Here is a 233,156-nt window from a genome sequence, read left to right as displayed (position 1 = left end):
CGGTCCTGATGAGATCGTGATATTCCGTGAGCAGCTCGCTGCGGGGCTGTGATTGCCTTTCCATCCCCTCTTTGTCGAGGTTTTGAATCTCTTCGGCATTACGGTCGGCCAGCTTCACCCGAACTCCATTTGTAATTTGGTGGGGACAATCTCCCTATTTAGCGAACAGGGCTTTCCTTTAGACTTTGAGATATTCTCTTCCATTTTAATGCTTAAGAAGCAAGCGGGTCTCCTCCCCGGGCGTAGGTGGGCGTATTACCTGTCTCCTCGCCCGGGTTTTAAGCTTTTACATGATCTTCCTAACAAGGTCCCAGCGTGGAAGCGGGACTACTTCGGGGTGCGAAGTGTGCTGGGGTGGCCGTTTCAGACCGGGTGGGGGGTGGCCGCCCCTGACTCCGGTGTTACGCTTGACAAAGAGACGGTGAAGGGCCTCCGACAATGGGCGCGGCTTGGGCTAAAGTGCCAACAGTATCTGACGGAGGCTAAGCTCATTGCGGCCGACATGAGTTCGGGTGGGTTCCTTACTTGGAGGTTCTATTTTGCTCTCTGGCTTTTTTCTGATGCCGAACTCTTTTTTGCAGGTGTGATGGACTCAGGAGGGACTCGTGGTGGGCGCTTGTTTCAAGGCTAGAAGAGGAGGAAGCGAGTTGCCAAGCGAACTCGCGCCGAGCTTCCCCGGGATGTGGAGCCTGAGGTGCCGAACTACCCGTCGGGGGATCCGCCCAGGGAGCCCGAACTGCCATGAGGTGAAGTGTTGGAGTGGCGAACGAGGTGAAGTCTTGAGTTCGGATAGGGGAGTGTCCTGAACTGCCATGAGGCGGGCCAATTCGGGTCACTGCCTTGTGTGGCTCAGGACCTAAGGGAGAGTTCGGGCTCCTCGTAGGGAGGTCGGGCTCCTCGTAGGGAGTTCGAGCTCTTAGTAGGGAGGTTGGGCTCTTAGTAGGGAGGTCGGGCTCCTCGTAGGGAGTTCAGGCTCCTAGTAGGGAGTTCGGACTGCTGGTTTCTTCCCTTTGGTGCTTGCGCCCTGGGTGCGTTGTTGTGCCGAGCTGTTTGCTTGCCACGTGTTGAGTGATTACGAGGTCGGGCCAAATCTTCCTTCATCAAAAACCATAATAAAAATATTTTCTCCAATTTATAGTTCAAAAAATGTGTTTTCGCCTATGATTTAGGGGGTATTTTTTAACGTGGATAAGAAATTGGTGAGTGTAGAATGGTTTACCCCACAACATTATGGATAAATTGTGTAGATTGAACTAGCCCACACCCACAAGGGTATTCTATAGGTGTGGTGTGGACCAATCCACACTATATCTTTTGATTCCATGCATCTCACATACATTTTGTGTGATGATCTACACAGTCGATCATAAATGAATAAAATTTTATTTTTATTGATGATGAAAGATGTAATAATTTTAAAAATTTATTTTAACAAAAATGATAATAAAAATAATATAAAAATTAATTTTTACATTTATAATTTTTTGAAATTTATTTTAAAAAAATTATTGAATTATTTAAAATTAAAAATTAAAAATTAAACAGAGGTCTTCTTCCCTTGTGGTGAAGCTATATGGTAGGTAATGGAGTAGAGTGGCAAAAGAGAAAAACTCTCACATGGTGAAAGATGTAGGACAACACAAGGGTAATGATGCACTGTATCAATACTAAAAGCACGTGGAGAGGACCGGAATGGTCCATGACTGTGGACCAAATCCATCCACGAGAAAAATATGTTAAGAAATTGGCTCGTGGACGGGGCCGGTCCACGATATATTATGGATCAATCCCATCCACACCACACCGAACATCTACTTCATCCCATGGAGTGGATTGAAATAGTCCATTCACAAGATGACAACACTTTCAAACACCCCCTTAATATCGTGTTTCATAAATCATACAAATAGCATACCTCTAAATTTTGATTTTGCTTTAGGAACCATTGTTGGGTGCACTTGGTTGCAATACAATTTTATTTTCACTAGTGATGTACCAAAATTAGCAACAATGGTAAATCAGGAACTTCCTAGATGAATTTTGTTCAGGGTTTCGCCTACAATTACAAAAGACATTAGATACCCCGAAGTATGGTCCTAGGGGCGATGATTCCGATGGTTAAGTCAGTGAAGGTGCCAAGGTGTCGAGGTGGGAGCAAGAGCAAGAGCAAGAGTAACAAAGTGCGTAAGAGATATACATGTTGTTTTCTCGTCCTATTTATAGATGAGACCCCATTAAAGTGGTGTTAAGGGTCTTTGTAATGTCTCAGAACACCGAGTCGAATTGATTGTTGGTTCCATTTTGAACAAGGACCACGTGGCTAAGCGTTACTCTGACATTTAATGAACCCGAGTGCTCGACCAAGATCGTAATGCTTAGAGGGGGCTCACCATTAAGGCCGGGGGTGAACACCCGTAACTACCCTCTAAGGCCTATGGAAGGATGAGGCTATCCCTCCAAGACCTTCACCTGAAATATGCTGACTATTGTATGCTATTTTGGCCATATCAACTAGTATAAATGCATGGGAATGCTTGTGGAAAGAATGCAAATTTTGGCTTAATTTTGTTTTGGATTTTACTTTATTCTGCTTTAGCAGATCTTATTTTAGTTCATTTGTATCATAAACAAATGAAATAAGGTAAAATTTGAAACAGAATAAATTAGAATTTGCACCAACATATCTTTGTATCAATGCAACCATATATTTTCAAAAACATGGATTGTTAGAGAGAGAGAGAAATCAACTTGTTTTTTCAAACTAGGGGGCTCAAGTTGAGCTTTTGACAAATTTTGAATAGTCTCAGCCTTGATTCTGTGTAAATTCTTCGAGTCGGTTACCTGATGCACTCCTATAATAAATATGTTTTTTTACTGCTAACATGAAAATTTTAAATACAAATTAAAACAAAATCATCCATGTCATAGAACACCTCTTAATATTCATATCCAATATGATCTGTGTTTCCTTAATAAATAGTAGATTGTGGATTTAATTCCCCTTATAAAAGAAGTGACCAAAATGATGAGTAGTAAGGTGCCAACCAGTTGGCTGGTAAGGTCTCCTGCTAGTCATATGGGAGATTTGGGATGGAATCCTGCCTGCACCTTGGTTGAGGGATGGGCTACCTGTTGTTAGCCCTTCAAAAGTTATCAAAATATATATATATATATATATATATATATATATATATATATATAAGAAAAAAGAAAACCAGATGGGTCGTTAGGGTGATATTTAGTACCATGGCCACTTCTCATTTCCTTTGGTTTCAGAGGGTACCACGGAAACACATGTTCTTTTATGCCATGACTAGGGTGAGCAATAACAAAATCGAAAAACTGAACCGACCGAAACTGAACCAAAAAACCGGTTAATCGAACCAACCAGTATACATATATTTCTATATTATATATATATGTATATTATATATTTTATATATTACAGATTAATAAATATGCATCATATATATAAATATATATATATATATATTTATAATATATGATATATTATTTATTACTTAAAAAATACTATTATATATATTTATAAGTTTTTATAATATATATTGTAAAAATTAAAAAACCAATAAAACGATGAATCGAATCAGTCAACCGATTGGCTTCGATTCAGTTTCGGTTACCAATTTTCCAAAAAAATGGTAAACTAATTCGATTACAAAAACCAAACCTTGAGCACCCCTAGCCATGAGTTCATGACGTATTTTGGAACTAGTTAAGCTTGGGTTTGAAACACAAAAATATTGCAAAATTTGGAGAACCAAGATCTTGTGATTCATAACATACCACATCTCGGGGCATTCAATGAATATTGATTTGGTCTATTTGAAATAAAAATATTTATGTTTTAAATCTCAATTCTTGGGAACACATCACCCCACTATAATACAAAACACTATCAAATTGGGTGAGTTCCAAAACCTACTATTTCAAATTCACAAGAATGAGTCACACTAGCTCAACCGCACTTTGTCTAGCCATAAGCCCAATGCAAAAAATAAATAAATAAAAGTAAGTGATGAAGGGAAATTTGGCCCGACCTCGCAGTTACCAGACACGTGGCAGAAACAAGCAACTCGGGACAGTAGCGCCCGAAGCAAGCACCGAAAGCAAAGTCCAAGCTCGCTACTGAGCCCGAACTCCAGACCGCCCTACTAGGAGCCCAAGCTCCCCACCAAGGGCCCGAGCTCCCCGCCAGGAGCCCGAGCTCCCTACCAAGAGTCCGAGCTCCCTACTGGGAGTCCGAGCTCCCTGTTAAGAGCCCGAGCTCCCTACTAGGAGTCCGAGCTCCCTACTGGGAGTCCGAGCTCCCTGTTAAGAGCCCGAGCTCCCTACCAAAAGCCCAAGCTCCCTATTAGGAACTCGGAGCTCCCTACTGAGAACCCGAACTCCCCCAAGCCTCGCAAAGCTGTGACCCGAGCCGGCCCTTGGCAGCTCGGAACACTCCCCAAACCGAACTCAAAGACACCTCGCTCACTCCAACACTTCGCCTCCGAAACACCAGGCTGATCAAACGTACCTGACGCCAGGGACGTCCGTATCCTTGGGTGACGCACCTGACTGATTTGGGATCCGACGCCTGACAGCCGCACTTCAAACGGCCTCCTGCTACCGCCACCTGCCACCGTCGTTACTAACCGCAGAGACGGCTTTGACAAAGGAACAGTGGCGGTTATGACCGGTCAGAGGAAATGACATCCGAACTGGCAGGAGTTCATAAGTAATCATGCCCGATCTGACAGAAGCCTGGGAGTGAGTGCGCGATGTGGTTATAAAAGGCTCCTACCCCCCAGAAACGAGGTATGCTAACTTTGCGCTATCTGGTTTATCTTGCCTTTGAAGGATTCTAATTTGAGCTTCGGAGCCCTTACACCGGGTTCTCCCCGGAGCTTCTCTTCTCCTTCCGTTTCAGGTCCCTGTTACTCAGTTCAGAGGCAAGATCGTTGACAGCTAAGACCGGCCAGATTATGCACCATCAGTAAGGAATAAAGAATTTGTGGCACTAAATAAAATTGAAACAAAATGTAGGGATAAAAAGTGTACACCATTAATTTCATTGAATATTTCAAGAATAATTCCTGCCACATAAGGCTATATTTGGTCTGATAGAAAATAAAAGAGAAAGAGAAATAAGCAAATGCTCCTTTCCCTCATTTTCTAAAGGCCCTTTGGTCGTTTTTTTAGGCAAAATCCTCTTTTTTATCTTATTTTTTATCGAAAATAAGCAATGCATGCAGCAAAAAACAACTCTCCCATTTTATCATATACCAATAACACCCCCTAAGTTACGTCTAGTTTCAATTTAAAATCATTCTTGTATTCTACATATTAGGATTTGCTCCTCACTGTGCCCACACCTCACACTAACCTCACACCATTTGGAGTTGTACATCTTGGAAAATCTCCTGCTTATAAGTTGTCATTCATGGGGAGATGTTTCCAATGCAATGCTGCAACATGGTGTGAGGGTGACGTGAGGAGCAAATCTAAATTTGTATACTACTTTTAATACAGTTTTTTTGGTATTTTGGTGATATGCTCGAATTCCCCAAAGGGGTCATTTAAATAATACAATACCACACTAATAACCCCCTTCCCAAAGTTCGTGGGAGTCCGGATCTCCTGCCCATAAAAACTCTATCCACATAACATCACAACCACACATGGAGAACATCTCATCCTCCTACATAGTATTATGCAGAGGGAGATGTTCCCAATTCACGGGGTAGTGTGTTGTGGGTAGACATGCGCAGAGCTCTCGTAGGCAGCTAATAATGTACTTCCAACACCTATTTCTACGGTTTATGAAACACTGTCCAACTGGGCAACCACTAGACCTGTTCATGGGCCGGGTCGGGCCGGGCTTTTACTGCGTATTAAAAAATTTTTTTAAGGCCCGAGCCTGAGCCTGGCCTGACCATCGGGCCTACAATTTGGGCCCGAGCCCGGCCCTCATAAAAAGCCCGAAGCCCGAGCCTGGGTCCGGGCCCGAAATTTAGCCTATATTATTATTATTATTAATGTTGAAGCAGTTGAATAAAGAGAGAGATAGATTGAAATTATAAAGAAAAGAATAATATATATATTAAATTATAAATATATATTTTAATAAATATTATATTATTTATATATTTTATATAATATATAAAATACATATTATATATTTTATAAAATATATAATACTGAGTCAGGCCGGGCCGGGCTCGGGCCGGGCTTTTTTGACAAATCCCGAGCCCGGCCCGAAACACAGTCGGGCTTACTGTGTTAAGCCTGAAGTCAGGCCCGCGGGCCTAATTATATGACCAAGCCCGGCCAGGATGCGGGCCGGGCCGGGCCGGGCCGTCGGGCTACCCGGCCCATGAACAGGTCTAGCAACCACCTTCAAAGTTCAAGCAACAAAAATGAGGACAATGAGCAAACCACACGTGAGCATGCATCTGAATATAGCTAATAGGCAACCCCACGCGTACAACAGCAGTTCTAACTAGCAAGTCACGTCAACATCTACATTATGTGAGTTCACATTGGCACCCCACAATGCCCCACAGAACATTCCAACCAAGTCTGGATCACCTACCAACAAAACAAGTTCCAACCCTCTACCAACATGATCTCACACTGCACTTCTTATACATGGCGAGTCCCACTTTTATGGTGGGTTCTAGTCTCGTAGTGAGATGTTTGGTGTTACATCAAGTTGGTAGAGGGTTGGAATGTGTTTTATTGGCATAGGATCTCAACTCATTCCAACTATGTGTTGAGAACGGGAGATGCTCCCAATGCACACTGTATGCATTTGGGGCAGGCTATGTGGGGCACTGATGTGATCTCATATTACATAGAGGAAAGTGGGAGTCCAATTGTCCTTTCACTTCATACTTTCTTTTCCTCTCATTTCCTATATATTTGGTTATTTATTTATAAAATAATTATTAAAAATATAGATCACATCAAATCACAATCAAAGCCCATTTATGTCTTAATTTTAGGGAGAATTCCCAATTAGTACCTTCTATTTTGGGCCTAGTGTCATTTTGGTCCCCGAATTTTAAAATGTGGCAATTCAGTACCTGAACTTTTAAGATGTGTCAATCCACTACCTACTGGTAACTAGCTATTAACCGGCTGTTAAGTGGCATTTGAAACAAATGCCCTTTGAGTGTCATCTAATTTTCTTTATAAACCATCCAAATGCCGACAAAAAATTAACAGTCAAGTCTGTATCTTCTATTGAAGAAAGTTAGGGTTACCAGAATGTCCATTGAGACATGACCACAACTTTCTTGAATAGAAGAGGCAAAGATTTGGGACTGTTAATTTTTTGTCAACGTTTTGATGGTTTATAAAGAAAATTAGATGACACTCAAAGGGCATTTGTGTCTTTTTCAAATACCACTTAAACAGTTGGTTAACGATAAATACTGAATTGACACATTTTAAAAATTTGGGGACCAAAATAACACTAGGCCCAAAGTAAAATGTGCTAATTAGGAATTTCCCCTTAATTTTATCTAATCAAATCCATCATTCCCAACAAAAACAAATTACCCTAAAAACTGCTTCATTTTTTGGTCCCTTTTGACACTCTTCAATAAAATAAGGGCATAAATCAGATGGACTGGATTAGTGGTAACCCTAAATGATCTCAAAACCCAAAATTATCAACCCAAACCAAATCGGATTTCTGTTAACTCCATGCATTGGATGAATTTATTTGCTAATATATGTAGAGGGTGGAGTGGTTCCATATTAACGTGGAACCGTGAAATCAACCAATTATATGACTTTCTTTGTTTGGCCGGTCATCCCGTTTAAGAACTTCGCTACATTTGATTTATTTATTTTATTTACTTTTTGATAGGGAAGGGGTGGGATCTAATTAAAGCAGAGTACATGTGAGGTCTATTGACCTTACCATGAAAAGCCTACAATTATATGGGTTTGGTCATATGTATCTTTCATACTTGAATGAGTCTAAATAAGTGGTTTGCTTGGAATCCAGGTTTGCTCCTCAAAGAGTACATCTTACATCAACATCATAGTATTTACATCTCATACTAACCTCATAGCATTTTTAGCCATGCATTGAGAATATCTTCTTATTTAATTTATCATTCACGGGAAGATGTTTCTAATGCAGGGCTGAGATGTGTTGTGAGATTGGTGAGAGGTGCACTCTGTGAGGAACAAATCCAATTATGTTTGTTTGGCTCCTACAATGATGTAGACCGGGCTGTATTGGGCCAATTAAAAGAAAAAGGCCACACCACCCATGTTTCTATACCTAATTGGATCTTCTACCAACAAATGCTTACCAAGCCTTAATTGGGAACAACCTTCATAAATGACAAGGAGATGTTCCCAGTGTACAGCTGTAGTGGCTCGTTAGGAGCAGATTCTAACTGTATCAATTATCTCATGTTTTCATCATGCTGCCTAGGTCCAATGAAATCAGGATTCACTCCTCACGAAATTTATCCACACACTATTCTTAGAACACTTGCAGCCCTGCATTAGGAACATCTCCCCATGAATGAAAAAATATAAGTACGGTGGTCTTTTAAATGCACTGCTGTAAATGTTGTAAGAATGGTGTGAGGACAAATTTTATGAAGACTGAATTCAGTCTTGGTTCAGCATTATTGTTGCAACAAAATATAAGTCAGTATCGTTGTGATATACCTCTCTTTTGAATAAAAGATTCATGGCTTCAAAAAATAAAAATAAAAATAAAATAAAATATTCATAATTAAAAAAATGTAAGACAATTATCAGTCATTGTTTTAAAAGGCTTAAGCTTCAAGGCGAGGCACCTAGATTTTGTCTCAAGGCTTAAGCCTATGCCATGATGAGGCGTAAAAAGGCGTGAAGTCTTCAAGTATTACTATATTGGTGTTTAAGGAAAAGATAAGGAAAGAAGGGAAAACCAAGGAAATCTATACAATGTTTGTAAAGGTTTCCTTATCTTTCCCTTCCTTTTCCTACTTTTTCCTTCAAACCAAACATAGCATTAGTGATTTAATGTAAAAAATGTATTTGCTAAATTTTTTTTAGTTCAAAATGTATGGAAAAAGAAATTCAATAATTATGAGCCAAATAAATAAATGAAAAAAAAATGAAAAACCAATTTGGGAAATCAAATTACATTAGTTTCTCTTAGTCTTTGTTTGGTTTGAAGGAAAAGGTAGGGAAAGGAAGGGAAAGACTGAGAAATCTATACAAGGTTTGTAAAGGTTTCCTTACCTTTACCTTCCTTTTCCTTCAAACCAAACATAGCCAGTGTTTTAGGAGAGTTCAATGCAAAACGGACCAATCAAGTTCTTAGTTTCTTTTGGATATATTAAGTGATTTTTCTTATTATCCTAATTCTAACATCCTAGGTTTATTATTTTTCTCATTTCTTTTCTTAATGGATTTCTTTTCTTTTTATTGATTTTTTTTTGCATAGATCAAATTAACTAATTTATATTCTTTCTTCTAAACTATTGAATGACCATAAATTTAATATCCAATTATATGGATGATTCTTCATATGTTTTCCTTGCTTTCAAATTGGTCATTTGAATTAATTGTTAGCTTATTCATTTTATTTTATTTAATGTAACCGCTGAAACTTATTACTTATAAAATTTTATTTTATAGATATTTATACCTTCTGTCATTCTAGTATTATTATATGATATTTTAATCAATTTGTAAACTTTAATTAATTTTATTCTTAAGACTCAGTTTGGAAGGAGTACAAATATAAATATATAGAATGCAAACTCTTCTATTTTGTATGTATTTGTACTTTTTCCAAATAGAGCCTAAGCTTTGAGGCTTATGCCTCTCGTTTTTGGGCCATTACTCCTCAACTACGCCTTTAGCCTTTTAAAACCTTGTGACTAATGTATAGCATCCGTTCACACACCAAGCAAGAATGGTGTGGTTGAATTTATCTAAATGAACCCTTGCTAATTTGTTATTTCAAAATGGTTCCATATTAAGGGTCCCACTCAATTAGTCATTGAGTCTGTAAGCCATGTTTGGTGAAAATACTTCGCATTGTATGGTGTGGTTGGTCCCAATCCATGACCCAATTTAGCATTTGTCGAGAAAAATTCATGGGGGAAAATTCTTTGAAATCCATGGTGGATGCGGAGAGCTTGGGCCAATAGCAGCTAGGGGTGTAAACAATATTCGAAAATCCAATTTTGAATTCGATATTCGACATAATTGAATCGAATTCAGATAACTTGAATATTTAATCGGTTGAATCTGAATATCTTATTCATACAAAATAGTTAATAGGATTCGAATTCGGATATGACCTGATTCGATTCGATAAATATCTGAATTCAACCAATTATTTAATTCTTATATATAATATATAAAATATTTTATATAATTTATATATGTAATAATTAAGTTGTATAAATAACTTATATATTTATATACTTTATATTAATAAAATATTTTTTTATATATTTATTAATTATATAAAATAATTAATTAATCAAATTCAAATCGAATCGAGTCGAATCAAATATTTGAATTCAGATATTAATTTTCAATTTCCGTTGGATATCGAATCGAATTTGGATATCAGATTTTCTAATCGAATTCGAATTTGGATATTGCCTAATCCAATTCGAGTTCGATCCGTTTACGCCCCTAATAGCAGCATGACCCACCCTATTTTTGAATATGAGTCCCATATATAAATCCATTTTGCCCTCTAGGCTGTGTTTGGTTGCAGTGTAATTTTATTTGTAGTAATGCAAATGCATGGGTATGTAAATGAAAAGAATGCAAGTTCTAGTTTAAATTTATTAGGGGTTTTACTTTATTCTGCTTCAAGTCTTATTTTATTTCATTTGTACAAAATAAGGTAAATTTTGAAACAAACATAAATCAGAATTTATACCCTAATCATCTGCACTATTATAATTTTGCATCAGTGAAAATTTATTTGCACTATAACCAAATTGAGATTTGATAGAGAGGGTTTTGGGTGTAAAGTGTTGGGACAGAGGCTGTTCATGGTTGTAGTCTTTTGTTGGTTATAGTAGGCATCAAGCCCAAAACATGTTAAATCTTTGTGTGCTCTTTCAATTGTCTTTTTTTTTGTCTTTCTTTTTCTCCATTAATTAATCGCCTTCAGATCTTAGCTTTTTGATTGCACAATACCCATGAGTCTAAAATGTCTATCTAAAAGCCAAAAACTTGGCTTTTTGCTGAAGTTTTCTTATTTGTAGTTCTGAAAACCGGATCAAAGTGAATGGTCGGATCAGTTGACCCAAGAACGGTCATACAACCGGTTATGTTTCACGCTAAAATCACTCTTGACAAAAAACCATTGATTTGGTCAACGATCCACTGACCAGGGTGGTTGAACCATCAACCTGTCAACTCAGACAACAGTTATCTGTTCTTTTATTTTAATTATTTATTTCTTTTCATCAAAACAGGCCATCCATTCGAATCCAACAGACAGTCTATTTGACTGGAAAACCAGTCCCCAAAATGGTTCTATGTCCGATCCGATTTTTAAAACATTATTATCTCCCATTCAGCTTAGTGAAAGCACGTCAACCAACGGTTCAACCCTCCCAAATAAGCTATAATAAATTTCAAAACAGAGTATATTCTAATTTCTATTTTAAAATCTCTTTCAATGTTTTTTCAATTATAGAGAATGCACAAATAGCGTGTGTTTTAATCAACTGTGGCCTGTGGGGGATGAAAACAAAACAACATCACAAGGCATGTCCACACGGGGATAGGGAGTGGTTACCTGTCCCGGGATTTCCATTCTTTGTGATTTTTTTGTGATGCCAATTATTTTGTTTTTGTTTTTTATTTTATTCAAAATTAAAAATAAAATAGTTAAAATTTATAATCTTAAATCAAATTATATTCAAACGTATTTAATTATATTTTTTAAAACATACATATATACATATATATATATATATAAGTGAGGATCCTCACAAGGCAGCCTGAGCCCTGTAGTCCAGGCTGTGGAATTTAGGCAGCCAAACTTTTCCTGCTTCGGTGGTCTTCCTTATTTTCTTAGGACACTAACTGTAACCTTGAATAGGACAAATCTACCTGGTTTCCGGTATTTATGTGTGATCACAATGAGTCATCTACCAGTGGACTAGAATCCACTTAACAAACAGCCTCAGTTTTGAAATTCTTAGTTATCGATCAGCCATCTAAGGGTTGACAGGTCTATATATTATGCATGATTTTCAAAATTGGTCCGGACCACAAAAATCGGGAATCAGTTAGGTGACTAATTTCATTTTATTTCAGAATCGTTATTTCCCTAAAAATTATTGATTTAATCAATAAATCGTTGACCCGAATAGTCAAATCATTCAAACGGTTTGACCAGTTTTTTTTTGTCAGAACAGACCATCCATTTAGTTTGAATGGTTAGACTATTCAACCAGGGAATCAAATCCCTGACCAATTCATTGTCAGATTCAATTTTAAAAACCTTGATATTATGCACCAACTATTGACTCTGAACTTTCTTTACCGTTGCGGGTTGCCCTCAAATAATGAATAATAACAACTTTGGTAGATGGAGAGATGGCGTAGATGACTATCCAACGCATACCTACCCTAAGCTTTCTAAATCACTATTTTCAAATAAATGAACAACAACTTAGGTGGATGAAAATGGACATTAGGAGTCCGGATCTCCTTTCAATGAAAAACCCTTCCAAGTTCCAACACTTTTGGTTCGAACATGATCCGTATTTGCACATTTTATACATAGTGGATTCTACTTCCAGTCTTATGATGAAATGGAGTTTATATCAGCATCCCATGGCACATCCCTGCCGTGTATTGAAAACACTTCTCAATGATAAGTATCAGAAATAATGAGGCATAGGAAGATGTTCCCAATATATGGTAGGGATGTGCTGTGGGACATTGTGGGAAACTATCTTGTAGGGGGCTGGTCTCAACTCGGTGAAATGTGCCTACCGACACAGATCTTGTTAGAAGTTTGTTAGGATTGAAAGACCCCAATTCAGAGTGTGGGATGATATTCAGAGTTTTGACTATATTTCTAGTCGGGCATGCCCCATTCATCTTTTGTCCATCTGGCAAAACTTGGCCGTGGTGATTCTTGGGGGCATTAGAAGTTGGCCGTCATTCCTTGTCATTGGCCTTCTTGGATAGCCAGTTGCAGGGATTTACGAACTCCCGGCCTTGTCATGGGGAGATGTTTCTAAATCACATAGGGGATGGGCTATGAATTTGTGCATTGGGAAACAGTCTTGTCTTTTTAACTAAATGGTCAGGTAAGATATCAGAATGACTAAATTTCATCAATCAGTCTGCAGCTTGGTTTGCCTATGATTCGACATTCCTTTGCAACTAATAATAAGCCCTCAATTTTTTCGCAATACCTTTATAATGGTTAAAATAACAAATCACACAATAAACTATCATTCTTCCTAAAAGGTTTTCTAAAACTTTTCTACTGGTGACCTTTTAAGTACCAAGGATGGAAGGAAAATTCTACGGCTGACTGCTAAGATAAGAATTTTCTTGTTAGTGAAAAAGATATAAAAAATTCAATCCACAGTAATATGTATTACACACAAGGTTCTAAATATCGATATGTGGTGTATCGGGCAATACTGATACGGTTTTTTTATTTTTTTACTTTTTTTTTTCAAATCCAATTTAAGGTGGCTGATTTAAAGTTCCTCCACCCCCTGAACTGGTCAAAACCCTGACACACCTTCTATAGGGACATATCGGGATACTTCCAATATAATACGTATCAACCGATACGGGCCGATATTAAATGACATTTTGAACCTTGATTAAGAATTAAATCACACTGAAACCAGCCAAGAAACATATGATCAAGGGTTCTGATGTTGTATGATTTTTCAGAGGAGGCAATAGTAGTGGTAACAGCCAACACTAACCACGGAACCAAGTTTCTCTCTAGAGTAAGCATTTTAGAAGGTGGAATCTACAAGTCAAAAATAGATGGGCAAATTCATATTTACAGCTTGTTAACTCTTTTTTTTGGTAAATCCCCAACTAGTTAATTAGGGCTTCATTTGTCACTAGACCTGTTTACGGGCAGGCCGGGCTAGGCTTTGCCTCCTTATTCACATAATACATTTAGGCCTGAGCCTTAAAGCCCAATCTAGGAACTTGTAAAGAAGAATTTATTTACATTTTTATCTAAAAATAGAACTCATTTCTTTATATTTAACAACTCACTATGGCTTGAAAAAGAAAAGAGAAACCGATAAAAATATAATATATTTTTTATAATATAAAATACATTTTTATTGTTTAAAAATGTATTCTTTATTATATAAAATATTATTGCTACTGCCTTTTTTTTTGAAAAAGCCCAAGCCCAGTCCAAAAAAAGTTGGTCAGGTGCTTTTGGACTGAGGCCAAGCTCATGGGCCTAAAAAATGACATTCAAGCTCAAAGATGATGGGCCAAGTCGGGCTACCTAATCCATGAATAAGTCTATTTGTCACTCTGAAGCTGCATTTCAGTAAAAGTACAAATATAATAAATACAAGTTTCAAAACTCGTATTGTTTTTTGTTATGTTGAGTATAAATACAAGTTTCAAAGGCTTTTTTCTATATTACAGGAATTTCAAAGAGAATACCTATTGACCAAGAATACCTATCTCCTAGGGAAAATTTATTTTCCTGGGCATCACTAATCCAAGAGAATACCCATCTCCTAAGTAGGTAAATAATTTTCCCACCTAAGAGGAAAATTACTAAACTTTGAATTTACCTATTGACCAAGAATCTCATATTCATTATTCAACTTAATGTAAAGACTAGGGAAAATTTATTTTCCTGGGCATCACTTATCCAAGAGAATACCTATCTCCTAACTAGGTAAATAATTTTCCCATCTAAGAGGAAAATTATTAATACTTGAATGAAATAAAAATACCACTTTTAATAATGGATTTTATGACTAAAATGATCATTACCTTATTTACCTGAAAAATAAAAGAACATGGGTAAATGCACTTAACTAGATAAGTATTTCCCAAAAAAACTTATCTAAATAATTGCATTTACCCAGATAAATAACTTACTGAAAAGTGAACAAGACCTGAATGTAAATATATTTAAAAACAAAACAAATCTACCACTTTTAGTAGAAAAAAGGTGTTCTTCACAAATGCCTGCAAAACTGAACCATATTACAAAATTGCTTTGGTTTTGGTTCAGCTTTTGCACTTCGTATGCAGGATACAAAAATCATTACTTCTCTCTCTTACTATGAATCCTGGTAAATGGTAAGGTTAGGCTGGGAGTGATATGGACATAATGTGGACCAGGGCCCAGCCCACTACTGGGCTGCAGATCAACATGATTTTTTTTTTTAAGAAAAATTAAAAATTAAGATATATGACAAATTAAAAAAAAAAATCTTATATATAACGTAGGATAACACCATTTTATAACCAATGTTTACACCCAGCATCCCATGCATAAAATGAGATGGAAAGGGAAAGGTACGGGAAAAATCATACAAAAACAACATAAAATCATATATCAAGCCTCAGTGAAATGAGATGTATCATCAGGTGTCTGACCAGTTCAGGGGGTGGAGGAGCGCTAAACCAGCCACCCTGAATCGGTTCTGAAAAACGTATCAATTCGCCCGACGTATCGATATTTTGAACCTTGCCTCCTTATCTTCAGCGTGTAGATGTAGCTTAAAGCCTCTTGAACCCATCAGAATTCAGAATGCGCCAGTGCAATGTTTAAGGTTTGCTCAAAAAAGAAGGGTTTTCCTTCGGTTATTAAGCCTACCACATGATGAGCCATGAGAAGGGGTAAATGGATCCTTTTGGTTCCGTGTGCAGTACAAATCTGAATCAAATACAAATTTTGCACTTGATTCACTTTTGCATCCATTTATTTGTATCAATAACTTGCACACTTACCTGGTACAAAATCTACACCTTTTCCTCATTTACACTCACTGGCAGTGCAAAACTGCAAATTTTATAATCCCAAAAGGTGATGCAAACTTTGCGCCACCTTCTTCCTATGTCAATTCTGAATTCTCTCTCATTTAAAGTAAGGACCACATCATGTTACTTACTACCTCTCTCCTAAACAAATAATCGTCCTCCTACCTCCGTTTTCTTTCATAATATAAGATGGGAACCACATCTTCCATTTCTCGAACAAATAAGACAGTCAAATATGATGCAAAAAATATAAACAAAAATGCTTACTAATTAATTCTACTGACACTTTTACACCAGTGCAAATGAAATTCACGTTGCAAGCAATTGGAATTTGGAACAATGAACAGGTTTTCAACCCCAAGGCTGTGTTCGGTTTGAAGGAAAATATAGGGAAAGGAAAGTCGAGGAAACCCGTACAAACCAAACACAGCCTAAAGGCGCCCAAGGTTAGCAGCTGATTCATTTTCTCCTTAACCCAGGAATGTTCCGACTTGGTAAGACCGTTTAAATTACAAGTTTACAACGAGCAATGGAAACCATGTCTAAACAGCTTAACAGCATAAAAAAGAGGACGTGGAGAACTGGAGATGCATGGCGCAAGTAAAACAGAGCCTAACAAAATATATAAAACAGAACTATATATCTATATTACTATATAAATTACCATAATACTGTTCTGATGGTAAAGTTCACTAAGTACTTTGAGTTATACATGGACCATCATATAAATTACTCCATGGACTCAAGAGGCGGAAACCCTGCAAGAAAGAAAAAAACAAAGCTGCAGTTACACCACCCAGGCAGGAAGTGAAAGAAACAAATCATCAGCTTTGGATGCTTGATGTGATTATCTTATCTAATTCACCTGTTTTAAGCCAAAATTGAAGGGGGGAAGAAAACAAGAATGATGCATTTGTGCCTTAAACTAGTCAATAAAAAAAACATGGGACGAAAAAATCTGGAAAAACTGGATAGGTAAGAAGTTGGTAGAGCTTCCAGTCTGTTACATAGCGCATGTTTCTGCTAAAAGTCTAAAACATCCTGCAAATATCAGGTAAAGTCCCCAACTTTGAAGCTCAACCAACAAGCTAAAACTCGACACCTGTTAACAAATTTGCATCATATTGCTTATGCAACTCAATAAAAAGTAGCCCATATTTCCATTTTTTTTCTACACCAGTATACACATACAGTATTCTCAACTTAGACCTAATGGTTCGACCACCAGAACCAGAAGCAGCAGCCAAACTAGACAGTTGATGTAAAATAGCTTTAAAAGATAATCTGGGAACATTTTCTAATTCTTCTAATTCTTTTGCATTTTTTATTTGAACAAGCTGAAGGATCGAACTAGACAGTTGAACTGTTTAACCAGTGACCCAGTAGTGATCAAAGCAGTTCTCCATCGGATTGGAGTCTGACAACATTGACAATACCTTCTGATTCAAGAAAATTGGCATGAAAAAACATTAACATGCCATAAGCAAACAAGATCAGAAACAAAGATTCCAGCTATTTAATAGGTTCACTAGAGTTAAGAACATGCAGTTGTACATGCATGAGCTCATCTACAAAACTTCGGGATAGACTCCATTCCATGATTTTTTTTAATCAAGCCCTGCAGCAAGGATATTTTACAGGCTGTTTTTCGGTTTCATAGAATCATAGTGACGACATGTTTGGTAAAGCTGTAGCAAACAACCTAGACCCAATTTACCCTATTTTATTAGTCCTTAATAACAGCAAAGCGACACAAAAAAGGAAGTACTGAAGGAACTCCAGAAGAACGATACAAATACAAAATTGTACTAGACCAGTAAATAAAGACTTCAAACCAGAAAGACTCCAGAGTAACTTAACCCAGATGGATTAAAAACTAATTAAGCAGTGCCCCACCAGAAGGCAGAAGCAAACAAAAAACAATTACAGATAAAGACCTCAAGAATCTACATCATCGCCCAAACCAAACAAAAGTTCACTATTTACTCTATAAAAGCTTACAAAATACATTCATGGTCCACGCATAAACAAACCATATTTTCAATCTGACTGGAATCCATTCGAACAAAAACTAAAACAATATTCGTGCGTGAAGGAAAGTTAGAATCATGTGACAAATTGAGCAAATTTAATCTACGGCGCGGTACCGCGTCTATGTATCCAACTAACCTTGTTCTAGGTTGTACAATTAATTGAAAACGCCTCTAATTTATCAGACCAGACAAACAAACCTTGACTGTGTATCATACTGTTTTACTTTTAATGAACTACCGTTAAAATCCTCTGCAGCAATCAACAAATTACTTCATCTATCAAACAATTATTAAAATATAAATCCCAAAACAGAACCATCATGAAAAGAATTGAGGAACAGGATTTGATCGGTTTAAAAAAGGGGGGAAAATAAGCATTTGAAATTCTTCTTTTGCTGCTCACCAGTTACGATGACGAGCTTTGGCCCTCACACGGTGGGCTCTCGTCGAAATTCTTCGATGGGTACTTGGCCGTGACCATTCCAACCTCAAAGACCAAATTTTCGCCGCTCGATCGAATTCCGGTGATGGACCACCACTTGAAAAAAGCCCTAACCCGTATCCCGTCAATCTCCGCTATTCTACCCTCGACGATCTTCCCTGTAATCTTCTTCGAGTACGAGGCCAGATAATTGTCCGGAGGGAGCGTAATCTTACAGAAATCACCCAGATTTACAGAGAAATCACCGGAGGTCCGGTTGAGGGTGTAGTCCAAGACGTTCGTAGGGAGCAACCCAATCGGAAACCCGTTCTTCCTTAGCTCTTCGTGAGCAGAAGACGAGAGAAGGATAGGATTACCAGAGGAACTTGCAGAAGAATGGCAGAAGAGAAGGGTGAGAGAGAGGAAGATCAGGGAAGCTTCAGCCATGTCTTTGTGAGCTTTGGAGCTGTTTTGGGATCTTTGACTAAAAAGTCCTCTCTAGAGTGGTTTTATAGGATACAGGATTACGGGTTTGACGAAGAAGAATCTAAATGGAAATATGGCATTAGTAGAGACATCTGTCCTAATGGCAATATGGCATGGCGGGTCACGTATTCACGGGTAATGATTCGGGAAGCTAAGGGCCTTAGGCTATGTTTGGTTTAATTTTTCCCTCCTCTCTTCTTTTCTATCAAATAAAATACGGCTTAAATAAACATAATAACCCAACCTTAAGATAAATTGAGCCAATCTTAGTATTATCCTTACCGTACAATATTTTCTTAAGTCATGAAAAGAAGTTGAGTTAGAATCCAATGTATAGGATCAAGTTTAATAAAATTCAGCTATTCTAGTCTGATTTTAATATCTAAATTTTAAAATATGTCAATTTAGTACTGTGTTTGGAAAGGATGCAAATAAGTGTAAATGCAAATATATAGAATGTAAAACGGTCTATATAAATTGTAAAGTTGGTTTACTTTTACACTAACAAATTTATCGTAATGGGTGCAAACATGAATTCCAATAAAACATATACTTTTTTTTTATCAAAAGCTCACTTGAATGCAAATTTACTTCTTTTTTTATTGATGTACTTTTACATCTTATTATCAATTTAAATATGCATTAGAAAATGTGATTTTTTTGTCATTTGTCAATTCATAAATGTAATATTACCGAATGCAAAGTCAAAAGTGAACCAAAGTGCAAATTTACCATGAATGTTCCAAACATAGCCTAAACTTCCAAAATGTTCCAATTTAGTCCAAAAGCGTTAATTGTTATTAAGTGGTATGTGAAAAGATGCAAACATTCCTTGGGTGTCATCTAATTTTCTTTATCAACCATTCAAATGTCCTTTGGAAAATTTACCATTGTTTTGGTTCAATTTTAATTCTTGAGGAATATGATAACGAACAATGTCATATTTTGAAGGATAATTTTAACATTTTCAAAAGTACTAAACTAAGATGTTTTGGGAATTCAAGTACCAAAGTGAGAATAGATCTAAAATATATGATACTAATATGCAATTTACCCTTTATATAATATTTTAATTTTTATATTTATAAATATAAATATTTTTTATATGTATAATATATTGTTTTTATGAAGCTTGGCCCATTTTCAAGCCCAAACTCTAACTTCATGTTTTTATTTCAAGCCTAGCTGGAACCTGGAATAGTAAAATATCTGGCTTAGCTTGACTCAATCAACCCCTGATCACATTTTTGGGTTAATTTGCTCAGCTAAAACTGGAATCGAAAGGCAGAGACAGAAGGAATGGATGTCTGTCACTTTTGTCTCTCGACTCTCCCGCCTTATTTAAAACTAGACTATTATTTTTGGTGGAATACTTCAAACTAAAATAAAAAAATTATTTATTAACCATCCATTGTTTTGAGATTAAGAAAACTATAAAAGATTGGACAACCCATGTGCCCATCGACCCATGTGAACTGGAATCGGCAATGACTAAACAATTACTTAATAATAAAACCAACAGTTCTTAATTGAAGTCAGATTTATAAAATTTTAGGTGGTTTACTTTCTCTAATGGATATTCTATAAATAGTGATGGTTGTTGAGAAAAATGTCTCCTTGGCTCTATATTATAAACACATTTAACTGCAAAGAAACTTCCTGAACAGAGGATTGAGAGGTCTACAAGGAAGCATGTAATAGACTAATTGGCGTATTCTTAATTCTGTTCTTGAATTTATCTCAACTTTCAAGAGTTGAAATTAATGGTTCCAAATACATAATGTTGTTGAATCTTTAACTCAATCAATTGGATACAGTATAAAGTCATCAAAACAACTAGATTGCTTCAGTTTAGGGATTCTCCTTTCTTGTGTTTATTAGGGCTTAAAGACATGAGAGCAGATGGGTTAGTTTTCTCTCGCTCTGAGATGATTAATGGCTTCCAAAATAAGGGTTTTTGTGGGAAAGGAACAGACCTTAACTTTTTAATCAGATCCCTTTACAATCAGAGGAAAAAATGATGATGATCATGATACATTTGGATAATACATTAACCACAAAATCACATCAATCCAGTCAATCAAAATCATTTTAAAACCAGACAACTCAGAGTGGGGGACCCCACCACCTCAAAATACCAAGGAAGGTGCAACCTGGATGGGGAACCCCAACAAACAGTAATAAGACAGCATTAGTGGGTTATGGCCTTAGAAAGGGGAGGGGGGTCATAGAAATTGACTCCAGCCCATAAGAAGGAATAAGTGGCCAAGATGCCATTAAAAAATGAGAGACAAAGAAGTCTGTTTTATCCATAGACATGGCAGACTTACCAGTTGGCAAAGTCAGAAGAGTGACGATAAAAATTATTCAAGTAGGTCTGCAATCATTTATGTATTAGCTATTAAAAGCAATTCATCAACCTAATTAGATTAATCTGCCTAATTCTTTCTAAATTGATTGATCAAAAATCACCAAGAGCATTCTTCTTTTTCTACTCAGTTTTTATTAACCATGACAATTTGATTGGTCTGTCTAACTTAGGATATCTAAATCCATAATCTGCCTGATCAAATCATCAAAAAAAAAGTAGAGACTAGAGAGAAATGTATTGGGGGATTCTGTATCAAAGTTGCAGGAATTCCTTGTAGATAATACATGATTTGGCCATGGCCCCATTTGCTTCTTTTTATCATACAACCCAGTTGTCTCTACAGTGAATCTCCCATGACCCAAAAAATTACAGTCGAACTGTACCCATCCGCAAATGGAAAGGATATGCCAGCTTCCTTGTTGTTCTGATTGCGTACACGTATATACAATGAATGACATGATGTGATCTCATTTCATTCATTTTGTTAATTATTTGTTTCGAATCCGAACCAGAAAGGTACAGAGGGAGAAAAGGGAAGAGAAAACATGAATGGAAACATCAAGCCGTTGGGATAAGGAAGTGGGTTTAGGTAGTGAGAAAAGACATGAGCACTCAAAAGTTTCACAGGGGATATGGCCCTCCATGTGTATGATGTAAGGAAGAAAAGCACTCGTGCAGCATTAGATGAGGTAAGGACCGTAAGGCTACTGAACCTAGAGAGAGAGAGAGAGAGTTATCTTTCAACAAACCTCTGTAACTTTGATTCTATCAATGTATAAACATCCACTGATCTAATACAGCTCTGGTTTGGAAAATTGCTAGAATTCCAGCTTCACTGTTTTCATTGCCAAATGGTGAAAATGCCATACATCAGAATTGGGCATTAGTCAAATAACTAGATTGGTTAGTAGATGGTACAACACATAAAGGAAGCACAGAAATCAGTGCAAAGCTTACATGAAGGAGAGATATACTGTGTTTTCAAACTGCTGATCTTGATTAATCCTCAGCAGCCATGTTTGCCTTTCTATCTATACTTTGCCCATCTAAAACCTAAGGAATAAGAACCCGCCAAATTTATTTCCAACTCAATAGTAACTGAGTATAGAATCTCTTTTTGGTATGATCTTTCAATCAGGAGAACTCCCACAGCTCTGCATTCTTGACCTTTGACACACTCTCTAACACCTCAAAGGGAAGAACATCCCCTATTACAACCACCTTCTTGCTTTCCAAGTCCACTTTATAGGAGGTTACACCTACAGAGCAGTGATGTGATGAATCAAGGAAACATCTGAGAAATCGTTCAGAGTGAGGTAGACCAGTCACATACCTTCCATCTTGGAGATGTGCTTCTCAACTTTTCTTGCACAGCCATTGCAATGCATGGACACCCTTAATACAACCATCTGTATAACCCATCAACACAAAGTTATCAAAAATCTAAACCCCACCACATTCAATTCACCAAAAGAAATTTTGTTCAGAAACTATGTTTTTTTCTCACAGAGAGAGTGAGAGAGATGCAGAAATGAATCTCCTTACCTTGGGCTTCAGCTGAAAGGCCAAGGTTTGCTTCTCTTCAAAGATATCTTTTAATTTCATCAACTTGCCTCCATTGCCTCCTCCAATAAGTGGCTTCCTATCGAACTCCATATCATCTTGGGTATCCAAGAAGTTCATGCAGAAGCAAGATGTGTTTGAGGCAGGGGAAAGACAAAGACAGTCCAACACCCTGCCAAATCTCAGTTTCCCCATCTGAGCAACTGCTTACAGACCCAGAGAAAACAAAGACAACACCCACAGCCACACACCGCCGGCAGTGAATGAGAGCGAGAGAGAGAGAGTTCAAAAGCTGAGCAGAAGTATGAAAATCAATTGAAAGGCATGAAGAACAGTTTTCACGAAGAAGAAAAGAAGCCAAAGACCCGTTTTTCCAGATCAACTGGTGGAGATGGAACTAAAAAGAGAGAGACCCAATTACCCATAAAGGCATTCTTAACTGTGATCGGTCGAAGTGGATTTTCTCCTGTGACCAACTGAAGAAAGTAAACCCAAAAAGGCTTAAAATAAGAATATAAAAAAAAAAAAAAACAGAGAGAAACGAACTTCATGAGGAATTAGCAATCTGTAACTCTGCTCTGCTACAACTACAAGTGGACATCTCTTCCATGTGACCAATTCCCAACGAAGTAAACCTAACGAATATCACAATTCGATGAAGCAGTCTGTTCATTACTTCCGAGCAGTGATTGAAAAAGAAAGAAAAAAAAAAAAAGAAGTACAATTACTAGAGGGGGCCAGGGGGTACCTCCAGCTCTGTGACATGTGATGACTAAAGCTTTAAAAAGATAGTATTCATGGTCATGGATGGAATGGAATATGTATAAATCAATTTAGTATCTTTTGATGATCATGGATGTGAGACTGAGAAACAACAAAATGTAGCACTTAGATTTGTTCTTATGTGCCATACTCTGCCATCAGGGGCATTTATGGAAATATATCTGTCTATAAATTCCAAAATTACAAAACTACCCACTTTAAGTGGTTCATCACATTGGGTCGGCCAACCCAAAATCAACCCTAATGGACCTAAAATTTGGGTTACAAAATTACCCACTTAGATTGAGGCCTGGTTTTGTATGTATGCTGTGGGTATGAATGTATGTACATGTATGTGCATACATAACATGGTGTTCATGAGAATGAGTTTATGTGATGCGACGTTGATGAGAGTTTGTGTGTCTCACAGTCTCAGAGCTGAATCTGATTTCTTAATTGGAACTGGTTAGGTTGAGTAGTACATCATAGCGAGTCAGAGTAGGCTTAGGCTTATGGGTCAAACCAATTGGGTTGGGCTTCACCTCACCTCACCCCTATGGCCTTCATCAATTTCTTGAAAACCTGACCGGACGTTGAATCATAAAGAGCCCCAGCTCAGGGTTTGACTGATTTGACCATTGTCAATCAATAATCAATTTTGCCTGTTGACATCATAAATGATAAATGAATAAAGCTTCTTACCCCAACCGGTTCGGTCCAGTTTCAGTGGAGCATGGTTCAACCGGATGGGATTTTGGTTTGTGATCAGGTTTGGGGCAGAATAGTCAAATTATAGAGATCATTCATGGTTAGAATAATTGAGGGATGGGTCCGGAATTATTGAGTGTGTGAGGTTAGATAATAGAGTAACAGAGAGTTGGAATGATGGAGGGATTGAATATTTTTAGATTTTAGTTGGATTGTCCATCTCCTACAGCTTGGTCCATGTGATAAGTGGGAAGAAGAGGACAGACAGAGTCTACGCTGGGAAAAAAAAAAAAAAAGAGTGGAGTTATGTTACGCACGTGTGGATCACGTGACTCTTGCTAAGAACAACCATTGGTTGGGGTGGGCCCTGGGCGGGGTGGCAATTGTTTAATGGGAATTTTTTTTTGTTTCATTCAAGGGTAAAATGACCCGGCAGATTCATCCGGTTTGGGTTATGGTTGTGTCTTTCCAACCGGCCGGGTCAATAGTCGATAAAGATCTTTTTTTTTTGGGTTTATCCCTTTCTATCTCCATGTAAACTTGGCTGGAAAGAATAGACTTGAACCAAGGGTTTAAATTACAGAAATGTCAACTGTGTGTGTGTCCATTTAAATTTTAACAAAAGCCTAACCCAAGCCCATTCAATTTGCACCCCTATTTGGGGGTGGGGAAGGACTTGTGTAAGTGGATATGGATGTCCCTATCAAATTTTCGAATCGAATTGGATCACAAAAAATGATCTATTTTGAAATCGGATCAGATCCTTGTTGGGTACCCGATAAAATAATTTGAATTGAATTTGAGTCAAGGATTATAAGATCTGACAAAATAGATTTAAATTCAAATATATGAATTTTCTATCAAATTGGATTTGGATATACCTCGATTTCAATTCAATCTGATTTACTGCTGTAAGTCAAAAGGTGCGGAATATGAATTTTCTTATCGACTTTTAGAGATGTATGACTGTAATTCACGGCAGGTAGAGAGTGAGTAGGAAAAATGAATAGGAAATTCCATTCTAGATATGCGGCTGGATGCCGAGCTGTCAATGTGTTAGCACACTTTTTTGCTGGCAGCAGAACCCGTTGCTTGTGTTCAGTGCTGTTGGACCAGAGTCAAACCAGATGGTTCAACAGATGAGACAGTGACCCAACAGTGAGATTTCTCGGTTAACCTGATTAAACTGTAACCCTAGAGCTTTCTGGTTTTACATCGGGTCCAAATCTAAGAACTCTGCTGGTATTTGCGTGTATAAGAGAAAGAGAGAGATATGTTGCTAATTCCATATTTTAAGCAAAGTTAGTTATAAATTATTGTAACTAAAACAATTTAATAAACAGGTTTTGTGAGGCCAACACAACCGTAACATGACATTAATTAGTTTTCTATATGGTTGGGCCAACGGGAAACAAGACAGAAGTAATATATTCCTCTGGCCCTCATAATGGGGAAAAGGTGATGGCATACCATAAGTTGGTGTCTCACACTCACATTAGATTTAGTTGAATTATCATGTAAGTCCATCTTAATAGAAATTTGGTTAGGTTTGTGTTGATAAATTTAGGGTTTTGGGTCTGTTTTTGTTGATGTGGTAGTTGTTTTTGTTTTCAACAATAAAATCAATCATGTTGTTAAAGACCTCGAATATATTAACTCCGCTCAATTCATCTAATTTGAATGTGGATCTTCTACCTACGGGACACTACAATTGTATATCAAGAACATCTCCTCATAAATGATAACATCTAAATACGGAAAATTTTTCGAATGTATGGTTGTAGTGGTGTTTGGGTAAGAGATTGAAATTGATCCAATTTATACCCGTATTTTATTATAGAGGGTCAAAATATTTTCAAAGCTATTTAATAATAAAAATATATATTTAATGGGGAGAGGCGAGATGTTACAAACATTGACCATTGGATAGAAGGGAAGATAGAGAATTAAGAATGATTTTATTAGAGAAGAATAATTATAGAGTTTTAATAGAGAAAATTAAGAAATAAGAGGATTTTTATGATGAGACATGTTTGTACATTGACATTTATGAGACTTTATGGTGGGAGATTAAAATAGTTAACTTAAAAGTTAGAAGCTTTATTTTTATTTTGGGAAATTCTTAATTTTTAATATTTCACATGTGTGTAGGAGAGAATAGGAGACTCAGGGGATGTTTGGAACCGTGGCCGTTTTTCAAAAAAAACGGTGTCATGTCGGATCCACATAGGCGTTTCAACAAACGCCCATGTATCTCATTGTTTGGTTCAGTCGATTATTAAAAAGTCAGGCATGCCTAAAAAATCGGGACCTCACCAATGCATACATTAGTGAACCATTTTTCCAACGGTTGACTGATATGTATCCTATGTGGTACTTACCTGTCAACACATACATAAAAAACGATGATGAAAATCACCTTACCAAACAGCATAGTGTTGCTCATTGCCTATGTGGCAGAAGCATTTTTTTTATAAAAAAATAGGTCTTGGAAGCATGGGCGTTTTTTATTGAAAATCGGTCCCAAAAAGCGCCCACACTTCCAAACACCATGTCAGTGTGTGATCTATGATGAGTGACCCTTGGCCTCCACATACTCCACTTTCTATCACATATAGATCGGACACATCAAGGACAAAACGCCTTTTTGGCATAACTGGTTTGGTTTGTATGGTTTAGTTTTTCAACTCATCCGGTCTGATCCGGGTGTCATTTATATTAAAAAACAAAATAAGAGAGAAGGGAGACACAGTGTGCGATCTGTGATGAGAGACCCTTGGGCCTTGGCCTTCACACAATGTTTTGAACTGATTATTCCATACAATGTTCTATGAATCATATGATATGCAAACTTTGTTTTTGTTTCAAAAGCTATCATTTTTTTGTGGTTTTAAAAATAATATTTGTTTTTTTTAACACAACCAACTTGTTTTTGCTTTTAAAAAGAAAAACAAAATTAAAGAATATGGTTTTGTCGGTCTATTTGCTGACATGACAATGTCAAAAAACAAATGAAAACAAGAACATTCATACATTCAAATTTCATTATAAACACTGGAGCTTGGATATTAGCTCTTTCAAGTAGTGTGTGGTCATAAATCAATCTAAAATCTTCATGTTCTGCTTTAGGTCATAAATCAATATTAATCGATTAATGTGTTTCTTTTTCTTCACTTAAATGAATCATATTTAAAGTCCTTAACTTTTTTTTTGGGTATTTTAATGCAGCTTTATTCCTCACAAGGGGTGAAGTGTTATGCTAGACCTAGTATAGTTTTGGCATCGATGCTGCAGATACAGCACCGTTTTCTCAGAAAATAGTATTGTTGATGTATGAGTTGGAAGCACCATTTTCTAAGAAAATAGTGTCTTTTTTTTTTGGTTGGAAATGTTGTTGCCAAGTAGAACGTTTCTTGGAGCAACAACATTTTTTGTTTAGTACCAATGCTCCAAGAAACGTTTTGGTACCTATTATCCAGTGCCACGTCATGTCTCTGTCACTGCCACCTCATGTCTCTGTTGGCAGCAACGAGCTGCAGCTCTAGGAAACGCCAAATTCGGTGTTGCTCCAAGCCACACCTTCCCGATTTCTAAGGCGTGGCTTGGAGCACCATTTTTTATGAAAAAACGGTTTCAAACAAACAGGCGTTTCCTAGAGCACCGTTTTTTCTGACGTGACGCTGATGTGTCACCATTTTCTGGAGCAATGACATTGATGCCAAACAGAGACACCTAATCAATGGGTTCGGATAGACCTGTTCACAGGCCAGATCGGGCCGTTCTCAGGCCTGAGCCCGAGCCTGATCTAAATGGATATATTATAATATGCTAGTTCTATATTATATAAATTATATTTTTTAATTATATAGTGTTATCGACTCGGGTCAGATTTATTTGAGAAAGCCCTTGGGCCTAAAACTTTATCCAAACCCAATTAAGAACAGATCGGACTGGGCCAACCTATTAAGTTATCTGGCCAATGAACAGTATCCACTAATACAACATGAAAGAATTTATCCAAGCATGGGTTTGAAAAATCCAGATTTGCTCCACACACCCTACCCACATGACGTTACACACACGTCAGGAATATCTCCTTATACTTGTGCCTGATGTACAGTTATAGCGTCTTGTGGGTAGCAGATCTAATCTTGACAAAAATGCCCTAAAACCAATTCAGCTAGGAGTGGATGGGCAAACCTTTTAACTTTTCTAACTTGGTTTCTATTCCCAAGACACAAAAACCATAAGTTCCCTGAAAAGAACTTTAGGCTGCATTTGGCATTCCTTATTTTAAGGACTTATATTCTTTTTGTAATTAAAAATTCAATGTTTATAGGGGCATTTTAACAGTAAAAAAAAGATAAATCCTTAAAAAAGGGAATGTCAAATGCAACCTTAACCCCAAAACTTTTTCATTTTGTAATCCATATTTCTGAATTCCCATGCATGACCTGAAAATAAAAATTATTTTCTTACACTTTGAGCTCTATGACTGTATTCTAGCTTGCACCCTCCATTTGTCAAAGGACTACATATTTATTCAAAATCAAATTTAAAGCAAATGTATCCAAGAAAATTATTTGAATATCACCATTTTTTTATTGAATTTTCTGTACTAAATATTGAATAAACTATACACCAATAAACTATCCAAAGAGTTGTACTTAAAAAAAGAAATTTTGAGGTACCACAAGCTTCTTTTCCCCTTTATTTCCGCAAGGATTAAAGTGATGGCACTTAGTATGGCTATCACGTGATAAGTTTATATTTTCATTTTTATTTATTTTATTTTTTATATTTTTAGTAGTGTATAATTTAGAAATTAAAAATAAAAAATGTGATGCATCTATAGGCTTTAGACTGAGTGTCGGGACAACCTGACCAGATTCAGCATAGACTCAATCTTGTCGGCCTGAAGATCAACCCATTTCAGAGACTGACCAGTTGATGATCTTCTTTCTCCTTATTTGACCCCGATTTGATAGAATTGGTGTCATACTGTCATATTTAGAGAAAAAACAGATCTAAGGGAGTTGAGAACTTCTGTCAACAGAATACGTTACAACCCTCTACCAACATCATCTAACACCACATGTCTCACCATGAGACTGATACCCATCAAAAAAGTGGGGTTTCCATGTATAAGATGTGCGGTGTATGATCATATTGGTAGAGGGCTGGAACATATTATGTTGGCAGGTGATCCAAACTAGGTTCTCTTGAAAGGGTTTAGGTTTTAAATATCTGTATTCAAAAATTACTCGACCCATAGGGGTGGCCATGAGCCAAACTTCTCACGAGTTATTCGAGTTTGGCTTGACTTGATCTCGGCTTGTGAGGCTCGCGAGCGAGCCTAATCGAGACTAGTATAATAAATAAATAAATTTTTATTACATACATACATACATATATAAATATATAATATTTTTATTTTTTGTATAATAGTAAATAATTTTTATAATTCTAATTCTTTTGTATGTAAAATAAAACATTTTTGTATGTATATTTTTTATTTTTTATATGTATAATAATAAATAATTTTTATAATTCTTACATTTTTATAATATATATACATAATTTTTATTTTTTAGAAAGCCAAGCTCAAGCTGAACAGAATTTAAACTTGCAAGCTTTGAACTGAACCAAACTCAAGCTCAAACCTAACACAATTTAAGCGAGCTGAATTCAGCTCAGCTGGGTTCAAATCCACCCCTACTCAACCCACCTCCCATTATATCCAACCTAAAAATTGAAAACCAAAAAATAAAAAACCAACCCAAATGTGCTGACTGGTTCTGTGGTACGGATGTGAACTCAGATTCCATTCAGTTTCTTTATTTGAATCCGTTTGGATTTGGATGGGTCGGCTCTAAGTCCGACCCGTTTCATGTGTTAACGTTGCAAATGAAACATGACATGATGCATGATGTTGAATTCATTATTATTTCTTTAATCTCACTTCGGTACAACAACTTTAAAATGTGCCAATCTACCTAAATTCCCAAAAAATGTTCCAATTTACCCCCTGCGTTAATAGTCTGTCAGCTATTGTATTATGAGATGACATATGTGACTTGAAACTTTTGAAAATGTTATAATTATCCTTTGAAATATGATTATTCATAATTTTTTTTCATATAAATCAAGATTGAATCAAAGCAATGATGAACAATCTAGAGGACATTTGGATTTAGGCATTTGGATGCTTGATAAAGAAAATTAGATGATACTCGAAGGGCATTTGCATCCTTTCACATGCCACTTAACGGCGGTTAACAATTTTAGGCTAAATTAAGACATTTTAAAAGTACAGAGTACTAATATGCAATTTACCCAATACTTTTTTTTTCTTTGCAAAATCCACAATACATATGCTGCACCCTGTATCAAAAGAAATGGTCGATTGAGAATAATGATAAATACACTTTATTAAATAAAAAATATATTTTAAGAGACGTGAACCAATAAAAAATCTGAATTCTGAGGTGGAGTGCAGTCTAAAAATCCTAAAAAATAATTAAGCTTTAACATAATTGATTAAGATCTGGATTTAATATGCAGTCAGTATTAGTGAGTGCATTGTAATTGAAGGCATGCATTTTCTGGTGCTGTTGATCAATATTACACTAAAACCCTTGGCAATGAACAAAGTTAACACCAGTCTCTCTTTTTTTTTAATCTTTTTCCTTTTAAGAACAGATTAAACCAACTCTGTAACGCAAAAAGAAGATAAAAGTAGTTTTTTTTCTCCTAATTTTCTCTATTATAGTTTGAATATAAGCAAGGTTTTTAAAATTAAACCGGACAGGCAACCGCTCTGGGTCTGATTCCTGGGTCAAACAGTCCAACCATCTGGTCCAAACAAACAGCCCGCTCTAAAAAAATAAAAAATTTATAAAACTCAAAAAACGGTCAAAAACCGTTTCCAAGTCAAACTATTCGACCGCCTGAGTCAGTGGTTCACTGACCTTTCCAGTCTGACCATCCGGTTTTGAAAACAATGAATACAAGTATGGATAAACACAAACGCTCTTCGGCTCCGTTGCTCGGGTGGAAGCAGGAAAATAGATGTTCTATACCTCAAGTTTATCATGGATGGGCTTGGGCCCTAAATGTTAGCGCCAGTACCCATATATGGTTCTATCTATTTTCCTTTATACATGCCAAAAAAAAAAAAATAGATAATTTGCTTGAGGGGGTTTCCTAAGAAGACCCAGATTCAATGCTTTAGGATTTGTCATTTGGGCCTAGGTCGACACTCTACATAACCCCAACCGATTGGGTTGAATCCGATAAAACTTTCCAGTTTCGATCAACTGTGAATAAACGGTATTTTACTTGTACAGACGTTTGTAAGATATGAATTAAGACATAAAGAGGACTGTCCTCGGTTCTGAAGGAATGTCATTTTCCTGCAAATTTGTACTTTAGGCTATGTTTGGTTGTAATGCATATAAATTTGTACTGATGCAAAACTGTGGCAGTGCAAATGATTTGAGTGTAAATTCTGACCTATTTTTGTTTCAAATTTTAATTTATTTTGTTCGATTGCAGTACAAATGAAATAAATTAAGACATGAATCAGGACAAAGTAAAACCCAAAACAAAATTAAATGAGAATTTGTACTTTTTTCATTTGCACTCCTATGCGTTTGTACCAAGGTTCAAAATATCGCTACGCCCGATATGCTGGCAAGGGCATATCGGGCGAATCAGTACCCTTTTTTTACTTTATTTATTTTTTCGAAACTGGTTCAGGGGGGCGGTTTAGGTCTCCACCCCCTGAACCGGTCAGACCCCCGATACACTCACTATAGCAGCATATTGGAGGGGTCCCAGAACGATACGTACAGGCCAATACGGACCGATACATGTTGATACTTTGAACCTTGATTTGTACTAGTACAAATAAAAATGCACTGCAACCAAACACAGCCTTAACTGCAAGTATATATACTTTCCACAACCTTCTACTTTTTACATGCAACCAAATAACCAAACGGAAAACGGAAATTTTCCTGTCTTCAATGTTTTTTTTTACCCCCTTGTAATTTTGTGATGCACTGTGGTGTGGGATGCCCCTATAGATGAGCTATTTTATAATATGTTTCGGTATCATATGGATGAGTTATTGGTCATTGGTCACAATGAACAATTCAGAGAATAACTAAGACCATGGGTGATCGGACATGTCAATAGACTGAAATTTCATCTCTTCCAGCACCTATGAATGGTTCCGTGGGGAGGGAGGAGTCCATCCTATTTCCAATATAAAACCCTGGGCTGCCTAAGAGGTGCACCATTTCCTCTTATTCAGCAATGAATTGTTTCAAATCCAGATTATATAGAAACTTCTACCAGCAACAGAGGAAGCTCGAACAAACCAAACTCCCAAGCAGGCAAGCACATGGAAGAGGACGCATTCGGGTCAACTGAACAGTACTTTTTCCCCGCACACAGAAAATGGACCTCTAATCAACTTTCGAGATTGGAAATCTCACAAGGTCAAGGCTCTCAGGCTGCGTTTATAATGCTGTCAGATAGTTATGATGAATTTTGTGATCATAATCACTTGTTCAGTTTGGATATTAAAAAAATATTTTTTTATGCAACTACTAACTAGTTATTTTTACGAGATCACATCTCCGCCCCACAACACATCCCCACCATGTATTGGGAACATCTATCATCGGGACTGGTACTATCATCGGGAGATATTCTCAATACACGGCAGGGATGTGCTGTGAAGCGTTGTGAGGCAGAGATGTGAACTCTTATTTTACTGGGATTTCTCGTCTAAGAACTGATAATTTGACGCTAATCCAATAGTGATTGTGTAGCAGAATTATAAACAAACATGACCTCAATGTGAAGCCCAAACCATACAGCATAGAAAGCAAACATTTGGTAAAATCCGGAAATAAAGATGGATATTGATTACTGAATCAAGACAATTTTAAGTACTGGACGAGCAGATACACGATAAAGCATATAACATTCTATTGATTAAAAGCAACACAATATTTTTCAATACTAAATCAAACATGAGTTCAGGAATTCAGTCAGTTACAGATGTCTTCCACCAAAACAGAAACCTACACAACTACACTAGCTTATATAAAAGTTCCCGCAGGAGGAAAATATCATCTCCAATCAGCAACTAGAAAGGAGAAGAAAAACCATCAAACGATCGATCACAGAAGGGAACGGCGCCACCATAGACGAAGGCAGGAACAAAAGCCATCAAACTTCATTAAGCAGCATAATTCACTCATGATTTTTCACCCCATTCTTTCTGTACTATATAATTCTTGAAGCTCGCCCCCGTTTCTTACAAGCTTCGCAAGAAAGTAATAAGCCAAAGAAAAACCTGGAAAAACCCGTTTAAGTGAAGCAATCAGAATTCTGGTTCAACTCTTAATCACAATAATAAGCTTTCGGAAAAGGAAAGTGAAAACTGTCATGCATTCATATATCCTACCACAAAGTTGAAGAAAGAAATGCCACCCGTCAAGCTGCAATGCTCCTCGCAAATCAACCACAGCCTGAGCAGGTGTTCGTTAATAAACTGAAACAGTAAGAGAAGAGCATGCACTGTTACAACCACCATGGACATATTAATTTATATAACAAAATAGCACATCAGAATCAAAATAATATAGAAGGACAGGAAACCCACCCTATTTACCCATATGATATGCGGCAATGCAGAATATACTATTTGACTTAGGCATGAGGTTGTCATGTCAGGATGGTGCTGTGTCCCCTTCCCCCCGTTGTGTGGGGATGGGTGTTTTTCACACGAACAAATATATGTGTGTGTGTGTGTGTGAGAGAGAGAGAGAGAGAGCACAGGAAGTACTCCACAACTCTATGATCTTTCACCCATCATTCTTTATGTAATTTGTGTCTTTCCTAAAACAGATCCACTACCACACAAATGTTGTTACATTTGGACCAAACCATTTTGTTCACGGGGCCATGGATTGAATGGTCTATATGGTTTGACCACTGACTAGTTCAAAAAAAACAGATCAACAATAAAAAGAAAATTAAAAGAAAAGCAAATAGTTGCAGATGTATTTGAGGTTATTTTGACCAAGCCAACATTTCTAAGAATTGAGCAGCCTAAAATTGTAAACTGGAGGAGTCACAACTTATCAAAATTTTTATAACAAATTAGAGCACCATAAAGCCAAGACCCCACCAATATAAATGAGTTACGTCTGACTAAGATAAAGAGATTATCAAACTAGAAAAGGCTGTGAAAGTTCTCTAATAAACCATTCACCCCATTAGTTTTTGACCTAATATAGCATAGATTATAACATGCCATGCAAACCAGTTTAAATGAAATGTCAAGTTTCAACAAATATTTATACAAAATGTTGAAAAAAAAAACTTACCTAGCATATCTTGGGACAGATTGCTCCCCAAAGTGCTCCAGAACAAAAGCTGGAGATCACAAAGGGCCGAGAAGAAGACCTGCAGCATCAAAAATTCATTTTATATAAAGAATATTACAACAGCCAAAATATGCCACTAAGCTAATCATACTAAGTGCAAACAGGATCACTCACCTTTAGAAGCTTATTGAAATACTCTCAATCTTTTCTATATACTTTCACTGGCCAAAGTTCATCTCTGAGTATCTGAAAAATGTACACTATACTAAATTAGTACTAGCAAGTTAATAACAATAATGACTATAATAACAGCATTAACAATAAAGCAACAATAACAATAAAAGGAACATTAACAGATCATTATAGACATTCAGGATTTCTGTACTTGTAGAAGATAAAACATTTAACTTGCCTGCGAGGCTTATTTTGTCGTTGCCCAAACTCATCGTTTACAAGGTCTACAAAGAATTAAAAAGCCATTATACTTTAATATCAAGTCCAAAGTACTATGCTACAAATAACAAAATCGTTCAAAGACAGCTGGCTTCATAATACAACAAAATGACCAGAGTTCAAAAAAAAAGAAAGAAAGAAAGAAAAACTGCATGTAACAAACTGGCACCAATCTAAAGTTTAGTTTCAACTTTTCATGATTCATATTAGGAAATGCAAGGTCAAACATCTTACCAGGTTTCTGCGAAGGCTTCCAAACATTGTTAGTTTTGCTTGTACTAGTTTCTTTGCTGCACAGAAATTGCCAATGAGTTCCTTCAAAAAAAGAAGAGAAAGGAAGGAAGAAAATAGTTTGCATCTTCAATGTTCTCTCAAAAAAAAAAAAATAGCTTCAAAAATAAGCTCAAATTGAAACACCAAAATAGTACAAATTTGTGATTTCTTAAAGAAACAGGTGAACATTGATTTATTTCTTCAATTGTTTTTCTTTCTATGCTTTTATGCCTACCTCAGGTGATAACCAAGAACACCTTGAAACCTAATTAATGGGGCTCTCCAAAAACTAGAGAGCTCAACAAGTAACTTACACTAAAAAAACAAATAACAGAAAAGCATTATTTTTTCTCTTTTTTAGCTCTCTCACATTTCATTTTAAAAGTTTTCAAGCTTGTATATTGATGGTCTGGCTTGTTTGCAATACAAATTCATTTGCACGAGTGCAAAATCCCAGTTTACTTTTGTTTTAGCTTTCACCTCATTTTGTTTGTTCGTTGTGCAGATGAAGTAAAATAAAGCCTGAATCAAAGTAAAAGCCAGAGCAAAATTGAACCAGAATTTACATTCTTCTCATTTGCACTCCCATACATTTGTACTAGTACAAATGAAATTACACTGTAAACAAATAGAGTCTATGGGTTTTATGGGGTTTCAGGGAATGTGAAATAGGATTTTATAATTCTTTTTCAACTAATTATTGGAAACATAATTCACAATTTCCATTATCTTTTTACATGGATTTTCTGGCTAAAAACAGTTTTTAAACAAGTCAATAGGCAAAAGGGATAAATATTAACTCTGACGGACATCTTCTGCATAAAATCATTGAATAATTTGAATATGATTTACTATTGCTTTTTTATCATTTTATCAATAGACGTACCACTTTGTTACATTTCCTTTGCTAACTAAACAAAACACCACTTTATTACTTTCCTAAATTTCTCTATTTTTTTATTTTTCATTCTTTAACAAAGAGGCTCATAATAATGCCGAGTCTATAGCACAAACCAATGTTCCCAAGAATAATGAGGTGAAGCAAGGAAAAAAAGGAAAGAGAAGTAATGTCAGCACGATACTAACCCTGACCCACTCATGGAAGATGTTTGCCCCGACGGACGAGCATAATAACCACCATCAACAGCAATGTAGGGCGAGCAATATGTAGCCCCTAGAGCTCCTGCAGCACCCGCCAAAACTGGCACCCTGGAGATCAGGAGAAGCTAAAATAAAATACCGCTTTTGCATAAAATGAAAAGTATATCAGAAGAAAGGACTTAGGTGTGATAATTAGTCAGCTGACAGAACATTAGACACAGGTGTGAAATACTCTGTTTCTTCAAACAACTAATAATAATAAGGAGCTGAAAAATCTTCCTAGAAATCTTTCAGTAGTCACAGAGACACCAGTCTATTAATTTGACCATTTAACTGAGAAATGAATGTAAAAATAAAAAATAAGAACAAGAAACAGAGGCCAAGCTAAATTGAAACAAAATCCAACAAAGGAAACAAAAAAGTTGTGGAGAAAAAGATAAGAACAAACCAGGACACCAGCCAACAAAAACTAGATCCCTCAACCAACAAAATGGCATCACAACAGGTTGTAGTACACAAATACAGAACATAGACTCCTCCAGGCCACCCCAGCAACAAAATAAAAGCTAAAACCCCAACTTTAATAAAGATAAATTAAAAACAAATGTCATACAAAAATTAAGAGAAGTAACATGCATACCAAAACCCTAAAATAGTACTTAAGGGATTCAGCTAGAGATAATGCAAACAGATTCCATCACCAGTTCAAGCAGCTTAATTGGTAGGGAGTGCTAAAACTAAAGAGGTGAACATCAACAGCTAAGTCATACGGCCACTTATATTATGAGAAGTTAGCTTTCCCACTCTATAGAAATAGAAAATATACGATTTGTCTTTGAACAGAGCAAGATCATCATATTAAAAGAACAGCAGATCGTTACCCTAGAGAACAAACTTATCTCAAAATGTAAATGAGAAAAAAACAAGTAAATATACCATGCCATCTCTGAATTTCCAAAACCAAGCTGTGGTTGTGAAACATATCCAGGAAGCGCCATACCAACAGCAGGAACTCCAAGACCACCAGGATGCTGACCCCCAAATTGCATAACTGCATTTATGCGATCAATATTAATTCTGAGAAAGCTAATATTACAAGGTGATTACAAAGATGAAGATTATAATGATAATCACATAAAATATTGAAAGGCAGTCTAGTTTTTCATGACCAGACTTACTCAAAACTACGTCATGGAACCAATAATGAAATGAAAGAATTGACAAAAGGCTCATCAACCATTGGCCTAGTTGTGATTTTCCACCAGGCAGCAAAGTGTGTTTAGTACACTAAAGCATTCCTTTATTGTTAGTGTTAGAATCAATTAGGGATTTATGATTTCCGCTTTCTTAGCTAAGCATTTGATTGAGGGTTGACAAACCTACTGAACTAACTTGAGGAATCGAATCCATCAATTAATTTGAACATCAACAATGGCAATTTTAGAGATCTAACTGTCATGAAGCCATCACAACTTGCCAACCAGCTGTACATGTCATTGTAATTCTTTTTATTTTCTCCTTTCTTCGCCTTCTAAAGTTCTTTTCATCGCAAAAGAGTTTTTTTTACCATTGCCTTCTTTTTAAAAGGAAAAGCCAACTCTCCTCTTACAAACAAGATTTATTCTTCTATCCCAGCCCACCGCGTTTCAAGCTTTTCTCCGTTATCACCCCACTCTTCTTGCCTCCCAACCTTCGTTGATTTATCAAAAGAAAATGTTTCTTGTCATTCTGTGAATTGTTCTATATAAAAATTTTATTTAGTTAGTCTATCTTCACGTTAATATTATTTTCAGCTTTACAAGCCTTAATGTTAGTGCCCCCCTCCCGAGAAAAATAAGGAAAAAAGAATTAACCATTCATGAATAATCAACATCTATCAAAAGAAACCAGGAATATTGCAGAGCTTTTCCATAGTTTTCCCCAACTTTGGAAGTGCTCATGTCACAGAGCTGGTTGCTGGGTGCTTGAACAAATGTGTACACATTTTGGCAGAAGCCAGCACAGGGTCTCAACTAGGCATTTCAATAACACCAGTAGCCTGTTGTAACTCATTTTGGAAGTAGAAAATTCCAAAGTTGACCACCTTATGAATGCAAAATCGCCAATCTTGAATACAAAACAATATAGGAAGTATAGTCATTGCATTTTCACTGATAAATGCATTGCCTATTAACTTTTACTTGTTTTGATCCATGAAGAAGGGGTGCTGGACAACAAAGCCTAACAGTATGAGTTAAATCTGACAGGTTAGACAACCTGTAAGGGAATTATTAAGCCACTCCAGGGAGAAGGGTGCACATGTTAAATGGACTAGGAGGTCAGCAGTTGCTTTATCTGACAATCTAGCAAAGCAAAGAGTAAATTGGGAGTCTTTGTTTTGGGCTGTTTTTTAATTTTATTTTATGACGAGGGTCACATTATGTCTCTGTAGGTGACAGTTTATATTTCTGTTTTTTAAGCTACTGAAAGTTACTGTTTCCTATCAAAAATAAATAAATACTGACAGGTGTTGGGTATACAGAATAATGTGAAATTTTACCTGGCAGAAGTGCTGGGGTAGCAGGAAAGCTTTGATCACCATGAGCCCCAATAACCTGGGCTCCACCATACAGAAAAGAGCCCCTTCCACTTCCTTGACCACTGCTTTTCCCTTTTCCAACCAAGGCAGTCTTCAATTTACTTGATTCTGGTGACAATTCTGTTTCTCCAGGTTCTGGTGAGTCCCTTGATGGAGCCTTAGGTGGAGAAGCAGCTTGAGATCCGCTGCCTGGACGCTGACCAAGCTGTTGAGTAGATCTTAGAGAAGGTTGAACTGGGATTTGAATAGGCCTTGGCTGAACAGAAGAGATTTGTGGCTGTGCAGGAACTCTGTTGACTTGGTTAAAAGATGGGGTAGGCTGATAATTAAGCTGTCCAGAGATAGAAATACCTCTTCCCTGAGCTCTGGACTGAGGCAGTTGTTGTGTTGAATTAATTGTTGAAACTCCAGAAGTATGTAATTGCAGATTAGCCAATTTCCCAGAAACTGACCGAGCGGACTCATCGATGTAAAGATGGTCCTGACCAATGGGATCAGAAACTGTCTTCCCACAAAGCAATGCACTGGAGTGTGGTGCTGAAAGATTTTCATCCATCAGTACAGAAGATGTAGGGCTCCTGTTGGTATTTCCAGATTGCACATCCCTTTTCTGTGTAATAGAGATGTCTTGATTGGAAGAGCTAGAAGGATAAAATGGAGGTGAAGCAGAATTCAAGTTTGATGCAAAAACATTCTTCCTTGGAGGAGCTGAATCAGGTTGTGCATTTGGTGCCTGTGTGAATGGTACATTTGGTGCCTGCGTAAATGGTCTCCCTCCTGGACTAGTATTTGAGGCGGTTTCAGTGGATTTTCTGGATCTGAAAACATATATAAAATGCCATTTAAATAATGAAATACAAATGACAAAAGAAGAAGAAGAAGAAGAAGAGAGAGAGAGAGAGAACTAATAGCAGACTCAAAATTTACTCACTGTTTATTTTGTGTTGGCAGGACCTCACTGCTGTTCTTTGGAGGAGGCTCATACCTTCTAGGCCCTCTACCTCTCACACTCCTTGCAGTATGGTTGTGATTGTTATCATTTTCATAGGCTCTGGATCTGTTCCTTCTCGTGTACCCACGGTCCATAGCCCTGTTCCTACCACGACCTCGATTACGGCCTTTCAATGTCCTCCTTTCCTAAGAATGAACAAAAAAAAGCATTAGGAGTTTATTTCAACATGCATTACTAAGATGAGATTCATAATGATGGCTTGTGGTTCTATGAACCTTTGAAGTGAAATTTGTGTAAATTATTTGAGCTGAAATATCGATAACTTTTTCTGAAAAGGTAAGGTTTATTTGTATAAAGTATCAAAGCGTATGCATGATCTTTTTGTGCAAAGAATTTCTATTCATATAGACAATCCTTTTTTTATCAGCTATTCATATAGACAATCCTTAAGAACCCACAAAAAAAAAAAACTTCCAAGAAGAGGATGAGATAACTTCCCCTTTAAAACAACTAAGAGTGGAAACCCAACTTCTTATCATTTCTACAGCAGAGTATATGACAGCCTCCTCCAGATTCAATTTCTGTTCAGAAACTCTAGAATTTCTTTCTAACCAAATGACCCAAAGAACTGCTATGGGGACAGATGCCAGAAACACTTTCCTCTTTTGGTCATTCCCGGCACTTGTCATCCAGCTATTAGTGCCCTAACAAAACAGGACAGCACCAGTAAAGGGGAACGAACAACCTTGCAAAAATGACGCCAGATTCTGGATGAGAAAGTGAAAAACGAGGAAAATATGAGATGCTGCTTTAGTCTCTTTGTTGCACATAGAAAGGAGGAGGTCAGGCAGGTTCACACCCTTCCTGGCTAACATATCCTTAGACATCTCTCCCACATAGGGCTGGCAATTTTGACTGCAACCCATCTGACCCACCCAACCCACCCCCCTTAAAATCCACCCATTTGAGTAGTGGATCAATATGGGTCAAGTCACCCATTGGGTCAAGTAAAAAGGGTTGGGTCAGGGTGGGCCATGGCCTCATGGGTACCCAAGGGTTGGGTTAGGGTTTGAAAATGAGAGAATCGAGTAACCCTTTACCTCAACCTCTCCACCTCCACCCTCTCCATCTCCACCTCTCTACCTCTATTTCTTCATCTCCCCACCAACTTCACCCTCTCTGTCTCCACCTCTCTACCTCCATTTCTTCATCACAGCAGCTGCCACCGTCTACTTCCGCTAACAAGTGGCAGATTTCCAAGTTGAAAATCAAGTTCACAGCCATCACCGCTGGAGAAGCCCCATTGGATAGCTAATCAAGCTACAGATATCCAACTATTGCTCTTGGATCTAACGAGAACCACAGCATCACTTCCTCCGCCGCTTTTGAAAAATGTTGATGGTTTGACTTTTGAGAATGGATTGAAGCTCCAAATTTCCCGATCTACAACTACTATGTCATTGTCGTCGTTGTCCTTAGACGCATGATTCTTTACGTCGGAGAAGAGGTGGAGCAAGAACTGAAACGTCATCATCTTCAAGCTCCAAATTTTTTTGCATTCTTTGTAAATCGAGGGCTTAAGACAGTGGCTTTTTACTTACAAAATCGAAGAATGTCCTCCTCCAAATTTTGGATTATCTACATTTTCCTATAATCTTTTGTGCAAAAAATTCTGTATCTTATTTTCTTTTTGTATTTTTTTTGCATTTTCTATAATTTTCTACAACATTCTGTTAATTTATGTATTTGAGCATTTTTCCCAAAATTTTCCATTTCCTTACTTTTGGTTGAAATATATTTTTTGAATTTTTTATCATTTTATGTGTTTTATGCATTTTTGTCATTTAATGTATTTATACTATTTTTATTTTTTTGTTATATATATATATATACACACACACACACACACATACATATATATATATAATTTTACCATTTTCTGTATTTCTTGGCATTAGCCAAAATATATACTTTTTGAATTTCTCATTTTTTATGTATTTTATGCAATTTTTACTTTTGGCTGAAATATATGTTTTAATTTTTTTATAATTTATGTGTTTTTGCAATTTTAATCATTTATTGTATTTTCTACTATTTCTGCATTTTTTCTTGTTTTTTATGCAATTTCCATTTTCTTTAATTTTTGTATTCTTTTCATTTTTTCATTCTGAATTTTCCTGCAATTTCTTGTAATTTTTCTATATTTTTTGTATAATTTTCTATGTTTTTTACAATTTCGATTTTATGCTTTTATTTAAATTTTTTATTGCTTCTTTTTTTTTTTGCAATTTATGATGTTTTACACGAAATGTATTTTTTTACCATTTTTGGGTTTTAATGGTTTTAATTTTTTATTCGAAAAAATTTGATTTTTTTATGTTTTTGAGTTGAAACATATGGGTCTGTTTTTATGCAATTAGAATAAAAAATAAAAAAAGGTCTACTTTGAATCAAAGGGTCAAATGGGTGGGGTTAGGGTGGGTCAGGGTCAAAGTGGATTGTGACCCACTAACATGGGTGGCAAATGGGTTAGTGGGTCAACATGGGTGTGTTGGAAATCAACCCTCACCCAACCCAACCCACCCATTTGCCACCCCTTCTCCCACACAACCAACCAAGCAAAAACCTTTGAAGGTGCTACTGTACTCCAAATAGCCTTATGAAGGAAGGAGAGCAGTCTTTTCTCCTAACAGTCCCTGATAGAAAGATCCAACTGTAAAGAGACCAGACTTGGTCCATCTCCATCTTCTGGAGTCTTGGGCTTGCACTTTGGATCAAGGCTAGAAGCTCTGTCACTTGCTGCATCTCCCAATTATTTAAGTTTCTTCTAAGTGAGGGAGCTCAGATAACATGGGTGGCAAATGGGTTAGTGGGTCAATATGGGTGTGTTGGTACTCAACCCTCACCCAACCCAACCCACCCATTTGCCACCCCTACTCCCACACAACCAACCAAGCAAAAACCTTTGAAGGTGCTACTGTACTCCAAATGGCCTTATGAAGGAAGGAGAGCAGTCCTTTCTCCTAACAGTCCCTGATAGAAAGATCTAACTGTAAAGAGACCAGACTTAGTCCATCTCCATCTTCTGGAGTCTTGGGCTTGCACTTTGGATCAAGGCTAGAAGCTCTGTCACTTGCTGCATCTCCCAATCATTTAAGTTTCTTCCAAGTGAGGGAGCCCAGATAAGAGAAATACCCCCCCCCAACACCACAGCAATGTTTTAAAACACAGAGGCATGACACCGTTTTGGGGGCGCCTCTCTTGGAGGCATGCCTCCAGGTGTGCACCTCCCACACCTCTTAAAACATTGCACCAGAATCCATAAGGTAACCAAGAACCTTCATCCATTAGCAAACTCAATACTTTTCAGTGATCCCTACTCCACAAGTCATATGATTCTGCAACAGAACGCCATAGCCACCTCCCAGGGGTGCTATAATTAAACCTTCTAATTCGCAGTCCACCACAAGAGATAGGTTTGCAGATCTGTTCCAGCTTGCAAGGTGGAATTTCTTCCAAGTCCTTCCATCCAGTCCAAAAGAAATCATGCATGGATTTCACAATTTTCTCTGCCACCCCCATAGGAATTGGAAAGAGAGACATAATATAATGGAAGACAGGCAAGAACACTTCTGGTAAGTATCAATTTGCCTCGTTTAGAGAAATCGCAGGCCTTCTGCAGGGCTAATTCCCTATGTAACCTCTCCAAAATAGGAAAGTGCATTTAGCTCCTAGGGGTAGGTCAAAATATTTGGAAGGAATATGTCCAGTTTTGCAACCAAGAACCACAGCCAGCTCCTGCAAATTTCCGATCTCACCCGCTGCCATCATCTCACTCTTTGCCAAGTTGACCTTCAAACCACACAACCTCGAACTAGAATAGATATATCTTAGATGGATAAGTTGTTCCAACTTGGCCTCACAAAAGAACAATGTGTCATCTGTGGACTGTAGGAGAAGAAAGGACCCATTGTTGTTCACTTCAAACCTTTCTAAGCAGTCTCCTTAAGTAGCTCTTGCTGTCATTCTGCTAAGTCCCTCCATAACAATAAGGAATAATGGAGGTGAGTCAGGTGACAAGGGATGGATCACGTTGTCTTGGACCCCTTGAGCTTCTAAAATTTCCTTTTGCAGGTCCATTGATGAGAATAGAGAATCTCAGAAAGCAGTACAAACTTTAATCAGTTCCTCCATTTCTGACCAAAATGCATTCTATCCAGTACATAGTCCAAAAACTCCCAGTTAAAATGGTCATATGCGTTTTCCAAATTGATCTTGCACACAAGGCCCTTCTTGCCACTTCTTCTTCTTAAATCATAAGCTCATTGGCTATAAGGACACCATTCTGGATATGATTACCATGCACAAACACCCCTTGGCAAATAGATATTATAGAACAAATCACCTTCCACAGTCTAAATGGAGGGAAAAAAACTCTGAAGCAGTGCTTTCAACAGCTGAGTGATCCCCATCGGTGCTTTCAACCCCAGTTTGTAGGTATTGAATATTATTTTTTATTGATAACTTTGAGGTCTATTAGATGTGATAAAAGAATGATATATACAACGCATAGAGCATATTAGTTAGGCCAGCAGAGTGGCAAAATAGCCCCTTTTCAGGCTGGGAAGAAAATCCAGTTACATTGTAACCCCCAGTAAAAGTTATCCCTGTCCACCCTTGCCTTGCAACTGCTCAGCGTGTCCATGACCAAGTTTATCAATTAATTTATGAAATATGATTATGGATTAACATATGGAGGCTTTTATGTGCTTGTTAGTTGATTTAGAACCCAGATATACATATTTTTGTTTGTATGCCAAGTTTTTATTTTACTTTTTTTCAAAGGTTGTTGCACCAGTTGCACACCTCAAAAACTAGAAAGGCCCCTGCACTTGCCACTTTTAAACACTACTAACTACTTGATCGAACCACCAAACCCACCACCCAGCTAGCTTTCCAGGTCAACGCTCAGTTTGGTTTTTAAAACACTGCTCGAAAAAGCTTAAATTTTACAAAATGGACTCCAGTGTGAAACTTTAGGTAAAAGTGGTTTACAAAATTGATATTTTCTCCAATCTCCACCACCAATAAAAGACAAACTGTACTTTTTGTTTTGCGCGAGGAGGTTGGCAGGGGAGTCATCAAAAGCAGAAGGAAAAATAGAAAAAATGTTTACCTCTTCATAATGCGCTTCCTGCATAGTCATCTCTTCAAACTTGTCATGCCCCCACTTCTGGTCATCCTTTGATTCCCACAGCTTCCGCCCACCAGGAGTTCGCCTGCATAGAACACAGCAAAATCTTGTTAAAATAATTCATACTACAGAAATCCAAATATGGAATTCAAAAAGGACAATGATGGTAAACAGGAGAAAATACAAAGCACCATATATTGCTAAACCAAAGTTGTATAAAATCACAAATCTAATAATAATCTTAAGCCTGTGGTTTTTTCAGCAGCACAAATCTTCTTAATCCACTATCACATCAGAAGTATCCAACACCACATGATTTGGCTCCAATAGAAAGCTTAGGTGATTAGCTTCCCAACTTGTGCATTTGAACATGCTCAGTGAAAGTTGTGAAAATATGACAATGAGTTGCAGGATTGAAATTTAAGTTTGGTGAAAGTTTAGCCTATTGGGTCCTTTTCACAAGTCATCAGAAAAGAAATAAATAAATAAGTTCATTGATTTTAACCGGTTGGTGAAAATATTCTCTTACATTGTCATTAGATTTGGTTTGACGAGATCTATAAGTTTTTAGTCAAGTCCAATTTGCAGAAAAAGTGAGTATGTTTGGACATTAAATTCTAAGGCCATGTTTAGAATGAGGCAGAAACAAAAAGACAGAACAAAATAGGATTCCAAAACCCACTGCCATTCAGCTCCCAAAAGCAAAATTTATGGAATTCCACAATGTTTAGAGAACCGGATTGGGCATAGAACAGGAAAAGGAGAGGTTCACGAGTCAAAGGTTCAACCATGGTCAAATCGGAGGTCAAACCATGATGAAGTGGTTGTTAAATACTATATATAATATAGTTTACAAATAATAGCACACTTCAATAGTTGAATGTTGAGGGTAGATGGCTAGTTCTTTATATTTTAAAGCAAATGGCCAGGGTTCAAGCCTCTTTAACTCGTATTTTCTTTTAAAATATATAAGTACTAAAGCAATATATACATTAAAGAGGCATAAAGAAGCACAAATAAACGAATGTCTTAATGGTAATAAGATATTGTACATAAATAAAAGGTCACAGTTCAGCTAGTCTGACCAGCTGGTCCAATCCAATTTCCTAAACACAGAATAAAAAGTCAGGGGTTCAAGTCTTGCCAGCATTTTGAAAATTCCATCATTTAGTGACCTCGGCTTTCTATTGAAAATTCCATCATTTATTCCATCATCATCCCCTTATAAGGAGGGGATGATAGCAACAAGGAAGGCTATTCGTTCCATTTTCCACCAAATTACAGATTCTACTCCATTTTCCACACTTGCCGCATTCCAAAAACAGCCTTATAAGGGATTTATGGATTGTAGATGATGGAAGAAATAGGCAATTTTGTCCAATAAAAAAATTGATGATAAAAGAAAATTTATTAAAAAGGAAAAAGCATACATAAGAGAGGTGACAAGCAGTCACCACTCACCAACAAGACACTAGGTGACCACCCTAAACAACACTCAAAACGGAACAACCTAAAAAAACACACAAAAAAAGGACTTCCCTCAAAACCAAACATCCACCACCCCCTTCAACCCTAACCCCATGATAAAGGCAAAACAACAAAAATGGGAGAAAATATAGGTTCCAGCCTCCACTAATCCTCTTCCTCATGCACATCTGACCTCCCATCGTCCTCTTCATTCCAAGTCTATCCTTCCCCCATGATGACTTTCTTCAAACTCTCCTCCCTTCTTCTTCTCTCAAAATCTTCAAAGGCTCTCCTAACAAAAGCCTCACCTCCCAAAAGGAAAAGACCAAGTTTTTTTCCAACTTCAACATTCTTCTCAGTAATTTTCTCAATGTTTAATCCACCTCCCTTCTCCAAATTTTCTACAGAAGTCACACCAGCTGTTCTCAAATCAGCTTCTATCCCTTCCCCAAATTTCTTGATTTCCTGTTGAGCATTGACAAGCTGGGGTTCCAAATTTGAAAGACTAATTTGTTCTCCCCTACCAGTATCAACTGACTCCGACACCTTCGTCTTCCCACCCTTTCTCTTGTAGACCTTTAAATTTTTTGTGGGACCAGCTCCAACTAATCCAAGCTTCAGCTACATGGACAATGTGCATCTTGCTAGAAGCCCAAGACTTCTTAGGATCCAATCCAACCTCATTAACTTCACATCTTTCCTCAAAAAAAGCTGGAATGTCAGCTGAAAGCTCGTCTTCACAGATAGACATGTCAACTGCAACTCCAACGGGGCCATCCTTTTCGACATCAACAGAAACTTTTTTCTTCATAAAATCAATCAGATGTTTCTCATTATCCCCCGCGCCTCCCCCCACCCACATCTCCACCCCTTCTACATCCTTTTCTGAAACTCTCATCCACCAAGGAAAGGCTGGAATATTGATTCCCTCTTAATGAGAATCATCCAACGGCTATTTGTTGTAGAAGTGTCCCTTTCTTCATATTTGTTAAACTTTTAAACACACAACCTTCATCTTCTAATTATCAAAAACACCTCCATTTTCTGAACTTCCATAGGTAGCAAGACACAGATATTGTTATTACATTTGGCAATGCCAACCTTTTCAGGAATCTTTTCTTGAAATGATATAACACTGATCCCAAAACTAAAGATTATTTTGTATTAGGGAGGTCTATCTATTTTATGGCTCAATTGTCGATCAATCAGGGTGCTTATAAGCTTTACCAAGTAATGGTCATTGGTTTATTTAGTACACAGTTGACTATGTCTCATGACCACATAAAATATTCAACCAATAAATGAAATCATTTTGGTTAAAGATCCAAAGAGAAAAACATGACATTAGCTTTTGAAGTTCAGGAAAACAAGCAATTCACATGTTTTAGCAGAAGGTGTAGTATACAATGTTTGCTCAAATTTTGTCAAACCCTTGATATTTGTCCAGGAAAACAAGCAATGTCTCTCTAGTCTCTACCAAAAAAAATGTCATTCAGTAGGCTGTAGGCAATTAAAGAGCCAAAGAAGTGGCTCCACTTGGCAGCATATTCAAATTGGTCCAACAAGGCAGCAAATAATTTTGACTATCCAAAATAAAATTTCAAACATTAACCAACAAACCACCAATCAACAGCAAACCTAGAAGTACGTGGGGCATGAGGACCAGTTATGAGACCATAAGACCATTACACAAACGGCTGAAATAAAAAAAAAAAAGCTATATTCTTTTGAATACAACACAAAATTGTCGCAAATATGTAACAACCAGTAGACTAAAGACTGCAGATTGCACCTCAAATTGAAGAGAACCCCGTATGTTCAATAACAAACAAACCTCTCAATATATCCTTGAATGTAGTATCACACCCAAGGCCACAATTTTAAGTTTCAAAATACTTGTTTTGGAGGAAAAACGTCAGCAGATAAAAGTTCAAGAATCCTATTGAACAGTACGACACTAAGCATGGAAATTTACGCAGTCCAACATTCTCGTTCCCTTTATTTTCTTATTCTGTCATCCATAATGCACAATTTTTTGTATAAATTCGAACTTATGACCTCTTGGTTATGTATGTCAATATGCTACCATTAATCTATCATGTTATTTGTGTTGCAACTATAGCATGGCATATACTTCATGGAACTGGAAAAGCAGCCAGTCAGCCACCTTATTTTTTGCGTTCCAAAGCATGAAGTTCTTACCTGTGTCGACCGCCACCATTGTCTCTAAACCGGTCATCATGCATGTAAAAAGCACCGGCTGTAGGAACAGCAAATGGCTCATTCTCCTTCTTCTCCTCTTCCGGCTGATTCTTACCCCGAAACCCCAAAGGTTCTGTGCCCGATCTTCGCCCCTCCACACCAGAGTCAGCCACTGCAGCCGCAGCGTCGAGCTCACCGGCATCATGCCCGCCTTTCCTCCGTCTCTCTTCATATTCCTCTTCTTCCTCCTCTTCTATTTCTTCAACTTCCTCTTCTTCTTCCATCTCTTCCTCCTCTTCCTCCTCTTCCTCTAGCTCCGATTCTTCCTCATCATACGCCGGTGCCCCACCCTGACCATCAGATTCAGCATCCGAACAAACGACAGTTCTCGGATCAGCCCTCGGCGGCTTTTCTCTGTCCTCCCCATCTCCGTCATCATCACTCGCTTCCCTTCTCCGCATACCTAGAGGCATCGACTCCTCTGGATCACTCTCATACTCAGCTTCTTCTTCTCCTCCTGATACCGCCATCTATTCTTACAAAACCCTAACACAAAACCTTCCACACAAGGGGAAAAATCAAAACTTCCTGCAAAATCTCACAACCTCTATCAACTAATTCACGTACAAATATATCGAAACCCTAAACCTCTTTTTTTTTCCAGAAAAAGGAACCAATCCGATTAATTTTCGATTTTGATCTAGGGTATCTGTCTATAAAGCCCTTTTGAGCCACAGAGAGATGGCAAGGCAAGAAAGGAAGATATCATCTTTGGTCATCAGACGACGAAGTAGTTGTCAATTCGACTTCGAGTCGAAATGTCGAACACCGACCCTAAAACTGAAACTGGTATCATCCAACTGCTAACCAATGAACTCGTATCAAATTCACGTGGATTTTGTATTATTTTTCTGGGTTCTAAATTTTAAGAAATTGATTTACTCTACCCTATAGTTTAGATATTGTCTTTAAAATGTTCAATTTTTTTGACAATTGACTAAATGCTCCCCTTTCTTAACATTAAATCACATTTATAGGGGTGCTAATCGAACGGAGGGCCTTTTTTTTAATCGAACCGGTACTAAGATAACTAATAATCAAAACCTAACTGAAACCAATCGATTAATTGATTGACCGGTTCGGTCAACCAGCAGTTCAGTTCGTCGGTTTTTTGGTTTTTTTATTTTTACAATATATATAAATATATAATATTCTATTTTAAATAATATATCATATATTATAAATATATATTTATATATAATGCATATTTATTAATTTATAATATATACAAATATTAAAGATATATAATATATAAAAATATATGTATATCGGTTGGTTCGATTAACCGTCGGTTTTCTATATTGGTTAACCGAAACCAAATCGATACCTTTGGTTTTTTTAAAACATCAAACCGACCAGTTTGATTAACCGATTTTTCGGTTCCGTTTTGATCAGTTCGATTTTTTGGTTGTTTTGCTCACCCCTAAGTCACAATCTATTTGATACTATATGATGTATAGACTTTTTAAAAACCTAATATCACCCTTTTGTGGTCGATTTTACTCCACTATTCTTCAAAATTTCAAAATAAAACTCAAACCACCTTGTCAATAAAAACACAATTAAACCTTTACAAGATTGAAGTTCAATAACACAATATACATGGAGCTAGCTAAATCTAAGATGACACTTTTAAAATCCAATTTTTGGGTGGGAGATAATCCTTCATGTTCACATGTTGAGGTCTTTGTAGCAATAGAGAAGGAAGATGATTTCTTATAGTTTTGGGTTGCAAACAGTTTTATTGGACATCTCTATCCATTGGAAATATTTGCCAGTGGAGAAAATTTGTCACGAGGAGAAGACAAGCAAGGAGTTATTCAAGTGTTGCATGTTTATTCAAATTTACATTTTGAAAAATTAAAGATGAATGATGAGTACAATAGTCTTTTTCATTTTTCCATTAATAGACTACAGACTCTAATGGCAACCGGGGATTTAGTCAATTGTCAAAAAATTTGGGTGCTTTAAGACAATTTCTAAACAGTATCAACTAGTAAATCGATTTCTTGAAATTTAGGAGTACTTTAAGAGATATACCCTTTTATAGTTTGTTATTGGTTAAAAGGAATAAAACTATAAAATGAATCCATACTAGATCTAATGGACAAACGAATAAAATTGGCAAATGAACTTTCTTGTTGATTACCCTTGTTGTTTTATTCCACGAGTTTAAAAGACACATAAGAGAATCTCACTATCAAAATAATGACCATTTATAAAAAGAAAATACAAAATAACAAAATACCACAACAAAGCTATAAATAGACTAATTTACAATTGATCTATTGGAATATGTTTAGGCTCAATTTGGGAAGAGTACGAAAATAAATTTTATTTTGTATTCTACATATTTATATTTGTAAGATCGAAATTTTAAGAGATGAATGGACTTTTGGCATAAAAAATAAAATAAAATAATGAATGAACTTCTAAGTTACCTTCCTCAAAAGTCTTGGATACCTTGAACAGACCGAAAGTAAGCTGATGACAACAACTTACTAAATTTCATAAGCAAGATTTTTCCAAACAAATAGATAGAGTCAAACTAAAATAAAGGGAATTTGATTCATAAAATCCAAGAATGACTTACTAGTTGGTTCCCCAAACATGCTGAAGAGTTACTCCATATTTCCTCTATGACTTTATCTTCAATCTATAATGCCTCCTATTGGATATTTTCCTTCCTTCCTTCCACTTTCATCCACCACGATTCCTCTCCCAACACTTACTTCACGGAGAGAAAGAGGATACTTCCTCCACCGTGAGGGGAGGATCAAACTTAGATGTCATTAACTTGGATAGGCCACCAAAAGGGATCGAGGAATCTCGCACTCGGCAAAACAAAAAGCGAGTGAGAATATTGAGTGTGTGCGCCAGTATAGGCCTCCATCCATGTGTATGGAACATTGGTGTATTCACTCATGATTGATCACATAGCCCGTTGCATATGGCATGGCGAGCACTAGATATTGTTTTCTTTTTCTTTTTTTTTAGCAGGGGGGGTTGATAACCAAATGATGGTGGCTCGGTTGGTAACTTCTTTAAAGTAGAGAGTTGCTATCAAATCCAACTGCCATTGGGGATGAGAGTTATGGGCATGGAGATGGACCACCCCCTTATGTATGCAACCACATGAAGAAGAACAAATTGTGAGGGGTATTTTTAAACCTATAATCGTTTTGGGGTTGATCGATATAAATGGTTGATTATACCTCAAACGTTAAATTTGAGTTTTAACCATGAATGCCTATGATCAATTCCAAACATGCATTTTTTTAGTTGAAATGACGGGGTGCAACTTGGGTGTGCCCAACAGCCTCAACTCGAGCATGGATTGACCTAGCCCACAACTTTACATGGGCTGGGATTAGATTCATCGTGTCTCTGGGCTAGGCCCAAAAGTTCAGGGTTTTTTAATTTTTTATGTTGGGTTTGGGCCTTGCATTTAAAAATTTAAACCCGTTTCTGACCTTATCTCAATCCAAACCCGACCTGATTATATACATGGATATATACATATATAGACACATATTTGCATACGCACATGTTTATATGGGCTGATCAACCAATTTGAGTGCATAAAATTTTAGTGCAGGGGCTGGGCTTATGTTGAATAGTTTGGGCTTGACCTCAAGCTAAAGTAGAGCTTAGGCTTTAGGCCCAACTATTAGGATTGGGCCTGAGGTTGAGCTAAAACCTGGCCTAGCCCACCCGATTTGCACACTACACATGCCAACATATGTTTCTCACCAATTTATATTAATTAACCCAAAACACAATAGTGAGCACATTAAATAAGCACACTATCCCTTATAAGGCTACAATGATGCAAGGACGGGACAGGTGTGGCACATTGATTGTTCCCTCCCCTCTATGTTCTATATATTATAACGAAAGTGAATTCAATTTTACATGCTCTACTTTTTTCTTTTTTTTCTTTTTTTTTCTGACCATGCTCAGCTTGTATGTTGTTGCCAATAATGCCTTAACCCTTTTTTTTTTGTTTAATGATTTGTGATTGACAGGAGATGAAACAATTCTTTCAAAGACAATGAGAAAATGTGGTTCCATGTTTTTTGCCAACATCGGTCGATCCCCCACTAAAATACGCTTAAACTAAGGTTATGTTTGGTTTAAAGGGAAAAGGTAGGAAAACCTTTATAAGGGTTTGTAACTGTTTACTTACCTTTCCATCGTTTTCCTACTTTTTTCCTTCAAACCAAACATAGCGTAAATGAGGATGGAAGTTTTAAAGCCCCACATGAAGTTGGCTTTGGTGTTGTTTTAAGTAGTCATTGAGATGTTTTGGCTGCTGAATTCGGTCCCATTAATGTAAGTTCACCCATGCAGGCTGAAGCTTTTTGCATTTCTAAAGTGATTGAATATAATTTGGAAATCTGGCTTACAAAATACAAGGTTTTGCATTCTATACATCAGTAGTTTGAAAGGAGTACACTCAATATTCCAGCCAGTTAAATCAATAAAAAAGAAAATGATAGAAAAACCCCTCAAACCCCCGATTCAAGTTTCCAAATGTCTTTCTCCTCTATCTCGTCACTCCCTCCTTCAAACCCTCTGCTGTTCGGCGGTTGAACTCTGAAGATCCGACCTGTATTACTCCGGCCAAGATGGATCTCTCTCCTCTCTTCTTCTTCTTCTTCGAAATCTGATGAATCAATTTTTTGTGCTAAGTACCTCGTCATTCGGTCTGCTTCCAAGTGGACGATGACTCAGAGGCCGAAGTGGAGAATTTTGCTAGGTGAGGACCTGGATGCCGAGCTGGGAGTGGACTAGGTGTCGTGCTGACTAGTGGCGAACTGGATTGATTGTTGAGCTTCATAATTCTTTAGAGACCTGCAAGGAATCAATGTCAAAGGACCCGGGGTGGCTAACCCGGCGAGGTCGCTCCGATGCTTAAGTCAGTACTCTCATAGTAGACTGCGTGCTAAAAAATCATAAAGTATGAGAGCTAGAATATGCTTACTTGCCTCCCCATGCCATTGGGGTTGGTGCCTTTATATAGGCATTGTTTGGCGTGGGCTTTACGCACCGTATCCAAGATTTCTGCGAGGTCGTCTAAGTGGTTCGAGATTCTCGGAGGCAACTACCATGCACATTGAATACGTGGGCCAACTTCCAAGGATCGTGGGAGTGTTGGGATATGCGTGCCGAATTTGTCGGTAAGCACATCTCGCAGGTCACCACCTGGACCTCAGTTAGGCTGGCACGCCCTCAAGGGAGGTCGCTCCTTGCGTCAAGGTCACTTCGGCCAGTGACGAGGTGCTGCAGGCCAGCCCTGCACGAGGTGCTTCTAGCCGACCTGAGTTGTGATCGAGGTTGCTAGTTCGGCATAAAGGTTGGTCGCCAGGTCGGCGTTAGTGCCAGGTCACCAATTCGGTGCATGTGCCAGATCGCCAGTTCGGGACACCATCATCTTGGCTAAGTGGTTCCGGGTGTCACCCAGTTGTTCCGAGACGCAACATGTCACGATGTCATTGGAGGGAGTAGGTTGCTCCTTTTGGCCTGGAATGGCTAATTCGATGAGCTTGTAAGCGTCGATCCAATTTGCTTCTCAAGTCGGAAGAGTTCAAATGATTGCAGCCTTCTGTAGGACCTCGCCATCTTTATTTTCGGGGCCCAAGAGCGAATTCATCTACTTGAGGAGAGGTGGAGCAAGTACCCCGAGGACATCTACCTTATTAGGGATGTGACCATCAAGAGGTTCTGCGATCCGGCTAAGTACCTCAAGAGTGAAGCTCCTCATGCCATTCTTAAGAGGGGGTTCTGTGTGATGGCTCTATCAGGTCGCTCCACCTAGGTAGACTTCGACGTAGCGTCCTTCGAACTGGTCCTAGCCAGTGAGTTTGATGCGGAGCCTGCAATCGAGGTGGAGGTCGGCTATGAAGAAATCAAGTTTGCATCCATATCATGGTGTTGAGAGCAAACTAGTCTTTCCTTTGTTTTCTAGTGTTGAATGTGAACTGCTTTATGTTTCTTTCACACAAAAGAGGCGATTGGGTCTCACGTGGTGTGTTGAGGTCTTTTGTCAACTCGGTACCTTAGGCCCTTAGGCTCTGGGAGCGACTTGCAGTCCATTCTCCTTACCCTTGATTTTGCCCATGCCGAAGAGGCGACTGGGTCTTATGTGGTGTCGAGGTCTTTTATCAGTTCGACACCTTAGCCTTTAGGCTCTATGAGCGACTCGCAGTCCACTCTCCTTACCCTTTGTTTTGCCCATGTTGAAGAGGCAACTGGGTCTTATGTGGTGCCGAGGTCTTTTATCAGTTCGACACTTTGGAGTTACGGCTGCGCTGCATCAGCCTCGTTAGTGATGCTGGTCACCCACTCCTACAAAAAGCTACTGTGAGCTCGACTTACGGGGGCAACACTACTGACTTTAGGTCATTAGCTCGTGTGGGAGCCCTTGAAGGCTCGACCAGCAAGGGCGTCCATGCAGTCCGTTGGCTGCCAACTCCCGCGGAAGCCACAAATAGCTCATCTTGTAAAGGGTACCTCACGAAGAGGATTGACGAGGCTTTATCCAAGTTGAAATAAAGTCGGCAGAGCTGCTTAGTCTATTGGCCACTTCCTGCTTAGTCTTTGAATTCATAAAAAATGGAAATTAGAAAGTGAGAGCTTTAGTTTCTAAAAGGTGAGAACCTAGCCTTCATATTTTATCCCCAAAATATTGTATTTGTTTTTTCGATTACTTTACCATTCTTCATCCATTCCTACTATCATAAGTCACAACAGTCCTCTATATGTTGCTAAGACTTAAGAGTAAAAGCTCGATTATGTTCATGGACTTCATGAGGCAAATTTAATTGGACTTGAACTCGGCTCAATTAACAAACAGGCCCATATATTAAACTCAAAATCAACTCAAAACTTGATCTAGAGAGCCAAATCATATTTTCTATAAGCTGAACTCGAACAACCCATAAAAAGCTTAATTCATTGCCACCTCTACGAATCTCTAATTAAGCTCACATTCAGTTCCATAAATAACTACGTGATTTGTTACTACTATAACTAATTCATTGTGCTCAATTTGAAAATAGTACAAATACAAATATGTAAAATGCAAAACTGAGCCTTTGGTTACAAAATTCTCATAATGCCTTTCTACACACCCACTCTTCTTCCTTTTATACCCCTATACTCATGTCATGTTCAAAGCCAACGAATTAATTTATATAATATCTTAACATATACATTTTTTAAAGGTAACGAATAAAGATGTCTTTCGTTAGCATGTAGCACACGTGTATCTGGTCCCAACCTATCCATATAGGCTCTTTGTTGAACCAGATTTCATTTTTTAGGTAGAAAAAATGTAGCCTTCAATCAGATTAGTCTCCACCCTAAGCTAGCAACAACGGCAGCCCAACCTGGGCCCACCCAAAAACAACTGAAAAAGAAAAATAAATAGAAAAATCCCAAATTTAGGCAACTTGTCAACATTGGAAGAATGGAAGTTGATGCCTCTATTGAAGGTTTCACACTAAGACCTACCTTTTCTCTCTCTTATTTTCTTGCTTTTGGGCCAAAGTTCTTTTAGCCCGGCTAGCTTTGGATTTAAAAAAAAAAGGTTAAATTGACAGTGAAACTACAGGTCCACTTCTGGGCTCCTTCAGCCCCAAACTCAGAATTCTCAAACAACTCGTTGTAATAGCCTAAAAGGCCTGGCCTAGGCCAGCCTTGTAAGTACTTATTTTGTCAGTCCCTGGCATTCGAGCTGTCCAAAACATGACTGGAACTGTGTACCAAAAAGCACAAATTTGGTCTCTGGAGAAACTTTTTGATAGGGCTGCAAACGGATCAAATCGAATCCACGAAATCCGAATATGATTTATTTATATTTAAATTCGAATAAGAATGCATGCATGGATTTGAATTGAATTTGGATTATAATAGGATATTAAATAGTATAAATAAATTAGACTAAAGATTATTAAAATATTATATTTTATGAACAAAATAAATTAAAACTAATCTAGGGTAAATCAATATTTGGTCTAATTACAAACAAATCGAATCCGGGTCACCCTTAATTGAATCAAATTCAAATTGAAATTCGGATAAATCAGATACCATTTGGAGCCTTACTTTTTCATGACTTAGATGGATGTTACGCGCAGGCCAGAGAAGACGGTCCTCTGAAGCGACCCAGAATAAGTCATATACACCCAATGTGATGTAACTGGGCCAGACAACTAGGGGTGAAAAAAAATGAACCGACCGAAATTGAACCAAAAATCGGTTAACTGAATTGATCAGTTCAGTTTTGGTTAATCAATATAGAAAATCGATGGTTAACAGAACCGACTGGTATATATATATTTTTATACATTTTTTATATATATTATAATTTAATAAATATGTATTATATAAATATATATTTATAATATTTTATTTTTTATTTATATATATTATAAAAAATAAAAAAAACCAACAAATCGAACCAATGATTAACTGAACCGATCAACTAGTTAATCAATTGGTTTCGGTTCAATTTCGATTACCTGATAAAATCGGTTTGGTTAAAAAAAAAAGGCCTACGGTTCGGATCCCCTACATGCCACCTTTTTTTTGCAGGAAAGACTTCTGATATATTGGGCCAGACTCTGAACATATAATTCTAGCTTGGCCAGGCGGGGACCAACCGGTAGACCCGATACGTGGATGATAGACCATCAGTGGATCTACCAAACTGGGGAACTCGTCGGGTTACTTCGTTTTAAAGCCAGTAACCGTCGAGAGTGCGGTTGCCATCCTATATTCCTACCATCCCACCCAGCCCGATAATTTCTCATCCACTTTATCGAGCTGGTCTAACCGGGTTCGGTGTGAGGTGCGCTTTTTGAGGAGCAAATCCCGATTCCAGGCGTCAGGAATTCAGAATTTGTATTCGTGGATCAAGATGTGTGCCCCGCAATAGAAGATCTCTCACGTGAGCCCTGGTGTTGAATAAGTACGGTCTTTAGTCGTGGTCAACAAATTGGTGATTTCGCCGATGTTTGGTATCATAACAATACACATGTCCTCGTGCCTTTAATAGCCTACATATAGGGGCATTATAGCATTTCATAGGCAATTTTAGTAGTCCCGATCTCCTAACAACGACGATTATACTCATTAGGGCTGTTCATAAGAAGACCCAACCCGATTAAACCGACTAATCTAGACCGATCCAATCTGAGTCGGTTGGGTTTTTATTAGTACGGGTCGGTTTAAGGTTGTGCAAATTCTTAAACCGATAATTTGGGTCGATTTCGGTATTCACACAAGAAAACCGAAACTGATTCAAACTGAACCGACTTAGTTCCTAATTCAAACATGAAGTTCCAAAGTCCATTAGGCCACCTAATTTTTGAATGGTTGCAAGAAACTTTGGATTAGTGAATAGTGATTAATGAACAACTTTTGTGGTTAACTTTTCATTTAAATTTTATCATAGGATATGGCTGAAATGATGTTCAATTTATGATTGTTTTTAAAATTAACAAGATTTTATCACAGGGATGAAAAAACTGGATCGATTTCGGTTTCTATGTCAGGTAACCCGATCAGGTCAGATCGGTTGAAAAAACTGCAATAAACTAACCCAACCCAACCCGTGAACAATCCTAATACCCACATTTACCCACTTAAGATCGCAGCAGCCACATGTGTTTTTACATGTTACTATGCATAGGGAGATGTTCCCAATGCACGAAGATATATTATGTTGGGTAGATGTGGTTAGAATTTGTGGGTAGGAGATTCCAAACTTATTAATTTTATAATTTACTGTGGTCAAATTCAGAATTTAATGACCAAAATGACCCTATGCCGACACGAGGTTGGTCCGTGCAAATGACGTTACGAAATTGTTTCTCTCGAACACAGAGAGAGATCCAAGTGACTAAACTGCACCAACGTAAGACAAATCACATGGAACGTGGCAAACGTTCATGTGTGGGCCCAAGAATTTTATGGCTAAGACTTGATCATTACGCAATCAATCAGCAATTCGGCCTCAATACGTCAAATATTCCAATGTAGAGAGACACCTACGGACGGTTATGATTTTTTGAGTACCTACGTTGTTCGCAAGTTTATTATTGTTGTGTGGGGCCACAGCCAAATAGTATCTCAACGTAATCTTTGATATGCAGCAAATTCAGTAAAGTACGTGCTCAAAAGATTCCAATATGATGAATTACATTCCTCACGTAGGGGCCCACTTAATTTTTATATTTTAAAATTCCATTTACAAATTCAGTAAAATACGTGCTTAAAAGATTCCAATCTGATGAATTACATTCCTCACGTAGGGGCTCCACTTAATTTTTATATTTTAAATTTCCATTTAACACATCAGAAAAAGAGAATAAAGGCTATTGATTCATTGATTGATATACTGAAAGAGTGGTCTTAGTGAAAGATGGAGAGCCATTTTGGTCTCATAAGTCAACGGCTGATGACCAAGGATGAGAAAAACCGAAAAACCAAATTGATAGAAACCGAATTAAAAAATTGGTTAATCGAATCAGTTGGTTTGGCGTTTTAAAAAAATTGAAGGTATCATTTTGATTTCGATTAACTAATATAGAAAATTAACAGTTAATTGAACCGATCAATATGTATATATTTTTATATATTATATATATTTATGTATATTATATATATTATAAATTAATAAATATACATTATATATAAATATATATTTATAATATATAATATATTATTTATTATTTAAATATAATATTATATATTAATATTTTTTATTATATATATTTATAATATATATTATAAAAAATTAACAAACCAAACTAATCAACTGATGATGCTTTTATATTATAAATTAATAAATATACATTATTAACTGAACCGTGAGCACCCGAAGTGATGACGCTTTTATTTTGCGTATGATGCTACTGGTTTTTGCATCATGCTTTATTACGTATAGAGATAAGAGGACAAAAAGGGAAAAATGACACGTATTCGCTGCCAATATTCCATGGTGGATTAGGTTAATTCGTTAAAAAGCGAGGGCAATGATTTTAACTAACCGCAAAGCAACAGCCTCCATGAGGCCAGGGTAGGGTCGGCCCGGTCGGCCGGTCGGGCCACCTTTTGCCTTCCACGCTTCCACACTGAGAGGATATGTTTGTAATTTTCAGTCATGAATAATGCCTAATTGCCATCTTCAGACCGGGAAAAACCGGTCACGCACCGGTAAAACAGGCGAGGTTTCCTGTGTTTGACCATGGGTGAAGAAAAGAACTCTTCCCTTCTCTCTCGCTCCTTCTGTCTCTCACACCAAGGAAAAAAACAGAGTTTTGCTGCACGGATCTTCGTTTCCAAACCCTAAAAAGTCTGACAATCCCTGTACATCCATGCACCCAATCGATCTTCCTCTGCTATCATCGTCACTGTTGCAGGATTCTGTTGGCGTTAGCTAGGTTTTTGAAGTCGAATTCATTCATCCAAAGAGGAGTCAGGTCAGTTCTCTGTCTCTCCACTCCTATCCCCAGTCTTCAATCAATTACAGTTGCATTAGCTAAGCTCAACGAATTATATATTTGGGTCCATTCTTTAACACTCGAATTCGATATATATTCTTCCATTTTGTTGAATTTCTGCTTTCTAGAGTGAATACATTATCGAATATCTTCCTTTGGTTAATGATTTCGGTTGTTTTGATTTCCAAAGAATGGATACTGATTAAAATGTTTTCTTTCTTTTCCAATTTTCCTTCTCTTTCTTGGGTTTCTGACTGGAATTGCGCGAAGAAGCTGGAAAACCCCTGAGATATGGCGAATCGGGTGAAGGAAGACGAGAAGAATGAGCGGATCATTCGTGGTCTCCTGAAACTTCCTGAAAATCGGAGGTGTATCAATTGTAACAGTCTGGTATGCTCTTGCATCTCTGGTGGCTCATTTTTGTTTGTACATTTCGCTTTGTCCTCGTTGAGTGGTCGTTTGATTCTCTTTCTCTTAATTCGGATTCGGAGGGTGGCCGCCACCTTTTTTATCAATTGCATTTCACTGTGACGCCAGAAAAGGAAATTGATCAATGATTGTAAACAATCGTATCAACAATGTAATGTAGCTTTTGCTCTCAATTGTTTTTTAGTTTAAGTATAATTATTTATTCAGAAGAATAGGAAAATTAAAATAAAAACTACGTTGGTGCTTCTAAGAATGGAGAAAATTCCGTGAATAATATTAATAGCATTCATGTGTCAACTGTAAAACACTGTTCAGTATCATATCCTGAATTGAGTTTCTTCTATGAGCTGATATTAAGTGACCTCTCTCGTACTTGAGGGGTTTTGTAGGTGTTCACTTGATTATGTTATGTTTATTATTTTTATTCTGTTCATTTATATTCTTAGTGTTTACTATTTTTTTTTTCAGCTAGTATTACTACCATTTTCTAATTCTGTTCATTATTTGAGGGAATGGGTTACAATTACATCCTTTATTGTTGGTGTTAAGATGTTTAACTCACAAAGGTCCTTATTGCTTTTGATTGACAGTGTCCACTAATGCGATAAAATTGGGAAAGGCTTCAGGAGAGGTTTTATAGACAGTTTTTTTAGGTTCTTATAACTGTTATTTGAGTGGATTTCGAGAGATTTCAATTCCATAGCTAATCCCATGGTAAAATTGGGGTTTTCCTCACTAGTGGATTGGGAATAGAATGTATAGTGAGTCCTCATTGTGTCTGTATTACCTATTCAGCTATGTTGCATGTACAGCTTTGTAAAAGGCCATTACCCAATATATATATATATATATTCTTTTTCTTGAGGAAAAAGGTAAAGTATTGTATTACTCAAAAAAAAAAAAAAAACAATCCAAATCTGCACAAGGAGCTGTGCAGTGCCCAATCGGATCTGTAATCTTCTAATCTGTATAATCTGTGTGCATAGATACAAAAAAGCTCCGGAATAAAAAAAGGGGCTATAAGGCCTATTCCTGAACAATCTGTGTGTTCCTACACAACCTACCCCAAAATCCTTTCAGTAAATTCTCTTCTGTAATAAACATGTTTTCAAATAGTCTTTTGTTCCTTTTTTTTTGATAAATAAAGTAATTCGTTATATCAATATAAAAAGCAAGAAACTGATACAAGTAATCTTGGAGAGGCGCGAGCTGCATACTCTCCAAAGCAACAACAAACTACAACTGCGTCCAAAACAAATGATCCCTGGCTACCCCTTGCTTGGCTAGACAGTCAACCATAGCATTGGCTGATCTCCCAACCCATTGTACTCTTACAATCAGACCCTTGTTAACCACTTGAACCTCTTGGTTTCGTTCTTAAAACACCATATTGCAGACTCTGGACTTTGTGGCCAACCCACAACCACCTTGGAATCTCCTTCAATTAACAACTGTACCACACCTAGCTGAATAGCAAACACCTTGAATTGCAGCTAACAACTCTGCCCTAGTGGAATCCCCAAATCCTAGGGGAATTTGTGTGCATCTTGGGGAATTTAAAGATGCCTATCTGTTGGTTGATTTAGTAACCTTGGGGAATAACAAGGATGGATAGGAGCAAGTTGGTCAAGAAGAGAGATTTTGGAAACTGATAATTCATACTCATTTCAGCCTGAACCCAATTGAATTATTGCTTTGTCTTTTACTCTATTTTTTTTGATCAGCAAAAATGAGAATTTCATTCAATTAAGAGAATTAATATAGAGTTGCAGCAGATAAAACACAGACATTTCAACAGAAAATTTTACAATAAAGCCCAGAAAAGCTGTTGCCTTTGAACTCCCTGTTTAGCTAGAGAATCAGCCATTCCATTTGCAGCTCTCCTGACCCATGTAAACGAGGCATTAAGTGCCCTTGCTATGGTTACTATCTCCCTTAACTGATGTCTGTAGTACCAAGGAGCATTACTGCTTGAATTGGTCCAAGATGTCACTATTTTTGAGTCCCCTTCTATCTCCAAGTTCTTAAAATCAGCTTGCTTGGCAATCTTTAGCCCTTGAAGTAGAGCTAACAGTTCAGCTTTTAAAGAGTCACCTTCCCCTAAAGGTCCTGAGTACATAGCCAACACTTTGTTTGAGGAGTCTCTGATCACACCACCAATACCTGCCATACCCGGATTTCCTGTTAGAGCTCCCATCAAAGTTATTGGGGCCTGGCGGCTTTCACTCCATCACTTTGTCTTTTACTCTATGCTACCCAGATATATATTTTTTTGATCAATCTATGCTACCCAGATATCACAAGGATAAATTATTGGATACAAAATTGACACTAAAAATTGAAGTATCCAACACGATATGGCACCCTTGTACTGGTATCTGGGCATCAAGGCTTTTAGTGACTAAGTTATTAAGGAGATTGTGAAGTCGCTAATGGCTGAAGCTGAAATTGGGTTGATTACTATACCCTCTAATGTTTTACTTTAGCCACTAAAATAAAAGCAATTTGTCATTCAGTTCAGCTCCCTTATTATGACTCTTTTATCTTTGATAGAAACAGGGAATGCTAGAATAGAAGATGATCAGATGGAAAGACTTGAGGCTTGGAATGAGAGCTATAGTATAGTTACATAGGTGTGAAATAATCGATATAACATAATCACATGTACTCATTCTTTCTGTAGTTTAATGTGTAAATAATGCCTCTTTTTACAAGTTCATTAAATCTGAAGGGCTCTTAGTTGCACATGTGGTTAAAAGTTCTAATTCAGTTTCTTCTTATGTCAGATTGATATTCTGTTATATATCTGTTCAGAAGTCAATTGAAAAATGACGAATGTAGGGGTGGTGTTACAATTCAGAAAGTATAGTGTTACTTACATCTGTTAGGCAAATGGCCTTACCATCCCTAGATTAGCATGCGACATGTGCAAGGATACCTCTGGAGTTTATTTGGTCCCACTTCTTGACAATTTTAAGTTTTTTTAGTAAGTAAAAAAGAACAATTTTATTAAGAAGAGAAACTGCAATAGATACAATTGCCCAAGGAAAGGTGTGGGGTGCAACCTCTCACCGGCAGCAAACCCAATTACAATTGACTCCAATACAAATGGTCGCTAATCACTCTTTGTTTAGCTAATGCATCTGCTGTTCCATTAGCTGACCTTGTTTCCCATTGAATTCTCAATGTCATCTCACTAGTTAATCATTTAAACCTCTTTATCTCCTCCCTGTAATCCCAAATGAGGTTAGCATTTTTTATTGATAGCAATGACTTTCATTAAAGAAAATATTGATTTTGGATTATTATACTGGTTTTGAATCACCTGTGGTTTTGCAGTCTGAAATGTATCCCTCTTAGTTTGTAAGTTGTTTAGTAGGTTTTGTTTCATTTTCTGTGTAATATGCTGAAATATGGGTATTCTAGATGCCTTTCTCCAGTATTTCATACGAATGGGCTAAATATATTGAGTTGCTGATTATTCTCTACAGGTTTTCTGTTATGTTTGCTGTCATTTTCTTCTCATGTTGCTATTGCATTCTGTAAACCTATAGTTGATATGAAAGAGTTGATTATGATAATGTTTTTTTTTTCCCTATAACACTCTTATTTGAGTTGATGACTATTTTAAAAATACTCTTGCTAATGCTCTTTGTAACAGCAAAAAATGTTTTACTGTCTAACAGGGACCTCAGTATGTTTGTACAAGTTTTTGGACATTTGTTTGCACAACCTGCAGTGGGATACAGTAAGTATAAACATTATCTGGCTCAATACATTGCCCTTCTTGGGGTCATGGTTTTAGCTTTTTGACATTTCTTATGCACTTGTTTGTATATGATTGATGTCTATCACATAATGATGCATCTTATAAGTAATGATGTTATATGTTAAATTTTTAACTAGATTCTTATTTCCTCTTGGATATAATCTTGATAAATAGGGCCAAGTAGTGTTCAATGTTAACTTACAGGAAACTGCTTGTGCTGACTTTGTATCAAAATCAATTCCAGCCGGGAGTTCACTCACCGTGTGAAATCAGTATCAATGGCTAAATTTACTTCACAAGAAGTTAGTGCTCTTCAAGCAGGGGGCAATCAGGTATCAGTGATATGGCCCTTGTTTCCTCAATGTTCTTGCTGTCTTTCTTTATCTCTCATTCCTTTGATTACTTTTTCTACTTTCCACAGCGTGCAAAGGAAATTTACTTTAAGGAATGGGATCCACAGCGTCAGTCTATTCCTGATAGCAGGTTCATAACAGATCTACACTATACTACTGAAGGAATCTTAGCATGGTTATGGTTCTGACTAAAATCCTTGTTTCCAGTAATGTAGATAGACTCAGGGATTTCATCAAGCATGTTTATGTGGATCGGAGATACACTGGGGAGCCGAGCATCGATAAGTCTCGAAGGGTTAAGTCGGTAAGTAAAGTTTCCCCTACTTTTTGTTTGGATGAGTAAACTGGTCGTGATAATTTTCATAAAGTTTCTAGATTGTAAACTTAGCATGTCTGGTTGTTGTCAATGTTGCAACAATGTATATGTTTTGAAAGCTATGTTGACATTTTTCCTGTTAAAAGCTTCCTTAATTTACTAAGTGAACTCTATATGTCATGCAGGGTGAGAGGGAGGATTCCTATGAAAACAGGAGGGTGGATACAAATCGTGGTGGTTCTAGAAGCCCACCTTATGAGGATGTATATGAACGCCGATATGGTGAAAGACCTAGTCCTGTTGGTAGAAATGATGAGAGAAACTACAGATACAATTATGATGAACGAAGAAGTCCTGGATTTGATCAAGAAGGTCAGCGGTATGGAGATTACAGGAGAAGTCCTGTTCGCTTTGAAGTGGTTGATGATAGGCGCCGAGATGACAGATTTGGCAATAGGAGGTTTGAAGAGCGGAGGTTTCCTGATGTAGAAGCTAGGCTGGAGGGCAGGTCATCCAACCGTCAGAAGGGCCTGGATGTCTCCAGTCCTCCTATTGTGCGTCCTGTTAGAGAAATCCTGGGGGAGGATGTTCCACCTCTTCGGGTTGGTGAAACTCCTAAAGCAAATGGTAATAGGACTGCTGATGGTTCTCTGCATCCTCAGGTGAAATTTGTTCTGAATTATGCATTGTTTTTACATTTGGTAATATTCACCTAATCACCTTTTTATCCCATGAATGTTCTGCTGTTAACAGAAAAGGGCTTGATTTCTATCAACTTGTGATGGGGCTAACTGGCACTAATTTTCTTTGAAAGAAGGCTGACTTTGTTGAGTGATTGTAATTTTGTGCTGAAGTATGCCATGAATTTCTAGTAAACTCATGATATATCTTCTTACCTTTTCAATAAAGAATTTTGGGGTACTTCATCTTTTGATGGATATCCAAGATAGATTAAACTTACAGAAAAGAAAAGATCCAAAGGGTTTAAATCCCACAAGAAAATCTATAAACAGCCCATGAAGAACAATCACTTAAGCAAGCAGGTTGTCAGTAAGGCTCACTCCCAAGATACCTCCTCTAGCAAGGTCATCTGCAGCTGAACTAGCCAGTGCATAATCCTACTGAATGTAATACTTTTCTAATGAAAGGGGCGCAATGTCAATGTGCCACTTGTGGTGCCTCTGATCTAACCAATAACCATACAAGAGTTTTCTTCAAGTTTTCATATACAGCTCCCAACCCCATGGGGAGGAATTTTTGCCATTGAAGAAAGCTAACCAGAATTTTGTGATCATTGGCTCTCAAAATCTTTTCTTTGTTCAAACCTGTGATTCTGGGAACATCTGGAATGTCCACCATTTGTATGTTTCAGGGTCCATGAGTTGGAAGCTAGACTCTTTTGACTTTGCTTTTTTATTATTTCTGATCTAACTTGCATTCTATTGGCTATACTGATTGGTGCCCCATTTTCAGAATTATGTTCATTACTTTGTGTTCCAACTTTAATAAAGTAAGAAAAGGTGAAGAAAAGGATAGAAGAAAGAAAGAGAAGATAGGAAGAGAAAGGGAAGGGAAAGGAGATATAAGAGGGAAAACTAGAAAGGAGAAATCTGTTCACTTCTTCTTACTGTCGACCCGGGTTGTATTAGCATTCTACTAAAGCTGAAATGACTACAATACCCTTAGGAAAGTTACAGCAGATACAAGAGAGAAAGAACAACATGAAAAATACAATACTGCCCCTGTTAACTACTTCTATCAATTCTAACACTCCACTCCCCCTCAAGCTGGAGTGTATATATCATAAAGTTCCAGCTTGTTACAAATATAGTCCATCCTTGAGTGACCCACACTTTTAGTAAAAATATCAGCTACTTGGTCTTCAGATTTAACATAGGGAGTAACAACCTCTCCACTTGTCACTTTCTTTCTCACGAAATGACAATCAACTTCAATGTGTTTAGTCATTTCATGAAACACTGGATTAGAGGCAATATGTGTTGCAGCTTGGTTGTCCCAAACAATTTAATGGGTTGACAAATTGTGATATTCATCTCTTGAAGAAGATGCTTCAACCAAACTAGCTCACAGGTAGCATGAGCCATTGCCCTGTATTCAGCTTCAACACTACTCCTAGCAACTACGTTATGCTTCTTGCTCTTCCAAGTAACGAGATTTCCACACAAGAAAGTACAATAACCTAGAGTAGACTTCCTGTCCATCGGAGACCCTGCCCAATCTACATCTAAGTACCCTACCGGAGACATATCTCTCCCTTTCTTATACAAAAGCCCTTGACCAGGAGCACCCTTTAGATACTTCAACATCCTCATAACAACATCCCAATGAGCAGTTGTTGGATTTTGCATGAATTGACTAAGGACTCCAACACTAAAGGAGGTGTCAGGCCTAGTGATGGTAAGATAAATCAACTTGCCTACTAGTCTCCGATACCTTGTAGGATCTTCTAATGGCCCCCCTTGACTATCAGTCATCTTCACATGGGAGTTTCAATTGGCTTGGATCCTAACAACCTAGTTTCATCCAACATATCTAAAACATACTTTCTTTGGGACAGAGAAATTCCCCACTTTGATCGAGCTACCTCAATTCCAAGAAAGTACTTAAAGGTTCCTAGATTTTTAGTTTGACAGTGTTGCTGTAGGAATTGTTTCAACTCATCAATTCCACGTGTACCATTGCCAGTGAGAACAATATCATCAACATACACTGTGAGAATGATCTTCCTAGATGACGAGACTCTACTAAACACAAAGTGATCAACACTACATTGTTTCAAGCCAAAATCTTGCACCACACTACTAAAATGATCGAACCATGCCCGCGGTGATTGCTTCAGCCCATAGATAGCCTTTTTCAATCGACACACCTTTCCTAACTCCCCCTGAGCAACATACCCAGGAGGTTGCTCCATATATACCTCCTCTTGAAGATCACCATGGAGAAACACATTTTTGACATCAAGCTGAAATAAGGGCTAACCAAAGTGGGCAGCTAAAGAAATGAGCACTTGTACCGAACCTATTTTAGCCACAGGAGAGAAGGTTTCTGAATAGTCTACACCATAGGCCTGAGTATACCCCTTTGCAATAAGTTGAGCTTTGAACCGCTCAATACTGCCATCTTGATGGTGTTAACCGTATATACCCATCGACAACCAATGACCTGCTTCCCATGTGGTAAGGAAGTGAGATCCCAAGTATTATTGGACTGAAGAGCATGAAATTCTTCATCCATCGCCTTCTTCCAGTTAGGAGATGAGAGGGCTTCCTGTAGAGAACATGGTAGAGAAACAGAGGACAGAAGGGAAAGGAGACGTTGATGTGAAGGAGACAAGTGAGCAAAGGAGACATACCGAGAAAGGGGTGATCTGCGCAAGTATGCTTACCTTTATGAAGAGCAATAGGAAGATCAAGATCTGAGGATGGTGGATCTGTTAACGACAAAGACTTCGGTGGCATGTCAGAAGCTGGAGCTGGATCAACTACTGGTGACAATTCTGGTTGTCTATCACGTCTAGAGTAACCATCTTGGAAGAAAAATTACCTTTCCAAGGGAGGTAGGATAACTTTGATCAAGTCAACATTGGCTAACTTGCCTGTTTACTTTCTGTCTATGTTTAAAATGCTTGAGGGAGTATGTGGGACCTTGAAAAAGTTAATGAGAGATTTCTTATGAGAACCAGGAGAGGAGAAAAGAGATCATAGAGTCAGGTGGGGTATAGTTACTAAAACCAAAAGTGATGATGGGCTTGCTTTAGGTAATTTGCAGAAAAAGAATGAAGCTCTATTGGGGAAATGGCTTTGGAGATTGACTTTGGAGAGGGATAAATTGTGGGCTCAAGTTGGCTTTAAGTATTCATGGGCAAGCGACGAATGGATGGGATACGGAGTATCATTTAGGGCTACAAGAGCTTTTCCTTGGAAATCCATTCATGCCTTACTTCCTTCTTTCCTTCCTCTAATCAGGTATGACCTTTGCTCTAGTAACCTTGTGAAATTTTGGGATCATGTTTGGGTGGGAAACACACTGTTGAAAGAGCTTTTCCCTTCTTTGTATTCCCTTTCACGATTTAAAAATGAGCCAGTCTCCACTTTTCTGACCACTTCTAATTCAACTATTGATTGGAACTTAGGTTTTAGAAGGGCCCTTAGAGACTCTGAACTGAACCTTATTTCTGACTTGCTCAAAATCCTAGATGAAGTGGGTATTGACCCCTCTAGGAGGGATAATAGGATTTGGGTCCCTTCTCCTTCGGGTGTCTTCTCGTGCTCTTCCTTTTTCAAAGAGATGGCTCATTCCTCACCTGTTTTTGAACTCCCCTTCCCAATTTTGGAAGTTTGGGGTAGACCAATCCCTCCCAGGATTTGCTGGGAAGCCTTCTTAGAAAAGTGTAACACTTGTGACCTACTTCAAAGAAAAAGGCCTAATTGGTGTTTATCCCCGCACTGGTGCATCCTTTGTAAGGAGAATGGTGAGACTTGTCATCACTTACGGATATCTTGCCCATTTATTTCAGAAATCTGGTGTTGGTTTTTCTCTTTTTGGTTGCAGGTGGACCCCCCCCCCCTCAAATGTACAAAGCTTGTTCCATTCTACTTCAATTAGGGGGTTAAAGAAGAGGGAAAATTCTATGGAGATGTGTAAGAGCAGCTATCTGTTGGACAATCTAGGAGGAAAGGAATTAAAGGATCATGGGAAAGAAAGAAATAAGGGTGCCATCATTGAACTAATTTCTATAAGGGTGGCTCATTGGGCTAAGACTATGAAGCTCTTCGAAAATTATTCAAAAGGCGACATCATCAGGAAGTGGAAATAAGTGGCTTGGTCAACTCCAATAAGGATTTCATTTAACCCAATTTGGTCTCCTCCAGCTTTGGGGTTCACTAAACTGAACTTCGATGGTAGCATTGAGGGAAATCCAGGCCCGTCAGGTATAGGGAGAGCTTACAGGGATGAAGAAGGTCGAATTATTGCCATGTATTTTGGTTCTATTGGATGGAGGGGTTCTCTTAGAGCTGAAACATTGGCTGTTCTGGAAGGGGTAAAAAGAGCCCAAGAGTTGAATATCAGAAAACTGATGGTGGAAGGTGATTCTAAGCTGGCTATCAATTGGTTGCAGAAGGACGATGTTAGTTTGTGTAAATTTCTGAATGAGAAAAAGAAAGTTAGACAATTCACTCAAAACATGGAAGTCAAGTTTCAATGGACTAAGAGGAGTGTCAATTCCTTGGCAGATTCATTGGCCAAACAAGGGGTGGGAAGAGTCAACTTTTTTTGGGCAATATTGTAAACTGAAATGTACTTATTGGGAGGGTTAAGAGTTTTTACCCCTCTTGTATCTTTTTCTCTTGATATATATTAATAAAAGTTTCTATTATTTATCAAAAAAAAAAAAAGACATCACCAGATTTAGAGGGAAGAAGAACAGAAGGAGGAGGTTCACATCTAGAGAAATAGGGTAAACTCTCAAAGAAGGTAACATCTGGAGCAACAAAAGCTTTCCATAACACAAGATCATAACATTTGTAACCTTTTTGAGTATGAGAGTAACCAAGAAAAACACATCTAATAGCTATGGAGTCAAGTTTATCATGGCTTGGACCCAATTTGTGAACAAAACACACACAACCAAACACACGAGGAGAAAGAGAGAAAGGCGAGGTGGAAGGAAACAAGATAGAGAAAGGTGACTCGCCATCTAGGACTGAAGAAGGCATACAGTTTATGAGAAAACAAGAGGTGAGAATTGCATCATTCCAATAGATTTTAGGAACTGGCATTTGAATCAACAAGGCCTGAGCAGTTTCAATCACATAGCGATTTTTTCTCTTAGCCACACCATTTTTCTGAGGAGTGTGCGAACATGAGGACTGATGTATAATACCATGGGAGTCAAAATAAGACTGAAAATTATTATGAAAGTATTCCTTGGCATTATCTGAACGAAACATTTTAATGCATACACCAAATTGATTCTTTATCTTAGCATGAAAGATAGAAAAATAGAGAACAATTCTGAACGATCCTTCATTAAGTAAATCCATGTCATTCTTGAATAGTCATCAATAAATGTTACAAAATATCTGAATCCATTATAAGATGACACATGACTAGGACCCCAAACATCTGAGTGGACTAAAGCAAAAGGACTCGGGACTCTCTTATCATCCCTAGGAACAAAAGACACTCTATGATGTTTACTAAACTGACGTGACTCACAATCTAGCTGAGTTATAGACTCCAAGGTTGGGACTTGCTTTTTCAAAACATGCAGAGAAGGATGATCAAGACGACAATGCCACTAATGTGGTGTAAGAGAGGAATGAAGAGCCTTCTGAGGACCATGGTCATCCAAGTAGTACAGTCCTCCAACTTCACGACTGCCACCAATTGTCTTCCTCGTCTTGAGATCCTGAAAGACACAATATGAAGGATAAAATGTTACTGAACAATGATGGGTTTGAGTAAGCTTACTTACAGACAAGAGACTAAAGGGAAACTTAGGAACATAAAAAACCGAGTATAAACTAAGGTCAGAACCAAGAGACACATTACCGGGACTAGTAATAGCAGAAGAAGAACCACCAGCTAAGGTAACAGTGTGAGAGGTAGAAGGTGGTGACAAGGATACAAACATATCTGAGGAGCCAATCATGTGGTTTGAAGCTCCAGAATCAATTACCCAAGGTGAAGGTGAAGAAGTAGAAGCAAGACAAGCAACACCTAATTTCATAAGTGTAGCCGTGGCAGAACTAGAAGAGGCAGACTAGCGAAGCTTTTCATACTCACGTGAGATATAAATTGTGTCTTTATCCTTACCAACATTGGAAGTAGGAGCATCTTCAGTCACACTAAGACTCCCAAAATCACCTTCCACCATTGCTTGGTTAGCCCAAGAAGATGGAGGGCCATAAGGATCATAACAAAAGTTGACTGTGTGACCTTCTCGTCCACAATGTGAGCACCCACGGGCTGAACCACGACCACTACCACTATGACCACCACCACTCCTTGCACCACCAAACTCTCTACCACCTCCTCGTGCACCTCTGGGCCCATAACCAAAACCCCTCACATGTCCTCCACCTTTACCACACACATGTCTATCAGGAAAACCTTCTCTGGGAACCACCATGGCTAATCTCTTTGAAGGTGGGGGATGATCACTATGTGGATTTGAGGCTCTCCTTATGCGAGAGAAAACCTCAGATAAGGATGGAAGATCACTGCTCCCTAAGATTTGGGCCCGCACTGGTTCAAATTCAGACTTCAACCTAGATAAAACTCTTGCTACATCTAGATGTTGTCGTTGTTCTTATTGAGTCTTCAAACCAGTGGTAGGGGTTGATAAACATTGAGCTCATTCCTTAAGCTTTTTAGAGAAGCATAGTATTCTTCAACAATTTTATCCCCTTGTTGAATGAAAATAGTCTTGGTACAACTAGTAAATTCTTGTGACATTGTCTTGTCTAGAGAACAATTGCTTGGCATGGTCCCAAATCTCCTTGGCCGTGTCTAGAAACATAAGGTTTACACTAATGTGATTCTCCATACTATTCTAAAGTGATGTCATAATGTGGGCATTCTCTTGTACCCATTTATTGTACCCTTCTGATTCACTTTTCAATGGACCTTCCTTGATGTACTTCAACTTGCCTCTTGCAATGAGAGATACCTCAACCGACTTGGCCCATGGGATATAATTAGTACCATTGAGTTTCACCGTAGTTAATTGAGAAGTTATGAAATCTGATTGCACAACTACTGTAGGTTTAGTGCTACCATTTGGTGAAGCCATGAGTGAGAGGAGATCGCTGATTTGTCACCTAGGCAAACTGTCAAAGAGCTGGTATGCAACTACTGTAACACACCTTTTTCTTTAGAAAAAACACCAAGAATCATCAGCCCTCTACTTTAGAAAAAGTTGGAAAAGATTGCACACTTACCACAAGGTGTCACCACAACACAAACCACACAAAATCACCCTGATATATGATGTCTTTGAACCCCTTGCTTAGCTAAACTATCTGCCAAACTCTTGGCAGATCTTCTAACCAAACGAACTTGCAAGTTCATGTCTTTTGACAGCCATTTAAAGCACCTGTACTCATTCCTAAGCTGCCAAGTCACCCTCTCACTTTTGTCCAACCATCCCGCAACTATCTTTGAGTCACCTTCAATGATCAAATTACCAATTCCCAGTTCTTTGGCCTTCTCTACCCTGTAAACTGCTGCCATAAATTCTGCTTTCACCGAGTCACCTTGCTCAATTGGGCCTAAAAACAATGCACAAATAATGGCACCATCATCCCTAATAACCCTCCAATACCTGAGGAGCTTGAGTTACCCACACTACTACCATCAAAGTTCAACTTCTTCCAACCAGCCACAAGGGGTGACCAAATCTCTAAAGATTTTTGTTTTCTAGAGGAAGAGCCAGCAATTGCCCCCCAATTCTGGAAAAAGTCCTCCACTTTAAAGTTTGAAGAAAGTTTCAAGGTTTTCACCCAATGTGAAACTTTAAGAGTAGTGGATTCAATCACCTCTGCCAAGCTTCTCTCCTCTTCAAAGATTCTTGTGTTTCTTTGTTCCCACATTGTCCACAATACCGCTGCCCTTGTACATCTCCACAAAATCCCACCTCTTTTTTTGTGCTTTTCAAAACAGAAGGGCTGAACAACCCATCCAAACTGGCAGGAGGGTTCCACCTGCAACCAAAAAGAGAAGAAAACCATTCCCAAATACAACAAACAAAAAGGCAGGAATTAAGAGGTGGAAGGCAGTCTCATCATTCAATTTATACATGAAGCACCAATTGGGGGGCAAGGCCCAATTTGGTCCTTTCCATTGTAGCAAATCACAAGTATTAATAATATAAAAAAAAACACAAGTATTAATGCACCCATGGAACATTTCCTGGCAAAATGCACTGACCTTCGGAGGAATAGGGAAGCACCAAATTTCTTTTATAGGCAAGGTGGGGGAGAGGGAGTGGAAATAAGGGAGTTAAAAAACAAGACTTACAAGAAAATTTCCCATCAGGGTTAAGGGACTACCACTGAGCATCTCTCCCATCATCAATAAGGACTACAGACTCCAAGACTCTCAGCAAGTTAGACACGAAGGGGATTTCTGACTCTTTGAGATTCCTAGTGAAACCCAAATTCCAATTCAAGCCAGAAGAAGGATGAGGATGTAGAAAATTGAAATTTGTTGTTCTAATTGAGTCCTTGGTGTTCGAAATTTTAATTGGATGGCATGCCATAGCAACAACCAATTGAATCTTCTGCATCCCTTTTTGAAATAAAAATGCTCTCAACCCCATTTACTTTGTAAGATTGCTTATAATTTATAACCTTTTATTTAACATTAGAACTTTGCTTGAATTCCTTCCTCTTTAAACTTTTAAAATTGGATGGACTTCATTAATCTCCCAAATTGATATAGGATGTTAGGGTGGGTCTTTTTGCTAGGTGATTTCTTATCACCCTGTTGTATCCTCTCTTTCTTTTTTCATAATAAAGTTTATTTTATCAATTATCTTCGAAAAAAATATAGGATAATACAATTAGCTACTTTTTGGGTGGGTCCTGCATCAATTTGTTTCCTAATTAGTTTAGGAGTTATGTTGGCTAGTTAAATTTATGTTAGTAGGGCAACATTATAGTTATAAAGTAGGATCTGTCTCTTCCTAGTTTTAAGTCAAAAGTCCTAGTCCTTAGCCAACAAGTATTTGTCCTATTCCTAGCTATTTTGTTAGTAGCATTTCTTAGTTGGTTTTGTAGTAGAAAACAAGGGAAAAGTGTTGGCCTACCCTCCTTTTTGAATCTATGTAAGGCCTATAGAGATAGTAATGAATAAAGTGTTTTATCCTACTGCTGTTGGAGTGATTTTAACATATTGAAGGTGCTGATGTATACATGAAGTGTACAATAAAAATTTATTCTTCCTGGTGTTGATTCTAGTTAGTGGTGATCATGGACTGGGCCTGGGTGGGCTTTAGCACCTATGATAAGTGTACAATAAAAAAATAATTATTTAGAAAATTTTAAATTAAATGATGTATACATGAAGAAAATATTGCACAAGCCCATGCTAGGCCGGGCTTGGCTAGGCTTTGGGTCTATGGCACAAAAAAAGGTATGACCTCATTTAATTCCAAGACTTGGCTTGGCTTGGCTTGCTTATCCTTTTATAGAAGGCAGGGCCTTCATTACCTTTCCCAAGCAATGCGGACTTGGAACAACACTCAATAGTGACACTATTGAGTCACTATTACTAACCCCTAAGAAGTGATTTGTTACAAGTTGAAAGGGGCTAGAAGAGAAAGGGGTAGACAAAAAGGACATGGATAGTAGTAAGAAATAATTTAAGCACCAATAATTTAATAGAATGGACTAGCAAAATAGGATTCATATAGTTAACCCCATATAGTTAGGATAAGGCTTGGATGATGATTATGAGTATCTTAGTTTAGGGTCTTTGCTTTCCTCTTGGGATTGAATCTAGTATATGAGCCCATCATGCTTCAGATTTTGGGCAGCAGGCAAGGTTCAAAGTATCGATATGATACGCGTTTCAGCAGTATCGTATCGGTACTTAGAAACGCCCGAAACTCTTTATTTTTTTAGTTTTTTTTTCAAAGTTTGGTTTTTTGGGAAGCTAAAAACATGTTTTTTTAATTAAAAAAAATTGGGGTTCCGAAACCCCTGGAATCAGGCGTTTCGGATCGTATCGTTTTCAAAAGATACGATACGATACACCTGATATGGGGCGTATCGTATCGATACTTTAAACCATGGCAGCAGGGAATTGCCTTGAGTACAAGAAGTGCATGCTCTAGTCCAATTAGAATCGAATAGGAAAAATGCCATGAATCCTATTGGGGGGAGCAAATAGTTTAGCTATAAATAGTGGAAGTAGTGGGGGTGAAGAAGAATGAATCTCATAGGAATCCATAAGGTGATGAGAAAGACAAGTTGTGGGTCGTGGTGCATCCATTGTCAGCGCCCTAGACACACCTGTGAGTCTTATCGGAAGACCAAAAAAACCCTCCAAGAAGCAAGCCCCCAAGAAGTATAATGCAGCCAACGCAACATCTTAAGAGTCTCACACGAATAGTATGACCACTGATTCTTCTCATGAGCACTCTACTGGTTCTGATCCAAAGGGGAATACCATTAATGCTTTCTGTGAGCATAAGGAACTCTGTATGGGAGAGCTTTGTTTTAGATGGATGGTGGTGGCTCTACTCCTAGCTGTTCTACGTATACAACATGTAGTATTGTTCCTGTTTTCCATGTGCCCACCCATGCTCTTGAGTCCCCTTGGATCATTGACTCGGGGGCTTTAAATGATATGAATGGTCGGTCTAACATTTTCCATTCATATAGTTTGCTCTTTGGTAGGGATAAGAGCAGTAGATGGATCTGTCTCAACCATTGCTTGTCAGGATCTATATCTCTGCCTCTTGGCCTTGCTCTCACTAATATTCTTTATGTTCTAAAACTTCTCATAAATTTGTTATTCATCAGTAGTATTACAAAATCGTTGAATTGTTGTGCAACCTTTTTTCTTCACTTTTGTGTGTTCTAGGATTTGACCTATGGAAAGATGATTGGTAGAGGAAGCATGGTTGGTAGTCTCTATGTTTTAGAGAATAAAGTTGGTGTTGCAGCTTTTGAGTCCACTAGTTACATGAGTCAGTCCAATGGATTTGACCTATGGAAAGATGATTGGTAGAGGAAGCATGGTTGATGGTCTGTATGTTCTAGAGAATAAAGTTGGTGTTGTAGCTTTTAAGCCCCACTAATTACATGAGTCAGTCCGATAAGAGTCAAGTATTTTTTTGTGGCATAACTGCCTTGGTCATTTGTCCTTTGAGTTCTTGAAGATTTTACTCCCACTGTTTTTAAGTTTGTTTCAGTTTCTACTTTATAGTGTTGAGACATGTCAACTGAGGAAGCATTGTAGGACCTCATTTTCTTTAAGTAATAAAAGAGCAAATGTCCTTTTCCATGTTGTGTATTTTAATGTATGAGCCCAACATCTGTGACTTTTGAGGGTGGCTTTAAATACTTTATCAGTTTTATTGATGACTTGTCAAAATTAAGTACACTCTAGACTTCTCCAAGATACTGACAGGTCGGGGGTAAAGTCAGTTGACACTCCTATTGAGGTGAACCATAGAGCAAGTGATAGTGATGGTGAGTTTGTATCTGATGCCAAGTAGTTCTATAGATTGGTAGAGAGAGACTTATATTTGTCAAAGACTCAGCCTGACATTGTCTATGCAGTAGGGGTTCTAGTCAGTATATACATTTATCTAGGACCTCCCATTTTGAGTCTGCAGAGAGGGTTAGGTACTTGAAGAAACATTTAGAGAAGGGTTTATTGTTTGCAAAGCATGGACACATAAGAGTAGAAGCCTACACGAATGCAGACTGGGCTGGGTCAGTTGATGATAGGAAGTCAAGGTAATTTAGTTACATGGAAGAGCAAAAAGCAAAGTGTGCTGGCCAGATCCAGTGCAGAAGCAGAATACAAGGCCATGTCACATGGAGTTGATGAAATCCTATGGATAAAAAACTTGCCAGGTGAACTGGAATTTGTGGTGGATGGTCCTATGTCACTTTATTGTCACAATAAGGTGGCTATTAACATAGCTGCTAGTCCAGTTTTGCATGACAGGACCGAACACATTGAAGTTGATAAACACTTCATCAAGTAAAAGCTCGAAAAAGAAGTTTGTACTCCCTATTGTCAATTCAAAAGAACAGCGTGTTGATATCCTCACAAAAGGGCTGAATAGTTTGTGTCACAGTGAATTATGTGACAAGTTAGGCATGATTGATGTGTATGACCCAACGTAAGGGGGAGTGTTGTAATCCTTGTATTAGTGCTGCAAGGACATTATGGTGTTTTTGTCTCATTTTATATATTATGTAAAGCCACTGTTACCCTAGTATAAGTAATAAACTAACACCACCAGCCTAAATTTTTGAGCCTCAAAATTTCTCTCTCTTCCTCTTCTCTTTTCTTGATTCCTTCTTCTCTTTTACTTGGATAATAATTACATTTTGCTATTTTCTTACCAAAATAATGTTTCAATGGTTATGATTGCAGAGGACTGCTTCTTCCAGTAGCCTGGCATCTGTTGATGGGAATTCAGTTGAACTTAAAAGGGCAAATTCTGGAAGCTTGATTGATTTCAATGCTGATCTTGTACCTCTTGATGTAGCAGTAGCTGTATCACCAACACAAGCACAATCAACTACATCACCCACAAGTCAAACTGTTACACAACCACCACTAATTTCATCCACTGATGACAACTGGGCTTCTTTTGATTTTGCCACACAAGAAAAGGTGTCTCAGCCCCCTTCAAATGTGGACACTCTAGAATCTGTGTTCTCACAACTGTCAGCTCCAGCAGCTCCACCTTTAGGTAATATTCCAACATTGCCCTCAAGTGGTGCTGGCCCAAAAACTGTTCCTGTAGGCAACATGTTCCCAGTAAGTGCTGGTAATCCAGTTGCATCTTTGGGTCAGACAACAACATCACCCAGTGGTGGTTCTCCTGCAGCTGTTTCAGTTGACGACCTATCAATGTTATCTGTGAGTGGTAGTGCTCCCACTGCTGCACCTGGAGGCATGACATCAATGTTTACTCCGATTGGAGGGCAGTGGCCAGGAATGCAGCAGCATCAGCCTTCTTTATTTACTGCCAATGATAGTCAGTCTACTGTTCAGCAGTTGGTTCGATCAGTTTCTGAAGTTTCAAACAATCAAGTGAGACATATAAGGTGTATTTTCCTGTCTTGTTTTTTCACAGATACAGTAGTTCTTATAGTTGTTTTCTTTGAACTTTTGTAGCCATGGAGTTCTTCACTTGTGCGAACATCCACTCTACCAAATATGCCCTCTGTACAATCAAATGCACCAGTGCCTTTGACTGGTGCTCATACCCTACAGCCATCTCAGGCACCGTCAACCCAAGATACCAGTTCGGTGGTTACATCACAACCTTCCCATGTGGAAACAAAGTCTAGTGGAAGAAAAGAACTTCCAGAGGTAATAGATTTCTGTTATATTGTTTAATTGTTATTTCATTTCTTATTTTTGTGGGTTTTTTTGTTAAGTACGAATTTAAAATTATTTGTTTGCAATAATAGAGGTTGAATGCTCTACAGGACCTCTTTACTACAACCTATTCATCAGTTCCTGCACCAGTTTCTGGTTGGCAAACTGCTCCACCTCGTGGCATGGCATACGGCATGCAATATCCTACTGCAATGGTATGTAGCAAATCAACAACTATATTTCAGATTATCTAGTTCCTTGTTTAATTTGCTTATTGAATGGCTTCTCATTTAATTATAAATAATTATGTATTACAGTCAGTGTCAACTTTTCCACATCTACTGAAATCGACCAATCCATTTGACCTGAACGATGATACATCAGTAGTTCAAGCCCCAAGACCAATGGTATGCACATTAATTTTGTATTTCTAGTGATTTTGTATTCTTGAATCCTAATATCCTACATATCTAGATTCATGCTTAGTGTACCCAACTACCCATGTAGGAGATGATATATATCTGATATGACACACCAATGCTGCATGAACACTTTCAGAGTATATTGTAATGTTCACACTTCTAAAATATGTGAAGTGGTATATTCGGATAAAAAAAACCTAAAGGTGTTAGAGGTTATTAATACAATACTAATTTTTTGAAAAAAAATCAGCAAGAGATTCATTAAATTTGATGGATGCAGTTTGGGAAATCCTAGAAAATGGCAAGGCAGGGGTGGTAATCAAGTTGGACCTTGAAAAGGCCTATGACAAAGTGGATTGGGATTGCTTATTAGAGATTCTAAGTCTGAGAGGTTTCAGTAGAAGGTGGATGAGATGGATTAAAGGGTGCATAAGCTCTGCTTGGTTTTCAGTCCTGATTAATGGTGAACCTATTGGATACTTTAATGCAAACAGGGGCTTGAGACAAGGGTGCCCTCTCTCCCCACTACTCTTCACTTTGGTGGCAGATGTATGTACTTAGTTACTTGATTCAAAAAGCGAGGGAGTTAAATTTGCTGAAAGGTTGTTGTTATTGATAAAAAAAAATTGCTTAAAGGATTCGAGATAGGTAGGGAGGCAGTCCCGGTTTCTCACTTGATGTTTGCAGATGACATCATCCTTTTCCTGGAGGCGGATTGGGAGAACATCTCCGACTTGAAAAGAGTGTTAAATATGTTTGAGATGGTGACTGGACTCAGAATTAATTACACTAAAAGCAGCATTGTGGGCCTAAATGTTGGTGACCTTCTATTGGATAGGTTTAAGGAGCTGTTGGGGTGTAAGTTGGAGAGGCTCCCAATTGCCTATTTGGGAATGCCTCTTGGTGGGAACCTGAGAAGTCAAAGTTTTTGGGACCCGGTAGTGGAAAAATATGAGAAAAGATTGGCCACGTGGAAGAAAAGCTTTCTTTCAAAAGGTGGAAGACTTACACTAATAAGACTTCCCTTGCCAACCTTTCAATCTACTTCTTGTCTGCTTCTGAGTCCCAGGCAAAGTAAAAAGCAAGATTAAAAAGCTACAACGGGATTTTCTATGGGAAGGGGGTGGTGAAAAGAAGTGTCATCTAGTAGGCTGGAATCAGGTTTGCAAGCCAAAGGAAGTTGGTGGATTGGGACTAGGTCATATCAAAGAAAGGAACTTGGCCCTTCTTGGAAAATGGCTTTGGAGGTATCCCTTGGAGATGGAAGTGTTGTGGACAAAAATCATCAAGAGCAAGTATGGGAGACATGCCAATGGTTGGGATAGCAAGGTTCACTTGAACCGGGCCAAAGCCTCTAACCCTTGGAAAGGTATTGCTTCTATCTATAACCTTTTTTTTGATTCTGGTAGATATCAGGTGGGGAACGCAAATAGAATCAAATTTTGGACTGATTTGTGGTGGGGAGAGGACACCCTTGTTAACTCCTATCCTAGGATCTTTAACCTGCCCCAATCCAAAGAAGCCACGGTAGCCTCTAGCCTCAACCCCCCACCCTCGGGAACAATTTGGAACCTAAACCTTAGAAGGCCTTTAAGAGAAATAGAAATTGCTGATATAGCTAGTTTGCTAAACTCTCTTAATGAGGCTTACATCTCTCTTGCTACCCCTGACCAGAGAATCTGGATACTTAATCCTGCCGGCAAGTTCTCCACTCACTCCTTTTTCAAGGCTCTAGTGTCAGAAGATCAGAGGCCTCCCTTTCTGGCTAAGAAAGTCTAGAAATCACACATCTCCCCGTAGAGTCTCTTTCTTTGTGTGGGAAGCCTGTTTAAAGAAAATAAACACCTCCGAGTTGATTCAGAAAAAGTTTAAAGGCAGATTATGCATCTCCCCTCATGACTGTCCTCTTTGTCTTGACGATGGGGAGACAACTGATCACATCCTTCTCCATTTCCCGGTCACTAGGAAGATTTGGTACTTCTTCCTAAATCTAGTTGGTTACATCTGGGTGTTCCCGGAGAGGGTGGTGGACATCTTGTGGCAATGGCAAGGCAGAGGGCTAGGAAAAAGAGGAAGATTTTACTGGAATACAGTGACCCATGCAGTCTTGTGGGGCATTTGGGAAGAAAGGAACAATAGAACTTTTGAAAATAAAGCTAGAAATGTTGAAGATCCAACTTCCTACATCACATATCTATGCAACCTTTGGGTAATCAACTCTGAAGTGTTCAAAGGTCTCTCCCTAAATGATCTCCAGAGTAACCTTCCAGAAATCCTACACTCCTCTCCAAGATCTGAGTGGACTATGAGACAGGCTCTTAGAGAAGGAGAAATGACTCTAAACTTTGATGGTAGCGCCCAAGGATCCACAGGTCAAGCAGGAAATGGAGGTGTAATCCGAGGGGAAAGGGGAATATTTGCTGGGCTTACAGTGGTCCGATTGGGAGGGCAGATGCCACAAAGGAAGAGGTATTGGCTGCACTCAAAGGAATTCACTTTGCCAAATGGCTAGGTTTATCCTCTTTAACCATTAAAGGGGATTCTGCAAATACTATAGCTTGGTTACAGGAGAAGGGAGGGCCCTGGAGACTAGCCCACTTCTTAGCTGAAGCCAGGGATATCTTAGGCTCTATGAATGTGAAGCTGGTCTGGATTCCTAGGGAGCAAAATTCTGTTGCTGATATCCTAGCAAAATAAGGGGTCTCTAGAGATTTCTTGTTTAGTAACAGTTGTTTGCCTTTGTAATCCTGCCAAGCCACTCTTGGCTTCAGTACATCCTCTCATGTACTTCTGTTTTTTTCTTCTTCAATAAAAAGTTACCTTTGCTTCAAAAAGAAACTCTGTTATAAGTGGGTTTTTTTGGCAACAGCTATGGGGCCATTTTAGTAGTTTTCTCTGGAGTTGGGAGTCAGGATTAGGTTTGGGGATTCAACACGAGGTGAGTTGCTAGCAGTGTTACAGGGACTGACCTTGGGCAAATCTCTCAATTACAGAATCATAGTGGTGGAAGGGAATTCTTTGGTAATTAGCTAAGCAAGGGGTAACCGGGGATCAATTGTTTTGTGCTCAATTGTAATTCTTGTGCTGTCTTTTCTTTACAAGTGAGGCTGCATCTTGTGCCTCCATTGGGGAAGTTTGTAACAGTTGCTTATCTTTTCTGATTTAATGAAAATTTAAAGAATCTTTTACTTATAAAAAGAAAGGGGGATTCTTTGGTAGTCATGGGCTGGTTCAAGAATAGGGGTCAAGGTTCCTGGCAATACTGATACATTATGAGGGAAGTGAGACAGCTGGCAAGGGAAATGGGCACAACCTTCAACTGGATATAGAGGTCACCAAGTTGTTTGGCCAATGCACTGATGCAGTAGCCAGACAAGGGTTGAACTGGAATTGGTTCTTTTTTTTGATGAATAAAATGTTGCAATTGTTACCAAGAACATTTGATGCACAAAATGGCATTCATCTTGTACATTAGCCATCCATTTATGTCAAATAAGTTAGGAGATGAAAAAAAAAAAGAAATGTTACCTAAAAGTGCCCTTAATAATCTGTTGTATTAGTGTTGGATTTGGATGCATGTCCAACATGGACACGTCCATTTAGGAGAGCCCATGCAAAACTGACTTTTTTTTGTATGTAAATCATTCTTTCTGTCACAAATTAATAAAATTTTAACTGTTAACAATAAAAAAAGGAAACAAAACTTGGCATATTGACTGGGAGTGGGAGACAAGGCATGACAAGCTAGACATGCAGGATGGTATGCGTGTATTAACTTGATAGCTGCCCCATTTTTATGTATTGAACCTCAGGAAATGTAGTCATCAACACCTTCCTATATGACCTAGTACATGTCCACCTTTTTAAGCATGTTTGCATGGTCATGTCTAGGTGCCATATATATGACAATTTGTTCGATGAGAAGATGGTATGGAGTTGGCCAATTGATTACTTTAATATGAGAGTTCACAATTTGGGACTTGGATATTGGTTGGTTTAGTGTTTTAAAACCGCAAGGTGCAAAAATATAAAAAAATGCAAAAGTTAAACAAATATTAAACATAATATTAATTAAAACTATAAACTTAAATTTTAAAATAAATGTTTTAAAAAACTTGTTATGTAAAACTAAAATACATAAGCATAACATGTAAACATATTCAAATGAAAATTTAACAATAAAATCAAACATATAAAACATATTCATGCATGTAAAGACCTTAATCTCCTTTTTTGTCCCAATTGCATTACTTCAAATTGCTAATGTGATGTAAAACATCTTTCATTCCTGATTCTACGAGCTGCTTTTGTACCAAGCCCCTCAAGGCGAACACAAATAAGTCCATGTTAGGGTCTTAAATTCTTAATCCCTACACAAAAATTGCTAATGTGAGGTGTGCCATTTAAATCATGGAGAAACCCACCTTGACCCAATTCTATTGGGGTTGGGTTTGTGTCAATCTTAATTGGGTTTCAGGATGTGACTAACACACACTAAACCTAGTCCATTCTCATAATGACATTGAAAAAATATAAATATAGCCTTTGCTAAGAATAGTGGTACTATTCCTGGGGTGGGTGGGTTGGGTTTGGTAACCCTATTTTAACTAGTTGGGTTAGGTTGAACCAAACCAGTACTAAACCTGATCTATTGACATTCCTATGTGAAAAGTGAAAACATCAAAAGGGTTTATTGAGTTATGCTAAATACATTCAATAGTAAAAAAAAATTGAAAACATCACAAGTGATTGGAAAATTGAAATACAAAAGTTGAAGGAATTCTTAGCTACTCTATTCGAGGTGAAGGATTTGGGTCCCTTACGTTATTTCCTTGAGATTGAAGTTGCTTGATCACAAAAGTTTTCTTTATTTCTCAAAGGAAATATGTCCTAGATCTATTAGAGGACACAAGCAAGTTAGGAGTGAAGCCAATTGATTCACCCATTGACCCTAATCATCACCTGAGTAACAGTCAGGGGGAGGCTATAAAAGATCTGAAGCAGTTCTAGAGAGGCTTGTAGGGAGATTTTTATATCCATCCATGACCAAACCTGACATTGCTTATGTTGTGGGTGTCCTTAGTTGGTTTATGCATAATCCCAAGAGGATTCTTAGATACCTCAATACATTCCTAGGGGCTGGTTTGTTATTCCAGAAGCATGGGCATTTGAAAGTTGAAGTGTATATAGATGCTGACTGGGCAAGGGTAGTAGATGACGGAAAATATACTAGTGAATATTGTACTTTTGTGGGAGGAAACTTAGTCACTTGGAGAAGTAAAAAACAATGTGGTGGCTAGGTCCAATGTTGAAGCAGAGTATAGAGCTATGTCCCATAGAGTTGCTGAAATTATGTGGATAAAAACTTGTTAGGTCAATTGGGCTTTGCAGTTAACAGTTCCATTCCATGTCATTCTATTGTGACAACAAAGCCACCATCAATATTGCAGCCAACCCAGTCCTCCATGACAGGACAAAACACATTGAAGTGGACAACCATTTTATTAGGGAGAAACTTGTGAATGGAGAAGTGTGCACTCCCTATATTAGCTCAGAAGAACAACTTGCAGATATCTTCACTAAGGGCCTCCATCACTTGTGGCACAATGATTTGTGTGACAAGTAGGGTGTGATTGACATTTATGTCCCAACTTGAGGGGGAGTGTTAGAATTGTTAAATAATTTATATAGTGTGTGCCGCAAGGGATTGTTGTCTTTTTGCACTTTTTAATATGTCACCCTATATATTAATTAGAGCTGGCGCTGCCAGCACTCTTTTTCGGTCTCCAATCTTTATTTTCTCTTCTCCCCTCTCTTCTCTCCCTTCTCTCTTCCTCCATTTTTTCTGCCTTGTTTTACTGATAATAAAGGCTATTGTAATCAAACCAATTGCAGGTCCAGCCATTTAGGAGTTCACAACCTCCTTAATGGCTTATTCACTAAAAGACAAAACATGTCTCCCTGATTATTCCCCCCCCCCCCCCCACAAAAAAAAAAAAAGAAGCTCAACGAAGCCTTAAATCAATGCTGATAAAAAAACAAAGCCTTAACCCAATATAGTTATATTATTAAATTAATACTGTATAAAGTAATTCTGGTTTTTATTGATTATTTTGTTTCAATTGTTCAATTGTTTAATATGATATTGTGATTACTGGATGTGTTTGTATAGTCTTTTTGATGCTCTTTGAATTTGAGACAGATTTGTTTATCCTTTTATAAATTTCTTTTTCTTATGATGTAGTTTCCGTCAATGTCATCTCTTCAAGGGGCACTGCCACACATGGCACCACCTTCTGGCCTATTGCGCACCACAAGCCTTGGTAGTCTTGGTACTCCTCCACGTTGGGTGCCTCCCCAATCACAATCTTATGCAGCAGCAACGCTTCCAAGTAAAATCATATTTCTATTTTTTTTATTATAATCTTTAGTTCTTTTTTTCTTTCATTATGTTCCCATGGTTTATAAACTGGGTCTTCAGTCTTTCTTGTATTTGATTTAATCCATCTCAGGTACATATATGGGGCAACAAGCACCTAATAACATGTTGCCTTTTGGGTATGTACTTGTTTGGCGTACTTTTATTTATTTATTTTTCTTTTAAATTATGGAGAACATATTGAATACTTGTGGAATGACAAAGAAATTTTATCTGTTTGTTCCTCTTTTGGTTTTTTTTTTTTTTTTTTCTGTAGCATTGTAAAAAATTTATTGATCAAAAGATTTATACAAGAAACTTAATTCTTTAAGTAATTCTGCAGACATCAAGGAGTTGGAGGATTTAGCAGTGATGGAGCTGGTTTTAGTACCTTAAGTAAAGATCAGCTAATGACTGGAACATACTCGCAACCTGCAAGACAAAATTCTTTTCCTTCTGTAGGGGGGAACCCATTTGGATAGCTGCAAAGCCAAAGGTTTTCTGATGGCATTTAGGGTCAGCTTTTTGCTGTTACAGCCTGTTAACTTATGGGGAGTAATTTGGTTTCATTCTGGTTGAGGACCATGTGAACTGATCCAGCCAAATTAGAAGTTTTCTGCACGCATCTTTGGCTATTTTAAGGCTTAAATGGTTGGTCAGCAACAATGTAAAATTCATGTAGAAATGAAGAAAAGAAGATATGAACCAATGGAGAGGGAATGGAAGTGTGCTTCAAAGTTCGGATGGTTTTGTGGCACCGGGGGAGGGGGGGGGGTCTTTTTTCCTTTGCTTTAAGTTATTTCTATGGTTTTGGTGGTCTTGATGTTTATTGTAAATCTAATTGTTATTAGTACCATATTCCAGGTGTTTTATATATGCTTATTTGGGTTGTAGTATTTGTATCCTTTGTATTAGTTTTTTTTCCCTTTTCCTTTTTTCCCTTCTTGTTGAGTCTTGGGGTTTTGTAAGTTCAAATTTTCATATGAGGCTGCTTTCACCAATCTTCCACAATCATGGAAAGTGCTTGGTTCATGAGAATTGTTAAATTTTTGCTATCTCTGAATTCTTGTTTGTATTGATGAAGAATAAAAAAAAAAGATTTTAATAGGTATGGTTTTCATGATGTAGTCTTCGAGATTATTGTGTTTTTGTGGTTGTGGTTGGATCAGAGAAATCTCGAACCCTTCTTTTTGGTCTTGGTGTCTATATTAGATGTAAAGACTTTGCCAGTAAAGAAACTTTGCATATGACTTGATATGGCTAAATCAGATGCGGTCTAATTGCCTAAATGAACAGGTGCACGAACTTTTATTCAATCTTTGAACAAAAGTTCATTGATGCAAGACTGAATAAAAGGGGGGGGGGGCAAGTGACCTCACCCTCAAGAGTACATCAGGAGCAAATTTGCTCTAAAACCACCCAAAAAATTAAGTAAAACAAGAATTTAAGAAGTATACTGGGGTGAAGACCCTTGTTTTTCCTCGCTGACCTTCGAACTTGGTCCGTCTCTTGAACAGTTGAACATTTTTAGATTTACGGTTCTTTTTCTTTTTCACCATCCCACCCTCAAGAGTACATCAGGAGCAAGTTTGCTCTAAAACCACCCAAAAAATTAAGTAAAACAAAAATATAAGAAGTATATTGGGTGATAACCCTTGTTTTTCCTTGCTGACCTTCGAACTTGGACCACGGTTCTTTTTCTTTTTCTCCATTGTCACCCATTTTGTATTTGGTTTATTGTTTTCCTTTGAAACACCATTCTCAATCGGATTCTCACCATTGTGACTTGTTTTGGGGGAACTATGATTATGTGCTCTAAATTTTTATGAAAAGTTAAAGAGACCATGCAGTTGTTCATTAATTCCAATCTCCATGTCATTCAGGCTCCATTGATTTACTATGGGGATAAAGAGATTTTACCTTTCATCACCGTTTGAACTTCATGTTTTTTCTCAGAATCTATATTGGAATTTTGTCAAACATCATTCCAGCTATCCTTTTGAGCCATATCTGGATCACGTTTCGGAACACAAGCCAGGTTTTCTTATCAACCTCAAGGACTTCAATAACAGGAGAATCCCTACTCTTTTCTTGTACAAAGCTCAACAGATGTAGGTTTTAAAACATCATCAAAAGTCGGTAAATCTCCTTAAGAAACAACCTTCCCTTTTCTTGGATCACGAACCAGAACCCAGTCTTAAGAAACAACAGATGTAGTTGCACCATTGTTTTCTTTTTTTTTTCTTTCTCTGTAAAAATATTAGCCGCCATCTTGGTGGAATCCTTTTTTCCGTACCATGCTTACAATCAACATTAGCATGACTGACCTTGAAGCAAGTCTCACAATATGCAGGAAGGTTCTCATATTCTACGAAGAACCTTCACTCCTAAATCCAATCCAGACTTGTTTGGCATGTAATTTAAGGTCTTATTCAACACAAACCCTATCCGCTATTGTTCTTGATAAGGTGATGGTGGTTAGATCAAACTTCAGTACAATAGCTTGAGAAATGGATCTAAACAATCCTTCTACACAATTTTTTTTTGATCAGCAACATAATGAAGACTTTTATTAAATCAGAAGAGAATTATACAATATTATGAGTAGCCTTGGCTACCCTATGATCTTAGGATAACAACAGAATCCTTTTCATACTGTTGCAACTGCCCAAAAGCAATTCCCTCTATTAACCCGTGTTGAGCTAAATGCTTAGCTAGGCTGTTTGCTGATTTAGGAACCAAGGTTCAAAGTACCGATACGCCCGTGTATTGGTACAAAAAAAACAACTGCTTAATGTTTTTTTTTTCTTTTCAAAACTTGATTTTTGGAAATGTTTTTAAATTTTTTTTTATTGAAATTAATGGGTCTCAAAACACCTGTAAATAGGTGTATCGAGACCAAAAGATATGATACGGTGTAAATCGTATTGATACTTTGAACCTTACTAGGAACCCATTGCAAAATATAAGCAAATCTTATCCTTCTACATAAGAATTGACAGGCAAGAAGGGGAGATTAATCCATATTGGCACTTGCTAGGCTCCCAACCAGGTTCAAAGTTAGGAATAGATGAACTAAAACAGATTTAATTCGAAAAACTTCTCTAAACCACATCTTTAGATAATTCTCCTCCTTCGCGAATCGGATTAAAATGTGCTTTGAATCCAAAGCAGTCACCCAAATATCAGTTTTCAGAGCAAAAGATTTACAAATAAAATCTTTAAGTTCAGGCAGAGAAGGCCTTCCATACACACTTACCTATCAACACCAATTTGAAAACATCATAGGATTGATACAGAACTTCTTTAGGAAACGCACTGCAGGCTCTTCCTGTTTCAAAGTGGGAATATCACCAGAACTTGTAGAGAGGGTTTGGCAATCGGAGAGAGAGAATAGTAGCAAAGGACATCTTCTGAGATGGAGAATCTTCCTTGGAATTTGCCATGGAGGGAGAGAGAGAGGTGACGTCTAATTTTTTTTTTTGAAATAGGTAAAGTAAGAATTTCATTAAGACAAAATATGTACAACACGGAGGTGTACACAGGGATTTACAAAAACTGCACCAGCAGAACTAAACCCCCAAACTCTGATTTACAAAAAGATTCCCAACCGCAAAAAAGGAATTAAAATTTCTGTCCTCAAAAACATTGTTTACTGCAAATTAGGAAAACATTTTTCCCATAACTTTCTGAAATACTGTATCTGAGGAGCTGTGTTGGTTCTTGAATATCCTTGCGTTCCTCTCCTACCATACCATATGCATCAGAAAACCGCAGCAGGAGTCAATTCCAAGCCAATTTGCCCTCGACCTTTGACTCTCCAACTCTTCGCAAAATCTGCCACTGATTCAGGGCAGCAATTGTTCACCTCATATAAATTCATTCCCGGTCGACGCAATTTAAAAAAGAGAATAACTTATTCCTCAGTATCTCATATGGGTTTTACAATTATAGGAATTGCTTCCATAACTGATAAGGGCCTTAATGGAGCTATTTTACAAATAATCTCTTATGGATTTATTGGTGCTGCACTTTTTTTCTTGGTAGGAACGGGTTACGATAGAATACATCTTGTTTATCTCGATGAAATGGGAGGAATTGCTATCCCAATGCCAAAAATATTTACGATGTTCAATAACTTCTCGATGGCTTCTCTTGCATTGCCAGGAATGAGTGGCTTTGTTGCAGAATTGATAGTATTTTTTAGAATAATTACTGGTCCAAAGTATCTTTTAATGCAAAAAATACTAATTACTTTTGTAATGACAATTGGAATAATATTAACTCCTATTTATTCATTATCTATGTTACGCCATATGTTCTATGGATACAAGTTATTCAATGCCTTAAAATCTTTTTTTTTTCTTGATTCTGGGCCACGAGAATTATTTGTTTCGATCTCTATTTTTCTACCTGTAATAGGTATTTGTATTTATCCGGATTTTATTCTCATACTATCAGTTAACAAAGTTGAAACTATTCTATCCAATTACTTTTTTAGATATTTTTCATGAAAAAAACAAAAAATCATGTGATTTAAAAAATCGGTTAGATGTAATGACCTAGAGCCTTATCTCCTTCCGTCTCTTTTAAAGCCTCCCAAATTCCCTTTTTTCAAACTCTCTATCCAGATCTGCAGCTTGCTCCTCTGAGAGGCCATCAAACTCCAGGCCATCAAGTTTTGGCCTGTTAACCCACTCTTCCTTGTAAAGGTTCTCATAAAACTCCACAATATGGCTTTTCATTCAGTCTACCTCCTCCACCAACACACCATTCATAACCAACTTGATGGTGCAAGATCTGGATGCTCCTAGCTATAGGGCAGTTCGGACGTCTGTTGCCAAGTAAGTCGCTTGAATTGCAAGGAAAAAGAGGACCAGAGAACCCGGGGTGGCTAATCCGGCGAGGTCGCTCTGATGCTTAAGTCAACAACTATGATATGCGAGCTGAGAGTTTGAGAAATAGGAGAGCTAGAATGCACTTAATCGCACGTACTTGGGTCTTGGGGGTCGATGCCCTTATATAGTTGAGTTGCCGTGGGTCTCACAAAACGGCTTCAGGATCCTCAGCCCACGTAGATGGGTTCCGTTCCGCTTTAGAAGGAGAGCAACGTATCCGTTAATGAAGTCTATCGTTACCTTTCGATCCAGGCAAAGAGAGGATAAGGCCTACTGTTACGCGACATGATCTCGTCCGCTGAGAAGCTTTTGGAGTTGATTACGTGTCACTTCAATACTCGGGTGCCTGAACACCTGGGTTCCCGAACTGCTGACAAGGCTCTCCTTACTGAGTTGTCGTCCTACTGGCAGGTCATATCCACATGTCCTTTACTTCCTAGGTCGGGCCAAATCACCCCTCATCAAAATTTTCAGCATATTTTCCCTTATCTTAGCACTAGCTAATTTGTGAAAAAACTTTGTTTTGTTATAACATTTGGAACGCTGCCTCCATTTTGTCTCCTCTTGATAGGCTGTTTTATCGAAATCCAGTTTGGCTCCTTGTCTCTTCCTTTTTTCTTCCTGAGCTAACTGCCTCTCCTCTTTAGCTCTGTCGATTTCGACTATTGTATCTAAACAACTTTTCAGTTTCTGTTCCACCCCTTTGAAAGAGTCCTTGCAGATTTTAATTTGCTCCTTTAAGGCCTTCAACTTGTTGCCAAACACATGACTATCTGTTCCTTCCACAGAAACACCTTCCCACCAACTTCTCAGCTGCTCCACAAAACCTTCCTCTTCAAGCCACAAGTTTTCGAATCTGAAAAGCGCTGGCTTGAATTGAATGCCACCGTAATCCAAGCAAATGGGAATATGATCCGATAAAGATCTCGGAAGGGCAACTTCTCCTCCCACTCAGTAGACACCACAAAACGGTCAACTTCACGAGGGTTGCATCCTCCTGATTGTTTGTCCAAGTGAATTTGGCTCCAATCAAAGGAAGATCCACTAACTCCCATCTCTCCATAAAACTGGCAAAACCCCTCATGCCTCTCCTGGACCTCACTTGCCCTTTTTTCTAGGGTTTCACATTTCCCCACCTATAACACAGTGGTTATAAGAGTGTGAACAAAGGCAAATTTTCGGTTGGGCTCCATGTGTAGAGAAAGTTAAGCTAGCATGGCATGATCATCAGTGTTTTCATGTTTTTTATTGGAGAAAAAATATGAGTATATGGTTTATTAGGATTTGTGCTTTGAATTCAGCGAAAATGTACTAGGTTTCTTTTGTTTTTCCTTTGTGATACAAGGAAAAATGTCCTACATTTCTAAACACACACTTTTAGAATATTATTCATTAGCAATTCGGTATATAGCTTTTATCTTCTATAAGAGGTCTTTTGTGATGAGTTATTTGGGTTCTCTACTTGGATATCCCCTGATTAATACCTTTGGCTTTTTTTTTTTTATACCGTTCATATCTCATGTTTCAGGTTTTTGTTGTAAGGATCCTTCTATGAGATGTTAGTGTGTTTTTTCTTGTGAATGACATTACTTGATGGATAAAGCATTGTTCATTAGAAAAGATTTCCTTTTTGGCTCATTGACATTTGGATTTTTTGTTATAATCTCTTTGGACATGAGTGTATTATGCTTATCTTTGTAGGTAATTTATAGTAGGGCCGAATTTGGATAAGGTTATATCCATTTTTTTTGATAGATTAAATTGGGTTAATCCAAATTTGATCTGATAGGAATATGATAGACCTGAATTTCTTTCTATCTGATGCCTATGCAACCAATTAATTTGAACTTGATTCTTTTACGCATCTGGACATCTGATTGTCAATAAATTTGTATGAAATTAGTGTAAATTTATAAAATTAATATAAAACAAAACTTTAAAATTTTAAATAGAAAAAGCAGGTTTATCTAAATCTCAAGTTCCACCTAACTAACACTAAAAAAAATGGTCTTTGTATATACATATGCATAATTGGATTGGGTCAAGCAATTCTGAAGTCGACTTGATTAATGAATGGATCATATTTTCAAATCCAACTTGATCCGATTATGGGTTATGACTAGATGGCTATCTGAATCCGATTTAATTGAATCAAATTCAAATTGGATGAAATCTGATCCATTTGCAGCCCTATCTACCAAATCATATAAATTCTTGTATTTTGCATACTTGTTCCTTTTTCTGCTATTTTCTCTACTTCTCGTGGCATCACCAATTGACTCCAAATCTTCTGTTTTATTGGATAAAATACCTATCCTTCATGTAAAGCTAGCACTATGCTTGCCTGGGAAAACAGGATCTCCTTGTATTACACTTTTACCTTGCTAAAATCCATCGTGTTCTAGTAAATTGCATGCCCTTCTGTAATTCCTCTATGGTGTTTTGGTGATAACATTTGTTGTCATATCTATGTGGCAACTGAAAGAAATTAGCATGTATTACCATAATTCCTAGATGGATCTCCTGTAGTTCCAATAGGCAACAGTAGAAGTTGGAGCTTTCTTAGCACACTCTTCACCTCACCTGCAGGAATGCTTAGTTTAAAAAAGAAAAAGAAAAACATAGAAAGGATGCTAAGCTAATGTAAGAACACTTATAAGCTGTGCCTTTTAATTAATGACAAAGAAAGAAAACTGCTAAGCTCTTTTACAGTGCAGGACCTTGGGGCTTCCAAGTGTATTTACAAATATAAAGATGCTTAGCTCAAGTAAGTTGCAGATCTCTATGTCCATTTGACCATTAAACCAATTCAGAGAACATGTATATGCGTGTTTCTCTGGCAGCATGGGTTCTCTTTTAACTTGTGAGCGAGCAGGAAGTGCCTGGAGAAAATGGCTTCTAATTTGAATTGATTGCAGTAAACACCGAATGAAAGGCAATGAAGAGGAAAGAATTAAGATGCATTTCCAAATTCCAACTTCTCAAGTAGATTCCATTGACTGTCTCTTCTTCCAAACAAGTGGGGCAAGCAGCATCCATACTGTGACAAAAACTTCTTTTAATAAGTATAATACTAATGGTATAGACATAGAGAACCAGAATTCTAGTGCACAAACATCTGGCACCTTTTAGATCAATACTTACTGTAGACACAAGCTGCTAACCATTCATTCACAATTCTGACCCAGGTACTGGTCCATCCTACGTCAATTGTCCACCTGCATGAAAGAGAGGTTTTTATTTGATTACCAGGAACAACATGATAGAATTATTCTTCCTTTTGGCATATTTGAGTTTATAAGTTGTACATACATAGGGGAACACAAGTAAAGAAGCAAAAGGATCATTATTTCTTATTCAACATTCAATTTAACTCTCAGTTTTGGAAGGGACCAATTAATTGCGAGCAGGAAATTATAGAGTACTGAATGTTTTCATTGTGGTAGCAGGAACCGATTAATAGATAACCATTGCATTGCCATTTCTCATGCCACCACTTTGGATCAGGTATCATACCTATGTGTCATGTATGCATGTGTTCATTCCATCCATGCCTATACCAAGATAAGCAATTACAGTTCTCTGAGGGGATTCAGAGCACATGACAATTTTCCATTTGTCCTTTTAAGAAAATGATTTAAAATCTTTGGAGCATATATTACTGACAAAACTGTTTCTTGTTTTTCTATTTTTCCTTGTCCTCAATATAGAGTTGAAAATAGTTTTCTTCCCCAACAATGGGTAACGTTGACTTGTACCCATCCTCCTTCCTCAAGAGACATTGGCCAATTTATCATCAAAAAAAGCTTGCACAAGTTGATCAAGGAGCTAATGTATAAAAATAAGTTCCTCTTCTTCAAACTAGACTTCTGATGACCTGGAAGTGGGACATTTTTGAAATTGAACAAAAGAAATCTGTTGGATACTTACTTTTTCATGGTGTGGTGAGCATTCCAACCAATCAATAGCATTGCAAAGTACATGGCTCCTGTGGCAAAAACAAAATGGAAGAATCCGTAACCATATGGAACATCGTCTGCAGCCTGCACTTCATCCTTCCTGAACTGCACTTGTTGTTGTCAGATATGTCTCATTGGAAGTGTAATGAACTAGACAGGAAGTTGTTAATGAATGGGGCGAACCTGGAAGCATTTAGAATCTATCCCAGTTGAGAATGTTGCTATAACCATTGCAAGTAGTGCAATAACAAAGCTCTGCCACCACATTGAGATCCATCGTTAGATATAAAAAATCAAAGTGTTGATGGCTAAGTATTAAAATGATGGTATACAAATTCTGGCAATATAAACCTCCACCTCGTAAAGAATGCATAAAAGTTCCAAGTTGAAAACAATAACCATTTATTGATTTTCTTCTTTGTGCAAGGGATTTTCTTTTCGTTTTTTTTTTTTTTTTTTTTTTTTGTAGGTCGTCAGCTATATCTTTTACAGTTGTAGCTTTTCCAATTTATCTCAAATTTGGTAAAATATTCTGCTAATACCACATCTAAGTCAATGCAGGTATTTTGGAGATAGCAGGGCAAAGAACCATATTGCTGCTCCTATGGGAAAACCGAAAGCTCCAGGTCTTTCCAAGGATTGAAAATCGTTTTGAACAGAATATCAGAATTAACTCATCAGTTTGCTTGGAAATTAGTAGAGATGGGGATATTATTGCAAATTACTGATGGTATCTTATTTTTCTTTTGTGCTTGCAACTATTCTCAGTTTTCATGGGAAGTGCGGATTCAGAATATTACTATGACTGTAAGCCAGTCTGCCCTGGCTGCAGCTTCTGCCTTTCTGTTGCAAGTCTCTGTTGGTGGTTCACTGTAAACATGGACATTAAAATCAAGCTTAAAACGAGGAGAAAGACAAAGAAAGCAAAATAAATAAATAAATAAATAAATAAACTAGGTTTTATGCTGATTCTTCTTGCTCTCTCTCGAAAAGGAACAAGCAAAAAGCAACTATGGTACCATTGAGCAAAAGAGTACTACGTTCAATTGTTTTGCAGAAAAGCAAGAATCTTTTGTGTAGTCACTTCCATGGTATTGGAAAATGCTTAGGAAACTCAAGTGGTGCCGCTAAAATGGGCCTTTTCGTCTTTGCATATTCAAAAAGGACAATGCACCAGAAACACTTCGCTCAATACAAGTTCCTGGTGTTTTTTCCCTTGGGCTGATCGCTTGAATGGTGCCACTGATGTTTCAGTAGCATTCCCCTTGGTTCGACCATCAAGCTAACTGATGGTCTAGAACTAACCCTAACTGAAGTATATCAAACAAAGGAGTGCTTAATATTATTGGAACGCATACCTCCTAATGGCACACCAGCAGATAAATACCACATAAAGCCCCATTAACCCTGGGGTTAAGAAACCAGCGTTTACCTGTTCAAGTAAAAATATTATGGATACATGCAAAATCCTGCGGAACATGAATAAATGACTGGGAAGTAGATTCCAAAAACCAAAACTTACTTTTGGGTGGAGGGAAACACAGGCCATTAATTGGAGAAGTACTAGTGTCCAGGTGATGAAGAAGATGTTAAGCAAGCAAGATGGCATTGGTGCATACCATATATACATTAAAACAACACCCACCATGCAAGCAATATATGCAGCAACTGAAAGTAATATTACCTGGATACGACTGCAATAGAGGATCCTAGGAGATTAACTTCAAACGGTAGATCTCAAGTAAATTTAGCAATATAATTTAAATATTTCTAAAACATGACTTGATGAAAGAGTTGCGCCCATGATTAAGCTTTTCAAAGAATTTTCTAACATAATTTCTTTACAAGCCTATTGTAGTTTCCAGAAACTTAAAAGATTCCCTGACAACTAGTCATTTTTCAACTCAACTATACTTGTGAAAATACACTTCAAAAAATGCAGATATAATTGGACTAGGGGACTATATTATGGAGAGGGAGAACCTTACCATCTACCTTCATATTTGTCTGACTGACAGCAGTCATTGAGCCATGTTATGAAACTGATCACACTAATGAGTTGAACCAAGAGGAAGACCCTGGGAAAATAATTTGCAACAAAATTGGAAAGATTCTCAGCAATATTAGTGAAAGTTACTGGATGACAGTGAATAGAAGCCCATATGTTCAATTTCACAGGCAAACTCTAATAAGATTTTACTTGGTTTGAGAAGACAAGACAATTTAACAAGAGAGTGATGTACCCGGCACCAAAATGTGCTATCTCCCCTGCAACAGTACTACTGCTTCAGTGAAGTGGTAATAAGAAATGTATAATACAAGAAACTAAAAGATCTTCAAACGTTGTGATTAAAAGAAGAAAGAATGATAAGCAAAAGAAAGAATATAAAAGAGATGGAGGCTGATGGATTAGGGCAATATTACTAACCGTAGAACTGAATAAGTGCATTTGGAACAAAAAATGGGAGCACGAGCAATGCAATCCACACAAGGATCTTAGCAGACCACCATCCAGAGTGCCATGAATCACTACGCTCATTCAGCTTTCTTGTACCAGCCGTTGAAAGAAACATTGTGAAATAGAATATCTAATTAAAATTTAAGGATCACTTACTGAAAACAGGAATAGTAACAATAGTTGCACACAGTTGAACAAGTGCAACGCTGCCGAAGCACCAATTTTTAAAATATACTTTCACCGGCACATCACAATATGATATGGTGCTGCAACATCACAATTTTCAGTTTCAGATCGCCAAACTGGGAATTCAACTATAGACAATACCAGGTTTTACAGTCATGAACTTCTGGACACCTCCTATGACTCTTCTGCCTGGCTACTGGACATTGGTTGAGGCATGTTGACACAAACCATGATTACTTGAGTTTATTTCTTGCCATTTTTGTTGTCAAGAAGCTGTATTGGTGGCTAGGTGCATAGTTTAAGTTGCACAGGACCTAACTGAGTTGTACTTCATAATGTCAATAAGAATAATTAAGTAAAAAATCTTCACCGAGTATTCTGATCAGTTTCTCCTATCCTATCTACAAAACTTCTTATTTTTGGACAGTTATCGCATTTTGGTAATTTTTGAAAAATTAGGGGCATTTCTGTGAGTTCGCAGCTTTAAAATATCTTTTAATTGTAGAAGGAATGAAGGATACGAAACAACCGAGACTAACTCGCAGAACGCCTTCTGTACCCAAACAGTAACGACCACCTTTACATCCTTTTAGTCCTGCACCCACATCCGAAAACATCTTCCGTTAGCCGAGTAGAACAGATAAGACCCCACGTGAAATTGAAGAATGCAGATTTTCTACTCACTTTTTCTACGGATTCTCTACCCGTTGTGAACTGCAATCACATATGTGGCTGTAATTCATGGCGGGCGGTAGGAAAAGTGAGTAGGTCCCGTTTTTTCATTTGAGAAGTACATATATATTCGGATGATTCTAATCGTGTTGATGGAATAACCCTTCTTTTTTTGAACAGTTGTTTGGATAATCTTTTTTTTTTTTTCGAATTTGGATCTCCTGCCCACTTCTACCTACATCACAAGGCACCCACACATGAGATCTTACTACATAATATTATGCACAGGGAGCAGTGTGTCGTGGGACATAGAGTTTTGTGACCAGGAGATTTGTAGTTTTTTTTTTTTTTTTCTTTCATTGGAGTTTGGATAATATACTTAGTTAAATTGTTCCCGATTTCCCATGAACAACTAAAAGAGGGTGCAGGGTCCCTTTCAGAAAGGTAATTTTGTGATGATGCCCTTAAAAAGGGCATTCTGTTCGAATAGGATCAACCAATAGGCCCTTATCGAGAGACTCAAAGTAAAATGGATGATCATGATTCTAGGATCCTTAAATGTCTCATCATCTACATTTCTTTGAAATTGAACATAAGGTTCACAGAAAAAAAAAGAGAAAAAAAGAGATCCGATCGCTTCGTATTATTCCATTGATTAAAGCTCGTCTTTATCTGGGGTACTGCAGACATCATGGTCATAGGTACCTAGGTGTTCAGTTCATGTCCCTATTGCCAAAGCCACCAATGGTGGAACCTAGATTTATGAGCATCATTTTTGACGAAAAAACGTGTTGCTCTTTATTAGGGATGACCGGATGAGCAACATAGCCCATCCCCCAAATCCATAATCCCCAATCCAGCATTACATTAAAGTTGAAATTTATTTTTTCAGGTTGACGCTCAGCGTCAGTCCTGCCATGATCAAAGATAGTTTTTATAATTGAGTTTATTCTCGCTCATTCCATGAAGGCATGAAACGCCCTCCCCAGAATTCAATTAACGGCTTGTAATCAAGTTTTGTACCTGCTTGAAAAAAAAAAAAAATTAAACCTAAGCAATGCTGGGCGTAAGAGCCCGGATCTACTACTTGCTCTACTTTGAATCACTTTGCATGACCAATCAGGAGTGAACAGATCAGTGTTCGGTATAGATTGGTTACATAGCAAGAGCAATGGTTCGAGCAACAGATCCCGAGTGTCTTCAGTAGGACCGACTACAGAGCTTTCCAAATGCTCATAGACACATCAAAGATTAAAATGGTTGAAAAATGATCTGATGATGCTGATTTTTGGTATAGATGTCTCTTAAGGAATACCCACCTATTGGTGCACAAATAACAATTAAAAAACAAAGAACCTATGGCTAAAATGCATTATTTTGATAGGTGCTAACCGGGTCCCAACATTCCCTCTTTCTAATTTATTTAATAAAGGAATTCTAATATATCACTAAGGAATGGTAGTAAGAAAGGAATCTCTTTGTGGGATTCCAACTTCCAAAAGGTAAAAGAGGGAGTCTTCTCGTTTGTAACATTTCGGAGGTGGTACACCTCATTTATTTTACTGTTAAATAATGGCAACCCACTAAATTTTCCCATAAGAAAAGCACCTATGCGAACTAAAATCAGCAGAACCAAACTAAATGAAGAACAGTCACTAAAAAAGCAGGAAAAGGAGGTGATGTATGCCTTACTTTCCATTTCGGTCAATGCGCTTTGTCCGTAATCCCGAACCGCCCAGGCTAATAGATTCGTAAGCAGAAAAATTAGGCCGTAGACGTACCGGGCCATCCAGGGATTGGGGCCCATGTAGAACTGGCTACAACATGACTCCTTCATCAACTCCGCCAACCTCTCGTTCCTACTGCTCTCATAATCCTCCATCTCTTCTTTATCTGGGGAAATATCCAAGCTGTTAGTAAATAATTAATAAATCACAAAGAACGGCCATGGAAGCCAATAAAACAAATTACTTGAAAAGGCATCATAAACAGTTATTCACCAAAGCTACCTTTCTCAGAGTTAAACTAAACTAGAAACACTGAATGAGCTAAGCTAGAAACACTGAGGCGATCAGTGTGAACCCAACCTGCTTTGGGCATCTGGATCATCCAACTGATAAAATGTAATCAGTAAGTATGTTCACATGGCATCCAGTCGTGAGCCGTGCATTGTGTGCAGAGTTTTTACTTGGAGAGAATCCCGTCGCATTTAGTTTCCTTACCTTGGTGATACAAGAAAAATTCCCCGGAGCAATTCTCATGTGAGTTCGGATCACACATGCGCCCCACATGCACATCTCAGCGTGCAATGGAAATATCTCCCGTACTTGGGGAGGAGATGTTCCCAATGCACGGTTGGGATGTGCAGTGGGTCGCGATCAGTGGGGAGCCCCATGCATGCGAATTCTTCTCAGGCAAGGGTGAAGGGCTCACACCATGTGCTGATCCAGATCAAAAGGAGGCAGATGTGGTGGATATCTCTGGTGGTGATGGTGGTAGGTGTTACATCTCGTTTGGTGTATTATTGCTTGTACACTCGCAAAATTTTGGTGGATCACAGGACCCACCATTGAATGAATCCACAATCAGTTGAAGCTGATTTTGGGCCCAGTCAATGGTGGGACTCGAATCTTTGTGAACGAGGCACGTGGACAGTAGTTATGGACCAGATCAAGACCCAACCTATAAACCTAATGCCTACTTTTTAAAGTTTTAAAAAGGGAATCTAAAGAGTTCGTATCCGTGTAGAAGACCACAAGCATATCGGATTACAGGAACAGACTCTTTACTATTTCAGTATTTCCTTCCTCCACAAGAGTAATCCCTACATTCTCTCTCTCTCTAGCGAAATATCCCCATCATTTCGTTATTTACACCGATTATTTCAACAGTTTTATTTAAAACTGAAGTAAAAGCGTAAAACATTATCTCTCAAAGATAATGTGTTTTATAGCTAATTCATTCATTCTACCGGAATTAGAATTAATTTATACAGGAATGGGAATCACATGAGATAACAATCTCTTTAAAATCGTAAAGATCAGATGTTCATGCAGGTTCAGTAATGCCTAGCATGTCATCGCATTTCTTCTTTTGTTAGAAGGTTGATCATTGATGAGAGCATATCACAAAAAGCAGAAGACTATGGATCCATTTGTTTATACAGGAAGGTCGTTCCATTTTTCCGATAACAAAGAAATGGAAATAAAGAAAGAAGTAAATTCAGACCTGAAAAAACTAACGCTCAGAGCTAGATTTTGCAGTCGAAGACTAGCAAAATCAATCTCAAAACAGATTCACAAATGGATCAAACTCTGAAGCTTCCATATCAGAAAAGGAGAGGGAGAATTGATCTTAACCAGGAGACGGAATCGAATTCCGTTGAATTGGTTCTAACAGAAGTTTTCCCGAGGAGTCAGGAAGATTTGATATGAACGTACCTGTTAACAGTGATTCAGCTCAGCGTTTCAGCCTTCGGATCCGTGGAGAGAAACGAAGAAGTTTCTTCGGGAAGCTCCTCTCTCCACCTCTTTGATCTTTAATGGCGAAGCCCGGCGTAGAGAGATGATTTCTTTTGAGTTCTTAAATCTCTTTTGAGCGACGAGGACTTCGCTTTTCTGGGCTTTTATTTTCTTTTTTCTCCTTCACTTTTCCCGCCCGCAAGCCTTTTGTTTCCTCCTACGGGTTAACGGCGTATCGTAGAAGGTAAACTTGAAGAAAATTAAAATTAAAAAAAAATTAAAATTAAAAGTTTATCTCTAGTAATCAGAAACCGTCCGATTGGAAATGGAGGAATAATTAAGATTCCGATTCAACGGCTTATATAGGGGAATCTGATGATCAGTTTGTGTACCTCCTATCTTCGTTTATTGGACCCCACCAAAGAGATCTAAAGCCTTAACGCCATGGGCCCATGGATAATGGGTTGGGCTTTATGTCCTTATTTAAGTGATGATGAGTACATGACAGATCCCCAAACGGCAAACGTCCACCGACTTGGGGATAAACCAAGGCCCACCCAGGCCCGCTTTGTTTTGGGTTTGGGCCCAAATGTACAGGTTGTCAATCAGATCAGAGCCAGTGTTGTTTGACTAGCGTCTTGAGAAATTGAACTGTCAAAAGAAGCTATTAAGGCTGTGTTTGGTTTGATGGAAATAAGAGAAAGTTGAGGGAATTCACTTAGGGGATGTTTGGTACTGTGTGGTCGTTTATTTAGCAGGTATTTGGCATTGATGCCGTAGATTCAGAGCCATTTTTTGAGAAAACAGTGTTGTATGGATGAGGGTCTGTTGCACCGTTTTCTGAGGAAACAGTTCTTTTTTTTTTTTTTTTTGGTTTGGCATCGATGCTGCTACATAGGATGTTTTCTGGGGAAATAACACTGATTTTGTTTGGTACCAGCGCCGTATACCTGTTTTCAGCATAGGTCTACATTATCTAATGCTTCAGCTGATGCCACATTGGTGCCACGCCATTGAACCATTGGATGCAACAGTTTCAAAAATGAGAAAACGCCAAGTTTGGTGTTATCTCAGACCACGTCTTCCCGAATTCCAAGGCATGGCCGTTTTCTTTGCATTTTCTGGAACAATGGTCCCAAACAAGTCTGAATTTCTTGGTGGCACCAATGTGGAGCTGTTTTCTGAGGCAACGACATCAATGCCAAACACCGCCTTAATAAACGTTTTGTATGGATTTATCTTGGAAAATGAGAAAAGTTGTTAATTAACGATATATTGTTTGACGATTAGGCAGCATATACGCCATTAGGTGCCACATAAGCTGAAAAGTAAAAAAATGCTTTAATATTGGGAGAAACATTAAAATAAAGTTTTTCTCAATGGTTGGTTCTTACATAAATCTAAAAATGTTTTTTTTGGTAACTGACCTAAACAAATATTTATTTAATAAATGATTTACTAAATAATATTTCAGAATAAATGCAATAAATTAACGTTATTTTGCAAATAAGTGACGATAGAACCTCAAACCATCTTAATTTCTATCAAACCAAACATAACCTAATGGTAATAACATGGTGGGGGTTGTTGAGAATGGAGATGACAAGTGGGTGGGCCAGGCCAAGATTGGCCGCGTGGAGCCCAAGTCAGACCCACAAAACACCTCCTGGGTCCTGGCTCCAGCTCCATGCCAAAGCGTCACCATACGAATTGGAGGCCCATAACCTCTTTTGGTATTGGTTGGGTCCATTCAAGTATTCAACTACGTGGGCCTTGTTATATGATGAGTCCCATAACTAGATCCAATGATCTTTACCTTTTTCTCTACGACAGCTTATTTAGTTTGACCCTACAACCATGTGATTGATAGAACCATATCTCAAATAATTTCGTTTTAAGTACATTTGGAAAGAGAAGAGTAGAAGACAAAATCTCTCTCTCTCTGTATTGCATGGCACATGCAGTCTGTACAACATCCGAAGCAGGAACGATGTATTATTGGTCCTCTCTTTCTCTCTCCACGAGCATTTTGTAGACAAAGTTTAAGGTTTGTAGATGGTACTGTCCTCATGCATATTCAAAGTTAGCCACGTGGCTAATGGGTAGTTGTTTATAGATGGTAAACCGCGTTTAGATAGGTTGGTGGAAACATTGAAGAAGTGAAAGAACATTCTCTTGTCATGAGCAGTGAGGGGGATATGAGAGAATGAAGCAGAGACTGCCACACCGATCTCACACGTAAACATAAAGAAAAGCTTTTAATGCATAATAACAAATACAAGAAGAAACTGGGGAGGAATTTGTTCTGTTTACTTTGTTTGTTCTGATTTAAAACAAATGAAAGAAATCGAAGTAACATGTGTAATTGTTCGATCATTCATTCATGTACTATGATTTCTGGGGTCTTCAATTTCGTGGATATCTTTTGAACTGTACCATATTTTCCTTTGCTATTTGGCACTTCTACTCTCTGCTTTTGCTTCATGTTCTTGTTACAAGAGTGTAAAGTGATTCCTTCATTAGACAACCTCGACAGACTTTTTGAGTATTGATCACCTATTGGACCCCGTCTGTTTGACACGTCAGGTGTGGAACCCAATCTGGAAATAGCCATTGTCTTCAGCTCCCACTTTAGCTCGTCGAATGGTGGAATCAAGCATCATTAGTGGGGCTGTTTGTGTTAGACTGTGGATTCTATAACCAGGTCAGATCCATGGTTTTAAAAAATGAATTGGAAATGGAATCGTTTTGGTCATTGGTTTTTGGGTCAACTGTTCAACTTTCTGGTTTGAACGAATGATTTGTTTTAATAATAAAAATTAAAAAAAATAAAAATAATTAAATTAAAAATGACCAAAAATTATTAAACGGTTTGATTGCCTGAATCAACATGTCATTGATTGATTCAATGATTTTTAATCAAGGACCAAATTTAGAGTCAAAACGAAATCAGTTGCTTAAACAATTCCCAAGCTGAATGGTCCCACTGTCCAAATCAACTGCTGTTCTAAAACCATGGTAAGATCTTCGAAGATCCAAAGAAAAAATGACAAAATGAACCAATATGGGATCAGACTGCTTACATACCCTCCAGTGTGGGATCAGCTTTTGGGTATTTGGGTCTAAGTGTATTGGGCCCCATATGGGTATCGGGCCTCTATTTACATTATTTTCTCTTTAATTTATTAGTGAATTCTCTAGAATATTCTAATACTTGGTTGGTGTGAATCACCCCCACCTCAAAAGGCTAAGTTTTTTTTTTTTTTTTTTTTTTTTATCAAGGGTTTGGACCAGCCAATTTTGGTCCGGGCCCATGTTGGACCACCTGGGTTTGTGGACTTTTATAACCCGTTTGTCTTACAGTTTACTTTCCCCATGGATGGAGAATCTATTACTAAGACAAACATGTGGAGCACTTTCAGGATACCACCTCAAGAAATTCCCAATACTTCTAGATGTCTTTTGCAAATGAAGACTTGTCCAAGAGAACTGTTAGTCTGTAATAGAAAAAAAAAGGTTGTGATATCATGGCTAAAAGGCAAAATACATGAAAGAAGATTTGTCTGCCTAGAGCTTTAGATTTCTTTTAATTTTCAAACTCAACTTTGATCAAATTGGCGCCCAATTGTAAAGAAAACAAAGGCACAACTCAACATATAACAAAGGAGATGATTATAAATTATCAAAACTGATCCCCCTCTTAATTGAGAAATGATTCAATTATGGTTGTTGCTTTCAGTGGGGAGAGATTGTGGTGCTGGTCACATGGAAATGGGATTAGATACATAGCACTTAACAACTTTGTCCCACTCCCCACCTTGTCTTTTGGCATGAATCCCTTCATGAGTCATGGCCTGTTTCAGACAGTTAAAAAATAAAGGGCACCTTCCCATGTGGCAGCCTTTGTGTTGGATCATGGCGCATTTATGTTCTAAAGTTGGAGAATTAGAGCTGTGTTGTCTAGACATGAGCTAGGAATCCTATTTTAGGGGTTAGGTATGTGTTTTTCTCTGTCTGGGCCTTTTCTCATGTTGCAAGTTTAGGGCTAAATCATAGCCTTTTTCTATTGGATAAACGCCAAAGCCCTTTACCATTTTCTGTTCGATAAAATTCCTCAGAGAAAATAAAGCAGAGACCCACTATTCATTAAGACTTTGTTTGCCGTAGGTTCGCATTTACATGCGTATAAATGCGTTTGTTTTTTGTGTAATCAGCTGACTTTTCCATCGAACATTGATTATCGATGATTTTTCCACGGAAATCAAATGCAGCCTAGGGAAATGAATGAACAATGGGACTAGGATGGATGGACTGTATATGCTTTTATGAACGCTTGGTTAAAATCCCACTTAGTGTAGGCTTCATAGCTTGCAATTCTGATTACTTAGAATGTCTCTTGCGTGCAAGGAAAAAGTGAGTAGAAAAGTGAATCAATGAAGGAGTGATACTTTACTGTCAAAGAAAAAGCACGTAATAAAGGGTGGGATTCGGTCTCCAAATCGGATTTAGAAGTGCAAGTCATTATCATAGGATGACAGAGAGAGAGAGAGAAACTTTTGACTGAATAGCACTTTCGGGTTTCAATGGCTGATTCAATTCATCCATGCATCTTCTTCAGCCTCGCGTTTACTCCAATGTGATATTAGCCATCCAAGATATTACTAGTTTTAGTTGGAAAGATACTCGACAGAAAAGTAATGTTTTGTACATGTGGCAAAGGTTATCGAGCTGAACCTTTTTGGCCATTACATACGGCCCTTTTTTGATCTATATACAAGGGCCTCTTTAATTTGGTCTCAACACTTTTTCCATGTGTATTGAGTAGGCTCTATCCGGAACTGAATGGAACCGATCTTATCCAATTTGTTATAGGATAGGGTCTCGTTCTAAATTTGTGGAACCGATCCCCATGCAAGCCAATTCCAGGGCCTATATTAGGGGTTTATCCTAGCTAAACTAATCCGAAGAACTACCCTTAATTAGTTGGCATTTGTAGAACTAGCCTTTCAATGGAACTTTCCTTGAAATAAATTCCGAAATACTTTGAAGGTGTGAAGGTTTGAGTCCATATATGCACTCATGGTTACAAAAACCATGGTCCCGCATGACCTTTAAGTGACTTAAGTGATTTGCTCATTTATCTTCAATTTAATATTTGAATGAGTATAATAAGTAATGCAAAAGGTAATATTTATAAAATTTAAATTATAATGATAAGTTTGAATTATATATTGATATATTATGATAATATTCAGTTTAGGTTACTCAATTAATCAATAAAGCTATGTTTGGTTTGAAGGAAAAAGTAGGGAAAGGAAAGTTAGGGAAACCTTCACAAATCTTGTATAGGCTACAATACCTTTCATTTCTTTTCCCTACTTTTTCCTTCAAACCAAACATAGCCTTAAAGGTAATATAAATGTAAAGTATGTATGTTTTATTGATTAAAAGTCGTCAAGTTTTTAAAGATAGGATCTTTGTTTTTGTAGGGGTAGAAGGGGGGGGGGGTAAAAGAAAGAATAGGTTCTACAAGTAGACCTCAAATTGAACCTGGAACTGCCAAGGCTAGAACTTACCCTAGAACCAACCCTTACAGAATATGTTGAGGATAGGTTCTAGGTTCTACCTTGGAACCAAACCGAATAGACCAATGCTCACCCCTAATCCGGATAGTGGATTAATGCTCGAATAACAATGATGATTTAATGGGAAATCTGCTCATGCAAATACACTTAAAATAGGTTAGATGTAAAGCACATCCAACCAAAATTCATGTCATAATTTAATGGGAAATTTCTCAATCCACTTTTGTTGAGTTGGTTATGAGGCATCTCTCGTATTGACGAGGTGTGGGTTCAAACCATGGAAATGTAGGCTCTCCTGGTTGTGTCAATGGTTCCCATATGCATCTAATTGTCAAGAACAGCCCAATGCATGAGGCTCCCATCAATGCAGGGTCTGGGGAGGGATAGGCCTGTCGCTAACCCCATAATTAGGTCTAGTGTACAACACCATACTCCGGTAGGAGTTAAAATCTTATAAAGGATAGCAGAAAAACCGAATGGGGAAACTGTGTTAGACGTTAACTAGAAGAGACCTGTGCAATGCATGGGCTGGTGTTAAAAGATGCCTATGTTAAAAGGGAGTAATTACATTAAGGCTGTGTTTGGTTTGAAGGAAAAAGTAGGGAACGGCAGGGAAACCTATACAAGGTTTGTAAAGGTTTCCCTACATCTCCCTTCCTTTCCCTGCCTTTTCCTTCAAACCAAACATAACCTAAGTTTCCTTAAACTGAATTGATTGTAAGTGAAATGTTTGATTTCTTTTTAAAATTTTTTAAAATAAAAATCACAAAATTCTAAAGGGGTTGGGAAGAAAAAGAGAGTAAGCTGAGGTGGACAACTGCATTTTAGAATATAACATAGATAGGATGGATCAATATCCAATACTATGCATTAGGGTCAGATCAAGGAGAAAATCCAGGGTAATTCTAATTTGCTATTTCAATCAAGGATAGTTTAGAAAACTCCATTTGTTCTTTCTCTCCATTTTTATGAATGAAATCTAGCTTTTGGAATCACATTATCCAAACCCCAAATGAACATATGTTTTTTCTCTTGATAATTAAATGCTTTTGTAGTTAGAAACACAAAATAAAAGATGAAAAAAATTGGAGTTATAAAAACAAAGAAAAATAAAGCAAAACAAAGAAAAATAATATCCTCTCCTAAACTACCTCCCCCACTATCTCCAACTTTCTCCTAAATTATGTCTAATTCCTATTTATCTCTTAAATTATATCTAATTTAGTTCGAAATTATCTCTTATTCCTATTTATCCTCTCCCCCACTTTTTATCTATATTTATCTAAACAAAGTTTGAATTAAAAAAAGTTAAACATTATATAAATATTCTAACGAAATTATATAAAAACTTTAAAGTATTTATTAAAAACACAAAAAACAGTTACAATAGATTTAATAATATTCATAATATTAATGATTTTATATTTCTACAATATTCATCATGAAATTATGTACTGAAAACATAAATTATGATTTTTTTGGATAATTCAATTTAAATGTTATTCAAATAATAAAAATTTAACATTAAAAAATAAAATATTATTTAAATATTTCAATAACTAAATATCTTAATTAAAAAATATTAAAATAGATAATTAATTATATAATCACGTATTTAATATTATATATTAACTTTAAAATAAATAAAATTCAAATAACGAAAAATTTTAAATATTTTATATATTATTAAAATATTTAAGTAACTAATATTTTAAATAATGAAATATTTAACATAACTAGATTTTAAATATTTAAAACAACAAAAATTATCTAATAAATTATTAAAAGTAGAAAAATAATTATATCATAATATTCAAACTAATAATAATTTAATACTTTACAAAATTAATAATACAATTATTCCATAATAGTATTAATTATTATTTTATGGATTATTAAATTCAATAATTAATATTTTAAAATTGAAATAATGATATTTTAAATAGCTAAATAATATTGTAAATGACTAATTTCACTTATATCAATTAATAAATCTAGAAAAAAACTTTCAAAAAAATTAATATTTATTGATAATAATTTTAACAGAAAAATTTCAATAATTTAATATATATTTTTAGTATTTATTTTATTTTTGTAATTTTTGTATTTTTATTATTTATTTATTATATTTTCATTATCAATATATTTTCAATAATTGCGCATTTTTGCTATAAATTTTCAAGAATTATTGAAGATTAGACTATTAATTTAGCTGAAATTAAGAGTGTTCATGGGTTTATTCGATTCAGTTGTAGGCATTTTGGCTAACTGGATTGACTTGGTTAGGTTGGGGAGTTGGTCACTTGAAACCGACTGACCATTAGTGAAAACCAGCCAACTCGGGTTGTATTGATTTGGTCAGTCGGTTCAAAAGATTTAAACTTAAAAATTAAATTTAAATTTTTTAAGATACAATAACATTATTAAAAATAAATTTATGATATAAAATATTTTAGACTAAGGAATATGGGAATTTTCCCACTTAGAGCCCTGTAGACAGCACAAGCTATGAATATAGATGGCCAGCTTATTTCCAAAATACATAAACATAAATTTCTAGTGTTTAAGGTAGGTATTTTTCATACCGTCTGAGCCAATTCAGCCTTGATATAAGCCTATCTAAGAAAGAACCTAACTGGAGAGCCAAACCATGGTTCCAGTCAAGGTTCAAAGTATTGATATTCTCAATATTTCAAACAATTAAACTCTTATTTTATTTTATGACATTTCGTCAGTACTGCTATTGTTACATAAAAAAAAAAAAAAAAAAAAAACTATGAGAATCCCAACCTCCTTATTGGGCCGGGTCAGCTACTATTCTGGGCCTTAGCCTGTCTTAGCTTTTGATAGAACTTCTCTCCATTCTAAACAATTAGGGCAAATGCTACTGTGCATATGCTGCAACATAAAGCTTTATCTCATATCTCTGTATATTCCTTGTTAATGAGTCTGGATCAAGTAGGTACATTTAGGTGATGTTTGATACCGTTGCTGATTCTTCCGGTGAGATTTTTCATAAATCAGTGATTTCTTATAAACTAGAGAAATTGTTTGTTTGATACCACTGATGCCATGTCTACCTCAATAATTGGCTTGAAAAGAGAAATCATTGAAAACGGTGATTCTTCTTTTAGGCCCGATTTTAATAATCATTTTCTAGTGATTTGCCAATTTCTCAAAAATCAGCTAACCAAACAACAAATTTATCAGCAATTTTTGAATCAGTGATGTGGCTCTGATCTAGTGTCAATTCCGAGAAATCAGGATACCAAACATCATGTTAATGAGTGATTGGCTTACCCGTACTCACACCATCCCAACAGCTTCTTATAACCTTACATCGGGAATATCTTTGCAGGAAATAAAGCACATTAGTTGGAAGATATTCCCAATATAAGACGATAAAGACTGCTCGAAAGAGCTTAGCCCTAACGGAAGCCGAACTCATTCAAATCAATAAGCAGTCTGAAATTTTTTACACCACCTCAAGAATACCAACCAAACCTTGAAAATATTCAAAGCAAATTTTTAGGACAGTTGTAAGAATATTTGTCGAGTGCTTATCAGTGCACTCACAAAGCTGTGCTTACTGGATCCCGTCTTGTTGTTAAGCTACAAATCCAATGAATTTGACAAGTTATCTACCTATCTATGACATTACCCCCACCCACTCATTTGATGTATGAGTTAGGCTTTACATTGCAGAGTTGCTTAAATATTAGCCGCAAAGTTCAGTTTGGAAAGAGTAAAAATACAAATATGTATGTATAATAATATAATATGCAAGATTTTATATTCTATAAATTTGTATTTGTATTCCTAAACTTGGCCAAATTTGAAAAGAGTACAAATACAAATTTGTATAATGCATATATATACAAAATAATATAAAATACAAGGTTTTACATTCTACATACTTGTATTTGTACTCTTTCTAAACTAAGCCAAAATTGCAAATTTAGAATCATATTTTGAACTGATCTCCAGGTCTGATGAGCAAACGGTTTGGTCATTCAAAAGCTAGACCTTTTAATGGCTTATGAGTTTTCTGTTTCCAGACTCAACCTTTAGCTCAAGCAAAGTTTAGCTGAACGCTTTGACTGTTTAGTGGGCTGTGGAACCAATGATAAGGTTCTAGGTCAGTAATAAAATACATAGGGCTTGTACCTTTTACAGTGGGGCCCATGAATTTATTATTTGCATGAAACCTCACCATTGGTTCCATGGCCGGCTGAACAGCCAAAGCATTCAGCTAATCTGAATTCCTTTGGCTCTTTTTTTTTTCCAGCTTTTCATTTAAGACACTCCATCCAGATTCAGAACATTGATTATAACCCCATGGTGTTATATAACACAGGATAATCCATCCCTCAAGCCTATAACCCCCCAACCATGGCACATGTGGAATTTGATCCCAAATTTCTGTTACAACTAGCCAGAGACCTTATCAATTAGCCAGTTGGCATTTTCCAAATCCCTTTAAGGGGGCATTCTGTTTTTGGATTTTGAGAGGGGAAAAGTTGGTTTATGGGATTTTGGTTCCTAATGACCAAGAACCTCATGTTCTTTCTTCAGATTTATGTGGGGACTAGGAAAAGTTTATTTTTCCCACCTAGGGAGAAGTTGCCAACACTTGAATGAGACAAAAATGCCCATTTTAATAATGGATTTTTATGGATAAAATGGTCATTGCATTATTTACATGAGAAATAAAAGAACATGGGTAAATGCACTTACCCGAGTAAATATTTCCCAGGCAGCTGCATTTACTTGGGTAAGTAACTTACCGAAAACCGAGTACGGGACCTAAGAATTTACCCTCAACTTTCTCTCTCTCTCTCTCTCTCTCTCTCTCTTATTTTCTATTAAACCAAAGATAGATCAAATGGCTCCTTAATTTTCATGTTAATATTCAACTTGATTACATACACGCCAATGAAGTTGTCAGGAAAAAAATATTGGGTAAATTACAAAGACCACCCTGTACTATGGGGTCTGTGACAAAGACCCCCTGTACTTTGTTTTGCGACAAGGACCCCCTTGTACTATGACCATGAGACAAAGACCCCCTTCCATTACCCTTCTGTCTAAAAAAGGCCGTTACAATATTTTTTAATCCCCATACTACCCTTGAAGATGGGAATTGAAAATACTACAGCGTCGGGATTGAACCCATTTAATCCCGACTATAGCCAAACGGCGATTGGCTACTAGTGCAAGCAGGTAAATACTACGACAAATACTACAGCCAAACGGTGATTCGATTCTGAGCTGGCAAATCCAGGGATGAAGAAAGCGAAAGCGACAACGATTGCTTCAATGAAGATTTATCCAGAATGAGTAGTATCATAAACCTTGTACAGAGTCCCATACCATTTTCCCCTTCGAATCTTCTTGATTCCGTAGAGACTCTGTTGCTGGGGATCAGTCCAGAACCCCCCGACTAGCCAGAAAGAGATGACATTATCCTGGCGAGCATAGAGCGGAAGGCAAACAACGTTGATCTTCCCCCGTCCCTTCGGATGATAAAGAAGAAGAGGTAATGGCAAGAAGGCTTTAGAGAAGCTGGTGAATCCGCTTATTGCTCCTTGAAGAAGGCCTTCTCTTCCATGGTATTCATCACCCGAGAGCTTCACAGTTATGCCTTGCAGATGTAGGAGATCCTTTTCTATGAAGATTTGCAAGGGATTCTGGATCGAGTGCAGAAGGAGATGCATGCTTCATTCGTGTGGCTCTTTTAATAGGTGTTCTCACACACGCTGACTCCCATGGTCTATGTCATGATCCTTCTAGCCAACTTCACTGTGTACTCGATGGGTCACAACACCGCCATTGTAGCACCAATAATGGTGTTAGGATCTTCGGGCGTCACGGTGGAGACTGTAACGATGACTGACATCAGGAATCAAAAGCAGCCCAAGTTTGATGGTTCGAAAATTAAGACGTTTTCTATTTCGTCTTCGGTTGGTAAGAGCACCTTCATGGGGGGAAGCAGTGGTGGAGGTGGAAAGGTCTGCCCCAGTGGCTAGTGGGATTGATGGTGATGGCCGGTTCGACGGTTCATCATCGTGGAATGAGAATCTAACAATTATGCGAGGCGAGATATCTTGGGTGTCATCTTTTGGGAACCCTATGTCTTAATTTTGATCAAGACGGTCTCGAAATTAGGCTCCTACGTAAACAAGGCGGCGAGGTAAGACGCAATCGACACAGACATGTCGTAGACAAACAGAGACCAGACGTTGATGTCTTTGTGACCCTGGTAGGTGGGCAACAATCTAGTCGGGAGGGTGATCTATTGATTACTGTACATCGTGTACACTTTGAGCCTGTCTTACTAGATCCTGATCTTGTCGTTGGGATTCCTCGACGAGACTGTGACCTGGAAGTTTGAGGTGAGGAAGTTCCCGTTGGAGGTGTTAAATTAGTACACCATAGCGTTTTGTAGTGTGAACTGGGGCTTGGAGGGTCGGAGGATCGCCCATACAAGGAAGATGGCGAACAAAATTACAATGACGAATACGAAAATCACAACAAATACTCGTCGAGAAAATGGTTTCTTCCACTTGTGATGGTGGTGGTGACCATTGTCCTGCTTCAACGACATCTTCGCTCATTGGTTTTTGTCTCAGATTGCAGGAAAGTTGCCCTAAGTCAATCGAAGGCAGTGGGCTAGTTACAGAAATCCGTATCTCATGCCGACAGATTTATAGAGGGAACGAAAGAAAGAGACATTTGTTTCATAGAAATCCGTAGTATTTGCCGTAGTATTTTTAACTCTCCGCCTCTCTCCTCATGGCGCCGTAGTATTTGCTTGCTGGTACAATCTTGACGGTGAAGCAACAATACCAACTCTTCGCCTCTCTCCCCATACTACAGCCAAACAACCTTGAAGATGGGAATTGAAACTCAGCTCAGGGATAAGATCCCCAAAATCCAAGCAATGGAGCAGATCCTAGATACAATCCCTCTCGCCCCCATTCCCTCTCGCTCCTGTGATAATGTTGTCATGCAGGCTAAGCTTTCTAAGAGCTTGAAGTTGGGTGATCTTCTCGATGATATGGCTAGACATTTGTTGTTTGGCTATCAAGCATTGCAGTTTCCCATGATCGCAACATTGTTGGTGATGTCTATAGAGGCGAGATTGAAGATGGAGAAGAGAAGAAAGGGAAGATGAGAAATGGGTTTCCTCTGTCATTTCATTTCGGAGAATTGGGAGAGAGAAAGAATGAGAGAGGATGGTGAGGGAGGGGAAAAGAAGAGAAGAAAGGGAAAACAATAGGTTTTAAGAGAAAATGGGTAAAAAAGAAAAATAGAAAAAGTTTAGTAGGGTATTTTGGTAATTTAATGCTTAACGGTCAGGGAGGTCTTTGTCTCATGGTCATAGTATAGAAGGGTCTTTGTTGCAAAACAAAGTATAGGGGGATCTTTGTCACAGACCCTATAGTACAGGGGGGTTTTTGTAATTTACCCAAAATTATTTGTCTAAATTTGATAGGTTAGGCTGTCTACAGGGCTCTCCTTACATAACTTATTTCACATAAACTTCTTGCGACAGTACCAAACTTTAAATGATGAATGCATTGCTAGGTGAACTGAGAGCTTGATAGCTCAGGATGTCGAACGTAGTAGGCAGCCAAAGTCTTTTTCATGCGTTTGTTATTGGCCTGAACCCTGATTCATTCGCAGTTTGACCTAAAAATGCATTTTCTATTTTATATACTTCGAAGTTTGAACCCGTTTTAAGGTGCCACATAACATAACAAGTTATTCAGTAAGAAAGTAGGATAGGGTCGCAGTTCTATCATATAGTACCAAATAGACCATATCTTCATTTAGCTAAAATGTGCTTGGATTTGATGCTCATTTGCTGGGAACCCTTTGAGTTATGGTTTTTTCAACTATCATTGACCCGGATGGTTGGACTATTCGGCCTAAAAGCGTTCAGACAGTCAGTTCTGTTTTACTCTTAATCCATTTTTTATTCAAAAATCGTTGATTTGATTAATGATCCATTCAACTTGAACAATGATTTTAATCATTTTTTATTTTTAATTTTTTAAATTTAAGCAAACTATCATTCATTCGAATGGTCAAATTATTGATCTAAGAACTAATGGACAAAGCGATTCCAGTTCTAAGTCAATTTTTAAAACATTGCTAAGGTCCCCAATCTTGAAGGAAACGGGTGATCAGTCCGTGGATCGTCTTTTAAACTACCACCAAGGAAGGCCAGATTGATGGGCCTCCAGGCCATACTAAAAAGCAATTTTAGGCCCACAATCTTGTTGGTCTGACACTTGCCCTGGGCGGAGGGATAACGTATCAATCAGGTGACGACCATTAGGCCACTCTGGATCTAGCGATGCAAATGTGGAAAGCCGATTGAAGAATTTATACAACATCAGGCCCGGCCCAGGTGAGGTCTATTCAAGTTTTAGCAAATGCTAAATCTGAACCTAGGGGTGTCAATTGGACTGAATTTGGTCCAATCCGATCCAGTCCAATGTGAGTCTATTATAAATGGGCCAGGTCCAATTCAATCCAATGAATGTTTTAGATCATTTGAATCGGTCCAATTCAATGTCTGGATCGTCCAATCTATTCAAATTCATTTTGATTTAGATTGGTTTCAACTCAAACCCGGTCCATGAGCACATATATTCTTATCTTATATCAATGGACCAGATATTGGCTTAATCCAACCCAATCCAATATAAATTTGTTACGGACGGACCAGGTCCAATCTAATCTAATAAATATTTTGGACCGGATTGGTCCAATCCAATGTGTCTTGTTGGTCCGTCCAATCTGTCCAAATTGATTTTGGACTGGACGGGGTCCAATCCAAAACCAGTCCATTGACACTCTTTCTGAACCCACCCAAGTTGCAGATCTGAAGTCCAGATCTCTTGTCCACAAGAACTCTATCCACATCTACCCACATAACATTATAGCCACACATAGGGAACATGTCATCCCCTTGGATAAAATTATGCATGGGGAGATGTTTCCAATTCATGGAGGTAGTATGCTGTGGATAGATGTGGGCAAAGTTCTTGTGGGCAGCAGATCCGGAGTCGCAGATCTGCTGGTTACTTATGAGTGGGATTGTTGTTGGGTTCCTAACATGAGCCGGGATATACTAATAACCAAAACTGCCTCAATATTCTTTCAACCACTCGAGATCGGGTACCCACAAGTTGTTTCTACATACCTACCTGCACAGCAGCACCACCACCACTGTGTATTGGGATTTTATTCTTAATGGAGGGGCAAAGAATGACTATTACTTTAAATGGGGGAATACCATTCCAACAGGAATGGGATGAGATTCTGATTCCACCCAACTAAATAGTTGGAATTGAAATAGCCCATTCCGATTCTAATTCCAGACCCTACTCCTGCAAATCAAAGAGAGGCTAATTTCCTTCCTCAACATTATACCCGTGAGTAATATTCATGTGACATTTGACCAATCCATGAAAGAAACAGGTAAAATGATTCATCATGGCAATAGAATTAGAAGTGATGGGCTGATGACCCAGGAATCAGTGCTTTCCTGGGCCCAGAGTTGGACGTTTGCAGGTCGGACAGATTGGGCCAAGCTAGGAATGATCACCTCTAAACTAGGTTGAAAGCATCGGTATTCGGTACAATATGTCTTGTATTAGGTGTATCGTATTGTATTGATAATGTTTGATATACCTATTTAAACGTATTTTCAGGAGTTTATTTATTTTATTTATTAAATAATATAAAATTTATAAAAAAGAAATAAAAAAAACCAAAAAAATAAAAAACACATTGTATAAACCACCGAGATGGCATCGAGACTTTTTTTTTCTTTTGTTTTTTATGCAAGACATGATGATATGATATGCTGCTAATAACAAGTGGGGATGAATGCAATGCTGCCTGAAGTTGTATAATGATTCAGGTGCAACTCACACTGCCTTCTCATGCAGATGAGAAACAGTACAGTAATATTTCATACAGCAATCAGTGCCACAGTTTTATTCTAGTTCAAACAAAACTTCAAACTTCAATTGAATATGTTGTTATGCATTGTGACCAGGGGTGTAAAATGTAAATGAGCCAAGCCAAGCCACACTTTGCACAGTTTGGAAGTAAGTGTGTAATTTGGGATGAATTGGGTGTTTGGGTTGGGAATTTGTTAAAATTTTCTGAATTCTAAAAACTGGTTTTATTTTATCCCTGACTTGGTCTTTTGCCAAAAACCATGCAATCAAACTGTCGATTCATTCAACCTGGACAACAGTTTTGGACATTTCTATATTTTAAATATTTTTTATTTTTAAATTGAAATGGGCCATCCATTTGAACCAAATGATCGAATTACTGACCCAGAAACCAGTGCCAAAGCAGTGGTTCTGAATCTGGATTGGTTTTTAAAACATTGCATTTAGTTGAAAATTTTCAATTTGAACAGCATTGCTTAAATCCTAGAATCCTCATGCTTATATTTTCTTATGTATCTGAGATGCTCATTTTAACTAACAGTCACAGATGATGTAAATTGCCATTACTCATGATTGGTCATATAACCAAATTTATGCCAGATTTGGACTCATAATTTCGCTCTCAAATGCTACAGGGAAGTAGGGGTGTTCACGGGTCGGGTTGCGTCAGTTTGAGTTATTTTTTTTAACCAAGCCAACATAGTCGGTTTACTCATTGACTAAACCAAAACCGACTGACCGTGAAGCAAAACCGACCCAAATATGAAGGGTCAGTTTGGGTCGGTTTATCGGTTTAGTCAGTTTTTATATATATTTTAAAATAAAATATCTAGGGAAAATGACGGTTCAACCCAGGGTCAGAATTTTTAGGCCCAAAGGACATTTGGGGTAGATGCCAGCTCGAAATTGATGCCAATTCACGGGAGAGCATTGGTGTGTAGAGGGGGGGGAGGGGTATTTGACAGTTTGAATGTTTATAGATCTGAAGTGGAAATCAGAAATCTACAAAGGGCCTATCCATACTTTTTCGAAATATCTATATCTAAATATCTATTTATATTTAAGTTTGTTTCTTTTTAGTTTTTATGCAAAATCAAAATATATATTTAAATTGATTAATTTTTTATGCAAAATTGGTTTTTTTTGTCAATATATATATATACAAAAATGAATTTGTATTGGTTTTATGTTTTTAGTTTTTATCATAAATGATAAAAACACAAATAAAATATATCAACATTTAACATATAGGGTAGGGACTAATTAATAATTACTTAAAAATACATGAAAACCAAAACCGAACTAAGTTATCGGTTTATTTTTTCATACAGACTCAAACCGACCAATGATTTTAAAAAACTGACCAACTTGAATTAGATCAGGCCGATTTAATTGATTTGGCCGGTTTGACATTTAATATGAACACCCTTACAGGGAAGCATAACAGAATTACTTTCAGTTAAGGTGATTTCCTTTTTTTTTTTCTGTTTTTATTCCCAGAAAGCAAAATAACGTGGTGTAGTGATTTTGCCTACCAAAAGCAAAAAGTGAAGGAATGGGAAGCTATCAATGAGGCTTGAGCACTCATTTGCTGTTCTGCGTGCTGAGCTTTTTATTTCGTTTTGTTGCACTGGCACTAGTTTGGCCTATCCATCTATGGTCAGCTCTGTGCAAGGCAGGATCATCTACGTAATGATTCCGCTTTTGACTTGATACTTGAAAAGCTGATCTCAGTAAACTTTTATGTTAAATCTTAATTATATTCGTAGTAATATTTCAAAATTAGGATCTCTAAAGCTGTGTTTGGTTTGATAAAATCAGAGAAAAAACAGATTTTAGAATATGCCAAAGCATACCCGAAATATTTCACTCAGTGGTTGTTTGAAAGACTGAAACTACACCAAGTTACAACTAGATCTGTTTATGGGCCGGGTGGCCCGACGGGCCGGCCTGGCCCGACCCCCAGACGGGCTTGAACATGCTTATAGGCCCGCAGGTTTAAAGTCGGGCCAAAAAGCCTGGCCCACAATAAATTGGAGCCGGGCACGGATTTTGTCAAAATAGCCCGGCCCGGCCCGACCTAATATTAAACTTAAAATTAGTTATTTGGTTATGTCCATTTGAATAAATTTTTTTGATTTAAGAATGTAAAATTGTGTTTTAAAATATAAAAGAAAGGGAAAAATACCATCTTGTAGGCCCATTGTTCATTTAAATAGAAAAAAATACTATCTGAATTTTTAATTCTAATTTGAATAGGGAAAATTGTTTTTTTTTTTCAATTAGGTCGGGCTTCAGGCTCGAGCTCGGGTTTTGGGCTTTTTACCAGGGCCGGGCTCGGGCCCAAGTTATAGGCCTGTTGGTTGGGTCGAGCTCGGGCTCGGGCCTAGTATATTTTCATTAGTGACAAGTGAAAGCCCGGCCCGACCCATGAACAGGTCTAATTACAACCGGTGATCAACTTGGTTTGATGTTTGGGTCTGTTTGGTTTGTGAGAATAAGGGTCTAAATTAGAACTATTCCGATTTCAATCGTTGGGTTGGATAGAATTGAAATTCCATTACTATTCCTGATGGGATGACATACCCATATTTGAGGGAATGGTCATTCCTTAACCCTACTTTGAAAATGAAAATCTATTTCAGTTGATCTCGATTTTGATATTGATTTATGTTTGAACTAAACAGAGAAGAGAAATAGACCATTCCAATTCCAATTCTAATTGCAAATCAAATGGACCCTTATTTAAAAAGGAAAAAAAAAACAAATCCTTATTCAACCAAATGGACCCTTACTTAACCCTACTTTGAACTATTATTAAAAAAATAAATCTATGCGAATCGAATTGGGAACTGCTCCTCACACAGGGCGCCTCACAATGACCTCACAGTCACATCCCACCGTGCATTGGGAACATCTCCCGTAAATAATAATACATAAGTACGGAAGATGTTCCCATTGCACGGTGGGATGTGCTTGTAAAGTTGGTGTAAGGTGCCATGAGCATGGTTTTTAAAAACGACCTAGAGACCGAACTGGTCAGGGGTCCGATTACTAGGTCAAACAGTTCGATTGTTTGAGCTGAAAGGTAGGCCTGTTTTGATAAAGAAATAAAAAAAAATGGTCAAAACTGTTCAAACGGTTCGAATGGTTAATCGCTCAAGTCAGCAGTTTGCTGACCAAAATCAACGGTTTTGGGCAAATTTCCAGTTTTGGGGAAAACCAAAACCGGTCACCTGACCAGTTCTCAGTTTTTCCAGTTCGACCGTCTAGTCTGGTCCGTTTTTGAAAACCATGGCCATGAGTGAGGAGCAGATCCGGTCTCATACGAATCACCTATCATGTCTGCTAGAAACTTGCCAAGTGAGTCAACTTTTGAGGAGTTCGGATCTCACACCATCTTCACAAAACATTGCATCCGTGCATTAGGAACATCTTCCCATAAATGATAACATCATGCATAGGAGATGTTCATAATGCACGTCTGCGATGTGCTGTAAAATTGGCGTGAGGCACACTCGACGAATCGGGATCATCTACAAACAAAACACGTTCCAGCCCTCTACGAATATAATCTCACACCACACATCTTATACATGGCGGGTCTGGTGAATCCCAGTCTCATGGTGAAATGTATGGTGTTAGATCAAATTAGTAGAAGGCTGGTACGTGTTTTGTTAGCAGAATATCCCAATTTGCGTCCGATCTAGCTGTTGAGTTATTAAACCTCGTTTCACCAATCGAATCCATCATCTAAAAAGGGACAAAACCATCACTTTTAACTCGGGATTCTCTTTCTCTTTCTCTTTCATTCACGTGGTTTGAACATGGTGGACCCTAATTTAAGGCATCTTCCAAGTTCCAACTTAAAACTTGGATTCAGGGCCTCAAAGAGAGTGATGAGAAGATGAGAGTAGTAGCAGGGAATCGTTGTCCTGAGATTAATTAGTTAACCAATTTTCTGTTTGATTTTATTGTCTGAATGTATGCGAATAATGGATTAGTGGATTTCTGTTCTCTTGCCTCGTTACATGTTTTAATATTTGAAATCCTGAATCAAGCTCTGAATATTTCCTGGTGGTGCTATCTTAATTATTCTGTAGATGATCGATTTAATTTGATTGAGGTGATACCTATGTATTAAAGCCCCGTTTGGTTTACGGGAATAGGGTCTGGAATCAGAATTAGAATAAATTATTCTGTTTGATTGAATAGAATCGAAAATAGTGACTCAATCCACAAGCCGATCCAACCCAAAAAAGGAGGTCATGGCTCATATCTAATGGCCCGAACCAAAAGGTCATGGTTGACAGCTGCAGTATCACCTATTTTCAAACCAATGTTGATCCAAGCAATTGAATCATTCAAGTCATTTGAACCAAAACTCAAATCTATATTTTTGGTGAAAAAAACATCGATTTGGTCAAAGAATAGATCAACCCTAACCTGAATATTTAGGGCTAGGGTCTATCCTTTACCAATCCAAGACAAAGCTGGTCCAACCTGAAATGACCCAATAAAATACCTTGGCCCAACATGAACCCAATATGACCCAATCCGATTGCCAGGTCTAAGTGTCTAACTCCACCCATTGTTATTCAAAGTTCTGTCTTTACAATTTCTGTCATAATGCTGTTATTCCATATTTCACTTCGGTGTTTTGAATTATTATTAGGGGGTCGCAAGAGAATGCAGTGACAATGGTTGCAGCATATGTCCGATACAATACCTCCTCTATCCTTAGATGAAGATCCCAATTAGATGAAATTTTATCTCTATATTTTTTTTCTTTTTACCAAAAAAATGTTGCAATTATCTAAGGCTTGAAATTAATTCAAACTATGCTCCTTGATATATCCATATAATTACAATTTTCTTGAAAGGTGTTCATAGGATCATATTGTTATTTTGTTAGAGATACAAATGGATTGAATCGGATATAGGTAGATACAAATTTGATTCATTTTTATTTGAATCGGAATCAAGTTTGGATCACAATCGAATATTGAATAGTATATATAAGTTGAATTAAAAATTATCAAAATAATATATAGCATTAACAAATGAACTGAAAACGACTTGTAAAATTAGTTGATAATTATTTTTATGAAACTTGAATCTATAAAAAAATAATGAAAAACATTATTCAAATCAACTCTATTAATAGATACAATGGCTCAGTTTGGAAAGAGTACAAATGCAAATATGTACAGTACAAATACATACAAAATATAAGGTTTTGCACTCTGCATATTTGCATTTGTACTCCTTCTATAAAAAAAAAAAGAACAAAGGTATCTTGGTCAATGGCAACTTCCCCCGTCTCAAAATCCAAAAAAATAAAAAAAAATAGGTACTTATCCATATTTTTTTATAATTGGATCAATTATACACCCCTATACTACCATCAATCAGTTTTAAGTATATATGCTCATATATACTTATACTTTATATTGGCTCAATTTAGAAGGAGTACAAATGCAAATATGCAGAGTGCAAAACCTTATATTTTGTATGTATTTGTATATAAGGTTTTGCACTCTGCATATTTGCATTTGTACTCCTTCTAAATTGAGCCAATATAAAGTATAAGTATATATGAGCATATATACTTAAAACTGATTGATGGTAGTATAGGGGTGTATAATTGATCCAATTATAAAAAAATATGGATAAGTACCTATTTTTTTTTTTTTTTTTGGATTTTGAGACGGGGGAAGTTGCCATTGACCAAGATACCTTTGTTCTTTTTTTTTTATATTTATGTGGGGTTGATGGAAAATTTATTCCCATCTCCCAGATGGATAAGTAACTTTCCCATATGGACTCCAGATCTATTGCCCAGGAGAACTCTGCCCACATCTCCCCACAACACACAACCCCCATGAATTGGGAACATCTCCCCCTGCATAATACTATGTAGGAGGATGAGATGTTCTCCATGTGTGGCTGTGATGTTATGTGGGTAGACATGAGCAGAGTTTGTGTGGGCAGGAGATCCAGACTCCCATACGGAGGGAAGTTGCTAATACTTGGATGAGACAAAATTGCCCATTTTTAATAATGATTTTCTATGGTTGAAACAATCATTATCTTATTTACCTAGTAAACAAAAGAACATAGACAAATATACTTACCTTGGTAAGGGTTTCCTGTCTGGGTAAGTAACTTCCTAAAAAGTGAACGGGCCTTAATTGAATCGGTTTCACACAATGAGATACTATTTGCATCCCTAGCTTGTGTTGAGCATCTTTGCCTAATACTGTATAAGTTCTTCAAATCAGGTCTAAAATATGACACTCCTAATGTATTGCATAAAAATTGTGCATCCCGAGTCTTTGAACACCGATGTTCACTTATTTAATTGTTGGTTTAATATTTCAAAAATAAATATATCAGAAGGGGTCTTAATGTTTAATTTTTTTTTTGTACAAAGGAGAAGAAACTACACGCAAGTCACTAACAGTTAAATAAGGAATTTGGATTTGGTCCTCACAAAATTATTCTCACAGCTTTTTACAACCATGCATTAAAATCATATCCGTACTCGTATGTTTTTATTGATGGAGAAATATTCCCAATGCACAATGTAAGGGGATGTGAGGATGAAATCTGAATTCCTAATAACATAACACATCATAATTCACAACGGGCACCCAGGACACAAATTAATTTTAACTTCATTCATTGGCTAGCTAGTCAGCAGCCCTGTTACCTTCTCTAAGAATATGAGAGATTTTTACTTTCAGCCATCTATTTCTCTCGATGGCAAGGCATAAAACCCCAAGTATTTAATGTTTCGGTGACAGTGAAAACCGATACGTATCGTACTTTGAACCATGTTATGAAATATGAAGTATAAACTCGATGGAAAAGAATGAAATATGCCTTTCTTTTTTTAAAGCCAAAAATTTGCTTAACAATTTTTTGGTTAATTGATTTTGGAAGGCAAATGATCTTTTGATTTACTGAAATGAGAGCAAATTTTTTTCAGCAAAAAATTAAAAAAAAAAAGTGAAGGAAGAATTTTCTACTTTTTTAGCCAACAAGTGATAACTGTGCCTAACATCATGGCGTCATGGCCATACAAAATTCATACACAGTGGACCCACCACCGCCATTATATGGGTCCCACGTTCAGACAAACTGTGACTCGTTTGTAACTAATTTTTAAAGGATGCATAAATAAAAACAAGGGGTCAGTTGCTGAATTCTCCCCTACAATTTGACAATTGCAATCACTTTCCTAAACTTAAACTTTTTGATACAGTTGCAAGTTAATTCCTTTCTTTGATTCCTCTAATAAGAGATACAAAAATGTTTAAAATACCTATGCAATTATTATTGAGGCTGGTTTATATAAAACAACAACAATAACAACAACAACAATAATAATAATAATAATAATAATAATAATAATAATAATAATAATAATAATAATAATAATAATAATAAAAGAACTTAGGCTCAGTTTGGAAGGAGTATAAATGCAAATATGTAGAGTATAAAATCTTATGTTTTGTATTATTTGCATTTGTACTCTTTCAAACTGATCCTTAGGGGGTGTTCTTTTTTAGATTTTGAGAGGGGGAAAAGTTGGTTTCCATTGACTAATAATCCATTGTTCTTTTTTCAGATTAATGTGGGGATCAGGAAAAGATTATTTTTCTATGTATCACTTATCATCTCCTAAGTGGATAAATAACTTTCCCACCAAGGAGGAAGTTGCCAACACTTGAATGGGACAAAAATGCCCCTTTAATAATTGACTTTTATGGCTAAAATGGTCATTGCCTTTTTTTACTTGGGAAATAAAAGAGCATGGGTAAAATACATCTGCCCGGGTAAGTGTTTCCCAATAAAAGCATACCTAGGTAATTGCATTTACCTGGATAAGTAACTTATTGAAAAGCGAATGGGCCCTTAAAATTGTAGCTTTACTTGTGAGCAGTTGATATAAAGGACAAATTTAGAAAATAAATCAATTTTAGAAAAGAGATTATGGAAAGACTTGGGCCAGCAATTCATATGAAGGGAAGATTTGAAAAAAAAAACATTTTGGTGAAAAGTAACTAACTGTATGGTATTTTGAACATTTTTATGTTTCTTTTTAGAGTATTTTAACAAAAGAGGGTCTACTTTCCAGTTGCAACTATGTGACAAAGTTTAGGGAAAGTGATTGCAATTATCAAACTTCAGGGAGGTTTTAGCAATTTACCATAATAAAAAAAATAAGGCTAAAAAAGAGCTGAAAAAATGAAAATTAAAAAAAAAGATAAAAACAGCTTTATTTTCTTAAAATAGATTTCCTTCGCCCTAATAATTTATTTTATCCAAATAAGTTAACTGTTTATTTTAATCTTAATGGGTAACACACTACCAGTTTCACCTTTTCCAAATATTTTATAAACTGAGAACTGAAAAGCACTCAAATGAAATGTGAATGGGTGAAGGGTTTCCGTCCTAAGTCCTATAAATCCAAGACTGGAGGGGCTCATCAGAACACCAAACCAGGGAAACAGAGAGGGATAGAGCTTGGCTAGAGATTGAGAGAAACAGAGAGGAGAGAGTAGATCTGCAGGTTTCTGTTTGGTAAGAAGATGGAGGGGAAGTGTGTAAAGGGAGCTCTGGTGATGATCATGGTGGTTGGGCTGGTTGCAGGGCAGACAACAGCAGATTCTTTCAAGGATTGTTACGTCAAATGCTTCCTTCTCTGTCTCATCACACCAAACACCACCGCCTTGTCTTGTTCTTGGCAATGTCTGAAGGAATGTATCACTCCCCCCTTTCTTTCTGATGATGCCCATTACTACTGCAGTCTTGGTTGTGCTTCATCTCTCTGTACCAATCTCAGCACCAAGAAGAAACCAGGTAGAGAAACCCCTCCCCCCCCCCCCCCCCTCTCTCTCTCTCTTTCTCTCTTTCTCATGTTCTTCTCTTTGCTTTCATTTTGCAGGTGCAGAGGATGTGGAAGGCTGTGTGAACGGCTGCTCTCGGATGTGCAGGAAGAAGTACTAGTCCTAGTCTCCAGACTCTCTCCACTGTGAGCTTGAGGTCTTGAATGATTTGTTTTATTACATAGAAATATAGAGGAAGGACTGATGAAGATGCCAATTTCAGTTTTTATCTGTTTGTCTGTGACTCACAAACTTTAAATAAAGAATGTAAGCACGCAGCGCCAAGTATGGTTTGTCTTATTGGTGGCCTTTTGGCTTTTGCCCCAAAGAAAAAATTCCATTGAGACATGAGGGGTCACGGATGCCAGTCTGACATTAAAAGCCAAAAAAGAAACAGTCTCTGGTTTTTGCTTGTCTAAGAGTCAGAGATCACCCGTGATTGTCAAGCTGGTTGCTGATTTTCAATGTTTGCGAGTGACGAGAGAGAGAGAGAGAGAGAGGCACGCGTAACCAGCACCAATCAGAATGAGCAGGCTCCCCGCTCCCCACTATTGTTCAATTTAATTTGGAGGATTGAGACCTAGAATTGATTGGGTCACAGTTCTACCGGGGCCCGGGGGGGGGGGTGTCTTGGACTGGTCCAAGATATTTATTGGATTGGATTGGACCTGATCCATTTGTAATGAATTTTTATTGAACGCTGCCCCCTCCATTGACATAAGATAAGAGTATGAATGTCAATAGACCGGGTCAAGGATTAACTGAACGCTTTAGCTGTTCAATGGACTGAAACTAATGATGAGGTTTCACACTAGTATTACATACATGGAACCTGCAACTTTTATAATGAGGCCTATAAATTTAATACTGACATGGAACCTCATCATTGATTCCATAGCGTGCTGAACAGCTAAAGCATTCAACTAATCCAAATTTCAATGGATCAAGTTTAGATTGAATCCAATTTAAATATTTTGGACGGTTTAGACATTGCATTGGACCTGTCCAAAATGGTGGTATAAAGTAGTTATTGAATTGACTTGGACCTGATCTATCTATAATGGATTCATACTGGATTGAATCGGATTAGATCAATATCCGATCCATTGCCAGCCCTACTCGTGATTTCTTTGATGGGTATGGAAAAAACTTGAATGATAGGCCCCGCGCTGACAATTGCGGGTCCTGTTACTCTCCAAACAAAAACTGCTCTCTACTCTCTTAGTTCTCTTAATACAAAGTTTGTAGAACGTGGGAATCCTTCCCTAACTCAAACCCACTAAACCTGGAAAAAAAAAGTCTCTCTGTGTGACGCATTAATCCATTTGAACTCCGTACAATAATAACAGTGGTAGAGACATGGCAGTATGAACTAAATCACATGGAGAGAGACAGTGGACAGCAGTGCCAAAGTTATCTGTATTGACCTTAACCTAAGGGTGTCAATGGGCCGGTTTTGGATTGGACCCCATCCGGTCCAAAATCAATTTGGATGGATTGGACTGACCAGTAAGACATATTGGATTGGATCAATTTAGTCCAAAATATTTATTAGATTGGATTGGGTTGGATTAAGACAATATCTAGTCCATTAAACAGACTAGACACGTCAGACATTAAATTGGACCAGTCCAAAATATTTATTGGATTGGATTGAATCTAATCCATTTATAATAAACTCACATTGGACTAGATCAGATTGGACCAAATCCAGTCCAATTGACACCCCTATCTTAACCCACCAGGGGTGTGCTATGGTCCAAGATTTGGATTCATGTTTAGGCTTGGCTGAACAAAATAGGGTTAGAATGAAGTGGAAATTCATTGTGTGGTAGGGCCCTGATTCTATCCAACTGCCCACCACCGACACCCCTTCCGAGCTGAGTTTAGAAGAGAGCCAGAAACCATGCTTTTTTGGTGCCTTCAGTTGGAGGACTGGGTTAAGGGACAGTTTTGGTTGTTGTGTGTCTTTGCTCTTTGGTTCATATAACATCAGAGTTTCAGAAAACGAATACCCACCATTAACGGGTCTTCCTTATAGTAGTTTTTTCTTCATTCTTGAGTTCGGATTTCCTCCTCACAAAATTGGTTTACATACTCACTTTACAGCCCTTGCAGCCGTACATCGGGAATATTTTCGTACATGTTTGTTTTAATTTATGGGTGTTTATAGTGCATGGCTGCAAGAGCTATGAAGTGGGTACAAGAACCACTTGATTTTCTGTCTAAATTTGACAATCTGGGTTGTTAATAGGCTCCATGTTCCTTTGTAATAGTACACTGACAGCCCAAGCTTGTTGAAATGGATAGCCAAAGTTTTCTTCCACAGGAAGATCACAGGCAAGGTCTTTACTCTTTGGTCAGTTATTCACTCCATCCCAACGAGGATTCTATTTGGGGGGGTTTGCTTCTAGCAAAGAAGCATGGTTTTTAAAATCGGATTAGACCGGATGGTTGGACCAAAAAACCGAGAACTGGTCAGTTGAATGGTTTTGTTTTTTTTTTAAATCGGATATTTACAAAAAAAATGTTGATTTAGTCAGCAAACCATTGTTAGTTTTTTGTCAGAATGGAGAAGTTCATTCTCTGGGTCGGTTTTAAAAACCATGCAAAGAAGCAAAAATTCTGATTTTGGAACAAGTTTATTTTCTACCTTATCTCCAAGCATTTTTGTTTATAATTTTTAAGGATCAAAATTTCGATACAATAGACCCGTATTGGATGTATTGTATTGGCACCTTTCCAAAATACACCTGACATACGCAGCCTAAATCAGGAGGATTTGGGTCCACAAACTTTGGATCCAATCGTAATTGGGTTCAATCTAGGCCATACATACAAATCCTGATTTTAATCAGGTCGATTTCTCCAATTAACAGATTAACAATAAAAAATAAACATTTAAGTATATGGATTTTAAAATTTATAAGAGGGAAGAAAGTAAATCCACTTCTTTCTTTCATCTCCAATTGACGTGTCTGTTTGGACTTGTTTCAGAGTTATTTTCCCGATAATGCTTTAAAGCATGGTTTTTTAAAACGAATAGGTGATCGAACCGGTGAGGGGTTTGGTTACTGGTTCGAACGGTCCGATCATTTGACCCAAATGGCCGGTCCATTTTGTCAAAAAAATAAAATAAAAAAATTAAAAAATTGGAAAACGGTCAAAACCGTTCTAACGATTAACCAGCCGGTTCAATGGTTTGTTGATCAAAATCAACGGTTTTGAGGGAAAAAGCGGTTTTGGAGAAAAATGGATGACCGGTTCCCGGTTTTTCCGGTCCGGTCTGATTTTGAAAACAGTGCTTTAAAGTTTAGAAATTGCATATGAATGCCTTTAAATTTGAATTATTGTTGGCTCTAGCTAAAACAAAATTTAACTTCTGCTAAGAAAAACAAACTATCGTCATTAAGCAGTCATTAGCCTTTCCACAGAAAAGAAAAAAGGAAATTGACAACTACAAATCTGTACAAATCCTCACCTTTTGGCTTTACTCTTAAAAACCCACCTGGAAATTAAAAGTTAGGGGGCATTTTTTTGGATTTTGAGAGGGGGGAAAGTTGGTCAATGGGATTTTGGTTCCAATTGACCAAGAATCACACGTTTCTTTTTTCAGCTTTATGGGAGGACAAAGGAAAGTTTATTTTTTTGGGTACCACTTACCTAAATGGGTAAATAACTTTCCAAAGAAAGTTACCAACACTTAAATGAGACAAAAAATGCCCATTTAATAATGAATTTCTATGATTAAAATGGTCATTTCCTTATTTACCTGGGAAATAAAAGAACATAGATAAATGCACTTAAGGGGGTAAGTGCTTCCTAGGAAAAACTTACTCTGGTAATTGTATTTACCTGGATAAATAACTTACCGAAAAGTAAACAGGGCCAGTTAAACCCTTGAAGATTCATGCAAAATTTTCTTTAAATAATAATTTTAATTGAACAGGCTCATTATATCAATGTGGGTATTTACTTACAAGTCTTTTAGATAGCCCATCCCTATGGCAAGATTTTAGTTGATTAATTAGTTTTTTTTGGAAGGAATACTCAACCATCTGATCTTCTTGACAGTATATGAATATTATCAGGGCTCAAAAGAAGAGCAAAAAGTAGAAACAGAAAAGCAGGTGTTCAGGCCAAATGGTGCGAATGCATTGCTTCACCCTCTGCACAGAGCAAAATGTGTTGATTCTTGAGACTAGGCAGTTTTGTTTTCTAAAAATAGATCAAACTACTCTTACATCCTGTAACCACCTCAAATTCATCATGATGAGCACACTAAAACGTGAGGGAGGAGATGGTGAGATTCAATTTCTTATAAATTCAGTCATTGTTCAAGAGTGAGAGGAAAGGACATAGGCTTCAGAGTTGCAGAGAAGAGTCATCAGCTAGCTAGGGTTTGATTTGCTTTGTTGATGGAGATGGAGGATAAGGGTATGATGAGGGCACTAGTGGTGATGGTTGTTGTGGTGGGCATGCTTGCAACCACAGCAACCTCTCAGTCTCAGACTTTTAGCGGTTGTTACCTGCCATGCATCAATTCCTGTATTTCCACAGGACAGTCCAACATATTGTTGTGTTCTTGGAATTGTTTGTTGCACTGCATTCCAACCTCTCCTGGTGATCCCCATTCCTACTGCAACTTGGGTTGTGCATATTCCATGTGCTCCAAACTCAGTACTGAGCAAAACCCTGGTAACAAATCTCTCTCTCTCTCTCTCTCTCTCTCTCCTGAAGATTGATTGGTTTGATATTTTGCAGCTGCAGAAGAAGTGGAAGGCTGTGTCAACAATTGTTCTCAGACATGCAGTCAGAATTAACCCAGCTGCTTCTATGACTGGTCAAAAATAAAAAGATGAAGAACTGCAGGATAGGATAGGGTTGGTTTCTGTATTGTTTCTTTGATCACCAAATTGTAATGAATTACTCATCACCATGAACAAGATGGTTGACAATGAATAAAGTTCTACCAAACCTCCACAGACTCAGTACAGATCCCATACACTTGACGCCTTATACTAAATTCAATGAAAAATCATCAAAATACAAAAAACAGAAGGATTCAAACTGATAGGAAATAAAGGAAAATTTATTCATTAATTTTAACCATCCTTTGCACCGCACTGATGGATGTATAACCAGCTAGCATTGTATTAATTAAGGCTTGAAACTTTTATTTTTATCATATTGACGTTTCCTGGCAGTAAAAATAAACTCAGGAATGTAGAATGTAATTGGCAAAATCCGATTAGAAACACTAAAAAGATAAATTACATATCGAGTGCAATGGGTTTATTAATTTTACCAGTCAACAAGGGAAAGAATGTATTGGGGCAAAGTGATGTAATTTTAATTGTATTAATTCTTATATTCTGTTGTTTTTAGTCGAGGTAAGCAATCTTGTAATAATCCTATGCTTTTAATCATCTTGAGTATACAATTAACACTTCCAATTGTTGCTTAAAAGATCTATCCAATATAACTTTAGCTAGCAATTTTATTTAAGAAAAAACAGTTGATCTCACCTCACGAAATGAAAAAGTTAGGGGTTTTAGCAATTTCGTAATTATGTTTTCTTTGATGTTTGTGGCTTTGTTGTATTTCTCGTCTCCTCACCAGATTAGAGTAGTGTATTTCACCTTTCCAGTTTCCACCTATGTTGCATGCCGATAAATCGGAAACCAACATATATCGGCTGATACAAACCGATATGTATCAATACATTAGAAAATGGTTACATCATCATTTCTTAAAAAAATGTTAGATTCAGCATCTCTCCTCTTTTTATATGAAACAGAAATATAAAATCGATCTTGACCATAAAATGCACATGGCACACTCTCACATGTTCTGGGGTTTGAGGCTTGTTAGTGCCGAAGACATCAAGAGCTTGGTTTGCTGTCCACAAGACGCTACAGTTGCGCATTTCAAATACAACCCCACCATGACAACAAATTTGAGGTGTGTGTAGAGATATACTATCAACCCTATCCCAACAAGCCACTGCAGCCTCACTCACATTATGGGGAGATGTTCCCAATGTACACTTGCAATGGCTGGTAGCTTGGGATGTTGTTGACACCTTGTGATAGCTGATCCGAACTCTTGAGGTGGGTCCTCAACAGCACTTTTTTTTTCTTCTTTAAAATTAATTGAACTATGCATATAATAGAACCGACTTATATAACCATTTTCCTTTTTTTTCCAAATGAAATCAAAGAATGCAAATATGTGATTAGGGATGGCAATGCTAGCAAATATTACAGGTTGCTGCACGTCTAAGATCGATGCTTGGAGTCTTGGACCAAGAAGGATGGTCACATTATGTGGGCATGGCTCAGTTTGGAAGGAATACAAATACACATACATACAAAATAACACAAAATACAAGGTTTTGTATTATATATATATATATATATATATATATATATATATATATATATATTTGTATTTGCATTCCTTTCAAATGGAGCCTAAGGTTCAAAGTATGGACACTTATTGGGCATATAAAAAGGTTCATACTTTTTACTTTTTAAGCTTATTAGGTTTAACAATGGATTAATGGAAATTCGTTATAATTATTTTTAATGTATTAAATCTATTTTAACTCTATGTGGTATATATATCGGTGACCCTGAAAGCCTCGATGTGTGTTATTTGATATGCATCAATACGCTGCAATATTTTAAATCTTGTTTATGGTTTAGTATTTCCATTTTCTTTTGGGAAAGGAAAGGTAATAAGTTTTACATCATGAATCAATGTAAAACCCCATCAAGCATAAAGTTTTAAATCAATAGTCGATGTATAACTTTACATTTTTTTATCACATTTTTCAAAATGTAACGTTTACTTATTATACGGTTCAGTGTAAAACGTCATCAGTGTACTTTTACACTGGATCCAAACGAAACCTTACGGTTTGATAGCTAAAGTGACAAGACAGAAGAGAACCAATCATAGCACCTTCATATTTTATTTTATTATTGAACAATCATAGCAATAACAAGAGTCAAATACTAATGCTTCTTGCATGTCTCAGAGCAAGTATTGACGCAGGCCTCCACTTCTCCTACAGCTGCAAAATATTATCAAGCATGTGAGTGAGAAAAAGTTATCAACAGAGTGAGAGAGAGAGAGAGATCATACCAGGGTTTTGCTTAGTACTGATGTTGGAGCACTTGGAACATGCACAATCCAAATTGCAGCGGTAAAGGGAATCAGTCGGAGCAATTGAAATGCACTGTTTCAAGCAACTTACAGCACAAGGTACGGGGGTCTGTTTGGTAACAACACAGGCGGCAAAGCATTTCACGTAACATTGTGGGAAAGAGGCAGATACAGTGGTTGCAAGCAGGGACAAGGCCAACACCATAACTGCCCTCATACCATTACCCTTCATCTTCATTCTTAAAAGTATTAAACAAAACATGAAACTTGCCTGCAACTCGGAATTAACTCTATTCTGCTCTCTTCATCTCTTCAACCAGAACTAGATTTATAGTAAGTTGAACCTGGTTATCCAATGTGCTCATTAATTTCTGGTCCCCGGATATACGAGTAAGATGAACCATTTTTAGAAAATAGAGCTGCTTAGCCTTAATTAAGGGTCGGCACTTTTTGTCATGTTTAAGAGGAAGAGGTCAAGTAAAGCACTAGTGTCAGTGAGAAATGAAATAATGGAACTGTTGCAGGGTAAAAACCATAGGAAATTTGGCCCCAACCACTGTTCTTTGTTTCCTTTTTCTCTTTTCTTTTGAGCCCAAATGATAATATACTATCAATTATCAAACAAGTGTTTCTTTTGTACTTGGGACCTGTTTGGTAGGGCTTCAACATTATTCCAACAGCTTCTGAAATAGTCTCATTGAGATGAAAATTAATCCACTTATAAACATGTATTTTTGGCTTTTTGGATTTTTCACCAAACATGGCTTGAGGGCTTTTAGTACTGTAGCCGTCCAAGGCCTATCTTGCAATGCTAAAAGTCATTGCGTTAAAGCTAAAGCCCTCTGGAATGGGCACTTAATTAAACTTTTTGAAGCTTTAGATTCAGTGTTTATTGATGTATTTTTGGGTTTTAATACAAGTATTTTGGTTCATCCATGTGCATGATAATCACCGTATCCATACATTTATTAAGTGTATCTTCTTGATATATATATGCATGCTTTTAAAAATATTGCCTTTCTAATATTACCTTTTGTTTTACTATTCTTGCTTTTACGCTTTAACTTTTCAAACTCTTCTGTCTTGTGACTTGTGTCCTTCATGTCCAACTGTGGTTTTATAAAGAATTAGTGTAGGCAGTATTATTTAAAGGGTTAACTACTTACACGGTTTTGAAAATGGATCGGATCGGATGGTCGGACCGGTTGATCAGACTCAGTTGGGCAATCGGTTCTATTTCACCCTAAAATTGTTGTTGGGTCAGAAACAGAGTTGAATTGGTTAGAAATCCGTTGACCGGGCAGTTGAACTATCGATCCGTTGACCTTGACTACGGTTTTTGGTCATTTTTTATTTTTTAATTTAGAACAGGCCATTTATTCAAATTGGATGATTGGACCATTTGACCCAGGAACCGGTGGCCAAAATGGTTCTGTCTCAGGTCCAATTTTTATAACCTTTTTATAGAAGGCCCCACTTCTTTAGAAGGCTGGTTCCTGGGTCGAACAATTTGACCGTTTGAACCAAACAGAAGGCCCGCTTTGACAAAAAAAAAAAAAAGAACGGCGAAAAACCATTGGACGGTTCATACACCCAAATCAACAGTTTACTGACCAAATCAACGGTTTTTGGCCAAAATAACAATTCTGGAATAAAACGAAACCGGTCAGATGACTGATTCCTGATTTTTCCAGTCCAACCGTCCAGTCCAATCCAATTTTGAAAACCATGGGTGCAGCAATTTATTTGCACCATTTGGCCTGAACCCACTTGCTTATCTGCTTCTGCTTTTTGCTTTTCTTCTTTTAGCCCTGATAATACTAATATAGGGCATGATATTTTATTAATTTGGGCCCATCAAACATCAAATTCAAGGGTCAAGAAGATGTATGAAACACTTTTAATCTAAGTTCAGCCCATGATTTGTTCTTCGTAGAGAAAATTACAGTAGAGTGTTTAGTTTATGCAGGTTTGATCCCCCATGTCTCCATTTCGATGAATGCTGAGCGACCATTTCAGCCATAAAGTCATCACAGCTTCAGTTAATTTCAATTTTAATTGCCTTTTGCGTGAGAATTCGTTATACAGCTCAGTGACCGGTGGCTCCAGCACTGACTGTTGAAATCACATCTGCACCCCACAGAGCGCACCCCAAAAATGTCCAACAATACATTCTGACTGTATGTTTGAAAAATATCTCATTGATAAATACGAAAGATGTTATCAACGTACGCTGAGACGTGCATGTGGGACATTTTTAGGGTGTGTTCTGTGGAGCGCATATGTGAATTCTTGGCTGTTGTGGTGAGACATTGGTTTTCTTGGTCCATGGACCATAATATTGTAAATTTTATTTGGTGGAAATTAATTTTTATCCTTAGTTTCTTTTGTTATTCTTAATTTTTTTTTTATTTTCTTTCGAAATGCTACATAACAGGGTAGCCCGTCTCCCAACCCATAGCCCCAAATTTAGGTGCAGGTGAGATTCGATTCCAAGTCTTTGCTACAATCAACTGGTTGGCACCCTTACCTGTTATTCTTAATTTTAAAATAACAAAAACGACAGTCAAACACTTACGCTATGTTTGGTTTGAAGGAAAAGGAAAGGAAAGGAAAGAAAATCTTTATAAATCTTGTATAGATTTCCCTAAATTTTTCTTCTTTTCCTTATTTTCTTCTTCAAACCAAACATAGCCTTGTGGTTAATGCATAACTGAGATAGCCAATAAGCTCTCTCTCTCTCTCTCTAATTTTAAGTAAATAACTAAAGAAAGAGTATTCTGATATTCTGATTTGATAACTTGATGATTTCCTGAAATTAGTTTTTGAGAGCACCCGACATTTGAGGTGGGAGATGGCATAATCTAAAAAAATTTGAAATTAAGAACTTACTTGGTTCAAGGTTAGTGGACTTCATATACACCTTGTTATGTTCTCCCTTAATCACTTTGTAATGTGTATTATGTTAGTACCAAAAAAAAGTTGAATTCCTTGGTTAGGTTCCCATTATAACTAGCACGGCAAAGTGAGGCTCTGATGTTAATGTGATTCTAGATCTCCTGCTCACAAGAACTTTATTCATATCTCTACCCACAACATACTACTTCCATGCATTGAAAATATCTTTGATGTAAAATATTATATAAAAGGATGAGATATTCTCTATGTATGACTGTGATGTTATGTGAATAGACATAGACAGTTTTTGTGGGTAGAAAATCCGGATTCTGTTAAAATTGCCTCACCCCCCAATTAACATAAAAGTGAAATGTTTAAAAAATTAATTTAGGAGACGTGGCCTTCTTATCCACCTTAAAATGGACCATTCCCTAGCTCTATTTTAATTTAAAAAAAAAAGGTAGCGAGAATTTTCTTAAGGATAAATCTATGATGTTGAAAAGGTATGATACCAGAAACGATTTGACTGGTCAAAACCCTCGATAAATTTTGATGAATACAATACCACTAGATTGGTTACCAAATCATCCAATCCTATCCAGCAGTGATCCTTCATCATATTTTATAGTTATTGAAGCCGATGAGACGAAGTACTATTACTCCTTCCAGCAAGACCGAGAGCAAGAATGAACACACTCTGTCACTTCCTCTTCAACTGCAAAATATCAAATATCAAATCAATCATTTTTTCACACATATACACTCAAGCCTTAAGGTTTTTAAAACCAGATCTGACATGGAATCTATCTAGAGATCAATTTCTGGGTCGAATAGTCCAATCATTTTGTTCCAATGAATAATTCATTCCGACTTAAAATAATAAATAAAATAAAAATTGATTAAAAATCATTATTCAGATCAATGGTTCGACCATTTAGGTCAGTGGTTCACTAACCAAATTAATAAATTTTTTGTCGATGAAACAGAACCAGTTATCTGATCGATTCCTAAATCAACCGGTCCAATCATCCGATCCAATCCAATTTTCAAAACCATGCATACACTTTTAGAGAGAGAGAGAGAATACTTACTAATGAGATTGGAACACTGGGAAGCTACGCAATTCAAGTTGCATTTGTCATGGATATCAGGAGACTCGGGTAAACAGTGGGCAAAACAATCCGAAAAACATGAAACGGAGGTCTTTCCTTTGCTAATACAGGGATAATAGCATGGCAGGTAACAATAGGTGAAAGTTTGAGAGTTGGATGTGGCTTCAGAAACAATGCCCAACGCCAAAACCATCGCCACAACTAGTGCTCTCATCCTCATACCCTTATAACCTTCCATCTTCATTAATCAAACAAAACCCAAAACCCTACCCGATTGCCCTTCTCTGCAACTCTGAACCCTAAATCTCTTCCTCTCACACTTGATTCTTGAACAAAGACGACTTAATTTATAAGAAGCTGAATCAGAATCTGACTATCCCCCCCCCCCCCCCCCCCCCCCTCACGTCTTTCATTGTGTTCATGAATTCAATATGCAGTGTCCACAAATGATGATGTAAGAGTAACTTGATGACTTGATCCATATTTAGAAAATAAAGCTGGCTACTCTCAAGAATCCAACGCATTTTGCTTTGTGCAGGAGGTGCACCAGTGCATTTGTACCATTTGGCTTGAACCCCACTTGCTTATCTGTTTCTGCTTTTTTACTTTTCTTTTTGAACCCTGGTAATACTAATATACAGCACGGTATATTACTAATTTCGGCCCATCAAACACCAAATTCAAGGGTCAAGAATATCAGATGGTTGAAACATTTGTATAGATCTAAGTTTTCAACCTTGTATTATTGTTTCTCATGCCAGCCCATGACTTCCTCATAGACTGTTTAATTGTACTGTTGTAATTTGAAATTAAGGCTTATTTTGGAAGGAGTACAAATACAAATAAGTAGAGTGCAAAATCTTGTATTTTGTATGTATTTGTGCTGTTCATATTTGTTTTGTACTCTTTCCAAAATAAGCCTAAGACTGTATTTGATTGCAATGCAATTTTATTTGCACTAGTACAAATTTATGGGAGTGCAAATGTAAAAAATGCAAATTCTTGTTTAATTTTGTTTTAGATTTTACTTTATTCTGCTTCATGTCTTAATTTACTTTCTTTGTACTGTAATCAACCAACAAGCTAAAATTTATAACAAAAATAGGTCATAATTTACACTCGAATCATTTGCAATGTCATAGTTTTGCATTAGTGTAAATTTATTTGCATTGCAACCACAGCCTAATGAATCTATTTTCTATCCAAAAAAGAATCAATTTCTTTTCTTTTCCTTACAAAAAAAAAGAAGGGTCATTTCCTTACAACCCCATAATTTCACATTTCTACTAGAACTTATCATATAGTCTGCATATTATTACAAACATCCCCTTCCAAACAACTTAAACTGATTTTTTTTTTGGGAATCATCATGTGACCACTTAAAACGTGAATGCTTTTGAAATTCTGGTTTAAAGAATTTTAATAAATATTATAATCTATAAATTATATAATTTCTATACTACTTACAATTTTTTTCAAAATAAAAACACAGTTCAAGAACATGATTTTGTTTTCCTTTTTTCTGATGTGGTAATTTCAGAAACAAATCAAAACAAGAAAACATTATATTGTAGAACATGGTTTTGAAAATCAGACCGGTTCCATTTTACCCAAAACCATTATTTTTCCAGAAATTGTTGATTTGATCAACAAACCACTGACCCGGGCGGTTAAACCGTTCAATAATTTGGCCATTTTTTATTTTTTGTCAGAACCGGCTGTCAATTAGGTTCGAACGATCCAATCATTTGATCCAGGAGCTGGATTCCTGATTAGTTCATTGTCCGGTTTGATTTTAAAAACTTTATTGTAGAATACACCCTTAATTTTTTTATACCATTTTTCTAACATTTTTCCAAGTAATTCCACTAATTCACATCTCACATAATCACATAGAGTATTAAAATACATGTTTCCGATGTATTTAAACTTTTTTCAGTCAATATGATTTTTTATCAAGAGTCAATAAAAGATTCATTGTGATCAATGTACGTATGTATGAGTTTTAATGGTTTATCCATGTGCATTTTAATCTCTGTATCCAGACATTTATTAAGCCTATCTTGATATCTTGATGCATATCTTTAAATTGCCTTTTTCTTTGCAACGCTATTGCTTCGAGTCCAGATCTGTTCCTCACACCGACCTTATATTTTACGCATTTCCATGAGTTTAAATCAGCCCCCCACAATGTCCCGCAGCACATCCTGCCATGTATTATAAACATCTCTCGATGGTGTTCCCAATACATAGCGGAGATGTGCTGTGGAACATTATGGGGGGTTGATTTGATCTCCATTTCCATGGAGATGTTCCTGGTACATGATGGGATGTAGCATGAGGTCGGTGTGAGGAGCATATCCCAATTCTAGTCAGCATCTTGTTTCTAGGTTTTAAGTTTTCAAACTCTTGTAGCCAAAAAAAGGGGTCACTTATTAAAACACTCTCTATAATTTCATGAATTTGCCAAAATCTACCCTATATTTTGTATTTTATTAAAATATCTTCTATACTGTACAATCAATTTACTTAATCAAAATTTCATTATATGAGAATATGAAATGACAGTTTTAACCTTAACACCAATTCAAATAAATTTAATCAAAAGAAGGTAAAAACAAAAGTATCATTTTTGCCTCTAGTAAAATACAAACAATCACTATTTTTCTCTATTTGGTCAATTTTGGCTTCAATAGAAAAAAAAAGGTGTTAAGGGTACTTTCGGAATAAGCAACCATGGATCTATACCCTTGAACATTTTCACTCAGTTAAGGGACAGATTTGGAATAAAGAACTATGGGTCCATGCAACTGAATATTTTCCACTTAGTTTAGGTGATCACATTACTATTTTCAGATGGCAAAACAAATAGTTCTTAGTGAAAGGTTGATTAAGTAAATAGGTTACAAGCAAAAAGGGTATTTTAGTAAATTAGAAACTATATGGTAAGTTTTAGTAAATATGTGAAACCATACGGGGTGTTCAAGTAAATGACCCAAAAAAATCCAAACTCTTTGCCTCTTATGTGGTTATTGTCAGCCTGTGGTTTTATAGAGAAAATTGCCATACGTTGAACCATTGAAAGCTTTTGCCTGCTCGGAGTCCAGATCACCTGCCAAAAAAACACATTCCAACCCTTTCCTAACATAATCTCACACCACACATCTCATATATGGTGGATTCCACTTTTATAGTGAATCACAGTCTTATAGTGAGATGTGTGGTGTTAGATCAAGTTAGTAAAGGGTTGGAACATGTTTTGTTGATAGAAGATCTCACTGGTTTCTGTTTTTTTCTTTTTTTTTTTGACAATGAATTAAGTCAAATTGACAAATTGTGTCCCCAAATACTCAGGTTCATGCTTCATTGGTTATTGTTTTATCTTATTTATAATCTGAGCATTTTTCAATATACTGTGCCTTTTTTAGGTTATAATGGAAATACGATTTTTTTTTGAAACAAAAACATTTGCAATATCAGCAAAATCATATAAAATTTTCTGATGTGGCAGTTATTTTCGTTTTCTTAAACAAAGCTTGATGGAAAATAAGAGAGAAATACGAATTCGAGGGCCAAAATGTTCTTTCCCTCTTATTTTCTATCAAACCAAACATAGCCTTAAGATATTGATCAACAAACACTGTAACAGATCAGGCTAAGGTAAATTTCTGCTTTCAATATGCTTCAGTGCTAATGAACTGAAAAAACCCATAAATCTAAACCTAGAATTCTTTCAATATATTGTTAAACCAGAATCCTAATTAAAATCAATAGAATAATAAAAACAAGGAAAATAGAGACCACAATCAAGGAAAATCAGAAAAGAAATAATGTAATTAAAACCTATGACATTTCCAATTAAAAGCTAACTGATTATCAGAGAACAAGAATAACAGAGATTAGAAATGACCTCTTGGATTGGGAAAAACATAACGTTGCTGAGAATTCCGGAATCCATTCCAGTTCAATCTTCATGTTACTACAAAAAATTCAATTATCACCGAAATCCAAGAATAAACACTTGAACTTTCATATGTGACAAATGTTGATGTTAAACTGATCTTTTGTCATTTAGTTTTTCTGGCTTCTAGTACAAAATATATTCGTCCAAAGCCTACTATTTGTCAGGGGCAATATTAGAAAAACAAAAAAAAAATGAAAAATAATCCCTCTAATTGGAAGGGGTAATATTAGAAAAGCGAAAAAAAAAGCCCGCTATTTGATTAGGGTAAAATTGGAAAAGAGAAATCAGGATCTTCGAGAATTCAACTTGTTCCATTCTCATTTTTATATATGGGTCAGGTCAATAGATTAGTGAAATTTAGTGATGGGGATTAATCAGGGAACCCCGTGGCCCCCACATGCACATCTCAACATGCATTTAGAATCATGATTTTGAAAATCGGATTGGACCAGATTGGTTGATCCAAGAACTGGTTAGGTAATTAGTTCCATTCCACCTTAGAATCCCTCTTGGGCCAAAAATTGTTATTTGGTCAACGATTCATTGATCTAAGCGGTCAAACTGTCGACTCAAACAATGGTTTTGATCATTTTTATTTTATTATTATTTTAATTTTTTTATTTTTTAAGTAGAACAAACAGTCCGTTCGAACTAGATGGGCGGACCATTTTACCCAAGAACCAGTGGCCAAAATGGTTCCATGTCCGGTCCAATGGTTTTTTGCCATTCTTTTTTTTTTTTGTCAAAGCGAGCCTTCTGTTTGGTTCAAACGGTCAAATTGTTCGACCCAGGAACCAGCCTTCTAAAGAAGTGGGGCCTTCTATAAAAAGGTTATAAAAATTGGACCTGAGACAGAACCATTTTGGCCACCGGTTCCTGGGTCAAATGGTCCAATCATCCAATTTGAATAAATGGCCTGTTCTAAATTAAAAAATAAAAAATGACCAAAAACCGTAGTCAAGGTCAACGGATCGATAGTTCAACTGCCCGGTCAACGGATTTCTAACCAATTCAACTCTGTTTCTGACCCAACAACAATTTTAGGGTGAAATAGAACCGATTGCCCAACTGAGTCTGATCAACCGGTCCGACCATCCGATCCGATCCATTTTCAAAACCGTGTAAGTAGTTAACCCTTTAAATAATACTGCCTACACTAATTCTTTATAAAACCACAGTTGGACATGAAGGACACAAGTCACAAGACAGAAGAGTTTGAAAAGTTAAAGCGTAAAAGCAAGAATAGTAAAACAAAAGGTAATATTAGAAAGGCAATATTTTTAAAAGCATGCATATATATATCAAGAAGATACACTTAATAAATGTATGGATACGGTGATTATCATGCACATGGATGAACCAAAATACTTGTATTAAAACCCAAAAATACATCAATAAACACTGAATCTAAAGCTTCAAAAAGTTTAATTAAGTGCCCATTCCAGAGGGCTTTAGCTTTAACGCAATGACTTTTAGCATTGCAAGATAGGCCTTGGACGGCTACAGTACTAAAAGCCCTCAAGCCATGTTTGGTGAAAAATCCAAAAAGCCAAAAATACATGTTTATAAGTGGATTAATTTTCATCTCAATGAGACTATTTCAGAAGCTGTTGGAATAATGTTGAAGCCCTACCAAACAGGTCCCAAGTACAAAAGAAACACTTGTTTGATAATTGATAGTATATTATCATTTGGGCTCAAAAGAAAAGAGAAAAAGGAAACAAAGAACAGTGGTTGGGGCCAAATTTCCTATGGTTTTTACCCTGCAACAGTTCCATTATTTCATTTCTCACTGACACTAGTGCTTTACTTGACCTCTTCCTCTTAAACATGACAAAAAGTGCCGACCCTTAATTAAGGCTAAGCAGCTCTATTTTCTAAAAATGGTTCATCTTACTCGTATATCCGGGGACCAGAAATTAATGAGCACATTGGATAACCAGGTTCAACTTACTATAAATCTAGTTCTGGTTGAAGAGATGAAGAGAGCAGAATAGAGTTAATTCCGAGTTGCAGGCAAGTTTCATGTTTTGTTTAATACTTTTAAGAATGAAGATGAAGGGTAATGGTATGAGGGCAGTTATGGTGTTGGCCTTGTCCCTGCTTGCAACCACTGTATCTGCCTCTTTCCCACAATGTTACGTGAAATGCTTTGCCGCCTGTGTTGTTACCAAACAGACCCCCGTACCTTGTGCTGTAAGTTGCTTGAAACAGTGCATTTCAATTGCTCCGACTGATTCCCTTTACCGCTGCAATTTGGATTGTGCATGTTCCAAGTGCTCCAACATCAGTACTAAGCAAAACCCTGGTATGATCTCTCTCTCTCTCTCACTCTGTTGATAACTTTTTCTCACTCACATGCTTGATAATATTTTGCAGCTGTAGGAGAAGTGGAGGCCTGCGTCAATACTTGCTCTGAGACATGCAAGAAGCATTAGTATTTGACTCTTGTTATTGCTATGATTGTTCAATAATAAAATAAAATATGAAGGTGCTATGATTGATTCTCTTCTGTCTTGTCACTTTAGCTATCAAATCATACGGCTTCGCTTGGATCTGGTGTAAAACGTCATCAGAATAATATGTGATAATCTTTTACACTTAATCGTATAATAGGTGATTGTTATAGTTTGAAAACCATGATAAAAAGTATAAAGTTTTACATCGGTAATTGATGTAAAACTTTATGCTTGATGAGGCTTTACATTGATTCTCTATGTAAAACTTTACTCTATCCAAATGTCAACAAATCTAAATCAGAGTGGAGTTTTACATTTATTTTGCATAAATATTAGGTTTTGTTCATTTTTCGGTAAATCATTTATTTGGGTAAATGCAATTATCTTGGTAAGTTTTTTTCTTGAAAACATTTACCTAGGTAAGTTTATTTATTTATGCTTTTTTATTTTTCAAGTAAAAAAAGAAAATGACCATTTTAGCCATAAAAATCTATTATTAAAAGGGGCATTTTTGTCCCGTTCAAGTGTTGGAAACTTTCCCCCCAGGTGAAAACGTTATTTATCCACCTATGAGATGGGTATCATTTATTCAGGTAAGTGATACCTAGGAAAATAAACTTTCCCCAATCCCCACATTAATTTGAAAAAAGAACATGGAATTCTTGGTCAATGGGAACCAAAATCCCATTGAATAGCCATATCTTGTCCTTTCTCTCTACAAACTCAGTTAATTCCAATGACTGAACTCCACTCCCAATATCTCTTATTATTTAACAATCAAGTTAATGGAGAGAATTTTCCTCCTTGGAAAGGCAACAACCTAGCTGTAAGGGTGTCAATGGACCAGTTTTAGACTGGACCCAAAATCAATTAAGACAGATTGGATGGACTAATAAGACATTCGATTGGACCAGTTTAATCCAAAATATTTATTAAATTAGATTGGACCTGGTCCGTCCCTAATAAAATTTATATTGGGTTGGATTGGATGTAACTGTTAAGATTTTCTCTCGGATAAATCTTTCTCTTAATAGATCTCTTCTTGTTCCTCAATCTTCGGAGAATGCCGCGTTGTATTATTGTAAGTTCTCTGTTCCGAACTTTTCCTGGAAGTGGACGACAAGTTTTAAATCTTAATGCAGGCAAGGCATATTTCGTTGAATCAGTCTTTTTCGCCACATCGCGTATAACGGGAATCAAACCCCCTCTGCTGCTGGCGGGCGATGGAGAATTTCCAACTTCGATCCAAGCTGAAAAACTACTGCACGCATTAGCGCGCTAGATCGAGAGGCGCCATTGCTTGTTTGGTGCAAACTAAGGCTCTCAAACCCCTAACTTAATTTGGTATAAAACCAATTTAAATTAGAATGAATTTAAACAGATTAGATGATTCAGACAATGAATTAAACCGGTCCAAAATATTAACTGAATATTGGACCTAATCCATTTTTAATGGACTCACGTTGAACTGAATCGGATTGATCCAAATCCAATCCAATTAACACCCTACTAATAGTTGGGTAGCTTCCTAACAGAGGGTTTCCTCATTTGGCTAACTGAATTATATTCTCTATGGTAGAAAATCTCTCTATTTTCTTTACTAGATTTGACCAGGCTATTTTCAGTAGGAGAACTTGCCAAGCTATGTTCAGTAGGTGAGCAGGTGGGCTCCTCAATAAAACTAAAATATGAAGGTGCTTGGCAGACTAAGATTAGTTCTCTTATTAGTAAAAATCTTTTTTTTTCCTTTTTTTTTAAATATTGCAATATATCGATGCATATCTTTTTTTTTTCCTTATCACCAGGTCTGAGGCCGAACTCCTTATTGTCATGTCCTATTAGTGGTTTGTTTAATAAAAATTTTAGGTGGCCGCCCACCTGGAGTAAAATTTAAAATTAAAAAAAAAAAAAAAAGTCTGAGGCGGAATCTACTATCAGAAGACGCTATAGACATGCATCAGCAGCAGAGAACATCTGTAGCGTACAAAGATACTTTGAATTTTATGATCAAGTCTTTATATATTTTAATACATAGAGAGAAAGAGAGAGATTGTTTCAGTCTGAACATTTTTTAAGGTATCAATACGTATCCATTCATATCGGCTGATATATTGGTTATAGAACTCATCAGCATGCAGCACGGGTGGTATACTTCGATTCCCCATGTGAATTAAAGTGTTGAGTTAGTATCTCCGCCCCACAACGCTCTACAGTACATCTTTGCTGTGTATTGAGAACATCTCTTAATGATAATATTATCGGTTTTGATGCTATTATCAGAAAATGTTCTTAATATACGACAGGGATATGTGCTGTGGAACGTTGTGGGGCGGAGATGGGGGATCCTTACCCCTTCCCACAAACTTTTTCTTAAACCAACATTTATAATAAATTCAAACCTTTCCGTCCAATTTTCTTGAAGCTCTATTTTTTCTAGTACTCCTTATTTCATTTTCTTGTTTAACTTGGCCCTCTCCATCAAAAAGAAAAAAAATCCCAACTCCGCCACTGAGTACATTTTGGTTCCCCATGTGAATTTTAACGAGTTTTCATTTGTTAGTGACTTAGCATAAGCGTAAAATGTAAGAGGTCCAAATTCATTCTAGACATACATGAATCCACCAAATTATTCAAATCGATAGTAGGAAAAAATTTTGCAATTGGGGATTTCAAGCATCCTTTAGAGCACCCTCACTGATGTATAGGGGTGTCAATTGGATTGGATTTGGTTCAATCCTATTCAGTCCAATGTGATTCCACTATAAATGGACCAGGTTCAATTCAATTTAATGAATATTTTTGGACCATTTTGAATCGGTCTAATTCAATGTCTGGACCATCTAATCTATTCAAATTCGTTTTGATTTAGATTGATTTCAATCCAAACCTGGTTCATTGACAACCTATATTCTTATCTTATATCAAAGGGCTAGATATTAGCTTAATCCAACCCAACCCAATATAAATTTATGATGGATGGACCAGGTCCAATCCAATCTAATAAATATCTTAGACTGGATTGGTCCAATCCATTATGGATTGAATGGGGTCCGATCCAAAACTGGTCCATTGACACCCTTACTGATGTACGTGTATGACCAGCATTGTCTTAAGGTTTCAATTTTTTTTTTCATTTTTATCAAGCTGACACTCAACCTGAGTGTAAAAATAAACTCAAGGAAGGTAGAATTTAGTTGGCAAAATCCTATTAGAAACAAGAAATTAAAAAAAAAAAAAAAAAAACAAAACTCCATTGCATGCAATCATAGTTCTACGAAAACATATTCGAGTGCATTAATGGATTTAATTTACAATAATTAGAAAGCAACTCAGTTCTACATGTAATAATGCTTTTCTCTGAACTCTAGTATCGGGTTTTTGAAGCACTGTTAACCCAGAGAGTTGAACCGTTCAGTCTAGGAATCATCCAAGCAACTGGCTCCATTTCACCCTTAACCCGGTCCTTGGCCAAAATCTGTTGATTTGGTCAGTGGTTCGTTGACCCAAATGGTTGAATCATCGACTTTTAATTGTTTTTGGTCGTTTTATTTTAATTATTTTTTTTTATTTTTTAAGTTGAAATGGGGCTATTCATTCGAACAGATGGTCGAACCAACAACCTGGAAACCGGTGGCTAAAACAGTTTTGATTCGAGGTCGGTTTTTAAAACCTTGGCTACTACTGTATTTGATCAAATAGAAAATAAGAAAGAAATAAAAAGTTGAGATTGAGAGAAAGTTCTTACAGAAATGCATGCTATGTGTGTTATTTATATAACTAGCTTAGCTAAAAGCCTAAAACACAATTTAAGGGGGTCTTCATCAATTAATACTTAATATATATGTACCATTTTGTTTTAGAAAACAAAAATAACTGCCACATCAGCAAATTTTGTATGATTTTTCTGATGTGGAAAACGCTTTTGTATGAAAAGAAAAATCCTTCTTATCGCGACCCCCCCCCCTAAATTTTTTCTTGAACATTCTAAACTATTCTCTCTCTCTCTAACCTTACCGGAAAATAAATAGAAACCCACCCCAAAAGAATTGAACATTGAAGAAGATGAATGGTGAAACTATCTTTAGAAAGTTATTAATCGAAGACATTGATTAAACCAAAGCGTGTGGTTTCATAATTATGGGGCACTATTTGTCAATTTTTTGACGTATTTGATAGTAATTGGACAAAGAAAGAACATATCTGACGTTAAACATTGTAGGTTATACAATGATGGACTTGAAGATACACTTAATAAATGTATGGATACACTTAAAAACCCATAAATACATCAATAAACACTGAATCTAAAGCTTATAAGAGTTTAAGTGCCCATTTGGGAGGGAAGGTTTTTTTCACAGAGCCAATTCTGGTGTTGCAAGGTAGGCCTTACAGCGAAAGCTCTCAAGGCATGTTTGGTGAAAAGTCCAAAAGCCCAAAATAAAATAAAATAAAACATATTCATGAATGGGAAAATTGATTTTTCGGTGAGATTATATATTTTCAATAACTTCTCCCCAAAGCAACACTGAAACCCTCCCAAATGGCCTTAAGTATAAAAGAAACATGTATTTTAATAGTCTATGTAAGGAGACCTCACAGGCACATCCCACCATGTATTGGAAATATCTCTCGTACTTATATATTATTATTTATAGGAAATGTTTCTAATGCACGATGGAATGTGTTTGTAAAGTCATTATGAGGCGCCCTGTGTGAGGAGCATATCCCAATTCCTATGTAGATATGAATTGCTAGGATCATTTCGAAAATGCTGCGAAAGGGTCGAAATTAAGATACAGTAAACTTTTCAAAAAATAGCTAGGAAACTAATATAAACCTCAATAGTTTTTAATTTGATCAATTAACTTTTTCCTTCTCTGATACACTGCCAATGCTGTAAATACACCTCCATAAGTATTAATACTTGGAACCAACTGATCCTTTTTGCAAGAGTGCTCAACCATATCTGATCCTCTTTATTTCTGGATTTGGTGGTTGATAGTATATTGTCATTTGGGCTCAAAAGAAAAGAGAGAAAAGAAACAAAGAAAGGCCAAATTTCCTATGATTTTACCCTGCAACAGTTCCATTATTTCATTTTCTCGCTGACACTAGTGCTTTGCTTGACCTCTTCCACATGACAAAAAGTGCTGACACTATTAAGGCTAAGCAGCTCTATTTTCTAAAAATGGTTCATCTTACTCTTACAACCAGTGACCAGAAATTAATGAGTAGATTAATGAGCACATTGGATAGCCAGGTTCAACTTACTATAAATCTAGTTCTTGTTGAAGAGATGAAGAGAGCAGAATATAGTTGATTTAGAGTTGAGAGAAGTTTTATCAGCTAATAGGGTTTGTTTTGTTTAATATTTTTGAGAATGGAGATGAAGGGTAATGGTATGAGGGCAGTTATGGTGATGGCTATGGTGTTGGCCTTGTCCATGCTTGCAACCACTGTATCTGCCTCTTTCCCACAATGTTACGTGAAATGCTTTGCTTCTTGTGTTGTTACCAAACAGACCCCCGTACCTTGTGCTGTAAGTTGCTTGAAACAGTGCATTTCAATTCCTCCAAATGATTCTCTTTACCGCTGCAATTTGGATTGTGCATGTTCCAAGTGCTCCAACATCAGTACTAAGCAAAACCCTGGTATGATCTCTCTCTCTCTCTTTCTCTCTCTTTTGATAACATTTTCTCACTCAGATGCTTGATAATATTTTGCAGGTGCAGAAGAAGTGGAGGCCTGTGTCAATACTTGCTCTCAGACATGCAGCAAGAAGCATTAGTATTTGACTCTAGTTGAGCTATGATTGTTCAAGAATAAAATGAAATAAAATATGAAGATGATATGATCAGTTCTCTTTGTTTTGTCCCTTCAGCTACATTGTTAGCATCTATATGAGCTTCTAAACACATTAGAAGCATGTAAGGATCATTCTAAGCTCTGAAATGATTTGAAAATAAAGAGAGACCGACTTTGAGCTGTTGAAGCAAATGCAGCGTCCATGGCCTGTTTGAGATGTCTGAAATCTTCGAAATCACTTATTTAGCTCCCTCTTCTTCTATTCTCCTCTCTACTCGAAGAACTGCAAAACCAAAAACAAGGTACTCCTCTTAGGAGTTGGTTGCCTCTTGCTAAGCATCTAGAAACCAGAGGCTCCATCAGCCTCTGTTTTTTAAATCCAGGAATTTGTTTACTGTAACCAACTGCTCACAACCGCCTAAATGCACTCCTCTCAGGGGAGTCTCAAGTTGGTTTCTACAACTATTTTTCCTGCCAAGATGCCAGCTAGATTCCTAGTCTCCACTGGGCTGGAGTGATTGATCATCTTTAAGGTCCAGAACGAGTTCAGATCTGGTAGGCACAATATTGTAAGTACATTCAATAAGCACTTGAAAATTTTTTTGACATCTGTTCCTTAAAATACCCTCATCCCACCCTTGAAAAAGATTAAAACCCACTTTCGACACTTATCAAAATACTTATCAAATGCTCATTGAACTTGTTTACGACGTTGTGCCCACCAGATCTAACAACCAAAAGGATGTGAGCTCTAACAAGCAAATCTTAATGAAAAACTGTTCTTTCCCTTTTTATTTCCTTAACCCAAAATAAAAATGGAAATGCCAAGTTAAAAACATGGTTCAAAATATTACAACGTATTAATGCAAATTGTATAATACACATTGAGTTTCAGAACCACTCATATACGTAGCAATAGATTTACCTGCCCACAATATACTTTGAGCCATGGTTTTCAAAATCGGAACAGACCGGACGATCGGATCGGGAAACTGGGAATCGGTCAGGTGATCGGTTTTAATTTTCCCCAAAACCATTGATTTTGGTCAGCAAATCACTGATCCGGGCAGTTTGATCGTTTTTTATTTTTTTAAAATTTTTTTATTTTTTATCGGAACAGACCGATCGTTCGGGTCGAATGGCCGGTAACTGGACCCCTGACCAGTTCAGTCTCTGGGTCATTTTTAAAAACCATGCTTTAAGCCTTGGCCACATAAAGTGATCGTCTTTCTTGGTCCATGTCATTGGGGATAAGGAGCATGGCTATATAATTTGGTTCTGCTATGTGCAAACAATGCGGCTGAGAAGTCACTGATTCTCAGATTTTTTTTGTTTGGGGGGGGGGGGCAAGTTAAACAAAAAAAATGAGATAGGGATTAAAAGTAGGATTTAGAGAAAATAGTCTAAGAAGTTTTATTTCTATTACAGATTTTTTTTTGTTTGGGGATGGGGGGCAAGGACCCACTTTTTGTTTGGAGGGCAAACGACCCCCCACCAATATACTTGTCTCTGCCCCTAGTTTTAAGGAAGAGTTAAATCCGAAAATTGTGACATTTGATGTATTGTTTTGGGGAAAAACTTTGGCTGTTGGGGGCCAACAGCCTATGCTGTTGAAGACATTTTTGGGAATGCCACCTTACATAGAGTAGTGTGGTAAAATACTCAATACTCCCTATTTCTTTTTAACCATAAACATAGCCATGGGCGTGAATCGGTGAACGTGCCCAACCTAAAAGTGCTCTCATCAACAGTATAGGCTGTTGGCCCCAACAGTCAAAATTAACTCTTGTTTTGGTCCCATCAAGACGTTACCTCATCTAATTCTTATCATTTGTGGACTCAAAATCCATTTCGATAATAGATTTCAAAAGGAATTACTATAATTTTCCCTCGATCTTGGAAACTCATTCTTCAGATCTAAACAACTCAGTAATCAGTGGTCAATTGGTTTTGTGATGAATCCCTGCCCTAGGGCTCAAATTCCGCAATATTCATCCTAATTAGTCCCTGCCACTAAACTCTTACAATCCTTACATACAAACAACAGAAAATCCCAATATATTATCAGACATATAATAATGTTTTCCTCTTATCGTTACTACTGTGTGTTTGGTTATATTTATACAATTTATATATCTTAACTAAATCACAATTTAACGAGTCTGGATCGCTTGTTAACAAAACACGTTCCAACCCTCTACCATTATGATTTCATACTGCACATCTGATACATGGCGGGTCCCATTTTTATGGTGGATCCCAGTCTCATAGGGTTGGAACATGTTTTGTTGGCAGATCGCAATTCCAATTTAACAGGGTCTTCACCAATATGTCTGTATCGTATTGGTTTTTAAAATAAAAATAACTACCACATCAGCAAATTTTATATGATTTTGCTGATGTGGCAATCACCCCCTAAATTTTGCCATGAACATGCTAAACGGCTCTCTCTAACCTTACAAGAAAGGAAATCTATACATATCTATATTTATTATACTACTTTAAAAAGTATAAATGGTCTCAAGAATATTTCTTAAATTTTCTAAGGACAAAATTTACCACTCTATATTTAAATTTATTGATAAAAATGAGGGCAAATAGGGTAATTGGTTCTTGATATTAAATGAGTTGAAAAGAGGTAATTTAAAGATATTCAATGCATTCAATTCTCTCTCATTAAATCCAACATTTAAGTGATTAACTTACATTCATGTTCAGTGAATCATGTATTTAAGTCATTTTTGTTTCTTCTCATCATTAAGTTCTATTAATTAAATCCATACTTAATAAATTAATAATTCCAATAACATAAAAGCTTATACTTTTAAAATCTACCTAGCAAAAATAGTATTTTCATCTAGGTGCTAGTAAGAAATTAAATCATTTTGGGTCAAATGGGTTAATCCATGTTGCCATGATTAAAATAATAAAATTAGAAAATAGATAAAATTAAAAAAAAAAATTATTACTTTAAAAAGCACGAATGACCTCAATAATATTTCTGAATTTTCTAAGAACAAAATTTACCCCTCTGGATTTAAATTTATTGATAAAAAATGAGGGATAAATAGGGTAATTGGTTCTTGATATTAAATGAGTCGAAAAGAGGTAATTTAAATATATTCAATGCACTCAATTCTCTCTTATTAAATCCAACATTTAAGTGATTAACTTGCATTCATGTTCATTGAATTATATATTTAAGTCATTTTTTTATTCTCATCATTAAGCTCTATTAATTAAATCCATACTTAATAAAATAATAATTCCAATAAGATAAAATCTTGTACTTTTAAAATCTACCTATCAGAAATAGTATTTTCATCTAAGTGGTGGTAAGAAATTAAATCATTTTAGGTCAAATGGGTTAACCCATGTTTCCACAAATAAATAATAAAATTAAAAAATAGATAAAATAAAAAAAAATAGAAATTAAGAAAATTGGGAACATTTTTAACATACATATTAAGCAATAATAAGTATGATAGATAAAAATGTTTTTATTAATGATGGAAATGGGATGTAAAATTTAAAACCAATTGGAAATAAAAATATTTTCTTATTCTCTCTCATTAAATCTCATATTCAAGATATATTTTTTTCATCATTAAATTATTGTAATTAAATCAACAATATTAATTTTAATAGTATAAAAATAAATATTTTGAAAAGTAATTTGAAAACAAAAACAATTTTCTTCCCTCCTAGTGGTGGGTAAGCAATTCAACCATTTAGGGTCAAATGCATTAATAAATAATGTCATAATTAAATAATAAAAAATTAAAATAAATAACTATGAAATGTAAGAAGTATTTTTATTAATGATGAAAATGGAATGTCAAATTCAAAATCTACCTAGAAATGAAATGATTTCATAGTCAAATAATAAATTTTTTAATAATAGAAAATACAAAGAATCACAAAAACAAAAAAAAAAAGATAGAGAAAATTTTGGGCATATATCTAATGTTATATTTATAAAAAATAAAATATTGGGTACATCTATAATATTGTGCATTCATTATATTGAACAAAGATAAGTTTATGCATAAGAAATAATTTTATCAATGATGGAAATGTAATACAAAATTTAATGTCAACCTAGAAATCAAACAATTTTTCTTTTTAGATGGTGGGTTAGTGGTTTGAGTCAAATGATACCATAGGCAAACAAAAAGGGAACACACCCACATGTGGCAGTTCATGCAGCAAGTCGTACGCGCACACACGCAGCAAGCCGTGCGCGCACGCACGCAGCTACCGCTCGCGCGCGCATGCACGCCCGACCCATTGCACGCCTGAGCCCCACAACAACATACCAGATTCTTACCAGTTTTCTTACCATCTTCTCTCCAATAATTTCCCTACAATTACTTACACGTTTAACCTGAAAATTCACCAAGTGAACATGGTAATGGCCTATTTGGAATAAGAACATTTTAATTTGTAATTCATGAAAGAAGTAGGGCAAAGGTCTTATTATCTTATATTTGTTACACGTCTTAAACAAAACGAATTGATATAATAGGCCATATGGTTTGATGGTGGTTTCCTCTTACTGTGAGATGTGTGTTCGAATCCTTTTAGCCACTACATGGCACTTTATTTTCACCTTATATAATAAGTTATAACATATATATTTGGAGTTTTGAACTCTAATTCTTAGCCTTATAACAGTAAAAAATATGCCAAATGAGACAATATTTCGAATTATTTTATATTGGGTTGGCCCTTTTACTTAAAATTATGTATATTGCAAGCGAATGGTTAGATCCGGAGTCACCACTAACGTTTTGGATCTAATGAGTCGGATCACACCCAACGTGCATTAAACACCAAACCCGAACCCTTCAATGGTATATAATGGGTAGAAGACAATGAACAGTTAAAGTCGGTTGTACATTTAAAATTAAGTTGCAGGTTGGTCCAGAAACCAACAAAACTCTGACAACCGGCTCTACATTTCAAATTATAAAAAAAAACCCCACCATGTCATTGGAGGCTTATGTGGTTGTTATCAACATGGGACTCTTAGTCCATGTTGGACACAACAAAAAACCTATACCAAAAATCCCTCAATTGCCCTCCTCTCTATCTCTCACAGTCATCTGGAGACTTTTCGGTTTCTCCTTCACTCCTTCTATCTCTCAATCACCCTCCTCTCTCACTTTCACAGTCATCTCTCAATCTCCCACTCCATCTGTCTCTTTCACTCTCTCAGCTTCGCTCTGTAGCCAAATCAAAATCTCTCTCTCTATTGTTCTCCCTCAATCTTTCTCTTTCTTCTCCCTTACTCTCCCTCTCGGTCAATATCTCTTCCTCCCTCAATCTCTATCGTTCTCTAGTTAAAAGAAATAAAAGAATAAAACTTTTATAGACCTTCTTGCTTTTCTCTCAAAAACCCACCCACAAGAACTGATGAGTGAAGAAGATGTATAGTGAAACTATCTTTAGAAAGTTTTTAATTGAAGAAACTCATTAAATCAAAATGTGTAGTTTCATAATTTGAGGGCACTAGTTGTTAACTCTTTGACGTAATTGGAAAAAAAAACCATAAATGGAATCGAACATAGTAGCAGTGACCAGGCAAAATCTTTTAACGAATGCTGTTTATAGTAATTGTCTATAAAATAGGGTTCAAGTCGGGTTGGCCCGAGTTAACAGTTTATATTATTCCGGGCTCGGGTTTCAGGTTGAATCCAATGAAATTTAGACAAAATTCTAACCCTAACCCGCAAAAGTTGCACCAATAGGTCCCCTACTATAAACCCACAGGTGGACATGAACTACACATTCCATGCAAGAATTTGAAAACTTAAAACCTGCTGAAAGCAAGATCCAAGGCAATGGTAAAACAAAGAGTTTAAATACTTGCATATAATTAAAGATACACTTAATAAATGTATAGATATAGTGATTAGGATGCACATGGATGAACCAGAAGACTTGTATTAAAACCCATAAATACATCAATAAACGCTGAAAGCTTTAAGCCATGTTTGGTGAAGACTCCAGAAATCCTAAAAATATCGACTTTTCGGTGAGGCCATTTAAGTAGCTTCTCGGAAGCAGATCTAGCAACATATAAGTGCTCCCAAATGGGCCCTAAATATATAAGAAACACGTATTTTAACAGTATGCGGCAAAATGGTGAAAAACTAAGATATACATGAATAAACTTAGGAAGCTAATATATCTCAATAGTTTTTAATTCCAACAATTAACGTTTTCCATCTTTTTTTTTTTCTTTTTATTTAACTTATTTAAACTGCACCAATATCTATATATCTAGCAAAATGGCTGAAATCTCATGGATACATTGCTAATGCTGTACTTACACCTCCATACGTATCAATACTTGGAACTTCTATACTTGATATAGCCTTGAGAAAACATAATCCTTTTGGCAACTGATCCTTTTGACCTCTGGATTTGGAGGTTGATAGTATATTATCATTTGGTTCATCTTACTCTTACACATAACAAAAGATGCTGACACTTAATTAAGACTAAGCAGCTCTATTTTCTAAAAATGGTTCATCTCACTCTTACATCCAGTGACCAGAAATTAATGAGTATATTAATGAGCACATTGGATAGTCAGGTTCAACTTCCTATAAATCTATGTCTGGTTGAAGAGATGAAGAGAGCAGAACAGAGTTAATTTAGAGTTGCAGAAAAGTTTCATCAGCTAGCTAGTTTGTTTCGTTTAATATTTTTAAGAATGAAGATGAAGGGTAATGGTATGAGGGCAGTTATGGTGATGGTTATGGTGTTGGCCTTGTCCATGCTTGCAACCACTGTATCTGCCTCTTTCACACAATGTTACGCACAATGCTTTGGTTCCTGTGTTACTACCAAACATACCCCCATAGCTTGTGGTATAAGTTGCTTGAAACAATGCATTGCAACTCCTCCGAATGATCTCCTTTACCCCTGCACATCGGGTTGTGCATATTCCAAGTGCTCTAACATCAGTACTGAGCAAAACCCTGGTATGAATTCTCTCTCTCTCTATCTATCTGTCTATCTATCTATCTATAACATTTTCTCACTCAGATGTTTGATAATATTTTGCAGCTGCAGAAGAAGTGGAGACCTGTGTCAATAGTTGCTCTCAGACATGCAGCAAGAAGCATTAGTGATTGACTCTAGTTGTGCTATGATTGTTCAAGAATAAAATGAAATAAAATATGAAGATGATATGATCAGTTCTCTTCTGTTTTGTCCCTTTAGCTACTAAATCTTAATGAAAAACTTGTTTTTTTCTCATTTATTTCCTTTCCCAAAAGAAATGGAAATGCTAGGTCATAAACAAGGTTTAAAATATATTGATGCATATCATATAACACATATGATGTTCCAAGGTGTCAGGTCTTAAACCGGATATGCTACCCATAAGATGCTATGCTTATAGAAGCATACACCTCAAGAGTTCGGTTCAGCTACCAACACACAACACAGGGTGTCAACAACGTCCCAACCCAGCCATTAATGCAACCGTACAATGGGAACATCTCCCATGAATGATAAAAGGAGATGTTCCCAATGTGAGGGTGGCTTGTTGGAATAGGGTTGGTATACGTAGTAGACTATTCTAATACTATAGTGGAGACTCATGCGATGCATAGGAATACGTGAAATTTCAATATGATGATAGGAAGCATTAAATTAAAATGTAAACATGATGTCATTAAGAGATGAGAAAGGCAACAAAAAGACCTTATCACTTCTAAGAAATACAACAAAACCAGAAATAGCAAAGAAAGCATAATTTAAAAATTTCTAAAACCCCAACAATTTCATTCCATGAGGTGAGACCAACTCTTTTTCCTTAAATAAAATTAGTAAAAGGATATTGAATGGATCTTTTAAGGGAAAATGGGAATTGTTGAGATTGGTCAAATCAAGCAATATAATAGGTCTCCTTTAGATATCTCTACTTGGGTTCTCCATTATGAAGTGCTAATTGTATACTAAAGATGATTAGGACCAAACTCTTAGTATATACGTGATATTCATTAAAGTATTATCCAAGACCAATGAAAAGAAAAAGAAAACAAAGAAACCCATGCATGCGAAAAAAACCAAAAAGTGAAATAAATGGGGAAAATTTCACTTTAGTACCCTAAACTTTGGGGGTACTTAAACTTTCATATGTGTCATTGCAGTACCTAAACTTTAAAAAGTGTCAAAATGGTCTCTGTCATTAATCGATCGTCAGTTATCTGTTGAAAATGTCAAAAATATCCTTCAAAAAGAAGACACTGTTCATTGTCTTCTACCTTGAAACTGAACCGCTTGAGGTGTTTGAGATTCTAGACTAATGAATCCATTATCTTCTACCTTAAGATCTGAAACACATTCTTGTCTATTTATTTCTTTGCTTTCATTTGTTGGTTCCCTCTACCATATTTCATTTGTTTTTTTCTCTCATTTTCTTTGAAGATAACCGGTTAAGTCTCAACGTAGAAAACAATGAACAGTGTCTTCCTTTGAAGGGTAATTTTGACATTTGCAACAGATAAATGACGGTCGGTTAATGGCAGAGACCAACTTAACACTTTTTGAAAGTTTAGGTACTGTAGTGACACGTTTAAAAGTTTGGGTACTAACTTGACACTACCCCCAAAGTTTAGGGTACTAAAGTAGAATTTTCCCAAATAAATATAACTCAAAGAATTTTATTGATATTTAAGAGGAAACACAGGATTACAGATACACCAATAAGATTGTTAGCCTTAACTAACAACAACAGAATATAAAAATACTATAAGGATCAATTTGGAAATAGTACAAATACAAATATTTAGAAAACAAAACCTTGTATTTTGTATTATTTTGCATGTATTTACGGACAATATTGCAGCAAATTACATCACTTAGCCCCAATACATTCTTTTCTTTGCAGTCCCTTGTTCATGAGTGTTGGAAAATGAGGTCATTATAATTTTAGAGGAGAAGCTCTGAGGCGCGTCTAAAGACACTGTCTTTAGAACGTTATTTGCCCCCACTCAGTTTCACTGAGTTTGCTGTTGGGTTAGATGCAAATTTGTTCCCAGAATACAACAGAGCCTTGAGCGAGAATCTGCAACCAACAAAGTTGAAGAATCTCCAAAGAAACCTTCTGTGATACTATAGCAGACCGGACTAAGATAGAGAGAGAGAGAGAAAGTGAATTTCGAAAATGTGTGTTTTTGAAATACGAGTCATGCTCCTTAAATAGTTTTTGAAGTCTGGCATCAATGGTCAGCATCGCACCAAAACCAAAGCCGCCCTTCGCGAGCAAAATACGTCTCTAAAGCACCTCATTGCAACATACACACGCATGCACGCGCGTTGCGTGGTATCAAACCCCCATACTCTCCTCTACTATTTCTAAGGAGTGTAAATCAGCTCCTATTAAAACACTGAAAGCAAAGCTTATAATTTTCCAATGTGGGATAAGTTCAAAACTGGATTTTGTAAGAGAGAAGTTAATTTTTCAATCAAGTGTGCAGGTACAACTTCTCATGTAACTAACCAATCAAACCCATTGGATTTAATCTCTTATGAGATTAAAATCCAACAATAAAAACCTTGTAATTTCCACAACTCATTGAAACTAAAAAGGATCACCAAATTAAAGGTCTTTAAGGCTCACTTGAATAATTTCACTAATGCGATCAACCTCCAAAACACCAAGATTCAGGAATAAAATCATATCCGCTTTACTCTGAAAAAACACATCAAATAAAAACTGAACCACTAAGAAGATGAATGGTGAAAATTTCCTTAGAAAGGAATTTTAATTGCACAAATTCATAACATCAATGTGTTCAATTTCATAATATAGGGACACTACTTGTCAACTTGATCTAATCGCCAGAAATTGGTAAAAGACAGCAGTGATGTGTCAATTTGCAACTTTGGAGGAGTAGTGAGCAAGCAAAAGCTTTTAAATGATACAGTCTATGTAGTTTTCTGTATAAAACCAGGGGCCAAAATGAACCCTATCAAACGCAAAGAGGTTGAAACTTAAAACAGAAAGATCCAAATCAACGACTATTAGAAAGGCAATTCTAAAATCAAGATATACTTAATAAATGCATGGATACAGTGATTGAGTAACTGAAAGGTTCATGTTAATTAAAACTTATAATACATCAATAACACGGAATTTAATGCTGTGTTTGGTTGCAATGCAAATAAGTCTGAACTGATGCAAAACTATGACAGTGCAAATGATTTAAGTGTAAATTCTGACCTATTTTTGTTTTAAATTTTAGATCATTTTGTTTGATTGCAGTATAAATGAAGTAAATTAAGACATGAAGCAGAATAAAGTAAAATCCAAAATAAATTATAACAAGAATTTGCATTTTTTTTTTAATTTGCAGTCCCATGCATTTGTACTAGTGCAAATAAATTTGCACAGCAACCAAACACAGACTTATGGATCAAATGAGTAGAAAAAGAAAAAGTTTAAACTGAGTGAATATCTGTCTTAGTGACATTGGATGCATGGACTGATACTCATTGATGCACTGCCAGTACCATCAATAAACCTCCATACATTTGGGCCAAAATGAGAATATACCAGATAATAGTATCAATGGTGGTCTAAAGAATAGAGAGTAAAGAAACAAATGAGGCCAAATTTCATATTGTTTTACCCTGCATCCATTATCTCATTTTTCACTGGCACAAATGCTTCACTTGACCTCTTGGACATCATTAATACTGAATTTAAGGCTCAAATGAGTAGGAAAAAAAAAAAACGTTTAAACAGAGTAAATATACATCTGTGTGAGTCTAGCATTGGATGCATGCATGGACTTACTGATACTCATTGCTGCATTTCCAGTACCATCAATAAACCTCCATACAGCATACAGGTGGGCCAGAATGAGAATATTCTAGATGGTATTATCAATGCAGGGTTCAAAAGAAAAGAGAGAAAAGAAACAAAGAAGCAAGTGAGGCCAAATTATCTCATTTTTCACTGACACAAATGCTTCGCTAGCTTGACATCTTGCACATAGTGAAGTGTGTTGATACTTAATTAAGACTAACCACCTATACTTTCTAAAAATGGTTTAGCTTACTCTTACATGGAGATTAATGAGTAGATTAATGAGAACACTGGATAACCAGGTTCAACTTCCTATAAATCTAGTTCTGGTTGAAGAGATGAAGAGAGCAGAATAGAGTTAGTTTAGAGTTGCAGAGAAGTTTCATCAGCTAAGAGCTTTAGGGTTTGTTTTGTTTAATATTTTTAAGAGTGAAGATGAAGGGCAATAGTATGAGGGCATTTATGGTGTTGGCCTTGGTCATGCTTGCGACCACAGTATCGGCCTCTTTCACAGAATGTTATCCGGCATGCTTTGGTTTATGTGTTATTATCAAACACACCCCCAAACAATGTGCTATCAGTTGCTTGAAACACTGCATTCCAACCTCTCGAAATGATCCCCTTTACCCCTGCACATCGGGTTGTGCATATTCTAAGTGTTCCAACATCAGTACTGAGCAAAACCCTGGTATATATCATCTCTCTCTCTCTCTCTTGATATATAACATTTTCTCACTCAGATGCTTGATAATATTTTGCAGGTGCCGAAGAAGTGGAGGCCTGTGTCAATGGTTGCTCTCAGACATGCAGCAAGAAGCATTAGTATTTGACTCTAGTTGTGCTATGATTGTTCAAGAATAAAATGAAATAAAATATGAAGATGATATGATTGCTTCTCTTCTGTTCTGTCCCTTTTCCACCAAGTCTTAATGAGAAATTTGTTTTGTTTCCTTTACCAAAAGAAAATGGAAATGCTAACTTAAAAACATGCATGGTTCAAGATATTGCAATGTACTGAGTTGGAATCTGCTGCACTAAAATTAGTGACATTTTTTTTTCCATTTAAAAGATCACGCAAGTGAAAGCACTTTTTGAAAAGCCCTATCAGACAAAATGCCAGATGAATGATGTTTCTATCTTTTTCAAAGAGAGAAGGAGAGAGATGTCATAGGATAAAAAAGTTGGACTTCATTTTTTATACAAGATGGTTTTATGGAAGGGCTAAAAATTGCCCCTCCACTTGAAGTAAATTTAGGTGTTAAAAAAAAAAAGAAAAAGAAGGGATAAAACCAGCACCCACCATGAAATGAATATAGATTTAAATATAGATTAAGATTTTAAAATTATTATTAATGAATATGGGATGAATCGGCTGTAAGTTTAACATCCACCATGAAAAAGGATCATTTCCTTCCATTTAAAATGAGTCAAAGTAAACTCAATGAATTGGTCATTGGCAGAACACAAGAGCAATAACTCCACCCATTAAACTCAATGTAAATGTGCATTTACATTGTCCACTGACAGCAAGGCATCCATTGGCACATACATGTTAAGAAACCTTTCAACCTAAAAGCTTAAGCTGTTAGATGAGGTCGTTGAATAGATTTTTATTTTCTAACAATACGTAAGAAAATTTCCCCATGAATGTAACATATATGGCTGTGTTTGGTTGCAATGCAAATTTATTGGCACTAGTACAAATGTATGGGAGTGCAAATATAAAAAATGCAAATTCTTGTTTAATTTTGTTTTGAATTTACTTTATTATGCTTCATGCCTTAATTTACTTCATTTGTAATGAATCAAACAAAATAAACTAAAATTTGAAACAAAAATAATTCAGAATTTATTGTTTGTAGATCTGATCGGCACTCATCCCCACTTCCACGCTATAAAATATTAGAAGTATAGTAACCAACCCAATATGTATTCAGCTATTCTATTTGAATATTTTAGCCATGCATCTATTAAACCTGACCCACTTAGTATGATCTAAATAGCAACTGGATTTGAACCATTGTTGATTGGAAACATCTTCAGTTCACTATAAATGAATTGATTATATTTAAATTACAACCTTTTAGGCTGTTTTGATTTGAAACAAAAGGTAGGGAATTTTGGGTTTTAGTTATAAACAAAATATTCAAATCATCTACATTAATAAAAGATAATAAACTTAGTCATATTTTATAGGGTAAATTGCTAAAACTTACCCTGAAGTTTCTGGTTGTTGCTGAAACCTCCCCTGAAGTTTGGTAACTGTAATCACCTTCCCCGAACTTTCTGTCATAGGAGTTCAAATCAGACCCCCACAACATCCCACGGCACATCCCAGCCATGTATTCAGAATATCTCCCAATGATGACATCATTATTTCTGGGTTGCAGCTTTTTTAACCTAATTATGTGATATGGATGGTTATCAACAAATTATGGCATCATCATTTGTCATAATTATGTGAGTTTTAGATTTGGGAAATTGTTCAAAACCCACCATCACTTTTTATGAATTCTCTTAAGCTCACCATAACTTTTCAAAACGTCCAAAACTCACCATGTCAATCAGATAACGGTAACTTGACTAACAAGCATTGTTAATTTATTATTTTACCCTTCATTATATTCGATCCATTTTGCAATATACCAAAATTACCCACGTCATTCTTCAACCCAAAACCCTAACAGTGAGAAAGCATTGGCCGCTATTTTCTTCCTCCATCGGCCGTTACTTCTCCCTTTGTCTGAGAACTTGAAGATTTGAGGATTTGATACTGATTAATGCTTAGAGCACCAGAGAATGATTCTATTTAATTTGCCCATTTGATCACCAAATTGCAAAAATGAAAAACCCATCAAGCCATCACCACCACCAACAACATGCTTTTATTCTTTGACTAGCGGGGGCCCGAGCGATGCACGGGATTTATTAAGCAAAAGCTAAATAATAGAAATGGTCATTTACTAAAATACCCTTTATAGCTTCATGGATTAACTAAATCTACCTTATAGTTAGTATTTTACTAAACACCACTTATAATTTTCAATGGATTTAATCAATCGTCCATTAGATGATAGTGGAAAATGACAGTGTTGACCCTAATGTTCATTAAAATAAATTTAATCAAAAGAAAATAAAGATAAAATACCATTTTTTCCCTTAATAAGACATGGGCAACCACTCTATTGGTTATATTTGGTCAATTTTGTTTTCTATGCAAAAAAAGGTGTTAAGGGTATTTTTGGAATAAAAAATCATGGGCCTAATGGAAAAACAAACACTCCTTAATGAAAGGTTGATTAAGTAAATAAGTTGTAAAATATATGGGATATTTTAGTAAAATGAAAGCAATAAGGTAGCTTTAAGTAAATATGTAAAACTATAAAGTGTGTTCTAGTAAATGACCCTAATAGAAATACATAAGAGCATACAATTGTTTTATATTTTCAATAATTAATAATTATTCATATTTTATATACTGATGATGCGCAATCTGGAAGCTCCTAGCTGGAAGGTTGCCTGGGCGTTGCTCACGCGATCGTGCTCTTCTAGGAGAAGCTCGTAGTCAGGCCGAGTCTTCCACTCCACCCTTTCAAAGTCGAAGTCATTAAGTTCTTTGACATTGACATAGACCAACTATATCCGAACTCCATTTGTAACATCATAGGTACCATTTCCCTTTTCCACGATTACAACCAACCTTTAAACCTCGACATCTTCTCTTCGATCCTTTCCATCAAGAAGAACTCGGCTTGTGTTCTACTAGAGCACATGCGAAGTTATTATATGTCTCCTCGCCCCGGGTACAAGCTGTTGCACGAGCTTCCAAACAAAGTCCCGACCTAGAAGAGACGCTACTTCATGGTCCATAACACCAAGGCGTGGCCCTTCCTGACTAACGGGAGAGCAGCCATCTAGGACTCCAGCGTCAAATTGGGCCCAAAGACACGGGAGGAGGTTTGATCTAGGGCAAAGCTCGGCCTGAAGTTCAAAAACTTCGTGACCGAAGAGAAGCTTGTATAAGCCGGTCTAAGTCCTCCAGGTAGGTCGCCAACTGTTGTATTTTTTTTCTTTGTTTGTTTTACTTTGATGTTGCATCTAACTCGGTTCGTCATTTGTTACAGTTGCCATGGATGGCATCCCCGCCAACGAGCTCTTCGAGAGCATGCAAAAGGGGAAGAAGAAAAAGAGCGCCTCCAAGAAGGCTCGCCTCCATACCGAGACCACCAACTCCAACGTCAGCGCCTCCATCCCCAAGCACCCACCAGTCGCCTAACAGCCTCCCATGATCGACTTGGTTAAGGAGGACCAAGGCAAGACTACTCCGCCTCGCGTGCCCGAGGAGACCACGTCTTTTGAGCCTCAGCCCGTGCAGGCGACCACCAGTCCGTCGAGTAGCGATACTTCTACTCGGAGCATTTTGACTCCGAAGTTCGGCCTCCTCAAAAGCAAGGATGCAGTGTTCGCCAAGGAGATCACTCGTTGGGCTGACTTACCGGCCACTCAGCTCGGGGCCAGAGCGGCCACTCGTTGGGCTGCTTTATACTTAGATTTTCTTCATACTTATACTTGTTTTTTTTCTTTTGGCAGGTGAACTCCTCGATCCATGCCCTGGCCTACCGGTCTGAGATGAACTTGAAGTGAGCTCTCGAAACCGAGCAGTCCTCCTGAAGTGCCCACTCCGAGCTCAACTTAGCTCATAGCGAGATTAACCAGCTAAAGAACGACGCGTGAGCCAAGAAAGAGCTATTGACTGTTAATGGCGGAGAAGAAGGAGCTCGAAGCAAAGAAGAAGAAGCTTGAGGAGCGTGAGGTGGCTATGAAGAGAGAGAGAATGAGAACCTCGAGGCACTGGTGAAGGAGCGAGCTGAAATTCTGCTCCAAGCGATGGAGGAAGCCAAGGCCAAGGCTATCGAGGAATATAAGTCTTCGGTGGAATATCACGAGAAGTTGGTTGAGGTCGAGACAGTGGGCTACCACAAGGGATTTAAGCTCAGTAAGTGGTTGACCTGGTGTGAATTTCCCCACCTCGACCTCAGTTCCATCACAATGTTTAAGATCACCAAGGAGATGGTTGTAGAAGCCGTAAAGGACCCGAACTCCGAGGAGGAGAGCGACGACAACCTTCTCGACGATGAGACAATGGGAGAGGGAGAGGGAGATGATGCCGCCGGGGACCACATGGAGATAGATCCGCCCGCCAACACCTCTGTTGGGGATGAGGATCCCCGAACTGACTGATACCTCTTTTCTTGGAGACCCCCCTTTGTAAATACTTGATGTCCCGAGCCTCCGAGCTCGACTAAACAGTTGTAATCTTTTTCTCCTTTTTTTTTACTATGTACTCGAAGTGTTTTATCAATGGAATACAAGTATTTTGCAAAATTATTTGTGTGCAAAATTTTTCTAAGTATAGATTACTCCCAATATGGCGAGATAAATAGGTGGATTTTATTGATAGTAAGGAAAATTCTATGGTGGATACATAACAAGACAGTGTTTTCTATATTTTTGAAATTATTTACTTCTACAATATGTGATGAATCGGCTTTAAGTTTAACATCCACCATGAAAAAGGATTGGTCATTGGCAGAAATGTGCATTTGCATTGTAGATTTTTATTTTCTAACAGTAAGTAAGAACATTTCCCCATGAATGTAACATATATGGTTGTGTTTGATTGCAATGCAAATTTGTTGGCACTAGTACAAATGCATGGGAGTGCAAATATAAAAAATGCAAATTCTTGTTTAATTTTGTTTTGGATTTTAATTTATTATGCTTCTTGCCTTAATTAATGCAATCAAACAAAATAAACTAAAATTTGAAACAAAAATAAGTCAATTTATTGTTTGTAGAAAAGATCGGGACTCATCCCCACTTCCACGCTATAAAATATTACAAGTATATTAACCAACCCAATATGTATTCAGATATTCTATTTGAATATTTTAGCCATGTATCTATGAAACTTGACCCAATTAGTATGATCTAAATAGCAATTGGATTTGAACCATTGTTGATTGGAAACATCTTCAGTTCACTATAAATGAATTGGTTATATTTAAATTACAACCTTTTAGGCTGTTTTGATTTGAAACAAAAGGTAGGGAATTTTGGGTTTTAGTTATAAACAAAATACTCAAATCATCTACATTAATAAAAAATAATAAACTTATAGTCATATTTTATAGGGTAAATTGCTAAAACCTACCCTGAAGTTTCTGGTTGTTGCTGAAACCTCTCCAAAAGTTTGCTAACTGTAATTACCTCCCCTGAACTTTCTGTCATTGGAGTTCAAATCAGCCCCTCACAACGTCCCACAGCACATCCCCACCACGTATTGAGAACATCTCCCAATGAAGACATCATCATTTATGGGATGAAGCTTTTTTAACCATCATTTGTCATAATTATGTGAGTTTTACATTCTGAAAAGTAATAATTATATTGGTTTCAAAGAATTAAGATATGGATGCAAAGGAGCCAAGTAGCATAATTGATAAGGTCTCTTGTTGGTTGTAGCAGAGACTTGGGATCAAATCCCACCTTCACCAAGGTTGGGGATACAAGTTTGGAGGATGGGCTACCCCCTCCCCCCGCTGGTTGTGTAGCCCCATAGAACTAAAAGGAAAAGATTTGCATGCATAAATATTAATTATACAATCATTTTCAAAGCTTCCTAAGTGTGTCTTCGTAGTTTATACTTCATATAAACTATCAAGGTATGTGGTCTTCATGTTTATAAACCTTATTTATTGTTATCTAAGACCTAAATTTGGTGTTCTTAAAATTATTTTCCTGACATATTCATTCAAATTTTTCTACTCTATTTTATGTTCAAAGCATATACGGATAAGTCTCTTAAAATTGATTTTCTAATACTCATTAAATTTCCAATACTTATTTGAACCTTTAGTCAGGCTTGGATTTCTCAATGAAATAAAAAAATAAATAAATAAAGAGAATTAGAACCCAAAGAGTACTCTCTTCTTATTCCTCTCAAAGAGGCTGACATGAACCCTATCACACGCACAAGAGGTTGAAACTTAAAACAGAAAGATCCAAATCAAAGAGTATTAGAAAGGCAATTATAAAATCAAGATATACTTAATAAATGTATGGATAAAGTCACTGATTAGCTGGAAGATTCATGTTAATTAAAACATATAAGGCTGCGTTTGGAAACAATTCAAATAAGTGTGAATGCAAATATGTAGAGTGTAAAATGGTTCATATAAACTGTAAAATTATGTTAGCTTTGAACTGATAAATTTACCTTCTTACCAAACAGATTTTTAGCTGTAATAGATGCTAAGCACATGCAAAAGTGAAGCAGAGTGCAAATTTACCCTGAACTGAGATTTATGCTCAATTTGCATCATTTCCAAATGCAGCCTAAATACAACAATAACACGGAATTTAATGTTGTGTTTGGTTGCAATACAAATAAATTTGAACTGATGCAAAACCATGACAATGCAAATGATTTGAGTGTAAATTCTGACCTATTCTTGTTTCAAATTTTAGATTATATTGTTTGATTACAGTACAAATGAAGTAAATTAAGACATGAAGCAGAATAAAGTAAAATCCAAAACAAAATTAAACAGGAATTTGCATTTTTTTTACATTTGCAGTCCCATGCATTTGTGCTAGTGCATATATATGAATTTGCACTGCAATCAAACACAAACTAAGGATCAAATGAATAGAGAAAAGAAAAAATTTAACCTGATGAGTGAATTTCTGTCTCAGTGGCATTGGATGTATGGACTGATACTCATTGATGCACTGCCAGTACCGTCATTAAACCTCCATACAGCATACAGGTGGGCCAAAATGAGAATATACCAGATGGTATTATCAATGCAGGGTTCGAAAGAAAGAGAGAAAACAAACAAAGAAGCAAGTGATGAGGCCAAATTATCTCATTTTTCACCGACTCAAATGCCTCGCTAGCTTGACGTCTTGCACATAGTGAAGTGTGTTGATACCTAATTAAGACTAAGCAGCTATATTTGGAAATTAATGAGTAGATTAATGAGCACATTAGATAGCCAGGTTCAACTTACTATAAATCTAGTTCTGGTTGAAGAGACGAAGAGAGCAGAATAGAGTTTAGAGTTGCAGAGAAGATTCATCAGCTAATAGCTTTAGGGTTTGTTTTGTTTAATTTTTTGACAATGAAGATGAAGGGTAATGGTATGAGGGCAGTTCCCGTGATGGTTATGGTGTTGGCATTGGCCTTGCTTGCAACCACAGCATCTGCTTCTTTCACACAATGTTACGCACAATGCTATAGTTCTTGTTTTACTACCAAACATACCCCCATACAATGTGGTATAACTTGCACGAAACAATGCATTTCAACTCCTCCGAATGATCACCTATACCCCTGCACATTGGGTTGTGCATATTCCAACTGCTCCAACATCAGTACTAAGCAAAACCCTGGTATGATCTCTCTCTCTCTCTCAAGATCTCTCTCTCTTTTGATAACATTTTCTCACTCAGATGCTTGATAATATTTTGCAGGTGCAGAAGAAGTGGAGGCCTGTGTCAATGGTTGCTCTCAGACATGCAGCAAGAAGCATTAGTATTTGACTCTAGTTGTGCTATGATTGTTCAAGAATAAAATGAAATGAAATAAAATATGAAGATGAAGATGATATGATCAGTTCTCTTCTGTTTTGTCCCTTTTAATGAAAAACTTGTTTTCTTCCCTTTTGATTTCCTTTCCCAAAAGAAAATGGAAATGCTAGGCCATAAACAAGATTCAAAATATTGCAACGTATTGATGCATATCATATAAATCTAATACATTAAAAAAATTATAACGAATGTCCCATTTGTCGGTTTCTGTAGACTGTTAAACCTAATAAGCTTAAAAGGTAGAGAGTGTGGACCTTTTTACATGCCCAATGAGCGTGCTGTAGTGGCTTGTTGGGATAGGGTTGGTATACGTAGTAGATCCCTATCCACACCTGATGGGGTAGTAAATCAAGCTCTTCTTGTCTTAGGTACTAACAAGCCTTAAACCCCCAGAACGTGTGAAAGTGTGCCATGTGCATTTTATGGTCAACATTTTATATTTTTGCTTCATATAAAAAGAGGAGATATTCTAAATCTAACCTTTTTTTAGAAGAGAGTCTAACCATTTTTAAGTATTGATGCATAACAGTCTTGTTTCTCAACTTATCAGAAAGCAACATTGGTGGAAAGGTCAATACACTATTCTACTACTATAGTGGAGACCCATGCGATGCACAGGAATGCCTGAAATTTCAATATGATGATGATAGGAAGGATTAAATTGAAATTTGTAAATATATACGGTGTCATTAAGACATGGCAATTTGACCTGCCCCCGTCAGGTTTTAAGCTAGTGAAGAGATGAAAAAGGCAACAAAAAGACCTTACCACTAGTATGAAATACAACAAAACCAGAAACACCAAAGAAAGCATAATTTAAAATTTGCTAAAACCCCAACATTGTCATTCCTTGAGGTGAGATCAACTCGGATATTGGGGGGATCTTTTGAGGGAAAATGGGAATTGGTGTGGTTGGTCAAATCAAACAGTATAACAAGTCTCCTTTAGATATCTCTATTTCGGTTCTCCATTATGAAGTGTTAATTGTGTTTCTGTCCATTATGAAGTGTTAATTGTGTTCCTGTCATGGTTGAGTTGGACAAAGATGCCACGTGGTAATTCCGTGGTCATCCTCTCTCTCTAGATACGTCAACACCACGTGTGACGGAAGAGCACGATTAAGAAGAAGTGCCATGCACGGACAAGGAAATATTGGACTCCACTGGGGAAGAGGAAACCTCCCAAAGACCTTGGTGGACAACTTCATCCCGACAACCCCAAAAGCCCTATCCATCTGGAACACGACACCCAACTATAAATAAGTATTCCCCGCTCAAGGTAAGCGACTTTTTGGAAGAACACTCTTTGAATTTCTCTGCACTATCTCTTCGGCCCGGCCCAGCGCTACTTTAACATGCTCGGCCCGACCACCTCTTTCTCTACGCAACTGACCTGAGCATCGAAGAGAATACAAAACTTTATATTTGTTATTATTTTACATGTATTTACGGACAATTTTGCAGCAAGTTACATCACTTAGCCCCAATACATTCTCTTCCTTGCAGTCCCTTGTTCATGAGAACCTTATAATATCCACAACTCATCGAAACTAAAAAGGACCAGCTAATTAAAGTCTTTAAGGCTCACTTAAATAACTTCACTTAAGAAATCAACCTCCAAAACACCAAGATTGAGGAATAAAACCAGCTCCGCTTTACTCTGAAAAAACACATAAAAAAAGAGTGAACCACTAAAGAAGATGAACGGTGAAAATTTCCTTAGAAAGGAATTTTAATTGCATAAATTCATAACATAATATCCTTGTACGTTGGCTCAAATGACAATTTGGTACCCAAATTTTAAAATGTGACAATTTAGTCCCTAAACTTTCTAAATGTGATAATCCAGTATCTACCATTAATTAGTCCGTTAATCAGCCGCTAAGTGATATTTGAAAAGTCAAAAATGTCCTAAGAATGTCATCTAATTCTCTTTATCAACTATCCAAACATTGACAATAAAATGAAAAATTCCAAATTCTAGATTCTTCTATATAGTCACTAACTTTTTTGAATAGAAGAGGCTAGGATTTGGGATTGTTCAGTTTTTTGTCAACGTTTGGATGGTTGATAAAGAGAATTAGATGGCATTCAAAGGGCAATTTTGAATTTTTCAAATGCCACTTAACGGTTGATTAACGGACTGGTTAACGGCAGGTAGGGGTGGATTCGAGCCGAGCCGAGCCGAGCCAAATAGTACCAGGCTCAAGCTCGGCTCGAGACTGTTCTACAAGGCTCAAGCTCGACATGAGTCAAAAATTCATAAGCTCGGGCTCGACTCAAGCTCGATTTTGAGAAAAAATATTTTATAAAAATAAAAAAATTATATATAAAAATATTTTTTATTTGATATTTAAAAAATTAAGAACTATAATAATTAATAATTATAATATTTTATTATATATATTATTTTCTATAATTTTATTATATATATATATATATATATATTCGACCCAGCTCACGAGCCAAGCTCTAGTAGACTCGAGCTCGGCTCGTTTAATAATCAAGCCAATGAATTGGGCTCCAACTCGAGCTCGAGCAGCTCGTGAAAAGCTTAGCTAGTTGCCACCCCTAACAGCAAGTACTAGATTGTCATATTTTGAAAGTTTGAACACTGGATTGTCACATTTTAAAAGTTCAAATACTAGATTGTCGCATTTTAAAATTTGGGTATTAAATTGCCACTCAAGCCAAAATACAAGATACTGATCGGGAATTTTCCCAAACTTAAAACAGAAAGACCCAAGTATTAGAAAGGCAATTCTAAAATGAAGATATACTTAATATAAATGCATGGATACAGTGATTGATTAATTGGAAGATTGATGTTAATTAAAACTTATAAATACATCAATAAGAAGGAATGTAAGAATCAAATGAATAGGGAAATAAAAAAGTTTAACCTGATGAGTGAATTTCTGAGAAAAACCCTGGTATATATCATCTCTCTCTCTCGATAACATTTTCTCACTCAGATGCTTGGTAATATTTTGCAGGTGCAGAAGAAGTGGAGGCCTGTGTCAATGATTGCTCTCAGACATGCAGCACGAAGCATTAATGTATTTGATTCTAACATCTATGGTTGTTCAAAAATAAAATAAAATATGAAGATAATATGGTTGCTTCTCTTCTGTTTTGTCCCTTTTCTACCAAATCTTAATGAGAAATTTGTTTTATTTCCTTTACCCAAAAGAAAATGGAAATGCTAACTTAAAAATATGGTTCAAGATGTTGCAATCTACTGAGTCGGAATCTGCTGTACCCAAATTAGTGACATTTTTTTTCCATTTGAAAGATCACGTAACTGAAAGCACTTGTTGAAACTCCCTATCAGACAAAATTCCAGATGAATGATGTTTCTATCTTTTTCAGAGAGAGAGATCGGTTAAAAATTTGAAATTAAGTTGGACTTCATTTTTTATACAACATGGTTTTAAGGAAGGGCTAAAAATTGCCCCTCCACTTGAAGTAAATTTAGGTGTTAAAGAAAAAGAAAAAGAAGGGATAAAACCAAGAATCAAAGCATTAGATGCATTGTTTTGACCCATGAAGGAGTTTGGATCTTTTGCCAATAAAACACTTTCCAACACCCTACAAAATTCATCTGACGCCGCACACTTCACTATGAAACTGAGGTTCGCCATATGTTAGATCTGGGGATTCATCATGTATGGGATGTACGATGTTAGATCATATTGATAGGGTGTTGAACATATTTTGTTGGTAGGTGATCTGGACTCCCCATTAAGACGTTATCTCATCTAATTCAAGGTGAGACCATAGCAATATAATACATCAATGGTTTTGATTTGGCAAAGTCGTAGAAAAAGTGGTTTAATTGTAGAGTGTTGTGGTGGAGTGAGGATGTGGAGAATTCCACTTGGTACTCCATGCATTAGGAATGAATATGACATGTCCACCTGAACTTTCTGTCAAAGCTGCAACTAGACCACCTCTGGTAGAATCGTTAAAAAGAGACATGGAAATGTCCAAAATACCCATGCAGTTATGTTTGATAAAAATGTTTATTTTCCAAATTTGCCCTTTATCAATCACTCAAAGGTAAAGATGCAACTTTAAATTCTCCTTGTGTTTTATAGTTCATAAAGTTTGTATTTGTTTCTTTTCCAAAGAAACCAGCCTCAATAATAACTGCATGAGTGTTTCAGACATTTTCATGCCTTTTTTTAGAACTTTTACCAAAGAGGATCTACTTGCAACTATATCAAAAAATTCAAGGAAGGTGATTGCAATTACTAAACTTCAGGGCATGTTTCACACTTCCATAAATGATCAGAAACTTCAATGGAGGTTTCAGAAATTTACCCTATTTTATATGCATGCATAATAATATTGCTAACTAATTTGGGTTTTCAATTGGATCAAATTCAATTTGGATCTTCATACTTCCTTGATTCATTATTGCAAATCTTATATTATTTGCAGTCCAACTACAATGCAAGTATGTCTTTGCACATGTAGAATGGCTGATTTGTTATTCCATTCCCACTCGTGTCAATTGTACATTCATACCTCTCTCTCTCTCTCTCTCTCTATCTATCTATCTATATATATATATGTATATATATATATATATATTAATTCAATTTCAAACTTATTTTCTAATAATATTTTATGTTCAAAAAAAGCAACAAGGGAAATTTACCCTATGTATCTAGCTAGGTTAGGAGACAACAACTCCACCACTAAGATCTTGCTTCAATTAGGCGGTGTTCAGCATCGTGTTCATCTTTCGGTCCCGTCCACGGGATGAACACCTATTCGGCTAGTTGTGGATGGAACTGGTTCACGCTATATGGTGGACCGGTCTCGTCCACACCCCAATTTCTCATCCACAGTAAAACTTGTGGTTAGGGCCCGTCCATAGTCTATTTTTGATCCCCTGCTTCACACTCTCCCTGAAAGGCTAAAACCCTATTGTCTGTTTCACATTTTAATATTTTTGTCAATAAAATATTAATTTTTTTACATTATTTTTTAATTTTTAATGTTTTTATCAATAAAATAATATTTTTAAATATTTAAAATATATTTTAAAATTTTTAACTATTGTTTTTATAAAAAAAATAATATTTATTGGTTAATATTAATTCATTGATGCATTTTTCAATATATTTATCATATAAAATGCAAAAATTAGATATTTATGATTAACTGCGTATATCATTCACAAAATGTATATGAGATACATGGAATCAAAAAGTGTGGTGTGAACCTCCACACCATGCCTACAAAACGCCACTATGGGTGTAGACTAATCCAATCCACACAGTTTGTCCATAGTTCAAAACAGTTGTGGATTGTAGTGTGGTGTGGATTGGTTCCTGCCACAGGGTGTGATGTGGACTAGTCCACACCCACCAATTTCTCATCCACACTACAAAACACCCATTTAATTGTCATAATTATGTGAGTTTTAGATAACTTACATTTGACATTTTCTTTTCTTAGTTCATGCATGGTTATCAACAAATTTTCTTTTCTTAGTTCATGTATGGTTATCAACAAATTTTCTTTTCTTAGTTCATGCATGGTTATCAACAAATTTTGAAAACAATCAATCACTAAAATTTATATATTTATTTTAATAATAATTATATTGGTTTCTAAGAATTAAGATATGGATGCAGAGGTGCCAAGTGGCTAAATTGATAAGGTCTCTTGCTGGTTGTAGCAGAGACTTGGGATCAAATCATCCCACGGGGATACAGGCTTGGAGGATGGGTTACCCCCTCTCCCGCTGGTTGTGTAGCCCCATAGAACCAAAATGAAAAGATTTGCATGCATATATTAATTATACTATCATTCAATTTCAAAGCTTCCTAAGTGTGTGTTTATACTTCATATAAACTATCAAGGTATGTGTTCTTCATGTTTATAAACCTTATTTATTGTTATCTAAGACTTAAACTTGGTGTTCTTAGAATTATTTTCCTGACACTCACTTAAAATAAGGAATGTAAAATGCAGCCTTAGCCTCCAAGAAGCCGGTCTAGGCCTATCTATGTGAAACTAGGAATTTTTAAGGCTATGTTTGGTTTGAAGGAAAAGGTAGGGAAAGACAGGGGAACCTATACAAGGTTTGTAAAGGTTTCCTTACCTTTCCCTTCCTTTCCCTGCATTTTCCTTCAAACCAAACATAGCCTAATTGTACAATTTCACTACATCAATGTGTGTAGTTTCAGAATTTAGGGGCACTGCTTGTCAACTTAGACAGAAGTGATTTGTCAATTTACAACTTTGGAGCAATGAACAGGCAAAAGCTTTCAAATGATGCAGTCTATGTACTTTTCTCTATAAAACCAGGGGCTGACATGAACCACATCAGACGCATAAGAGATTGAAACTTAAAACAGAAAGACCCAAATCAAAGAGCATTAGAAAGGCAATTCTATGATATCTTAATAAATGCATGAATACAGTGATGGATTAATTAGAAGATTTATGTTAATTAAAACCTATAAATACATCAATACACTGAATTTAAGGCTCAAATGAGTAGAAAAACAAAAGTTTAAACAGAGTGAATATACATCTGTGTGAGTCTGGCATTGGATGCATGGACTTACTGATACTCATTGACGCATTGCCAGTACCGTCAATAAAACTCCATACAGCATACAGGTGGGCCGAAATGAGAATATACCAGATGGTATTATCAATGCAGGGTTCAAAAGAAAGAGAGAAAACAAACAAAGAAGCAAGTGATGAGGCCAAATTATCTCATTTTTCACTCACACAAATGCTTCGCTAGCTTGACATCTTGCACATAGTGAAGTGTGTTGATACTTAATTAAGACTAACCACCTATACTTTCTAAAAATGGTTTAGCTTACTCTTACATGGAAATTAATGAGTAGATTAATGAGAACATTGGATAACCAGGTTCAACTTCCTATAAATCTAGTTCTGGTTGAAGAGATGAAGAGAGCAGAATAGAGTTAGTTTAGAGTTGCAGAGAAGTTTCATCAGCTAAGAGCTTTAGGGTTTGTTTTGTTTAATATTTTTAAGAGTGAAGATGAAGGGCAATAGTATGAGGGCATTTATGGTGTTGGCCTTGGTCATGCTTGCGACCACAGTATCGGCCTCTTTCACAGAATGTTACCCGGCATGCTTTGGTTTATGTGTTATTATCAAACACACCCCCAAACAATGTGCTATCAGTTGCTTGAAACACTGCATTCCAACCTCTCGAAATGATCCCCTTTACCCCTGCACATCGGGTTGTGCATATTCTAAGTGTTCCAACATCAGTACTGAGCAAAACCCTGGTATATATCATCTCTCTCTCTCTCTCTCTTGATATATTACATTTTCTCACTCAGATGCTTGATAATATTTTGCAGGTGCCGAAGAAGTGGAGGCCTGTGTCAATGGTTGCTCTCAGGCATGCAGCAAGAAGCATTAGTATTTGACTCTAGTTGTGCTATGATTGTTCAAGAATAAAATGAAATAAAATATGAAGATGATATGATTGCTTCTCTTCTGTTCTGTCCCTTTTCTACCAAATCTTAATGAAAAACTTGTTTTCTTCCCTTTTTATTTCCTTTCCCAAAAAGAAAATGGAAATGTTATTGAAAGCCATATTTCTGTTACGCCAATAACTCTGTCTCACCATTCTGAAAACTATGTAATATCAAGCAAAAAATAAAAAAAAGAAAGATGAAATATGGTTTTAGATCTAATACGTTAACAACTCCCTACATGTGAAAGAAACACATTAACCTAAGGTTAACAAGCCAAATATTACCCTCTGTCTTTTTCTTTATGTATTGGTGAGATACAAACAAATAGTTTCATGCATTAAAAACAAAGTTGTTTTCTGTAAGTTATAGATGAAGTTATCGGCAGACGAACAATTCATGTTAAAGATTAAACCTAAACATTGATGAAGTTATCAACAGAACAAAGAAGATTTTTTGTTTAAAGGCTTAAAGCTAACTTGTTCTAATAAGTAATAATAGAAACAAAGGGGTTATTGGCGGAAATGAAAAGGTTTATTGGCGTAACAGAGACCAGAATGAAAGAAAAAATAGACAATAAAAAATAAAAGCTAACCGGTTCGTATTATGGAAATGGTTGTGCTTTTCATGTGCTCTGCAATGGTGATGGAGAGGAGTAAGTTCGGCCTCCTTCTCTCTGCTTTTTGATTTTAGGAAAAAAACTCAAACCCAAATAGATGTAAACTGTAAAAGTTGAAAATAGTTGGAGTTTGTCATTTAAACGCATTGGGACAAGCAATTCTGACGTGGATTAATAGATCCAGCTGACCCAAAAAAAATCTTGGGACGGATGCTTTCGTCCGTCCTTGAATGAGCCAAAGTGAACTCGTTATTGATCTCAGATGTGCAGAAATTAAGCAGTAATCTTGTTTCTTAGCATACCCTCAATCCCATGTTTCTGTGATTTCAGTGGGATTGAGGAGGATGGCTATGTAAGTTGGTTCCATGCTTTAATCAATTTTAATGCGAAAGGCCAAAAAACAAAGCAAAATAAGTCATTGATTTTAATCTGATTTTCAAAAGGTGTCTCTGCTATGGTTTAAAATATTAATGCGTATTCCTCGGTAGATATGATAGTATTGCCTGGGAATCGTTCAAACAACCGGTTCCATTTTACTCCAAACAACCTGGTCCTTGGTCAAAATTTGTTGAATTGATCAGTGGTCTGTTCGACTCGATCAACAGTTTTGGCCATCCATTTGAATCGAACTGGCGACTAGAATGGTTCCAGTTCTATGTCGATTTTTAAAACCTTGATATGTATTGATTTTCAAGGTCCCTAATACGCTAAATATATATAAGGATTTATAACAAATGGCTTTATTCAAAAGCTAATAGCCTTCCTAGTTATGGCATGGTTCAAGTTGGACAAATAAAACAGTTTCAATCCATGAGTTTTGCCCCTTGGATCACATGTATATTGATACTTGTTACCCTTAAGTTTCTGATCATTGCTAAAATCTCCTCTGAAGTTTGGTAGTAGCAATCACCTCCCTCAAACTTTTTAACACATTTGCAAATAAACCCCCTCTATTTGGATCCTCTAATAAGAGACATAAAAATGTTTATTTTTCAAATTTTCTATTCCAAACCCTTCTTATCTCTTTCCTGAAATTGATTTATTTGCCAAATTTGTCTTTTATATCAATTCCTCAAAGGTAAAGCTGCAACTTTAAACTCGCTTCTTTTTTGTTGTTCATAAGTTTGTATTGTTTTTCTATATAAACCATCCTCAATAGTAATTGTATGGGTATTTTAGACATTTTTATGCTTCTTGTCAGGGATCTACATGCAACTATGTCAAAAAGTTCAGGGGATGTTTCAGCAATGGTCAAACAGTTGAGGGGAGGTTTCAGCAATTGTATAGTCATGAGACTACACGAGAGTAGGGATGCAAACAGATCGGATCGGATTTGAATCAGGGTATATTCGAATCCAATCCGACACTGCTCATGTCGGATCCGGTCCAATCAATAGGACTCAATTTGAATTCGAAACCTATCAGTAAGTCAGATCTTCAAATCTGATCCGATTCAACTTGTTTTCTTTAAAAATTAATAAAGTATACTAATTTAAATAAAGTAAAAACAAAAAATACAAATATTTTTTAATTATTTTCATCATATATATATACATTTTTTATAAAAGAAATAAATAATATAATAAATTTATAAATAAATAAATAACATATATATGTATTATACATATAATTATATTTATAAACATATAATATAGATCAGATTGGATCTTCTCGAATCAGATAGGGGGTGATCCGAATCTGATCCGATTTCTAATCAAATCATATTATTTTGATCCGATCTAATTTGAAGATCCGAATATGGGTGTCAAATTCAATCAAATAAGAACGGATCTCAAATCAAATCATTGATCCAATCCATTTGCACCCCTACACGAGAGGGGGTAGTCCATCTCTCGTACCCCTACTCTGGTGGCAATGGGATTGATCCCAAATCTCCACTACAACCGGCTAGAAAAAATTGTTTCATATAAAGAGAAAAAGAGATGGAGTGAATCTGACCATGTTTGCTAATGGCCCAATAGTCGAGATGGTCACTCGGTATCCCTCTGCTATATAAAGGCGTGAGAATGTAATTGCAAGTTATTCGTGGCAAGGTCAGTGGACCTAGTGATAGGGGCACAACTCGAGTTGGCATTTTACATACTTTAGACGAAGCTCATTCAAATTTTGACAAAAACCCAACCTGGTAGCCCAGCCAAGTTGCACCCCTACCTAGTGCACCCTGTTCTACCCCTTTGTTCCTCACAAAGAACTCTTCACACAGATCACGCATGATACAATCACATCTCTCCGAGTATTGGAAACATCTTTCATGAATAATTACATATAAATACGGGAGATGTTCTTAATGTGCAGTTGAGACATGCTGTAAGGTCTGTGTGAGGAGCAGATCCATTCTGTTTTTATGACTAGCCCCTATTTTTTCTCATTAACTCCCATTTGAACCATTATTTCAAATTTATTTCTCTAATTAATTTTCATTCTTTCACCTGACATTAATTCGCAATTAATTTTCTATTTCTCTCTCCCCTATGCACCATTAATTTTTACCAACTAAACCATTAATTCTCTCTCGTATACAAATAACCAAATTTGAACATGGACATCTAGCTTTGGAAAACAATAAATCCAGCACTATACCATATTTCAAATACTTATGTAACAATGTAAACTCTAGATTTTAACTCACATTCTTACATCCTGGTTCATGCTTATCAACAAATTTAGAAAGCAATTAATTATTAAAACGTGTAGCCTCCAAAATCTCTCCTGAACTATGGGTGTGTCACTTTTTTACTTAAACCAACCAATTGGAATAATTAAAAAACTGATCAAATCGGGTCAAATTGGGTTAGATTGGTCGGTTTCATTAGTTTAATGAACAGCCCTAATTGTAGAGATGGCAAAGGAAAAATTTTAGGAAGCATTTGATAAATTTAGACCTAATCCGCCTCCCTAAACCTCCCAATATGTATTCTCTCCAAACCCATAGTGGGTTAAACTTTTAGAATCCAAATCCTCCTCAGACATGAAAATGCAAAACCCTCCCTGACCCTATCCTCTCCACATTTTATTCTCTTATACCCAAATCCGAGAATTTTATCTGCAAAATCCATTTTAGTTCATTTTCATGGACGTTAAAGATTGTGTAGGTTATTGGTGGGGTGGTTGTATTTTGCTTTTATTTGTCACTCTTTCATGGAAGTCTGGTTTTATCTTCTGGTGTGATATTCTGTCACCCAGTTAACCTGTGACAGAGGCGCAGTGATAAGTCTGCTTTTATCTTGCTTACAATAGATTTTCTTTTTATTTTGATATTATAAAAAAGGGGCAATAGCCTCATTGAGGTCATAAAGGCTAAAGGCCTACAGCCCCTCTGAGCAATCTAACAGCCAAGCCACCCAATTACATCATGAGAGTCCTCTACCTTTGTTCACTCAAAGCACAAGCATCAAAGGTCAATCATTTCTGTTCACAACATGTCTCCAATACCAATAGCACAAAGATCAGAATATCTCATCTCCTGGCTCCAGAAATGTTCTCTAATCCGAAGGGCCTAAGGCTCCCTGTCAAAATTGAGCTCAATCGCTCCCAATGCCAAATGATCAGCCCAACACAGTTTTCTGCCTCTTGATAGATGAGCTTGCTACAAAGCCCACTGAGATGCCACTTTAACTTCTCTCAATAGTATCCATTATCCAATTAGCTACTTGAACTGCTATAACTTTTTTACAACACCAATGAATTAAAGGAAATTTCTCTAAATTAGAAAACAGCAGCATCTGGAAAATCAAGTTGAAAGGATCAAAGGAAATGAATGATGCGGAAAGGAAAATCAAAATAAGAGGTATAAGCAAATTATTCACAACTTGCATAAGCATTATCTATCAATCTATAAGTTAACATAGTCTAAGTAAAAACCAACCAAAGAGAATTCAGCATTTAAAACATGCATCAGTGTATTTCGCCGTTTCCAAATAAAGACATCCGTTCTGTTAAAGTATCTCAAGCATTACAATTAGTCCATATCTCCTCAGCTGCAATTATGCAGGTCCAACCCAGGCTTTATCGCAAAAAGGGAAAAATAATGTCCGCCAAAGACAAGATTGTAAATAAACAACAACCAGTTGGATGGGACCCTATAAATTCTCAGCTACATAACACCTTACAAAGTACCAAAACATAAACAAGAATAAAAGGAGAATTTTCAGAAGCTATTACCCACGGTGAGGTTAAAGGGAAAAAAGAATTCCCTTTAGATTTTAACACTGGACAATTCAATCATCCGAAGCCTTGGGTGAATTTTCTGGTGTCTTCAGAACTGCAGTCATTTTGCCTTTGTGTGCCGTAACTGATGCGCGGAACTCTTCCACTATGGAACCATCCTTCAACTTAAGAGCAAATGTAGATAGACCATCCTTACCTTCACCAGTACTATTCACGCAAGCGAAAGTAACACCTCTCTTGTCCATATTTGTGAGCTTCATGTCTGGATAAAGATTCGCATTCAAGATCAACCTGTAGTTTCCCCTAGCTCTCATTATAAGTCTGGCTTTTTCAGTGCCAGTTGTGGAGACATTCACCTTGAGTTCTCCTTTTCCACGTTCTTTCCACCCTCCATCAAGGTACTCAAACAAGATAGCATCGGCAGTGAAAACTGCCTTCTCATTCTCTTCCCCTGTCTCAACTGGAACCTCCTGCATGGATGCAACATTACTACCCTCACCCTTGGTGGCATTGGATGCTCCGGCAGCACCAAAGAGGGAAGAGTTCCCATTGTTAGAGTTACCAAAACTGAAGGAAGTAAAAGAAGGTGATTTGTCATTCTTCATTCCAAAAAGAGACCCAGAACTAGAACTAAATGCAGGTGCATCTTTTGGAATTGACCCAAACGTGAAAGAGGAACTAGAAAATCCAGTTCCAGCAAGCCCTGTGAATGCATTTTGGCTGCTTGACAACTGTTGGAATGAACTCAAAGGAGCTGTTGCAGCAGCTGGAGGTGTGTTTTCATGTCCATGGTCTTTCTCAGCTTCCTTTTCAGTTTCTGCTGTTACAGCTGGAGATGTATTTCCAGAGCTGTTTTCTTTCTTAGGTTCATTCTCAGTTTCTTCCCCTGCAGCTGCTTCATTTTCATCATTTGTCTCTGGTTTAGTATTTTTATCATTTGTCTCTGGTTTAGTAGCCTCAGCAGCAGGAGTTTCTTTCTCCTTATCAGCAGTAGGTTCTACCTCTGGTTCATCACTCTTATTTTCTGAGTGCTGATTGTTCTTGCCCTCCCCTTCAGGTTCTACCTCTGGTTCATCACTCTTATTTTCTGAGTGTTGATTGTTCTTAACCTCCCCTTCAGGTTCAGCCACCACAGAAGCCTCTACAGTTTCCTTATCCACAGTACCTTTTTCATCTACCCCCTCAGAAGCATCCTTCTCACCACTTGGTTCAGTTGGTTGCACTTTAGGAATAACACTAGCTGGTTCTGAGCTGGGTTGAGTAGGAGGTACCAGGCAAATTGAAGCAAATGGATTGGAAGAAGCAGCAGAAGTAGGTTGATGACGACGAACCTTAACAATTCTTCTGGTTGCCAACACTTCATCACTGGCTCTCTTGAAAGTCCCCATCTCTTGTTCAGGAGCATCTTCCTCATCATCAAGACCAGGGTTATCCCGAGAGAGTTCTCTTCCTGCAACCCTCTTTTTTGAAGGAGGAAGGGTATTTTCTGCACCTCCCATTGAGAACTCACGTATCCAAATAAAGCTAAAGAATTTCTTTCTTTAGTAAATCAAAAGAAAGTAATGTTGCAATCTGCATAAATATTCAAAAATTAAATGGTGAGGACAGAAAAGTCAATCAACAAAACATGAAGGAATAGAAAACGATTTGAACAATTAGAAAGGTCCTTTTCCTAACAGGGGAAGGGGGATATGATTGTATGAGTGTGAAAGGTTAAAATATATTAAAGATATGACCATGCAAGGATATATAGACTTCTGTTAATTCTGAAATGCATTAAACTCCAAACTTAAGGAATGGATCTAGAAACCAAAACTTGTAGTAATAAATAAACATGCACAAAACCAAATCGACTGAAAATCCAGAATTAAGTGCATAAATGGGTGAAAACGTAACCTATAATTTATTTATTTTTTCTATAAGAATTTATTATTTATTTATTTTGTAAGGTACCTACACATTACTTATCTATATCAATAAGCAGGTTTCCCCTAAATTATTTACTGACAAGCTGTATTGCATAGTTTTCAAGGAACCAAGGCAAGGCTAGGCAACAGAACCAAGGTGTTGCCAAGTAAAACAGAAAAAAAAAATATTTCCCAGGGTAGGTTTCATAAACATATTTCCTTGATAATTATCCATAATTTTCATAAGAAAAATATAAACTTCATGTTGAAGAATAGAAAACCAACATAGTCATGAGCAGAAAAAGAAAGATAAAAATTCAAAATAATATAGGGGCTGAACCCCTATTTTTGTTATAGGAAAAGAAGAAAAGAAAAGATGAAAGAAGAAGATGTGGAAGAAGAAAATGTGTTGATTAGACAAAATTTTAAGTTCTTCCTTACTTATTTGTTCAGGTTTTTAAGTCTTTGAGGGTCAATACAGCATTTGGCAATGTCAGTGATGATTAAAACCTAACAAATAAGAAAATAATAAAAAGAAAATAGTATATAAACACACAAAATGAATATTTTAGTCTAGTTACAGGCATAGGACTCAGAGCCTAACATATGTCCATGAGTCTGACTAGGCAAGAAAGAAAAAAATATGGACTCATACACGCATCCAAAGTCAGCATAGTTATTACAAAAAAAATGTGCAAATTCTATCATCATGTGTCCTAGTAGATTGCATAAGTAAAATAGTAAATATGAAAGTTTATCTTTGTACCCTAAAAACCTCTACAAGAAAAATATGGAATTTGTTATGTTAATTAAATCTTCTTTTATATAATACAAACACAAGAAAAAGTAATGGATGAGCATAGCAGAAATGCAAAGGTTGAGATAGATGAGTGAGAAAACTGGAAATGATAGGATAATGAATTTATTGAAAAGGAACCTAGGAAAGAGTAGCTCCAATAGGTGATAAAATGAGGCAGAGTAAACCAAGATAGTTTGGTCACAAACAGAAAAGACCATCTACAGAAACTGTGAGAAGAATTGATCCAGTACAAATTGAAGGGTCTAGAAGAGTTAGGGACAGGCCAAAAAGGGCATTGGTTGAAGTTGTGAGAAATGATTTATGAACTTTTATGAGTTTAATATTTTATTTATCAGAAAGCATCACTAAACGTACGGGCATTAATTGGAAACTATTCATTAAATGATTGACTGAAAATTCATGTGTAAACCCAAATTCTTGGACCAAGAAGAGGGAATCGCAGAAGCAGAAAATGAAGCACAAAACCAATTATATAACTGGAGAAGAACTAGAAATAGAAATAGAAAGTATATATAGTTGAAAAAGAAATGCATTCTCCATAAATAAATGGAAGAACACAAACAGGACTCAGAAGCAGAGAAATACAGGAAGAAGACAAAACTCGGCGGGAAATGAAGCAAAAATAAAAATGTTTAGGAAAAACTAAATGCCACACCAATTTTTTCCACTGAAGGAGCTACAGTTTGAAAGCTAAGCACCTTACACTTCTTCAGAGCCATCTATTTACCTTCACATACCCTAAAAGAAAGCAACCCACTTGGTCCTAAATAAAGTCCAGACGGAGAAGAAACCCAGGAAATCCTTTAATGTTAAAACAAATTTGAAAAAATCAGAGTAGCCCTTATTAAATAAGAAAACCAATCTTGTGTGCATTCCAGCAACCACCATAGCGTACATTCTCCCCAATGATTTTAATTACAATACAGTTTTAATATTTAATTAAATGATGAAAATTTTTAACAGAAACGGAAAACCCTGTGGAAGCAATACCTACTAGGGCAAGAAACTAGACTACGACCTGATTTTTCAAATATCATGAACTGGGCCGCCTAAACCAACACCAGATGTGGATAAAAACCACATCGACTTCCACCCATCACCCATGAACAACCAGCAAAAATCCCCAACAGAAAACAATAAATAAAATAAATAAAACCCCAACAAGAACGAACCCATTTATAAAATAGGAAAAGAAACCTAAAAGCAGCAAAACAAAATAATCAAAGAATATTGAAAAGGAGGAAACCTACCCCGATTGTTGAACAGACGAACCGTCTCAGGGGGAAGAGTTGCAGCAGAGGTAGGGTTTCGTTTCCCTCTGGTTTTGGGAGTGTTTGAAGCACAATTGAGCTGGGGGAAAACGCGAAAATTGATAATAAAAAGAGGGAAATCTCTTCTCTTCTCCCCCCTCTCTATCTCTCTCTTTATTGGGCCCTGGCTCGAATCGAATCGAGCGAGTTTCGACTGTCGAGTGACCTCCCTGGCTCCCTCTGCTTACATGTGCATCCCGGAACGGATTTATCGTCCCTGCTTGTCTACCTGAGGAAGACAACCAGGATTGTACTCCTTAATCCACATCCGTTAGAATGGAATCCCCAGAACTGTCAACTGCAGACGAAACCCGTCTGATTGTAATCTTTTATCTCAAATGTCTATGGTTAGATTTCTGTCTGTTCACATTTACTATATGCTATCAATCCCCTATTATAGAAGATTCCATTGCAACGACATCAACCCCAGGAAGACAGCTAGAAGGGAAGACATTAGATTTACACACTTGGCATTCGTTTTTGTGTCGGGTTTGGCACCGCTAATCGAACCAACCAACGGTCTAACCCGGAACCGGGCACCGCTAATCGGGATGGTACCCTGATAAGTGATAACTTACCCCGGCTGTAAGAACAAAGAAGTCGTCCATCGGGGTGGAACCACCGAACCGAGTTCAGATCTGCGCCCCACAACGTCCCACAATACATCCCTGCCGTGTATTGGATATATCTCTCGATGATGATATTATCAATCTGGAATTATCATCCAGAAATGTTCTCAATACACAGAAAGGATGTGCTGTAGGACGTTGTGGGGCGCCTCAAACTTAATGGAGGGTCAACACCAAAAATCGGCATTGTCAAAAAAACTAATAACCATTTGATAATTTTAAATTTACAGAAATATATAACTTTTTTGTTCTTTTTGTGGGCCGATGAAGACCTCCTCTACGTCCATGTAAGCCCAATGAATATTGGGTCTCAACTTTGATGGTGTCTCAAGTAAACATGAGAGACCCAAAATTTGTTCGGAGAAGTATGGACAGGTTCATTGCAAAATTCTGATTTTCATTGCAGATCTACAATATTTCAGAGATCAATTATCCCCACCCTATGCACTAATGCCCGCCCGTGAATTAACATCAATTCCGAGCTGGCATACGTTGGTTCGTTCATAACAAGGGAGAGGTTAAGGAGGATGTCACCCATAAAATTAAAGCAATATAGGTAAAATGGAGGGGTGCATGAAAGACCATCAACACCCCCCATAAGAAATGATTTGTTGCAATTTGAAGGGATTAAAAGGGACAGGGGTAGATCAAAAAGGACATAGGTATAAATAGTAAGAAATAATTTAAACACCAATAATTTAATTAGAATGGCAAAAGAAAGATCCATGTAGCCAAACCCCATATAATAAGAACAACGCGTGTATGATGATGATGAATTATCCAATAGTTTCCTCAATTATATCAATTACACCTTTCTTGTAACATTTGGGGGAGTTCATGGAATTGGCATAATAATAACAATAAATAAATGTTTTTTCTTTTCTAAATGCCTATAGCCTAATCGTCCTATCCAATATAATATAAAGTGGGTAATGGATAAGTGAGACAATTTCCAATAACCTAATTGTGTAGCTAGGACAATCTCTCATCAAACGAACAAGGGCTACACAAATTGGTAGTGGCTCATTTTCCATTGGGGGACAGGGGTCATGAGGCTACACAACCCTCCAACCCTAAGTGACAGTGGGATTTGATCCCAACAACCCAAAGAATGTACCAGCTAAGCCACCATCACTTGGTGGTAGGGGGGCTGGGTATTGCACATGCGATTATATATAGTTTTGGGTCTATAGCTTTTATGTATAAAATGTTATATAATATGTGTATAAAATTTATTTTATGCTTGTATAATATAAAATATTTTAATAACAGGTGTTATATTATAATATTTATATATAAACTATAAACTATAAACTATAAAATAAGATAACATATATATATATATATATATATATATGTGTGTGTGTGCGCGCACGTGTATGTGTTAAAACAAGTTTGAAGTTTTGGGGCTAAGCTTTGCCCTGAAATTTGTAAGCCTAAACTCACACTAGGCTTGATCACAAAACCTAGGCCTAAGCCTAGAGTTTTCTAGGGTGGGTTAATATGATCACCCCTCATTGGTGGGGGTTATTTGATGTTGTTTAGTTGAAACATGCAATACATACAAATTGCCTTTCTTGAGATGAAGTCTAATCATTCTAGCTGAATTGACTCATATATGATGTGACAATAGACACACATCATCATCCTCATCATCATCATTATCCAATCCTTTTCCCAACATCAACATGGGGTCTTCTACATGAGTCCTATTTTATTGATTTATTTTGTTTAATGACATTTATTGTGAAATTGCAATTGCATTTTTTTTTTACTTTTTTTTACCCATGTCCTTTTTGGTCTACCCCTTGCCCTTTTAACCTCCATTCAACTCGTAACAAAACACTTTCTTACTATGAGTGTTGTCGATGCTTTTCTATGCACATGACAAAACCATCTTAGCCTACTTTAACTTTATCACCTACTTGATAAGTTCTTATGAATGATTCAAATTATAATCCTATAATTTCTATTTTTTTCGCTCATTCATCCCATCATATGCATCTTAACACACTCATTTTTAGGACACCTTACTTTTGGTTTTTTGATTGTCCGACACCTTCCTCCATACAACATGGTTGACCTTATAATTGTTTAAAAGAACTAGTAAGTGTGAATGTGGCAATTCTAGATGAATTTGTTATTTTTTGGCTTCCAAAATTTTTTATAAACTTTATGTATTTGTTATTTTTTGCTTTTTATTATTAATCGTATGTAAATTATAAAATCCAAATCGGATTACATAAATATCTCATTCAAATATGTGATAATCGGATTGAGTTGTGAAGTTTCAAAGTATCAATGACACCCTACTTGCTTGGCTAGATTTTTTTTTTTGATGCTTTATCCTTTTGGTGTATATTTTTCCATTAATATATATGTATATATAAGTTTTAAATGAATGGAATTGAATGAGGTGAAAAGTAGTAGTTCAATTTACAATTTAAACCTCACAATTAAATAAGGATTAAATTAAAAAATGAGTATTTTAGTCAAAATAAAGTTCTACAATATTATTCATATTTTTAACATTAGCGTAAATATAGAATTATGGGTGTGTTCAGTTTTTTTTTCTTTTTATATTTTTGTATGTAAACATAATTATGATATGCCACACTTACTTTTTGTTTAATATGATAAATACATAATATTATAAATATAGATTTTTTTTGCAAAACATATGTATTTTTTATATTTTATTAATTTTTATTATTTAATTATGACATTAAAGATTGACACGTTTGACACAAAAGTTGAATTATTGATCTTTGTCAAGCAATTAAACAATTTCATTTTTTGTCAGTTCTAAATTATGCATTTCATTCTCATTATCAATAAAAATAATTATTGTTTATTACACTTCTTTTTAAATTTGATTAATAAAATGTTATAAATGCATCTAATGTTTTCTACATTTTTGTAAACTTCTATATTTATTTTATTTTAAAAATTGTATTACCTAACTATGACTTCAAAGGTTGATCAACTTGATTCGAATGATTGAATTGCTTAACCACCACTTGGATAAAAGATGATTTTGTTTTTAAGTGAGTTTTAAAATATATGGGTTTATACTATTAAAAATATTGACATAGATATAATTAGTAGCATTTGTTAATGAATGATAACTTAAGTATAGGATTTAATAAGAGAAAAATGGGAGTTAATACCTTAAGTATAAGACTTAATGAAAGGGATTAAATAAGTTGGAAAGTAACTAATGAATTTACATTCATGAGATGAACTAAATACACAAATATTGTCATTTTAGTAGTCATTAAAAATATACAAAATTGACTTTTGTACCTTGTATCAAACAAATTAAAAAATAGAATTTTAGTAAAAAAAATTATGCTCTACATCTGCACTTTTATAAATAATACAAATATAAATATAGTACAAGTCTATCTTTTAACATAGGGCCCATTTAGTTCATGGGAATAGGAATCTTGAATCATAATTGGAATGGTCCAACCATTTGGCTAGGCGTAATTAGAATCTCATTCTTGTTTTTCGATGGAATGATATTCCTCCATTTAATAGACTGGTCATTCCCTCAACTCGGAATCTACTACCCACAAATTATTCCCACATTTGTACCCACAAAACACCATCGCTGTGTATTGGGAACATCTTCTCACGAATGACAAGGGAGATATTCTCAATGTGCAATTGTATTGTCCTTTGGGTAGGGATGTAGGGACACCTTGTGGGCAACAAATTAGAGCCCCATTCCCTCCCCTCCCTTTGAAATGAGAATCAATTCCAATGGATTTCGATTTCAATTCTGGTTTTTTGTTTAAACTAATTAGGTGAGATGAATAGACCATTCTAATTATTAATAAAAATTAATAAAATATAGAAATACAAAAATGAAAAAGATACATAAATTTTGCAAAAAAACATTCATGCACATGTATAATATCATGTATTTATCATATTAAACAAAACGTAAGTGTGACATATGAGAATTATTTTTATACACAAAAATACAAAAAAAAATTATAGAAAAATTAAACACATTTATAATTCTTTATTTACATTATTATTAAAAATATGAATAAGATTGTGGAACTTTCTTTTGACTAAAATTAAGGTTTTAAAAGCCAACCCATAAATGGAACCGCTTTGATTTCCGATTTATGGGTCTAGGGTTCAACCGTCCAATTTGAGCGGGTCAAATCGGTAAGATGTAAAATACAATGTAACTTTTTATTTTGACCGTTAGATTATGATTAGGTTAAAGTCCACCGTGTATATACATTATTATGAAATGGGAGTATAAGACTTTGAGAAGGAGGTGAGGTTGGTTTAAGTTGAGAAGTTTAAAAAAAATAATAATAATAAAAAGAGAAGAAGAAGAAGATGAAAAAAAAGGAAGCGTCACCGGAGGTGATTGTTATCATGTTCACCGATCGTTGTTGCATAACCTTTTGCCTTGCCTTGAGAAGAAGAAGCCATTGACGACTATATCCATGTTCATCATCATTGCCACTATAGCACTATTTGCCCTCTTTTTACATCTCTTTCATCTCTATAAATTTCTTTAAAATCTCAGATCGTTTTCTTTATTAGTGACTTGGTGTATCTAAGATTTTAATATAAGATCGATGTTTAATCTCTCATATCTTGCATTGATTTTTCGATTTTTTCATTGGAATTACAGTTTTTTTTTTGCTGTTACAACTTAAAAAGAATCACAAAAATGAGAAAACTCAAAATCGAAATGAAAAAAAAAACTAAAAATCCTAACTAATTTTGGCCATCAGGAATAATTGAACAAGATTATGAGATACGCTTTTTTTTTTCAAATTTTTTATTTTCTAAATTATATTTTAAAATAAATAAAAAAATTGGAATTAGTTTGAAAGCAATCCGAGAACTGTTAATCAGGTCGAACATTTGAATGGTTAAACCGATTGGGTCAGTGGTTATCTAACCATCTGGATGGTTTCTTTCTTTCTTTTTTTTCTTTTTTTTTTTTGTAAAATAGCGGTTCGGGGCCAAAACAGAATCAATGACTTGACTGGTTCTCGGGCCAAAATGGGTAAACTATTCGATTTGATCAAATTTTTAAAACAGTGACTAAAATACTCATTTTTAATTTAGTCCCTGTTTAATTGTAAGGTTTAAATTATAAATTTAACTACTACTTTTCGTCTCATTCTCTCTATTTAAATCTTACATTTTTTTTTTGATAAATGAAAAAAAAATACACCAAAAAGATAAAAATACTACAAAAAAAAGAGTATATCCAAGTAGGTAGGCATGCCAATGAACTTGAAACTATAATTGGATCTGATTATCACATATTTGGATGAATTATTTATGGAAAGGGCCCATAGTCAAAACATAAATAATGGGTCCCATATTCAATAAGATTTCATGATTTCACGATGTATCCATTCCAAAGCCGTTAGATCAGGATCAATTTGCATGAACCTTTAGGTGTGCCGTGCGCGGTAACCTTTGTGAATCACAAGTTCACAACCCATTCGGGAAACGTGTCAAAAATTTTCTTTCCAGAGACATTGGAAGAGGGCTAAACAGTTTCGATGGCCGAAAGTAACCATGGTAGCGAGAAGGTATTACTCTTAAGTAACCTGCCATGACCGTGCAACTTCGAATATTTTTTTTTCATGAGGGTAACTCTGTCACGGTAAAGGTATTTTCGTAGTTTTTGGAAATACAGGTTCGTTTTGGTAAATCGAGTTAGGGAGAGCCTGCTCCGTCCAACTACGAAAACCTTCGATCTAGATTCTAGTATTCAAGGAGTCCGCCACGCTGAAGGACGAGGACGACGTGATACTGTCTAGGGTGACATTAGGAACTGGATATCAGAGAGAGAGAGAGAGAGAGAGGATCCAGACACCAATCTCAGAGGTATTTCATTTTAAGTTGTCATTTTTCTTTTATTTTAGTTGCGTTTATTCGAAATATTTTTCCTTTCTTTTTTTTAAATTTCTTCATGGGGTTCTGATTCTGAATAGAGCACATCTCTTCTCTGTTATTTTGGTAATTTGAACGATTCGCCTTTCTTTCCGTTTTTTTACTGAAATTGAATTAATTTATTAAGTTTGGTAAATAGATTGCATTTTATTACCTGTTACTTGTGGATCCAATGATGTTTTTATTTATGGATGTTTTTTTGGCAAGCAGAGGAAGTTGGAATTTGTTTACATAATATTACAATTGAAGGAAGCATGAAGGGTAATGAACCAAAGGTACCTTCTCTGTTCTTTACATTCAAAAAGTTTTAGTTATGCAATAGTTGATTGCATTTTTTAAGTAAAAATCGTTTTTTTTTCCTGCAAATGGCTTTGCCTTCGCATGCGGAATCTCTGCATTTTTCCAGGAAACATGTTTCAATCTCATTTTGCTTTAGCATTGGAGTTTAGAAATTTGATGGTGGGAGTAAAGCAAAAGACGTTTAAATGAACTTCGATACTTCTGCTTGGAGATACGTCACACACCCATTTTTAATTTTAGTTATGGAAGGAAATTTCATCGACGTTAAACTTTTTTTTAAGTGCTGCTAGCTGGAGTATGGTTTAAAACTCTTTATTTTGTTTAACTAGTTTGTGGTTTAAATTCCATGTGTTATAATGAATGTTCGGTTGAGTTTTTTTGGCTATTATCATATGTGAACTGTGAAGTAGGAAGTGTAACTTAGTTCATAAATCTAGACACTATAACAAGTGCATAAGTTTTCAAATTAACATGATAATTTGAGGAATTGTGATTGCTTTGTTAGTGTTTCAACATGTAATACATAAAGCATATACAAATATACAATTTATGCTTGGATTTATGCAAATGCTAGGATAGATGAGTAGAAAAACTAGAAATGATAGGATTAAGAGTGAAGTTATCTGTAGGAACCTGGGAGTAGCTCCAATGGGTGATAAAATGAGAGAGAGATTAGACTAAAAGATGGTTTGGGCACATGCGTAGAAGACCACCAACTGCATCAGTTATAAGAAGTGATTTGTTACACATTGAAGGAGCTACAAGAGCACAGGGTAGACCAAAGAGGACATGAGTAGAAGTAATGAGGAATGATTTAAGCAATACTAATTTAATAGTGGATATGGCTTTAAATAGAATGGATTGACGAACAAGATTCATGTAGCTGACCCGCTATAGCCGGCCCCATTTCAAGCCAAATATCATTGATCTTTCCATTTAAATTCCAATTCCCTTCTATCAATCTGTTTCTAAATTAACCTTTCCACCAAGTTTCTTTTGTACTTTGCCACTTCCCTTTAGATATGAGGTGGGTAAAGCAAATTAGAAAGGGTTTTGGCCTTTTGGGACGATTTGTTGTGATGATTGGTTTTGCAGGTTATCTCCCACTATGAAGTTTTGGTTCTTAAATTAGTAGCTTTGTCTTGGCCTTAAACCTACACAATAAATTGCTATTAGGCTAGTTATTTATTTATTTATTGCAAAAAAGCCAGCTGATACCTGATGGCAATGTTCCTTATATCAACGAATTAGTATCTACCCTTGGATGTTGGGTGGGTTCTTTGCCAACTAAATACCTGGGCCTTCCGTTGGGTGCTAGTTACAGCTCCATAGCCATTTGGAACCTTGTCATTGAGCATTTCAGAAGAAAGCTCTCAGGATGGAAATGGAGATACCATTTTTTTTTGGAGGGGGGGGGACCTACACTCACTCATCTAGAGTGTATTATCCAACCTCTCCACTTATTATCTTTTGCTGTTCACAATCCCATTGTCTGTGGAAGATACACTGGTGAAGTTGTGTGGTTTCTTTGGGAAGGCCCAAATGAAGAGAAAAAATTCCATATGGTGGCTTGGAACAAAATCTGTAATCCTAGATAGAAGGTGGGCACTGCTTCACTGGTTTGAGGAAGTTAAAGTGATGAACAAGGATTTACTTAGTAGGTGTCTGTGATGGTTTGGGGAGAAACACAATCAGTTTTGGAGTGATAGGTGGTAACTACAGTGTTGCTCCCATGGAGTGGGATACTGTCATTCCTGCCCAGTTCTACATCTCTTCCATATGGAAGGAAGTAATGAATAAAGCAAGGTTATATATATATATATATATATATATATATATATATATATATATATATATATATATATATATATATATATGGACTGATGTTTGGTGTGATGAACAACCTCTATGTGATGTTTATCCAAGCTTTATAGCATAGATGACAACAAGCTGGTGTCTGTTAAGGAGTGAATAGATAAGGCCATATGGGTTGGTTCTACCCAAATTCAGGCAGAGCTTGAATGGTTGGGAGGTGTGGCTCATTGAAGAGATGGTGCAGAGATTTAGGAGGCATTCAGTTGAACCCCCGGCAGAGAGACTCTTGTTTTTTGGCTGAGGGGGCATTAGGTTCCTTCTCCTCTAAGTCTTGTTACCAGGTGCTGATTGGAGAGTTCCAAGTTATTCTTTGTAGGATTTGGTGAGCCCAGGTCCTTTCCAAGGTTATCTTTTTTATTTGGACTGCTGGCTGGAATGGGATACACACTGTGGATTTGCTTGTGAAAAAGGGTATGAGTTTACACACTGTGTGCTGTTTTTGTGGGGTGTCTCCTGAGACAGCTGATCACTTGCTTATTCATTGCCCTCTACCTTTTTAATGTGGAGCCACTTCCTTAAGCTGTTCTAGAGGCAATGAGGATACCCTCTATCAGTGGCAGATCTATTATCTTCTTGGAGACTGGGTGGTTTCTCCACGAAAAGGAGAATCCTTTGGAACTTGCTGCCTTTTGCAGTCTGTTGGGGTGTTTGGAAGGAGGGGAATAACAGGGTGTTTCAACTTTCAAGGGAAGTCTTTCTCTCACGAGGTTCTGGTCTGCAAGATTGAATGGCTTCTAATTTGGTGGGCAATAGTACTATACCAATTTTCTGGGATTAAAGCTATCTCTTTCAAGGAAGATTGGTTTTATATTATTTTTTGATGAGTCTGGGACATTTTGTATATGCTATAGTTATACATGTATAGCATTTTTAAATCTTGTCTCTAAGGGTGTCTCGCCCTCCCTATAGCAAATCAATACAATACAACATTTTGCAGCTTTTCTAAAAAATAGTAGCTTTATTTATGATATTTAGGATGAAACCTAAAAAAGAAAAATTTGATTGTCATTAGGGATGAAGAGGGGAACATAATTGCTTTATACTCTGGCCCTTCAGAGCAGGGTTATGTGGCAAGATCAGAGTTTTTGGGGTTGAGAAGGCAAAAGAACTGGGTATTAGAAGGCTGATTATTGAGGGAGATTCTAAAACTGTGATTAAGTGGCTGGTTGAAGGGGAAGGGGTGGCATGGCATTTGAGGAATGAATTCAGAAAACTCAAATGGCTGTCACAGGACATGTTAATCCAAGTGAAATGGGTGAGGACTGCTACTAGCTTGGCAGATAGCTTAGCCAAGCAAGGGGTACATAGAACACATATGTTTTGGGCTCAAATGTAGTGCTGAATTGGGACAGTTTCTATTGCTGGTTCCTTTCACAACTTCTTCTTGTAATCATGTTTCTCACATAATTAATGAAAACTTTTCTGTGTTGCCGATAAAAAAAATGATTGTCTTTTTTGTCTATCTAGTATCATGAATGGGAGTTCTTTTTTTATCCCAAGATATTTTTACTGGGCAAGGAGGTTATGAAGTGAGACTATGATGTAAATTTCTATACACCTTTTATAACACTGTAATGGAATGTGCCAAAGCTTTATTATGATATCTGCAATTGTGCATGTTCGGCTTCTTGAAGAATAGAAGTCTGTGGCCATGGTGTTAAATTTCAGAAATTTGTTCTGAAATTTGCATTCTTTAAAGGTGCAATAATATTTTCAAATGTTATCTATATTATTCATCTTTTACAACATGAGGCCATTAGACCAAGCAATGCCCCTTATCTTTTATAACATAAATTTTGATAAATATATTTGTTCACTTCAAACAAATATATATATATATTATATATATATATATATATATATACAAAATCTCAATTATATCCTGCAAACAGTGGAATAAAATATTTGAAAGGAAATAGTCATTACAGATATTGGATAAGAATGTCATCCAACAAAGGATGCTCAAAGGATAAGGTTCTAAGTTTTGTTTTTTAGGACATTCTGCATCTTTGAAATGAGAAATCTTGATTTGGTATATTCCATTTTTTAATAGTATAAGGGGAACCTCTGAAGTCTGAACCTGTATTCTAGGCTCAAAATTTTTATACAATACCATATTGTATTGGCAAGCCCCTGATACTCTAAATAAAGGGGTTTTGGTGTTTTGAGTCTTTTCAGGGGGTGGGCAGGCCCAAGAATGACCCCCTGACTAATTTTGGAAAAAAACTAAAAAAAGTTGCGTGCTATTGAAACACCCAATACACAAGTTCGTGCATATTGGTTGCATTGATACTTTGAACCTTGCCTGTATTATAGCAGAGTTAATAGCTATTGTTCAGGGCCTGAAGTTGAGTTATGCATCAAGTATGGAGAAAGTCTTAGTTGAAGGGGATTTCAAACAGCCATAAACCAGATGCTATCGCAAACAAATGGACCATGAATTGTAAGGCACCTTGGGAGAAAGAAAATCTTTGGGGTGGAACTGTTCAAGTGGATACCAAGATTAATTAATGCCATAGGAGATAGTTTAGCAAGAAAAATTAATATACATACTCTCTTCTTGATTTCTCTAACTAGGAATAACTTTGTAATTTACTGGTTGATATTATATTGTTTTGTTAATGTCGGTCTATAGACTCTGGTAGGGGTGGAGTTGCATTTATTTCTCTCCTTGAAAATCAATAAAATCATTGATCTTGTTTATGATAATAGAAAAGTAAAATTTGTTTACATTTTTCCATGAAACATTAACAAATGTTAAGAGAGACTTAATTTATCAAAACAAAAGTTAAGAGAGACTTTTTTATAGACACGAGACTCATAATGCTACCAAAGAAACATTTGTTCCATGTAAAACATAATGGTTGATGAAATATTATAGCATTGATCAACATAATTTTGTAAATGAATGAGCATACATATATAGTTTAAATATGTGTGCATCCTTTAAGTGCACATTAGGAAATGGAAGAGAAATAGGTGTCCAAGAATTAGGTGGGAAAACTTGAAAGAGGAAAAGCTAGCTCAATTTAGAGTCAGATTGATAATAGAAGGGAATTGGAATTTAGATGGAAAGATTAATGATAATTGGCTTGAAATGGCAAACAATATAAAGAAAGTGGCAAAGGATATCTTATGAGAATATAAAGGGAAGTGGCAAGGTACTAAGGAAACTGGTGGTGGAATTAAAAGGTTCAAAATATAATTAGATTAAAATGAGCATGCTACAAAGAATGACGAAAAGCTAGAAATGTAGAAACCTAGGAAAAATATAAAACCATAAGAAAGGAAGTTAAAAAAAAGTGAATGAAGTAAATGTAAGTAGATCTGGCAAAAAGGTGGCCCAACTTGCAAACCCGACCCAATCCAACCTGAAAAACAGGGTTAAGGTCTCATATTTAGCTACATGAATGTGAAAATGACTGACCCGACCCGGAAAAAACTAGGTTGGGTTGGGTCATGGGTTAACCCACCAACCCGATTGTTAGGTTTAATTGGGACTATTTATGTATCGTTAGAAGTTTCCACTCTTTAATCTTTACTATTTAGTCTTTACACTTTATCGTTTACTCTTTGAATTGTAATGTTCAAAGTTTTTTATTTTATTTTTAGAATTTTAAAGTTATTTCCTTTAATTTTGGCAGTTTTTAGTATTTTTCTTTATTTTTTAGATTTCCATTTATTTTTAGGGATGACCCAAATTGAGCAGTGAGTAAACCCTAACCTTTCCAACCCAACCCGACTCGAAATCAACCCGAAGTGTCTTGACCCAACCCGAACTTGACCTACCCAACCCAATTGCCAGGTCTAAATGTAAGGCTTATGGTGAGCTTTACCACAAATTAGGCACTAAAGAGGGGGACAAAGCAATTTATAAATTAGCAAAGCTGAGAGAAAGGAAAGGCAGAAGTTTAAACCATGTTAGGTGCATTAAAGATGTAAAAACTATTTTGAAAATTTATTAAATGAACAACGGGGAGAGGGTGCTAATGGAGGAGAATCTAGAAATACTAGTAATGTTAAAAATAATACGTACTTTCGTAGAGTTAGGCCCATTGATGTAAAAGAGGCACTAAATAAAGTTTATTTTTCTTTCTTGATAAAGTTTCCTCTTTTCTCCTCTTTCTTAATAAAGTTTATTTTTTATTTATCTCAAAAAAATGTAAAAGAGGCACTAAATAAGATGAAGAAAGGAAAGGCGTTATGATCTGATGGAATTCCAATAGAAGTATGGGAAGGTATGGAAGAGGTAGGCTTGTTATGGCTAACCAAGCTATTTAATAAGATAGCGAAAGAAAGAAGATGCCTGATAATTGAGAAACAATGGTATGGTGCCTATATTTGAGAACTAAGGTGATATACAAAGTTGTAATAACTATCGTGGGATTAAGCTTATTAACCACACTATGAAACTTTGGGGGAGAATAATTGGACAAAGATTACAACTTGAAACAAGTGTATCGGAGAACCAATTTGGCTTTATTCCACGGGGATCAACCATGGAACTTATATTTCTTTTGAGATGATTGACAAAAACGTTCAAAGGGAAGAAGAAAGATCTTCATATGGTGTTCATTGATCTAGAAAAGGCATATGATATAGTTCCTAGAGAGATAATATGGTAGGTCTTGGAAAAGAAAGGGGGTTCAAAATAGGCATATAGACCATAATTAAGGATATGTATGAGGGGGCAACAACCAATGTTAGAACACCTATGGGAGACTTCAAATTTTACAATTATTATGGGTCTTCACCAAGGTTCAACACTTCACCCTTATCTATTTGCACTGATCATAAATGAATTGACTAAACATATTCAGGGGGGAAGTTCCATGGTGCATGTTGTTTGCAGATGGCATTGCTTTCATTGATGAAACTAATGAAGGATTAAATGCAAAAATAAGCTTATGGACAAATGCCTTAGAAACAAGAGGTTTTAAAACAAGTAGGACTAAGACATAGTCTATGACATGTAAAATTAATAATAATAGGAATGTAAATCAAGATACACTTGGGATTGAAGACCAAGAGATAACTCAATATGACCATTTCTGGTACCTTGGTTCAATAATTCATAACAAGGGAGAGATTGAGGAGGATTTTACCCAAAGGATTAGAGTAGGATGGGCAAAATGGAGGGTGCATCTAGACTTTTATGTGATAGGCGAATACCACATAGATTAAAAGGAAAATTCTACAAAGCACTTGTAATGCCGACTATATTGTATGTAGCGTAGAGTGTTGGGCAGTCAAGAAACATGTCTAGAAAATGAATGTGGCAGAAATGCAAATGCTAAGATGGATGAGTGGAAAAACTAGAATGGATAAGATTAGGAATGAAGTTATTCATAGGAACCTAGGAGTAGCTCTAATAGGTGATAAAATGAGAGAGAGTAGAGTAAGATGGTTTGTGCACCAACCATGCCAGTTAGAAGAAGTGATTTGTTACACATTGAAGGGATGAGAAGAGCTCAGGGTAGACCAAAAAGGACATGGGTAGAAGTGATAAGACATGATTTAAGCACTAATAATGTAACAGTTGATATGGCTTTAAATAGAACGGATTGGCAAAACAAGACTCATGTAGCCAACCCCATATAGTTGGGATAAGGCATGATGATGATGATGACATGATGTATGTATGCATCCTTTATACCTGGTACCATTCTCCTCTCTTATTCAAGGTTTAATGTGCAAGGTTCTATGTTCTAATCCTTTAATCCATCCCAAGAGTAAATTTTGTCTATTAATTGTTGAATCTTAAATTATTAATCTTATTAAAGTTGGAATTAGATTAAGTTAGACTCTGCACCATTTGAAATATGTGCATCCATTTTCACTTGGTTGTATTATTGTTTCTTTATTCAGATGCCAAGAATGGAGGATATTCTTAGCCTTCCAGTGCAAGATCCTCCTTGTGCAGAGTTTTCTGCAGCTCATATAAACTGGGTAAAAGTTGAGGGCGGTCGCCAGGGTGGTGATGACATTGCCCTAATCCCCTTCTCTAGAGTTGATGATTTCGTAAAAGGTGAATCTACCAATGCAGAATGCCCTGCTAACTTCCGTATTGAGTCAAGAAGAAAGCGACCCGAAGGGAGTGTTAGTAAGCCAAGGGTTGATGGTTATCTTGAATATACACTGTATGCTTTCATGGCTGACTTATTCTTCCATGTAGTTTCCATTCCCAAGCTGCATCTAGATGACTTGTTTTTGCCTGTTAATTTTGTAGATATTGGTGTTCATATGGTCCTGAAGACTACCGAGATAGTGAGTCTGGTGTTGGTGATGGCTCAAACAGTAAACCAACATCAGGGAAAGGTAGTAGGCCTGGAAGACGTCACATGATGAGAGGATGCCTTTGCCACTTCACTGTGAAGCGCTTATATACTCGTCCTCTCCTTGCACTTATCATCTATAATCAGCGAAATCATGTGGATAAGACAGGGGCTCCTTGTCATGGGATACTTGATAGAGATGCTGTGGGAACTAGAGCTATGTATGCTCCTCGGATCTCAGAGGAATTACGTCAAAAAGTGATGTCTATGCTTTATGTTGGAATATCATTGGATAATATTATTCAGCATCACATTGAGGAAGTAGAAAGGCATGGTGGGCCCTGCAACCGTGATGATTTTCTCACTCGGAATGATGTTCGCAACATGGACAGGGTGATCCGACATTCCACATATCAGTTACATGCAAATGATATATGTAGTATACGTATGTGGGTGCAACGCCACCAGAAAAATGTGTTCTTCTTCCAAGATTCATCACCTACAGAATCATTTATTCTGGGTATACAGACAGAATGGCAGTTGCAGCAGATGCTACGTTATGGCCATGATAGTTCTGTAGCCTCTCATTCGAATTTTGGCTTGAAGAAACTCAGGGTACATGATCTTCTCTTCCTGATGTTGTTTTGTTGCTAGGCATGAATAAATTTATGGATGCATGTAGGCCCAGATGAATCAAGATAAGTCGAAGTCTTGATTCTATATATTTTGGATTATACTTAGGCCCAAGCCCAACCCAAAACCAAACAATTTATTGGACTGGAGGCATGGGCTTTACATATTTTGCTGAACACTTAAAGCCTGAGCCCTGAGTATCTACACATCAGGCTTCAAAATTAGGCTATATTGGGCCCAATGCAGGCAGGTGCATATGGGTCAGGGCAGTGTAGTCCTTGTGCATCTCTAACTAGAAGATCCATCATCCATGTCAACATGTTATTGGGCCAAAGAGGCAATCCATTCAGTCAGTGGAACACTTTTCTCATTTGGCATGAATTCCATAGTTCCATTTGCACAATCCAATCGTTAGGTTCCTCCAATCAGGCTATTTTTGTTTCTTTTCCTTTATTCCCTTTTTCTTTTTGTGTCAGAGTAACTTATGCATGGTGAGGAAAGAATGTTCATGTAGTACAGCAGTATTGACTATTGATAATTAATACATAACTTGTGCATTAGCTCTTAAATAACTAATGATTGGCGCTGCTTCTTTCCCTCCCTGTTTACAGTACCCGTTGTGCACCTTATTAGTTTTTGACTCATGCCAGAATGCAATTCCAGTCGCATGGGTTATCACATCCAATTCTGATGGTCAAGATGTCCATAAGTGGATGGGATCCCTTGTTGAAAGAATCAGAGCCAAGGACCCAAGGTGGAGACCCAATGCCTTTCTGCTGGATGATCCATCTTTCAAAGCTCTTACTGTCAGGTGCTCTATTTAATTGTGGCCTTTCTGTCTATGTTTTACTCTTTTCATTATAATAGATTGTAGAAGTGCTGACATCATGCTACCCAAATGCAGAGAAGCCTTCCAGTGCAGAGTTCTCTTGTGCCTTTGGCATGTTCGCCGTTCCTGGATAAGAAGCCTACTGAAGAAGTGCTACAATTTTGATGTGCAGAGAGAGATGTTCAAGTACCTGGGCCGGGTTTTATATTGCATGAGGACCATGGATGCAATAGAAGAATTTATGCAAATTTTTGTTGATCAATGTGCATTCATGGATTATTTTAGGGCTCGCTGGCTGCCAAGCTTAGGTATGCTATCTAAATATTCTCAACTTGTCTCCATTAATGCTATCTCTCATTTACACTATAGATGAAGACTTACTTCCCATAGAATGATATTCTATAAGGCAACAGAAAATAATTCTAGCATAGAAACTGAACCATTTGAGAAGCATGGGGATGTACTGTAACCTGTAGAAGCATACATATAAAAATGTAGCAAAGTACACAACTGATCAGAGACATTTTGGAAAGGCTTGGATGCTGATGAAAATGATGATCTCAGAAATTCTAGGAAGAAAGTATGCATTCTGATTGGACAAAGACTATACTTTTAGAATTCCCTTCAGAAGATAAAATATGAAATATAATATGGGCCTAGCATCATGGGTCTTGTCCATCATGAAGATCTGAAATTACAAGGGGAAAAAATTTAAACAGGGGTTCTTGTGCAAATACAGGGGGTTATGTGATGCTACATCTTGTCCTGTGGTTTAAGGGTCCTATGAGGGCCAAGTCTGCAACAAGAATCCACCTTAATATATAATCTATGCACAAGTACCGGCATCAAAACTGGCATTAAAACATGATTGCTTACAGAACGACATTGGGTTTTGACTTGCTTGATTGCCATATCTAAATATCCAACTATAGCATATATGCACCTTGCATTATGTTTTAGTGTGCCTGTTTCTAATTACTGCTATTCTATTAACCAGAGTTGTGGGTGAATGGCATGAGGACTCTCCCAGTTTCAAATCAAGAGCCACATGCTGCACTCGAGTCCTATCACTTAAGGTTGAAATCCAAACTGTTTAATGAGTTACAAGCTGCTTCCTGGCTAAGAGTTGATTGGCTGGTTCATACCTTGACCACCGAGTTCCATTCCTTGTACTGGTTTGAGCAATACACTGAAGAAACTGGGTATTTTAGAAATCTGAGGGAGGGGTCCTTTTCAAACAACTCCTGGTACCGGGCATTACTCATTCCTGATGACGATGTAATCATGGATGAGGAAGATCTACGGATTGTGAAGGTTTTCTCCCTATCAGACAGGGGCCTGGCATATACCATCTGGAATCCCGGGTCAGAATTTGCACTTTGTGATTGCCCCTGGTCAAGGTTGGGCAATCTTTGTAAGCATGTAATCAAGGTGGGCATCCTGTGTAGAAACCGTCATGTTGCAAGGCCTTCATTGGCTGCTCAGACTTATCGACAGGCATTGCTTAGCCTTCTGCAGAACCTTCCTGATGATCCTATAGTTCTTGACCATGCCATCTTGCATGTTACCCGCATGCAGCAGGATATCAAAGGCTTGGAGGACTTATCTAATAGTGGCCTGCTCCAGCCATTAACTCCTGTTGAGGCAAATTCTCAAATTGCAGATAGCATTCTACCTTTGCCACAGCTTCATTGATTGGATGGTTGGAGGGTTTTGATATTGTTGTTTGGACTACCATATTAATTTGATCTGTAAAAATCTGATGAGGCTGTTATAAATGTTCCATTTTAGTTGCTGATCATTGAGGTAAGTGGTAAACTGATTTGGATGAGGTTTTCAACAATGTTATGTTTCTCACATTGCTGATCTATTGATATAACCTGATTCCAGGGTTTGCTGATTTGGATTCTTGAAAAGCGTCTCTCAAGAATGATAGCAGTGGTTTCCATTTCATTTGTTATCCAGGAATCAAACTTGAAATGGGAGACAGAACCTGCACTAGTCATTAACCACAAGTTTGGGTATTTTCATGCATGAATTCTAATTCCCTTCAGATACATTTAATAGAATTGATGGTCAATGCTTTTCTCTGTCAAAAATAGTTTATCCATGCAAGTTCAATCACTAAGGTTTTCTTTTTCTATTGCATTGCTTGATTTGTTAACAGAGGGAGTACCCTAAACATTGACATTTGACAGCGTATTCTTATTTGGGAAGTATTTGAAACAGGTAATGCTAACCACTTACATTTCGTTGATTACATGCAAAGTTTGCTTTCTTATTTGTTAAAAACGTAGAAAAAACAACACTGAGCATGTGAAAGTATGATGACATCATCTATAATAAAGTTCATTGGTTTGGAATCAAAGAATTGTTTTTACATCTTTCCTTCATCCTATAGCCTTCTTCCTAGACACAATTACCTGAAAAGGGGAGGTTCTTTCTTTTTTGCTCGCTTTTCCTCTTTTTCCTATTCTGGCTGTTTTTGTTATTAAAAGGAGGTGCCTGGGAACTATGGAGAAGAATGAGGAGAAAAACAAACGTGAAAGGAAGGGAGGTTAGTATCTTCATTTTTCTAAGTTTTTTCTTACACTGTAAAATGCTTCCAATGCCAACTCCTTGCAGAAGAATCAGCTAGTGCATCATTCAGGCATTCCCTTCTTTTCATGTAAGTTTTTGGTGCCACGGATCAAAAGGAAGGAAAAAAAAGGATGCTTCTGGTGCCTTACAGGAAAGGAAAAAGCAAGAACAGAACAAATTTTCACTTGATGAATGTACATGTTCTTTGGAATTGTTTGAGGTTAGCAGGACCGTGACTTGTGGTTTTGTAATTGTTTGAGGTTAGCACTTGTTCTGTCCATTGTAAGCAAGATGATATCCATTTTTCCTCACATTGCTAATGCAGGTCCGAGGGATTCAAGTTGCCCATATCAACTCCCGAAGCTTTAGGTGATATCTTACAAGCATTAGTTGATCTTCAAATGTGGCTCTCTGCTGGTTCTGCAGCTGGTGAGCTTGTTTGCAGAACAATATCCACTGTGGGTCGATTCACCAATGGTTTGCTTATTATTATTCTTGGTAATTTTGTTGACTTGTTTTTTCTTTTAAGGAGTAACCTATACATTTCTTCTCTTAGAATGGTGTGTATTGCACAGAACAAGTGGGGTTATGTTTTTTTCCTATCCAAACTATATGGATATGGTATTCAAGATGTCTATGTAAACTATACCCTGTATACTAAGAAATCGAATCAAAGAGGAGAGATTATTTCATTGCCTTGCCATATCTGGTATCGTGCAATTCTCTGTCTTAAGCCAAGTGTCAGAGATGGCAATTTGATTTACCTGAGTGATCAGGGTTCAAATCTTACATACAACCTCTCTGTGCAACTGCAGGGGGTAAGGCTACGTAGCTTTACACTGGGCTGCTCTTTTTTTCCCCTTGGAGAATGACTCATATTTTATGTTCTGCGTTGAGCTTTGGGCCCTAGTGCAGATTAGAGAAGATGCAGAAAATCCTCGCTTGGGCTGTGCTTAATACCAATAGTTCAAACAAATTATGTTCTGTCATGCATTAGTCTTGTCTTCCTCTTGTTCTGATTCGTCTCAGTTTGGAAAGAGTACAAATCTTGTTATTCCTCTCTTTCATGGTTGCTCCAGCTTACTACAAAATCTTGTTACATGGGTGCTTAGGTGGGCGAACAAAAGGGAAATATGTTCAACAGTACAAAGGTACCAAGCCAACGCAGAGCTTTTAGCCCAACAAAATCATTCACCTGGCGCAATAAAGCCTTTGAAAGTAACCCAAAAAAACACCACAGTTGGCATCACTTACGACCCCAAGTGGGTTTTTGGGTGGAGGATGCAGAGCTAGTGTAGTGTGTACTGAAAGCGATGAAGTGGTCTTGGCTTGGGCTACACCTAAGCAACCATGTCTATGGAAACAAGATTCCCACACTGTTTTAAACTGGTGAGTGATTTGATGGGACCAACTTAGTAATGGCCTTTAATGTACCTGGAACACCTGTGTGAAGAATGCCCATCAGATTCAGATTGATGAGCTTCTTCTGTCTGGGCCCTATCTCAAAAGGACCCTAACAGTCAGTCAGTGACAGATGATACTTCCTTTCATATAAATAAACTGCTGCTCCCTTGGAACTTCCCTAGTCCTAAAAGCTCAGTTACATCCCACAAGGACTCAAGGAGGTAACTGATCAAATGGTGCTAATCGTTTTAGGGAAGTGATTGAATCACCCATGGTCCAACGTGGCAAAACTCCAAGGGGATGCCCACATGGCAAACCGGAAGTGTTGCCCTAAAAGGTCAGGCCCCAAATATCTCTCCCCCTAATTTTAAGGAGAATCGACCTTCCTTGTTAGCCACATTTGAATAAAAAATTTCTTATCTTCTGTACATGGAAATTTTCCAAAAGCAGATTTACAGAGTTTTGGGTGATTTTCCAATCTCCGTTTGGGCCCAAATTTTATGAGCATTGATAATGAGCTATTCTGATCTGTCATGTGGCACGTCAGATCACAGGCGACTCACCCAACAGTACTCATCATTTAATGGAGCTGGCTTATGGGCTGTCAGATCTTTCAAGGTGGCTGATTTGAGTGCACACTGCAAGTGTTAAGAGTGTAAGTGGCCTACCAGAGGCAATAAATAAATGCATCATAATCATATTGAAGTGTTGTATCCTACTATTTCATATTCAACAAGAACATAATATTTTAAGATGTATAATAACACAGACTAACGGTTTGACTTTTTAGATTTCAACTTCATACAAAAGAATTTTGTACTTTGCAGTATAAACTTCAATCATTCCACCTACCATTTACATTGTGTGAAAAACGAAAAAAAAAAAAAATTACCATCCACAAACTTACTGTGACAGTGAGTCGGGCCGGGTTAGGTTGGGTTGAGGCCAATCCTAAGTTCTAAACCGCCCCCCTGAACTGGTTTAAGTAAAAAAAAAAACAGTATCAATTCTCCCGATATGCCCCTATCAGTGTATTGGGCGTGTCGATATTTTGAACCTTGCTTATAACATATATTTATATATGACATGTACTATAGAGTCAGGTTCAGATTGCCTAAGGGGTCAACCCTAACCCTAATCCGAACATCAACCTGACCCAACCCAACCCAACTTTTTTGGATTGGGCTTTGGCCAACCCGGCCCAAGTTGTAGCCTTAGGTAGCACTGCCCTGCATTTACTGATGGGGTTGTGCCAACCGTAGTAAGTTTGGAATGATATGTATAGGGATGCCAACAGGTCACACCCACCATGGGGTGGGTTCAAACTGAACTCGACCCAAAGCACAACCAACCCCAAATTCAACCCGACCAGACTATGAGGCTACGTTTTAATTCGGTGTAAAAGTAAAATTACACTGATGGAGTTATACACTGTTCGATTTAAAGTTATGGGCCGTTGTAAATGAAAAGTGGAATTATTGTTGTAAATATTTATTTCGCTTTTATCGAAGTTGTGGTTTATATTGATTGTCGATGTAAAACTCAAAGTGAGTGGAATTTTACATCGATTTTGGATGTTTAACTATATTCCATCCAAACACTGACAAAATCGAATCAGAGTGTTTAATTACATCAGTCTGTATTACACCGCAAACAAATGCACACTATTAGGGAGTATCAAACCTGACTGGACACATTTCATATATAGTATACCTATACTCAACCAAGCTTTTATACATGTATTTCAATGCTATTATATCAATGGGTCAGATTCAGCATGGGTTCTTCACCTCAACCCGAACCTTATTGAGGATGACCCGACCCTGACCTAATAGGGTCAGATCAGTGTGGACTTCCCACTTAGTCCAATTCATTGACTTTCCTAAATATGTATATGACTGCATATGTTGTTTTTATATTAAATATATTGTAATGTTTTTCTTCAGTTTTATTTCAAAACAGTAAAAAATCATTTTCAAAGCAAATGTACAATATAAATGTTCAAAAAATCGGGGACAGAAAGCTAGGTTGTTTTATGTCTTTAATTTATCATTTATGAAGAAAATATATGACATTAAATAAAACAGGATTCATGTAATGAGGTAATGGTAGATGAGGATGAGTTTCAGTCACATCCCATTTTAGATATCAAAAAGTCATAGGTAAAAACCCTAAAATATTAACCCTTTTTCTTTGGGTAATACGGATGAAGTTGATTTGGACACGTATACGGGTACATCCCCTTTGAAAAGACGGAAATGCCTTTTAAGCGGACTACTTTTTAGGGCATTATTAAGGCGCGTGTCTCTTATACAAAACAACTGGATATGCTTCAATCACCACACATTACATACAATATACACAAAGGTAACTTTGACTTCTAAACAACTATATAACTCCTTGGCTGTTAATTAGGGATGCAATTAGATGAGATCGACCAAAATAGTGATTATTTATACAAATAAATATTTATTAATTCTATAATTTATATCTATTCTATATATATAAAGTAAGGTGGTCTACGTCAGAGAGCCTTTCCTTGCTCCAAATTAGGGTTTAAAAAATTGATACGTATCAACCGATATGTATTATATTAGGAATACTTTGATATGCCCTTACAGAGTGTGTATCAGGGTTTTGATTGGTTCAAGGGGTGGAGGAACTTTAACCGGTCCCTTGAATTGGTTTTGAAAAAATAAAAAAAAAGTAAATAAAAGTATTGATACGCCCCTATCGACGTATCGATATTTACAACATTGCTCCATACTCTCTTCTTAATTTCCTTTTTTTTTGAATTTTTTATATTTTTAATTCCATGTCCATTAAACCAATAAGGAAACAATATAGGCAATAATACCCTTATCTTATTCCTAAAATCTCTCTCTCTCCGATTTCCAATCAACTAAAAATCATCTCCTCTCCTGAAAATTCTCTCTCTCTTTGGTTCCCAATCAACTAAATCATCTCCTCTCCTAAAAAATTCTCCTAAACTATCTTCCCCACCTAAAACTTCCTCCTAAAACGTCTCCTAACCTATCTTGCAATAAACAAACTAATTCTAATGCCTCTTTCTCAACCCTATCTCTCTCTTTCTCTATCTAAAACTAAAGCGGCCTTCGGTTGGTTGATGGTGGTTCAATTGCACCTCGGAACATATCCTCCAAATGCCGAAAACTCGGAAAATTTCGAAGATCAAGCTACACCTGAGCACGTTCAGAGGTAGTGAACGACATTTGTTAGGGGAGAAGTACAAATCAGCCCAGCTCAGAATTTACTAGGCCCAAAGTACAGGGGGAATGCATCCTGACCGTGAATTGATGCCAAATTCACGGGCAGGATGTGATTTATAATGGGGGACAGAGCTAGTTGTAGGGGGGTTGGAATTCAGAATTCTGCATCGTGTGTCTCCCTACTTTTCCCAAAAATATTCAACATCTTTGGTTTGATTCTTTGATGAAAACTAATGATTAGATTTCTTGCATAGGCCCACAACCTGGATAAAGCATCTCGAATAGGGAACGGGGGCTTTGTTTCTTCAATAGGATCTAGAATAGGGAGGTGACCTTGTTTCTAGAATAGGGAGGTTGCATAGGCCCACAACCTGTCTTGCATAGGGGGATGACTTTGTTTCTATTTAAATTTAATTTTAAAATAATAAAAAATAAACACAAGAAGCCTAATTCAATATGGGTTTACCTTCACCCTACCCTGGCCCTTCATTGCCATGTCACCTTACAAAGGACCATAAACAAAGGTAGATATTTATCTTTGATTAATTATTATTATTTTTTTTTTGATAACTCATAGTTTTCCAGCAATGTTGCCATCAGATGTTGGATTTGGACAAAAACCATATGGGGTATTCAATAAAATCGGGAAATAGATTGATGCATAGCAATTTGCTGTGAACCCATGTATGTTTTCATTGTATCATGCGTTGCTTGAGTTACAGAAACAGTTCATAACAGAGCCTTCTCTTTATTTTGTAAATGGTTTTTGTCTGACCATAAAAAGATACATCGTCGTTTGGGTTTTATTTTACTTCTAAATATTTTGAATTAATGGCTGTTATTTCAGTCATGCATGTCTTCTTCTAACTTATCAATCGTTCATAAGATCAGTTCTTCAAGATAAATTTGGATTTGTTTGATCATAGAAAGTTGTTTATTTATTGTTTCAGGCCATATCTTCTTATAACTTATGAGTCGATCATATCTTCTTCAAGATAAGTTTTTGGTCCTGCTCCTCTCTATTCATTCCGAGTATAAAAACTCTTTCATGGATTCTATTAATTTCCTTTTTATTGTTATTATCGAGAAAAAGGAATGCATGGCTTTTAGGTTTTTGTAGGTTACGTTTATAAGATTATATCTACTTTCCTTTATTTCATTATCACTTCTTTTTTTTTCTCCATTGGTTATCTGTCATCGTATTACTCTAGAACTATTGAGACCTTTTCAATCAAACCCAGGTGTTCTATTGTAATTCTGAAGAGAGGTTTCCAGCTTGAATATTGGTTGGAGCATAGATTTGCAAATGTAATGTAGAAAATCTTCTTTCATCTGCAGAGTTTCCCAGCTTGAAGATTGGCTGAAACATGGATCTATTTTTGCAAACCTAGCTAGGTACACCATTTTGTTTTTAAATTCTTCTTAAGTGGTGTTTTCCTTTTCTTCTGAAGGTTTTATTGCAGGATGAAGACTGACTGCTATTCTCCTTTTTTAAGTTTTTTCTAAAGAAGTTCCATTTTTAAAATCTTCTCAAGTTTTTTTTTTTTCTTCTTCTTCTGAAGTTTTCCTTGCAAGGTGAAGATCGTCGATTGCCATTCTTATTTTTAAGTTTTCTTCCTCTAAAGTATAAGAAGAAAAAACAGTTTTTTTTTTTTTTTTGTATTTCTCAGAAGTTTTTCTTTTGGTATTAAGGTAGAAGTGTTGAACATTCATGCTTCATCTACTACAATGGAGCAAAAAAAAAAAAGAAAAGAAAAATTGCTTGAAAATTCTGACCTCACAATAAAATTTATTAATCTATATTCTTTTATTAATTTGATGCTCATTTAAATTCTATTTTTGCTAATTTGACCACTCTTACGGAGGGCTTGAGTTAGACTTGGACCAGCTTGGTTAATTAAGGGCATAAAAGGGTTCTATGTATGACAAACCCTTTAAACTGTCACTATACAGAGGATGAAAACAGTAGGAAGTTTCAATAGCTTCTTAAAGGTAGCAAGTTATACCATAGATGTTGGAAGACTGGAGAGATGGTAGTGATGGTGTTTTGTCTTCACAATGGTGTGTAGGAAATGAGACAAGGTTATTTTCAATTCATTTGCATTATCCTTTGTATTTATATTTTTAGTATTTTTTTTTATGATGTCATGGGTCAAGAATATATACTAGATTATATAACTTGGTTGCAGTCATATCAGTTATACATAACCCATAAAAAAAAGTTCGTGCATCGCATGAATCCCCACTAGTATCAAATATAAAAAGGGCAGCCCACTGCATTAAGCTCCCGTAAATGTGGGGTTTGGAGAGGAACAGATACAATAATATTACCCTGCAAAGACATGGAGAAGCTATTACTAAAATTTGAACCCCGATCACTCGGGTCGCAATGGAACCGATGTTTCCACACCAAATTTGCTATACTTGTGAAGATTGAAACCCAAACTTGAGAAGTAATGAATATATATTGGGTGATTAATTTGAGGCAAATGTTACTCAACATGAAGCTTACCACATATAGTCAGTCATTCTCCAGTTTACTTAATCAACCCCCCACCCCACAATGAATTTACCTCATATATACATACACTCCCTTATAAACTTAGGGACCCTCGTGAATTTAATAAATTACTTACCTGTGATATCATCTCTCTTGCTATATAAAATAGAGTTTATATTACAGCAATTTACTATAGTAGAACTCTTAACTTGGTAAACATGATTTCCCACAGAACTTGATAAACATGATTAGCTTAAAACTGTCGGCGTGGAGGAGATACTTGTACAAGGAAGGGCCACCTCTGATGGAACCTAAGGGCTCTAAGTCGGGCTGGGTTAAGTTGGGTTGAGGCCAACCTTAGTCCAAACCCTAGGTTTTAAACTCCCAACTCTAATTTTAATAATTAGCTCGAAACCTTTCTTCATTTCATGAAACTACTTGGGTTTAACTCCATGAGAAACAACTAACGAGTAGCCCTTCAGCCTCATTTAAGGGCAACTTTGTTTGGTCATTTGGTGGCCCTCCATAGAAGTGCCGAGAGCTCTGGTGGACCTCACTTCATTCATCCTTGATTTTCCATTAATGTATATTACATATATAAAAAAAAATCTAATTACTCAAATAATTCTGATTGTAGCAAAATGGGTAGGCTTTGAGGATGAAAAGACAAAAATGCCCTTCTGAAGATCATCCTTTGTAATGGTTAGTTTGTCTTTTTTCAATATTATTACTTTTTTCTTCTTTTGCGGGGGAGGGTGTGGGCTTGGTTTATCCAAGCAAGATGTGCCCCAATCGCCACAGTGACCATGGTATCCTCACAAGTAGTTTGAACTTTGAACAGATTTTTTTTTTGTTCCACACAAGTACAAGAAAGAGGCAAAAACTCTACTATGTGGAATCAAACAAAAAAGAATGTCAAAGGATGCAACAAAGTTGGAGTGGTTTTACATATCATTGATATCAACCAAGTTTCTTGGATTTTTCTGTTTGGATTCAACTTTGAACCAAAAGAAATCCGGGGATTTGTGAGGCCTAAGCCCCAGGGATGTATTAAGCAGGGTGGAAACTGTAGTGGGAGTAGAAAGTTTCTAAATTCCACCTTTTGGATTCAACTTTGGAAACTAACATATGAAGCTTTAGGTCGAGATTCTTGGAGAGACTAATAATCTTGAGTTCTATGGAATTGGATTGGCATTAGAATTTTCAATTGCATTCCAAATTCCACATTAATGGTCCAAAAGAAAATGGGCTTGTTTACATGGTCCATTTCCACTACATAATTAAAGAGAATCTTCATATTCTTTTGATTGATAGTAATAAAAAGGAAGCCACTAGGCGTCTAGCCCCACTAATTAGAGACTATTATTATATTAATGAATTGATATGTGATATCTTGAGTTAAGATATTGTCTTATTAACAAGATTACATCATCATTCACATTCGCAAGATGGATAAATTTTTCATTACGTCTCTGTTGGTAAGGTGATTAATTCTTTTCAAGAGATCGACATTGTCAGACACAACATGAATATGATGGATAGATTACTCTTAGGGTATGTTCTTTTTTTGGACTTTGAAAGGGGGAAAGTTGGTTAATGGGATTTTGATTTTCATTGACCAAGAATCCGTGTTCTTTTTTCAGATTTATGTGAAAATCAGAGAAAGTCTATTTTCCTGGGTATCACTTACCCGGGAGGGTGAATAACTTTCTCACCTTAGGGGAAAATTGTCAACACTTGAGTGGAATAAAAATAATCTCTTTTAATAATGGATTTTTATGGATAAAATGATCATTACCTTATTTACACAGAAAATAAAAGAATATGGGTAAATGCACTTATTCAGGTAAATCTTTCCTGAGAAACACTTAACTGGATAAATAACTTACCGAAAATTGAACGAAGACTTAAAATCAATATAACAAGAGTGGAAACATTGGAATGAAGGATAGTAATACACGATTCTAAAGGGTGTAGAAAATGGTAGATTGGCAGTTGGAACGTAGGAAAAATTATTATTTATCAAAATTTATGGGTGGATTTTGATCGGTCAAATTTTTCCCTTTATTTGTTCATTAACAGTAGTACGTACACTTGAACGTGATGCCGCTCACTTCCCTAATGGGGTGGTTCGACATTTGTCATATTGCAGCGTGGCGGATAGTTGTTGTCACGTGTAAATGTATAGCCACCAATAGGAAGAGATTTTAGAATTCAGCAATGCTGAATGAAATGGCATCTCTATATGGAAATGAGGGAGAGCCCCACAGGCCAGAGCCTTCCTCATGTCACACATGATACCTATGTATGTGGAGATGAGACAGTTTGGTTGTCAGTGGCCTTGCATTCAGCACTGGCTCCATGATTAGGGATTGGATTTAGAAGTTAAAACTGAAATATCAATGTGATTTGAGGAGGGCCCGACAAATCAATTGATCAAATTCTTTCTTGAAAACTAAAAGAGATTTCTCTTGAGACAAAAAAAAAAAAAAAAACTAATTCCATGGATTTGAGGGTTGGAATTGGGATCCTTTGTTACATCACTATCTCATGCGAAGAAACTCCTCTTTGTTGTTCCATTTTAGCTCTGATTTGGCTTAGCTGTGTGGCCACTAGAAACCCCGGTTATTATTATTATAAAAAGAAAGAAAAATAATAACACTGTAGATGAGCTCATTTTAAAGACGTGAATCCATCTTAGTATTTCATCAATTGTAGAAATATGCTACAATTTCATATTGGAAGGAAAATTTATGGATCTATGAATATATAATATGACATAAAAATTGAACACTACCTTCAACTTAACAGCTTAACCTATTAGATTGTTGCAAATCAATAGTACAAAATCAAGATGGGACCTTTTGAGTGGTGGTAAGTCCTTCTGTTAGTTGAATTTTTCAATGAACAATGAATACAATTGGGAGCACTGTTATCCAGTTAGGGATATTAATGGACCAGTTTTGGGTTAGACCCTATTCAAATCAAAATCAATTTAGATGGATTGAATGAATCAATAAGACATATTAAATTGGACCAGTTCAGACTTAATGATCCAAAGTATTTATTGAATTGGATTGAACCTGATCCATCTGTAATGGATTTCTATTGAATTGGGCGGATTGAACCAATATTTGGTCTATTGATAGAAGATAAGAAGACAGGTGTCATTGGACCAAGTTTGGGTTGCTGGAACCAATCTAAATTAAAGGTAATTTGAACAGATTGAACAGTCCAACCATGGAATTGGACTAGTTCAAAATGGTCTACAGTATTCATCAGATTGGCTGGACCTGATCCACCAGTATGAATTTATATTACACCAGGACCAAATCTGATCCAATTAACATTCCTAGCGGAAACACTTGCAGACCAATCCAATTAACATTCCTCTCAATCTCCCAAACCCATTAAACCAGTCCCGACCTGTCCCACCCATTAAACCCCTTGACCTTGAACAAAGGTTTTCTACTAAAAAAAATCTCTTAATGCTTATAGTGTGACTTGAACCTGGATCAATTGATATTAATAATAACACCAAGTCACTTAACACTACTTTAAGCCACTAAACCATCTCACCTTTTGTATTATTTAATGAAATAAAATAGATTTTATTAACTTTTATGTTCATCAAAACAATCAATACATGTATATGATTAATAATTTCAAGTAAAAATAAAAAAAAATAATATTTAAAATTAGCATTTGATAACTAAATGAAATAAACAATCTATTAAATCCAAATTTACATCACATAGAATAATTATCTTTGTACTTAAAATTTATAAATTTGTGCATGATATATAATATAATAGGTTCATATTTATGCATCCCGGGTATTGGGTATTAGATACCATAAATTCAAAATCCAAACCCGTCCCAAACCCTATAAGGTTTTGATAAATGAGTCCTATTAGGATCGAGACAGGTTAAATACCCGAAAATTCCCACAAAATTGTCATCCCTAATTAGGATTTAAGATTACACCTTATACGAAGAGGGTTATATTAATAACTTTAAAGTTGGAATTGAAATTGGAATGGTTTATTCTCTTCCACGTCTTGTTTGGTTCATATTGGAATTGGAATGGAAATCAGAATTAACTGGAATTAGATTATAGTCATTCCCTCAATTGAAGGAATGCCATTCCACAAGGCTCATTCCCATTCAGCCCAACCAAACAATTGGAATCAGGAATAGATCATTCCGATCCAATTCCGGATCTCTATTCCCGCAAACCAGACGGACCCTCTTACTACATCAACTTTAATCAGAAAATAAAGAAGCATGAACAGTAGACCAGCCAATCAGGTTTTACAGTTCAAATGAATAGAAAAGATGGGATTTTCTGGTTGATGGAATAAGAAACAGCCTATCTATCTAAGACGGATTGACCAGCTTTTAACAGTTTTCTTTCTTTCTTTCTTTCTTCTTTTATTTTAAATAGAGGAATCAAACTATTCATGAGTAAAGAACCTATCAAACAGAGAGGGATTTGAATTCAAAGGCTGTTGGAACGGGCTTTGCCCTGACCGAAGCCGGACTCTTCAAATAGGAGGAGAACAACTTTTGGAATTTACATGGCGATGGCGATGGCTCGGCTGAGAGCTTTGTCTACTAATCAACACTTTCAGATAGGAAAGCTTTGGAGTTAGGGCCACCACAGAATTGGGGACACTGTGGTTCTCTGTCACTTTGAACGAGAACCTCGTTGTTTCATGTCAAGCATCAACTGATCACAGAAAGTTTCAGAAGTTTATGATAGAGAATGACCAACCTACATAGAGATCTGCTGCTGTCAATCCATGAACACAAAGACAAAGAAGAGAAGCAAGAACAATGATATGAAAGAATGCTCTGAAAATCAATATATAAATGTTGAAGATCATACTATAAGAAAGAAAAGAAACTAAGTATAATGAAAAGTGATGAAAAAAAGAGGCAATAATAATAAACCCACAAAGCAGCAGCAGTAGCTGCAGAAGGCAGAAGAGGTGCTACCAACTTTCAGACCTGCTACTTCTTTTTCATGAATCTCATCCCTATACATTTCCCGCAACCTACTCTTTCTCTTCTCTCTACCAATTTATTCACAACTCAAACATCCATAACAATTCAAATAAATATGGAGGGAATTTCTCTTCCCTCTCTTCTTGACTTCTTGTCGTTCTGTTCTCTTTTTTATTTCTTTTCCCTGTCTCTTCTTTGCCAATAAATGAGCCGCCCAATACAGAGCACGTATTGCTGGAACCCATGGATCATTGCACCAAAATTTCTGCTTCTATTCCTTGCTCCTCGGTCTTCCTCTGGCTTGATGAGGATTGAGGATTGTCTAGAGAGATATAACAAGAGACGACAGAAAAGAACTAAAAGAAGAGGAAGAAGCTATGGCAGCTAAGATAACTGAAAAGTCTGTAATATTTGTTTCTTTTTGTCTAACTGAGAGGTGGAAGGAAGAAAAAAGGAATCAATAGTAGGGAGGAGGTGGCGGAGATGCGTATGGAATCCCAATAACTGGTGGCAATGGGCCGTCATACACAGGTGCTGGTGGTGGTGGCGGAGAAATGTGAACCGGCGGTGGTGGTGGTGATGGTGATGGGGGTGGCAAGTAATGGACTGGTGGTGGGGAGTACTCGGGAGGTGGTGGCGGCGGTGGTGGTGGAGGTGAATTGGGTGGTGGGGAAGCATATTGATGAGCCGGTGGAGGTGGCGAATGTGGTGGAGGAGGTGGTGAATGATGGGGTGGAGGTGGTGAATGATGTGGTGGTGGAGGTGAACTATAAATTGGTGGTGGTGGAGGTGAACTATAAATTGGTGGTGGCGGAGGAGGAGAACTAGGTGGAGGCGGCGGGGGAGACCTAACATGGTAAACTGGAGGTGGTGGAGGTGGTGGTGGTGGTGATGGTGATGGAGGAGGAGGCGAGGGTGGTGGTGGTGATGGAGGAGGAGGTGAGGGTGGTGGTGGTGATGGGGGAGGAGGTGAGGGTGGTGGTGGTGATGGAGGAGGAGGTGAGGGTGGTGGTGGTGGTGGGGGAGAAGGTGGGGGTGGCGGAGGAGAGTAAATAGGTGGTGGTGGGGGAGAAGGTGGCGGTGGAGAAGGAGGTGGTGGCGGAGGAGAGTAAACAGGTGGTGGGGGTGGAGAAGGTGGTGGCGGTGAAGGAGGTGGGGGCGGAGGAGAGTAAACAGGTGGTGGTGGGGGTGGCAGTGGCGGCGCGTAAACTGGAGGTGGAGAAGGGAATGGGATGGGAGGTGAAGGTGGTGGCGGAGAAGGCAGAGACGGAATGAAAGGAGGACATCTGAAAGCACTACAATCCACACGATGAGACAAGAACGACTTACATACCCTTGCCTGCCTCTGCGTCGGCCTCCTACGCAGACAATTCCTACGATCGTCAACGCCCGTGATATTCAAGCAAACTGGTGGTTCACCGGTGAAGAAATTATACGAATAAGTGAAGTTCTGCAAATTCGGAAGTAAACAGATACTACTGGGTATATTCCCAGAGAGCATGTTGTGAGCCACATTGACCTGCTCCAAGCTCACCATCCCCCCAATAGAATCCGGCAACGGCCCCATTAACTGATTGAAGCTAATATCTAACACCGTCAGATTCTTCAACAAACCAATCTCCTTGGGCACGCATGAGCGGAATCCATTGTTCATCAAAATAATCTCGTTCAGAGTCTTTGACATGTTGCCCAAGCTGGCTGGAACACATCCATGAAACTTATTGTTCGCTAGAACAATCACAGAAACCGGCGAGTTCCCAAAATTATCCGGTAGGTTAAAGGCAAATCTATTGTGGTTGATGAAAATGGCATCCAAATCCTTGTCAAAGAGCTCCCTAGGGACCTTACCTTCGAACTCATTGAACCGAATATCAAGATACTTGAGCGAAGGCAACCGGAGAACAACCTCCGGGAACTTCCCGGCAAACCGATTGTTACTAAGATCCAACTCATACAACAATGTGAGATTCACCAACTTATGAGGCACAGTGCCACAGAACCGGTTGGAGTTGATATGAAACAATGCGATGTCAACAAGCAACCCTATCTCCTCAGGGAGGTAGCCGGCAATATCGCCATGGTTGAGATCAATGCCAGCGACGGTCCTGATAGAGCGATCATCGAGCGCATTAGCGCAAAAGACGCCGGTGTAGTTACATACATCAAATCCGACCCAGTTACCAGTCAGATTCAGAGGATCAGAGATCATGGCCTTTTTCCATGCTTGTAACGCAATGTAGGCATTCCTTAATCTAGGATTTTCAAAGACCAACGAAGGATCGAGTTTCACATAATGCTCCCCTCTGTCGTAGAACTCGTCTCTGTAGTACAAGAGCTGCCTTTGCCTAATATATCTAGCTTCGATGTCTGTGAGACCGCCATTGTTAGAAATCTGGATTTGCTTTGAAGAGGCAGATTGAACAAATGAAGAAGCAAAGAAGATGAAAGTAAGGTAGACAAGCAACTCCTTCATCTCACCACATTGAGCATTTGGTGATCCTTCTAAATCACAATTTCTTTGAATCACATTCCCACCCAATCCAACAAGTTAGAGCTTTTAGGCTTGCATTTGGCATTCCTTATTTTAAGCACTTGTCTCCTTTTTACAATTAAAAACTCAGTTTTCATAGGAACATTTTAACCCTAAAAAAGGAGATGAGTCCTTGAAATAAGGAATGCCAAATACAACTATTAGACCAGATTCTTCATTTCTTCTACTTTTTCTACTCTTATTGTCTTCTCTCTCTCCCCTATATATTCATATATTGTTTTTTTTTTTCTTTTTTTTTTTGTTATGGGTTTCTTTGAATCACATTTTCACCCAATCCAACAAATTAGAGCTTTTAGGCTTGCATTTGGCAATTCTTATTTTAAGGATTTATCTCATTTTCACAATTAAAAACTAAGCGTTTATACGGACATTTTAACCTTAAAAAGGAGATAAGTCCTTAAAATAAGAAATGCCAAATGCGACCTTAAACTATTAAACTGAATTCTTTCTTTCTTCTTTCTTTTTTACTCTCTTATCTTCTCTCTCATTCCTATATATTTGTATATTGTTTTCTTTCTCTTTTTCTTTATTCTGAGTTTCTTTGGATCACATTCCCACCCAATCCGACAAGTTAGAGCTTTTAGTCTTACATTTGGCATTACTTATTTTAAGGACATATCTTCTCTTTGTCTATCTCTTATATATTCTTATATTGTTTTCTTTATTTTGGGTTTCTTTGAATAGCATTCCCACCCAATTTAACAAGTTAGAGCTTTTAAAATGTCATTTGACATTCCTCCTCCATTTTGTAATTAAAAACTCGTTGTATATAGTGACAATTTAATGTAAAAAAGAAATAAATCCTTAAAATAAGAAATGTCAAATGCAGTCTAAATTATTAAACTAAATTTATTATAATTTGAGAAATGATGGAGGGAGATTTGACCCAACCCCTTGGCCATGCGACACGTGGAACCAATCGAGAGTGACCTGGCAGAAGCGTCAGCTTGGCACGGCAGCGGGCTCACAACCTGAGCTCCGAGAAAAAGAGTCCCGAGCTCCCCCAAAGGGGGAACCTACAACCCGAGCTCCGAGATGAAGAGTCCCGAGCTCCCCAAGGTGGAACCCGAGCTCTCCCTTCGAGGTCCTGAGCCTTACAAGGAGCACAAAAGACAAAACCCGAACTGCCCACCCAGGGGTAGTTCGGGCCACACTTCTATCCGAACTCAAGATCACCTTGCACACCACTTCGGCTCCAAGTAGCCTGACTAACAACCGTACCTGACGCCCAGGAAGCCCGTACACGGAGGCGACGCACCTGAATGATTAGGGGTTCGACACATGACAACTGCCTGCCAACGGCCACCTGCCACCGCCATCTCAGACGTGGCAGAGATGGCCTTGACAAGGAACACTGGAGGTTATGACACCCGAACTAGCAACTGGCAACTGGCAGTGGAGGTTATGACACCCGAACTGGCAACTGGCAGTGGAGGTTATGACACCCGATCTGGCAGAGGAAATGACACCCGATCTAGCGGAGGTAATGATACCCGAACTGGCAGAGTTATGGAAGTAAGTGTACAGGGTGATTATAAAAGACCCCCTTTTCCCAAGGAAGGAGGTAGGTGATTCTTGCGCTTTCTGGTCTTAAAGTTCCTCATTTCCCTTGCCTTCTCAAGAGTACTAACTAGAGCTTCAGAGTGTTCCAACCGGGTTCCTCCTCGGAAGTCTCCATTTTCTTCATTGTTTCAGGCACCTCCGATCTCGTCAGAGGCGAGGTAACCAGCAGCTAGGACCGACCAGATTGCACATCATCATTTGGCGCTGTGTGTGGGAAAACTTCAAAAAGCCTCCCCTAACCTTTAACTCTCTCTCTCTCTCTCAAAGAAACCTTAGCTTCCATGGCTTCCTCCAGCAACAACAGGCACAACGTGGACTTGAATGCTATAGGGGAACACCTTCAGCCCGCCACTGTATGCATCGGATAGTTCACCGTCCCCCTCTCAACGGACAGAATCCCTAGCCTCAATGCACCAAGCATGGTGGCACCTGTGAATGTTCCCCTTCCCCTCCCTATCGAGACAACCTTCGCCGAACCGGCCATTGTCCCTCTGGCGACTAGCCAAAACCAGTTTGATGACTTGATGCAGTGCATGCGGGCAATGCAAGCCCAGATGCAGCAATTCCAGCAACATCAAGAGCAAGTACTGCACCACATTTCTCAGTATCACTATCAATAACAGTTCCCCCAACTGCCTCTGAACCAACCATAGCTCCCACCTCGGCACCCTGCTCCGAATTTGGCCAAGCCCTCCCCTCAGGGCGTGAGCATTCACCGAGGAGGAGCCTCCCAACTCCAGGACCCCTACAAGAGCCAGGCCCCATCCCCGGGCAGGAGGGAAAGACTAATCACCCCCGCCTCGCAGCTCACCGGCGGATCGGGAACCTCCTTGCCAGTCAAGTCAGCACCTCGGCACTCTAAGTTCGAGCTCTCGCTCATAGAGAATCGATTCGGCGTCCTGGTAGCAAACTACCAGCAGTTCGGGCCGATCAACCTCGACAACACCGAGGCAAGTAGTGCCAACACCAGGCCCTCTAAGCAGTAGCGAAGACGCCGGCGAAGTCGCCGAACTACCACCCGCATCCTGCCCGAGCTTCGAGGTAAAGAAGAAACAAGCTCGGACAAGGTAAAAGTGGCCCCAATCATCAGAACTCCTTGTGGTCCCCATGCCCAAGGATTTCAAACTCCCTTCTCTAGACAAGTATGACGGGTCTTTTGACCCCAATGACCATGTCGATGCTTTCCAGTCCCAAATGCACCTGGCAAGGGCCAGTGAGTCTTGTATGTGTGTTGCGTTCACTACAACCTTCAGGGGAATAGCCCGCACTTGGTACAGGAACCTGGCCCCTGGGCCGATAAGAAGCTAGACCCAGTTCGTGCATGTCTTCACTGTGCACTTTGTTACTAGCAAGCGGTGCCCCCGCACCGAGGAGAGCCTCCTTGGAATAGTCCAGAGGGAAGGAGAGTCTATCCGGGGCTATATCAAAAGGTTCAGTGACGCATGCTTGCAGATACCACGCCTAGACCCCGCGGTACAGCTCGCGACAGCCAAGAGGGGCGTGACACACAAGGAGTTCAGGTGGCACATGGTAGTCAACCAGCCTGCGACCGTAGCTGAGTTCCTCAACCTCGCGGACAAATTCATAAGAATAGAGGAGGAGATCAACCAAAGGACTGAAGGCGGGATTGAAAAAAGGAAGAGGGAAGGCGAGCCCTCCAACTCAGATGACAGGAGAAAGAGAGACCCAGCTCGGGGGCCGAAGCCAAGCCAGTCGTTCCGAGCTCCCTTAGCAGGGGTCGGGTGGACTACACGCCCTTAAACGCGAAGCGGGCCGAGATCTTAATGATGATCAAAGACGCCCCGTATGTGAAGTGGTCACCTCGTCTGAAGGAAAACCCGAACGAGAGGAATAAAAACTTGTACTATAGCTTTCATAAGGACCACGGTCATAGCACCGAGCATTGCAATAATCTCCGCGACGAGATAGAGGAGTTTATCTGTCGCGGGTACCTACAAAACTTTGTACAACATAATAATAATAATAATACTAATAAGACAGGTCGGCAGGGAGAGCACAACAGAGATGCTCTCGAGTCCAGCAGCCGACTAGGCGAACCGCAGAAGCAGCCCCTGGAGGAAAGACCAGTTCGGGGAACAATCCATGTGATCATTGGAGGATCAATCGTAGCAGGATGCACCTCGGCAGCAGCTCGAGCATCAACCCGGGAGGCCGCCAGAGAAGAACAAAATCCCCCAAAGCGGCCTAGGACGGAAGACCCCATATTCTTCATCGAAGACGATGCGCGCAGGGTCCACTACCCCCACGACGACGCACTTGTCATAAAGATGAAGATCAACGACTTCAAAGTCTGGCGGGTACTCATTGACTCCGGCAGTTCGACAGACATCCTTTTTAGAGCTGCCTTCAACAAGCTACAGTTCTAAGAGAGTGACTTGAAGCCCGCGAACACCCCGCTGGTCGGTTTCAACGGAGAAGAGGTCAGACCCCTGGGAAAGGTCACAGTACCCGTGGAAGTCGGCACGTGGCCTAGCACGGTAAGACTCAGTCACGATTTCTTGGTGGTCGCGACCCCCTCCCCCTACAATGCCATAGTAGGTCGGCCGATCACCCATGCTTTAAAAGCCGTGGTGTCCACTTACTATTTGGTCATGAAGTTCCCAACAGACTTTGGCATCGGGGTAGTGCGGGGCGACCAGCTCGAGTCCCGCAAGTGCTACTTTGTCGCCCTCAAGGGAAAGGCCAAGGTAACCAGCGACCTATGGAACAGAACGAGGAGCGAGCTGCACCAACTGAGGAAACTGTTCCCATCTCTGTCTCGGCAGAAGACCCCGCCAGATTACTTCAGGTTGGAGCATCCCTGGAAGAACCCCTGCGATCCGAACTGGTATGCTTCTTACTCAGTAACTTAGATGTTTTCGCTTGGTCCACGGCAGAAATGCCCGGCATAGACCCTATGCTCATAACTCCCAAGCTCAATACTGACCCTGTAGTCAGACCCATTAGACAGAAGAAACGCAACTTAGCCCTAGAACGCTGGAGGGTGGTCGATGAGGAGGTCGAGAAGCTCCTCGCAGCAGACTTCATAAGGGAAGTTCATTACCCGAGCTGGGTAGCCAACCCAGTTCTGGTAAAAAAGGCAAACGACAAGTGGCGCATGTGTGTCGACTACACCGACCTGAACCGAGCTTGCCCAAAATATTGCTTCCCCTCCCCAGGATCGACCGCCTAGTGGACGCGACCTAGGGACACGAGTTGCTAAGCTTCCTGGATGCCTACTCGAGCTACAACCAAATCAGGATGGACCCGTTCGACGAGGAAAAAACCACCTTCATAACCGAGTTCGACCTGTATTGCTACAAGGTTATGCCCTTCAGACTGAAAAATGCTGGGGCGACTTTTCAAAGGCTTGTGAATAAGCTGTTTCAGCCCTTAATTGGCACGAAGATAGAATGTTATGTAGACGACATGGTCGTCAAGACACAGTTTTCGCATGAATTAATACAAGACTTGCATTCTTTCTTTCAAATTCTGCGTCAATTTATCATGAAACTAAACCCAAAGAAGTGTGTATTCGGTGTCACCTCGGGTAAGTTCCTAGGGTACATTGTCAACTGGCGCAGTATTGAGGCCAACCCGGACAAAATAAAGGCCATCCTAGATATGAGACCACCCCGAAAAGTAAAAGAGGTTCAGAGGCTAAACGACAAAATAACCGCTCTGAGTCGTTTCATGTCTAAGTCAGCAGACCGTTGTCTGCCATTCTTCAAGGCAATAAAAGGCAAAGGGTTCAAGTGGAACCGAAACTGCCAGCTCGCATTTGACGAGCTCAAGAAGTACCTCGCCAGCATCCCGGTGTTGACCCACCCCGAAGAGGGCGATGACCCATCTACTATGTTAGTAAAATATTGCAGGGAGCAAAAACAAGATATCCAAAGATGGATAGCCTATGCGTTGGTCATTGCGGCCCGCAAACTCCGCCCGTATTTCCAAGCTCATACCATCATCGTCCTCACCAACAAACCCTTGAGGCAAGTATTACTCAGGTCCGAGGTCTCTGGACGATTAACGAAGTGGGCCATCGAACTCAGTGAGTACGATATCCAATACAAGCCCCGAACCACTATCAAAGCTCAAGCCTTGGTAGATTTTGTTGCAGAATGCACGTTCAGCTCCGAGGTCCTCAGCCCGGTTGAGCACGAGGCTCCCAGTTCGGGTGAGCTCGGTGCTCCCAGGCCGGTTGAGTCTGAGCTCCGTGAGGTCGCAACCAGTTCGGTATCTCTCCTGGTTAGGCCGAGCGCGAACTGGGATGAAGAGCGCTGGATCCTTTACGTAGATGGCTCCTCAAATCAACAGGGCAGCGGAGCCGGTGTAGTTCTCCACGGTCCGGGTGGCACGAAACTGGAGTACGCGTTATGCTTCGAGTTCGCGGCATCCAACAATGAGGTAGAATATGAGGCGTTGATAGCCGGGCTAGCCCTGGTGCAAGAGGTAAAGGCAAAACACGTAGTTATCTGCAGCGATTCCCAGCTCGTGGTAAACCAAGTTACAGGGGAATACAAAGCTCGCGAGCCAACTATGATCGCTTACTTGGCAAAGGTAAAAGAGGCTCTGCTTAGTTTCCAGTCACACTTCATCAAGCAAATCCCGAGGTCAGAGAACACCGAGGCCGACGCCCTGTTCCGACTTGCCAACACCAGTGACAACACCATGAGAACTGTGTACATAGAGGACTTACCTCGGCCTAGCGTTCTCCGGGGGGCAGAGGAGGTCGCTCCTGTCGCCCAAGCAGAACCGAGCTGGATTGGTCCACATGCGAGCTTCCTGCTACATGGAACCCTCCCCGCAGACTGCAACGTCGCTAGGAGGGTAGAGCGTCAGGCAGCCAAGTACGTCATGATAGACAGACAGCTATACCGAAGATCCTACACGCTCCCCTACTTGTGCTACTTGCGACCTCCCGAAGCCGAGCTCGTACTCCACGACAGTCATGAAGGCCTATGTGGCGGACACCTGGGAGGCAGGGCCGTTGCCCAGAAAGCACTACGACAAGGGTACTATTGGCCAACAATGAAAGCAGACGCCGTCAGGCTGGTCAGGAAGTGCGATAAGTGCCAAAAGCATGCCAATATTCACCACCAGCCCACCGCCGACCTCAAGTACCTCACCAGCCCATGGCCCTTCGCACCATGGGGTATCGACCTACGCGGGCCATTCTCGCCAGCAATAGGAGGAAGGAAGTTCCTAGTAGTGGCAGTAGACTACTTCACCAAATGGGTTGAAGCTGAAACTCTTGTAACCATCACAACTCAAAACGTCCAGAACTTCTTCTGGAAGAACATAGTGTGCCGCTTCGGGCTACCTCGGGTGCTGATCTCCGACAATGGAAAGCAGTTCGATGACATCAAATTCCAAGAGTGGTGCTGAGGTATGGGGATCCGACAAAACTTCACATCGGTTGCGCACCCACAAGCAAACGGTCAGGCAGAAGTCACGAACAGAGCTATCCTCCGCGGACTAAAAGCCAGGCTAGACCGAGCTAAAGGGTTATGGGCAGACGAGCTGCCCAGCGTCCTATGGGCATACCGAACTACAGAGAAGACCACCACTGGAGAAACTCCTTTCAACCTCACCTATGGCACGGAGGCAGTCATCCCAGCCGAAATCAGAATCCCCTCACTTCGGTTGGAAGCATACAGCGACAATACTAATAACGACGAGCTACGTACCAACCTCGACCTACTTGACGAGGTGAGGGACCTCGCATACATCAGAACCACAACGTACCAGCAAAGGGTAGCTCGGTACTACAACGCCAGAGTTAAGAAACGAAACTTTCGCGTCGGCAACATGGTCCTTCGCAAGATCATGGTACCTGAGCCCGGCGTTGGCAAACTCGGGCTGAACTGGGAAGGACCCTACTGAGTAAAGAGAGTACTTGGGGGAGTATACGAACTCGAGACCTTGGAGGGTAAGCAGATACCCCGGGCATGGAACATCGTCAACTTAAGACGATTTTACCTATAAATTATCAAACTAAGCAGACCAGAGCCACTACCAGAACCTAAGGCCCAAAATGCCGAGCTAACAAAGACCTCGGCACCCTAAGGCCCAGAATGCCGAGCTAACAAGAACCTCGACACCGAAAGGGCCAGAATACCGAGCTAAAGATGACCTCGACACCTCATCAACGAAAGCAACCTGAACAAGTATGGATCCCGAGGTGCATAGCCCAGGGCCCAATTCAGGCTATGTTAACTAACCCGGGCGGAGAACAGATCGAGCACATAGCCTTACTATGTTAACTTGCCTTGAGGCTTAAGTCTAGCAGTTCGGGCATATAGTCACTTCAGCAAAAGGAGAATATTTGCACAACACTTGAACAGAAAAAAGTACTTCATTGCTAAATGTTTGCTTTACAGTGTTTAAAAAAAAAACAAAAAACACAAACGAGCTCACAAGCCCGGAGGTCAATCTTCCTCGCCTTCAAAAGGGACTTCGACAATACCCGAAGGTCCTGCTTCGTCTTCGGAATCCGCGTCATCATCAGCTGCAACAGCCATTTCTGGGGTGATGCGCGAAGTGGTTATGGCACTAATATCGAGCTCGGGGTACGTGTTCCTTATCATCCATCGGCTCAGCTTGAAATCCCTTCTGTACGAGCCCACCATCATATCGTTAAAGCGCGGCAAAGCGATGTAATCCTCAACGGCTTTCACCTTCGCCTCCTCAACGGCCTGAGAGAATATCTAAGTCTTCTCCCTGATATCATCCTGGAGGTACTCAACTTGATGCTCCAGGTCCAACTTCAGGTCCGCCATGTGCCTCACCACCATTCCTAAGGCCTCTTTGTCCCTCCAAGACCTCGACAGCTCAGCTCGTGCAGCACGGGAAGCCGCTTCGGCAGCTTGTGCTCGCTTCAAGCCCCTCTCCACCAGGATTGCCAAAGCGTGGATAGAGGAGTTCACCTGCCAGAACGAGGACAAATTAGCCTGGTAAAAAAATAAAAAATAAAAAAAATAAATAAATAAATAAAGAAGAAAAAATCTGGGGAGACAAACACTACTTCGACTTACCACCATGGCGTGAGAGGCAGCCCGAGTGCCTATGAGATTTGTAGGAAGATCGACCCACGCTGCGACCTCCTCGGGGCAAGTAGCCTTCTTGCTTTTTCGGAGAGCGTAGCTCGGCGTCAGCACGCTCCCAACCTCATCGTGACTTCCCGAGCCTGAAGGCATAGCCCGGGTATAAGCAATGTCGGCATAGGGGACCCCTGCCGCTTCCTGAACTGGAGGGGACACCTCGGGCTCCCCAAGAGGCTCCATTCTCGGTGCCTCGGGCTTCGCAATCCGGGAAGGATCGGCGCGGACCCGCTTAGCAGCTCGCTTCCTCCTTTTCATGCTAGCAAACAAGTTCGCACCTCGAGTCTTCTCTGCCTCCATAACACCTGCAAAAAGGAGCTCGACGTCAGAAGACGGGAATAAAAACAAAGCAAAAGCAAGCCTGAGCAAGAAACCTACCCGAACTCAGACCGGCCTGAATAAGCTTGTCCTCCGTCAGATAGGCTTCGCACTTGAGCCCAAGCCGGGCCCAGTCCTGGAGGCCCTTCACCGTATCTTCGTCTAATGCGACACCGTGGTCGGGAACAGCCAACCCCCACTTAGTAGGGAACGACCACCCCGTAGCACTTCGATTCACGAATTTGTCTCGCTTCCATGCCGGGACCTTATTTGGGAGATTGTGTAAAAACTTGAAGCTCGGACGAGGTGACAAGTAGTACGCCCTCCTACGCTCGGGCAGGGGACCTGCTTGTTTCATAAGCATGAGAATAGCGGAAAAAATTTTCAGGTCCAAAGTAAGGCAGTGCTCACAGCAAAGGGGATGGAAGGGGATGGAAGGGAAGGCACAGCCCGAAGGGGATAGAGTTCGGGTGAAGCTGACCTACAGTGACGCTGAAGTGGTTCATGACCTCGACGATAAGGGGATGGAAGGGAAGGCACAGCCCGACAACAAGCTACTCCCGGAATATCACGATCTCATCTAAACCGTGCTCCTAAGGAAAGTCGTTCGAGGGTAAAAAGTAAGTATGCTCCCCGGGCAGGTTGTACTGGACGATAAGGGACCAAAGCCTCTCGGACGTCATAGTGGAAGGTCCGAACTTATCTGGCACCCGACCTCGACGAGAGGTGGATGCCAAACTACCCGAGGTGACTCGGCCTACGGGCTCAAACTCGAGCTCTACCTCGGGCCCTGCCTCGGACTCACTAAGGTTGTTGGGGGCAGCAGCTTGGTTTGTAGGACCAGCATCGGACCTCCCCAGGAGACTACCTAAACTACCCGAGCTAGACATTGAAACAAAGAGAAGGCTGAGGACTCACCAGGAAAAGCTACTGGACTACGAATAGTGATGCAAGCTGATAGCCTGAGACGTGAGCTCAAGGAACGAATGCTGAAGGATGGTGAAGGAAAGTGACCAGGGCCCCCCCACTATTTATAGCCACTGTACTCGCGCATCAATGGCCAAGATCAAAACCATCCAACGCTCCCCACGAAACCGGCTGCGCACCCCCCGAGAAAAAGTCAGTTTGGCACGCATCTTTGACATTCAAAAATTTGAAATCGTTTACGCGCGTGAGCTACACACAGCCCGAGATTGACCCCTGGCCGAACCAAGCCGACCCTGGGTGAGCCAAGAACACAAGCAGGTCAGACTGGAGAAGTTCCAACCCAAGGCCAAAGTGTCCCGAGGCAAATCCACCCGTCATCCCGTGAACTCCCCACGCCGGGTCAGGACTCCGGGCATAGGGAGTGGGGGGCAATTGATGGAGGGGGATTTGACCCGATCCTTTGGCCATGCGACACGTGGAAGCAACCGAGAGTGACCTGGCAGAAGCGCCAGATCGACACGGCAACGGGCCCACAACCCGAGCTCCCCCAAAGGGGGAACCTACAACCCGAGCTCCGAGATGAAGAGTCCCGAGCTCCCCAAGGAGGAACCCGAGCTCTCCCTTTGAGGTCCTGAGCCTTACAAGGAGCACAAAAGACAAAACCCAAATTGCCCACCCAGGGGCAGTTCGGGTCACACTTCTATCCGAACTCAAGATCACCTCGCACACCACTTCGGCTCCAAGTCGACTGACTAACAACCGTACCTGACGCCCAGGAAACCCGTACACGGAGGTGGCGCACCTGACTGATTAGGGGTCCGACACATGACAACCGCCCGCCAATGGCCACCTGCCACCGCCATCTCAGACGTGGCAGAGACGGCCCTGACAAGGAACAGTGGAGGTTATGACACCCGAACTGGCAACTGGCAACTGGCAGTGGAGGTTATGACACCCGATCTGGCAGAGGAAATGACACCCGATCTGGCGGAGGTAATGATATCCGAACTGGCAAAGGTATAGAAGTAAGTGTACAAGGTGATTATAAAAGACCCCCATCTCCCAAGGAAGGAGGTAGGTGATTCTTGCACTTTCTGGTCTTAAAGTTCCTCATTTCCCTTGCCTTCTCAAGAGTACTAACTTGAGCTTTGGAGTGTTCCAACCGGGTTTCTCCCTGGATGTCTCCATTTTCTTTCTTGTTTCAGGCACCTCCGATCTCGTCAGATAGGACCGACCGGATTGCACATCATCAGGAAATGTTAATAATTAATCAGGTCTAAAAAGGTAAAAAAGCTAAAGAAAACAATGTCGTTAAAATAGCCCGTCGGAGATGGCCGGAATTCGTCCGGCGTTAGTGTCCAAAAATAGAAACCGGTTCTTGAAACTGCTACTGGTTTTCTCTATCTTCATGTTAGTGTTTGACGGGGGTGACCGGGTGAGTAAGCAAAAGAGCGGGAGGACTGGAGAGAGAGAGGGAGTGTGTCCGACTCCGATATGCCGTATGCCGATACTTGGAAGAGTAAAATAGGGTGTTGGAGATTTACCTTTCCACCCTTTATTTTTCTATTTTAAGACATATTTGTTGTGTCTTCAATCTTGCGACTCTTGACGCCTAACGCACAATTCTAGGCATAACTGTGTAACGTGCAATTCTAGGCATAACGATGTAAGGAATGGTGGTTGGGATTGTAATTCTCCAAAGAAATGAAGAAGGGTAGTTTAGACTTGGGAAGACATGATGCGTCTTAATAGGATTAGGATGTCCAGGTTCGAACAGTAGTGGGTTCCACCCCAATCTCTGGACATCATGCGAGGGGGCCCACATGTCACGCCCTGCCACGCTGGATTGTCGGTGTCGAGGAGCTTTTGAGAGATCGAGGCCAAATCAGCCTCCCACAACGTCCCACAGCACATCCTCGTTGTGTATTAAAAATATCTCACAATGATAATCCTAGAAATGATGATGTCATCATCAGGAGATGTTTTCGATACATGGCGGAAATATGCTGTGGGATGTTGTAAGGGGCTGATTTGAACTCATTGATATCAATCACGAGTTTAGATTTCTTGTGAAGAGATTACTGTACATCAAATCAGAGAGTATCATGTCAGCATTTTTTTATGCTTAAATTTCGCGTGTATCAGTCGGAACGGTAGACGTTTCTAACATCCTCTCATTATATTTTTAAATTTTAAAATAAATAAAAAATATGGATTAGGGTTTCTTCGTCCTATTTCGTTCAAATACAAAACAAGAATTTAAAAAGCTAAAACTAATTAGAAAAACCACCAATAAGAATTCCAACTTCCGACGCTGAGAAACTTTTAGACGATTATTAACTGGAATCGTGTTCTATCACTTGTTGTTACTAAGAAGAAGGTTTGTTTGCTCTTGTCGAATCCGATCCTCCATAGGTCTATTTCGAGTGCAAGATGTCACCACAAGGAACAAACAACCGAGCTATGTGAAATTCTTGAATGGAAGTCTGGCTCTATACTTAATGTCTACTGACTGCCTACGGCATCATCAATGATCAATACATGAAATTGGAATCCATGTTTCTTATTTGTTTTAAAATTTCAATATATTAAAAACATAATGTGAGGATGTTTGAAACATCTGGTACTTCCACTTACACATATAAAGTTTAAGGATGAGAGAGTTCTGATATGGCATTCTCTGATTTTATTTGATGTACAGGAAACTCTCCACGGAGGATTGTGCAGGAGACCCGAACTCAAGAATCACTGCACCGCGTCGAAGCCGGTGACATTTCAATAGTGGAAATGGAAATAGAAGGAAAAGGAAAGTGGACCCCGGTTCCCAAACAAACAAGAAGTCAAGAAGAGAGGGTCGGTGTCCATTGTCCACGATTGAATGCCGTGTAACATACGGGCCATGAGTGGGAGAGGATGTCCATCATCTTCAGAACATGAACATCATTCAATGTGCCACCATGTACGAATTTATAATGGTACATTCATCTCCCGATCCAGAAGGTCTACACTACCATATACTTGGGTTGATAGTCTCAACTCCCAAGCAGTGTTTTTAAACCATCATTGATCCGGATGGTTGGACCATTTGGCTCGGGAGTTGTTTAGGACTTCATTGACTAAAAACTGGTCAAACTGTCGACTTATTTGACTTGGACAACAGTTTTGTCCATTTTTTATTTTAATTATTATTATTTTTTAATTTTAAAATTTGGAACATGCCATCGATTCGATCCAAATGATTGAACCACTAACTTGGAAAAATGGTGGCACAAATCGGTTCCTATTCCAGGTTGGTTTTTAAAACATGTCCCAAATAAAATAGCTTGGACTTGAGTTAGGGACGATCATTTATGAATGATCCAGCCTGCTTTGCTCGGCCTACAAATTTTGGGGCTTAGGAAGCCATATTTTTGTGAAACCTAACCCGACCTGGACCTATATTTAGGGGTGAGCATTCAGTTTAACTGAATCAAATAAACCAAAATTTTTAAAACCGGATTATAGAAAAACCGAAATAACCAAAATAAAAAATTTCAAATATTTTGATTAAAACCAAATTTTAATAATGTATATACTATATTATATGTTATAAGATATATATTATATATAATATTATGTAATGAGAGCATGCAGTAGGTGGTAGACGAATTTCATATATGCTCGAAACGCAAAAGGTTTCATGCACGCTATGCAAAATTCTACCATCGTTAAACAAATACCTATATGTGTTTGCTTTTATTACTGATTGAATATTTTGTTGTTATTATGGCTGTGGATTCTTTAC

The 233,156-nt window shown here is 37.5% G+C and overlaps 8 protein-coding genes, 2 long non-coding RNA genes and 3 pseudogenes across 27 annotated transcripts; 5 read left to right on the top strand and 8 right to left on the bottom strand.

The window, feature by feature from the left end:
- Positions 1-16,634: 16,634 nt before the first annotated feature.
- Positions 16,635-18,995, bottom strand: LOC104592265 (DUF538 family protein (Protein of unknown function, DUF538)). The gene is made up of 2 exons (XM_010251535.3): positions 18,448-18,995; positions 16,635-16,769 (listed from the first exon to the last, which is right to left on the bottom strand). The coding sequence occupies exon 1, from the start codon at positions 18,910-18,912 to the stop codon at positions 18,451-18,453; it is 462 nt and encodes a 153-aa protein (XP_010249837.1). The 5' UTR covers positions 18,913-18,995; the 3' UTR covers positions 16,635-16,769; positions 18,448-18,450.
- Positions 18,996-22,128: 3,133 nt separating this feature from the next.
- Positions 22,129-23,761, bottom strand: LOC104592264 (Heavy metal transport/detoxification superfamily protein). 3 transcript variants are annotated; one of them, XM_088892504.1, is made up of 5 exons: positions 23,634-23,741; positions 23,432-23,520; positions 22,868-23,351; positions 22,656-22,731; positions 22,129-22,581 (listed from the first exon to the last, which is right to left on the bottom strand). In XM_088892504.1, exons 3-5 carry the CDS (start codon positions 23,078-23,080, stop codon positions 22,457-22,459), a joined length of 414 nt encoding a protein of 137 aa, XP_088748630.1. In that variant the 5' UTR covers positions 23,081-23,351; positions 23,432-23,520; positions 23,634-23,741; the 3' UTR covers positions 22,129-22,456. The 3 variants fall into 3 exon arrangements, with proteins under 3 accessions (XP_088748630.1, XP_010249836.1, XP_088748629.1); XM_010251534.2 differs by having other exon boundaries at positions 23,432-23,720; XM_088892503.1 differs by having other exon boundaries at positions 22,868-23,761.
- A 9,573-nt stretch (positions 23,762-33,334) lies between these two features.
- LOC104592263 (protein MLN51 homolog) lies at positions 33,335-49,933 on the bottom strand. Of its 3 annotated transcripts, none has more exons than XM_010251532.3 (12): positions 48,985-49,933; positions 45,298-45,400; positions 40,101-40,306; positions 39,131-39,987; positions 37,528-37,642; positions 36,577-36,699; positions 35,452-35,532; positions 35,177-35,222; positions 34,939-35,010; positions 34,765-34,843; positions 33,840-33,926; positions 33,335-33,728 (listed from the first exon to the last, which is right to left on the bottom strand). In XM_010251532.3, exons 1-7 carry the CDS (start codon positions 49,512-49,514, stop codon positions 35,496-35,498), a joined length of 1,971 nt encoding a protein of 656 aa, XP_010249834.1. In that variant the 5' UTR covers positions 49,515-49,933; the 3' UTR covers positions 33,335-33,728; positions 33,840-33,926; positions 34,765-34,843; positions 34,939-35,010; positions 35,177-35,222; positions 35,452-35,495. The 3 variants fall into 3 exon arrangements, with proteins under 3 accessions (XP_010249834.1, XP_019052399.1, XP_010249833.1); XM_019196854.2 differs by having other exon boundaries at positions 33,840-33,952; positions 35,452-35,507; XM_010251531.3 differs by having other exon boundaries at positions 35,452-35,507.
- Positions 49,934-60,300: 10,367 nt separating this feature from the next.
- NIG (NSP (nuclear shuttle protein)-interacting GTPase) lies at positions 60,301-87,481 on the top strand. Of its 6 annotated transcripts, XM_010251530.3 has the most exons (15): positions 60,301-60,536; positions 60,828-60,947; positions 64,673-64,734; positions 65,000-65,087; positions 65,177-65,238; positions 65,316-65,412; positions 65,610-66,086; positions 78,574-78,895; positions 79,034-79,239; positions 79,324-79,521; positions 79,641-79,745; positions 79,848-79,937; positions 86,197-86,344; positions 86,465-86,510; positions 86,714-87,481. In XM_010251530.3, the coding sequence occupies exons 2-15, from the start codon at positions 60,849-60,851 to the stop codon at positions 86,850-86,852; spliced, it is 2,139 nt and encodes a 712-aa protein (XP_010249832.1). In that variant the 5' UTR covers positions 60,301-60,536; positions 60,828-60,848; the 3' UTR covers positions 86,853-87,481. The 6 variants fall into 6 exon arrangements, with proteins under 6 accessions (XP_010249832.1, XP_010249829.1, XP_088749605.1 ...); XM_010251527.3 differs by having other exon boundaries at positions 78,574-79,239; XM_010251528.3 differs by having other exon boundaries at positions 60,302-60,536; positions 60,831-60,947; positions 78,574-79,239.
- A 6,429-nt stretch (positions 87,482-93,910) lies between these two features.
- On the bottom strand, positions 93,911-102,176 carry LOC104592261 (uncharacterized). 2 transcript variants are annotated; one of them, XM_010251526.3, is made up of 13 exons: positions 101,984-102,176; positions 100,236-100,436; positions 98,393-98,466; positions 97,656-97,815; positions 97,471-97,495; positions 97,216-97,305; positions 96,750-96,921; positions 96,586-96,659; positions 96,028-96,097; positions 95,411-95,482; positions 95,199-95,332; positions 94,413-94,486; positions 93,911-94,308 (listed from the first exon to the last, which is right to left on the bottom strand). In XM_010251526.3, the coding sequence occupies exons 2-13, from the start codon at positions 100,423-100,425 to the stop codon at positions 94,250-94,252; spliced, it is 1,194 nt and encodes a 397-aa protein (XP_010249828.1). In that variant the 5' UTR covers positions 100,426-100,436; positions 101,984-102,176; the 3' UTR covers positions 93,911-94,249. The 2 variants fall into 2 exon arrangements, with proteins under 2 accessions (XP_010249828.1, XP_088749428.1); XM_088893302.1 differs by lacking the exon at positions 101,984-102,176 and adding an exon at positions 100,631-100,770.
- Positions 100,891-113,730, top strand: LOC148789628 (uncharacterized; annotated as a pseudogene).
- A 1-nt stretch (position 113,731) lies between these two features.
- On the bottom strand, positions 113,732-114,196 carry LOC148789627 (NDR1/HIN1-like protein 12 pseudogene; annotated as a pseudogene).
- Positions 114,197-126,012: 11,816 nt separating this feature from the next.
- On the top strand, positions 126,013-126,769 carry LOC104592260 (thionin-like protein 2). The gene is made up of 2 exons (XM_010251525.3): positions 126,013-126,443; positions 126,529-126,769. Exons 1-2 carry the CDS (start codon positions 126,173-126,175, stop codon positions 126,588-126,590), a joined length of 333 nt encoding a protein of 110 aa, XP_010249827.1. The 5' UTR covers positions 126,013-126,172; the 3' UTR covers positions 126,591-126,769.
- A 16,851-nt stretch (positions 126,770-143,620) lies between these two features.
- On the top strand, positions 143,621-144,124 carry LOC148789626 (uncharacterized). The gene is made up of 2 exons (XR_016079375.1): positions 143,621-143,924; positions 143,996-144,124. It is a non-coding gene; the product is annotated as an uncharacterized LOC148789626 (long non-coding RNA).
- A 14,621-nt stretch (positions 144,125-158,745) lies between these two features.
- Positions 158,746-177,766, bottom strand: LOC148789625 (uncharacterized). 2 transcript variants are annotated; one of them, XR_016079291.1, is made up of 5 exons: positions 177,448-177,766; positions 172,272-172,383; positions 170,957-171,028; positions 168,067-168,112; positions 158,746-159,595 (listed from the first exon to the last, which is right to left on the bottom strand). It is a non-coding gene; the product is annotated as an uncharacterized LOC148789625 (long non-coding RNA). The 2 variants fall into 2 exon arrangements; XR_016079292.1 differs by lacking the exons at positions 158,746-159,595; positions 168,067-168,112 and adding an exon at positions 168,375-168,529 and having other exon boundaries at positions 177,448-177,762.
- A 3,607-nt stretch (positions 177,767-181,373) lies between these two features.
- LOC104592259 (nuclear pore complex protein NUP50B-like) lies at positions 181,374-185,998 on the bottom strand. Its single transcript, XM_010251524.3, has 2 exons — positions 185,637-185,998; positions 181,374-183,231 (listed from the first exon to the last, which is right to left on the bottom strand). The coding sequence occupies exon 2, from the start codon at positions 183,156-183,158 to the stop codon at positions 181,710-181,712; it is 1,449 nt and encodes a 482-aa protein (XP_010249826.1). The 5' UTR covers positions 183,159-183,231; positions 185,637-185,998; the 3' UTR covers positions 181,374-181,709.
- Positions 185,999-192,025: 6,027 nt separating this feature from the next.
- LOC104592258 (uncharacterized) lies at positions 192,026-205,469 on the top strand. Of its 6 annotated transcripts, XM_010251521.3 has the most exons (12): positions 192,026-192,208; positions 192,485-192,549; positions 200,318-200,589; positions 200,679-201,339; positions 201,969-202,168; positions 202,262-202,494; positions 203,184-203,992; positions 204,077-204,207; positions 204,354-204,415; positions 204,685-204,743; positions 204,812-204,986; positions 205,092-205,469. In XM_010251521.3, exons 2-7 carry the CDS (start codon positions 192,529-192,531, stop codon positions 203,879-203,881), a joined length of 2,085 nt encoding a protein of 694 aa, XP_010249823.1. In that variant the 5' UTR covers positions 192,026-192,208; positions 192,485-192,528; the 3' UTR covers positions 203,882-203,992; positions 204,077-204,207; positions 204,354-204,415; positions 204,685-204,743; positions 204,812-204,986; positions 205,092-205,469. The 6 variants fall into 6 exon arrangements, with proteins under 6 accessions (XP_010249823.1, XP_088749782.1, XP_010249824.1 ...); XM_088893656.1 differs by lacking the exon at positions 204,685-204,743 and having other exon boundaries at positions 202,008-202,168; XM_010251522.3 differs by lacking the exon at positions 204,685-204,743.
- Positions 205,470-216,743: 11,274 nt separating this feature from the next.
- Positions 216,744-219,626, bottom strand: LOC104592257 (leucine-rich repeat extensin-like protein 4 pseudogene; annotated as a pseudogene). Its single transcript, XR_016079198.1, has one exon. The product of XR_016079198.1 is annotated as a leucine-rich repeat extensin-like protein 4 pseudogene (transcript).
- Between the last annotated feature and the right edge of the window lie 13,530 nt (positions 219,627-233,156).

This window comes from Nelumbo nucifera, chromosome 8 (genome assembly GCF_055504915.1).
Source record: "Nelumbo nucifera cultivar China Antique chromosome 8, China Antique-T2T, whole genome shotgun sequence".
NCBI lineage: Eukaryota > Viridiplantae > Streptophyta > Magnoliopsida > Proteales > Nelumbonaceae > Nelumbo > Nelumbo nucifera.
The sequence above is the reverse complement of the archived record's forward strand: the minus strand, read 5'-3'. Positions and strand labels throughout refer to the sequence as shown.

Excerpts from the sequence above, each read along its gene's own strand:
- LOC104592265 (XM_010251535.3), bottom strand. The coding sequence starts at position 18,912 with ATGGCTGAAGCTTCCCTGATCTTCCTCTCTCTCACCCTTCTCTTCTGC.
- LOC104592264 (XM_088892503.1), bottom strand. The coding sequence starts at position 23,080 with ATGGGGAAACTGAGATTTGGCAGGGTGTTGGACTGTCTTTGTCTTTCC. Across the intron at positions 22,732-22,867 it reads CCTTTCAGCTGAAGCCCAAG|ATGGTTGTATTAAGGGTGTC; the intron begins GTAAGGAGATTC and ends TGGGTTATACAG. Across the intron at positions 22,582-22,655 it reads GCACATCTCCAAGATGGAAG|GTGTAACCTCCTATAAAGTG; the intron begins GTATGTGACTGG and ends ACTGCTCTGTAG.
- LOC104592263 (XM_019196854.2), bottom strand. The coding sequence starts at position 49,514 with ATGGCGGTATCAGGAGGAGAAGAAGAAGCTGAGTATGAGAGTGATCCA. Across the intron at positions 45,401-48,984 it reads AATGGTGGCGGTCGACACAG|GCGAACTCCTGGTGGGCGGA; the intron begins GTAAGAACTTCA and ends TGTTCTATGCAG. Across the intron at positions 35,223-35,451 it reads GAAGCCTTCGCAGAAACCTG|ACCTTGTAAACGATGAGTTT; the intron begins GTAAGATGTTTG and ends AATTCTTTGTAG.
- NIG (XM_010251527.3), top strand. The coding sequence starts at position 60,849 with ATGGCGAATCGGGTGAAGGAAGACGAGAAGAATGAGCGGATCATTCGT. Across the intron at positions 79,746-79,847 it reads TGCAATATCCTACTGCAATG|TCAGTGTCAACTTTTCCACA; the intron begins GTATGTAGCAAA and ends TATGTATTACAG. Across the intron at positions 86,511-86,713 it reads AATAACATGTTGCCTTTTGG|ACATCAAGGAGTTGGAGGAT; the intron begins GTATGTACTTGT and ends GTAATTCTGCAG.
- LOC104592261 (XM_088893302.1), bottom strand. The coding sequence starts at position 100,652 with ATGATCCAGATGCCCAAAGCAG. Across the intron at positions 96,660-96,749 it reads GTGTTTCCCTCCACCCAAAA|GTAAACGCTGGTTTCTTAAC; the intron begins GTAAGTTTTGGT and ends TTACTTGAACAG. Across the intron at positions 94,487-95,198 it reads GCTCACCACACCATGAAAAA|GTGGACAATTGACGTAGGAT; the intron begins GTAAGTATCCAA and ends TCTTTCATGCAG.
- LOC104592260 (XM_010251525.3), top strand. The coding sequence starts at position 126,173 with ATGGAGGGGAAGTGTGTAAAGGGAGCTCTGGTGATGATCATGGTGGTT. Across the intron at positions 126,444-126,528 it reads CAGCACCAAGAAGAAACCAG|GTGCAGAGGATGTGGAAGGC; the intron begins GTAGAGAAACCC and ends TTCATTTTGCAG.
- LOC104592259 (XM_010251524.3), bottom strand. The coding sequence starts at position 183,158 with ATGGGAGGTGCAGAAAATACCCTTCCTCCTTCAAAAAAGAGGGTTGCA.
- LOC104592258 (XM_010251522.3), top strand. The coding sequence starts at position 192,529 with ATGAAGGGTAATGAACCAAAG. Across the intron at positions 192,550-200,317 it reads TGAAGGGTAATGAACCAAAG|ATGCCAAGAATGGAGGATAT; the intron begins GTACCTTCTCTG and ends TTCTTTATTCAG. Across the intron at positions 202,495-203,183 it reads TCGCTGGCTGCCAAGCTTAG|AGTTGTGGGTGAATGGCATG; the intron begins GTATGCTATCTA and ends TCTATTAACCAG.